The sequence below is a fragment of the Falco biarmicus genome, chromosome 5 (genome assembly GCF_023638135.1).
Source record: "Falco biarmicus isolate bFalBia1 chromosome 5, bFalBia1.pri, whole genome shotgun sequence".
Classification (NCBI taxonomy): Eukaryota; Metazoa; Chordata; class Aves; order Falconiformes; family Falconidae; genus Falco; species Falco biarmicus.
The window spans coordinates 92,614,386-92,828,689 of record NC_079292.1 but is presented as its reverse complement, the minus strand read 5'-3'; the positions used below and the strand labels follow the sequence as shown (position 1 = coordinate 92,828,689).

General features: G+C 44.9%; 3 protein-coding genes, 1 long non-coding RNA gene, 1 other non-coding gene and 2 gene segments (V, D, J or C); 5 read left to right on the top strand and 2 right to left on the bottom strand.

Annotated features, from left to right (window-relative positions):
* Window positions 1-10,456: 10,456 nt before the first annotated feature.
* Window positions 10,457-39,625, top strand: LOC130149428 (uncharacterized). 5 transcript variants are annotated; one of them, XR_008821924.1, is made up of 5 exons: window positions 10,458-11,095; window positions 12,466-12,572; window positions 33,996-35,315; window positions 37,686-37,794; window positions 38,720-39,625. It is a non-coding gene; the product is annotated as an uncharacterized LOC130149428 (long non-coding RNA). The 5 variants fall into 5 exon arrangements; XR_008821921.1 differs by having other exon boundaries at window positions 10,457-11,095; window positions 33,996-37,794; XR_008821923.1 differs by lacking the exon at window positions 38,720-39,625 and having other exon boundaries at window positions 33,996-35,335; window positions 37,686-38,670.
* Window positions 39,626-40,955: 1,330 nt separating this feature from the next.
* LOC130149427 (N-alpha-acetyltransferase 20-like) lies at window positions 40,956-44,873 on the top strand. Its single transcript, XM_056339040.1, has 6 exons — window positions 40,956-41,179; window positions 41,329-41,353; window positions 41,443-41,533; window positions 42,744-42,879; window positions 43,887-44,032; window positions 44,540-44,873. The coding sequence occupies exons 1-6, from the start codon at window positions 41,127-41,129 to the stop codon at window positions 44,623-44,625; spliced, it is 537 nt and encodes a 178-aa protein (XP_056195015.1). The 5' UTR covers window positions 40,956-41,126; the 3' UTR covers window positions 44,626-44,873.
* Window positions 44,874-46,096: 1,223 nt separating this feature from the next.
* LOC130150899 (small nucleolar RNA SNORD45) lies at window positions 46,097-46,181 on the top strand. The gene has a single exon (XR_008822424.1). It is a non-coding gene; the product is annotated as a small nucleolar RNA SNORD45 (small nucleolar RNA).
* Window positions 46,182-60,017: 13,836 nt separating this feature from the next.
* LOC130149557 (trypsin I-P1-like) lies at window positions 60,018-77,665 on the bottom strand. 4 transcript variants are annotated; one of them, XM_056339324.1, is made up of 6 exons: window positions 67,783-69,096; window positions 63,666-67,251; window positions 62,794-62,959; window positions 61,936-62,189; window positions 60,999-61,135; window positions 60,018-60,271 (listed from the first exon to the last, which is right to left on the bottom strand). In XM_056339324.1, the coding sequence occupies exons 2-6, from the start codon at window positions 63,706-63,708 to the stop codon at window positions 60,122-60,124; spliced, it is 750 nt and encodes a 249-aa protein (XP_056195299.1). In that variant the 5' UTR covers window positions 63,709-67,251; window positions 67,783-69,096; the 3' UTR covers window positions 60,018-60,121. The 4 variants fall into 4 exon arrangements, with proteins under 4 accessions (XP_056195299.1, XP_056195298.1, XP_056195300.1 ...); XM_056339323.1 differs by lacking the exon at window positions 67,783-69,096 and having other exon boundaries at window positions 63,666-63,862; window positions 67,024-67,212; XM_056339325.1 differs by lacking the exons at window positions 62,794-62,959; window positions 63,666-67,251; window positions 67,783-69,096 and adding an exon at window positions 76,301-77,665.
* Window positions 77,666-79,748: 2,083 nt separating this feature from the next.
* Window positions 79,749-93,475, top strand: LOC130149558 (T cell receptor beta constant 2-like). The segment is given in 5 exon segments: window positions 79,749-79,869; window positions 88,983-89,318; window positions 89,707-89,724; window positions 90,812-90,918; window positions 93,152-93,475. Coding segments are annotated over 5 exon segments (492 nt in total).
* A 10,544-nt stretch (window positions 93,476-104,019) lies between these two features.
* LOC130149560 (T cell receptor beta variable 24-1-like) lies at window positions 104,020-104,998 on the bottom strand. The segment is given in 2 exon segments: window positions 104,020-104,759; window positions 104,846-104,998. Coding segments are annotated over 2 exon segments (504 nt in total).
* Window positions 104,999-107,649: 2,651 nt separating this feature from the next.
* Window positions 107,650-201,882, top strand: LOC130150004 (ephrin type-B receptor 5). 5 transcript variants are annotated; one of them, XM_056340425.1, is made up of 18 exons: window positions 123,422-123,633; window positions 140,806-141,009; window positions 152,152-152,216; window positions 155,359-155,679; window positions 155,770-156,055; window positions 166,241-166,396; window positions 168,543-168,881; window positions 178,636-178,760; window positions 179,839-180,001; window positions 180,842-180,956; window positions 183,727-183,782; window positions 183,897-184,016; window positions 184,416-184,663; window positions 185,607-185,822; window positions 186,883-187,032; window positions 187,175-187,368; window positions 188,606-188,761; window positions 189,738-201,882. In XM_056340425.1, exons 2-18 carry the CDS (start codon window positions 140,916-140,918, stop codon window positions 189,844-189,846), a joined length of 2,913 nt encoding a protein of 970 aa, XP_056196400.1. In that variant the 5' UTR covers window positions 123,422-123,633; window positions 140,806-140,915; the 3' UTR covers window positions 189,847-201,882. The 5 variants fall into 5 exon arrangements, with proteins under 5 accessions (XP_056196397.1, XP_056196398.1, XP_056196400.1 ...); XM_056340422.1 differs by lacking the exon at window positions 123,422-123,633 and adding an exon at window positions 107,650-107,964 and having other exon boundaries at window positions 155,359-156,055; window positions 189,738-201,881; XM_056340423.1 differs by lacking the exon at window positions 123,422-123,633 and adding an exon at window positions 122,210-122,312 and having other exon boundaries at window positions 155,359-156,055; window positions 189,738-201,881.
* The last annotated feature ends 12,422 nt before the right edge of the window (window positions 201,883-214,304 follow it).

Sequence of the window (214,304 nt, the reverse complement as noted above, 5' to 3'; positions counted from 1 at the left end):
AGTTGCAGTACCCATTTTTATTTCGCTAGAGGGCAGCAGAGATCCACCAACAGGGCCGGCTGCAGTACCCAATTATATTTCGCTAGATGGCAGCAGCGCTCCACCAAAAGGGCCGGCTGCAGTACCCATTTTTATTTCGCTAGGTGGCAGCAGCGATCCACCAACAGGGCCAACTGCAGTACCCAAATATATTTCGCTAGGTGGCAGCAGCGCTCCACCAACAGGGCCGGCTGCAGTACCCAAATATATTTCGCTAGAGGGCAGCAGCGCTCCACCAACAGGGCCGGTTGCAGTACCCATTTATATTTCGCTAGGTGGCAGCAGCGATCCACCAACAGGGCTGGCTGCAGTACCCAAATATATTTCGCTAGAGGGCAGCAGAGATCCACAAACCGGGCCGGCTGCAGTACCCTTTTATATTTCGCTAGATGGCAGCAGCGCTCCACCAACAGGGCCGGCTGCAGTACCCATTTTTATTTCGCTAGGTGGCAGCAGCGATCCACCAACAGGGCCGGCTGCAGTACCCATTTTTATTTCGCTAGGTGGCAGCAGCGCTCCACCAACCGGGCCGGCTGCAGTACCCAATTAAGTTTCGCTAGGTGGCAGCAGCGCTCCACCAACCGGGTGGCTGCAGTACCCTTTTATATTTCGCTAGATGGCAGCAGCGATCCACCAACAGGGCCGGCTGCAGTACCCATTTATATTTCGCTAGGTGGCAGAAGCGATCCACCAACAGGGCCGGCTGCAGTACCCAATTATATTTCGCTAGGTGGCAGCAGCGCTCCACCAACAGGGCCGGCTGCAGTACCCAAATATATTTCGCTAGATGGCAGCAGCGATCCACCAACAGGGCCGGCTGCAGTACCCGTTTTTATTTCGCTAGGTGGCAGCAGCGATCCACCAACCGGGCCGGCTGCAGTACCCAAATATATTTCGCTAGATGGCAGCAGAGATCCACCAACCGGGCCGGCTGCAGTACCCAAATATCTTTCGCTAGATGGCAGCAGCGCTCCACCAACAGGGCCGGCTGCAGTACCCATTTTTATTTCGCTAGGTGGCAGCAGCGCTCCACCAACAGGGCCGGCTGCAGTACCCAAATATATTTCGCTAGAGGGCAGCAGCGATCCACCAACCGGGCCGGCTGCAGTACCCATTTTTATTTCGCTAGGTGGCAGCAGCGATCCACCAACAGGGCCGGCTGCAGTACCCAAATATATTTCGCTAGGTGGCAGCAGCGCTGCACCAACAGGGCCGGCTGCAGTACCCAATTAAGTTTCGCTAGGTGGCAGCAGCGCTCCACCAACCGGGTGGCTGCAGTACCCAAATATATTTCGCTAGGTGGCAGCAGCGCTCCACCAACAGGGCCGGCTGCAGTACCCATTTTTATTTCGCTAGATGGCAGCAGCGCTGCACCAACAGGGCCGGCTGCAGTACCCAATTAAGTTTCGCTAGGTGGCAGCAGCGCTCCACCAACCGGGCGGCTGCAGTACCCATTTTTATTTCGCTAGATGGCAGCAGCGCTCCACCAACAGGGCCGGCTGCAGTACCCATTTATATTTCGCTAGATGGCAGCAGCGCTCCAACAATCGGGCAGCGCATGCGCAGAAACGACGTGACGCCAAAGGGGCGGGGCTTCCGGCCTCGTACGTATGGGCTACGCGTACGGCCCCGGAAGGTGGGTTCATTTCCGGCCCGCGCGGCGCGCTGGAGTGGCTGTGGAGGTGCGGAGCCTTCGCCGGGAACCTGGAAGAGTTTCGGGCCGGGACGTGCGGCGGCGCGCTGGGTGAGCGCTCGGGCTGAAGGGCGGCCGGGGGCCGGCGGGCAGCGGCCGAGTCGGGGGGATGTGGCGGCCCGGCGCTCGGCCGCGGCAGGGAGCGCCCTGGTGCCGGCGGCGGGCGGGCTGAGGCAGGCGGGCGGCCCGGCCCGGGACCGGCGGGGCTGCCGCCGGTTCTCGTCTCCCCGGCAGGGACGGTGGTCAGCGGGCTCCTCACGGGGCTGCCCTTTTTTGGGTGTTTTTTTTTTTTTTTTTTTTTGTCTCTCGGAGCCGCGCCGCTACCTCGGCGAGGAGCGGCGGCGGGGCGGCCCCGGTGCTCGCTCGTGGCGGCGGCGCCCGGGAGAGGGGTCGGCCCGCGCCGCCCCGCCGCCCACCCGCCGCCGCCTGCGGGCTGCCCGGGCAGCCGCCGCAGCCCTGCGCGGGGCTTTGTCTTTCCCCCAGCCGCTGGCCTGAGCCGTGGCAGCCGGCTGGGGCTGCCGGCCCCCGCGGGCCGCAGAGAGGCTGCCTCGGGGCCTGCGGTAACGCTGTCGCGGGGGGGGGGGGGGGTGGGGGGGGGGTGGGGGGGGGGGGCGGGTGTGTGTGGCTCAGGAGCCTCTTCCCGCCCCTGCGAGCGGGCCAGAGCAAGAAAAGGCAGCCGGCAGCGGAATCCCCAGCCGTCGCCCCCGACTGCTGCTTTCTCCGCAAGCCTTTTAACCGCCGGGGAGGGCTGGGAGGCAGCGGCAGCTCAGGTGTCTGGCTGATCTTGTGTCGTGACAGTCAGCTCCGGGGCCGGAGCAGCCGAGGGGAAGAGGCCTTTTGATTTGCTTCCCAGTGAAACGGGGGTCTTTTGTTTTTCCTTTGTCCCTAGGTTCGTCTGGAATTGTACATTGACAAATCAAGGGGAGCGGAACCGAAGGTCAGTCGAGATGTTACTTTTCCCCGTGTGCCTTGTGCTTGTGAGTCGGACTGCTGACTACGGAGGGATAACCTTTGTACTTGCCGAGGGCCCGCGAGGCTCCGTGTGCCCGCTGCTTCCGAGTGCTGCGCTGCGGCTCGGGCAACGGCCGGGGAGGCATTGTCGGTCCCTCGTGGTTACGCAGCCAGGCCTGCTAGGCGCTTGAAGCAGCGCGTCCGGTCGGGCAGTATTATTTTTCTAGATTGTAAATGAGCCCGAGGTATAAACCCACTTACGTTTCTGTATGGCGGTGTACTTTGTCAGAGAGCTCAGATGTACTGATGGAGCTGGCACAGAGTTCCCTTGGGACTCCAGATTTGACAGTCTTGTTGAAAGGCTCCAGAGCCTGCTTTGAAAGTCGCTTGACAAAGCACAGCTTTGCCGTGATTTTTATACTGGAATTCCGACTGTAACGCCCATGCCACGTGTTAGCCTTTCTCCAGCAGCTATTAAAAGCAGAATGAGCGTTAAGAATCTGATTGCCTTTTAACTAAATTCAAAACAAAGCTGCGGGGTGAAGCGACTGGAAGCGTCCTGCCAGTCTGACGTGGGTATCGCTGCCGTGCGTGTTTTCTGCCTGTCTACTGATGGCCCCTGCCTCTTGTTGTGCCCCGGTAATTCCTCTGGGGAAGGCGTTGGGCTCTGACTGCAGCGCACCCCGACTCCCTCCTGACCCCTGCGAGACGTGATCGGTGTTTGCCTTCCTCCCCTTTCACAGGGCCTCGGCTGTTGCGTGCAGAGAAGCTGTCAGCCTTGTGAGAGAGCATGCAGCCGGCAAGCGCATCGTGGTGCTTCGGTACCGAGCTGAGGCCGCAGGCGTCCGTCTTTTGTTTGCGAAAAGGGATCGCGAGGAAAGGTGCTGACATTGGAGGGGGAAAGGTGGCGGGGAGAACAGGTAGGAGGCAGCTCTTTCAACCGGTTTTAGGCTTAACTCCTGTGTTCCTGAGCAAGGTTCTGGGCTTCGAGGGGTTTGCTTTTGGCTTTTTGCCTTCAGCGCGTCCTCCGTCACCGCTGTCGGCGTGCGCTGAGCTGCTGCTTAGGGAACTGTGACGATACAGACCGTGTGCGTGCCAACCGTCCTCCAGGCTATAGCTGTATTCTACCCTAAAAAAAGCTTTCCGTAATACTATGCTTCCGTTAGGACGCAATTTTCTCGAGTTCCCCCCACCTCAGGGTGATTTTCCCACACCCCTAACCCCAACCCCTAAGCCCACCTGCAACACCCCGTTTTCTCCTAGGCTTTTAGGAGTGGCCTGAGAGGTGCTTGCAGGGTATTCCATTTTGCCTTAGACAGCTTAGGAGACCAACCACATGCCTGGAGATCTGTATCTATCCTTAGGCTCCTAGTGGGATTCACACAAAACCAGTATGTGTGGGCACGTTCTCCTAGCAGCTCGGTGTCTTTTTGCTGTTGCAGAGGTGATTTCCAGGCGGAGCTGACCAGTGGGGTTCTCTGGCTGAGGGGAAGACCAGCAGTCAGCTGGTGGATGTGCTTCTGGAAGAAATAGCAACGGGAGCTCTAAGAGAGGGAAATGGCTTCCCTGCATGGGTATGTGGAAGCTTTCTTCACTGCTTGTTTCCACTGAGATTAATTGGTAATAAATACCCATTAGGAAGGTGGGAGAATTACTTTCGTGGCCGGTGTCTTCAATATTCACCTTCTTCTTAGTGTAAACACTGAAAACTTTAAAGCCAGGGAAACTCAGGTGCACTAGAAAAGCTGAAACGGTGAGCATACTGAAGACATAGCTGAAGTAGCCACACTTTACAATGATGCCACGTGAACCACCGGACATGCAGGTATTTCTAGTGGGCTCGAGCCCCTGCTAATGCTGCGCTATACGGCCAAGCCAAAGTAACAGCTTCCTGCTGCTGAAAAGCCTCATCCTCCTCCCCTCTCCCTGCCCCGGTACTGGTGGCCGTGACCGGGAAGTGTCCAGCAGAGCAGTATTTGGGTTTTCCCGGGTTACTTCTCTGCTGACGAGATTAATGCAGACAAGCGCCAGAATGACTAAGTAGCAAGACTACATTGTAAGGAATGACTGCTTCTTGTGGCATGAGGAAGTTCATTCAACTCACAATGTCCCATTGCACCGTACCCCAGCACATGGGGGAAGCAGGCAATGATACAGGGACAAGGAAGCGTTGCAAGAATTCTTCACGTCATACTAAGCACGACTGTATCCAGAGGTTCTCTCTGGGATAGAGTAGCATTTCTTTGATCCTTCGACATCTTTTCCTCAGCCTTTCCAGAAGCTTGAGCCGGTTTCCCTGCCATTCCTGAAAGGTATTTCCAAGGAAGATCTTTCCTTTTCTGGTTTTGTTGGGCAGAACCTCTCAGAGAGTCCCATTTTTTTTCCACCCTGGAGCACTCGAGACAAGTTGCAAAGGTGCTGACAGATGTGTTTTGTAGTACTGCGAGACCCACACAAAAGACCTATCCCTAATATAATCCCTAAATCCCTAAAACAAATGTAATCGTTAATTAAATCTCTAATCCCTAAAACTTAAGTAACGTCAGTTTAATTCTTTGCATAAGGATAAGTTGTCAATGAGGTCTTCAGTGCTGTACCTGCTTGCATCAACTAGTTCTTGGATTGGCTCTTTCCTTTTCAGGAGAATGGGATTAAATTAGGGATTAAATTAGTTTTATAAGACTAGCTAGGTTTATCAGACTAACAAAGCTGGAGTGCCCACCACAAGCTCTAACACCTGAAGGCCCTCTGCAGACAATGGCAGTGCAAGCTTGTGCCTTTTCTGTGATGGGAGTTTTTCCCATATTCTTTCTCTCTATTTCCACTTTTCACGTGGAAATTCCATTTCTCGGAGAGCCGCGTTATTTTCGTGCACGTTGAGAGGCAGCTCCTGTGCAGACCGGAACACATGTTCGGTGCTAACACAGCTGTAATTTCTTTCAGGAGGAGGCGGGGAGCGCTGAAGCTTTCGTGGCCAAGCCCCGGAGCCAGGATGTCAGGGGGAAGCAGGAGTATCTGAGCCAGCTCAAGAACAAGCTGGGAGATCTACTGTAAGTATGGAGGGAAGGGGCTGATGGGGACAGTAGCTCAGGACCGCGCGTGCAGAGGGAACCCCGCAGTGGACGCAGTGTGCGTGGCCAGCGCAGGCCTCCCTGCGCTACAGGGCTGTGCCCGTTGCAGTGAATGCCGAGACCTGGCTGAGCCCGGCTCTGCGGAACACTGCGAGCAGCAGTCCCCGACCCAAAGAACTTTGGCGTGGCAGACAGCGAGCAGAGATCAGTTGTACCACTAATCCCCTTCGGTACAGTGCTCCTCTGTCGCGACGGAGGGAAGACACAGTCAATCAATATGAATGATCAGCAGACTTCGTTTATTGTGCCTTACAGTCACCTTTTATGCCTTGTTATAATTAGCTCATACGTATTACAAAAGTTAAGCTCATTATTGGTGAGTTGCCTAAATATCAAGCCCACCCCTAGTTTCTCTTCTGTAGTTATCTGTTCCCACCTGCAACATTCTTTTCCCACCGAAATCTTCCTGTTATTGTGTAACAAGAACAGCCAAAGGCAGCGTATTTGTGCTTTACTTCAGATAAGCTGAGAGCGATGCGCATTTTTGTCCAGCCAGCTAGACTATGTTTATGTGAACTTTTCCAGCTAGCCAGTTATCCACACTCCTCAGCTCTCCAAAAATAGCGGTAAAATCCTGTACGTCTTCAGAGACTGGTTCTGAGGAGTGGGAAGAGCAAATAGGACTGACAACGGGTGCAAATCTGAGAAATAATTCCACCTCAAAACAAGAGGCAATTACTGCATTGAAAAAAAGTCTGGTGCCACACCGAGCACCGAGGAGAACGCCAGAGGTGGGCAGGTGCCTGTGAAGTGAAATCCTGTCCAACGTGGGCGCTGGATTAGCAAGAAGTACAGTTCTGTAATAAGGGATATCAATGCACAATAGAGTGAAATTAAGGTCTTCCCAGGTTATCATCAATCTAAGATTTCTTAACTTCCGGTCAGTCTGACGTTTAGCATTCACCAGTCTTTATTGCACATGTGTTTAACAACGGGATGCTAGTAGAGGCAGAGATGACTGTATCAAAAGACATCTCTGCTCTGCATTTCGGGCAACATGGATTCTCAGTGTGACACAAGTAAGTAAATGTTCTTTTCACATACCACAACGTAATGGTGACTGTGTTGTTTTGGAACAGAGGGGGGAAGGCAGATGATCTGAAGACTGCTTTCTGTGCGATTGATCCCGGTATCGACGATCAGACGCTAGATACCTACGTTGACCTGCCGGATCAAGAAGATGTGCCTGTGGAAACTGCACTCGAGAGGCTGCTTGCTGGATATGCGAGACGAGTAGGGCCCTCGCCCAGGGAGGGAAGCACGACAGGCTTTGGAGGGGAGGAAGGAGACTTCCAATAATAAGAACAAATGGACTGCTTGATCTACGGGTTTGGGTGCCAAGCCGAGAGTTGGAGTTACTGCGTTAAATACTTCTTCCCATGGCATATGGAGGTACAGCTCGTAAGAGCTGAGTGGGCGGGCTAGCTTGAGCTATCGGAAGCACTTTCATCTTAAGCAGCACAGCACTCCGAGACAATTTTACAGCCTCTGCAGAGTCATTTTAGCTCAGCAAGACCTGTGGTGGGAGGCTGCCTGATCCCCAGAGAGAGGCTTCACACCCCCGGGGCGCCGAGGCACTTCAGGGTGTCAGGCGCTCTGCTTGGTGACACAAGAGCTGTGCTCCACAGCCATTGCTGGAACCTGAGAAGCCACCGTCAGGCTCCAGGCTGCAGCGTGGCTGCTTTGGCCCTTGGCCCTTACGGTCCCTTGTCTCAAAGAAAGAGGGTTTCAAAGATTCCTTTGCAAAATAAGGTGCCGGTTGCAAGCAAAAGGTGAGGTCAGCCCACACGAAGTCTGCTATCGTGTCTGTCCCCGAGGAGACTTTTGTCTGGGTGTGGCTGCTGTTGTCCAGTATGGAATCACTCAACAGACGTTCAAGTGCTGCCCCACGAGTAGATTTAACCAAACTCTGAGCTGCAAAAGTCATCCAAGCATAGAAAAACTGAAATCAGTCCCTTGCTGCGAGGAAGGCACCACGTGCCCTTTGGTAACTTTACTCAGTCGTCCCTACTCATAGTGTCCGCTTTGCCCTGCACATAGCCCTCTCTAGGGAGGGGAGGGAGGATTCTGGAAACAAAAAAGACTGTAGGAAAACAGCTCTGCTGTGGTCATGCCTGAATTGCCGAGTAACTGGAGCAAACCTGAGAAGCAAAACCCTTTCTTTTTCTTGCGATGTAGGCATATGAAAAGTAGAAAGGGGTAAGCTGAAATCCAAAGACACCTTCCTGATAAAGCACTAGTTTTGTAAACTTGCCAAAACTGATTGCATTTGTAAAGCAGGAAGGCACCGTAGCTGGTGTGACACAGCATGTACCACACAGAGGTACGAGGCCCTGGGGCTTTCTGCCTTAATACTCGAACCTGGTGCCAGGCACTTCCAACACAAGTCACAAAATAGCAGGAAAGGACCTCCACCAACCGGGCGGCTGCAGTACCCAATTATATTTCGCTAGATGGCAGCAGCGCTCCACCAACAGGGCCGGCTGCAGTACCCATTTTTATTTCGCTAGATGGCAGCAGCGCTCCACCAACAGGGCCGGCTGCAGTACCCATTTTTATTTCGCTAGGTGGCAGTAGCGCTCCACCAACAGGGCCGGCTGCAGTACCCAAATATATTTCGCTAGATGGCAGCAGCGCTCCAACTATCGGGCAGCGCATGCGCAGAAACGACGTGACGCCAAAGGGGCGGGGCTTCCGGCCTCGTACGTTTGGGCTACGCGTACGGCCCCGGAAGGTGGGTTCATTTCCGGCCCGCGCGGCGCGCTGGAGTGGCTGTGGAGGTGCGGAGCCTTCGCCGGGAACCTGGAAGAGTTTCGGGCCGGGACGTGCGGCGGCGCGCTGGGTGAGCGCTCGGGCTGAAGGGCGGCCGGGGGCCGGCGGGCAGCGGCCGAGTCGGGGGGATGTGGCGGCCCGGCGCTCGGCCGCGGCAGGGAGCGCCTGGTGCCGGCGGCGGGCGGGCTGAGGCAGGCGGGCGGCCCGGCCCGGGACCGGCGGGGCTGCCGCCGGTTCTCGTCTCCCCGGCGGGGACGGTGGTCAGCGGGCTCCTCACGGGGCTGCCCTTTTCTGGGTGGGTGGGTGTTTGTTTTTTTTTTTTTTTTTTTTTTCTCTCGGAGCCGCGCCGCTACCTCGGCGAGGAGCGGCGGCGGGGCGGCCCCGGTGCTCGCTTGTGGCGGCGGGGCCCGGGAGAGGGGTCGCCCCGCGCCGCCCCGCCGCCCACCCGCCGCCGCCTCCGGGCTGCCCGGGCAGCCGCCGCAGCCCTGCGCGGGGCTTTGTCTTTCCCCCAGCCGCTGGCCTGAGCCGTGGCAGCCGGCTGGGGCTGCCGGCCCCCGCGGGCCGCAGAGGCTGCCTTGGGGCCTGCGGTAACGCCGTCGCGGGGTGGGGTGGCTCAGGAGCCTCTTCCCGCCCCTGGGAGCGGGCAAAGGCAAGAAAAGAAAGCCGGTAGCAGAATCCCCACCCGTCGCCCCCGACTGCTGATTTCTCCGCAAGCGTTTAACCACCGGGATGGGCTGGGAGGCAGCAGCTACTCAGGTGTCTGGCTGATCTTGTGTCGTGACAGTCAGCTCCGGGGCCGGAGCAGCCGAGGGGAAGAGGCCTTTTGATTTGCTTCCCAGTGAAACGGGGGTCTTTTGTTTTTCCTTTGTCCCTAGGTTCGTCTGGAATTGTACATTGACAAATCAAGGGGAGCGGAACCGAAGGTCGCTCGAGATGTTACTTTTCCACGTGTGCCTTGTGCTTGTGAGTCGGACTGCTGACTACGGAGGGATAACCTTTGTACTTGCCGAGGGCCCGCGAGGCTCCGTGTGCCCGCTGCTTCCGAGTGCTGCGCTGCGGCTCGGGCAACGGCCGGGGAGGCATTGTCGGTCCCTCGTGGTTACGCAGCCGGGCCTGCTAGGCGCTTGAAGCAGCGCGTCCGGTCGGGCAGTATTGTTTTTCTAGATTGTAAATGAGCCCGAGGTATAAACCCACTTACGTTTCTGTATGGCGGTGTACTTTGTCAGAGAGCTCAGATGTACTGATGGAGCTGGCACAGAGTTCCCTTGGGACTCCAGATTTGACCGTCTTGTTGAAAGGCTCCAGAGCCTGCTTTGAAAGTCGCTTGACAAAGCACAGCTTTGCCGTGATTTTTATACTGGAATTCCGACTGTAATGCCAATGCCACGTGTTAGCCTTTCTCCAGCAGCTATTAAAAGCAGAATGAGCGTTAAGAATCTGATTACCTTTTAACTAAATTCAAAACAAAGCTGCGGGGTGAAGCGACTGGAAGCGTCCTGCCAGTCTGCCGTGGGTATCGCTGCCGTGCGTGTTTTCTGCCTGTCTACTGATCGCCCCTGCCTCTTGTTGTGCCCCGGTAATTCCTCTGGGGAAGGCGTTGGGCTCTGACTGCAGCGCACCCCGACTCCCTCCTGACCCCTGCGAGACGTGATCGGTGTTTGCCTTCCTCCCCTTTCACAGGGCCTCGGCTGTTGCGTGCAGAGAAGCTGTCAGCCTTGTGAGAGAGCATGCAGCCGGCAAGCGCATCGTGGTGCTTCGGTACCGAGCTGAGACCGCAGGCGTCCGTCTTTTGTTTGCGAAAAGGGATCGCGAGGAAAGGTGCTGACATTGGAGGGGGAAAGGTGGCGGGAGAACAGGTAGGAGGCAGCTTTCAACCGGTTTTAGGCTTAACTCCTGTGTTCCTGAGCAAGGTTCTGGGCTTCGAGGGGTTTGCTTTTGGCTTTTTGCCTTCAGCGCGTCCTCCGTCACCGCTGTCGGCGCGCGCTGAGCTGCTGCTTAGGGAACTGCGGCGATACAGACTGTGTGCGTGCCAGCCGTCCTCCAGGCTAGAGCTGTATTCTACCCTTAAAAAAAGCTTTCCGTAATACTATGCTTCCGTTAGGACGCAATTTTCTCGAGTTCCCCCCACCTCAGGGTGATTTTCCCACACCCCTAACCCCAACCCCTAAGCCCACCTGCAACACCCCATTTTCTCCTAGGCTTTTAGGAGTGGCCTGAGAGGTGCTTGCAGGGTATTCCATTTTGCCTTAGACAGCTTAGGAGACCAACCACATGCCTGGAGATCTGTATCTATCCTTAGGCTCCTAGTGGGATTCACACAAAACCAGTATGTGTGGGCACGTTCTCCTAGCAGCTCGGTGTCTTTTTGCTGTTGCAGAGGTGATTTCCAGGCGGAGCTGACCAGTGGGGTTCTCTGGCTGAGGGGAAGACCAGCAGTCAGCTGGTGGATGTGCTTCTGGAAGAAATAGCAACGGGAGCTCTAAGAGAGGGAAATGGCTTCCCTGCATGGGTATGTGGAAGCTTTCTTCACTGCTTGTTTCCACTGAGATTAATTGGTAATAAATACCCATTAGGAAGGTGGGAGAATTACTTTCGTGGCCGGTGTCTTCAAGATTCACCTTCTTCTTAGTGTAAACACTGAAAACTTTAAAGCCAGGGAAACTCAGGTGCACTAGAAAAGCTGAAACGGTGAGCATACTGAAGACATAGCTGAAGTAGCCACACTTTACAATGATGCCACGTGAACCACGGGACATGCAGGTATTTCTAGTGGGCTCGAGCCCCTGCTAATGCTGCGCTATATGGCCAAGCCAAAGTAACAGCTTCCTGCTGCTGAAAAGCCTCATCCTCCTCCCCTCTCCCTGCCCCGGTACTGGTGGCCGTGACCGGGAAGTGTCCAGCAGAGCAGTATTTGGGTTTTCCCGGGTTACTTCTCTGCTGACGAGATTAATGCAGACAAGCGCTAGAATGACTTAAGTAGCAAGACTACATTGTAAGGAATGACTGCTTCTTGTGGCATGAGGAAGTTCATTCAACTCACAATGTCCCATTGCACCGTACCCCAGCACATGGGGGAAGCAGGCAATGATACAGGGACAAGGAAGCGTTGCAAGAATTCTTCACGTCATACTAAGCACGACTGTATCCAGAGGTTCTCTCTGGGATAGAGTAGCATTTCTTTGATCCTTCGACATCTTTTCCTCAGCCTTTCCAGAAGCTTGAACCGTTTTCCCTGCCATTCCTGACAGGTATTTCCAAGGAAGATCTTTCCTTTTCTGGTTTTGTTGGGCAGAACCTCTCAGAGAGTCCCATTTTTTTTCCACCCTGGAGCACTCGAGACAAGTTGCAAAGGTGCTGACAGATGTGTTTTGTAGTACTGCGAGACCCACACAAAAGACCTATCCCTAATATAATCCCTAAATCCCTAAAACAAATGTAATCCTTAATTAAATCTCTAATCCCTAAAACTTAAGTAACGTCAGTTTAATTCTTTGCATAAGGATAAGTTGTCAATGAGGTCTTCAGTGCTGTACCTGCTTGCATCAACTAGTTCTTGGATTGGCTCTTTCCTTTTCAGGAGAATGGGATTAAATTAGGGATTAAATTAGTTTTATAAGACTAGCTAGGTTTATCAGACTAACAAAGCTGGAGTGCCCACCACAAGCTCTAACACCTGAAGGCCCTCTGCAGACAATGGCAGTGCAAGCTTGTGCCTTTTCTGTGATGGGAGTTTTTCCCATATTCTTTCTCTCTATTTCCACTTTTCACGTGGAAATTCCATTTCTAGGAGAGCCGCGTTATTTTCGTGCACGTTGAGAGGCAGCTCCTGTGCAGACCGGAACACATGTTCGGTGCTAACACAGCTGTAATTTCTTTCAGGAGGAGGCGGGGAGCGCTGAAGCTTTCGTGGCCAAGCCCCGGAGCCAGGATGTCAGGGGGAAGCAGGAGTATCTGAGCCAGCTGAAGAACAAGCTGGGAGATCTACTGTAAGTATGGAGGGAAGGGGCTGATGGGGACAGTAGCTCAGGACCGTGCGTGCAGAGGGAACCCCGCAGTGGACGCAGTGTGCGTGGCCAGCGCAGGCCTCCCTGCGCTACAGGGCTGTGCCCGTTGCAGTGAATGCCGAGACCTGGCTGAGCCCGGCTCTGCGGAACACTGCGAGCAGCAGTCCCCGACCCAAAGAACTTTGGCGTGGCAGACAGCGAGCAGAGATCAGTTGTACCACTAATCCCCTTCGGTACAGTGCTCCTCTGTCGCGACGGAGGGAAGACACAGTCAATCAATATGAATGATCAGCAGACTTTGTTTATTGTACCTTACAGTCACCTTTTATGCCTTGTTATAATTAGCTCATACGTATTACAAAAGTTAAGCTCATTATTGGTGAGTTGCCTAAATATCAAGCCCACCCCTAGTTTCTCTTCTGTAGTTATCTGTTCCCACCTGCAACATTCTTTTCCCACCGAAATCTTCCTGTTATTGTGTAACAAGAACAGCCAAAGGCAGTGTATTTGTGCTTTACTTCAGATAAGCTGAGAGCGATGTGCATTTTTGTCTAGCCAGCTAGACTATGTTTATGTGAACTTTTCCAGCTAGCCAGTTATCCACACTCCTCAGCTCTCCAAAAATAGCGGTAAAATCCTGTACGTCTTCAGAGACTGGTTCTGAGGAGTGGGAAGAGCAAATAGGACTGACAACGGGTGCAAATCTGAGAAATAATTCCACCTCAAAACAAGAGGCAATTACTGCATTGAAAAAAAGTCTGGTGCCACACCGAGCACTGAGGAGAACGCCAGAGGTGGGCAGGTGCCTGTGAAGTGAAATCCTGTCCAACGTGGGCGCTGAATTAGCAAGAAGTACAGTTCTGTAATAAGGGATATCAATGCACAATAGAGTGAAATTAAGGTCTTCCCAGGTTATCATCAATCTAAGATTTCTTAACTTCCGGTCAGTTTGACGTTTAGCATTCACCAGTCTTTATTGCACATGTGTTTAACAACGGGATGCTAGTAGAGGCAGAGATGACTGTATCAAAAGACATCTCTGCTCTGCATTTCGGGCAACATGGATTCTCAGTGTGACACAAGTAAGTAAATGTTCTTTTCACATACCACAACGTAATGGTGACTGTGTTGTTTTGGAACAGAGGGGGGAAGGCAGATGATCTGAAGACTGCTTTCTGTGCGATTGATCCCGGTATCGACGATCAGACGCTAGATACCTACGTTGACCTGCCGGATCAAGAAGATGTGCCTGTGGAAACTGCACTCGAGAGGCTGCTTGCTGGATATGCGAGACGAGTAGGGCCCTCGCCCAGGGAGGGAAGCACGACAGGCTTTGGAGGGGAGGAAGGAGACTTCCAATAATAAGAATAAATGGACTGTTTGATCTACGGGTTTGGGTGCCAAGCCGAGAGTTGGAGTTACTGTGTTAAATACTTCTTCCCATGGCATATGGAGGTACAGCTCGTAAGAGCTGAGTGGGCGGGCTAGCTTGAGCTATCGGAAGCACTTTCATCTTAAGCAGCACAGCACTCCGAGACAATTTTACAGCCTCTGCAGAGTCATTTTAGCTCAGCAAGACCTGTGGTGGGAGGCTGCCTGATCCCCAGACAGAGGCTTCACACCCCCGGGGCGCCGAGGCGCTTCAGGGTGTCAGGCGCTCTGCTTGGTGACACAAGAGCTGTGCTCCACAGCCATTGCTGGAACCTGAGAAGCCACCGTCAGGCTCCAGGCTGCAGCGTGGCTGCTTTGGCCCTTGGCCCTTACGGTCCCTTGTCTCAAAGAAAGAGGGTTTCAAAGATTCCTTTGCAAAATAAGGTGCCGGTTGCAAGCAAAAGGTGAGGTCAGCCCACACGAAGTCTGCTATCGTGTCTGTCCCCGAGGAGACTTTTGTCTGGGTGTGGCTGCTGTTGTCCAGTATGGAATCACTCAACAGACGTTCAAGTGCTGCCCCACGAGTAGATTTAACCAAACTCTGAGCTGCAAAAGTCATCCAAGCATAGAAAAACTGAAATCAGTCCCTTGCTGCGAGGAAGGCACCACGTGCCCTTTGGTAACTTTACTCAGTCGTCCCTACTCATAGTGTCCGCTTTGCCCTGCACATAGCCCTCTCTAGGGAGGGGAGGGAGGATTCTGGAAACAAAAAAGACTGTAGGAAAACAGCTCTGCTGTGGTCATGCCTGAATTGCCGAGTAACTGGAGCAAACCTGAGAAGCAAAACCCTTTCTTTTTCTTGCGATGTAGGCATATGAAAAGTAGAAAGGGGTAAGCTGAAATCCAAAGACACCTTCCTGATAAAGCACTAGTTTTGTAAACTTGCCAAAACTGATTGCATTTGTAAAGCAGGAAGGCACCGTAGCTGGTGTGACACAGCATGTACCACACAGAGGTACGAGGCCCTGGGGCTTTCTGCCTTAATACTCGAACCTGGTGCCAGGCACTTCCAACACAAGTCACAAAATAGCAGGAAAGGACCTCCACCAACCGGGCGGCTGCAGTACCCAATTATATTTCGCTAGATGGCAGCAGCGCTCCACCAACAGGGCCGGCTGCAGTACCCATTTATATTTCGCTAGGTGGCAGCAGCGCTCCACCAACAGGGCCGGCTGCAGTACCCATTTTTATTTCGCTAGATGGCAGCAGCGATCCACCAACAGGGCCGGTTGCAGTACCCAAATATATTTCGCTAGGTGGCAGCAGCGATCCACCAACAGGGCCGGTTGCAGTACCCATTTATATTTCGCTAGGTGGCAGCAGCGATCCACCAACAGGGCCGGCTGCAGTACCCATTTATATTTCGCTAGGTGGCAGCAGCGCTCCACCAACAGGGCCGGCTGCAGTACCCAATTAAGTTTCGCTAGGTGGCAGCAGCGCTCCACCAACCGGGTGGCTGCAGTACCCAATTATATTTCGCTAGATGGCAGCAGCGATCCACCAACAGGGCCGGCTGCAGTACCCAATTAAGTTTCGCTAGGTGGCAGCAGCGCTCCACCAACAGGGCCGGCTGCAGTACCCAAATATATTTCGCTAGATGGCAGCAGCGATCCACCAACCGGGCCGGTTGCAGTACCCAAATATATTTCGCTAGGTGGCAGCAGAGATCCACCAACCGGGCCGGCTGCAGTACCCAAATATATTTCGCTAGATGGCAGCAGAGATCCACCAACCGGGCCGGCTGCAGTACCCAAATATATTTCGCTAGATGGCAGCAGCGATCCACCAACAGGGCCGGCTGCAGTACCCACTTATATTTCGCTAGGTGGCAGCAGCGCTCCACCAACAGGGCCGGCTGCAGTACCCATTTTTATTTCGCTAGAGGGCAGCAGAGATCCACCAACCGGGCCGGCTGCAGTACCCAAATATATTTCGCTAGAGGGCAGCAGCGCTCCACCAACAGGGCCGGCTGCAGTACCCATTTACATTTCGCTAGGTGGCAGCAGCGATCCACCAACAGGGCCGGCTGCAGTACCCATTTTTATTTCGCTAGGTGGCAGCAGCGCTCCACCAACAGGGCCGGCTGCAGTACCCAAATATATTTCGCTAGGTGGCAGCAGCGCGCCACCAACAGGGCCGGCTGCAGTACCCATTTTTATTTCGCTAGGTGGCAGCAGCGCTGCACCAACAGGGCCGGCTGCAGTACCCAATTAAGTTTCGCTAGGTGGCAGCAGCGCTCCACCAACCGGGCGGCTGCAGTACCCATTTTTATTTCGCTAGATGGCAGCAGCGCTCCACCAACAGGGCCGGCTGCAGTACCCAATTATATTTTGCTAGATGGCAGCAGCGATCCAACAATCGGGCAGCGCATGCGCAGAAACGACGTGACGCCAAAGGGGCGGGGCTTCCGGCCTCGTACGTATGGGCTACGCGTACGGCCCCGGAAGGTGGGTTCATTTCCGGTCCGCGCGGCGCGCTGGAGTGGCTGTGGAGGTGCGGAGCCTTCGCCGGGAACCTGAAAGAGTTTCGGGCCGGGACGTGCGGCGGCGCGCTGGGTGAGCGCTCGGGCTGAAGGGCGGCCGGGGGCCGGCGGGCAGCGGCCGAGTCGGGGGGATGTGGCGGCCCGGCGCTCGGCCGCGGCAGGGAGCGCCTGGTGCCGGCGGCGGGCGGGCTGAGGCAGGCGGGCGGCCCGGCCCGGGACCGGCGGGGCTGCCGCCGGTTCTCGTCTCCCCGGCAGGGACGGTGGTCAGCGGGCTCCTCACGGGGCTGCCCTTTTCTGGGTGGGTGGTTTTTTGTTTTTTTTTTTTTTTTTTTTTTTTTCTCTCGGAGCCGCGCCGCTACCTCGGCGAGGAGCGGCGGCGGGGCGGCCCCGGTGCTCGCTTGTGGCGGCGGCGCCCGGGAGAGGGGTCGGCCCGCGCCGCCCCGCCGCCCACCCGCCGCCGCCTCCGGGCTGCCCGGGCAGCCGCCGCAGCTCTGCGCGGGGCTTTGTCTTTCCCCCAGCCGCTGGCCTGAGCCGTGGCAGCCGACTGGGGCTGCCGGCCCCCGCGGGCCGCAGAGAGGCTGCCTCGGGGCCTGCGGTAACGCTGTCGCGGGGGGGGGGGGGCGGGTTGTGGCTCAGGAGCCTCTTCCCGCCCCTGCGAGCGGGCCAGAGCAAGAAAAGGCAGCCGGCAGCGGAATCCCCAGCCGTCTCCCCCGACTGCTGCTTTCTCCGCAAGCCTTTTAACTGCCGGGGAGGGCTGGGAGGCAGCAGCAGCTCAGGTGTCTGGCTGATCTTGTGTCGTGACAGTCAGCTCCGGGGCCGGAGCAGCCGAGGGGAAGAGGCCTTTTGGTTTGCTTCCCCGCGAAACCGGGGCCTTTTGTTTTCCCTTTGTCCCTAGGTTCGTCCGGAAGCGTCCGTCGACAAGTCAAGGGGAGCGGAACCGAAGGTCGCTCGAGATGTTACTTCGCCACGCGTGCCTCGTGCTTGCGAGTCGGACTGCTGACTACGGAGGGATCCCTTTTGTAGCCGCCGAGGGCCCGCGAGGCTCCGTGTGCCCGCCGCTTCAGAGTGCTGCGCTGCGGCTCGGGCAACGGCCGGGGAGCAATTGTCGGTCCCTCGTGGTAATGCAGCCGGGCCTGCTAGGCGCTTAAAGCAGCGCGTCCGGCCGGGCAGTATTGTTTTCCGAGGCTGTAAATGAGCCCGAGGTATAAACCCGCTTTACGTTTCCGTACGGCGGTGCGCTTTGTCGGAGAGCTCGGCCGTACTGATGGAGCTGGCACAGGGTTCCCGCGGGACTCCAGCTTTGACCGTCTCGTGGAAAGGCTCCAGAGCCTGCTTGGGAAGCCGCTTGACAAGGCACGGCTTTGCCGTGATTTTTACGCCGGAATTCCGACGGTAACGCCAATGCCACGTGTTAGCCTTTCTCCAGCAGCTCTTAAAAGCAGAATGAGCCTTAAGAATCGGATTGCCTTTTAACGAAATTCGAAACAAAGCTGCGGGGTGAAGCGGCTGGAAGCGTCCTGCCAGTCTGACGTGGGTATCGCTGCCGTGCGTGTTACCTGCCTGTCTGCCGATCGCTCCTGCCTCTTGTTGTGCCCCGGTAATTCCTCTGGGGAAGGCGTTGGGCTCTGACTGCAGCGCACCCCGACTCCCTCCTGACCCCGGCGAGACGTTATCGGTGTTTGCCTTCCTCCCCTTTCACAGGGCCTCGGCTGTTGCGTGCAGAGAAGCTGTCAGCCTTGTGAGAGAGCACGCAGCCGGCAAGCGCATCGTGGTGCTTCGGTACCGAGCTGAGACCGCAGGCATCCGTCTTTTGTTTGCGAAAAGGGATCGCGAGGAAAGGTGCTGACCTCGGAGGGGGAGAGGTGGCGGGGGGAACAGGTAGGAGGCAGCTCTTTCAACTGGTTTTAGGCTTAACTCCTGGGTTCCTGAGCACGGTTCTGGGCTTCGGGGGGTTGGCTTTCGGCTTTTCGCCTTCAGCGCGTCCTCCGTCACCGCTGTCGGCGCGCGCTGAGCTGCGGCTCAGGGAACTGCGGCGATACAGGCCGTGTGCGTGCCAGCCGTCCTCAAGGCTAGAGCTGTATTCTACTTGTTACCCTGATGAAACAGTTTCTTTTTTTCTAGGGGGCCTTCCCACAAGGCAGTGGTGTGGAGCCGAAGGGGACTGCGACGGAACGGTGACGGAGCCGTTTGGTCCGAGTCTTGAAGATAGATCGCTCGGGTTTTTGTCCGAGGAAACTTCGTCTCGAGACAGTCCTGTCGCTCGCTGGCAACGTGGTAGGAAACTGCTTTGTTGATCTTGACGGCGCAGTGTGTTGGAATATTAAGGTTCCTCGAGAGATCAGAGGCGAGTAGGTTGTTTCTCTAAGGGAAAGGGGAATAGGCCTGTATCGTTAAAGGAAAGACTCAGAGTGGGTTTTGTTTCTCTTAAGTACAAAGCGCCCCATCTCAAGTGATTGCAAAGTCTGAAACGATGGTTCAAAAGCAGACTTGTGCTGTTTGCAAAGCGTCTGTTGCACTGCTCAAAGACAAAAGAGGCTCACCCGAGAAAGTTTTTGAAACCGATGTCCGATAGGCACGGGGAAAGAGCTGGAGAGGTTTACGTATCGTCTGTCGAATTCTGTTCTCTTTCGTGCCCTTCCATTTTACGATAAAAACTTTCGTGACCTCTTTTCTCGTTCAGGCACTGTTGCTAGTGTTTTTATAAGGGGGGAAAAAAAAGCGTAAGCCTGGTCTCTCGAGTGATTTTTTTTTTTTCTTTTTTTCTTTTTCGCTAGACTAGTTGAATCGAGAATGTTCGCTGCCAGAACTTCATCCACCGAGATGGGAAGCCAGGCAACTTCCTAACGGGCCGTGGGCAGAGTTCCCTTCTTGATGCCGTGCCTATATAATAAATTGTGCAGTCCATTAGCTAGACGGGCTGCAGTACCCAAATTTTTTCGCCAGGCGGCAGCACCGCGCCCCCCAGGCGGAGTAAGGTCAGCGCATGCGCAGACGCGGCTTGACGCCGAAGGGGGCGTGGCTTGCGGGCACGTCGCGGGCCGATGACGCAATCCGACTTCGGCGCATGCGCAGAAGGGGTTTCTGGCAAAGTAAGGGCAGCGCATGCGCAGACGCGGCTTGACGCCAAAGGGGGCGGGGCTTCCGGCCTCGTCGCAGCCCGATGACGCAACACGCCTCGACGCATGCGCAGAAGGGCTTTCTGGCAAACTAAGGGCAGCGCATGCGCAGACGCGGCTTGACGCCGAAGGGGCGGGGCTTCCGGCCTCGGGCGTACGGGCAGATGACGCAATCCCGCTTTGGCGCATGCGCAGAAGCCTTTCTGGCCGACCGAGGGCGGCGCATGCGCAGAAGCGGCTTTGACCCCTAGGGGCGGGGCTTCCGGCCTCCGGCGTAAGGGCATAGGACGCATCCAGCCCGGGAAAGGTGGGTTCACTTCCGGCCCGCGCGGCGCGCTGGAGCGGCCGTGGAGGTACGGAGCCTTCGCCGGGAGCCCGGAAGACTTTCGGGCCGGGACGTGCGGCGGCGCGCTCGGGCTGAAGGGCGGCCGGGGGCCGGCGGGCAGCGGCCCGGTCGGGGGGGATGTGGCGGCCCGGCGCTCGGCCGCGGCAGGGAGCGCCTGGTGCCGGCGGCGGGCGGGCTGAGGCAGGCAGGCGGGCGGCCCGGCCCGGGACCGGCGGGGCTGCCGCCGGTTCTCGTCTCCCCGGCAGGGACGGTGGTCAGCGGGCTCCTCACGGGGCTGCCCTTTTCTGGGTGGGTGGTTTTTTGTTTTTTTTTTTTTTTTTTTTTTTTTCTCTCGGAGCCGCGCCGCTACCTCGGCGAGGAGCGGCGGCGGGGCGGCCCCGGTGCTCGCTTGTGGCGGCGGCGCCCGGGAGAGGGGTCGGCCCGCGCCGCCCCGTCGCCCACCCGCCGCCGCCTCCGGGCTGCCCGGGCGGCCGCCGCAGCCGCCGCAGCTCTGCGCGGGGCTTTGTCTTTCCCCCAGCCGCTGGCCTGAGCCGTGGCAGCCGGCTGGGGCTGCCGGCCCCCGCGGGCCGCAGAGAGGCTGCCTCGGGGCCTGCGGTAACGCTGTCGCGGGGGGGGGGGGGCGGGGGTGTTGGGTGGCTCAGGAGCCTCTTCCCGCCCCTGCGAGCGGGCCAGAGCAAGAAAAGGCAGCCGGCAGCGGAATCCCCACCCGTCGCCCCCAACTGCTGCTTTCTCCGCAAGCCGTTTAACTGCCGGGGAGGGCTGGGAGGCAGCAGCAGCTCAGGTGTCTGGCTGATCTTGTGTCGTGACAGTCAGCTCCGGGGCCGGAGCAGCCGAGGGGAAGAGGCCTTTTGGTTTGCTTCCCCGCGAAACCGGGGCCTTTTGTTTTCCCTTTGTCCCTAGGTTCGTCCGGAAGCGTCCGTCGACAAGTCAAGGGGAGCGGAACCGAAGGTCGCTCGAGATGTTACTTCGCCACACGTGCCTCGTGCTTGCGAGTCGGACTGCTGACTACGGAGGGATCCCTTTTGTAGCCGCCGAGGGCCCGCGAGGCTCCGTGTGCCCGCCGCTTCCGAGTGCTGCGCTGCGGCTCGGGCAACGGCCGGGGAGCAATTGTCGGTCCCTCGTGGTAACGCAGCTGGGCCTGCTAGGCGCTTAAAGCAGCGCGTCCGGCCGGGCAGTATTGTTTTCCGAGGCTGTAAATGAGCCCGAGGTATAAACCCGCTTTACGTTTCCGTACGGCGGTGCGCTTTGTCGGAGAGCTCGGCCCTACTGACGGAGCTGGCACAGGGTTCCCGCGGGACTCCGGCTTTGACCGTCTCGTGGAAAGGCTCCAGAGCCTGCTTGGGAAGCCGCTTGACAAGGCACGGCTTTGCCGTGATTTTTACGCCGGAATTCCGACGGTAACGCCAATGCCACGTGTTAGCCTTTCTCCAGCAGCTCTTAAAAGCAGAATGAGCCTTAAGAATCGGATTGCCTTTTAACGAAATTCGAAACAAAGCTGCGGGGTGAAGCGGCTGGAAGCGTCCTGCCAGTCTGACGTGGGTATCGCTGCCGTGCGTGTTACCTGCCTGTCTGCCGATCGCTCCTGCCTCTTGTTGTGCCCCGGTAATTCCTCTGGGGAAGGCGTTGGGCTCTGACTGCAGCGCACCCCGACTCCCTCCTGACCCCGGCGAGACGTTATCGGTGTTTGCCTTCCTCCCCTTTCACAGGGCCTCGGCTGTTGCGTGCAGAGAAGCTGTCAGCCTTGTGAGAGAGCATGCAGCCGGCAAGCGCATCGTGGTGCTTCGGTACCGAGCTGATACCACAGGCCTCAATCTTTTTTTTGTGAAAAGGGATCACAAGGAAATGTGCTGATGTTGAAGGGGGAAAGGTGACGGGGAAAGAGGTAGGAGGCAGCTTTTAACCAATTTTAGGCTTAACTCCTGTGTTCCTGTAAATGGTTCTGGGCTTTGAGGGGTTTGCTTTTGGCTTTTTGCCTTAAGCGCATCTACCTTTCAGGGTAATGTTTTCTTGGAAGTTGGAAACGGTCCTTCTGGGACACCAAACCAAACCCTGTTGTTAAAAGAAGAGACTCAAAATGTTATGGGTTACTCTAGGTTTGCATGTTTTAATCGGTCCAGCAGTGTTGGGTTACCTCTGCAGAGAGTGACAAGGTTACAGGATTTTTAGCTCTACATTTATAGTCTCTACAAAGCATTACCTAGTCTATTGGTTTCAAACAAGTCTTTTATTAGTCATTATCTTGACAGTCGGTTTCACAAGTTGTTCTGTATCTTGATGACTTCGCCATTTTACTTTTTCTTTCAAGGATGATTGCTTCAGGTTCTGCACGTCCCAGTTCTGAGTAATCACAATAGACAATCTCCACCGTCTCAGCCTCCTAGAGGTCAGGGTCTTCTGTTCTTAGAAACTTCTTTGAACTGTCAGGTACAGTCTTACTAATATTAAACTTTCATTGTCTAGCATCTATTTGCTGACTGCACTTGCAGTCCTGGTCTGGGGCTATACAGGGGACAAAGCTGAGGTGTTCAGCCTACAGTAGCACTGATCTGGCATTTTCCTCCAACACCCGTACCTGGGAGGGCCATTTAGCGTGCTGCATCATGCGTTTTATTCCCTGTCGGTCACTTGACCCTAGCTGTACATGCTCTCCCAGTTTGGCACGTTCTTACCCTGCTGGCTGAAAGATTCTGTCTTTTCACTTCCTCAGCTTGCTACAGGCCATCACACTTGTGTGTTGATAAACCGCTTTGCTTGATCACTGCTTTCAGATTTGAGCATCGATGCCACGGATGTAACAGGAGAGCAGCAGCAGTACATAGAGCACAAGCTGTTTAAACAACGCTTGGATAAAGCTGCCAATTGTGTGACTCAAGAAGCTGAGAGACATGGTAAGATGCTATTCTGCCATTCTTGGAAGGATGCTCTCGTAGCCTTTCCATCACCGTATGCCTGCTATGAGATTTGTGGGAACAAGGGATGGCTGAATTCACAGCGTTTTAAACACCACGAACTCTTGAAGAGTTTATAGGACACAAATCTATTACACTGGCAGATCAGACAAGCTCCTGTGTGTGTGTGTATATATAGATATTATACTCTGTACTTTTGTGAGGCAAGTCTTTGCCTAGTCCCTCTGAAATTGGGACAAGGACTCATTAATGCATTTCAGGAGCAAAGCTGCTGAGTGAGCAGGCTTTTCCTACTAGAAATCAAGCAGCTGCTCTGGCAAAACTTGACTTTGGTTGCATCTTTAAATCCTAGGAGGCTCACAAATGGGACAAGCTGGTTAGAGGAAAGAGCCTCTCTCCAGGGAAGGCTCCGCTGACTTGACCCTTAAGCCTAAACTTGCATCTTGCTACGTTTGCTTTGTGTGTGTTAATGCATACCCGATTAATAGATTTCAGTTGATTTATCAGTTACAGGTTGGAGTAAGTGGTCCTTGGCTACATAAACCTCTCCTCTGCGTTTTTTTACATGTTATGACTGACTGGTATACTTCAATACAAACCAGGAACGATTCTGGTAGTGTTGCAATGTAATGGTAATACTGTCAATTTGCTGAGTTGTTGTAACTCAGATTTAACTTTTCTGTTCTTAAAAGCTGAAAGGCTAAACTAAGCCAAGAGTTGAACAGTGGGTAGGTACAAGAGCTTCTCCTGTTGTCACAAAAGTGTAGTGATAGCGTTCTTACTGTTGCATCACTTAGCAGCCTTTCTGTATTCAGAGGCTGTGGCGTGATGAATGTAATGTCTGTGGTCAAACCCTGCTTTTCTGTACCCAATTCTCTGTTACCACATGTAGGCCTCCTGCCTTACTTGTGTTGCCAGCCTCCACTGGGATTACTCGGTCTGAACCGGTTGCTCTTGCTCCATATCTCATCAACAGAGAGGAAGAGAAACTTGCAGGGAGCAAACAGTCTCATCCAGGAGGGGCATTTTGAAAGCGATCAAATTGCATTGCATGCAACACCAATTTCTTCTGCTGTCTGGAAAAAGTATATGGCTAGTTTGATTTCCACCACACGTGTAGCAAGTTAGATTGGAAGTGTCCACTCGTCTTCATAAAACTCTACGATTATCAGTTTCTGTAGTAACACTTGATGTTCAGTCAGTTACTAAAATGGCAACTATAGCAGTATTGACTGGTAAAGGAAAAATCCTCACAGATGTGGTGGTTACTGCTGGGCTTGCTTTAGTCACGACTCTGAGCTGGGCCACCACCCCAGTGAGTGGCAGAGAACCAAGGGATACAGCACAGCTTATATATGCTTATCAAACCATTAGTCAATGTCTGACGTTTTTAGGAATTTCCTTTGGTCCTGTCAGTTCTGCGAATCCATCACCTGACTCTGTCCTAGATGATTGATCTGTTCAGTTCCAGTCTCTGCCTCAGTTCCAAGCTCCTCCTCGGATCTCGATCTTCTTTCTGCCTGCTTTAACTCACATGCTCCTTCAAGCATGCTTAATCTTTGAACGAGCAGTTCATATTCAAATATACTGATTTTTCAAAAAACACCTGCGTATCTGAGAGCACCTGTGTGCACAAATTGATCATCTGTTGCTTCTCTGTTCTCCCACCAATTAACTGGACTTGTTTTAAACCAGCCTTGTATTAGGGCTACGCTAGGGACATGGCCTGCTTCTGCCACTTAGCTGCTTCAGCACTTCACATTTCTGAATTCAAAACACATTTTCGTTAACAAGCAATAACAGAACAATGGAGAACAATTAACAATGGTTTGGTCACTGCTGATGAAAATTATGGTTTCTAGTGTATATTGCTATATGTAACATTTTTGAAACCTGGATCTGCAGGAAGAAAAATGTTCTGTTTCATGCCCACAGATGAGCTCCCTGAGATGAGCATTCACATTTTAACAAGCTTTTAAATCAAAGGCTGTAAATGAGCATCAGTCTGCACAACCAGCTGGGATCTTCTGTTGTTCTAGGCCTGTATATTTGTCCCATTCAATACCTTGTCTGTGTCCTTTGCCTTTTTGTCTGTCCTGTGCTCTCCTGCTAAAGACTTCATAGGCTTCGGTCTTCTAATACTGCTCCGGCTCCCGCATCTAATGCTCCTTATCTCTTATCTGCTCCATTGAGGTATCGCCATAACAAAAAAGTCCAAGAGTTTCAGGCAGTTGCCTCCTCTTCAGGAGGAAGGGAAGAGAAACAACTTGTCAGATGAAGTGCTGATCCATTTCACCTATGCAAACATGAAAGGAGTGAAGAAACAATGAGAATGTAGGTGAGATGCAAAAAACCAGGATTTCTGGGTAATATTACTGTATTCTGGTGTTTCACACACACGCACTTTTTTATTTTTTTCAAATCACTATTCTGTTAACTCTTTTTTTTTTTTTTTTTTTTTTTTTTTTTGGTTAGATCTAGAAGTAGCCTGCTACTAAACTACTCAACTGACCTGAATATCACCTACACGTGGACTTCAGAATTGCCTTTCTGTGGCCAGGATTAAATGCAGCCAAGCAGGAATGCCTGAACAGATCAAGCTTTAATGTTCAGATCTGTAATGGCGGGGTTCTGGTACACCCTTTTTTTCATGCCCCACAGACAAAAAAGTACTACCGTTCTACAACCACACACTTTGCCCATCTGAGAGATGAACAAAACATCGTGGCGATTGGAAAAGAGTGGCATAAAGATAAAAGAACCTAGGTGATACCAATTTAAGCTATCTATGTTTAGGTTAAAAGAAAAGTTCAGGCTAGAAAAAAAATTTTCACACGTGCATAATAGAACAAGCTTAACTGGAGAATTCTTTAGGGGAACCGATGAAATGCAAACCATTTAAGGAGCGGTCACGATGTTTCCTAAAGGGATGCTTTCACGAAAAAAGTTGTCTTTCCCCTGACAAGTTTAATATTCAATGGAAATAAGTATTCGGTCAGAGTGAACATTAGTCACTGGATATGCCTTTTATTTTCATGAAGTCATCACAACAAAACATGTAATGTTATAAATTTCATGCATTTGCAGAACTGTTTTGACCCTGCTGAGGACACAGTTAACGTTCGGGATTCGGATGCAAATTTAGTGATGCAGGGTATGCATTTCTTTTGGACACTGTCTTCTTCCATTCTATCTCCAGCAATGTGCTGCTGAAAGAGTACGGTAACAGAGTCAAAAACAGCACAAGTTTTTTGTCGGTTTGTGTTTTGGAAGGATGGTTTTGAATCGCTAAGAGTTTTACTGTACTACCTGTAAGTAGATGTCCTAGGTTTTCTAGCACAGATCTATACAGTTCTTTAAGTATTTTCCCATGCGAGGGAACAACAATAAGAATGATATTTAGGGTGTTTGCTCTATGACTATAGTAACGGTCTTTTTGGAGGGGAGACTCGCTATTTGGTCAGTCTGGACAGATCAATGGTCCTTGTGCTACAACAGGAAGTAGCGGGACTACAGGGCTGGAACAGGGGAAACGCGAGACAACTAGTTTGCTGCTTGCTGAAGCTCAGACACGCTTTTCCCCTGGATTATGGGATGCTAACCCACACATGGTAGTATACTATGACTCCGCTGCTTGCTTCAGGAGAACAACTTTATAGTCGTTAGCTAACCAAAACGAAGCTTACTCAGCTTCAACAAGAATGTTGGGCTGTTGTATTAGACATGTGGGTTCCTAAGCAGCGGTGGCCTTCGGTGCCACATTCAAAAAGTACAGGAGAACCTGAAGGGAGGGAAGTGCTCGGCAGCCTTTCCCTGACCTGCTATAGGCTCGAGACTCACAGTTTTACTCAAAAAAGGACAGATTCCCTGGGGATTTAAAAAGTGACACACAGAATAGAGATTTGAACTCAATCTCCTTCTTCCTCGGTTAAAAAAAATAATAAAATACATATGTCTCATAGATGAAAAGAATGTGTTAAGGGCAAGGGGTAGAGGGGCAGAATGTCTTGCTCTCTTCCCTCCCTCTCCTAGCAGACGGCGACATCATTCTCGCTACAGATGCATTACCAAATCAAATGCGTTACCTTGACACACTTTTTCCATTATGGTTAACACGCTATGCCTATGCACCATTTAATAATATCTCTGTATAACTTACATGCTACAAGCTTAGTGACAAGTGACAAAAGGAGCCCTTGTTTTTTGCATCGTCCCACTTTTCCTCCGGCCATGATAAAAACTTTTAAGCATTTTGTCCTTGAAGTATCTCCAAAAGCTTAAATGTCCTGATAAATTAATGTGATAGCATCGAGGTGCACCATGACTTAACTACTGCTTTGCTGTAATCTCCCACCGGCGATGAGGCATGGATGGCCCGTTATCAATTACGAGGTGCTCTCTGGGAGGAGTTAGAGGAGACCCAGCACTGCCTGGGTCCTCATTCACTTACTGGACCCTGTGGAAGGCCACAGCGGTCCCAATTAGAAGGCAACACATGATGGCTGAAAGGAGGGGAAAACCCCTTTTCCTGATGTGATGTGTGTAAAAAATCGAATATGTGGCTCTCACTGTCCTGTCCATCTTACAGCTCTCAGCTTTCTTTCTAGGGCTAGCAATACTTTAAAACACTGTCTAAAAGTTTGTTCATGTTAGCCATCTCCTGCTTCGCTAACCTGTCTTTTCAGGTCTGCTTGTCTTAAGAGTAAGACACCAGATGTTTATATACATTCATGAGTTTGTAAAATAAGTATAACTGCAAAATCCTTCTAGGAGCTCTGACATCCTGCTGAGTTCTCCTTAGCCACAGTGAATAAATGTCTGCCCCATCCTTCCAGTGACTTTGGCCTTGGGAACTCGTAGGTCTCAGTTGTGTCGGAGTTAGGTACAACAGAGTTACACCTCGATGCATCACATAAACCTGTGATGTCTCGCTAGACCAGGGGTCCTCAAACTGCGGGCCGGATACGGCCCCCCAGGGTCCTCAATCCAGCCCCCGGTATTTACAGGACCCTGCCGCCCCGCCCCCGCTGGGGATTGGGGGGGGAAACCAAGCAGCCGCAGATGACTTCCTGCCACGTCATCTGTGCGCCGGCCCCCTGTTTAGAGTCCTCAACCTTTTCATATTGTATAAATACCCCACAAAGTATTAAATTTGCCTGTTCTCTGAAAAAGAGTTATTAAAACACTAGAAAATGTAAAGTCCTTTGAGTACCAGTTACTCATATTTGCTTAGGTATTGTCTAGCTACTACTGAAAATACACAGATCTGTGAATCACCTGGACAAGTTGGAAACTGAGCAAAGTATACCAAAGAAGAAAAAAAAAAATCATGGTATTTCTCCTTTCTTGGGTAGTACATTATACTGTCATGCTTTTAAATTTGTTTTGGACAGCTCATTGAAACTAACAGAGTATGTCTAATTAAGGGGTTTTTGCATCCGTTTTATCAGTTGCCACAGTAATGTCTTGTGGTTTTATTCGTTTTGGTTTAGGAGTATTTTATTGCTCAGCTGAGATCAGGTGAAGTTGTTCATCTTCCTCGGCGTATTACCAATGAAATTACAAATAATACTCAATATGAATTTTACACACAAGGAGTCATCATCTTTGCAACAAGTCGAATCCTTGTGGTAGGTTTTCCTGACGGACAGAATTCCTGCAAACCTTATTACTGGTAAGAGTTTAATGACATAAAGGTAAGACTGTTCTGTTTGAAAATACATAAAGCTTAATTCTGTGTGAAGAGTTCTACTAACTGGTATTGACAATTATTCCTTTTTTTTTTCCCCACAAAGACTGAGGTAAAAGGAACAAATATGTAGTTTTTTTTCAAATGGTTTTCTTTGCTCCAAACTTGTTTGCCTTATTTAATCATACAATTTGAAAACATCCACATTATGTTTAGATACTGGATCATGCATTTGTGTGGCTTTCTGATATCGGTTAGTGGCTAGAAAACAAATCAGCAGTTAAATGATGACATTGACATCGGAAACATAAAATTCGGACTGGCTTTCTAAGAACAGTTGATTGCACTTGGTGAAATAGCGTCAGATGGTCTATAGGACATTGGCCTATGATTAAAACTGATTTTAGATGTTGTGTTTTGTTACGGTTAGCTTTTTCCTCTCATGTTCTATTCCCCTTCTGTCCCAGCCACCATTGTTTTTATGTTCTTTTCTAAGCTGGAAACCTTGTTGCAGCCTGGAGAGCTAGTAAAATAGATCTCTAAGAGCCAGGGATGTAAGAATATTTTACTGTTATCTAAATGTTAACATCTTAATGGCTAAACGTCACTGAATATTGAACACTTAGAAGAATGTAAGTTTCTGCTTCAAAAGATGTATCCCCTTCCTTTTTGTCCGTGTATGACAAGCTGTAATCTGTGAAACATTTTGAACTGTTTTATGCTAGACCCAAAGGACACTAGATTTGTCAATTCTTTTAATTTCTAGGTTTAAAAAAGGGAACACATTTTCTGGGCAACTATTTTAGTTTCTGTTCTTACCCTTGACGACGACTCCTTCTGCTTTCTGCCCTACCAAAGAAGGACGGGGCAGAGAAAGAAAACACACCTTTGGACTTTGTCAGGATGAAAAGAAGAAAGACGCTAAAGATTTTTAAAAAGTCCTGTCCTATAGTGATCCAGAGCTGTTCTAGGTTTTGCATTGCCACTAGAGGTCAGCGTGACAGCAACTTTGATAGACTTGTGGCTTCATTTTAAAAGTCGGGTAACACCCGGTCATGCTGGAAACATCTGTGTGTGAAATTGCAGGACAAAATCCACAAAAAATTGTAATAGTGTTTCTTGAGGAGTTAACATAGCAAAACTGTCTCTAGGCATTATAAATGCTGTGTATAGAATCAGCGTACAACCACTTGTGAGTTAGTATCTGATGAACTTATAAATTCAGTGAAATGAGGATAAGAAATTATCACTAGAGTAAAGAAGAATTATTCCTGGTGGTTCTGGCCAAATAGAAATTATGTACTTAATAGCATGCTAAAACTGATGCAAGTTGGTGTAGTAAAGAGTGGCAAATTGTTTCTACTGAGGCTTACACAGCAGTGTGGATGCACTTCATAAGCTGACATATGTTGGCTGACAGTAGGGAAGTATTATGAAAAACACCTAGCCTTGCTGATCTCTTTACAAACTCTGTATCTCCTGTAATGTCCTTTGAGTCACATCTTGACAAACTGGAAGATGCTCAGAAACGAGTATGATCATTATTATGTCTTTAAGAAAATGCTTCACAGGAGAGATGTAAAAAGTATCTAGGTAGAAAAGTAGCTTTTAGTGGATTATTCCATGACTCGATCGTGAATGGCTAGCAGTTATTTGGAAGTCTTTTTCTTATAGATGCCTTGGCATTTGCAAAGCAAAGGCATATTAAAAACAATGCTTGGGTGCCGAGTTGAAATAACTTGTAGAAATTAAATGCACTGTACGTTTGTCAGCTTGTGTAGGTGCAAGGTAAATCTTGTGATGTTTGATGTCCTTTGCTTCCATGTCAGAAAGGCATTTATTATTCCACTGGAAGTTGTGAATGGTTAAAAGTGCCCCATGGGGCTCACCTCACTAGGGGGAGAGTGAAGAAATATTATGCGCTATTTAACACAAGTATCAGGAAGCCGTTGTTTTAACAGGTCTTGGCTGCGTGGAGTGTAAATCCCAGAAGTATGCACCTCAAATGCTTGATGTAGTCAAACTATTGTTTCACTTCTGTGTACCAAAATGTGCATGATAAATCTTTTTTTCCCTAATATACCCATAGCCATGAAGAAAGTTGGAGGTGTATTCATACAGTTGGCGGTGGTTTCTATCCTCAAGTGTGAAAATATATTTCACAAGAGGGGGGAAGCAAAATGTTTTCAAAAGTTCTTTGATTATGTAAATATGTGAACTGTTACGAATGAAACTTACTTGACAGCTCTGTTATTCTAGATCTTCTCTTAACAAAATAATACAAATGTCACAATCTTGAACATATCGAACTTGCTTTGTTGTAATAGCATGTTATGTCTTACATTCACTTTTACTCCTTTTAAAAGGCTCAGGTTCAAATTTTGCCTTAGGACTAAAGAATTTTCTAAGATATATCCTGCCACTCAAGGCTTGTTTTGGGTTGGTGAGGTTTGGGGTTTTTTTGCTAAAGATGCATCGTGAACCCAGTTCTGTTGTTTGGGGATTCCATGGCACTGAAACTGAGGAATGGCTTGGTTTGAACCCTGGAAAGTTTGTTTACTGTTGCTTTAGAATATCTAAATTCCTATTGTACTCTATTTAAGAAAACAATGTTAAAAGACAGTTTTGAGGAAAAAGCTATATAAAATTAGACCTCTTTACTTTTTTGTAACTTGAAAACCTTTTATTCTGCCATTCATTTTGGTATACAAAGCGCACAGAATCATTGAATCCTGTCAGGAGGCATTTATCTTAACGACTTTATCACCAGAACAACAAGCGAGGTTTCATTAAAGCTTTTACAGATAATGCGGTTGCATTTAACGCTGGCTTTTGCCATGTGGAAAAAGTGATGAGAAATCTTTTTGTCAGGAAACTTTATCTGTCGCCAAGGTAAGGCACCTCTTTATTTCATTGGAGAGTTAAACTTACAAAAAAAAAATTAAGGGTGTTACAATGGGCTCCTAAAACAATGAGGTGTATGCAGTCACGCTACTAATCTGTGTTTCTTCTTGTATTTCCAAACAAATTCAATTCCTTTTTTGACAGAAGAAGAGGTCTTAAATACCCTAAACTTCTGTATTTTTTAAAACAGACCCAAACTAAATCTATAAGGGCTGAACCTTATGGTATAGCTGTCCTTTTAGCCAACAGAAATCACAGTGGAAAGTGACATTCTTAATAGCTTAAGAAAAACTTTACTTATTAAACAGATTATTTAAGCTGTGAAGTAACAGAAGTACATGCTCTCAATTCTGCCATTCATGGAGGTATTTGTTTCCAGCTGTAATGAAACTCCATGGGTTTCTTTCTACATGTCATATTTTTTTAATCAACTTTTCCATTTATGTTGTGTATGAAGAATATTTCTTGATGACTGATAGAAACCAGATTGCCAAGATTGTGACATGCATGAAGTCTTTTAGGAGCAGAGCCACAAACAGAATTGGGCACTTTAGCTGATCACCCATTCAATGCTCTTGCATTGGGCCAAGGAGGTCTGCTCATTTGTTCCTTTAGTCCAGAATGTGTTTCGCTTTATCTTAATGTACTGTTACTCTGCATTGTAAACTCTTAACAGTCTTTCTTTTGGTATCACAAAGTAGAAATGGACATAACTAGGATACAAGAGGTTGAATAGAAGCTCTCGTAAATTTTCTTCCTTGGCTTCTAAACCATGCAGAGACCTGGGGGTGCAGCATGCAGTAAGGGAAACACCTGTTGAGTTTGGGGTCAGCAGACATGGCATTTTCTGAGTCTGTTCAGTTAGTAAAAGTCAGGTAGCATCTCTATACCTGTACAGCTGGGTTGGCTGTAAGGGCAGTGTGTTAACCTGCTGCTTACGACCAGAAGCTAGGAACATCACAGAATCTGCTAGTGGAACCATGTGATTCCAAAGGTTTTATGAACCCATTCCATTTTCTCCCTGACAAGATTTTTTTTTTGTTTTACTTTAATATGTTATGTGTAATAATGATGTAGGATGTAGTGCGGTAACTTTCTAGATGGTTTTCTGAGGCTGTTCCTGAGACTGCAGTCTTCACATCGGTAGAAACTGATTTTGCAATTAACTTCTTTATGTTTAAAGTAATTGTAGTTTATACAAACTTCTGAATAGTTGTAGGTCAAGCAGACAATATATGTAAATCTTAATAAGCTGTTTTCCTCTTAGATTTCATATAGCGGTGAACTCATTTTTAGAGAAGCATAAACCTGAAGTGGTGGAAATACATGTGTCGATGATGCCTGCTATGCTTGCTATTTAGACTTCGATCCTGGACATTTTGAATGCGTGTCTGAGAGAACTCAAACGTTACGGTCCAGCTCTTGAAGTAGATCTATCTTTAGAAAATGCTATTGATAAACCTTTTGACAAGGTAACCATTTTGATTGTTCTGCTGTATCTAACTAAAGGGGTGTAGATCTTCAAACTGTCTACTATGCAAACAGAAATACTATTTGTAAAATAAATAACCAGCAGCAATTGATTATTATCCCATGACAAGTTTATTACTGGTACAAGGAGAGAAACTGTGTTAATCCGTGATGGTGATGATACAGTTGCCAGTAGGGGGTTTGGTGTATTGGTATTACTGTTCTTTCTTTGTTTGCAAAGTCTCTATGGTAAGAACATCCTGATTCATGGTTGGTGTATTATGATGATCTGTGAAATTTCAGCTCAAAATACTTTAGAGATAAGTACGCGGTTATTCACACCCACCCCCTTTTTTTCCTCTTGAATTTCCTGTTTGTATTTTTTATTGTCTCTATTAGGAGGAGCACTGTATACAATACATAATATACAACAGATGTATGTATGTGCATCTTTTAATCGCTCTGTATGTCATTAATTGTGTGTTATTTTTGGCAGTTCTGCCATGTTTGGCACACATGCTCTCTGTAGAGTAAAATCCTAAACACTGTATTGAAATATGGTTGTTACCTGCGATTGGATCTTGATGTCGGGCCTTCTGTACTTTAAATATTTGGAGGGGTTTTTCCTTATGCTCTATAGGTTGCATATCTGTGGGTACTCATCTTATTTTGAGAATTAAATGACATCGTAATGTTTTTTACTTTACCTAAGTAAAGGATACTAGACTAAAGGTGCAGGCCAATACCAGTAAAATAAGGGGGGGGTTAGTTTACCGGTATTTTATAATTATATGGAAAGTATGAACTGAAGGCATTAAATTATATACATCTGCTAATTGCTGAAATATTTTACATAAAGGCATCTATATTATGTTAACTTTGCAAAAAAAATTATTAGTTATCAAAAGAAATACCTCGTTATCGCATCCTTAATTGAGTGTTTAATCACTTTGGGAAACAAGTGACATCCCCTGTAAAGGAAATAAAAAATGTCCATTCTTATCTCTGTTAGTATACAATGTATTTGACATCCTGAACTCTCCAATTTCTATTTCTAGATGATACGTCACCTTCTAGATCCTCTGTGGCATCAGCTTGGAGCTAAGACAAAATCTTTGGTCCAGGATTTGAAGATACTATGTACTTTGCTACTGTATCTAACTCGGTATGATTGTGTTGCTTTCCTTAATCTTATAGAGTCACTGAAAGCAAGTGAAAAATCTTTTGGTGAGAATTCAGGTAAACACTGAATAACCATACAAGTTAATGCATGGAACGGTGAAATGCTGATGTCTTTAATTAACATTCCCAAACATATGAAGGTATCTAATTAGTTTTTATATAACCAGCCATAAGGACGTAGGTTTTTATTATTGATAGGTAATGCTTTCATCTTCCCACTTAACTGCTGTTGCTTAACAGTGTGAGATTTGCATCGCATTTCTGTCCTCTATTAAGCTAGTAATTGCATAGCAAACGGGTAGCACAGGTATTCCAGATAGATTCGGTTTTTTTACCACAAGGGGTTGAAACACATACGCTTCGCAAATGTCAAACTACTACTGCTTTCTTTTCCCCTTTAGTTTGGCTGTTTCTTGACTCCGGTACTTCCATGTTTGTAAATGCCTGAGCTAGAGTTTATCGCATTGCAGATGAGAAACTGAATCGGAAAGGCAAAGCCTCTGAAAAAAGTGATGGAAAGAAGGAAAATGGTACTGATCATTCCTAATTTTAAGTTGGAGACTGTCACACAATTTCAAACACTCTACATATTACTGCTTGTGCTGTGGTTCCCTACGTGATCTTACACAGCTCAAGATCTCAATCTGTTAGCTGGGTTGAGACATAATCTTAATTCAGAAAGCGTATCGTAACATAAAACAGTCATGAAGAAGTAAGGGGTTCTTCAAGTTTGCTCAGCTGATCGTTGGAAGATCTTTTTTGGAGTTGTTGAATTACATTGGTATTTAGCTTGATCTTTTTTACGTGAACAGGTAGGAGGCTGCTGTCGCTTTCATTAAAAAAATATATTCGGGACTTCCAGAACTGAAGAATGAGTGAATATTTTAACTTTTTTCTTCATTAAAGCACTTAATCCCATTTTAAAATATGAGTGATCTCCAACCCATTAGCATAACAAGTTGCATATGTAGGATGTTGAATATTGTATTTGCCAACAACCATCACACGACTGACATCTAACCATTAAAGTTCTGAAGGATATTTTGGCTTTAAGAGCTGCTATGTTCAATCTTACTTTGTTTCAGTACTGAAGAGGGAATTTGTCCTAGAAAGTAACCCCAAATAGGAAGCTTTGAGAGAAGTTCTAAAAGAGATTGAAAATGAGAATAAGAACAGTGAAGACCTTGGTGGTCCAGGTGAGAGAATACCAATTGATGTAAGTTTTCACAGTACAGCTACTTTTTACCTCTACTTGACTTTTGAGAGAAGGAGCCTAACTCTTTACTGTAGTTTTATTAAAGAGCTAGTTTTACAGTTCATGATTTCTGGACTTAAGACAAGGAATTTTTGTACATATGTACATTAACTCTGTAAAACCATTTAGTTTTACTTAAACTCCTGTTCAGTTCTTGCTCTAAAAGAGAAATGCCGTTGGTTACTATGCAATACTGTTTAGGAAAAAAACTGTATAATTAAGAAAAAATATTTTAACTTATATTTCGATATTGTAACGATACCTTGGTATTAGCAACTGGAAACACTGAAAGATAGGAGAGCTACCTTTAAGATGAAGGTAAGGTGTGTTTTAGGATCGCAGTCAGGCTACATGAAGAAAAGCAGGTTTGATTAGAGTTGGCAAACCAGTTCACTTAATGTACTAGTTTAGTAAATCTGTAACTGTTGTTTCTTACTGGGAATATATCTGCTACATTTTTAGCAGCATGTCTAAAAAAGAGATCAACAACTGAAATTAAGCACATTTGCACTTGACAGCTTGACGTGAATGTTTCACGTTTGCTTCTTTAAATGAAACTGTTTTGTACTGCATTGACCACAGTGAACCGGTACTGCTGGCGTTGATTCTTAAGCATTTTTATCCTGAACCTGAAGTTCAAGAGCCTAAATTGTATAATATTAATTATGGAATAAAACTTTTTCAAACTTTTTTTCTGTGGTAAAGATTGACAGCTGCTGTAAAACTACTCGTTGGGGTTGTTGAGGCTCTGTTAAAGTCACAGCCACAAAAATCTTCCATATCCTGAAACTCCAAAGCAAATGCACATTACAGAATTTGTTAGAGCGTTCAGATTACTGTTACTAAATGCAGAAGTTAATACAACAGCTTTGCACTTGTGCAATAAACTGAATCTCTGTGATGGTTGACTCAGTAGACAGTATTTTAAGATTTCATATTTGGGTCCTTGGCTAAAGCTTTTAATTAAATGCTTGAAAACTGGCTTAAACCTGGACACGATGCCAAAAGCAACACAGCAAGAGGGAAGTCATAGTTAAGCTCATTTTTGATCTTTACACTGACTAGTGAAATACAAATGAACAAAACACTAAAAATAAGACAAAAAGACAAAACCCACTGGTTTTCTACCCTTCTCAAACTGTGAAAATATGAGACAGCATCCTAAGTTATATCCCTGAAAAATTAGACAATGGTATTTTTGATTCTAATGTTAGAAGTATGTTGGTAGGCTAGGGAACAGTTGCTGAAAACTTGATTAAAAATTCTGTAGACATTAAAGTTAGTTTGCCAGTCATTCTTTACTCTAAATGTGAAGGTAGCTCATAAAAATTCAGCAGAAAACCTAATTAAAATAAGAGTTTAAGTTGTTAGTGTGTTGCAGTAAGTTCTAGTTAGTACCCATAAATGTTTCTTCCATCTCATGAAGTGGGAAGTTTCTCAGTATTTCCTACACAAAAAAAAAAACCCAAACAAACCAACCAAAACCAAAAAGCCACCCAGAATTCCAGCTATTGACATTCTGTTTGATTGTGTTGCTGGCACAACCCTTTAATTTTGTTCGCCTTTTTTAAAAATGAAAATGTATTGTTTGGTAAAGTTGTAACCCAGCAAAATTTTAGACTTGTTTATGAGACTAGAAGGTTTGCACAAAGTTGAACGCATGCTTAATGCTTTTTGGGATTTAGAACCACATGTTAGTAAAGCCTCAGGAAAGTAATAGTTGTGGTTTACACAGATTTCTTTGCTTATGTTACAAACATCGATGTGGCGGACATATTCCTTCGTGTACCGCAGTGTTACAGATGCTATTTTGTGTACAGGTAAGCTCTTTTACATTGGTAGGTATTCAGTGGAAATTGTGAATTATAGTCTTAGTGTTAAGATTAACTTAAATGTTAGTCTGAGAGAACATGTGATGATGCCATTAATGTAATTTTGTGTTTTAAAATGCTGTGTAAATTGTATCAATATTGTTGTATATTGTAGATTAGCCATCCTTGTCAGCACACCTCATTCTTGTATGTAAGTGACTTTGGAAGCAAAGGAGTGTGTTTGTACTTTTGTATAGTCTTTCTTTGGTGGTAGTCAGGCAGACGAGGAAGTTGGAATGTGTATTTTGAAAACAGAACTTGCTGAACATACTGAGATTACTATACAGAAATTAACAGGATCTTTATGTTCATTATGGTTGGTCTGAATTTTAACGCTTATGTGTTATTTTAGGAGTTTTTGAACAGTTTAATTTCTCAACTGTTTGGGAGCATCTGTTTGTTCATTATGATATCATGTTCTTTGGTAGGTTATTTTTTAGGATTTTCTCTTTAAAAATATAATCTTAAAAATACCTTTCCATGGAAGATACAACTCAAGACAGGCAACCAGAAGAAATGCCTTGAAGTTTTGCTCATGATTTTCAGTATGTAAGTTACACTCCTTGTACAACTATACTTCCTTTAAATATTCTTAGTTTATTCAGAAGCATTTTTTAAAGACTTGTGTAAACTGTGCAAATTGGGAAATAATTTCTAAAATCTTTTTGAATCAGCTGTTGATGCCATTTAATAGTGATGCGTAAGGTTTTCTATTGATTCAAATCAATAAAATGGTTTTTTTTGGGTGGCAGTATGCTTGTTCACACGTTTTCATCTCATAGTTACACTTGTGCTTACTTTGCATGCAACTGAAGGAAATAAATTCATATACGCTCCTAGTAAGATAATTCTGAAAATTTATACATTCGGACTCTCATTGATGTAGTATCACTGTGCAGAAGCATTTGCTATTAAATTGAATACAAAATTATCAATAAAGCTGTGTATTTGCATGCCAGTTCCTCATTTTTAAGTTTTTCACTGTTACAAAGCATATTTTTTGAAGCATATTATACCGTGGCCCTTTGCAGGTCTCTTGCTGTAGCATGCAAAAATGTATTTTCTTGCACTCACCCTATAGCCGAATGTCATTTTGATTCAAGTATATGTATGCTAAGACAAGTATTTCAGTAAACTGGCTGGTATGAGCTGAGTTTCACCAGCATGAGTTTGACAACACTGTCCGATGCAGGGCATCAGTTAACGCATTGTTACTTGGATGATTGCATCCTTTCCTAATTTTTTTAATTACAGAGAATCGCCATAGTTTTATATATATATATTAAAAAAAATTAGAAATTCTATAGCAGTTGCAGGTAAACTGTCAGGGTTTTTTGAAATACATTTTTTTATGATAAAGTATTCTATAATTATGCATGTGATTTTAACATTTAATATACAAGAATAAATCTCTTTCTGGTTTCAGTGTGTTGTATTAGAAGTCTCTGTGGTTTCTTTTCCTTCCCTGTTACAGGAGAGTTCTCATGAAACTTCTGTTACCTGTAAGAAGATTGTAACATTGGCACTGGCAATTTTAGTGCCTTTATCTGAACATGATGTACTGTTATCTGGATTATTGTTTATATGCATTGCTTCAGACAGAACTAGGGGGTTGGAAGAGGAAATTGAAATAAAAGGTTGTAGAGAAGGGGCAGAGAAAGAATGTAGAGAACTTAATTTACAATAAAAACATGTTATGTCTGCTGGTTCAGGCTCCTTGCAGAAAATAAGTAGAGGAGGTTGGTAAGGAACTTTTATGTAAGCAGTAGTCTAGATTTGCAGAGGGATTTAGCAGTGTCTATCCCAGATACTATTTGTGTTAGCAGAAGGTTAAATAGATCAGTAAGGTAAAGGAGAACACTAACTAGTTTGTATAGTATGTCACCAACATCAACTTGTCTTGAATTGAAGAATGTGTTACAGCATTTCATCGTTCTAAGTTACTTAGTAGGTGAGATGTGAAAGTCAATCCTACATATGCAAAGATAAAATGGTATTAAATGTATGTGTTCTATAGATTTGTCCAAGATAGGACCCTACTTAAGTCAATTTGGGCTAGTCTTTTTAGAGAGACGTGGGATTCTCCCCAGGCCTGCTTTGAGCAGTGTAACGTGAAGCAGATGATTACAAAAATGTTATGAGCAGCATGTGTATTGTACATACAAAGATCATAGCGTTTTCGTCAGTTTGCCATGTATCTGAAACCCCTGGCACATGTTTGTATTTCATTTTGTGAAAGGTGAGTTTTGCACATAATACACTGTAATACTGAATTGTAACTTGAAATGTTGGGTGCTGTGTTCTGGTTTGTTTGTTTTTAAGAAATGGTTCACACTTGAATGGTTTGTGTATCATTACACTCTGATGCTGCTACCTTTCATCGTGCTCGGCCCACTTTAAACATCTTTGCAAAGGAAGGATGCAGTAACATTATCAATCTAGTTAGTGTGCTTGACCTGAACAGCAGTAAAAGCAGCAGGCAGGTATCTTGAATGGCTGAACCATTTCTTTCGAAGTTAAGACTGACATTTGCTGCTAAAGAAAATTCCACTATTTGCATATGATGGTGGCTCTGCTAGAGGAGGGAAGGAGTAGGGCAGAGAGGCAAACTCGGAATTTCAGGCATGAAATGAAGGAAAGCAAAGAGTGCAAAAAGGGAAACGTGCACCCAAACCACCTCAAGATGATTCCACTGTCTATTCTTGTGCAATTGTTTCTTTTAAAAATTAGAACATTGTATTCACTGTGCCATGCAAAACACTTCTTGCTTCTCATAATGCCAGGAAACAGATGATACATAAACCTAGGAAGGAATTTGGACTTGCAAAAATAAGCTACCCCATCTTCTCCAGTGCGAGACGTTTCATGTTATGAAATGCTGAAAAGCAAGAAAAAGCTTATAGTTGAGGTAGTCTTTTTTTTTTTTTTTAATAATTAGTCCCTCTTTTTGAAATATAGAAGTAACTGGAAAGGGTAATGGAAACAGCTGGAGGTAATAAATCCCTAAACCTTACTAACAGAGAAGAAATAGAGAACTTTAATCGAAAAGTTACTGTTACATTAGGGGATTATTTGTGAATTCACAGAAAGTACCTACTGCAAAACGGTAAGATGCTGCCTGCAGCAGCTTAAATCAAATCTTTTTGTTATCATTTCCCCATGATGTGTCTCTTGTCATCCTTGCAGCCTCAGCCTTCCAGGCAAGCCTTAAGTTCAGTGGATCGTTCTTTCTCTGCTGGAGCTGCAGCACCACAAACTGGGTGAGGATTCCGTATCACAGTGGGGAGAGGCCATTTCTCTTAATTCCACAAAACTAAGAGTGCACAAAGTCTGCTGGGTGAGGACTGGCAGATAGGTGAGCCAGATTAAAAAAAAAATAATACTGTGCTGTTGTCGTGGCTCTTGCAACAATTAGAGAGGCAGTGAGGGGTGTGCATGCGCGTAAGGGAAAGTGAACCAAATCAAGCTGCCGAAGCGGAGAGGAGGCTGTATTTTTCGCAAAACGCTGTTTGTTACAAGAGTTGTCCTAAGACTGTCCCTTATAGAAGGTAAGATAAAACCAAGAGGAACCCAGGTCTCCGCCTCTGCTGCCGGCGGCTGGCGGTGTACGCGCCGCGGGGCCGCCCTTGGGCGCTGCACACGCGCAACGTGCGCCCCGGAGCCAGGTCCCCCGGCACTGCCGGCCCGTTCCCGCCGCAGGCGGGCACAACGTTCCCAGCCGCCCGCCTGCCGCTCTCGGGGCCCGCGGGTGCAGCTCTCCCAGCGAGACCGCGCCGCTGCCTTCCCGCCAGGGCGGGAGGGAAGCGGCTCTCGGGCTGCGGGAGCGCTTCCGGGGGACAGGAGCGCTTCCGGGGCAGCGGGCCAGGGCCAGCAGCTGCAGCATGACGACGCTCCGTGCCTTCACCTGCGATGACCTCTTCCGCTTCAACAACATGTGAGCGCCGTCCGCCTCCTCCCGTCCCCTCTCCCCTGCCGTGAGTCCCCCGCCCGCTCTCCGCCACGCTCGGGCCGTGGGCGCACGCGGGGCTCCCCCTCTCCCCGCGGGAGCTCGGGCCCGTGGTGAGCGACGCTCTCCCCCCGCAGCAACCTGGACCCGCTGACGGAGACCGTATCCTTCCCGCTGCCGCCGGCCGCCGGGGAGGAGGCGCGGGGCCCAGCGCGGCCGGCAGCAGCTTGCTCCTTAACTGCGTGCCCCAGTACGGGACACCCTTCTACCTGCAGTACCTGGCCCACTGGCCCGAGTACTTCATCGTGGCCGAGGCGCCCGGCGGCGAGCTGATGGGCTACAGTGAGTGGCGCGGCCGCCGTCTCGCCGCCTTGCCGGTGTGGGGGGGCTGTAAGGCTTTTCTTAGGCTTCGTGTTTTCCAGATACTCCGCAGCGAGGAGAAACGTTATGCAGTGTCTTCCCATTCCATAAGTGGCTAAGCGTGTTGTATAGGGCTCATGGCAGTAGTTTTCGGTGTGGCGTTCCAAGCGCAGCAAGGAGGCTCGGCTGCGGTAACGCCCGCCCAGGTGTTACATGGGTGAATGTGTAAGTACGAGTGCTTCTGTGCTCACGAAATGAGGTGCCACACTCAGCTCTAACCTCACACGCTGCTAGTCATCAGTAAGTGAAAATGCTGGGCTTGGGTTTTGCCTTGTCCTGTAAGGGAATGCCCTGGGTCCAGATTTCAGTTGCTTATTTGCTGTGGGATATTCTTGTTTTTCAGAACTCATTCAGAGTAGAACTGTTGGTTTGTTTGTTCTTTCCAATTGGGTTTTTTCCCTTATTTTGGGGGGTTTGGGAAGGTGGGCACAGAATGAGAGTCTTTGCAGGGACCCAGGAAATGAAGTGTTTAACAGTAAAGCTTAAAGCGTTTGCTGTACGGAAGGTTTCTCTGTACCCACTGCATCAGTTGCTTATTTAGCAGTGCCTGATGTTTATAAGAGTACCCTGTGGAAGTCTGAGTATTCATTAATGAGCTAACAGTAGCTTGGCTCTGTGTAGAAAGGAAAGGAACTATGAAGAACACACACCCAACCCCCCCCCTTTTTTTTTTCCCCCTTAAACATACAGTGTTTCTAGGGCCTTTGCTTTCTCTTGCCACATTGGCAAAGTTTCCCAACCTCTATTCCTCCATAGTCATGAAAAGTCTTCTGCAATTGCTGGGATGGTGAGTTTTGGGCTTCTAGCCCTCCTTTACTTTGGTCATGAATTCCACTCAGTTAAAGACTCACAAGAATTGCTTAAAACTTGCATTTGGGAGTCATGCCTCAAACAGTGAATTTGTGGAAATTTATTTATTTACATTAATCAAGAAACAACTGCAATACTTCATCAAAATGAAACTTAGTGGCTGTGAATCACTGAGTAATAACATAGAATCGCTGCTTAAGCCTTTACCACGATCATTGCAATGTTTGTTTGGGGACTGCTTGGTTCTTTTGTAAAGTCGTGTGGCTGTGTGTGCTGCATTATTCCCAAGCTGCTCCTGCTCTGATGCTCTATATGTTCGCAGTAATGGGTAAAGCAGAAGGCTCTGTGGCTAGGGAAGAGTGGCATGGACATGTTACTGCTCTCTCTGTTGCACCAGAATTTCGACGGCTGGGTTTGGCTGCTAAACTGATGGAACTACTGGAAGAAATTTCGGAAAAGTGAGTACTGTGCTTATCTTTAATCTTCTAAAAGTAATCTTTCTACAGACACCTGTCCATGGCTTAGGCATTTGATTTGAATGAAAGAGACCCAGAATTTTGCTTTAAGTAGTGTTCTGATTCGCTGAGGATTCCCTGTAATTAGAGAACAAGACTGAAAATGTTGCGTGGCAGTGTAAGATCTCAGGGTTTCTGTGAAAGCTAACTTGCCAGAATGAGTAGGATGTAGCCTAAATTCCAATAGAGATTCTGTGTAAAAGGTCCTTGTCTTGACAGCAAGAGTTTCATGACATGTCAACGATTTCCCGTAGGGTCTCCAGCATGCTTGTTCAGTAATTGTGGGCTTTTTGCAATTCCTGCAGGCAGCCTTAGAACCAATTCTGTATGGTAGACAGTAGCTTAGCTTACTTTCTGTGTCGTGCTTGGCTGTTTGTACCTGCTGAAAATTTGAGTGTCAAATGAACCCACAGGGAAATGTCCTGAACTCATGATAGTAGGGCAACCCCACTGTAATTGGTAAAACTGGAAAATAGTACGTTTTGAAGAATCTGCCTTGTGAGGAGAAGGGCTGCCTTGTGTTAGGCAACTAAACTTTGTGACCCATTCTGCCACTGCCCCCTGCCACAAACGTTGAAGGAGGCAGTCCCTAAGCCAATGCAATCGAAAATGTGGATTTTAATTATTTTTTTTTAAATAAAATTTTTATTATGTATATGAGACCTGTGTGAGTGCTTAGCTTGCCCTGTTTGAATTTCTGTTCATAATTCTGAACCCATGGGCTGGTATAAAAGGATGGTTATGTGACAAAAATAGAATAAAATCTGAGTTTATAGAGGATTTGTCCCTTGGGAAAGGAGTGCATCTGTTACTGCAGTGTGAAAGGTGTTTAATTAGCATATAACATCATCAGACCTGCTTTTGGTCTGATTACAAGTTATTGATTATTTAGCAATACATTCACTTGCTATTCCTTACTATGGGTTTTGTTTGGTTTTATGTTTCCAAAGAAAGGGTGGATTTTTCGTTGATCTCTTTGTGAGAGTGTCTAATCAGGTTGCAGTAAATATGTATAAGCAGCTCGGCTACAGTGTGTACCGGACAGTATTGGAGTACTACTCTGCTAGCAGCGGAGAGCCAGATGAAGATGCTTACGGTAAGTGGTTGGTGTGCCTTAAGTTGAATGGAAGGGTTCTTCTGTTGAGGGTTCCTGAGCCTGTTTGTATTTTTTTTAATATGAAACAAGTTCAGATAGTCATTGATGAATGGGATTCTGTATACTGCTTTAGATAGCTTTTCCTACTGAAGAGTACATCAGTTACGAAACTTAATTGCAGGAAACGGAATGAATCTGTGTTAGGGGACGTTCAGGTTGGATGTTAGGAAAATCTTATCCACTGAAAGGGTGTTCAGTCAGGGCACCAAACCTGTCAAGAGCTCAGGGAGCATCTGGATGATGCTTTTAGTCATATGGTTTAGTTTTAGGTAGTCCCGCGAGGAGCATGGAGTTGGACTTAATGATCCTTACGGGTCACTTGCAACTCAAGATATTCTAGGATTCTAGGAAATCTCAAAAAATGATCTTAATGTAGTAGAGAAGTCACTTAATATGGCTTTGTGCAATGACTGTCTTTTATAATAGCATTATTTTCTTTTGCCATAGATATGAGGAAAGCTCTTTCCAGAGATATAGAGAAGAAATCAGTTATACCTCTGCCTCATCCTGTGAGACCAGAAGACATTGAGTAACTGTAAACGGTGATTCTCAGACAACCTAGTAAGAGTGTCAGTTTCCTTCTCCCCAAAGCCCCCAAGAACTTACAGATGAGAAATATTAGGCTCCATGTTTTTCCCTGTGAAATACCAAAAAGCAATATTGAGAAGCTTACCAGCGCTACTTCTGTTGGTATTGGCTGCATATTCGTGCTTTTACCCTACTGTTCTTCCTTTCGAACCGTGACACTTTGGAGACTATTAAAATGGAATTGCCTCCTGTATGGTGTTGTCATGGTTTTCCTTCTCGGCCACGAAACAGTCCCCTCACTTTGTCACTCTCACAGAGCCCTGCTCTGAAACTGAAAATGTCTGGTCACTGCTCCCACACAGAAGGTGCCAGGAAGGAGTTCTGTTGCTGGCTCTCACCTTCCCTTTGCGGCCATATAACTGCTGCGACAAAACCTGGGCTATGTTCTTCCTGAGCCACAAAACCAGAAATTGGGTACATCAAAATATACTCTCCAGAACTCAAGAGGTCTCCCTTTCTCTGTGCCTTTTACTTACCTCATTCTCTAATATAATTCTTGGATCCATCTATCCCCTTCACCGTCTGTCTGGACGTCACGGATGCTGTTACTTGGAGGCATTGACCAGGCACTTAGTTCTAACAAAGGTTTCTGTCACTGTCTTCCCTGGAATTTCTGGAGAAGCGTGTAGAGGAGTGAAGGCAGAGGGTTGATGAGCATTGATAATCTGCAGCTGTGGCCTTGCTGCCAAGGCAGTGGGTTGATTGACATGGACAATGTGCCGCTGTAGCTTGTTCTTGCTAAGTAGTTAAATAGCCCTGAGGAGTATGGGAGATGGGGGGGGGGGGGGGGGGGGGAGTGGTGTGGTCTGACCTCTGGAGGAAGAACAAAAAGCATGGAGAGTAGAATCTGACTGACCATAAAAGCCTTGTTGCAGCCTGATAGCTTGCTTGTGCTGCAACAGTGGGTGCCCCATGTGAGGCTGACTGATTTGGGCTCCGACTGCAACAACTGGTGCCCAGCGTAGCTGAGGCAAGTGGGAGAACCTGCGCCCCGTAACAGACACAGTGAGAGGTGAGCCATTGCAACTAATTGATATGGGTGTATTACGATATTTGTTTTACATCTTAACTCAGATCGCAACTGAAGAGGACGTGTATTACTTGGGCTCAAACAATCTCCAGCTAGGGTTTTTTTCTTTTATTACAGTCCTGGGCATGCAGGCTTTTACTACTATTCTGGTTTTGCCCTTCTCCTTAAGTGGCCAGTGAGGTTTGCTCTGGCATCAGTCATGGCAGTTAATGTTCTCTTGTTCATCTGTTGTGTTTTTAGCACCAGTTTCTGTAGGCATAAGGGGTCCATTGTAGATCTTTGAGTCACTGTGTCATGCCATTCTGGTTTTTCCATTGGCGAAGTGCTGCTCTAATTCCCTAAGGGGCTTCCTAGGTCAGGAGGTAGTGGAGCAGGTTGCCACCCTGGGTCAGTGGTGAGTGTTGGCATGTATCATCTGACCTAGAGTTGATGTCTGTCACCACTTTAGCTCTAGAATTACTTGGAGACCAGGGACCCGTGAATCACCTGGGACAGAGTCAGGTGATGGATTTGCAGAACTGACAGGACCAAAGGAAACTCCTAAAAACTTCAGACATTGACTAATGATCTGATAAGCATATATAAGCTGTGCTGTATTGCTTGGTTCTCTGCCACTCACTGGGGTGGTGGCCCGGCTCTGAGTTGTGACTAAAGCATCTTTAACAACAGCAATCACTGGGGCTTATCCGTAGGACCCCACCATCCACCTGCGCCTTGTGCCGTGGGTTCCCCATGCTGCTGGCTGTCCCTCGGTAATGGGGTGGGGGCAGGGACAGAAAGAATCACCGGACTGTTAAAAGTTGTCAGATGCAAAGGATTTAACCGCTCGAGCCACGTGGTTGCTTTTTGGTACGGAGGCAACGGCTGGTAGCGGCTGGGCTGCGAGTGGGCAAAGGGCAGAGCGCAGTGAACCCTGCAGCCGCAGCGAGCAGCTCCCGTGTTCGGGCGGTGTGAACAGGCCCGAGATCCCGGCCAGTGCTCAGCACAGGGTCGGTGGAGCGCTGCTGCCACCCGGCTCCCAGAGGTCGGTACTGCAGCAGTCTTGGCGGAGCGCTGATCACAGGGCAGTGATCACCAGGTTGCAGACTCTTGCTCCATTCTTCTGATGTTTTTTAGTCTTTCTGTTGCCTGCTTCCTTAATTTCTAGTGCTTTGGTGTAAGTTCAGGGAACTCTTTTTGCAACTGGTGGCAAGCTCAGGACAGAAGGAGTGCTCTCCCTTGCAGAGCGGGTAGCTGACTGAGGGAGGAGGAGAACAAACCACCACGAGTCTCTAGCGATGCTGCATGAAGTCTTTAATGAGAAGGAGGAAATGCAGTGGCACAGAACAGAGTCCAAGACACATGTCTGCAGGGTTTGGGAAGGTACAGAGAGAGAATGGCCCATTTCTCAAGGATGAACTCCACACAAAGCACTTGCCTTTTCCCATTCTGCTCTACCTGGTGGCAATCCCAGGCCCAAGAGCAGTCCCCAACTACAGCACCCTCCCCTGTCTCATCAGGAGGTTCAGCAAAGCAGAAGAGAACAAGCCCATTCTTGAGGGGGCTCAGAGGAAACCAGAGCCAGAGGAGACATGGCTGGGGGGGGGGCGGGGTGTCTGCCATACAGCGAGGAGCAGCAGGCACAGGTCCCTCCTGCCAGGTGGGATAAGGACACCCAGCCTGCCTTTAAGGCAAGGGAATGCCTGAGCTGCTGCAGGGTTTCTGTCTTCCTTCTCACTCCAAAGGGGGTGATCCACCATCTTCAGCAGTTCAGACTGCAGCGGGGGATAGGCAGACACAGCCCTGCCCCCCCCAGACCAAAGGAGCCCCCAGAAGAGATGGGAACCCCCCCAGCGCTGAGGGAGCTCCCAACAGCAGCTGACAGAGAGGATCCCACGGCTGTGCTCTGAGGGAAGGAGGTGAGGATGGGGCCCGGCAGGGTCACCACCACTGGGGAGGCCTCAATGGCCACGGTCGAGTCTGCACAGCGGGCGACACAGGGCTCACTGCAGCTGCTTGCAAGAGGAGTTGGGCCAGAAGCGCCGCAGGGGTATGGAGGACAGGGTCTGAAGCAAGACATCTCTTGATGAGGGAGGCAAAGCTGAAATACAGAGCAGGCAGTGAGCACGAACCTCGGTATTGGTCTGCCCTTCCTTTCCTCAGCTCTCTCCATGGACACACTTTGTTTTAAAAATGGACAGCGTGCCTACATGTGCCATGACCCTCATTGTGCCCTGCAAGTGGCACGGCACAGGAAGGCTGACTCACTTTTGGAGTAAGAGCCAGCAGAGTGGGTTTCAAGCACCTGTGGGTTACTGATCGTACCCCATCTCCAGAAAAAACATTGCACTGAAGAAGGCACTGGATGCACTGGGGCATTTGGTTAGAGACCATCTGCTGGCGGCAGGTCTGTTGGGCACACCTCCCTGCCGCTGAGCCCCATTGATCCCCTTCTGCTGGAAAGAACCCCCTCCTCTTCCCCAGCCAGCCCCATCAAAAGGGAAAGAGGTGACAGCCCTTAAAGAGTTCTACTGCAGGGCCAAGCTGAGGCAGCCCAAGGATCAACTTGAGTAGCCATCATGACAGCCGTTCAGCCCACAGGGAGAGATGGAGCAGACTTAGGCTTACCTCGTTTGTCCAGGAAAGGGAGGCAAGAGAGGAGGATGCAGGCCCTGGAGCAGCGCAGGCTTTTATGCTGTGTCCTAGGGCCCTGGGGGGCCACTGACATTCCTTCCTCATGAAGCATCTAAATACCTAGCAGCTCCTGCCTGCCAACACCTCATGTTAATTAAGCCCTTGCCTCTTTCATCTGAAGTGTTTTGCTCCCGCTGCTTCGTACCACTTTAGAATCGTAGAAGGAATCATGGAATGGTTTGAGGTGGAAGGGACCTTTAAGAACATCCACCTCTGACCCTCTGCCTTAGGCAAGGCTACATTCCACCAGATCAGGCTGCTCAAAGGCCCATCCAGCCTGGCTTTGAACACTTCCAGGGAGGGGGCACCCACAACTTCTCTGGATGGTCTGTTCCAGTGTCTCACCATCCTCATAAAGAATTAATTTCTTCCTAATGTTTAATATGAATCTACTCTCTTTTGGTTTAAGACCTTTACCCCTCATCCTATCACTAGACTCCCTGATAAAGAGTCCCTCCCCATCTTTCCTGAAGGTCTCTTGGGCGCCTTCTCTTCCCTAGGCTAAACAACCCCAGCCCCCTCACTCTGTCTTCACAGGGGAGGTGCTCCAGACCCCTCATCATCTTTGTGGTCTTCTTCTGGACTCGCTCAAGCAGGTCCACATCTTTTCTGTGCTGGCGGCCTGAGAGCTGAACACAGTACTCCAGGTGGGGTCCCACAATAGCAGTGAAGAGGGGCAGAATCCCCTCCCTCGACCTGCTAGCCACACTACTTTTGATACAACCAACTTTGTGGGCTGTGAGCACGCATTACCAGCTCATAGTCAGTTTTTCATACACCAATACACCTAAGTCCTTCTCTGCAGGCCTGCTCTCAATCCACTCATTGCCCAGCCTGTATCCATTTGGGATTGCCCTAACCCAGGTGCTTGCACTTGACCTTGTTGAGCTTCATGAGGTTGACACGGGCCCAGCTCCCTAGCCTGTCAAAATCCCTCTGGATGGCATCCCATCCCTCTAGAGTATCAACCACACTGCTCAGCTTATTCTCATCTACGAACTTGCTGACAGTGCACTCAATCCCACTGTCTGTGTCCCTGACAAAGATGTCAAATAATACTGGTCCCAATATGCCCCTGAGGGACACCACTCATCACTGGCTTCCACCCGTGCATAGAACTGTTGACTGCAACTTTTTGAGTGCAACCATCCAGCAAATTCCTTATCCACCGAGTGGTCCACCCATCAAATCCATGTATCTCCATTTTGGAGACAAGGATGTTGTGCTGGACAGTATCAAATGCCTCACATGAATAGATGATGTCAGTCTCTTCCCTCATCCTCTAGTGCTGTAGATTCTCCACCGTAGAAGGCCAATGTTTGTCAGGCTTGATTTGCCTTTATGGAAGCCACATTGGCTGTTATCAATCACATCTTAGTTTTCCATGTGCCTTAGCATAGTTTCCAGCAGGATCTGCTCTGTGATCTTGCTGGGCACAGAGGGAAGACTGAGCAGCCTGCAGTTTCTGGGTTGTCCTTTTTTCCCTTTTAAAAATGGGAGCTATGTTTACCCTTTTCCAGTCACTAGGAATTTCAGCAGTTGCCATGACTTTTCAAGTTTAATGGATATGGGCTTAGAAAATTCATCTGCCAGTTCCTTCAGGACCCTCAGCTGCATCCCATCAGGTCCCATGAACATGTGCACATTCAGGTTCCTTAGATGGTGTCAAACCCGATCTTCTCCTACAGTGGGTGATATGTCATTCTCCCAGTCCGGGCCTTTGGATTCTGTGAATTGGGTTGTGTCACTAGAGCACTTGCCAGTGAAGACTGAGGCAAAACAGTTGCTGAGTACCTCTGTCTTCTCCATGTTGGTTGTAGCCAGGTCTCCCATTTCACTAATTGCGGGGTACAGTTTCTTTTATCTTCCTTTCTTGTCCTGTGTACCTGAAGAAACCCTTCTTGTTATTTTCCACATCCCTAGCCAAGTTCAGCTCCAGCTATGCCTTGGCTTTCCTGATCCTCCCCTTGCACTCCCCGGCCATTTCCCTATAATCGCCCCAGGATGTGTATCCCTGGGTCCGCTGCCCATACGTTTTGGTTTTGTGGTTTAGTTTGGCTAAGAGGTCTTGATTTAGCCAAGCTGGCCTTCTGCCTCCCCTGCATGACTGCTTTCACATTGGGCTTGAGAGCTTCTTGTACCCTGAGAAAAATGCCTTTCAGCGTCTCCCACCTCGTGTTTGCTCCTTTATCTCTGAAGGCAGTTTCCTAAGGGATCCCTAAACAGCTGACAGCTTGCTTGTGTGAGGTTTAAGGTTGCGCCTCTACTTTGGCCCATCCTGTACCCCTCAAGACTGAGAATTCTACCAGGGCATAATCGCTGCGGTCCAGGCTACCTCCACTCCTGACTTCACCAGTAAGGTCTTCTGTACTAGTAAACAACAGGTCCAGCAGTGCCTCTCCTCTGGTCGAGCTCTTCCTCACCTGCGCTAGGAAGTTGTCCTCAATACACTCCAGAGGTTTCCTGGACTGCTTGCATTTTGCTGTGCCGCTTTTCCAGAACAAGTCTGGGTGGCTGAAGTCCCCTATCAGGATCAGGGCCTGGCAAGCATGATGCTTCCTAACATTGAAACAATTCCTCTATGTCCCAGATTCATAAGGCAAATTAACTCGGAGTTCACAGTCTAGAGGTGAGGAAGATTTTAAGTGGGTTTGCCTTTGTCACATTGCCCTCTTCATGGTGAGTGTGGCCACCAGTCATGGTCAAATTCAGCTATGAGGGACGCTTTGAGTTACCTCTCAAGCGTTTTCAGTGCAGGCACTCAAACTAACCCTGAGAGACCTTTCTCCAGTGGGTCATTGTAGACAGACAGGAGACAGTGGGTAAGTTCAGGCCAAGACTGCACAATCCCATACAGAAAAAGAGATGAACCTCTGCAGGGGTGTGGCAAAGCTCAATGGCAGAGAAAGATCCACTGGCTGGAGATCAGTTCTTTGTGGGCGGGAGTGAGGGCCATGAGGACCTTGCTTACTCTTACCAGGCTCTGCCACAGCCTGTTTTTACCTCCCATATGCCCAGTGAATGAAGGCAGATTCACAACAACAAAGAGCATACCAGAGGGTCAGACTGGTCTCTCTCAAGTGACTTCTCCACGGGATCTTGTGAGGGACTGAAAGAGTTATTGTGTGTTGATGTTCAAACATCCTGGTGAGACAGTCATGCTCAGCACAGTAAGGATAAGGAGCTGGCTCACACAGAATGAGAGGGTGTGCTGGAGGGTGGACAGTTCTGTGCTCTGTCAGGTCTGGCATGGCAACACACCCTACAGGGCCAGAGGCCATTCAGAGTTTGAGGAAGGGGCTTAAGACCACCCAAAAGACCCTTTGCAAGCACCCCCTACAATGCTGCCTGTGCAGAAAATCAGGAGGTAAATCCTCTAGGGGTGTAACTGGTGCAATTGAGAGGTGGGAACTACACTATAAAAGGCACAAACCAGGGAGTCACGTGTGTGCGTGCGTGCCCATAAGCAGAGGATCAACCATTATCAGTATGGGTTCTGTCCTTCTTTCTTTCCTTTTCTTTCCTTCTTCTTTCTATGGTTGTTTCTCAACAAGAACCCACCTTGCCAAGGCTTTTTACATTTTCCAAGTTCAAGTTAGCTTTGTTATACTTAAAATGTTTACTTGGTTGTTTAGCCGGGGGGGGGGTGGGGGGTGGGGGGGGTTTGAACCTTAGTTGCTCTCCTCCCATCTCAGAGGTAGACTGTGACAGATCTCCACAGCCATATTCCCTGACAACTTGACCCTCACACATGGGGGAGCTGAGCTTGGGAAGTGGAGAACCTCTTGGAAACAAGCAAATCAAGGCATAACAGGGTGATCAAAGAGATGCCCGTGTCCTTCCCTGAAGGAGACCCACACCCAAATTGACCTGTTTTGCTCAGCAAGGTCTTCCCAGAGGCAAAAGTCCTGGATGCCCTACTTTTGAGGAGGGGGGGGGGGGGGCAGGGACCCAAAAGCTCAGTCCTTTTTTCTGGGTCAGGAATGGGGTGGCCCATTCCATACATTTCAAACTACAAAGGGAGACCGGGTCAGTCTCCCAGAGCACCTGGGAGTCATCGTGATGTGGAGGAGTTGGGAAAAACCCTGAACTCCAGGCAAACATGAGTCATCCTGCTATGGACTTCAGTGGACATGGTGTCCCGACCTCAGTCATGCCAGGGATACCAGAGTTCATAGCCTCATCCCTCCCCAAGTTCTGCTTTCTGTGCATTCTGTGATTCTATGAACATTCATACACTATTGCCTTCTGGTGGCTGCTCAAGGGCCCATGACACTCAGTGCACCCCAGAATACTGAGGTTTAGAAGGGACCTCTGGAGGGCCTATGGGATGACTTATGGCTACAAGCAGACCATGCAGTTTTTAAGAAGAAAAAGAAAAGAGTTCACGGACAAGTTTTGTCTGGACTGTATGAAAAGTTTATTTGTGAAAAGGTTGTGATGATTATTAAATCATCATTAAACCATCATTAAGAAGGAAAAGAAAAAAAAAGAGGGGAAGGAATTGTAGAATAATTCTAGAGGAATGAAGGCAGGTTAATTAACATTGACAATATACAGTTGTGGGCTGGCTTCAGGGGGGTGGGCTGGCTGATGTGGATAATGTGCAGCTGTGGCTGGTTCCTGCTAAGCAGTTAAATAGCTCTAAGGGGTATGAAGGAGGAGAATCATATGAAGAGAGACCTGGAAGAAGCAGAGGGAGGGTGCCCTGAATGTAGGAGAGACCTTTCAAGTCCCTTTCTTTGAGGCCCCAGAGTCTTCAAGTGCCTTTTGGGGCACCTCAGAGGCCTCCGAGTAGCTTTCTTGGCTTCCCTGTGGCCTTTCAGTGCCTTTCTGTGTGTCCTGGGCCTTTATGTTCAGCTCTCACCCCTCAGTGTCCCTTTCTGTGTGGCTTCAGGCAGCCAGATGACATCCTGTGCACCTCAGGGTCCTCTGAGTGCCCTTCTTCACAGCTCAGGGATCTGCATATACACTTCTGTTTACTTTTCACCCCTCGGTATCGCTTTCTGTGCAGGCCCAGAGACTCCAAGTGCCTCTTGGTGAGACCCATGGACTTCCTCTCTCACCTCTCTTCTCTATTCCCACCTTCTCTGTTGCCTGCTTCTTCCCTCCTTCCACCTCCTCCCTCCCCTACCTCTTCTCTCTTTCCACCTCCTCTGTTGCCTCCCTCTGCTCTCTTTCTGCCTCCTCTCTGAACTTCTTCCACCCTTCCACCTCTGCCTTATTAGTTTTCTTTATCAGAGGAAACCCTGAGTTGGGTGGTTCTCCTTCCTGGCATTGTGAGGCAGATGAACCACCAGGGATCCTAGCCTATTTCCACTTGTTTCTCTTCTTTCCTTGTCACCAGGCAGAGCTCCAGACATGGGGTCCGACAGTTCCTATGAGGAGGAGAAGGTGCTGCCAGCAGGGCTCATTGTGATGAAGACCTTTGTCATTTGTTGCCTGGGTTCCTCTCATCCTGGCCGCTCTCCCAGCTGTTCATCACTGTGCTGGCAGGGCTCCCCAGCTAGCCTGTGCCCAGTTTTCCCTGTTGGGGGGGCATGTGTTCCCCTGAACAGAAACACTTGAGGGCACTGGGGGAGGATGCCAGTGCCTGAATCTCAGAGCAGCAAAGAGGTGTCACTGGTAGAGCATGAGTGAATGAACTCGCGCTGTACAGCTGCTTTCAGCACTCCAGTGGTCTCACCGGTTGCACCCCAGCAGCACCCTCCAAACGCCTCTGAAGGACAAGCTCAGTCCTGCCAGAAAAGGAAACCAGCTTAGACAGGCTGGTTCCAGGGCATTGATACAGTCTCAGTCCCTGAGCATTCTGGATTTGCCAAGGTGTGCTCCTGAAGCAGAGCTGCCAGAAGCCTTTACCCCAGAGGCAACGCCAGGCTGAGACACCCAGGTGCCCCAGCTAGGTCCCAGGGAGAAACCATCTCTGGAGGAATTTGGGCTACTGCCTGTCAGCAAGGAAGGCAGAGGCCACCCTGGCCCCGGTGCTCAGCATCTCTTCTCCCTCATGCCTCCCTACTTGTACCACACTCAATTCTTTCTTCCTTTGCATGTTGGCACGCTGACTGTCCCTGGTCTCTTCACAGGCATTAACCTTCCCCTCCTACTGCTCTCACCAGCTCTGCTGGGCCATAGCTGGTGGGAGCCACACACACACACAGACACACACACACCCCTGACGTGTGGATTTAGACTCTATAACTCAAAAGTTATAAAGTAGGTATGTTTATTGTGCGCAGATGCACGGGGGATCGCTCCTCCACAAGCGTGCATGCCCGAAGTGACGAACCATCTCACATTTATACAATAAAACAAATGAATATTCAATTAAAGCCTATACATATTCGTTACCTAAACCCCGCTTCGTATGTTAATTAGCTTATCAGTCCTTTGCCTGGAATGTGGTGGTCTTGCAGGTTTGTAGGTGATTCATGTTCTTGTGACCATCCGATCTTCTCCAGCAAGACTTAGCACTCCCTCCCTCTAGATAGCATTGGAATATCTCTCATCCTTTTCTCATTCTTTTTTAAATAGCCCCTTTGTTAGGGGAAGAAGGGCAGGCGTCTCCTCAAAACTGTAGTCGTCTCCTCAAAGCTGTGTGCCTATGTGACCAGACACCGCACCCATGACTAGTCACCATACCCACATTCCTGAGCAGACATATACAATCACAGTCGGTGTCCATTGTCCCCATTTCACACTATTTCTCCTTATCACCCCCCCACACCCACCCCCGCACCCCTGCACGCACACACCCCCACCCCCCCTACACACCTACACACACCCCCCCCCCTACACACACACCTCTCCCCTTACACACAAACACCTACACACACACCCCTACACACCCCCTTACACACACACCCCCCTACACACACCCCTACACACACACACGTGTGCACACATGTGTGCAGACAAATCACACATCCACTGACCCCTCATATACCTCCCGTCCCCATTACAGTGATCACTGCACCAGGCTGGAGCACTTCCAGTACTCAGACATTTGCATGACCAGCCTGGCTGGAGAGGGTAGAGGCTCAGGATGCGGAGCATCACCTATCCCTGCAGTCCCTCTGTGGTGGAAAGAGGGTTGGGGAGAGCAGCCATGAAAGGGTGTCCTGGCCTTCATTGTTTCCTGCCCCTCCGTAGAGGAATGAAACTGAGCTAATTAACATTGATAATACACAACTGTGGGTGGCTTCAGGGGCAGCTTATTGGCTGATGTAGATAAGGTGCAGGTGTGGCTGCTTCTGTTAAGAGGCTGGGCAGCCAATGAAGAGGGAGCAGCCAAGAAAGAGACGAGGAAGAAGCAGGGAGAAGAGAGAACATGCGCCTGGGGTGAGGAGAGACAAGCAAAAGGCAGCAGAGGGACTGGTGTGAAGGGTATGTTGGTATGAGATGGTAAAAAAACCTTGTCGTAGCTGGCTAGTTTGGAGAGTGCTTTGACTCCCCTCCTGGTCCCAGGATGAGAGATGTCATGGGTAGAGATAGTGTGGGGGAGCCAAGACACCTCCACCCCACCCCCCCCCCATCCCTCTCCTTTGTGATGTAAAAGAAAGATAAACTAACTGCAGTGGGATTCACAGTTCCTTGCAGAAGAACAGCTGGAATGGAAAGAACTGACCATGGCTAGGGAAGACAGGGAAAATGCATAGCAAAATGCACAGGACATATGTGTCCTTCATCCCTCATTCCTCCAGCTCTCAAGTGCTTCAGGAGAAGAGGAGCTCTTTGCTTCCCTCTGCCTTGCACACACTCAGACTCCGATGCAATGTCAGCATAGTTCTGTCCATGCAATCCCCCTTCTCCTCTCCCCACCCACCCCTTACGTTTCTGCAGCGTTTACACTTTCCTGCGTCATTCTCCACTGTTCCCAGCCAGCCAATCTGTTCTCATAATTGATGTCCTGCCCAGCCCCAATGTTTCATGCTCACTCAGTGTTTAATCTTCACATATCTCTGGACAGCTACAAAAGGCAGGTCCCTAAAAGGACAGGGGCTCTTTCCCCATGGCTCCCTGCTTGTTCTTTGTGGCCACGCTGGCTCCTCTGGGTAAGTGAACTCAACTCACCCCTGAGCACCTACATCAATTCCACCACTGCTGCCCCAGCTGCATACTCAGTTGCTGGCAGTGCTCCATTCTACAAAGCTTCCTATGCTGAGGATGGGTATTGAACGAGGTAGACAAGAATCCCTGAATCTCCTGCGACGGCTGTTTATTTTTAATTCTGTGCACAGCCCCCATATTGTTCCTTTTTTGGACACAAACTGCCCAGGAATGTGTCTTGCCTATCGGAGGGGGACTGGAAACTCACCTGCTAATCTGAAGAGCTGGCCCGTCCCTTCCACTGATCCCTGTCCTGTCCTGTTCCTTTTCACCTTTTTTTCTACCAACCCACAGTGCCTAGTTCATGTTTTTCCATTTCTTTTCCTCCTCCTCAACACTCCTCCTTTTTCCTTCCAGCATTGGCTCTGGAACAGTCCCCAGACACAGTGATACAACAAGGCCAGTCTGTGAACCTGACCTGTTCCAAGAAGTCGTCCTCCAGTGTAGCTGTGTACTGGTACAAGATGCCTTTGGGGAAGGACACCCGGCTGATCCCAGTGGCTTATGCATTAGAACGTGGCAAAGCAAATGTTGAGGAGGATTTCCAAAGCCGTTTCAAAAGCAGTGGTATACAAGGAGATGGGATGACTCTCTTGATTGAACATGCCTTTCTTAATGACTCTGGCACATATTACTGCGCTGAGAATGAAACACAGTGGCTGGGCTGCTGAAGGAGCTGAGCGCAAACCCCTCTGCACAAAAGGGATGTGCTTTCCTCGTTGCCAGTGCTGAACAAGGCAGGATGATCCCTTCCCATTCATTGCCTCTGCTGCTTCCTAGCCTTCCCTTGCTCCTCAGACTCTGAGTTTATTTGTCCTGCTTTCTCTCCTTGCTATTCCACTCCTCCTTGTCTCCTTTTTCGTTTAACTCTCATTTACGGTCTATTCACTTCCATCAAAGCTTCTTCCTCTCTCTACCTCCCTTTCTCTGCCCATCTTCTTCTTTCTGTCTGCCTTCAATCTGCACTCCACAGACCTTCTCTCATTTAATTCCAGCCAGGCCTGTTCATGAATCTCACCATCAAGCAGAAAGTTGTTTGCATGAGAAGTTCTTGGTGCACCTTTAGCTAATGGCAGGGCCAGGCAGGCAGTATAATTGCGGGTGTGGAGGAGCTTCCCACGTGCTCCTCCATCGTGAGGACCTGCCAGAGGCTGCCCTGTGGCCAAGGATGCGTGCAGCACAGCATGGCTGCACCTGCTTGGGTCAGCTGTTGCGTGTGGATCACGAGCTCCTGCATGCACGGTGGCCTCCGAGTCAGGATCACCACCCCTTGACCCACAGACAGTTTACCTTTCCCAAAGATATTATAGAAATTACAGATCATGTTAGCAAGCTGTGCAGCTAGCAGAAGGTTTCCTGACAGGTTAGAGGGTTTCCTCTGTCGTCGTATACATCAAACAGCAGACCTCTCAGCTGTGACCCATGGACTAACAAAGGGGTTGCAATCCCTGGTTTTTGAAAACTGAGAATTTCTCTCACTTTCTTCTCTGCCCATCCACCCCCGTCATTTTGTCAGGAGCTGTTCTTTCTTATCCTAGAACAATGTTATTTCTGAGTCATAGATCCTCCCCTCCACCCTTCCCCAAGAGACATGTTGACTTTTACACAAACTAGTGTAATTCATTGCCCAGTTCTGTTCTTAATGCTTCTTCCAACTGTCATGCCTTTTTGGAGAAGAGCTTTAGCTGTGTCTCACCTTTGGAGCCTTTTTACTTAAGTGCTGCTGCCACATGGTTACTTCCCTTTCCATCCTGTCAGGTTGGTGCAAGGTTTTCATGCCTTCATGCGTGCACTCAAATACATTACAATTGATCCCACTGGGCTTTGTCCTGAGAAAGTACAGGGAATTTTGTCCTGTTGACCCCAAGACTCCAATCAGGGCTCACAGCTCTCTAATCCCCTCACTCCTGCTGTGCAGAGCCATGTGATAAAAACAGTGTGTGGAAATGTCAGCAGAGAGAAAGAAAAATAACATCCTCACATCTTAGTGCTCTGCAGATGTCTGTTGTTCTTAGACAGCGCAAAGGAGGGAACAACTTTGCCAGCAGCCTCTTCATGGCGCTGTCCACCACAGGCATTAGTGATGTTCTAGCTGTGTAAGAGTGGAGATCCTGCGAGGATATTCCAGCAATTGGAAAATCAAGAATGGCCTATAATTTGAAAAGTGGAATTTCTTCTTTACCCACTGGAGACCTTGACACATTGGTGGGGATAATGACAAAGGACTGGAACTGATTCCACACTAAACCTTCTGAACACCCTTGCCTGTCATACTTGAGAATGCATTTTGCCTGGTGACAGAAGTATTTCTTTCCCCTCATTTTCATCTCCTCATCTTTTCATCTCATCCTCTTTGTCCTCCGAATTTTTCTTCTCCTTTCCCTTAACGTACAAGGAAAGATATCACCCACCCTCCACTCACAGTGGTCAGGGAGGGAGATGGGAGTCAGTGATTTACAGGTACTGTGTCACAGACCTGTGACTTTCAACCGCTCATACATAAGATCTCTGTCTCCTGGTGGAAATAGGCTGAAGGGCAGGGTGCCCAGCTACAGCTCAGGGTTTTTTCGGGAAAAGGGCAGATTCTGAGAAGGAATTCAGCAAGTGCTTCCAGAGCAATGGGACACAATGCTATAGTCTGATCCTGTTTGTATATTGTGCCTATCTCAATGACTCGGGCACCTATTACTCTCCTAGGAGGTATCTCACGACAAAGCATCTGAAAGCACCATGCTCAAACCTCTCTGTAGGCAAAGACACTTGTTCCTTCATGCCCTGCTCTTCCCCTCGCCCTCCCTTTCCTCCAGTGGCAGATTTCTTTTCAATTTCTCCCCACTTCACCTATTCTCTGCTTTTTCTATCTTTCTATTTTACTCAAATTTTTTTTTGTTTGGTTGGTTTTGGGGTTTTTTTAGAAGACAGCTACACAGCCTGTTGTCAACTTTGGCAGCTTTTTCATGGACTTTCAATTCCAGTGCCAGCTGGGGCTAGGAGGAGTTAAAACCAGAAGCCAGGAATATCTCTGTCCTTTTGACTCTTCCAGGGAAAGTAAGCAAGTCTAATATGACCAGTTAGCTGAGAAAAAGGCATAGATAGCAGCCCCAGTGGCACAGGTCCATGAAGAGAACAAGCCCTAGCAAGAGGTTTCTTCATTCCCCAATTAGAGCTTTTAAGGTGGTTCCACTAGGGATGTTCAGTCATATTGTTGGGAGCAGGGGTGATGGGGAGTGTGTGTAACTGGCTGCTGTTTTCTACAGTAGGAATATGCTGCTTGTGTGATTCAGCACACTCTCTCAACTGATTTACGCAGTTTTGTAGCCCCTGAGTACATGCTGATAAACAGAAAAGATGTTCTGCTCCACAAATGGCTGCATGTAACTGAATGAAAGGCTCTGGATAAGTCTGCAAAATATTCCAAGACCCTGCTAGTTGGGAGGCACTGCAAATACTAATTTTCCCCAGAGTGATATTCCCTGCCTCTGTCCTCCATATCATAGCCTATGGAAGGCACACAGTTGTGCAAAGAAGTGGTAACTGAAAGTCTTTATTTTTTGATAATTTTCACATGTCCAGTCCCAAAACAGAAGAAAATGATGAGGAGAAAAAGCAGGTCACATAGAACAAAAGTATTATCAGTTGGCAGATATAGTTGCTGTGATCCAGGAGACGTAATTGCAAACCTTAGTGTAAACCCCAGGATAGCCTTTCTGCGCACATCCAATGCCCCAGGAAACAATGCCCTGGAGCTGCCCATTGCAGACTACTGGGCCGCCGGAATCCCCCTGTGCACATGAAGGATACAAATATTCAGCAAATGGTACCAGCATAAGTGATGAGCCAGAGATCCCAGAAATCACTCATTCAGGGCAAATCCATTGGGCTTTTCTACACAGAAGGTCTACAAAGGTCATTGCTGATTACCACTCTACATCTGATGCTGCTGTGCCTTTAGTTCTGAGGGCACCTCAGCTAAAGATGAGTAAGCTGCCTGTTCTTGACAGATGCAGTCCTTGGCAGATGCTTAGGATATGTGTGTCTTAGACATTATTCTGTCAAATATTTCATGGACCTAGGCACATGTAAAATGCAGAGCAATTGTCAGGTGTGTTCATTTTCCATGCTGCCTGGATCTTGGTGTACTGGCTATTTTCAGTGAGTCCAAAACTAACATTTGTGTCCTAAGCTCTAAAGAGACCGTGGTTATTGTTGACTCCCTGGTGCAGCCCTCCTCCATTGTCAATAGCTTAAGGTTCAGGAGGTGGCATAGTCTGCTTCTGGAGATTTAGGGCAGAGATATTTACTGTCTCAAAAAGGGACAATGACTGACTGACTGGTAAAAAATGCTAGCCTCACTCAGTAAGCAACTTTTGCCCTAAGTCTCTGCTGTTGTTCAAAAAACAACATTCAGACATGCCAGTGCAATGAGTATAGCAGATTCTCTGATATGAAGGCCTGCTCTACTGGCAAAAGACAGGAGAGAAGCATACGGGAAAGGAGAGGCAGGTGTACCTGGCAGGAGTCTTTTCCTCCCTCCATGAATCCTACACATATCATGTTCTTGGTAATTTGGCCAGGGTAAGCTTCACTGCACTCGCTTGAGGGGAGTACAGGAGCCTTCAGGCACTGCAAGGTGTCTGGATAGGGATCTACAAGAAAATAGAGGGAGAGATGGTTGATAAAGTCTCTGAGTTCATTTCAGAGCTCCGAGAAGATCTTTCTTAGCAGAAAAGTAATCGCTGAATGTCCTGTTTTAGCTGTTGTCATTTTTACTCTGAACAGTAGTTACAGCATAGATTCCTTTTGTTTTGGTGGAACAGATCCTGCCCATGGGTCCACCATTCTACACTGCAGCCATATTAGTTTTTCTGATACCTAGAACACCATCAATTGGCAGATGTGGAGCTGGGAGCTACTCTTGTAGCACGTATGCTGGAGGAAACCTGTGCCTCAGGAAAACCGTCCTCTCCTCTGATGCAGATTTAGTTGTCGTCAGTGAATTAGACACCAGTCACCATCCACACCTCTGACCATTGGTGTAAGGGAATGGAGCCCTCTTGTAGTAACTTTAGATCCACAATCACAGATTTGGATCTTGCTCTTGGAGAACTGAGAACTCTATTGACGTTAGTTAACTAGCTGGTGGTCGGCACTGCAGAGCTGATAGCGCAGGACACAACTTATGGCAGCACAAACATGCTGGTGAATGGCATATGGGTGACTTGAGTGATCATATCCATGTTTGTAATGCAGAACAAGAGGAGAAACCTTATAAAGATTTGCCTTTAAAGCAGTGAAATGGTTATTGTCTTACACTGACTGATCACTCCAAAGGGGCCCGTCCCACAGCACTTCTTTGTGCTTTACATTGTACTGTTCAGTGCCAGCTGTGAGGTCTTGGAGTGTCTCACATGCCCCCAGACACCACACGTTCCCATGGAGTACTCACCGGTACTGCTGAGAGTGTTGCCCCATCCGGAGATGAGGCATGTGGTGCCTGGTGCCACACAGCTGGTAGGCAGAGGAATGGTTTGGACAGCTCTGTTGAGCTGGGCTGGCCTGGCAAGCTTGATGAGCATAATGTCATTGTCCAGTGTTGCTGAGCTGTAGCCAGGGTGGCGGATGACTTTAGCTGAGTTAATCAACTGCTCGGTTGACTCTGAGAGTGCCAGGTTGTGTTTCCCAAGCTGCACTTGGATGCGACTGGAAAAGAGGGGGAATGGCATGTACCTTACTGCTGCCAGCAGGTCATAAGGAAACTTGTCACCATACACTCTCACTTTAATGTTGCTGTCATAATAGCTGTTTTCATGCAGATTATCTTTCTTGTCCTGCAGCAAATTCCGAGGATCCACACTGAGATCTTACCCACCCCCAGTACAGGTGGTGAATTTCTGCAGGTTTATTTTGTTGAGCTGGGACAGGCTGAATATGTATCAGCGCTTTGTACAAACACTCCAGAAAAAGGCAAACTGCTATGCCCCTGACCTCATTCCTCTTCCTGTTCTACACTGACTAAGTTTTAGCAAGATGAATCCAATTTCTAAGAAATCATAGCCTGTAAGTCATTGTTGGTTTATCACACTGTCATTTCAGAAAGTGTTCTGCATTCTCAGAAACTTTTGCAGAAGTGAAATACTGCTTACGATGCCTCAGTCCAGCTTCCTAAATGAGCCACCCATTCCTTGGTTGCCTCCAGAATGGAGTCACTTACATATTTAGATCTCACATCTCAGAATTCCTGCTAGAAGTGAACTGGAAGAAAGAAAGAGGGTACAGAAGAATGGTGTTTTTTTTTTTGACTCACGACTTGTAGCAGTGAGCAGCTGACAGGACCCACTGGCTGTTGATGAGGGAACCTCCACAGAAGTGATACCCAGAGTTCAGGGACACCTGATAGGGGACAGAGTTCGCCGCACAGGTGTAGCCTCCAACGATCTTGTCATCATCAGCAGCATTGATGGGGATGGCAGCTGGGAGATAAGTGTCATAAGGACATCTGGCATAAGGAATATTATGACCTTGTGACTGACAGAAGCATCTCACTTGTAGGCTCTACCTCTGTGGAAACTCACAGTAGCAATGGTGGGCAAGTCTAATGGACATTCATTTGCTGCTCCCTAAAATAAGGTGATGTGACTTAGATGGGCATCTCATGTATCTGTTGCTAGTCCCAGAGTGAGCATAAGAACATAAAAATGTTCTTTCTGGATTGGATCAAAGGTGTGTCTGTCCCAGGGTCCTGTCTGCAGTAGCAGTCAACAGTGGGCTGAGTGCAAGTACAAAAAAAGTCTGAGCAGTGTTTCCTTGGAGGACTCACCCGTAGTCCAAAACTTTACAGCAGCTTTAGGACTTCCTGAGCCAGAGGTGTTATCTTTGTACTTCATAGTCCTCAAGACAGAGACAGTCTTTTTTGAAGCTACAGACACATTTCAGAATTCCTGGGCCAGGAACTCCTACAAAGGTGTTCATTCCCCATCTTGTGGCACAAGCAATTGTGAACAAATAGCAATCACAAGAAACTGCAGAGCTTTGCCTTAAAATTTTTTCAAGTTGAAACTGGACTTCACTTTCCCACAATAAACCAGCTTGCAGATTTGCTCAGAAAATGAGCTTTCTTATACATTACAAAAACAGAAGCAAAAAATATGCAAAAACAGAAGTAAAAAATATACTTACTAGCCACACCAACAAAGGTGACAAACAGTATGTATTTCATCATCTTGACACAGCCTCAAGCCCAGACTGGTGGACTGGAAGTGTGAGCTGCTAGAAATACATCTTTTGAAATGGCCTTATCTCTAATCCAAGGTTTTCTCCAGACAAAAAGTACACAGTGAAAAATTTGAAGATCCAGATGTGGGCATTAACAGGTGCTGGTAGAAAGTACAAATAACATATCAGTTAATCATAAACCTTTCCTAAGATAGCTATTTTAAATTATTTTAGAGGGCAGCCTTCCATTTAAAAATATGTTTGGCCTTTGGAAGATGTATAGTTGTTTGTCTGCCTCATTCTTACACACAGCACCTGTTGAAAGCAACCCTCAAACCCCTTTGACATTCCTTTGTGATAATGGTATCATTCTTAAAAATGCGTATTTTTTACTGGAAGCTGAATATTGTAGGTAATGGACTAAGATACTATACATTTGTTTGGAAAAAAAATAAAAACAACAGCAACAAAAAACCTCCAAAAACCCTCTCAGTGTTATTAAGTTTATTTTAGCAAATTTCTTTTTTTAGCTAATGTATGTGTTTTTGTCATATAGAACACAGTGCATTCCCAAATAAAATTATTCATAAGTAATTTCAATAAGTGAGCACAAAAACCCTATTTTGTGCCCCCCCAATTGAAATTGTTCAAATATGGGAATACACACCATATCTCTTTGAAATAATTTCTCTTATCTAATCTATATAATATCAGCCTAAGTACTAAACCACTTTCTTTTTTCTTTTTTTTTTTTTTTTCTTCAGTTTTGGAATGTTCTATAGAGACTCATTTTTGCCACAGAAGAATTTCAGAATAACATTCATGTTTATGGTTATACTGTATATGAACAAAAATCCTGTGAACAGAAATGAGATCTTCTGAAATCCTTCTCTGAAAGAGCGATAATTGCTGTCATGATGCTGAGTTTGCTAAAACTTAATGCATTTGATGAATAATCATTTTCCAAGCAGCTGCCAACTTCATCATGTTGGCTCCTGAAAGACATAGGATAACCTCAAGTGACTGTAAAGAGAAGTCATGTGGTTTGAGATGCTGAAATGGCATGAGAGACTAAACAGGAGTAATGTTTCTACTCCATTTCTTGATCAGCTTTTTTGAGAGCCCTGGAGGACTGGTACACACAGCGACACTGTCCAGATGGGAACTTTTCCTTCATGTTAAAGGACAAGTCCATGGCCAGGGACTCCTCCAAGGAGCTGAATGACTTGTCTCAGGCTTTAAACTGGTATCAGTGCACAGTTTTCTTACAAACATGTTTTATCCTGGGAAACAAATAACGATTGGAAACTTCCCAAGGAAAAGGGAAAGGTCTGTAATAGCACTAATCATGGCAAAAATTACCAAAGCTGTCTAATCCCATCATGACTAAGTAGAGCAAGGCAAGAACAATTCTTAATCTACAATAGAATGTAATTTGATCTCCCTGTGGATTTATAATTTCTTTGTCCAAAACATGCCATTGGCATAGAGACAGGCTGTCATCAGATATTTTAAAACAATATTTTTCCTGAGATATAGCTCTAATAACCTATTAGGTAACATTTAGGCTATGAAGGACAGCTTTCTTTTCTTTCTTTTCACAGGGTTTAGTATTTCATTTAGTATCCACCCAAATTTCAGCAAAATCCAGTAATTCAGCATCTGAATTGGGAAGATCAACCATACCTGCCTTTATCTTGGTATTGTTTTGTTTTCCCTTGTTACTTGTTTAATCTACTCTGGTCTTTATAGTTATTCGTAACAGCAGGAAAGGCATCATATAGGTCTGGCTGGTAATCTTCTTGAAGAAAAAGGTCTGTCTGAGACTCTTTATGCTACTTGCTTAAATCAGTGAGGGGGCACTACTGACCCCTTCCCAAGCTACTGCAAGAGCTCATGGCAAAAGTCCTGGGCCATAGTTTCTGTGGCTCTTGTGTTCCTAAGTCCTTGATGGCAGACGTCGAGTGAACACACTTCACCCAAGTCCCTCCCATGCTCCTGTCTGCCTCTTGGGGACCTGTTCCAGAGGCTCTCGTGAATTCCAGAACTCCAGGGTGCGTGCCAGCAAAGCAGCTCATGGAGCAAACTGATCTCAAAGGAAGGTAAACAGGGTGTTTGTGGTGCAGAACACAGAGGTCATCCAGCAGACAGACTGCTTCAGAACAGCCCTTCAGGGGTTGTGAGAGCTGTGAAGGATGAAGAGACTCCTTTGCATTCAGGTTGAAAATGGAACACCTTCTCCCACCCCTCTTTCCTTTCTTTAAGATGAGCAGTGCCTACCTGAAATGTAAATACCCTCTTTTGCTCAATGCTGCTGAACATTCCACAGACCCATGGCAAGGGATTTTTCAGGGACTTTCAAAAAATACACTCTGGGGGGTACACCTCCAGCTGCAAATGAGCCTGTCATTTAAGGCAGTGATGCTGCAGCAGAGTACTGGCAGCTCCAGGCACATGGGAAGGAGGAGGGTTGGTGAATGGAAGGCAGCTGTGTTAGGTATTATGAATGGGCAAGCAATGGCAGCTTGCATTTCTAGAAATCCATGTTCCTAGTTCAAGTATTTCAGTCAGCTGTGTCATCACTGGACTCAGATAAAGTAAATACATTTGTCCAAGCTGATGCAAGATCCTGGGAAAGGGAAACCTGGCAAGACTGTGAGCTCACAGAGATAAGCTTCCCAGGGGTGTAAAGCAGAGGAGTTTCTGAGTGCATCTGATGGAGCTTGGTGGTGGAGGCACTGTTGACTCTCTCTTCCCAAGTCTCTCCTGCCTGGGAGAAGCTGGTTGAAATACACCCCATCTGGCCTTGGAACATCAAGCCCCCAGCTACCTGAGGCTAGGCGAGTGTCTGGGCAAGGGGGTTGCATCTTCTGATCTTTTCAGATTACAGAATCAGAGACAAGCTCCTGGTTTATGATGTTCCAGTGCAGTGGTCTCCAAAGTGGGGTGCATGCACCCCTGGGGGTATGCAAGATGTGTGTGGGGTGAAAATACTAGAACTTCAGTACTGTATGTAAGTAATTATCAATTACTAAATATACATCTACTGGGGGCATGTGCTCAAAAATATTTTATTGATAGGGACATGCGATCAAAAATGTTTGGAGACCACTGTTCTAGTAGTTTCAACAAATACCTTACATGTTCTTTTTATGTTCTGCTATAGCATCAGCCTCCAACTCTGCACAGCCTCCATACTGTTTCTGGTTTCTTCACTACCAGGGCTTTCCTCCTCTCTTGCCCACCCCTGGCTTCCCCCCAGGAAATTAAATTTCTGCTGACACTCTCAACTGCATTTGCTATTTTCCATGTCTCAACTTACACAGATGTGCACCGTGTGCTTTCCATCATTATACAGCTGTTGCATCCTGTTCCAAAGGTGCCGTGGAAGTGAAGGTGCCAGTGTGAAGGCTGCATACATTTCATTTGTGAAGTTCTTTGGCAGCTTCTGCTCTTCTGCTTTCCGACTCAGGGTGGTAAAGACAAAGCCTCACGTTTCAGAGGAGCACAGAAAGAACTTGGGAGGATATTTCAGGAGTTGCTGTGAAGACTTACAAAGTTTTTTGTTTTACAAATGTTTTACAAACATTTTTGACTCTTGCTAATTCCTGCTACACCTTAAAAGAATGGATCCAGGCCTGGTGCTGTGAAATTCAGTGCTCCTCCTCTCACTTTCTTTTCCTGAGGTTGCTGATAAGACTGTGGGAGGCTACAACTGCCGAGAGCATTCAGGTCCCTACCAGTGTCCTTGAATGGTGGGTATCACTTATGTGGTGGTTCACTCATCAACAATCAGTGGGTCTGGTCAGCTGCTCAGTGCTAGAAATCCTAAGTATTAATTGGGTTGTGTATCTGGATTCTAGTTGAATCTTGCAAAGCCACCAGATTTAGAATATGGTGCCTAGCAAAAGAAGAGAATCCAAGGTGGCAATGCATGGTGTACCTGAAATGAAAGGAGAAACACGGTACCCTCTTTCCCACTGCATTACATGATTTTTCCAATATTCCTGGACTCTTGGCATCCTTTCCCGTGCATCCTAAAATGCCTTTCTGTACACATTTGCATGCCCATGTGGCTTACCATTATGATTTTGCTCTTTTTCATTCCTTCAGACTTTCTCCATGGATTTTTCTTGTCCTGAATTTAAGGCATACCTCTGCAGAGAGAGCACAGATCAAGGATCATGCTCCTCTGCAACAGCAAATGTAATCTTCCTTCCCTAAGCATTGCTCTAGCTGCCTGAAGTGACCCATCTATGCTCACACTGTTGCCACTGCTGCCCCATGGGGATCCACTGAACAGGATGCCCAACTAGCAAGACCTACCACCATAGCTGTAGTGACCAGACTCTGTTGTTTCATGAAATCATAAGGCTCCTAAAGCTCTGTGACATGTGCACCTTTGATTAGGGCAACACTCCCTTACTCTATTCCAAATGTCTGCCAGACCCCGTGTGGCACCAAGTTTTTCTACCCACAGTTAACTGCTGCTCTTCTATGCTGGTAATTTTGCAGCTGTATACAAGTGAGGCTGGGCGAATGCAACACTGTGTGAAGGAAGACAGTGAACTAGTCAGGAATGCCACATTAATCATTCACCATCCTAGATATGATTCAAGGAGCCTTGATAACAACATGATGTTGATCCAGTTGGCAACCACCACGGACTACAGGGCCAACATTCAACCCACAGCTCTGCCCAGTTCCTGTGCCAGGGAGGGTCCCGAGTGCCTTTTTCAAAGTGAGGAAACACACTGAGCAGTGGCTGTATGTGCGTTGCATGTACCTGGTCACACTTCTGCTCTGCTGCCAGATCCATGAGACCTATATGCATTTCACTCCTGCATTGCAGCCTTTCCATGCTCTGCCTATGAGTTCCCCAAACTGTCCTGCCGGTGTGCCTCAATGAGTCCCAAGACAAAACCTTGTTTTCACTGCTGTCCTGGGAGCCAGTTCCCCTAAGGTTCTACACCAGCACCGTGATCTGTGTAGGATTCCTGGATGATGGGAAAGACGCATGCCAAGTAAGCATTCGCGTCTGCACAGAGCCCTGAGTCACACACCCCAGGGTACCTCCAGGAGCACAGTATGTCAGAGTTCGGCAGAGTGCTTATGCCTCCTCATCTCCACGTTTTCTGTTCTGCTGCAGTATCCTTCCAACAGGGTTTTGATAAAGGGTGGGCTTCACCAAACTGGCAGGTCCAGCCACATGTGCTGGGCACTAAGTGCAGTAGAAGTGGATTATTGCAGGGTAGGATAGGTCAGCAAATATGGGGTGCTATCTTTGCGTACTCCCAAATCAGGACTTGCTGTACTTGACTTTGCATTCCCTGGTTTCTTTGTTCCAGGTTAAAACCTTTCCAGGTGAGATCATCTCATACTTCTAAATTTTTCTCTCCAGGGTGACTCAGGTGGCCCCACTCCCTGCGTTGGAAAACTCCAGGGAATTGTGTCATGGAGAACAGAGTGTGCTCTGAAAGTTTATCCCAGTGTCTACACCAAGGTCTACAATTATATTGATTCAAGAAACGATTGCAGCCTAGTGGTATGTTGATGACTGCCTGGCTCCTTGGCCACTACCCTCCTGCCCTATTGCTCCTTTTAGGATGATAGCACAAACAAAAGCCTTCTTTAAAGAGCCTTACAGATATTTGTTTTGGGGACTGGCAACCACTGTACACAAGCGGGGTTCCCTGCAGCCTTACACGAGATCTTCCTGAACCTTCCCGTCTGTTCTGGCTTAGGTGTGTGTGCTAGGAGCAGTGCCCTAGAGCTACTGGGCTAGCAGACGAGGGGCTAGGGAACGGTGCAACTGTCTAGGAAGCCAGGCACTTCCTTTTCCTTACTCCTGGCCCCTTACTGAGAAAGGGAGGAGAGGGAGCAGGTCCCTAGGGAGGAGGTTCCTAGAGCAGCAGAACAGAGTCCCACTTTGCTCCTGCCAATGGTGAAGTTAGCATCTCACCAACACTGTGACAGCTTTGGTGGTGGTCAGTACAGCTATGGTGGAAAGCCAAGCAGTGGTCAGAGATCACAGACACAGAGCAATCAGGTCATGAGGTCAACAGCTGTGACCGATGATTATCAGCATCCCCTTTGCTTCCTCAGGGACACCTGAAGCAGGTGGGCTGGGTTCACCAGGATCTGGCAGGTAACACATACCAGCTGCTAGGGAAAGGAAAGCAATAGCAAGCAGGTGGGGAAAATGCCCATGATCTCATAGCAGTGTAAAGCACGGAAGAAGATAAGAGTTAGAAAGGAAGGATGGGGAGTGGAAGGGAGGGGAGGAGCAGGGGCAGTACTAGCTGCATATTTATGTTTACCTTGCTGCTGCTCTTTTTTGTTATGTTCTCTTTTGAGGAATAAGAAAAGTTATGTCTTCTTTCATAGTGCCTGAGCTCTGCTGCTAGGGAGGGGTCCTGGAGCACTGTGGGCCAGAGGCACTGGGGGAATAACAAAGAAGAGACTGCAGTATCAGGATCACCGAAGAAGAACATTGAAATTAAATATATTTACTTCATTCTAAGTACTAGCAAGGAATAAACCAGCTACAATCATGTAAGTTTTTTGAATCTTACATATTCAGAAAAGAATAGAGAGTGGTATAGGTTATGACAAGGCTAACTAGGATGCATTTGGCGGACTAGAAGAAGCAGACTGTTCGTGACACTAAATGTCTAACCACAGTTTTTGCTTTCAGAAAAAAAGGCTGGCAGAGATGCCTTGCTTTTTGTAATAGGATGCAGGAGCAGGCTGGAAACTAAGACCATGCGTGGCAATCAGTTAGCTGAGGGGAATGTGCTCGAGCTTGTATAGACACAACTATTAACATGATCAGTCATGCTGAGAGAGCATAGGGAGTGGGGGACGGATGGCACCAAGGAAAGGTAACACCTTGCTGTTAATTGATGGTAGTTAACCACCAATCGGGGATTGCCTAGTATGCAATGCTTAGCTCTAAAGAACCAATCTGTTTAAAACGCACGACTTCTGAAAGTATATATACCCATGTTTCTATACAATAAATTGACATTTGCTTGCATCAAGCTGTGTCCCGTCTCTCCATCGCAGCAATAGGAATTGAAGTAGATCTCACAGGAAGATTAAACTGCAGGGAAGATACTGCCCTGACACCAAACCCAAAGAAATTTAGATGCGATTAAACATGATTTTTGTGCCTATGCTATCTTGGTCAATCATCTTTGCTTCTGCCTACATATGTTCTGAGTTGTGAGGTATCATCTTTCAGGTACTAAGAAGGTCTCTCCAGAATGAAATGGTATATGTCTACATTTACTGGAATAAACCAGTCTGGAAGGATGGCTCAAGTTATATCCACAGGTGTAAATGAGCCAAAAAATCATTTATGAAGCCAATATTCCCAGGTTCGTGGCTAACAGATCTCGTACTCAGGCATGCACAATGATGGAATGACAGATGGTACCACATTCAGCCAGCAATTTACTGGTCTGCAAGCAATCTCACATTTTTGTCAGGAGCTCAGAACACTGCCTGTCTTGTAGAAAAGCTACAGCAAAATTTACAGTCATGTGAATGCTCAGCTTTGCTTCTAATGGCTCACAAAAAAGGGTATCAAAGGTGGACTGTCCCTCCTCTCTTCCCCACCCAAGCCTGAGAGAAAAATCAGAGCAAGGGGAGGGGCATCAGTCTCACAACCTCTTCTCTCTCACCTTGTGATGAGCAGAAATGCATTGCTCTGTGACCGTGCTGACTGTTTTCCTTGCTTTTCTACCTGGTGAGAGACAACAAATCCATCTGCAGCATCCAGGCCGTGCAGGACTGGCATGATGTAAAGGACCCTTTCTGGCCATCATCTGTACTCCTCCCTTTTTTCTTTTTTCCTCTCACTCATGCAGGTCCTGGGGTGGGAAACCTTATCACACAGTGGCCCAAAGAGACCCTTAAGAAAGCTGGAGAGACTGTGGACATCACGTGCTACCAGAATAATAGCAGACTTGCCTATATGTTCTGGTACCAGCAGGCTCCAAGGGATGGTCTGAAGTTAGTAGCCAGCACTTCTACGTGGATGCAGAGCTCTTACGAGGAAGGTTACAGTAAAGACAAGTTTGAGATAAGCAGAGACAGTAATGATCGCTCTGTGATGACAATCAAGAACGTGACATACAAGGATGCAGCCATGTATTTCTGTGCTATGAGTGATGACACAGTACAGCAAGGGGGTGGAGCACTAAGATAAAATCCCCACCTTGCTGAAGTGAGAGATGTGAGACAGATTGGGGATGGGCAGAGGAAGAGCAGAAGAAAGACAAGGAAGAAGTCGGGGAATGGAGCCAGGACTTTGGAGGGCAGGGGGGCAGACAAAGCAGTGCAGCAGCATCTAGCTTCAGCCTTCAGAAATACAAACCCACATATCAGCATTAAGAATTGAGGCTGATGTGGTTAGTGAAAGGCAGCAGATATCTCTTAAAATTGGTGCTACAGAAGCACAGCCATGTTCTGGGCCACTAGTTCCCCACAGACCCCACTGTAGCACCAAGGAAAGGGTACAAAGCAGAAGGAGAATTCAAGGTTCTGCTACATACTGATGATCCACCCAAAGACAGAGGTGCCCAGTCAGAGGTCGACCAGTGTGAGAAGAGAGCCCAGCCTCTGATTATGGATGTAGGAGGATGGCACCATTACAGGTGGGAGGAAACATACACAGGGGACCTGGCATTCCTTCCAGTCCGGGAGGGACAGCCCCTTGGCAACTTGACAAGCAGCAGCATGCTCTGCGGCACTTTTATTTACCTACCCACACACTGCTTTGTTACAGGTTCCCTCTCTTCCTTGCCCTAGAAACACGTACAGTTCTGAGCTGGACCAAGGCATCTCTTCACAGCAAAACTTCATGGGCAGAGAAGGGAAACCACAAGAGGCTGCCATCATCTGGTGTTCCCATTGTGAGGGCCAGCTGAAGGCAGAAGTTGCCTCCTATTGTGCCTCTACCTTCATTGCTTGCAGAGATGAGCTTTGAGTGAGCTAATTGCTCGGCCTGGGAAAAGTGAGGGTGGGGTGTTACTGGGGCTCCCCTGCCTGCCATTGCCTGTCTGTGCTCCTGGTTTTATTGCATAACCTAGGACTTACCTCTCATTCAAGGAAAGGGAACTAGCACACAGAAGAGCCAAAGGTATCTTTAAGAAGGTATGGCTAAACACGTGTATTTTGGGCTTCTGTTTTTAGGTTGTCCTTGACAGTCTGCATGCTATTGAGCACAAACCAAATGTTTGTCTCGTGCTCTTATGGAAGTTGCAGCATATGAAGCACACAACTATCACAGGTAGCAAATGTACTGTGCTGCTCACTGATGTGGCAAAGCTGGATATGCTGAAGGGAAACATACTATTTGATTATGGAAAAAAAAGGAGTGTGAGGTGGTGAGAATAGCTGGTGAGAGCAAAGAGCAGGAATCAGCCAAGAGCAGAGCATGTCCTGTAAAAGATGCAATCCTGTTTCACCAAAATTGCTAGAAGGCTTTTGTACTGCCAGGGTGGATCACTCAATTTCATGCCAGGGTCCTAGTCTCCTGATTGACTATGCTACCTAAATGTTACTTTGCTTCCAGGCTCTGCTCTGAAAGAGGCTAAACTGTTCTTGGCTAGGGAAATCCAGATGCATGACGGAAAGGCATGTTCGTTGCAGTCTCACCCTGGATGCAGTGAAGGCTCTGAAAAAGCTAAATCTAGTTTCATGCTGGATTTAATCTGGTCCTCCAAAGACATTTCTGAAAGACTCAGCCTCACACACCAGTCCTTGCACACCTTGGCAGCCAATATTCTTCTGACTCCAGCAACAAGTGTAACACCATTCCCTGCTCCCAGGGAGCACTCACAGGCTCCTCAGCACACCTCCAGGTCCGTGATCTACTCGCTGTTCGTATCAGACTACCAACACATAGCCAGGACGCGCTGGGGAAGCATAGTCTCTCACAAAATGCAGGCACACTGAGTTCCTTATCCTCTTCAGCCTTGCATCTTTACACAGGTGCCAAACACATTCACTTTCTTGCTGTCTGGAATTATTACTGCTGATCCATGTGGCCTCTGAAAGTTTTAGGGAAAGCTGTTTATGCTGGAATCATTAAGGAATATGAACACCATAGTAGTAACTTTGTGAGTGACTTTTGGGTGATTTAGATATTTTTAGGTTGTTTGGTTTTTTTTTTAATTCTCTACTAATAAATTTGCAGTTCCTGAAAATCATAATGTTACAGTCCTAGCTCAGACCTCTTGCATAAACACTGAAAGCCAGCTTTATCAGCTCTGGGAACATAACAGAGGAAAGATCCCTTTCTATTTCTCAGTGCTTGAGCATTTTTAGTTTTGAGTGGCAAATGCATTTTTAAAGCCTTGTGAAAACAAACTTATGGGTAACCGTCAAAGTTCAGCAGATTAATCAGGTGGCTATTGACCAGTCACAGCTGTGCAGTTTCCAGGTGGTAGCAGAAAACCACAGAGATCTCTAGTGGTCATTGCCATCTTGAAGGTCTGAAGTCACAGTTCCCTTCTCAAGCTCCGAGGTACAATTTTCTCCCATGCGGTGCTGCTTTTGCCAGCTTGAAGTGGCAATACACAAAACCCCCAGCTATTGTAAGAAGTTTCTCATGAAACAGCTACTCTCCTACTTGTCACACTCCTTGTCCCCATATTTATTGTCCTTTGTCTCCTGCTGTAGAAGGTGGCAGAGGAGCTGCTGCTACAAGAGCCATCGTCAAAGGTAGTTGTGTCAGATACTCATCAGTGACATCACAGGCACATCTGTGTAAACAGCTGTATATTTGTAATGAGTAACAGTTTGTCAGTAACAGCATTCTAGAGATTATACTAGCTGCTCAAAGGATGAGATGATGGAAGGAGAGGATCTGTAAAGCCACATCTCTATGCAGATAATGGTGCTATACAGTATGGTGTGGTCATCCTCCCATGACTGGGAGGGTTTTGCAGAGTCATAGAGTTACAGAATGGCTGAGGTTGGAAGGAGCCTCAGAAGGTCATCTTATCCAAATGCCCTTCTTGAGCAGGGCCACCCAGAGCCAGTGGACCAGGACTGCATGTAGACAGCTTTTGATTGTCTCTCAACATGGAGACTCCACAACCTCCCTAGGCAACCTATTCCCGTGCTCAGTCACCCTCACAGTAAAAAAAACGTGTTTCTTTGTGCTCAGAAGGAACCTCCGGTGTTCCAGTTTGTACCCTTTTTCTCTGAGCCTGTCACTAGCACCACTGAGAAGAGCCTGGCTCTGTCCTCTTTACATCCTCTTTTCGGGTATTTATATACATTATTCATACTCACCCTGAGCCTTCTCTCTCTAAGCTAAACAGTCCCAGCTCTCTCAGCCTCTCCTCCTGTGCAAGGTGCCCCAGTCCCTTCATCATCCTTGTGGCCCTTTTGTGAATGCTCTCCAGTATGTTCATGTCTCTTTTGTAATGAAGAGCCCAGAACTGGATGAGGTGCTCCAGGTGTGGCCTTAACAGTGCTGAATGAAGGGGAAGGATCACCTTCCTCGACCTGCTGGCAATACTTTGTCTGATTTATCCCAGGATACCATTCGCTGCCTTTGCAGCAAGGGCACGCTGCTGGCTCATGTTCAACCTGCTGCCCACCAGCACCCCAGGTTCTTTTCTGACAGGCTGCTTCTCAGCTGGATCACCACCAACAGGCACTGGTGCGTGGGGTTGCTTCTCCCCAGGCATGGGACTTTGCACTTTCCCTTGTTGAACTTCATGAGGTTATTGTTGGCCCTTTTCTCCAGGCTGTCGAGATTCCTCTGGATGGCAGCATATGCCCCTGTGGTGTACCAGCTGCTTCTCCCAGTTTGGTGTTTTCTGCAAAATTCCTAAGTGTTCTCTGCCCCATCATCTGCATCATTAATGAAGATGTTAAATGGAAGATGTTTCCCACCACAGCTGCTGTTTCTCAGGCTTCCTGTGAGACAAGAATTAACTCCAAACATAATTAACAGGACAGACAACCTTGTGTTAGCCATCCAATACAGGTACTGCATTGGGAGCAGAAGATGAATGTTTGGGAAACATATTGTTCTTTAGTGGAACAGCTTGGGCCCAAATCAATATCATCTAACAAGAAGCTTGAGTAGACACAGGCTGGAAGAGGAAGGAAACAAAGGGAAGAAAAGAAAGGAAATATACATACATAGGATGGTGTAGCATCACTATCTGCATATGGATGTGTGTTGGGTCTGGCTGAGATGGAGTTATCTTTCCCTGCAGCAGCCCTCGTAGTGCTGTGCTTTGTATTTGTAGCTAGAAAGGCGTTGATAACACACCAGCATTTTGGCTACCACTGAGCAGTGCTCACACAGCACCAGGGCTGCCTCTCCAAAACTGCCCCCCCCCAGCTCCAAAGGCCAGCAGGTAGGAAAGAGGCTGGAAGGGGGGACAGACAGAACAGCTGACCCAGTCTGACCAAAGGGATGTTCCATGCCATGTGATGTTGTGCTCAGCCATAAAAAGCTAAGAGAAAGGAGGCAGAGAGGGGATGTTTGCTATTAAGGCACTTGTCTCTAGAGCAACCTTTACGTGCACTGAGGCCGTGCTTCCTGGGAAGAGGCTAAACATTACCTGCTGATGGGCAGTAGAGAATCGGTCTTCTTGTTTCCCTTTGCTTCTGCATGCAGCCTTTGATTTTTCTTTGTTAAACTGCCTTTCTCTTGACCCATGAGTACTTTCTCATCTCATTTCCCACTGCCCTGCAGTGTCCTTCTGAGGAGGGGGAGAGATAGGGGATTCGGTGGGCAGCTGGCAGCCGGTGAGGGTCAACCCACCACAGGCTGCAATCTTACACATTCTCTTCTTCCACCCCCTTGCCTTTTCAGTACACAGATATGACCTGAAAAGGGGCTGTTGCTTAATTTTAAGGGTTTGTGGCTGAAAGTACTGAATGTTTATGAGAAGAACTGAAGCTCAGGGTGTCTGTGGTTCTGCCTGCTTTCTTGTAGCAGGATTGGTGTAAGTGATATGATTGCTACTCTTCTGTGAAATTCCCCCACTGAAATGATACCATTGTTAGAAAACACGGCCCTAAATGTCTCTTGCGTGCATGTTCTCGCCTTTCCTTGTCTGAAGTTTTGCACAGCTTGAGAGACATGGAAATAAAAACGAGGGAACTGTCTTTCCTCTCTTCTCTCCCTCACACTTATCTGGATTCAGAGCCTACACCACTTTTCCTTTTGGCAGGTTACAGATGAACATTAAAGTGTGACAAGACTGGTCTCTGCTGGCATGTCCTGGAAATTGCCCTTTGAACATGGCCGGAGGAGGTGTTCGTGCCACATAGAAACACTCCTTCAGAATTAATACAGAGGTCATTTGCTTGTTTTTTAATGAAAGACAACATATGGGAGAGAGTCTGTTAGTGACAGTAAGGACACTAATGGAGCTGTAGACTGGAGAAGGAGACAGAATAATCTTAAACGAATTTTAGCAGAATGGCTTTAGACCCTGAATAAACAGTGCTGAGATCAGAGCCAGATTCAGACCAAGGCCGGCAAATAATATCCTGTCACTAGTGTTATTATTTAGGCAAAGCCAGACAAAATCCTAAATATAGTTTTAAAAATAATTCAATCTAAACAAAGAAAAATGTCTGCAGTCATTTCCATAATTAGTGACTTGAGTGCACAGTTTTGCTGTTGTAGAGGAGAGGATACCATAGGGGTACCTGAGACCATCTGCCCAGTACCTGGCTTTCTGTAGTCCTGTGTCTCCGTCCTGAATGTTTCAGCCTAGTCTCTGTGTCTCATTCCCTTCCCTGGGACACCAGCAGCTCGGCCCAGCTGAACAGGATGTATCAAAACTCATGTGTTCTTCTGGGATACCTGGAAATGAGAACATAATTTGTGTTTTTACTAGTAGAATTGCTGCCTTTCAAAGGTTTGTGTCTTGTACCTACAGCCTATTTTTTTAATATCAACAGACTTAAGTGAAGCCATTAAAAATCAATATGAACATGTTTACTGCAGGTACTTGGTCATGTTGCTGACTGTGTCGACCTTTTATGTGCCAAGATTAGGCCAGGATGGGCAGCGCATGCCCCAAATCCGAACTGCTTTGTTCATGTGCCTGTCTTCCCTGTATTGCCTCGGTGTGTGCTGATGCATACACCCTTACTAACACAGACTTTTTCCTTTCGTGAGTTACATCACATCTGGACAAACCTATGGGGGGAAAAAACAGTTTTGTGTCTCCATTTAGTTACATGTAAGGGAGGGGCATAAAAGTGTCCTTTTACTGCCAGTCCCCACCCCCTTTGGACAGTCTCCAAAATGAAGGCGTGCTCTTACTCCTAGATGAAGCCTTTCCACAGTCAAGGTCGTGGGCACCCAGGAGAAGCCTTTATGTCTGCTTCCTGCAACGAGGCAGTCAGAGGAACGCAAACACAAGGCCTCAGCATCCCACTGCCCTTCCTTTCAGAGCAGTTGTGGCAAGTGCAGCCCAGACCAACATGCATATTCATAGTCAGGCCAGGCTGCAAACAGAAGCACCAGTCAGAAGAAAGCAAATCACGCTTAATGCAAACCAGTTACTGTTGGCTTGAGGTTTGGTTACCATCCTGGGGAAGAAGGAGAAAGAGTGGGAAGGAAAGCAGCATCAGCAACATCAGGAAGTTACTAAGTGAAAAATAAATGCATTTAAAACCAGCTAGTAAAAGAAAAAAACCCCCAAACACCTACTTTTTTTGTCATCAGGAAAAAAATGTAAGGATTATAAATTCAGATACACAAAAAGGTAGTTGGACTGCCACACAGAAACAGCAGTGGCAGAGGAGGGATGTGGCCTGTGGTTCCCATAGCTGACTTTCATGGTGACTGGGTGACAAAAATGGGAGGGCAGAGCCACGAGTGGGATTGTTTTTGTACAAGGTTATATCGTTGTGGGGACAACTCACAATGATGCATTCCCCAGGAGGCCTTTACAAAAACCCTTATGTGCATAAGCCTCGTGGGAGTGTGCTAAGACAGCTACAGAGGACTCTGCAGCACATCGGGCACGCGCTGTCTTGGCTTTTCTTGACAGACCTGGTATGCTATGACTTAATGGCACCATCTGGGAACTGATCTTGCCTTCTCTGGAAAACAAGCCAGGAGATTCTGAAGCACTGAAATAATTTTCAGCAAACCATATTGACTGCAGGTGGATCTGAACCCTATCAGAGTATGCAAAACAGAGAATTAGCATTTTTTTCTGATGCGATAATGTTTGCAATAGACCACAAAATGGTTCTTTATTAATGTGGTACAAGTGCTAGAGAAAGAATTCTGACATGCCACAAGTATCTCTCATTTCACCAGAAATCTGGTGGGGGTTTTCTCTCTTAAATAAGCCTCTGGTGCCCGTGGACTGACTTGTACCTGTGGCTTTCTCTAATTCTGCTCCACACTGTCACTGTGGTTCTCCCTAATGGATATCAGGTGTTTGCCTGAGACCAGCCAACTGATTCTTCTGGGCTGCCCTTGTGTGGGTTAGTTTTAACCTCCCAGAACATTGAACGGGATACAAGGTGGCTGGCCTGCCACTGAAGGGAGAACAAATGGATTTGGTTTAGCTCAGTGCCACAGAAAGCAAAAACCCTCTATGAAAAGGCATGCGACTGTGGCAACCACAAAGGGTATTATTTGATTATTAACTCCACGAGTTACAGAAATGGAGGCTTCACAATGCTTAGAGTACAAGAGCTCTAAGGCTCTTACTCTAAGAGTAAGGCAGCTCTAGTTGCAGAGGAATTCTATTTCTAGACGATGACAGCCTCTACTGCTTTGAGTACTTTTACATGGTTTCTACAGCTGCAAAATGACCAGAGCAGCTAATACCAATGAGATAATATGAAGATTAGAGACAGGCTGTAAAACAATCTGAGGTGAAATGTAGACAATAAAAATAAGTATCAAAAAACTCTGGGAAATGCTTTTATAAATGCTGCAGATTATACAGTGGGATTTCATGCTGGTTTTCTACCAAAGCCCTTCAGACAGAGACTGAAAGTTCTTTGGGATTACAGATACAGTAAACATTGCTTAAGCTTCTCCTTACTAAAGTCAACTGCAGTGCATCCCTTTTCTTAGCTTATGGTACGACACTTCGTCACTGTGATCAGCAGATTTTTGGTGATGGCACAAAACTTACGGTAATGGGTAAGAAATCTTTGTTTTCTCCTTTAAGTCACTTCAAATCCCAGGTCTTCTCTTTAGAGAACTTCAACTTTATTCTCCCTTTCATTGTTAAACTGGTGTTCTCCTGATGAGCTAGTAACCCAGCCTACTTCGGAGAATAGACTTTTAGTAGCTTAGTAGTTGAGGTGAGGACGCACATTTTACTTTGGAGAACTGAATGAATACATTTTCAGTGAATAAAAAGTTGCCCTTAGAAGGAATTAGGATGAGGAATGGCTTTAAAATATACGCATAAGTATATTGTCTTAAGGAATGGACATAGCAAAAATCACTGTTCCCCCAAAGTATAGCTATTCTCCATAATGTTATTTTTCCTGGGGCTACAGGTGATTAAGGACAAGTCAATGAAAGGCTATCTGTCTGGAAAGAACTGATTTTCAGTTACACTTCGGACAGGTCTAGAAAACAAAATCAAGACTCTACAAATGTGAATTACTTTGGATCTTTTCTGGGTAGTGTGGTAAAGCATGCGTTATCATCTCAGATAACTGGGAAAGGCAAATAAGTGTACTAGCATTTTGAAAAAAAACAGAGCCCTCAAATAAATACTCAACCTTACCATAAGCCATAACTAACAGCACTCTTTAGCTGTTTAATTCCTTGTTGTTAGACAAAACAACTTCCCACAGCACAGCAAGTTTTTTCCACAAAACAGGCTGGTCAGGATGGTAATAAATAGATCATTTAGGACAATGGCCTTACTATCTCAGAATAGATGCTAAAAGGCTACTGAAAACCATGGAAACAGGATAAGTGGTTCATTTCAAATAAAAGTAGCTGTCAGGGTATGTTTCTCTCTCTGCCGTGCTTCTGGATGTGGACTCTTTCCAAATCCAGGGGAAAACAATGCTGCTTCTAATGCTCTGATAAATGATGGTGACCTCTTCTTGTGATCATCCTTGAGTCAGAAGAATTGATGCCTCAGGCTTTTGTACCACTTGTACCACACCGTTCCACTGCAGAATAAAATGATTATAAGGGATAAAATCTAATCTCCATAGGAAGAATTGGGTGGTCAGCATGTTTTTTGAAATCCAGTGTGAATCTGAGGTGCCTGAGTTGATGAAAATCGATAAACTGATCCCTCACTGACCATAGTCAATTATGCAGCTAACTTTAATATCCATAATAAGAGAAGGGGGAGAATAAAGAAGAGACTTCCTTCCAGGGAAGGAGAAAGGAAGAGATGTTTAGGAACTGCTGCAATGGAGAGAGTGGGCCAGGGTCCTGTATTATATATCACAAATTGTTTTGTAAGTGAAAAAAGATTTATTTGACAAGAGAAGACTGGAAAGCAAATGAGGATATTAAGGAAATAAGGATTTTAGCTGAAAATAAGCAAAGATAATTACTCTGTCTGCATATGGGAAATATTTTCTAATAGTACACCTAGATAAATAGATAAGTGTTCTCTAAAGAGATGGTGAAAGTTACAACAACCAATTCGCCCAAGCCTGAGGCAAAAGGGCTCTGGAAGAGGTATTACTGAGATGTATCTCATCTGGTTAGATGCACAGATGGAGTGGTGTTCCCTTAGAGACCTTTCTATTTTTTTTAGGGGACCATAAATTAATGTTCTTTGTGTTTCTTCTTTTGCCGATAGTGCATGAGGTTAGCCCACAGGCTTGGCTCAGAGGACTGAGAGTAGAGGAGAGGTTTTCCTGCAGCTGCAAAACAGTGTGAATATGACAGACAGCACTTTGGCAGTGGGACAAAACTCACAGTCATAGGTAAGACAGTAGTCAGATCTCTGTGATATATGTGATACTGGTTTAGGGGACAAGAGCATTCTTAATTAACAGCAGAATAATGATCATTTTTCATACAGCCATGAGGACAGGATTAATACTTCACTGGTTGCATATTAAAATTAGATGTGCTACCATCGAAGTGTAGAACCTTCAGGCATGTATTTTGAGATCCCTGTGTCTGTTGCCTTTGTCTTTCCCTGTTGAGAACTTCATGAGGGGAGAAAGTAAGAAATAATTCTGTTTTCTCCCATTCACCAAGAAAACGTTAGAGAGGCTGGAAGTGAAAGATCTGTCTTTGGTCTGTAAGCTTTTGCAGCTCATCTCTACAACAATCAAAAGCAACATTTCAGAGACAGAGCCCAGATTCTTGTGTCTGCTGGATCAGGCAGGGAAAGTGTAGCCTTGCTGGTGCTTTGCTCCCCTCTCCAGGGATGGAAGGCAGGCTACCTAAAGTTGCTTTGGAACACTGGCTTCCTCTAACAGCCCTTTTCATGATTTCTAATTCTCAGAAAGGACTGCATTCTTTTTCTCTCTGTGCTCTTTTTTCCTGTACTCCTTGTCTTTTTCCCCGTTTGCTTTCTCTGCCTGCTTCCCTCCCAGTAAAGGGTTTAACATCACCTATATTGGGGCATTTTGTAATCATGGAGCAAAGTAAGCTTTTCCATCTACTACTGCCACATCTGAGAGCAAACTGTAGCAACACAGGCTGGTGCATGCTCTGTTAACCAGTGCCCTTTCAAGGGATGGAGTGGCTGGCAAGCAGGGTGCAATGGCAGTGTGGGCTGTAGGCTGGCTGTGCACAGCTGTGCTTTTTAACTGCGCTACTGACTGTTGTAAGGACACTTAACCTTTGGAGCTGACACTGTGCTCGGAGTTACAGGTAAGTAACTGTGATTAACCAGACTGTTCAATGCAGAGGACACTTGGAAATTTCCCTTGTGATAGTGATACGTAGCATATACACAGATGATTTTTAAAATGACAGTAGAAGTGAAAGATAACAAGAAATCATGAAACTAACCTTGCCGTGATGGGAATAGAACTGTGGTACTTTTCTCTTAGGTGGGTGAAGAATATGTGACAGAAAGTGCGTGAGTTTACCCATTGAGGTGATGAAACGTTGTGCCTGTGTCTGCCGTGGACACTGGAAAAGCAGAACAGAGCTGACAGTTGATAACACTCTCTTCTGATTGTCTCTGCTCTTGCTTGTACCAGTTTCAAGAATGCTTACTCTCTGGCTTTCTTTGTCTCTCCAGTAGTTTTATCATTCTTTCTGTCTGCCTTTTCCACTTGCCTTCCTCTTTGAATTGTTTTGGTTTAGTTTGTTAAATCTCTCTCATTTTTCTTTCGTGTCCTCCCTGTTTCCATGTCTTCACTCATTAGCCACCTAGGCTATGAGCCAATGAACTTACGTCAAAGATACTTTTAGAGTAGGAAAAAAATTCATAAAGCCAGCTACTAGAAGGCAGCAGTAGAGATGATCAGCCTCTCCTTATATCCACTGGAACAAAAGCAGAGCAATGCCAGCCCTTCTAGGGAGTTATCTTCATCACCTCTTCTGAAGTCTCTGCATGCTCATGTGTTTTCACAGAAGGACCCTGGGGATCTTTGTAGAGGAAGCACTGACAGTCATGATTAAAAGCTGAGAGTCAACACTAGGGCTTAGGAGTCAAGATCTATGCAAGATAAATTTTCTTCTAACTGCTAATTCTCTCTGCCCTTGGAAGGAGGGCGTGATCAGGAAGAGCATGTACAATTTATAGTGCTATCGCACCAAAAACCAGTAAAAGTTTTCTTTTTGGCTCCAGAGTTCTCTCTGCATTTCTATTTCCATGTTCATCTACAGACCTGGTGGATATATCAGTCTAGATGAGTAAAAAAGGTGCTCTAACAAAGTATATTGAAAAAAAAATATGGTGGGTTTTAGGGTCACTGCCTAGCTTCCGAGTAACATCTCATTGTGGCCTTGTACATCCTTTTGACTGTAGAAGTCTGTGGTTTTTAGTCTTATATGTAGGTATTAAACACTTTTGGACTGGAGACAACTTTTGATTTGTGAGTGTATAGAATCTTGCATCGTTTTGGTAAGATGTATAGTCTAGAATGAGGGCTTCTGATACCTAGGATAACCTAAATTATAACTAACATAAGAGACATTTCATAGTCTTAAAAGAAGATGGAGAGTTAAGACCTAAAACAAAACTTGTCCCAGGCAAATTCAGGTTACCTATCTAAAGTGTTCTTCACTTCATACAGTGAGTAAGATTAGCTCCTTCATTTCAAGTCACCCTGTAGAGGGGGCAGGGGTCTGGGTGGGGTATCACATGGCAGTGTGACACTACAGATGCTGCAGAACATTGCAATAACCATCATGTCTTACTAGCCTCCAGGAATGTAATGCAGGCAGTGGAAGATGCTTGTGCCTTGTAACACAGACACTTATCTATTAGTACCATATTACAAACACAGGGCTTATAACACTACGGGGTACTTTTCTGCTGACCTATTTGCTCAGCTTCTTGCCAGCTTTCCTATTGTTCTCACAGAGATAATACTAGAAATACAAACACTCATGTATTTCTCTAGTCAAATGTTTTATGTTTTTGTGTAATGACTGAGGACACATGCTTTCAGCTTCCTTGTGTCTATGTACCTAATAGATATTAATTGCCTAATAGACAGGTGTTAAAAGTCCAGCTATATCATATATATATTATTATTTTGTATACCAGCTATGTCAGGAGTCTGAGTGATAAATACATTTATCACCATGTGATAAATTCTCAGTTAATTGAAAGGCTTTTTATAGATTTTCCCAATACCTCTGTCAGCTTTTGTTCTTTTTTTCATCATTTTACATTAAAAAATGGGATTCACTGGAAAATATAAAACTGTCTTCCCTGCCTGGAGAGAGTTCCTTAAGATCTACATTTTCAGGGGTGTATGGAACATGGTTCATCCACCTCAGTCTAAGGAATGCTGGTCAGTGAGAAACCCACAGGAAGCTGAGCTCCCAAGTGTGTCCTAGCCCTAGGGGAGATAGGATCAGTTCACGATCAGTTTAGTTGTGTATGGGAAGGGTAACTTCTTTTGCATCATCCTGCTTATATTTATGCACTGAGATTTTATTAATGAAAGGGAACAAGTTGTTCTTACATTCTCATTTAGACACTGTGACCGCTCGCTCAGCTCGTGTTGGGTTTGGCTAACAGCGCATGCTGAGGGTTGCTGCACGCCTGAGCAGCGCCTCGGGCCAAAGGGAAGCACCAGGTAGGCAGGACCGGTGCCCAGAAAGAGCCAAAGGGCCATCATATGGCCGCTGTCACCGGCAGAGTGCTGGCTCCTGCCGCCCCTGTCTTCTGTCTGGCCTTTTCTTCAGAACCTGCTAACTTACGGAAATGGTATAGATCAAACCTCCAAGGTGGAAAGTATGAAAACATCAGCTTACGCAAAAAAGCCTTTGAAGCACATCCAACAGCAGCTGGATGCTTCCTGGTGTGGTACAGGGGATGCCTGCACCGTGATGGAGGAGGAAGGATGAGGGGTGAGCACCCTCCCCATCGGCTAAGTCACTAAATTCTTTTTCTGATTTTTTTTCCTCCTAAGTGCATAAATTAAAGAATTATGTGTTATAGGTTATGAAACCTTATACCTTGAATGGTGAATAAGTGAACTCATGAGACAGACTAGTCTAGGGAAAAGGGGATTGAGCTCCTGTTTGTCATGTTTGTTGCATTTCTTAATGAGCTTATGAAAAAAAATTTAAATCACAGAGTACGTTGTCCTGGAAAGTTGAGAGCTCCAAACAGATGACATTTGATTTGATACCTCTTCAAAATATGGAGTATGTCCTAATGCTGCTCTATATGCATTCTTTTCTAGACATGTTTGATATCTTCCCTCAAGTCAAAGCAAAAAAAAGGGTAAATGGTACATGAGAGGTTGTTTTAGATATTGAAGATTTTAAAACCAAGGCTGTAAAGAACATTTTCACTACTCTGCACTGTAACGGTTGTTTAATATAAAGTAACTTTGTTTTCTCCTTTCTTTTAGAGTATCTGAATGCAAGTTTACCTAGAAGTTGAATAAAAAAACATCCTTTAGCCCTACTAACGGTAGAAATTCAGCCTAGCTGTTCGTAAATCATCTTATATAACTGCAGAAAAAAATTCATTTATTTCGAGTCTCTTATACTTGCACTTGTTTACATATCCGAATTTATTTCATTATATTTACTTCCAGCTTCATTATTGTTCTAGGTTAAAAGTGTAGAAAAGTTTGGAGTTTGATTAAAAGAAAAATGATTGTGTTCATATCACATGTACATCATTATAAATACATTCCTATAATCACACTGTTCCCCAATTTTTTTGAGCTTCAAATAAACAGCTTCAAAAGCTTGTGAAGTGAAGATAATAAAGATTGTTCGGTGGTTTCAAGTATATCTGTAAAAGTTAATAGTGTTAAGGCTATGGAGAAGCCCATGTGTATCTTAGTTGTGGATGTTTATTACTGGTTGTTTAAATTTCTGTGTCTGTCTCTATGAAAAAGTCAAGACACTCAAGTTTAAAAATGGAGCAGTAAAGTTCTACATGTGCTTTAGCTTATGAGATACTGTTCTCTTGTAAGAAGTACACCGATTACCAACAGAACACGACCATAAATATGGGTGTTTGTGGACTTAATTCTTATTTATGGCTCCCTTCTTCTTTGCCAGAGAAGTGTCTTACAGTGAGTGTAACTAACTGCATGAGTTCTGCTCTCAGGGGCGATAAGAGTAAGGAAATATGATCAGGACTGTTGCACAGTGAAAGGTGACCTCAGGAACAGATTATGCTCATCAAAGTAGGAAAAAGTACTTATACATATATAAGTAATATCACTCAGATTCCGCCCACCTTTCCATCCGTGTCTGTTTGCAGAACCAGCTTCTAGTTCATTTTAGCCAGTATGCAATAAAACTTTTGGAATAAGCTGAACAGTGTAAAAATGGATAGTTGTGACAATATAGAAATAGCCACATTCTTTCTTTCTTTCAGGAACAAGCACATTTTGAGTGCACATATCCAATATATAGCTATATCTGTCAATTAGAATTACCTTAAATATTGTCAGTTTATGCCTCTATCTTTTGGCATCATCAGCCAGAAAGATGTCCCCCTCTGCCCATATAGTCCTGCTGACCTCATTAAATCCAAGCAATGTTTCTGCAAGTTGTGGCCCTCACTTTATTCACTGCCTGGCTACATCTTATTTGTGTATTAGAAGGAAGCAAAATTGCTAAGTCTAACTCTTTGTAGAGTCAAATGCTTTGGGCTTTTTTTTTTTTTTTTTAATCCATGGCTAAGATTGCTAGCAAAGAAATTAATTTTGTTTGGTGGTCATATGTGAGGTTTTGGACAGAGATGTCAGAAAGCAAATTCTGCTGTTAAATACATCTATCACTGTGTGATAAAATGACAGTTTCAGGCTGGTTTTAAGGTTTTGCTGGCTTGCCTTCTTTCCTTAGTTTTGCAGTAAAGTGTTGAATGGTTAACGAGCAGTATCTTCTTCTCAGCAATGTGTGGCAGCCAGCATCCCTCAGGTTTTACTTGCAGCTGTGCTGTTATGCGTGCTTCTTCACTTATATGGCAGTTTAGAGATGTGTAGCTTTTGCTTCCACTGCAAAGTCTTTATTAACTTCAGTGACAGCAAATGTACTCGAACCAGTATTTTAAATGTTAGGTATTGCTCAAGCGAAGGACATGCAGATACACTTGCTGGATCTCAGTCTGTAGTGTGGCAAGTCAACTAACCTTACCCTTTCCTTGAGTTTATGTTTGGGTATCTCTTTATTTAAGCCTCCATCTAGTGCTCTTCTGATTGAGACAACACATCTGCCTCCTGCCTGTGGTCTTTGCAGTTTTGTCTTCTCCCTCACAAAAGTAGTTGCCCTGTTGATAGACAAGACATCTTAGCTTTATGCAAACCTTCCTCTTCTGCTATTCCACTGATAATGCTGTCCATTCTCCCACTGGCTCTCCTTAAAGCATACACAAACCAGTCTATTAGGCAGAACCAAAGGAGCAGTAGGCCTGCAACATGATTGATGCTGGTAGTTAAAAGAGGAGGCAGACTGTAACAAGAGTTGGGATCAGCTGCTCAAGGAATCAGCGGTCCTGCAGGGCAACATGTTCACAGCTCCTCAGTACTGTGACATGAATAACTAAGGAGTAAGAAGATCTGTGCACCCAGTGGTCGCCTAATCATTAAGTATGAGGCTGAAGTATATTTCTAGTTGGAAGGGACCTACAACGACCACCTAGTCCAACTGCCTGATCACTTCAGGGCTGAAAAGGTTAAAGCGTGTTATTATGGGCGTTGTCCAAATGCCCCTTCAACACTGACAGGCTGGGGCATCCACCACCTCTCTAGGAAGCGTGTTCCCATGTTGGAGCACCCTCCTGGTGTAGAAGTGTTTTCGAATATCAATTCTGAGCCTCCCCTGGTGCAGTTTTGAACCATTCCCACGTGTGCTATCACTGGATACCAGGGAGGAGAGCTCAGTGCTCCCTCTCCCCTTGCCCTCTTTGGAAGTCACAGAGCGCAGGGCCACCCCTCAGCCCCCTCTGCCCAAGCCAGGAAGACCCAGTGCCCTTGGCTGCTCCCCATGGAACGTGCCTTCCAGCCCCTCCAGCAGCTCTGTTGCCCTCCTCGGGACGCGTTCGAGGGTCTTTGCAGCCTCCTCACAGTGTGGGGCCCAGAGCTGCCCCCAGGGTGGGAGGTGAGGCCACCCCAGCACTGAGTGTAGTGGGATACCCCCCCGGTCTGGCCGGTGACGCTGCGGGTGCTGCACCCTGGGGTGCGGCTGCCCTCGGCTGCCAGGGCTCACTGCTGGCTCCTGCAGGGCCCGCTGCCCGCCAGCACCCCAGGGCGCTCCCTGCGGGGCCATGGCCGGCCACTCTGCTCCCAGCTGGTGCTTGTGCCTGGTGTTCCTCTCTCCCGGGCGCAGAATCCTGCATTTGTTCCAGTTGGATTTCAGCCACTGGTGACTGCCCAGTGCTCCAAGCTACTGAACTCAGCAGCGTAGGTCCCAGCGCATGCGGGCTGCCAGGGCTGGGGAGTTCCATGCCAGTGGCTGGGCAGACCAAGCCTCTGAGACCAGTCTCTGGGACCCCGAGTGTCCTGGTGTCTACCTATCTAATAGAAATGAATTCTCTGATACGTAGTTTTTAAAAGGCCAGTTGTATTGGCAGTCACACAGCACAAACACAGCACAATTTTAAGGAGGTTCTGATTGAAGACAGTAATGAGGGCTCTGGGCCGTCTTGCTTTCTGTTTCAGGGAAGGACAAAGAAATCCTGCCTCCAGCTGTGGCCATCTTTTCCCCATCAAAGCAAGAGATCCAACAGAAGAACAAGGCCACGCTGGTGTGCCTGGCCTCTGGATTCTACCCTGACCACCTGAGCCTGGTCTGGAAGATGAATGGTGCTGAGAGGACAGAAGGGGTGGGGACAGATGAGTTTTCCACACGGAATGAGAGTACCTACTCACTGACCAGCCGGCTGAGGATCTCGGCCCAGGAATGGTTCAACCCTTTGAATCGGTTTGAGTGTGTGGCCAATTTTTTTAACAACGGAACACAGGAATCAATACACAAATTTATCTATGGTGATGCTGGTGAGTAAAAACTGTGTATCGCCATGCTGTACAAACTAGAAACCACAGAACAAGAGGGTGTGGGTTAGGATGTAAAGCACATCTATACACATCTTCCATACATGACGGTGTTATAGCACAAACATATGTAAATATGTAGGTATTTTCATATGTCTCTTCGTATTCCTGGGCCTCCATATCTACATTATCATGGTACATCTATAAATTTTCCAAGTTTTCTTCAGATTCATCGCTGAGAAATCTCTGTAGTATAGTAAAATTATAACATAGTAAAATATATAGTATAGTAAAATGAATCAGGCAGTATATTGTAAATTGTAAATTCTAAAATTTGTGTTCTCTTTGCATTGAAGAGAAATGTGACTTTCAGATCACTTTTGTCTTTCAGGTTGTGCGCTCACAGAAGGTATGTGTGGGTTCTCACAGGAAAATACCTGTATGTGTTTTAATTCCAGTTTTACTGATGCTAAGTACAAGGTGCGTGAGAATTCTGCTACAAGAATAATTGTACTTCCTCATATAAGTTATTTGTATGTTAGATAAAAAAAAAAAGAATAAAAAGACTTTGGGAGGGTTGTATTTGTACACTGTATGTAGCTATGCTTTGGGTCTTTTAGCTTTTTGTTATGATTCCCTCTAGAAATAACAGAAGAAATTGTGGAACCTTTCTATAGAGTATAATTTGCTCTTTTCATCGTCTTCTCCAGTCCTTAAGAATTCCTTCTGCTGGGAAGCTGCTTGCTTACCCATGAAAGAAAAAAATCATACTTAGCCAAGGGATTATGACATCCAGATTCAGCACACGGAATTCTGAAGATTTCTAACTAATCAGATTCAGTCAATCTATCAATACTTCTGGTTACAAGCCACATTCCCCCCCAAATGGCAAGGATATTCATATTAAAAATCATGTCTCTTTATATATACATATGTACACACTCTTTTTTTGACCAGCTTCTTTAATGCTTCAGGAATCTTAAGGCTGAAGCAAGATCAGACTGGTGTTTCAATGCTACTGCCATTCCTTAAGAGCAAAAAATCAACAAGAACAAAATTTCTAGATACCATGCTATTCTGGGCTGTGTAAAACTCCCCTGATATATCAGCAACACTCACAAGGACAATAACAAGTGAAAAAAATTCCTGCCTTCTGATTCAGCTTAATTCAGGTTCGTGAGAAGCGATTCTCGTGAGCAGCCTTGTTTTTCAGTAGGTGTGGCAACATGACGGTTGAACGTTCTCACTCAGGACATACTGTCTTAGCATAAAGCCAACCTCTGTCTTTCCTATTCTTGCTTTCTCTCTTGGTTCTTTGAATCACAGTGTCTTTCCTCCTCCCCTGCTATCTCATGGCAGCAGAGCCATTAATTTGACTTCAGTTTGTTTGTGTCATTCAGCTGAAGGTTTCAAGGGTTTTTATTTGATTAAAACTACATTAGGTTTAGTCTCTCATGATGATGATAACTCAATACACAAATGTGTTGCATTTGCAGAGTCCTACTTGCGGTATGGAAATTCCCTGAAGCTCACCTACCTCATTCTTTGTGGCAAAGCCTTGCTCTATGCGGTTTTGGTGAGCAGCCTGGTGTGGGCAGCCCAGGTAGGCTAGTGTGGTGCTTGAGGGCTGAGCTTCCTCACTAGTGTGGGGGTCAGTGGGTACAGATTGAATTTGTTCACCACTGTGGGGTTGTTCTCTGTGTGCTGTGCTGGGCTGTGTGGGGGTTAGTTCGAAAACCCACAAGTGATGAGTTTTCCATTATTGTTTCTCCAGAACTCCCATAAAAACGATGCTATCTAGCAAAGAAACTCCTTCTCAGAATACTCTTTAAACACATGGATAAAGACCAGAATTAAGGACAACGTCTCTAGAAAGTAAAGAAGGGAAATATCAGATATATTTTTCCATAAGCATTGAAAAAGGACTCATGCCTGCAGTGAAAGTAATAAGCAGAGTTTTTGAGGAGATACGTGCGATAAATCTGAACAAAGATTTACAAAGAACAATGGGATAAATATGAACAAATGGGAGAAGTTTAAATAACTACCAGGAAATGACTTTTATCAGTCAGTTTCTTATATATAGCCAAAAGATATTTCCAGTGTGGGTAGTAGAAGCCTCAGCACTTGTTCCTTTAAAAGCAGGACTCAGAGATGTATTCAAAAAGTGATTGGAGCAGATGAGGGTGAGTATGAACACAATCTCAATTATGGTATTGTGTTTTTGAAGGATACTGGAAGGAGTAGGTTTGTATTTTACTGGATCACAATCAGAATCACAGAATAGTTTTGGATGTAAGGGACCTTTAAAGATTATCTGGTCCAACACCCCTGCCGTAAGCAGGGACATCTTTCAGTAGACTGTGTTGCTCAAAGCCCCATCCTACCTAACTTTGGACACTTCCATGGATGGGGCATCCACAACTTCACTGGGCAACCTGTTCCAGTGTCTCCCCACCCTCATCATAACAAATTTCTTCCTTATAGCCAATCTAAAGCTACCCTCTTTCAGTTTAAAACCATTCCCCTAATCCTGTCACTATAGGCCTTGTAAAAAGTGGCTCTCTGTCTTTCTTGTAAGCCCCCTTTATAGATTGAAAGGCTGCAAGAAGGTCTCCCTGGAGGCTTCTGTTCTCCAAGCTGAACAACCCCAATGGCCTCAGCCTCTCTTCATAGGAGAGGTGCTTCAGCCCTCTGGCCATTTTTGTGTCCCTCTTCTGGACCCTCTGTAACAGGTCCATGTCTTTCCTGCAGTGGGGATCCCAGAGCTGGATGCAGTGCTCCAGGTGGGGCCACATGAGAGCAAGGCAGAGGGGCAAAATCACCTCCCTTGACCTGCTGGCCACTCTTCTCTTGATGCAGCCTGGGATATGGTTGGCTGGCTGGGCTGCAAGCACACATTGCTGGCTCATACCCAATTTTTCATTCACCAGTATCCCTAAGTCCTTTTCTGTAGGGCTGCTCACAATAAATGCGTCACCCACTCTGTACTGATGTTGGGAACCACCCTGATTCAAATGAGGGACCTTGCACTTAGCCTTGTGGAACTTCAGGATGTTCACATGGGCTCACTCATCAAGTCTGTCCAGGCTGCACCACTCAGCTTGGCGTCATCCAGAAACGTGATGAGGCTGCATTCACTCCCACTATCAATGACACATTGCTGAAGGGATTAAATGGTATCGGTCCCAATATTGACCCTGGAGGGAAACCACTGATTGCTGGTTTCCACTTGGACATTGAACCATTGACTGTAACTCTTTAGGCACAGTCATGTGCCAATTCCTTACCCATATAACCATCCACCAAACCCATATCTGTCCAGTTTAGCAGCAAGAATGTTGTGGAGGACCCTATCAAAGGCCTTACAGGAGTCCAGGTAGATAATGTCCATAGCTCTTCCCTTGTCCACAGATGCAGTCACTCTGTTATAGAAGTGCACCTGATTAGTCATCTAACACACAAAGTTATGTGTGAAGATATTAATTCAGTATGTAAGTAAATAATTTGTACAGGTTAAGATACTTCCTTGGTACCGAAATGGGCGAAAGTGTGGAGATACAACATGGTCATTTCTGTTAATGTTCTCAGGAGACACAAGAGCTGGTAAACCGATAAATATGGTCTATTATTTCCTAGATTATTTGTTAATTTTGTTTTGTTTTTTTGTTTGTTTTGTTTGTTTGTTATTACTATTACTATTATTATTATTATTATTATTAATAATAATAATAATAATAATAATAATAATAATAATAATAATAATAATAATAATAATAATAATAATAATAATAATAAAAAATTATACCGGTTTGTTCTGTTTTGTTTCCTCTTAGGCTGGTGGCAAGCTGTGTAGGGAATAAATGAAGAGTCCTCTTCATCACATCAGCAGGAACACAGCAAGTTACTCTGCCGACCTTTCCATAGCAAAGGATCTATGCTTCTGTCTAAGAACTTCTGAATATTATTTCTTAGTGATTCTCTGTCCCCATCCTGCTCTTTCCACTTTATTGTAACCACTGCTGGGTTTTCCCTGTATTTCCAGATCATATTGTATCATATCACATAGAATCATATTTTTAAAACTAACACCTTCTTAATGCTCGGAGGCTGAGAACCCAGCTCCTTGAATTGGGAATAAAGTTTTAGCTTCTTTTACATTCAAGAAGTACGAACTGTTGCTTTTTAATTTGCTCTTTTGTAGCAACAATATCCTACAACAGAACTTCCAGCGATGTATAGTATCATATGGAACTCACAGTAAAGAACATTCACTGACAATCACTGTAGGAATAGCTCCTCTGTTATGAGAACAGTAGAAGGCTGACACAGTGCTTGTTCTGTGTGCCTGCAGCAGGAGGGGGGTTGCAGGCTTCAGAGCACGCTCCAGTGCCAGCAGCTGTGAGGGCGAGCACTGGGGCCAGCAAGCGAGCAGACTGCATGCCCAGGTTTGGTTTCTGGGTCACCCTCAGGGTCCAAGAGGGTCCCAGTCCATGCAGGCTGCCAGGACCGGGGAGTTCCATGCCGGTGGCTGGGCACACCAAGCGTCTGAGATGTCATGCTGGGACCCTGAGTGTGCATGTGCTGTGAGTATCTGTGAGTGAGGGGCTCTGTGCTGGGACGAGGAGTGGGGCTGCAGGTCTCAGAGGCTCACGTGTCTGCATGCCAGTGTGTGAGGGTACCAAGGATCAAGGACCAGCTGCTGGAGAGACTGAGCATCCAAGGCCAGCTACCGGGGGAGTCCACGCTGTGGTTGTGTGTATATGTCCCACTAACAGACCTTCATCCTGATCAGCCAGTGGGGGCACAGGATGACGGTCTGTTAGTGCCATCTGTGTTTGCATGAATGTTTCTGTCTGTACTGATTTGTGTGGCTGGCTGCTGGGGTGTGGGGGTGTGTGTGTGTGCGCACGCGTGTGCGTGTGTGTGTGTGTGTGTCTGTGCCCGTTGGGAATAGATGCTCAGCCTTGCCAGTGAGTGGACCTGGGGAAAGGCAACAGCCTCGCGCTATCGGGCTATTGGGTTCAGTAAGCCCAAATAATAGTTAGAATTCAGGATTCACTTCTAGCCCCCTTAGAGTATTTAGGACATTAACAAACCCATGCCTACTGCACAGAACTATTTAGATGGGTGGTGGCACATTTTGTCAGCATTAGGAAAAATACACTTCCTATACTTCATCTGAACTTTGTCAATAGTTTTTGTGCCACAGCAGTTCAGAATCTGTGAAGATGGGTCCAATCTTAGACTAAATGAAGAAGAGAAAAATGTGTGTGGATGGCAGAAGGGGTGATCCTGTGGGTTTACAGCCATGAATTTACTGGGTGCAGAGGGATGAAGAAACTACAAGTCTTTAGTCTTCTTTGGTATTGCCTGCAATATCATGCATGTTGCCAGCTGGGAAGTATGGAAGCATCTGCACAATAGCACAGCTCCCTCATTCATTTATTATGAAATGTAACTCCCACGCTATTACAGAAGGGCCTCACTGCTACCTGTCTCATCACAGAAGCTAAGTACTAAATAGGCCATTAAGACTGAGTCGCTCATTTGCTCATAGTACAGAAGCTAAAATAAAGATAAATGCAAGTAAATGAAGTTTAGGCAGCTATTTGTACAAAAGAAAAAAGTTACATATTTCAGAGTGAGAATTAAAAAAAAATACATTTTTTTAACTGCTACAAAAAAGAATAACTGACAGCACATGTGAAAAGCATTCCACCTATTGTGTACTCCTGTTTAACACTCCTAAGGCTCATCAGAATGTCCTCCTGTACCTTGCTCACACTCACCTTAATATCTGATTGGGGTGCTGCTAGTGGTTTTATATTGCTAGAGGATAAACACACTGTTACTTGACAAGGATGTGAGAGGATGATATAATGTGAGAGATGCAGGAAGGCTGTGCTGTGGAATGAGTGATGCAGTTCTCTTGTAAGAAGGAAGTAGCAACATGTTTATTGATGTAAAAGAGCGATTTAATAACATTTGACAGTAAATGCAACAGCTTAACATGATTTGATGGCAAGATGCACTTGATTTTTTACTGCACAGAGGACAGGGTCAGGCAGAACTGTCAGGGAGACCCTTCTGTCCAGTCACAAGGTTCTGAAAGGACCCCCTTGATTTCCAAACTCCTTGTCAGAGAGGAGTCCGGGTGCAGCTAGATCCAGACATAATCCCAAACTTGGTCAATGGTTTATATCTAAAGGATTATATATGCACAATGAATCGTTTATGCCACTTAGCTAAGATTTCAGTTTAACATGCTGTTAATTACTTTCTGAGAATCTGTTGTGGCAAGGAGCCTCTCAGCCTTCAGCAGTACCCTTGAGAGGCGTCCCTGCTCAAGGAGGTGTCCTGGCGTGCTGCCCACTGCCATGCAGGAGAGCTCAGTGGGCCCTGGGCTGCCCACAGTTCATGGGGTGAGGTAATGGACCTGTAGTCATATTTGCATGATGACTATGGCCTGGAGTCTGACTAGAGCTGGCTTGAGCCTGACTTTGACCGACACTGTGGTCAGGTGGGTGCATTGTTCAAATTAACTGTTGGCTAATTAATAATTGCAATTATTTATTGTATTATTAATTATAATCATTAACAATAACAAAACAACAGTTGTGTTGTTATCTGTCTCCCCTGAATCCACTTTGAGTCAGATGCGACCATCACAAGCAGGCGCATCCATTCCATTACAGCTGCCACTGACAGTTATTACTTGAGCATTTTTACAGGGCGGGGTGGGGGATGGGGGGTGGAGAAGCATACCACCACAGGCTGTGAAAATGAAAGTTTGACTGCTATCAGAATGTAACTGTGGGAAGAAGAAAAGTATCAGACCAGAGCTGTTGCTGAACTGAGTTCAAAAAGGCAAGGGAAGAAGTCTTCACATTCCCAAAGGTCAGGAGTCTTGTCCATTCCCATCTTGTGATACCTTTATTGTGACAATAATGTTGTCCAGACTGGTGGATCTGGCCTAGAAAGCATTGCTTTAGTTCCTAGGACTTGTTCAGAAACACTCCTGAGAAGAAGAATGAACAGTATAGAGCGCTGTTGATCTTTGATTAAACCATATGTTAATTTCTTGGAATGACTTGTGCATAATTTAGGCCCATCTTTGTGGTGATGAAGATGATTGAACCACCCTGGATTATGGAATAGCTACAGGTGGTATGGAAGTGCATCTGTCCTTTATTGTCTCCAGCCAGTGGAGTCTTGCAAAAGAATAAACTGGACAAATGTCTCCTTTTCTTGGAAAAGAGAAACCGTGAGCAGACCTCAGGCTGTCAGGAGCTGACATCAACAAGCCAAGGCCTATAACAAAACCAGTTTGGACACTAATTTCAGAGATCCAAGATACAGGACCGAAGGCATGACTAGAGATAAGCCACAATGTGCATATGAGGGCTCCATCCAGAAGACAAGCTACTTACAATATGGGCACAAGGTCCACTCAGGAGGCAGCAACAGAGGCAGGGCTGGATACAAGTACACCTACAACAGAGATCAGGGAAGAGCTGAAGGCCCAGGTCTAAGCTTAAGTGGAGATCCTGGGCCCATGGGCTGAGGGTGAAGGTCACAGATGAGGGTGGTTGGGGACACTGGCACACTCAGGCCCTAACAGCAAGTATCACAGAGATAGCCTGCCTGAAAGTACTGCTCAGACAGAACGAGACTTTGACTACCTCTGTCCTGTTCTTTCTTGGTGATTCCAAGATGTACTGAGAAAAAAAGCACAGATCACCATTGTCAGAGTGCCCTACCTGAGTGTTCCAGACTACATCTGTTAAAAACTTTACATACTTGTTACGTACACAGTGGAATTCTAGAAGGTGATTGTCACCCAGGTAACAAATGCTGAGTGGCTTCAGATAGGAGAAAGTCAAAGATACCAGCCTGGTGTGGCATGACTGGCAAGGCCAATGTCGATCTACTCCAACCATCTCAGGTAGAGAAATATTTGAGACAAGAGCTTCTCCAGACAAACACATTAATGAATGTCCAACACTGTAGAAGACGGAGCCTGAGGTCCACTTAAAATCCAGGTGACCACCCTGGACTTAGGCTGGAGTAAAAGTCCTGCTAACCTGAGTCCAGGGTGCTGGCCACAGCTGCACTGAGGGGTTTGATTGATGTGTTTGCTATACACTGTGCACACATGCCAGAAATCCTAGAATAACAATTGCTACCTACTCACTAAACCCAGGCCACTCCGTAAATATATTTTAGTTTCTATGTCATGCAGTGGTATTTTCTTCTTGTGACTACCTCACCTCTAAATCACCCCATTCTCAGCTCTGCACTGTCCCTTGTTAGTGCACCCGGGCTGTTTAGCTTCCTACCTGTATGCAGCATCACTAGGATGTGCTCATTCACATGTCAGTGTCTCTCTAGCCTCCAGCCTGTCACAGCCATCTCCCCTTCTTGTTTCTCCTCAGATATAAAGACAGGATGGGCTTGGTCAGTGGTGGTAGGTCACAGGAGACAGATAACACAGTATAACTCTGCATAGAGAAGTATAGGAGCCCTTCTGTCTTTCCAGGTGTCTCTGCAATACAGACATGCAACACAGCCAAGACCACCTGTCTTCTAAAGTTCAGTGTCTATAAGCACAGGCTGGCCTTTTGTTTGTCCTCACTCACTGGTGGTGAAGCTGAAGGAAACACTGGGTTTGCATGAAGTTCAACCATTGTGGGAACACTGGTGAGACAGTGATGCATTCCTTCAGGAATGAACCCTTAGAGAAGGGATAAAGCCTGAAGCTTACTCTGAGATCATAATCCTGAAGAGTGTGCCCAGCAAGAACAGATGGACCAAAACATAGAGAATCTTCTCCTGATATGCAGAAGTCACCCACATAAAGCAACCTTTTTTTTTTCCTGTAACAACATCCTGCCAGTGTTCCTGCTTGTCTTCCTGTGGGATGGCTTCTAGACTATGTTGCAGATTGTGTGTGTAGAAATACATTTTGCTCAGTCCACCACTGTTCTATATATATTTCCACCATTGCAGACAGCCTTAAGCAGGTTATCCTCTGGGCAGAAACTAACAGGTTTATGGTCATTAATGAGCAGCCACATGCCAAATATATGGCTTCACGCACTGTCTTTCTTCTCCCACATATAGGCTTCCACACTGCAAGATTCTGTCCGGTTGAGGGATGAGGAGAAATTAATACAATATCATAATGAGAAAAAAAATAGTAATTTCAACACATTTACAAACACTCTTCTTGCTAGAAGAAAGCACCATTTCAGGTAAGTGACTTCTAGGAAGGAGGCTACCAGAAGGTCTACTGTATCTCCCTCTCATTCCTGTTAACCCCTGACAGCACAGCCAGCAGGATACTCCTTAGTCTGCTTCCCAGTTTCCTATGAAACAGCACCTACACCAATTCTTCCGGGGAAATGGATTCTGTGGCCTAGGTGTTAGCTGGCATTCCTGCAGGGTCTCTTGTGAGTGTCAGCCCTGGCACCATCTTCCAGGATGACACATCTCCCTCCTGGATTTCTCACACGGGATGTTTATATTGCTCCCTCCCAATTTTGTTTTGGAGAGGGCTGTATTTTGGGATAGTTTCTGTAGGGTTGTGGTACATACTCAGCAGTTCGGTGCTGGGACCCAGGTAACAACAGTGGGTAAGGAAAAGAAACCTATGCTTTTAAAAAATACATGACACTGGAATATTATTTTTTTTTAAGAAATCTTTTGTATGAAAACTGGGCAAAAAGGAAGTTAGGGGAAGTAAATGCAGGGCAGGTGAGCTCCAGGAACTCAACTCTTCTTTAGCACAGCGTAGTGATGGCAGAAAGGGGTGCCAGTCACTGTTCCTGCTTTCATTTACAGAAGGTGTCTCAGATTGAATCTTGACACTAAGACTGAGAACAGGACACAGAGAGAGATGGAAAGAGCTACTTCCCAGACAGGTTGGATTCACTACATACAGTACCCCTTGGAGCAATATACCATCTGTTTCAGCATATTCTTCTGCAAAAGCACAGTGTTTTCTAACACAGATGAGAGCAGAAAGGTCTCCTCTGTTGTGACCTCATGAAAGGCAGGATATGGCATGACACCATACAGGGTTTAGGTGCAGTTGAGAGCTTACAGTGGCAGACAGTTCTGGTACTTCTTCAAAATACTGTGCAAACTCACTGCTGTACTTTGGACAGGGCACTCAGCTGACAGTGCTTAGTAAGTTCCTTTAGGTATTTTTGTTTCTACTGTAGAATATTATTTTACTACAGAATAAAATGCTGACACAACCAAGATAACGTGCTAAAAAAAGTTGGTTTAGGAAACAGGGCTAAAATGATTTATTATCTTGGCAAAAGGCAGCTTAGAGTAATTGTTAAATCCATGTCTACTGATGTAAAGGAGGAAAAGAAGTCTCTATTACGAGACACGTTCATAAATGAAATGTTTACCTGGATTCAGTGTGAGATCAGAAAAATAGGACAAAACTATAATGGGTTCTTCAATTTTGCTGAGATCTCTGAACTTAAAAGTATCAGAGATAAAAGAGTATCGCAGGAAAGTGACCAATACATGCCTTCACTAGTCTTGCAGTCTTTGCTTGGCATACACTCTTCATATTGTGATAGTCTAGCAAAACCTTTCAGTATGACCAACACACCTATTCTAATATATTTGCATTCTTATTTAAAATCAGTGCAGCAAAATCAGGAAGGGGCAAAGCTTTAGAATATATGCCATTATATTTGCCTGTGTGACTGGTGAGAAGAGGAGCTGTCTTCCATTTCTGGCATCTGTCATCTAAGCAAATCCTCACACACCTGCTAATAAAAACATAGGCTGATTTCCAGTCAAAATACATGCAGAATTCGAGAGTGGCAGAGGAGGGAACAGAACACTATCCAGATGAGAAGTGATGAGATCTTGACTCAGGACCTGAGGAAACAGACATGCACAGAAAGAGAGAAAGATAATAGAGGATGAATGAAGAGAATCAGTTTGCCTCCTTCTCATTGTATATCTTAACAGAACAAATCAGACAATTGAATTGTTTTTTTCAGTTCGTACCTTAGCTTCAGTAAGCTTGGCTATTGGTCAGTACCCTGAGAAAAAGTTTTGTACTTGCTCTGTACCTTTGTATTTTAAAACCTGAAGCCACATTCTCTTCAAGTAACCTATTGATTTTTATTTAAACAGCACACATAGCATGTCATACTTAGTACATACTGTGCTGAAAAGAATTACAATTTAATGTAAATATAATTATCTTTTAGACTGAAGAACATGAACCTGTATGCTCAGCACTACAGGTCACGTTGGATCTTGAATTCAACGTCCAGTTTCCAACACACATGTTTCTACAAAAAAAACCCCACATGATGTGATATTGAATTGTATGAGGGTGAAGGCTCTCGGCTGTCTTGCTTTCTGTTTCAGGGAAGGACAAAGAAATCCTGCCTTCAGCTGTGGCCATCTTTTCCCCATCAAAGCAAGAGATCCAACAGAAGAACAAGGCCACGCTGGTGTGCCTGGCCTCTGGATTCTACCCTGACCACCTGAGCCTGGTCTGGAAGATGAATGGCGCTGAGAGGACAGAAGGGGTGGGGACAGATGAGTTTTCCGCATGGAATGAGAGTACCTACTCACTGAGTACCTACTCAGTGACCTGGGCTGAGGATCTCGGCCCAGGAATGGTTCAACCCTTTGAATCGGTTTGAGTGTATGGACAATTTTTTTAGCAATGGAACACGGGAATTAATACACAAATTAATCTATGGTGATGCTGGTGAGTAAAATATGTATGGGTGTGGGGTCATCTTCTGTAGGCTCCTATACCTAGAGTAAGCAGCCATTACTGAAGACATGTTTCTTGCCAGTCTACTACACTAAAATCAGACCTGTCAGTTCCCAGGAAACTGAGACCCTGCACAGGGATCCAATCCTGTTCTTCTCCAAACTTGCTACAAACCATGTAATTCTCATTCCCATCCCCACCCTCTATTATACAAGTGATTGCACAAACAAAGCACTTCTTTAAAAGAGGTGCTGATACACATCTAGGCTCAAATAATATATCCTATTTCTTCTGTTTTTTTCGATTGCAGTGTCCTCAAAGGTAAGTTAAACCCTCAATGTTTTCCTCTCTTGACAGTGAGTTTATCTATACATACACCTGTGTATGCAAAAAGAGACATATTTTGCATGTATGTGTCTCAATATGTCCTGTGTTTGCTTTTGCTGGCAGGCACAGCTATCCATGCCTGTATGCACGGGTGCAGGATTGTAGATGTGTGGACACAGGCATTCATGTTCTTGTTGAATACACATATGTGGATGTGACCATCGAAATTCTGTCTACTCTCATGAAATCTTCCCTGAGACTGGCTGCTAGAACTCAACATTTCAGCATCAAAATATCACTTAGAGCAGCAGACCCACCTGTAGCATAAAAATGGATGTTGATATTCTAGCAAGCAGTTGGAACACTTTGCTGAGTCACTGACTGCACGTTCTACAAGACATTTAGAGGTAGCTCACTCAGGAATAAATGAAGGACAGAGTCATACCTTTTTTGTATTGATGTAGGTAGGTAGGAAGGTATGAGGTAGGGATAACACAGGCCAAGAGAGAGGAGCGCTTGTGTGGCTTTGGAAGCAGAATATCTGGGAATGCAATAGCAAGGCAGGAGTAGGAGGCATAGAGTGGGGACCCTGGAGGAAGCTTCTGTCTAGCATAGCCAGGGTCTTCAACAGAAGGGGGAATATCTCTGAAGCCCTGAGCAGAAAACAGGACCTCAGAATCAAAGCACATGATGTGCCAAAATGTGCTTGAAAATATCTCTTCAAGGGAACAGCAGCTGAATTTTAGAAAAACAGGATGCGGTTTGACATTTACTCAAAACAGCATTTTGATGTCGCATCAGCCTCTGTTACCACAACCCACCCACACCAGGGTGCAGTGCTCTGCTCACCATGTTACAGTTGGATGGAAATAGTGACACCGACGGTTTTTGTCTCATCACACAATCTTCTTGTTACTCAAGTCTGCGATGGGGTTTGCATGCTCAGCTGCTGTTTCTGTTGTGCAACACACAAAAAACGAAAGACTTGTGGGTTTGGGGGAGTTGCTGACCTACTTTTACAAACTTAAAAAAACCCAACCAACAAACCATGCTTTTTCCAGGTATCTCAAAACAGCAAAGCAAGATGATAAAACCATATACTTGTATGTTTTTAAGGGAGGGGACTTCTGGAGGTCTCTCAATCCAAACTGCTGTTCAAAACACAGCTAACTCCAAAGCTAGATCATGTTGTTCATAACTTTGTCCAGGTGATTTCTGAATATCTCCAAGGATTTGACAAGCTGAGAAAGCTGCTCCAGTGCCGAAGCACCCTCTGGAGGAAGTATTTTTTCATAATGTCCAACCAGAGTTCATCTTGCTGCAGCTTGTTCCCACCAGCTTCCACTGTGCCCCTCTAAGGCTCCAACTCTGTTTAGGCAGTTGAGTGGTGCAGTTAGCCATCCCTAGCCTCCTCCTCTCTCAGAGGAGCAAAATCAATTCCCTCAGCCTCTCCTCTCATGTTTCTGCTCCCCTGATCATCTTAGAGACCGTCTGCTGGACTCTATGATTTATTGCTATCTTGTTGTACTGGGACTGGGGCAGGGTAGGGGCGTGCATGGACAATAGAGGTAGTATTCTAAATGTAGCTTCCCAAGTGCTTCAGCATGCTAACTACCTGCTTGCTAATGCAACCAGAAATGTAATTAGCCTTAATTGCAGAAAGTCTTGTTCAATTGCTTTTCTGCAAAGCTGCTCTCTAGCTGGTCAGTGGATATTAAAAGGGCTCAGGTAAAGGTTATTTCACCTTTTCCCAGGGGATGTGCCTGTAATCCAAGATCTCCTCTGCCAGTGCAGAAATGCTGTGCAATAATGACAAATTGATTTTTTCCCTTGAAGATCAGTATGCTTATCCTTCATACGTGGTAATAGAGGTACTCCTTTGCCCTATAGCATTTACAACATAATTTGACATAATTCAGATTGAGATAAGAATAGTCTCAGAAAGTGGATGCTGTGATTAATTATGGAATGTTCCCATTCTACATCCTTTCCTTATCCTTTCCAAAACCCTCTGACTGGAAACACATTATTATTATTTATTCCAGAACTAGCAAATTATGCAGGTGACTTTTACACACCACAAGTGTTTTGCTTTCTTGCTTTAGGACAATTTGTTATACTATCACCGAGGAGCACTTACACCAATTAGTACCTGCTGCTATGACTAATCCCACTGCATCGATGACATTATCTCAGAGAATGGTGATGCTAGAAACATTGATAGGTCTTTTTGTGTGAGACCAAGACTCTTCATGCCAAGCCTGAAATATTCCACCAGGGAGAGATTATATAGTAAATAAAATTACATCCATATCCTGCTTGTTCATCTTTTTATGTATTTGTTTTCAAAATATGGATGCTCTCTGGAGCAGTGTTTATGTTTGAGTTCATATGCCAATTCATTCTAAGTTGCATACTACTTTGTACTATCTCCCTTTCCTCTATATTCTCCATACACATGTTACTTTTCAGCACTGTATGCACTTGCAGACATTGCTAAAGGCTCCTCTTTTGCCATTTGAATCCAGTCTGTGGCATATTAGTTCTGTTTAGCTTCTGTTCTTGTATCATCTTTTGTTCTGATCCCTTCTCATTACTGTTGACAACCTTAGTTCTACAGGTTTCTTTTGATTAGGATGACCTTTCCAAGCACAGTGAAAAGGATTGGGATAGCAGGGCACATACAAGTCACTATCTCTAAAGTATTTCAGACTTAGATGTATATATTTCTAGGACCTGTGTCAGGTAAGAAAATGGCTTAGGGGACAATAGTTTGTGGCCGTGTAGATTGCAGTTTCCTTTTCCTTTATTTTATGGCTGCATTTGGTTAAACTAACTTTGTTGATGGTTCTGATAAGATAGAGAATGAATGGATGACCAGGAAAGAGGCGATCAGCGATCAGCCTGCAGTTCAGAGACTCGTTCTGCCCCCCGGGCTCCAGCTGCCGCACCACAGCTGGCTGCGAGCCGGCTGCTGGCCCCGCACCTGTGCTGTGCTGCTGCGCTGGGAGACCTGCCCGCCGGCAGTTTGTGTAAAGCAAGCAAGTGACTTTGAAGTGTTGTGTCTACACTGCTGGCGCAGAAGTAGACAGCTGAGTGGTTCATCTTCACAGATAAAATCTCCAAATAGAACTCTGCGAGGCTTAACCGGTTAGCTTTGTATCCAATGTGAACATCACCTTCTTTTTCCTGATTTACAGCAAAGGAATAATAGATCAGTTGCAGTCCCTTCCCTGGCAGCTGCAGGTACCAGTACATAGAAGGATGATCGTCATTTTGACTGCATGCCAGCATAGCTTTCTCATCTTCTTTCAGCACAAGACCTGAGGTTTGGGTGATTTTAGCTCCTACAAGATGAAGCAAAACAAAACCACAGTAAAACAAGTAAGATACATTCTCACAGCAACAGAGCAGGTATCATGACTCTACTTACTTGCTTCAAAGAAGTACATGGCCACACACCACACTGTCCACGTCCTCATTTCTGCCTCAGTACTCAGGGAGCATGCCCCTATACGGTTCTTATATAGGTCCGTTTCACATGTTTCTCTTAAACCAATAGCAGAGGACTCTGTAACAGCTAAACCTGTGCTGAAAACCCAGCTCCTTCCTGCAAGAAATTTCAAGCAAACACTTTGTTTCAAGTGTATCTGTTGAAAACACACAAACTGGCTCAGGTGAAAGTTTTTCCTATTCTATCAGTCAAGATACTATTGTATGTGACAATTGTCTTTTTATTGACCCAGTTATGTTTTATTTTACCTTTTGATATTCTGTTTCCAGAGTAGAATAGAAAACGTTTAGTGTAACCAAGTAAAGCTTTTTTTTTTTTTTTTGAAGTGGAGGTTTTTTTGTTTATTTGGTGTTGGTTGGTTTTGTTTGGTTTTGTGGGGTTTTTTTTGTTATATTGGTGACCGCTGGAATTTTTCTATCTGCAAAACCAACAAATAAAATACCTGCATTCAGACTGTAAGTATTTGTCTTCCTTCTCAACCTGTCAGAACCAGCATGCATGATCTGGGTTGAGAAGATCTTTATATGGGAGCCTGTTGTAGCCTTAACACACACAAAAAGTGAAGGAAATGGGTTGTTCAACATCCGACAACTTCTTTTCCCTTAGTTGTCGCAGCAGTACCTGTACTAATTATAGACCTGACTTGCAGGATTCAGCGTGATACCACTATCTCTGACATGATATTTTTACCTGTGTAAAGAAGAATGTCCTACCGTGGTATTTTGGATGCACAGTGGGAACTGTCACAGCAGACATTTGCCATCTATAGCTTTGAAATGAGGCTGATGCCAAAATCAGACAACTAAGATCTGTGCTACTGGAACTGTTCTTTCTTATTTAAGTGAAAGGCTACCACCTGGTGGAATGAACGGGTTTTTACAGTGATCCTTAGGGGCTGTATTTCCCAGTTTTGTTTTTGCAGTGGCAGAACTGCACGGAAAGAGTACTGGGACTAGTGCACCACACACAGGTATGTCTGCCAGTAGACTGGTGGCTGTGAAATGCTGAATTGAAAATGTTGACTCAGAAATACGCAAATTCTTCATCCGTAGGAGAAAGATCTCAGAGTTGACGTTGAGAATGGGATTTCACAACATCAGCATAATGCAGCTGAGGGAGGGAACTAGTGTGTGGAGTAGCTGATGAGGTACCTAACTAGGTAGGCTGTAAAAGTTGTCCTAAAATCCGGGTAAATGGGCTGGAAAGAGAAGCCTCCCTTCACACAGAAGACACAGAGTTTTCCTCTGGGTTTGTGTGGGACTGGGGGCAGAGGAGTTGTCTACAGCAATGCAATAGGTAAAACGTTCAAGGAGAACAACTAGATACAGATCCCATGCTGTCATCGTTTCAAGCCAGGACATGAATCCAGACAAACCAACTTTCTAGTGTACTGTGCTGTAGCGTACCGCAAAGTGATTAATGACAAATGTTTTTCTACTGTATAAAACCCACAAATGTATAGCTTAGACTTCACGTGACAGATTCTGTGTCTGATCAATATATATTTAAGTATTTAGCACAAAGTGAAAGCATTTCAAGAGGAAAATCTGACCTGCACCATCCTGTTATACATTAGATGTTAAGTTAAGGCCAAAGCAAGCAAGGGGAGGTACAAACCCCAGGCTGCTAATTTCCAGCTGAGTATTTTACTTCTAGGACTACCAAGAGTGGGCAGTTGGAGGGAGAGACCTCATCACCTAATCCTGGCAATAAGTTTGTTGGGAGGTGGGCTTCCAGACAAAGTGGTAAAAATAAAGGTGTCAAAATGTCCTGCTGTGGCTCTGAGCATGACAGGGCCTGGGTAATTGCCAGCTCAGTGCTGGGACAGGCTTGCTTTCTTCTCAATGGGAACGAACGTGGCATGGGCTTTGTGACTGGTATCCAGGAACATATGGAAGCTACTTCTGAGGGCGTATGAAGCAGTTGTGGAATACTGCGGCACCACTGTCTGTGGGACTGGCACCGTGCATTGCTGCAGCCAACAGGTTGTTCAGCAAAGCCAAACCAGCGCATTCTGACACTGCGTGCTCCATGTACCTGGGAAACGTGGACAGGCCTGTGGCCATCTCCCACAGCTGCACCACTGCCCTATTAGCCAGTTATTCTGGGATTTTTGTGTAACTCTGAAATTGCAAATCTGGAAAAAAATTATCATTAGCAAAGTGAATATTTACAAGAACAAAACATGTCGAGAACTGCTTCAGCAAATATGAGTATGTCTTTTAAGAAAATACACCTACAATTTAAAATAAAGTTCAGTAAAAATACTGCTTTTTATTTTTGTGAAAAACATTATTTGATTGAACTCCCTAAGTATTATCCTGTCAGGAAAAAAATGTAAAATAATGATGAAAAAATGAACAGAAGCTGATAGAGGTACTGGGAAACATCAATAGAAAGCCTTTTGATTAACTCAGAATTTCTTCGGAGCTTGGCAATGATTGTATTTGTGACGTGGAATAAAACTTTGAGCAGACTTCAGTAACGAGGGGTTCCTTTCGCAGTCAGCTTCCAGTAGTACCAGGCGGTGAACCCCTGCGTTTATCATGAGGCGGTGTGGGGCCGTACCTGCGGCGAGGGCGGGCGCTGCCGGTGACCCCAGCACGGGGCCGGGCAGCGGCCGGGAATGCGGCGGGGCGGGGCCGGGCCGTGCGGAGCTGGGGCTGTTCGGTGCGGTGCCGGGCGATGCCGGTGCGGGTCCGTGCGGAGCTGGGGCTGTTCGGTCCGGTGCCGCGGCCGCGGGCAGCAGCACACACCTCCCGTGCCGCTAGGGCCGGGCTGATGCCGGCTGGCCGCCGGGATGAAGCTGGGGGGACGCAGAAACGGGCCTGCCGCCAGCACAGGAAGGAGCTTCCGGACAGGGGTGGTCCTGGGCTCCGCGGCAGGCGGCCTGCTGCGGCCGGGGTGCGCAGCAGCAGGGGCAGATCCGCTATGTGGTCCCGGCCCGTGTCCCGCAACAAGCGCCCGGCAGCGGCAGCGCCCCCCCATGCGCTTTGCCGATGCTCACGGGTTCGCATGAGTTTCGTCTCCATTTAAAGGTACAGTGCCCTTTCCCCGCCCCCCCCCGCTTGTCCTGCGGGGTGGGGGCTCTGTTAGTAAGGGGCTTCCTTTGCTGGGGGGTGGATCTTTTAGTACACTAATTAGGCTAGTTCTCATAGTTCCTGTGATTTTCTGCTTAGCTCATTAACCATTTGGTTCTCCTCGAGCTTATCTTGTTGTGTCCCAGCCTGACCCATTTATGGTGTCTGCTCCTTCTCCCGAGGCCATGCTTTGTTAACTGTTTGTAAGGATTTAACTGACATCCTCTGGTTTTCAAACTCACTCTTCTTTTTCACTATAGATATTTACATTTCCCCCCTCTCTTTCTCTTTTTTAAAGTAAATAATCCTTGCATCAATGTTACTGTGGGCAAAACAGCTTTACTTTACTTTCTGATACAGGCCAGGGTCAGAGAAGGGACCCTTTTAGCCAGGGCACAGAGAGCGGTGTTCGCAGAGTCTCAATGCCACGTAGTCATCCAGAAACCACACAGGCCAGCAGGGAGAAAGGAGGCTCCTGGCCCACCTGGGAATAATCTGGAGCTGGGGATAAAACTCGGGCTGCCAGGGCCCCAAAGATAAGACTCTAGAAGGGACAAGGAACGTCAAGAGAAGCCTCCCTAAGTTCAGACTCCTTAACAAAAGCCACTGTACTCTGCTCCAGAGAAAAAAAGAAGAAAAAAGAAAGATTAAAAGATTTTTTTTTTAAAAAGAGTAGTCTGATAACCAGAACCCTGTAGAAGTCAGGTCTTCACCAGCAGAGGAGGGAGACAGGACATTTAGTACAGAATTACCAAGGGAATTTATTCTCTCATGTTAGCTGTGTGCACAGTGGTCCCTCAGCCTAATGCATAGAGGAAAGCAGAGTTTATATATGTTACAATACAGTTGTATAGACCAGTCAAATTACATTAAGAAGCAGGCAAGTCAGTTATTATTGCTTGCATAATCAATATGTGCTTATCCCATGTAGGATCAGCACATGCTTGTCTCATGCAGGTGGTGTAGAGGTATGGTCAGTGCTGTGTTCACCTTCATTGTTCTGAACGCATGTCCCGTGCAGATGGAGGTTTTATAGTGGATTCTGGTTGGTTGCTGTTCTGGCCATGGTTATACGCCTGGTTTCTTAAGTCAAATCTCCTATTATTTTATTGTCAGTATGTGGTGTTCTCATCTGGTAGGAGCTGGCTCGAGTTGGACCTCCAGGTCACGTTGACCCTGAGGTAAACTAACTTCACAGTCCCAGGTAGTGTCCATACTTCTAAGCAAGTCACATCACGGTTAGCACCTTGCCTTTCACAGACCCCACCAAAGATCACAGTCTTTCCAGCCTGCCAGCTCACCTCTCAAGTGCTGTCTGCTAAGGTGTCCAAGGAATGGACCTGGAGGGAAGCAACACAGGGCAAGCCTGGCCTATAGAAGGAACTGCTAAGCATGCTCAAACACTCCTCAGGACCGGTAGACCTGTCACTGGTGACCAGGCCAGCACTTGCTCCCAGGATTCTCATTTCCAGCCTAACTGGACTTTGGAGGAGCTAGCTTTGGAGATGGTCCAGGCAGGATTCGCAAAGACCTTGTCTCAGACCTATAACATGCTGAGCATGAGGAACATTTCAATTTCAATTTCAAATTCAAGTGATTTCAATTGTTACCAGACTCTCTGAACTCAAACGCGAACAACAGGCATGTGTAGTATTGCTGAGAGCCATCATGTAGAACAGCAAGCTTAGCCCCAGCCTCCAGTCTCCTGTGCGAGTTTGGATTGCCTGGCACACCATCCAATAAGTGAGGGAAGACTACTGGTCCATCAGGCTGACCCTCTGCTTGTATCTGTGGGCATGACCACCCAGAATAGCTGCAGGAGAGCACTAGACAAGGATACAAAGGCCAGACTGTGCTGAAGTTTCTCCGAAGCACTCCTGGTAGGGTTTCACATAGTATCCCACAGTGTGCTCCAACACCAGAGCTGGTGAGCAGTCATTTGGCTCAGAGCCCATTGTTGGGTAATGTGATGATGCAGACACAATGCATCCGAGGTAGGTAGAATGGGCCAAAGTGGAGAGGAGAAGGCCAGGGCCTCCTGCAACACAGAGTTTCTGTCAAGGCAGAAGTGACTGCCTGCTGGCCTATCAGACTAGGGACCATCTGTTTAGTTTGCATTAATTGTGGAAAAATGGTTTTGGACTTCTCACCTTTCTCTTCTGCTCCTGAGCTTAAACACTCCCCTGTGAGACAGCTATTTTCCCTCCAGCATGAGATGTTTCATGAATTCATGTGTCATTCTTGAAGAAAGACCATTACAATTAGCTTAGAGCATGCCATTATTAGCACGAATGCTGCTAAAGCAAGCCTTACAGCTAGCCATGCGCACAACAAACAGCTGTTCTGCTTACTGCTGGGTGAGGTCTGAAAACCAAACCCACTCCTTAGCCCAGAACCCAGCCTACTGCCTGCCTGAAGAGGCCTCCGACTGTTCCTTAAGGAGAATTTATCTTGCTCTGGAACTCCTGCTTGGACTCTCAAGACCATTGCTAAGCTGTTCCACTACAGAGTTAAACAGATCAAAGCTGCCATGTCAGCTTGGTGCTTGACCTCACCATGAGGTTTCTAAGCTTCCACATTTGTCTCAAGAAGAGTCCTGTATTTATCTGACATTGCAGACTTTTCCTGAAGGTGATTTTTTTTTCTCTGAGCCTGAGAATACGTAGTCAAGGATGCAAACTGTTGTGGTTACGGACAGAAATCTTTCAACCACATTCATGTTCATCTTGTTCACTGTGAAACCAGAAAGCACCTTGGTGCAAGCAAGCCACGTTAGCTACTGTAGGAGAGCTATCCTTTTCCTCACCTGCATTTTGTGCACAGACAAGCTGTCTGCTAGGTCCTCCTGTCCAAGCAGACACAAAATCAACTGTAAGGATGCAACAACTGTACCATACATTTTGCATGCACAAATCCTATAAGTATGTACATATAGATAAATATATATTTGGGTGCCCTGGCCAATCTTGCTGCAAAGCACAACAAGTTCAAAATTTTTACTGCCTTTTCTATGGTTGTTTACTGTTCACTTGATTATACTTGTCAGAACTGTTACTGCTTTTATGCAGGAAGTAAGCTGCAGTGCATGGTTGTGTGTCAGCAACATTAGAGTTCCTTTCTTTGCTTTATTAAGGTGCAAAGTGAAGCTTAAACAGAATATTTTTATTAATAGACCAATGGCATTTTCATTTATTTCATATTTCATTCATATCAAAATAAAGGAAACATAAAAGTTGAAGACGATATTAAAGTCAACATTACAGCCATGCCTGCTGTCCTCTCTGCCCGGCACTTTGGAACCTACTGAACAGATGTAGGCAAGATCTAACTATGTTTGGTTCTCAAAAGCATGACTTTCATTGACAGACCTTGCAGAAGTAGTTCTGTGACATTTCCCATGAAATCCCTACTGTATTTCTAGGATGACATCTCCTTGCTCTGGATTGCACAAGGATTGAATTATTGTTTCAGTAATGCTAATGGGATCTGAGAAGGGTTCCAATCAATGCCTCTATTTTGTCAAAGTAACTTGGCCTTGTGTCATTGGAAAAGACCTTGAGCTGGCCTTTCCTGAATGATGCTATGCCTTTAAAATGCTCCCAAGAACCTTTTTGCACTGATCCAGTGGTCACTAGGTAGGAGAGAAAGCCTTTAGATGAGCCAGCAGGAGAATGTCAACATAAGAACAGGCAATTTGTAAGTATGTTCCATGAGAGATCACTTGTGCTTTTTCTAACAGCAAATGCAAAGCAGGATGTGCAGGGCAAGGGTGCATCTAACACAGCAACACAACAAAGCAGCTTGCAGCTCTTCCTGGTAACTGAATGCACTCTGTCACTGAAAGGAGACTCCAGCGTTTCTGGTACAGAGGTGTGCACCACAGCTCACTTGAATAAAATGCCTCACTCGCTAATGCTCAGGCTGAGCTGCATTTCACCCTGGGTTTGCTGGAGAACTCAGCATTGCTTTCCTTGTGCACAACTCACATGATTAATTTTTTTTTTTCAAAAGGAGGTGTCTCCCCTAACTTTATGGCTCTGGATGTGGAATCTTGCTACCCTCTACTGCCTTTTTTGTGCTGTTGCAAGAGACCATGTTATTAACACCAGCTGAAGGTGCTTTAGATCAAGTGGCAGAGGCACATAACTTTGAATGGATTTCTAGTCCTAGATCCCTTGGTTTTTAAAGTGCTTCATCTAGGTTTGTCCACATCTTCCTGTATGCATTTGTACACCAGTTAGTTAGCTAGCACACAAGGCCAAATTCTTACAGAATGATGTTGTTCTATGGTTCTGACTGGCTGATCAAAACAAGCCACATGTTAATCAAGAAAAAGCTGCTAAAAGATTGGGGGTTTTGTTGCTGTGGTGGCACTTATGCAAGACCACCAACTTAGTCTTAAGTCACCATAGATAGTCCAAATGAAATTAATCAGGATTACATTTATCTACAGCAACTTCATTCACTGAAGGAAAACTGGCTGTTGTGCTTTTATGTTCTGAAGTTATTTCTGTTTCATCAGTTGCAACTGCAATTTCCCGTTGTGTACAACCTACAGAGATGTTCTAGGAAAGGAATTGCACTTACAGACAAAAATGCATTTATTGTACCAGAATTTACATCTAATAATAGCTTTAAGGAAAATAAAGCAATAACTTTAAAAACCTAGTGATAAGGATATTAGCACTGAGTTTTTCAGGGAGCAGTAAGAGCAAGGGAAGAAGGCCATTTCTTCCCACAGGATAAGATACGTAAGACCACAAGACAGGCAGAAGCATCCTCCTCACTGATAAGGTCACAGTACCCAGGCACAGCTGGTAACAGTGAGAGATTCTGTCAACTGATCATAGGATAAATAGAGAGTGACAAGTCAAGTCCATGTTCCACCCATGAACCAAATCAACAAGCCAGAAACAATAAAGGTGAAGACTAAGCACTACCTACAACATAGGTTAGACAGGGAATATGTGCCCAGGTTTGAGCTTAAATACAGCTCCAGGGGCAATGGACAGTGAGAGACTGCATTGTTGGAGGGTTCAGGTGAGGTTGTTCAGAGCAATTAAGGCTTCCTGGTGCACGCAGGGCCCTGACTGTCTTGCTTGAAAGAGTACAATATCAACAGATGAGAGAGGAAATCATAGACTCATAGAAAAAAAGATGTCTTTTAAAACTAACCTAATTGTCCACAGTGTAGCATCACACTGCATCAGGAGGTTAATGCTGACTTTAAACAGAGCTTCAAGAAAACCTTCTGCAGCACAGAGAAGTTCAGCATGGTAGTATTTAATGATTAAGCATAGTAATATAGAATTAATGAGTATCCCTGCAATGCTAGTAGGTAGTTTCAAAATCCTTCCTCTGTTGAGTTCAATTGATTGAAGGAAACAAACCTACCCTGAACTATGCAGTAACCTTAAACAAAGAGGGCTGGTACTTTTCCAAGCTTTGTTTATTCCATGGAACTTCTAAAATTTTTATACACAATGCTTTTATACCTCTCCTAGTAAATGGGACTTATGTGGAGCATCAGCTGGAGGTCGGCAGAGGCTGGTACCCCTGCCTGCAGGCTTCGCTGCGCTATGGGAGGCTGCTGTGTTGGCCAGCGATACCGCTTCTGCTACCGGCCGGCACTGCTGGAGCACAGGGATGCCAAGGGGCGTCTCTGGCCTCAGCGCACGGATATGGAAAAGGCACTCCTAAACTGCCTGCTCTATGTGATTTTACACCCACAATGAACTAGAATTCCAGGGTCTCTCGAAAGAACTAAAGAAATGTTAGACCCTCCACATAGTATCTCTAGCCTCTGAACTCCTGTATACAGACTTCAATGCGAGGAGACTTTTATTACTCTTTCTCAAACACCTCCACTGGCTTGCTATTCTCTTGAGAGCCAGGTCAAAAGTATACTTCCTTCTCCAAGTCCTTCTGTGATTCTTTTTCCTATCTTTTTCACGGTTCTTTGTCCTCTCTGTTCATGTAATACATACAAACTGGGGGAGAGGCTGGAGAGCAGCCCCGCAGAGGGAGATCTGGGGGTTTGGGTTGATGGCAAGTTGAATATGAGTCAACACTGTGCCCTTGTAGCCGAATCTGGGGGTTTGGGTTGATGGCCAGTTGAATATGAGTCAACACTGTGCCCTTGTAGCCGAAAGGGCCAGTCCTGACCCGGGTGCATTGAGCACAGTACAGCTAGCCAGCTGAGGGGAGTGGTTGTCCCACTCTGCCCTGGTGCAGCTGCACCTCGAGTTCCATGTGCAGCTGTGGGAGCCTAGATATCAGAAGGACATCAGACTATTAGAGTGTATAGAGAGGAGGGCAAACAAGATGTGGAAGGTATCCAGAGCAAGAGGTCACTTGGTCTGTTCACCTTAGAGAAGGCTGAGGGGTAAGCTCATCACAACCTACAGTTTCCTCAAGGGATGTAGTAGAAGAGGAGGTGCTGCTCTCTCTTTGGTGAGCAGTGATAGGACATGAGGAAAACAGAATCACAGAATCATTTAGGTTGGAATAAACCTTTAAGATCATCAAGTCGAACTGTAAAACCAATACTACCCAGTCCACCACTAAACTGTGTCTGTAAGCACATCTACATGTCTTTTAAATACCTCCAGGGATTCAACCACCTCCCCGGGCAGTCTGTTCCAGTGGTTGACAACCCTTTCTGTGAAGAAATAGCCCATCTAAACCTCTGCAGTGCAGCTTGAGGCCATTCCCTCTCATCCTATGACTTGTTACTTGAGAAAAGAGACTGAGCCCTGCCTCACTACAGCCTCCTTTCAGGTGTTGCAGAGAGCTATCAGCTCCCCCTGAGCCCCCTCCTCTCTAGGCTGAAGACCCCCAGCTTCCCCAGCTGCCCTGCAATAGCCTTGTGCCCCAGCCCCCTTCCCCAGCCCCCTCCCCAGCTCTGGACACGCTCCAGCCCCTCAGTGTCCCCCCTGCCCTAGGGGGCCCAAACTGAACACAGGATTTGAGGTGTACAGTCCCACCAGTGCAGAGTGCAGGGGGACGGTCACTGCCCCGGTCCTGCTGGCCACACCATCTCTGACACAAGCCAGGATGCTGTTGGCCTTGGCCACCTGGGCACACTGGAGGCTCATGTCCAGCCGGCCGTTAACCAGACCCCCCAGCCCTTTCCTCTGGGCAGTTCCCAGCCCCCTGCCCCAGCCTGTGGGGCTGTGTGGGGCTGGTGTGCCCCACGGGCAGGGCCTGGCACTGAGCCCTGTTGAACCTTGTACAACTGGCCTGGGCCCATCATCCAGCCTGCCCAGACCCCCTGCAGAGCCCTCTTCCCCCCATCATCCAGCCTGCCCAGACCCCCTGCAGAGCCCTCTTCCCCCCATCATCCAGCCTGCTCAGACCCCCTGCAGAGCCCCTGCCCCCCCCGGCACGGCAGTGCTCCCCGCAGCTGGGTGTCATCTGCCAGTGGACTGAGGGGGCCCTCAATCCCCTCACCCCGATGGTTGCTAAAGACATCAAACAGCACCGAACCCAGCCCGGAGCCCTGGGGACACCCGTGTACCCGGTGCCAGCGGGAGGTGACTCGATCCACCGGTGCTCCCTGGGCCTGGCCACCCAGCCAGCTCCTCACCCAGCGCAGAGCCCCCTGGCCCGGCCGGGAGCAGCTGGGGTCTCTGGGAGATGCTGTGGGAGATGGTGCCAAAGGCTTTGCTGAGGTCCAGGTAGACACCACCCGCGGCCTGTCCCCCATCCACTGAGCGGGTCACCTTGTCCTAGAAGATCAGGTTCACCAAGCAGGACCTGCTTTCCACAGAAGCGGGACCTGCCTTCCACAGCCCCGAGCTGGCTGGGCCCAATCCCCAGCTGTCCTGCACATGCCGTGTGATGGCACTTGGGAAGAGCTGCTCCATAACCTTCCCTGGCACCGAGGTTGGGCTGGCAGCCTGCGGTGCCCCACGTCCTCTTTCCAGCCCTTCTTGTAGAGGGGCATCACACTGGCAGACCCCTGCTCAGCTGGGACCCCCGTCAGCCAGGGCTGCTGAGCCGTGATGGAGAGCGGCTCGGTGAGTGCTTCTGCCAGCCCCCTGTGTGCTGGGGGGGTCTCACCCATGGGGTCCCACCTGGTCCCGCAGCCTGGTGTGTGTCTGAGTGGTGCAGCAGGTCACCAACCAGTTCCCCTTGGACTGTGGGAGCCGCATTCTGCTCCCTGTCCCTATCCTCCAGCCCAGGGGCCGGGTGCCACGGGAACAACTGGGCTTACTATTAACAACTGAGGCGAAGGTGGCATTAAGCACCTCAGCCTTCTCCTCACCCTTTGTCACTGTATTCCCCCTCTTCCCCCCTGCCCCCCATCAAATAAAGGATGGAGACTCTCCTTAGCCCTCCTTTTGTTGCTAAGGTATTTATAAAAATATTTTTTATTCTTTTTTAATTCCATTTAAATGGAATGATGCTGCATCAGGGGAAGTTCACACTGGACATTAGGAAAAGGTTCTTTGCTGTCTCAGCAGCAGGTAAAGTGGTCACAGCACCCAGCCTGCCAGAGGTCACCAATGCCTGCCAGCATCTGGTCAACACTTTAAGTCCTACAGTTTGGTTTTAGGTAGTCCTGCGAGCAGCAGGGAGTTGGACTTGATCCTTATGGGTCCTTTCCAACTCAATATATTCTATAATTCTGTGATTCAGGAAGGTAAGCAAGAGAGCTGAGATGACTATAATAGATCATTCCCCAACGTGACAAACAGAAGCAGTTGTTCATCGCTGCTGTTACCTTCAAGGTGCTTACTCATGTTCTGCAGGAATGCTGCCTAATATGTAGGAGTTTTATTCTTTTCATGTTAGACTGTGGTTAAACCTGGGTGATTTTCCACCCACACCCCCCCAGTGTTCAGCAGATTTACTGAACAATGGAATTTCAACAATTTCTGGAGGCATTTTCAAGTTTAGCTTTAGTTTCCTGCGTAGTTTCTGAAGGATTTTCTTTCTTTTTCCAGATTTATTTTTGGTGGGAAGAGAACAGTTTCAGTCACAAACTACAGGAATAGTGAAAACCCATCCCTATTACGGGATACTCAGTATTAAAGGCTTCACACTCTGGGGACTGGCATATATCCACTTTAAATGTACATCTACTGGGTTGCTGCAAAAAGGGGTGGTCTGGCCTGTCCTTCCCCAGCCTGCATATACTCTGCCATCCCATACATCTTCCAGCTGTAGCATTTATACAGCTCCATAAAGTCTCCCACACATACTCCAAAATTTTACATATAATTTTTGTGAAATTAATTTTCAGCCCCATCAGTTCCTTGATTCAGGTCACTGCACAAATCTTTGCTGCCAGCACAGGGAAGGTGATGAGGACATACAGCTCAGTGTAGAGAAAAGAGAGAGTACCGTTGCCTATCTCAGTACAGGCTTGTCAACTCCAACCTTTTGTAGGGTTGAAATGTCTGTGGGACCACAGCCTTAGAAGCAGTTCCCATTTTGCACTGTGGTGATTTTAAACTGGTTTTTTTTTTACAAATACATTGTCACCACCAGGTTCCTGAGCATACCAGTTTGTACATGGGAGATAGAATGAGTAAAGGGAGACATTCATGTTTCCTGCTGAGATTATTTCCATGTCTTACATGTAATTAAGTATTCCCTGGGGAAGAAACTGGCACCCAGGCTACAGACTGGGACCCAGGAACTGCCAGGCTGTAGACTTGTTCTGTTCATGAAACACTTCTTCTGCCAGCAACTTTATGTATCTAGCCATTCATTTCCTCCTCTGAAGAGCTCCCGAAATAAGTTAAATGGAGTTTTTCACACCAAACAAAACTGTTTTAACACTTCCCATATTCTTTTTATCTCAGAAAGAAATAACTTTATTCCAATCCAAATTAAATTTGTAGTTCTCCTTTTCTACTCATTTTTCAGCTGAGAGCTAAACTGAAACTGCAGTCATTGATGTAACACCTTACTGTAAGCTTGAGTAGGCTCAGAGACTCTACACTTTGACACAGGGTGGTGCAAGCTGCCTAGTTTGGGAGCCAGAGAGAAACAGTCCTTTGGTACCTCACATCTTCTTACAGAACCTCAGCTGCACCCCCTTTCAGCTTCTTGGGAGTGTTCAACCTTCACCACTCTGTGTTTCAACTCCAGTAACTTACTGTCCTTGTGTTTTCTACTGGGTTTCCAAGAACAAGTTGTATGTTATGGGATCTTTTTAGTGGGGCAATTTTGCTTAAATCCCAGGGCACTTAGGAAATGTGATTCCCCTTCCCATCTATGTAACTGTTGGTCCATTTTTTCTGCTTGAGCATGAGTATGCAGCAAAAACCCAGAGCTTTTTGAAATCTTAAGCAGCTTTCTGGAGTAATTTTTCAGATGAGCAACAGTCACCTGAATCTAGCATAGATCTGCTTGAAGTATGGAATATTTCCAAACACTTTTATTGAAGCACCAAAACACTGGGATAATTGCAGTTTATTTGAGCCCCTCTTCCTTCCAAGTCAAACAGACAATACTGAAAAAAGTGGAGTCGTGCTTTCTCTATGCTATTCCCACAACAGTTTGCAGTTCTTGTTGTTCACAAATCCAGCAGAAATTAAAAAATCTCATGCTTAGTCAAGAACCAGAGTCACAGCAGAGCTCCAAAGCAAGTGAGTGAAGCCTGGAACATGGATCAGCAGATAGAAAAGGCTAGTCTCAGGTGCTGAGTAGAATACAGAGAAGATTGCAAGAGACACATACAATACCTTTGTAAGAGATATACCTATACAGTCATACTTTCTAGGGAGTTCATAGGACTTCAGTAACAATATGCACAAGATGAATATACATCTCTCTCACTTATGGCTGCACATTTCTGTTCCTGAGCCATGGCTGTAGGGCTCATTAATTTTTTTTCCCCCCTTTGGCAACTTCAGAAACCCTGTGTGTCTCATGTCTCAGCAAGCTTCAAATTAATTTACTAGGTCTGGGCATTCAGGTAAAAAGCTAGCAGCCAGTATTGAATTTACTCAGCTGGATTGCAGGGCTACACAGAATTCACTAAATATACCCAAAGTGCCCAATCCCAGCGTGGAACCAGGCTTATTGTAAAACCAGTCATGGACTCCCAGACAGCTAATTCTCCTTTTAAATGCTCCCCAAATCCTGTTCCACAGCGTAAATGACTGGTTTTCCTTCTGGGTGTTAGCACTATGAACACTAGCACTCAGCAATGTATGTGGTGAGTGTGTCAAAACACTTGGATTGTACAGGCAGACTGCTAGCAAATGGATAGACAAACAGACATGTAGATTGTAGCTCTAGTGAACTGGCACAGGTTTAGCTATTTCTTCACCTTTAAAGCTGTCGTGAGAATTTGCCACCGGCCTGTGCCAATTGAGGAGAGAGGTCAGAATGCAAAGTATGGAATTACAAGGGTAAACAGTATTTCATATGCTTGAGGTGTCCCAGCCAAATTGGGGCAACCCAAATGTGTTTTCACACATCATTCTTGCACCCTTCAAATGTTTAGGTACTACACAATTTGACTAATCACTAACACCCACACTACTGATTCCTGATCACAGTAAAACTCTGCAAAGCAACTATATTTTTGCAGGATTCTTGCTGCAGCCTTACTGTAGTTACTTATCTGTGGTGCCAGATGATGCTGGGAGGGCTTCAAAGACGTGGGCTAAGATGCTGGCATTATCTCAGTTGTCCAGGGATATTGTTTATCCTTCATGGACAAAGCAAGCTTCCAAAACCCAATGTCCTTATTTCCAGGACCAGGCTGTCCTTTAGTTTATTTTACTTTAGCAGGAACAGTACTAAGTCTTCAGTAAAATTTCACTTGTGTAATTTACACTGTTTTGTAAAATACAACACAGCATGTAATGTGAACTATTCTATATATTAACAAAGTTAATACACTGTCATACTATAAAGCCTGGTTGATATAATAGTTAAGGAAAGAAAATTTCAAAACAGCTGATACACATACTTAATAACAACAGTCATTAAAAATACAGGTGGGTGCATATTCAGCTAGTGTAGATTGGGGTTTTTCCCCCTTTCTGGCTTACATGTATTTCCATTAAAGCTTAGGAAACAATGCTGGTTTACATATATTTCCATTAAAGCTCAGGAAACATGCTGTAAGCAGAAGTGAGTGATGACAGAGAAGGAACAAAGCAGAGAACAGGCCTGCTCTCTGGGCAGAAACACTGTAAACTTATTTCAAGGGAGAATGGAACCCAGAAGAAGCCTCCTTGCTTGTAGAAACTCATTATTTGTGATAAAGATTAAAAAATAAACAAAACAAAAAAAAAAAGCATGACTATGCTAATGGGTACCAAAAGCCAGTGTAGAGACTGTGAAGCTGCAGGATCTGGTCTTTCATGCTCTGTCTTGGTCTGCCCCTCAGTCCTTTTGCAGTTCTGAGCTTCCCTAAATTCTCTTCAGTTATGTCTCATCAATTTTCTGTATTCTTTTCCTCTTTCTATGTTGGGCTTTCTTAGGGAGAAGATGCTTTTGCACTTCATGAAAACATCAACAAACAAAACAAGACCATAATATATGGTATCCAGAAGGGTATTACAAGGTTTTAATTTACTGATCTATATCATTGTTTTTCAGAAATCCAGGAAGGAAAATGTGCTATTTTAGACTTGAAGTGATAAATCTGCTCTTGAAAAAAACCTTCTTGAAGATTTTATCCACTGAAAATAGTTCTGCTTCAAAACTGCTTGTCAAACATGTCCTCTCATGTATAAATAGTACCCTTCTTACTGTTTCCTTTGCCTGCTATTGTATTTGCTGTTCCCAGCTCCTCCCCTTCTCCTTCGTATCCTTGTCTTTCCTTGCCTGTCTTTTATTGCTGCTCTGTATCTTGCTTTCTCTACCTCTGTCTCCCACCTCTCTCACTCTTACCCTACTTTTTGTCTCTTTATCCTTTGAAACTCTATTCCCCTTGTGTTAGCCTCACCCCTCCCTTTTATCCTCCTCAGCTATTCTCTCATGGGTGGTTTTCTTCTCTTTGGTTTGTGTGGTCTGCCCTGCACATTCCAACTCTTTTCTCTTCAAGAGCTAACATGTTTCACACAGTGAGGAGATTATTTCTGAAATGGATTATGCTTTGCTATTCTGACCATTGTTTTAATAACTGCACCTTCTTCTTTCACCTTAAATACTATGAGTCTGTTTGTGTGTCTGGATATTTGAAACTCACTATCACGTGGAATTCTGTGTCTATACAATTAACATCTGTCTACACAAGTTGAAGCACATGATTGTCTATTATCAGCGGTCTCCAAATCATGTACCCCTACTAGCAAAAAACTTCAGCATACCCCCCCATATATGTATATTTACTTATTTATAAATTACATAAACGTACTGCTATTGAAGTTTTAATATTTCCTTGTGCACCCCAATAGATTGTGTTGCACAACCCTTGGGGTACCTGTGCCCCACCTTGGAAACCACCCGTCTGTATCTTGTGGCCACACTATTGCATAAGGTATACTGGTTTTATCACATTTAAGGTTGCCCTGAGAATCTGATCCAACCGTGGTAGTTTGGAAGAAAGAGCTTTTCTTTTCCTGTTTGTCATGTCTGGGCTGTGACGTTTACACTTTGAGAGGGGTGAGTTTTTATGGTATGATGTGATAATCTGCTTGGTAGAAGAAGGTTTCAGAAACTGGAGAAGTTTTTGAAGATACCAATAAATGCATGCATTGCAAAGTGCTGCAGCATTGCAGAAAGACCGTTCAAACACTGCCTGAAAATTAATCCCTAGCAAAGGACCGGCTGTCCTCTTGCCTTCCACCAGGTGAGATTTCCAGCAGGGTTTGGGGGTTGCATGCGCGTCCCTGGAGAGCAGGAACTTTTCCCGAATGTCCCTATTCAGAGCAGCAGCTCGCTCGCGCTTGGCTTTCATTCTACGAGGAGGAGGAGGAGGAGGAGGAGGAGGTTTTGCGGGGAATATTCCATTGCCATAAAGGGGAGGAAGTGTTTCTGCAGCTATTGAACAAAGCAGCTAGTTAACCCTTTCCCGACCCCGGTGCAATGGTACAGTCCCCCCCCCCACTCCTTTGTAGGGCCCAGATGCTCCTCGTAGTACTAAAATGAGGAAGAGAGGGAAACATGCCTGAACATTTACTGCCGACCTGAGTGAGGACCAGATTCTGAGAGGAACTGAGTGCCTGCCATTTCTCCTGAAGTTAATTTATGTTAGAATCAAGCCCGGGGAGGGGGATGGGAGGGAAAGGGGCGGGGGGGAGCTGGAAGGAAAGAGGTCTGTTGTAATTGGTGTCTAACCCCCCCCCCGCAAAGAGGATTAAGAACGAAACTATGCTCTCTGTGAAGAGGTAGGTATTCGTATATCTGCATATATACAGAGCTTCTGGAAGAGCTGTGCTGAGCGGGAGCTAGCCCTAGCTTGAGGAGCGCTGGCGTGCGGCGCTGCTGTAGATAGTACTTCTCTTAAGCAGGAGTGCGTACCGTAACCGTGCAGCGGGGCGTCTGAGGTGCTTTTGTGCGTGTGCCGGTGTTTTACACTGCGGGAGTCGTGGTCGTTACATCGCGTGTAACGCGAAGCTCGTACTTCAAGCCAAAGCAGGTCGCTGCAGCAGCAGAAGCGCGAAGTTGCGCCGCGGTCTCAGGGCACCGCCTGTGCCGGCGGGGCGCCGGCCCCTCATACGTGCTCCATCCAGCCCCGCTGGGCGCAGCGTGGGGCACCCCGCTCGCTGCCGGGGGCCGGGGCCGCGCCTCCTCCGGGCGCTGCTCCGCGCTGGGCCCCGCAGCCCGGGCGGGGGCTCCTGCTCCGGCCCCGCGGGGAGGCGGCAGTGACCCGGCGCGGTGCCTCCCACCCTTTGTGCGCCGCGGGCCGAAGCTCCCTTCTGGGCGGGCGGCGGGGCTGGGGGTGGCTGCCGCCGGGCACGGAGCAGTCCGCAGCCCAGCGGCGCGGGCGGGCGTGTCCGTGTAACGCCCACCCGGGTGTCGCAGGGCACTGGGGGCCGCGCTGCTGCCACTGTCCCGGCCGCGCCGGGGCACGCAGCCCGCCGTCCGCTCGGGCACCCAGCGTGGACCCAGGCCGGGGGGGGGGGGGGGGTCGCTCGGGAACGGCCCACGGAGCCCCCGGGCTGGGGGGGGCGAGCTGAGCAGCAAGGGCACGAACGGCGGCCAGGACCCGGGGGCGCCCACGGGAGCGGTGAGGGGGGGCTTCACCCCCCGCTGCCCCCCAGAGGAGAGGCCCGCGGCCCAGGGGGCGGTGGCGCGGGCGGGACGAGGGGAGGACGGTAGCCGCCGCAGGAGTGCCCGGAGTGCCTGACGCCCGAGTGCGGCCCCCCCCGCCCCGTTTGCTGCCGTGTGGCGCTGCTGGGGGCTGGGCCCGCAGAGGGAAGCAGGTCGGGGGGGCTGGAGAGGGAGGAGGAGGGGCACGGTGTGGAGGGGAGGGAGGGGCGAAGGAAAGCGAGCGAGGCGGCCGGAGTGCGGGGCACGGCCGAAGCCGGGCAGCGGTAGGGGAGGGGGTTCCGGTGGCAGCGGGCCCAGGCGGCGGCAGGGGGGCAGCCCGGGCCCGGCAGGAGTGGCCCGGCCCTCGGCATGGCGCAGCGCTGAGCCCGGCCCGGCGGTGGCTGCCCGAGCGATGCGGGGACGCGGAGCGGAGGCAGCTGGCAGCCCTGACGGAAGGTACCGCGGCGCGGGCGGGGGGCACCCGGGACAGGCGAGACTGCTTCGGAAGGAGCCGAAGCGCCTCCGGTCGCGGGCTTTCTCTGCTGCCCCGGTGCCCGCTTTGTGGGCTGCGTTGCGGGCCCCCGGGCGCCCGGGATGCTCCGCCGGGCGCTGCCCGAGGTGCGGCCGGGAGCAGGCGCGTTCCGTGCGGGCGGGCTCGGCGCGGACCCCGCCGGCCCGGGCGCTTCGGGGCCCGGCGGGGGTTGGGGGCTGCCGGCGCGGGCCCCGTCCCCGCGCACCCCCGCCGGGAAGGCTGCGCGGCCTGCTCTGTGGGCAGGGTGGCTGAACGCCCGTGTGGAGGCAGGTGGCTGCCGAGCGCTTGTAGCAGAGAAAAGCCGTGTTAACCCATTTTTCAGGGAGATGATGCGAGTTACTACTACTCATGCTAAAAAAAATCTGTGGCTGTGGGAGGGGCTGCTGCGGTGGGTGATGCTAAATTTGCTTTTTACGGTTCCACTGAGATTATTTCACTTACTCTGAAGTTTCTTTCACTGTTGCCGTGCTCGTTTGGTTGGGGGAAAGAGTGAATATCATCTGCCTCCCCTACTAGCCTCAGAAATAAGAGGGTGGAGATGAGGAAGTGACAGTTCCGAGGGGCATCCTTCACTTGCAGCGATGCCCAGCCATGCGGGCTGGTGAGGAGGGAGAGTGAGAGGGCAGGTGGAAAAAACAGAGTCGGTGGAAAGAGTAGCTGCCGCTACGGGTGTGTGACAGCGACAGCTCTGCAGCCTCAGCCGGGACGAACAGGGGATGCTCCCATCTCCCTTGCTGTGGAGGGTCTCATCAGAAACATGGAAGCTGGACGTGGGGGCACCTCTCGTTCAGTCACGGGTGACCCACCTGCCCCAAGGCACTTATACAAGATTTAGTGACTGTTTTTAGGTCTTTCTCCATTCCCAGCTTGAAATAATCCGAGTGCTGAGGTTCCTTTGGGAGCAGGAAAGGAAGAGATAATCCACAATCTGGTCATCCTTTTTCTTTGATGTTACCCGAACTGTGTGCTGGGAAAAAATGGTACCTGTTTTCGTCTAGAAGTTTGTTCCCTAAATTCAACACCTTGCACCACTTCAGTTTAATTTGCTAGTGTTTTGGCAAGCCTTAGATAACTGCATGTAACTGCATCCTGTCCTTTACTGCCTTTTGCATATGTGTCCTCTTAGCCAAATTACACATGTGCAGTTTTTAATTCCTTGGCATGTGTTTCTGTGTCTCTCTAGCCACTAAATGTTTTTTTCTTGTCTTCTGAGTTTTCTCTTATTTTACTTCCTTGTGCTCATACAGAGGTGCACAGAATTATTTGTATAGCTGTGTGTTTTGATACTTGGAAATACCATTACTTTGGGGCATTGGAGCTTGTATGAAGCAGGCTTGTATCCTCCCTAATCACCAAAACCCTGAAGAAAGGTGTATTTTCTTGCTTTGTTCTGAGGTTTGCAGCTCTTCTAAGCTGTTATCTATGGCAAGAACAGCTTGGGTTATAGAGACTGTTTTTGGAGGGAGCTGGGGGAGAGTCTCCTCTCCTTTCTTTTGCTCAAGGCTGCCACTGTTTTTGCATTCTGTATTTGACTTGAAGGCTGACCAGTGACAGTGTAAATGCTTTCTGGGGGAAAGGCAGCTGGTGGCTCCAAGCAGACAGCTGCTCATTCTCCAGAATGCTCCCATAGGCTGCCAGCAGATGTGTCTGACAAGAGAGCTGATCCCTCCATCCATTGAGAATTGTCATCTTTATGCCTGTACAAATTCACTGTGTATGTTCTTCTTTGTGCCCAGGTGCAGATGTCCTCCCATTCTCCCCTTTGATACTGCATGTGCTGTATGCAGAGAGTAATGTAAGAGATCACTGTAGTTTCTCACCCCTTACCGCGTGCGGATAGAGTTACTTTGTGGTCAGCTCTCCTTCCCTGGATACATGCACTCACTGTTATGAGGTTTGTGTATGCTTTTCCTCTGGCTTCAGGAATGCTTCTGTCTGTAGGTCTTCTGCCCCTAAAACCTGCTTTACCTTGTTATCCATGCATTATCCCTCAGCAGCCCCTGTGCAGAAAGTTTTCCTGAAGTCCCTACAGATGAGTGCGAAGTACTTTTCGAGCACATTTAAGGCTGCAAAGTTTATTTTTGTTTCGCATTTCTGTGGCCATATTGTGTATGATTACTGCACACACAAACAATAGGAGATGGAAGAGGCGGAAGCCGGTATGCATGGTCAAGGTACATCTTTATAATGTGGTTTAGCCACCAAAAAGGATGGCAGTATCACCCAAAACCTGTGCTGTTGTGAAAAAGTGTTTTATAAGAATATTCCAGATTGGCTGTTCTTGGTCATAAACATATAATGAATTTTTTTAAAAGAAATCTAAAAGACGTTTCTATGAAGAGAAAAGTTGATTAAAGCTTTAGGAGGAAACTGATGAGCCTGCTGTAATTTTGTCATTATTTTCTCTTATGTTTTTTCTTAAACCTGCTTTAATACTATATTGCTATTATTATTTACTGTTTTAAAAAGGGATTATTTGTATTTTGTTGGGAAGTTTTGTATCATCTTACAGCAGTATAGTTAACGTAATTTTCCCAGCTACTGACCCCACAAATTCAGCAGTTTCCAGCTCTGTGCAACCTTATCGTTTAGCTTCTGCCCACGAAGTCTTGGGCTGGACACCCCTCTTCTCTCCATATTTGCTCTCTTTGGCAACCATGCAGTGCCATGGACTTCAGAGGGTGCGCACAAGCATAATATACATGGATTTTTGTAGATAATTCTGTAGATGTTGTACAGCAGAAAACTAGCTGTCTGTCTTGTATGGTGCCAGCTGTGTGACATGAACAAATCCCAAAATGGTTAAAAATGACATAATTACTTATCAGCCATGGTACTCTGACATGCAAGCAGCAAATCTGCTGAGTAAGAAAATGCCATTTCACGTTGTCACTCTTCTCACATTTGATTTATGTGAGGAGTTTTAAAATTAACAAAGAGAACTATACTAGTACTTCCTTCTCAGAAGTATGTGTTTTACTTTCAAGAAATATTCCTCTGCCACCAGGAATAGTATTTTATTTTAAGTGTACTATTAATACATGTGGTGTTAAAAAAAGTGTGTACCTTATGGCGGTAGTGGCACAATATTTTATATGGAAGATGCTGTCTTGCCTCTTAAAAGGTCAGCATGATGCTTCTATTGTGGAAGTGCCACTTGAAAATTGTTCTTGAGGCCACTTCTGTGAAAAGCAGCAGCTTTGGAAGTCAAGCTCTTCTAGTCACTGGTTTCCATTTACCATGCCTCCAGAGGCCCTTGTGTGTCCTGTGGCTAAAGGCTTGCTTGTCACAAAAATTTTTGTTCAGACATTTTACATGCACACACCCCCCTTCCCATATACATGCATACATGCCCATGCCCATCTATATACAAAACAACAGTTAAAGAGGAGGAAAAAAGTGCTATCCTGGGAGTGGAGAAGATGCTAGATACTATGAAAACACAGCCTATCCAGTCTGAAAACTGTAGCTTTACATAAGAAGGCTGGATCCTTAAGGTCTCGGTTCACTTTAGGATGGAAATTCTTGCCAGCCCAGACCTGTATGTTGAAACATACATGACTTCATTCTCAGACAGACTTTTTTTTCCTTTTTTTTTTAACTCCCCAAGCTTGCCAAGTAAATGATTCCTCTGCTGATTCTACAGTTTCCAAGTGCAGTTTTTTTCTCTGTACCATGTCTCTGGAAAATATCCAATGTGTCTACATTATGTAATTAAATCCTAGAAGCTAGAGACTGAGGACTACTGACTGTAACTTTTCTTTTTTAGCCTACTGATGTTCCTCCAAGTTGCGGTAAAGCTTTCAGAGCTACTGAAATGACCGAGTCTCTCTCCCACTCACATGATAGGAATCTGTTTGGCCCAGCTGATCACTTCAGAGGCAGCGTGTAGGATACAGATGCCTGCATGGAGACCTTTAGCATCAGGTTTACCACAGGTTCTCTCAGAACCTGAGGATGTCTACAAATGGAAGGGGGGCTCCTTGGTAGAAATCTCTTCTCTTCCTGACTATCCTTTAAGAAGAGAGTGGGATGTCACAAGAGGGATATTCTTGCAGAGGTTTCTGGGCAGGTTTTGATAATTTTAGTTTGGAAATTTGAATTGGACTGTTTATAAAACTGTTTGAATTCCCAAATGTTAAGTTTCACTCACAGCCAGGATCTGTTTGATTCCAGTAAGCAGAATCTGAAATGCTCTCTGCGCCAGGAGGGTGTTTGAAATTAACCCATCTTGGTTTTGAGCCAGGAAGAAGCTGCTGGGAGCACAGCTGGATTGGGATGCTTGCCTGCAGTTGTCTCCCAGATGGTCCCACCTTTCCTTTCTAATGTCAGTAGGCTTTGAGCTGGTGCTAGCAGAGATGGGAATGCAAATACATACGTACTGGCATTTTCACTTTTTGGTGAGTTTGCTGATCCCGTTTGGAGCATGTGTTGTTCATAAAGGGGTCACCATATCAGCAGTTATTGCTGCCCTCCAGGAATTGAGTAGGAATTGCCTCCATGAATGGAGTAGTTTTGTTGAGGAATGCTCATTTGATTACTGGTGCAGAAAGCATCTTTGTGGCTTCACTGGTAGCTAAGCATGTTAGAAATCAGTGAAGGTCCGGTACAATATGATTTGAGAAAGAATTGTGCTGACTTGAGTGTAAATCAGTGGTCTGTTAAAATCTAGCAAGATAGGCAGAGGCTTGACAGAGGGAGTTTTCTGTAGTTTGCATGTGTCTTGGTATTGTGTTCTGCTGGGGCACGTATGTGGAGTCAGATGCTGAAGAGTAATTACTTTTTGTTTGGAGCCTTGCTGTAGCACCATTTTGCTCAGGGCCCCGGGCTGACCATCAGAAAGACATCTGGTGAAGTAATATAATGGGAATGATGCATGACTTGTGCTCCTTGTTTCAGTCAAATGTCCTCCTAGTGCTGACTGGAAGAATTGTGTTGACAATTGCATGTTTCTCATGGATAATTTTACCCGTCTTAAATTAGAAGTGGCTATGGATGTTCTCAGAGAGCTGCAGATTCCTGCAACTAAGGAAATCAATTTAATGACTAGATCCCTGTTACCTGAAGTGAATGGCTTAAAAAATTGTTTCCTAAATAGATTCTTTTGATTCTGTTTAATGAATTACCCCTGAAAGAGTGTGTGTGGTGACAGGGTATAAAGAAAAGAAATCAGTCTTTGGAAACAGAGCAAAAATAAAAATGTTCATTTCTTTAAAAGCGGTTAAGCTAAAGCAAGTTTACTCTCTTCAGTAACGTAACATCTACCAGACAACTGTAATCGAAAGGATTGGAATAGGCTTGTTGAATTGTTGTACCTGTCTTGCTTCTCTTGACTGATCGTCTGTACCAGCCCACTATGTGTCTAACAGCATTGGAGAGTTGTGTGGCCAGAAGTCAGAGTCAGAAGGAGGAACTTGTCCTAAAACCTCAGAAAGTTCTTTTAAAATCAGGTTTTAGATGGTTCTTTTGAAAAAGGCTTGGCTCCCCTCCCCACCCCCCCCCCCCCCACCCCCCCCGCCCTAAATCACAGCAGATCAGCCCAGTGTTTTCTATTGTATTTTCTCTTGTGCCTCTAAACTTCTGGTGTTGAAACTGGACGATCCCCAACTGTATGGCACTAGTGCACATGGGCTGTTTGTGTTTGACTGTGTGAACATCTCTGCTGTGGCGCTGATGAACTGGGAGCTCAGTGAAGTGCAACAGAAGTGATTAGGAGACTATGGAATTTCTGACATGTTACTAAAAAGAGCTAGGTTAATGATGACTGAAAAAAGATTGCTCTGGAGTATCTATAGTACTGGGAGACTATTGACAGGATCCTAGGCACTGTGGCTAAAGTGAAAAAGGGCTGGCTCAAACTGCCCAAAGTAGATATTTCAGGGTCAGTGTCTTCATGTTTTCTTCCAGCAAGGGTCTAAGTAGATTGTAGGAAGTCATGGAAGCCCTATAGTTTATGTAATTTAAAAGTATAACTCAGAAAGCTTAAAGGAATATACAGAGAAAACCCCTGCAGCGGACTGGGGGCTGTAGGCCAGATGTTGTCTAAATAAGGATGTCCACCCCCCTCTTTTAGTTTCTGTTACTGCAGTCCCACCAGCGGCGGAGGGGGCCAGCCAGCCTTCGGTGTTGCAGCCCCGAGCGGCTGGGGTCGGAGGAAGGGAAGGGGTATGCTGTACTCACTCTACTGGAAGTGTAATCCTTTGGGTCTGAGTTGGAGGTGGCTGTAACGGGAGTGGTGAGCCTCAGCATCCACACTGAAATATAAACAAGCCTTTGAGATGCAGAGGGATCAGGATGAACTCTGAGATTTATGTTACTGCTTTCATCTCTGGCATGAAAAATAACACAAACGCACATTAGAAAGAGATGTTGTAAGCCTGAAACACCTTTCTCCTGTAACCTGCTTGCCCTTCCCTTATGCTCTCAAGAATTTTTCTGTTCTGCTGAAGCATTAGTGGCACTTAATGTTCCTGTTTCCTGAGGTTGGAAGCAAGGAACTGGAAATGCAGGATGGAGGAGGAGGGAAGGACCTAAGAATGGAACTGGCTGCTCTGCAGGCTCTGCCAGTGGCAAGTTCAAAAGTTTGGTGGGGCTCTCACCTGCTTTCACTGCACATGAGCTCCCTGTGATACTTCACTGAACTCAGCCAATTGTTCCACCCAGTCATTCCCTTTCGGGTCATCTCCTTCTTCCTGGCAGCTGTGATCTCACTCTTCTTCAAGCTGCCATTTCTGCCTCATTGCTCTCTGAGCCATCTCCTAGACAAGAGCCACTTTTGGGCTATCTGATTCCCAAGACCACAGTGAGAGCCTGGTCTCTAACCCTTAAACCAGCGTGAGTCATTAACGTTGTTCTCTAAATAAATATCTATGTATCGCTGATGAAAGGTAGAAGAGACTTAGTTTAGAGACCAGGTCAGATGTTTCTGAAGTTGAATAGGACCCGTATCTCATCTGTTCTTGTTGCTCAGTTCAATCACTGTAACAATGAGGCCAAGGTGCTATGAGGGAAGGAGACTGACTCTGAAAGTCGTGGATTTGGAGGCAGGAACTGAAGAGAGAAGAACTGGAGAAATCTATTTTCTTAAAGTTTTCCCAGAGTAAGCTGTAGGTCTCATAGTTCCCGTCCCTCTGTTCTTGCCATGCCTTGGGAGGTTGCTACCAAGGTGCTTCCTGGTGGCTGGGTACCGCACAGTGCGACGACACCTCATGCAACAGCAGTTAGAGACAGGCTGTACTTGCTGTTGGTGGCAGTTCCTTGGAGCAGGATCAGAGCAGTGCAAGGTTATTTTGTAGTGGTTCAGTGCTGAATGGGAACATGAGGCTCGAGCTAATTGTGGAACAGACAGAAATTCCCATCTAGGCAAACAGTGGTCATATAAGGAGAAAACCGTGTGGTAGAACTCTTCTCTGAGCCATTTTCTCTCTTCCTTGTAGCTTCCTAATGTTGTGTGTGTATTTCCACATCAAACGCTGTAATTTACATGCTGGAGCTAGAGCCTGTGTATTGTATAGCCAGTTGGTGCAGTCAGCAAAATTTAAGGGAATCAGCTTGACTGAAGATAATTTTTTATTCCCAGTTCCATGCAGAGAATATGTTATATTACAGATCTCTGTTAGGGCAACCTTATGAACTCAAAAAGCAGTATTTGCAATAGGTGTGTGGGTATAATTGGATGGAAGTTAGCTGGTAATCAACTGCATGAAGTGGGGCTTGGGGAAGAGCTTTGGATGGCAAGATCAGGGTGATTAACAAGTCGGTAAAGTGACTACCCTTCAGTGCTTTTCTGTCTTGTTGTTTCTCCAAAGAAGCATTCATTCCTTGCTTTTCTTAACAGGAAAAATCCAATGGTGATAACTAATGCTAATACTTAAATGCTTCTAAAAAATAAAAGTAGCCTCTATCTGCAAATGCATGCAGTCAACAATTTGAGAACCAAGCTCTAGGACAGCCCAAGGCTGTGAAACTGATTAAAATGGAAAAAAGTAGTTATAATTAACCCTTAAATCATGAAGTGCATTCTCTGAAAACCCAAGTTGCCTCATTGAAGCCAGAAAGGAGGTTAATAAAAAGAGCAGCACTTAAATGAAGATGTTTTAATATTATTAGTTCATTCTTTCTGTAGTATGTTTTGAAATGTCAGTTTCTCTTGTGGAATGAAAGGCAATTTCAAAATGCAGGGAATTCCCTTGGAAGAGGAACACTGTCTTTTAACCGACTGCCAGTGCTGCCACTGTCTCCTCATGGACAGCATAAGTTTGGATACTGTGAATATGAATAGCCTGCATTTTCTGCTTATGCTAAATATTCTTTAGTCTAAAACCCTCATAAAGTCAAAAGTAAAATTAGAGATGAAGACAGTAAGTATATTTTATGAAAAATTAAGTTCTTTACTGCAGCTGAAGAAAATCTTAACCCTTACTAAAGGGCTTTGCAAACTTCTGTCCACAAACAGCAGTTCAAGGAAGGTATCCTCAGCTTGTTTTTTGCCCTCCGTTGTATATTTTGGAGTGTTTGTGCATGGATTTTGGTTCACATATTTCTAGATGTGCCATGTAAGGCTACATTCTTAATTTAAAATGTAAAACAGCATTAGTATCAAATAAGCCTAAGAAAAGGGACATTTGTAGCTTGCTTTTGTAAGCCATTCTCACTCTTACCCCTACTCAACCCTTCAGGCCCTTGATTTCTTTTCCAGGGACCTGACAGTGCCTTCAAGGCCCTTTTGCAGCTCTCTGCTTCATTTGTCTATGCAGATTTGCAGATGCTCTGGCAGGCTTGGTCAGCAAATGTCAAGGTTATTTGCCTGATTGGTGGCATTGCTTGCCTGGCCACTGCTAACACTGTGCTTGGCCTCTTTATCATTTTCCACCCATCAACAATCAGAACCTGGTATGTAATAAAACTTTCATTTCAGATGAAAAAGAAGCAAGATCAGCATTGCTTAGTAGATGAGAACATGGTTTTAGGGACATGTTTATTATGTCTTTTGCTGAAATACTGTTTGTGAAGAAGTTTTTTTTTTTCCTTCCCTTTTTTAATGCCAAAATAGTATTCAACTTTTTCCTTGCTGTTTTCAAACTTTTTCTATCATGAGATTACTGTGAAATTTGAAATATTTTTAAACTTAGCTATTGACAGTTGTACTCGAGAAGGAAATGTCAGTTTTCAAAGAATTTTTACTACCACAGGATTTCTTCACCTAGAAGGTAATGTGGCCGTGTTCAGGGATTCTTAAAGTCAAATCCCCTAACCATGGAATTCTCTGCTTAGAATTTTGGAAATAGAGCCTTTTACACAGTGCTTGAGAAAAGTTTGCTGCTGTGCCCAAGAGCTTGTAAATTAGCCATTTTTTTCCTTTCTGAAGACTTAGGCCTTTTGTACAGATAAAAGTATACTTGTTAAAGGTAATCATACTTGAAGGTGAAAGCATCATGTTTATTTCCACATAGATAAAAGTGTATTGCAAGGATCTGTGCACAGTTGTACTGTGAGAAGTTTCCTGAGATGTTAGGGTGAAATTGCTAAGAGTGAAACCATACTTACCGAGCAGTTATCTTCTCTTTCCATCAGAGTAGATATATGTTATGGGCAGCTGCTGATTCTTTTTCTCCCTCTTCTTTCTGCAGTCTTCTTTATTTACTGTATGAAAATTCAAAGGGAGTAATTTTTGTATTACTCCAATTCTGTTATTTTTAGGAGATTTTTCCCTCAGGCAAGCAATGGATAACATACACAACAATGCATATGTTCACATTTTTCATTCTATAATGCTATTAATATTCTAGAGCTACGTTTTTGTTTCCAGGTGTTAAATGTTAGACACTTGAGTGTAATTACCAGTGTTTCTTTGAAAAGCACACGGATCACTATAAAAATCGTCATTTAAGTCAGATCTTGTGGGGTAGGAAGAGATTTTATTCAGGAGCTGTGTTGTACTTAATATGCATGTAATTCAAGTACCTAATAAGCAGGTGGAAGAAAGAATCTGTATCTTTAATTAAAAAAAAGTCTGTGGAAACACAGGGCAGTAGTGAATTAATTTTGATTGGGAAGATAAACTAGGGTCACAAGCGAAGCTGTGAGGCTTCTCTAGCCAAGTATATATGTCATGGCAAAGAGAAATTTAAAGGAAAAAGCACTGTGGTTATCTAAAAAAATGCTGATGTGGCCACCTCTGTGGGCTGGAAGGGAGCTCGGAGGCTCCCCAGACACCTTTAGGCAGTACCTAAGGAGTCATTGAGAGGAGGCTGGTTAGCTGTTCCATAGCTTCCTTTTTTAATTAGTGCAGATCCTAGGTACCTACTGAAGATGATTCAGCTCAGTCCACTGACTGTAGAGGTTGTTTGAGTAATTAGGCTTCTAATTTGGGCACCCTATCTGAGCCTCAGCGGCTTAATAAAAATTAATTAAAATAAGCATTTCTTCCCTTTAAGGACTATGAAGTTCTTAACTTGGATACCACTAGGAAATGTGTAATCAGAGCATGGAAGATCAGCTTCAAGACTCCTGGTGTTTCCATGATAAACAAGGAAGTAAATCCCTTTCTTTGGAGAGCATTCAAAATCAACCTTTGGATTGTCATTGTAAATTTAGAGAAACCCAAAAGATAGAGACACAGCCCTACCGAGATAATCTGAAAGAAACAAGTGATCAAGCCAGCTAGAGGAAACCTTTTACGAATTACTTTGTTGAGGAAGAATTCCTTTAAGCTTAGTTATACATTAACACCTAGAGCCTTTCTCTCATAATTATGTTAATAAACTGAGCAGACAATTAAAAAAATCCACAAGGCTTTATTACAAATTCAACTCATCTTTGAATATATTTTTAAAGTATTTTGGAGTCATTCAAAATAATCTCAAGTAGTAACAGAGGATAAAAGGATATACAGCAATTATTGAAATTATTTATATATTTAATTAAACATTTCTCTCTGCTGCTTGTGCCCCAGTGATAATTTTTTTGAAGAAAAACACATTAACTTCATAGTATTAAAACTCTGAGCAATAAATTATGTGTTGCTCTCTCCCATTCACTTCCCATTGGTGTGTAGAAAGATTGCTATGAGTGGCAATTATTGTAATTATTGTCTAAGAAAGAAGCTAGGGATATTATGTCAGGCTTGAAAGTGTTGCACAGGCATTGAGTGACAGCTTTTCACAACAGCATGGTGAGGTTTATCCTAGTGAGATGCATGGCCGTAGCTGCAGGGGCATCGTGGTGGCAAAGGAGTGATGATTGTAGGGGAGAGCTGAGGGGGAAAGGAGGGGGGAGGCCTCTTGCTTGGCGTATAACACTGCTGTGGTTCCCTGCTTACCATGAATGAGAAGTATTCACTCCACTTTTTGTGCTCTGCCTAAATGTGGTGAATCAGTGTGCAGCACAAATTAATTGGAATAGTAATTTATTGACTCTCCCAGATGTGCTTATTTATCTTTCAAATACTTCTCACTGAGAGATAATATTGAGCTGTTATGTGTCAGTGCAAGACGGGCGAGAGCAGGAAAGACTGTGGCTGCAAAGGTACAGCATTTTTTCTGCCCTGAAGAATTTTTGAGGTGCATTTATTTTGCACCTAGATGCTTTGTGTGAGGAAGAAGTATGGCAAATATGAGGGAAATCTGTTGATTCAAGTGTAGCAGAGGGAGGCTGTAACCATGTAATGATTTCTGCTGTGGAATAGGCCTGGAGGAGTCAGTTAGCAGTGAAGGAGGAAGAAGAATTGTTCCAGTGGGAAGAAACAAGATGATTTGGAAAACTTCTTGGGGCAGTTAAAACAAATAGAAAGAGTGAAAATCTGGCATTGCTACAATTTCAACTTCTATTAGTAGAACAATTTAAAATACGTAAAAACACTTTGTGGCACAGGGATAGACATTATTTCAAATCTGTTGCAAGTACAAAACAGGGATTACATAAATTCATAGGGAGACTGTAAAAGGAATGGATTGGGGTATACTCTCTAGCAGCCCTAGTCTCATATTTGTGGATGCTGGAGGACCACGCAGAGGCCAGGCTGGCAAGCTGACTCCAGGTACACCTCTGCCTGGCACTGGAGACGTGGGGAAACATGGGTTAGGTGAATGCTGGTCTGCTTCAGTGTTTGTTCTTGTGTTTTGAAATGTAGTTGGCACTAAACCACACAGAATTGTTCTCTTGAACTGCACATTCAAAAACATCACAAGTGTTCTTCCAATAAGGAGGGCTGTCAGGAACTCTTGATTAAGAACTGGCAAGTTTTATATTGTGTTGACAGCTCCATTGTTTCTGTTTGCCTCTGTGGCTTCTGGGAATGAGATACTTGGACCAGTATCAGAGTTGGGCTTTCTACAAAGTAGTGCAGGATGGAGCATCCCCTCTGCAGCGGATCAAGCTCCTGTCAACTTTTAGGGAATAGAGTGTTGGAACTGCCCTTGGGTCTCCTGTTGGAACTGGGGGCTTATGGGACTTACAGTTCTTCATGCTGCCTCTGGTTTGCTCTGATTTCACAGAACTCAAAGAAACAGCTACATTCCATTCATGGAGAGGAAGAACCTGCCAGGCTCTCGTGTTTCCTTCAGGAGGCTTGTGCAATGCCTGAACAATCCCTAGCTTTTTTCTGAATCCTAAAGGCATGCCCGAGTTCCTCCTGCTGAACTCGGGCAGATGCATGGTTCAGATGAGTGGTTGACTGCTATCTGACGTCAGGTTCTGCCAGTTGTATCTGTCAGACTGGATCAATCTGCCTTACTTTCTGATCTGTGGCTACACATTGTCTGCATACTGAGCTAGAACATGCTTCAGCAAAAAGCTGTCTAAAGATTCATGGGTGGAATCAAAAGGATTAGAAAGCAAGAGGGTTTCTTTAAAGCCTAGGTCCAGCAGAACCAGTGGCCATCGGAGAATGAATATAGTTTATCTAGTTGTCACTGTTCTTGAGCAGTTTCAGAGTGCCAGGCAAACCCAGAGGAAAAAAAACAAACAACGCACTCCATTCTAAGGAGATCTCTATTAGCTTTGTCATGTGCATGGCCACCTCCATCAAGACTCAAGACATAAGCCATTGGGGTACTCTAAAATAAGTGACTACACAACCCTAGGGGTAAATCTGCTTCCCTTCTAATAAAAATGTGTACATTGATGGAAGGGAATTTTGGTCAGTGTTGATCTGTTCAGCAACACTAGTGCCCTGTGGCTCTTCAGGTGTTGTCATTAACAGTGCTTGAACTTTGAGGGAATCCTTTATTTGCATAAAGAAACTGCTGCGGAGTTACTGGCTGCCTGAAATACTTAATTATTGCCACAGTTCAGATACAGGATGGGCACACAGCAGCCCTCTTTGTGACCGAAATCTCACAAGCACAGACCTGTACAAGTGTTGGTTGTCCCAGCATATATGGGAGCGCTATCTATCCCCTAGCACTGAGCGTCATTTGCCTGGAGGCTATACTGAAGCATTTATACTTCAAGACTGAGTTCAGAAAACGTGACAAATTACAGCACTGACTCTGCCTGGTGAGAAGAAACAGGCTGTAAGCAGTACCAGTTAAAGCAGTTGTACTATGTTTCACATTCAGGGCTCTCCAGCCTGAGATGGTTTGTATTTGCAGTCTTGTGTAGAAGAAGCTTTGAGATGCTGGGCAAGCACTGACTCTTCTGTTGAGATATACAACAGAAAAGAGCAAGGAAGATTCTGACGATATATGAGGAAGAAAAAAAAAATCCCCAGTAGTGGTTCATCACTGGAACAGATGCCCAAAGAAACTGAGGAATCTCCATCCCTGGAGATGTTCAAAACTTGCCTTAACAAGCTTCCCGAAGAACTCTTCTCCCTCACTGCTTGTTCAGCTAGGAAACCAGGATTCTTGAAAATATCGGTGATGATTGTGTTCATCTCTCTTACTGGGATCTTGAACATAATTAAATTTTGGTAATCCAGCTACTACAGTGGTGGTACCAAAGTAAAATAAAAATCATGATAGCATTGGTGAGTAACATAAGCAGATAACCTGGAGACTTCTATCTCCTGCCTCTTGGATCTTGGTACTAAACCAAAGACAATATATAACTGGCCTGTTCTGACTGCTTGTGATCATCGCTGTTTTGTAGGGTTAAATGATTAGAAGACATTTGGATCCTCAGGAACTGTCATGTTTTTCAGATGCTTTATGATTTTCAGGAGTTCCAAGGAGTTGGAAATCATTTGGCTAGCCAAGGAAGTATATGCCCAAAAGTGGTTTATAATCCTTTATGGAAGGGTTAGCAGAAGAAGGGTTGACAGCTGGTACATGGGTGGGAACGTCTACCTAGCTGGAAGAGCATGGATGAGAAAGGGTATTGAAGGAGGTTTGTGGAAGCATCCTGTGCAGGGAGAGTGCACTACTTCGCAGTTGGTTTGGAGGAGAATGGGGGATAGTGGATTCTGTAGCGAGGGGAGGTAATCTGTCTGAAAGTGGCTTTGGGAAGGAGTAACAAGCTGAGAAGGCTGTGGAAAAGTGCTTGTATGGACAAGAGAAGAGGGCGGTTTAAAAGTTAGGATGGTTTGAGGTTTGCGTTATAAGTAGTTTGGTGTAGGGAAGTTTGGTAGGAGAACTGAAGCATGAATGATGAGTGTCTTTGGGTGTAGTCGTACTCTGCACACATCAAGTGGTTTGGGGAAGGGCAGGGCAGTAGCTGGCAATTTAGGGGCTTGGTACTCTTTAATTCTTGCTTCCCTCCTACTCTCCATTTAAAACTTCTGTAACGTTTTCCTCTATCCTTCATTGTGGAGTAAGCGCTTTTCATTGAGATGTGAAAAGGCAGATTTAACAAAAAATGATAGATTTACCTTTTTTTTAACTCCTAAATCAAAACCAGTTTTTTGCTTTAGCCACAGCTTATTTCAGGGAAAAATAAATTTCCTGTCTAATCCAGACAAAGGCTGTATGATGCCTTCTGAAGAGTGGTGCAACATTGCTGGGATGCAGGTTCTACCAGGTTAAGCTGAACAGATATTGTAAGAGAGATGTGCACATGAGGAGGAAGGGAGAGCAACTGGTTTCCCTGGAGCCAGAAATTATTTTGTCTCTCCTTCTTGGTAGGAGCGTTTTTTTAGTTTTGTGTGTTTTGTTGGAACAAACTGATTTCCTCCTTACATATTACCCAGTATTTTCAGGACTTTGGCCTGAGATCCAGCAGCCAGAGCACCTGGGTTCGCTTTCCTGGTCTGCCACTCATAAGTTATGTGACATTGAGAAAGCCTGAACTGTGGGCTGCTTTCAAACCTTCTGTAAATGAGTGCAGTCCCATCGACTGAAAGGAAAGTTTTCTTCAGCTTATTTGACCTCTGTTTCTGCATTTCCTTGCCTTCAAAATGAATGTTTAGAAGTCCCCATCTCTCGGGAGTTGCCTGGCCTAAAAAAAGGCTTTTAGATGTTATAATATTATAGATTGCCTGGCAGTAAAAATGCTGAGTATTTATGACTCCATGTAGAGTAGTCATGCAGGCTTGGTTCTGGTGTGCCCAGTCTTGGTTTTGGTGGCTCAGACAGTAGTCTTCAGCCCTGTTCCTGGAGAACACTGCTATATGCTTGGGTAGTTCTTTCTGTAAAGAAGGGTTTCCTGATCATGCAGCCTGGAATTTTCTCCTTTCTACAGTTTCAGCCAGTGGTGATATTCTTCTGTGGTGCATACATGCTTCATAAGCTTATATGCAGTACCTGTATTATAGCCATCCTCCCATTTAATCTTCATTTTTCCTCAGTTATATTTAAGTGATTTTATTTTTCTCTTTCCTCAGAAATCATGAATCAAATTTTTTGCTTCTTCCTGTGGTCCCTTTAGTTTCCTTACATTTTGGTGATGACCAGGATGCCTTTGGTGCTTTAGGTTCTATTAGGGCCAGTGTAAGAAAGAACTGTTCCATCCCGTCCAGTAATTTCTCTCCCTCTTTACTGAAGCAAATACAATTACTCTCCTCTGCCTTTTCTCATACTGCCCAGGCTGCTTTTTCCTCTGCTGGGCCAAACTTTCTCAACCCCCCCATCGCTAGGTTTTCAGGTAATTGCAGTGAGGCTGACCCTTTTAATTACAACTCTTCTCCCCCCTACTTCAGCCAAATTACTGAGCCATTTCTCTGTAGTGCTGAGACATTTTTCTTTCTCCCTAGCTATGCTTCACTGTCTCACTGAAAACACTGAAGTGTTTTCAATGCTGTGCGCAAAGAGCACCTGAAGAAACAAAACATGCTGGCTTTTTGCATGTAACCTACATAATAACCATGTTATTTCTCTGGTGGGCTGAGAATCAGGCAGGTGGAGGCAGAAGTAGCTTGCTTACCAATTGTGCTGGATTGATCTAATGTGGTGCTGGATTAGGCTATACATGCTGCTCCCTGACTGTGAGATAAGCCTGTATGTCAAGTTCTTAATGGTGGTGGTGGAGTTTTGTTTGATTTTGTTTGGATTTTTCCCCTCTTAATACATTTTCCTGGCTGTAACGTAGGCTCCCTGCTTGACCTTAAATATCACATTTGCTTCCTCACCTACAACATACTGATAGAAAAAAATATGTCCATCTTCAATAGTGTTATCAGTCATATGCTTAAAGGGAGAAATGTCTGCACCTGAAATATGGTTACAAGTGTGTCAGTGATGCAGATTGGTGTTGTCATAAATGGCGAAAACTCTCCTGTCCTGGCTACTGCCCTGAAGAGTTCTGAAAAGACAAAGTGTAACCTGTAAGAGAGAATTCTGAAAGCATGCAGGGGAGGTGCAATGGGGACCTTCCAAGAGACATGGCCAAAGGTGCAAAGGGTCAGGACTGACGTAAGAATACAGCCTGTATTATGTGGTGGGTTAAACTGATCTGAGAACCCTGGTCTCAATTGATGCCATGAATGTCTCAAAATCTGTGTGTGCTGTTTGTGCAGAACAACTGGCACTGAAGCCTTGAGGGGCAGGAGGTGTGGGCATGTGGTAAATACTGGGTCTGTGCTACTCTTTTCTCACCTGTGTCTTGGAAGCAGTAAGTGCTGGAGTGGGTGCATAAAAGCTGCCAGTTCTGTATTTTTGTCACCTGATCTCTGTTTCCACCTTCTGTGTTTTTTTTTTTTTTAACCATGTTTCTGTGCGAAGGCCTCTGTGCTTTCATTTGGGAAGATACTAGAATACTCCAAGAAATCTCTGACCATTTCAAGGGAGTGCTGTGTATTTTTCGAAGATGTTGGTATCTACAGAGAGTCTTCATGAGTTCTGATGCTGGCATCCGTGGAAGAAGAGTGGTGGGAATGGGTTGGCTCTGGATGGTCTGCTTCTTTCATCTAGCCACCTCACTAGAAGGTAAGAACAGATTTTATACAATGTAACTGCTGAACAAAGTTTTCTCGGGGGGGGGGGGGGGGGGGGGGGGGAAGGAAGGAAGGAAGGTGTGTTCTCCACTGTTTCTCCTAGTCCAGATGAGCACTGAGCACATGCCTTTCTGTTTGATGGTTGATCACTAACTCATGAGATGTGAAAAGATACTAGTATTGTTTCTAGTGGGACAGGCAAACCCTCTTATGAAGGACCATTAATGAACATTTCTACTAGCTATCTCAGAAATGACAGTATCAAAGAATACATCTTTTGCCCTGGGAATAAGCTCCTTGTTTACGCTTTGCATGTATTTGGTTTTTGTGTTCCTGTTCTTGCACCATGTTTGTTTTGTGAAACAATCTCTTGATGCTTCAGCTGTTCTACAAGGCAGCGTACAGTGGCTGAAATCAGGATTTTTTTGTCTCTGCCATTTGAACAATTTGCCTCATACAATACATACAAAGAGAATGCTTCACGTCAACAAGAAGAGGCGTTTGTGTTCAGCAGCAGAGGAGAGGAGGAATAGAGCAGTGAAGGCAGGACAGAGAAAAGGTGAGCAGGGGAAAAGAGAGGCCAAGAAAAAGGGAGAAGAAAGAACAGATAATAAGAGGGATGGTGATGAGAGCAGGAGCTAAGAGACAGAGTTAGAGAAGGGCAGAGGTATCGTAAACAACCCTCTTATTTGTTCCAGGAAATATCCTTGCAGCTACATGTGCTCAGTGAACTGCACTGCTTTGTGATGAATGTTCATCTCTTGCATATGTGAAAGCCTCAGCAAAAGGAGAGGAGGGAGAGAGGGAATCAAAGGGACACAAGGAAGAAAAGACCTAGAGAAAGGAAAAGGAGAATAGTGTGAGGTCTAAGAAAGAGCAGGTGGATACTGGGAAGAAAAAAATAATGTTGTTTTTTTTCTTATTGATAATGAAGAGGAAAGCTCGTTAAACCATCCCTTCTTTTATTAGGAGGGGAACAGAGTCAGGAGGAAAGTTCATAGAGGAAACAATTAATGTAAGATTATAATACAAATTCTTAAATCTCTTCAACTCTGTTAACTGCTGATTTAAAAATAATTTTACACAGTACTATGTTATTCCCTAGTGTAGCTGGTAAAGGAACAGAGATAGAAAAGGGAGAGTAAATGTCCATTCTCTGCAAATACGTAGTAGCTCAGTGATGCCTGTAGGAAAACTGACATTTTTGGAATTCAGTGATCACTCCTGTAAGTTTGTAGAGATAAAATAATTTAGAGAACACTGTGTGGTACAGCTTCACAGGTCACATGGTTGAGTGGCCAGGATTAAAATAAGAAGGTAAAATTCTGGCTATGGGGATGAAGCAGCAAATGTGCCCATGAGCTGAATTTCTCCTGTCAATTCAGAGTCAGGGGTTTCAGTACCTTATGTTGTGGCTCTACTGCATGGTCCTAGGTTTGCACTCCAAAGCTAATTTGCGTTCCAGAGGTGAGTGTTTTTGCTGTGGTCAAAAGGCAAAGAAGAATTATGCATTAGGGGAAGGAAAGTCTGGTGATAACTATGTAGAGAGCTTTGCTTTACTACAGAGTTATCCATAAAGAAGAAAAAAGGCCTGTGGCCGTTTTGTTGACTCATTATTATATAGAGTAGAAACTTGAACTTCAGGTTTCACATTTAAGTTGAAAAATATAGGAAATACCTAGTTTGGTCTTTAGTTTTTCTAGGTTTCTTAGAAGTTTTAGATGATGTCTAAAGTATATCTTGCCTCTAACTGAATAGGATTGACTGAGTGGGAGAATCAGTCAAGGTAATTTTTCTTCCAAGTGTTTCTTAGGCATTTGAGTTAGATTTAAACAGTCAGAATGCAAATCACCTCTTGTCAAAAAAGAAGCTGTGTTTGAAGTTTCCTAACCAGGGAAAAACAATATTCATAAAAACTTAATGTAAATCATTAAGAAAAGAGGGAGAAGCTGTACAGAAGGGAAGAAAAGTAGCCAAAGTATTCAAACAATCTTTCTGTGCGTTATGAATACAGCAAATACTTGTTATGCAGAATGCTTTTCAGATGTAAGGAAGGCAGTACCCTTTTACAGGACCTAATGGGACTTTAAACCCCTTCATGACTCAGAAGAAGTTCTTGTAAGCAATTCAAAATGTTGTTGCTGTTGCTGTTTTTAATGCATAAGAAGGAATCGTTAAGCTGAACTTGTTTGATACAGATCTAATATTCAGATGCATTGATTTCACTAGGAATGAGCATGTCTGTCCAAAATTTTCTAGATGTGATTTTTCGACTAGAAAAAAACCTTCATGGGAAACATGAGGGAAGACTGTTTTGCAAACAGAACACATTGGTAAACTTAATTAGCTTTATGAAAGGAAACAGGAAACAGGATTGTATAAAAGTTTTCATCAAGATTGCACTTGCCAATATTTATGGCTCTGCAGGAGTTTTTGAGGTTTTAGTTTGGGGAGTATTATTTTTGAGCTACATGCTGGGTGAAAAATAGATATTTTTTTTCCCCCATTTTCTCAAAAATACATAAAGAAATAGGAGTTTTGTTTCTGTATCTGTATTTTTGTTTTGTATCTATATATGTATGTAACTGCTGTTTACAGTTCATCTTTTCACATTTTTCTAGGTTAACCTTTCTGATTGTAGAAGTTAGTGAAGCATAGAATTTAAGAATGTCTGATGGGCTACAGCCAAAACAGCTGAGAGCAAGTGATAACTTGCTAATGAAATAGCTCTTACTAGGGCACAGAGCTGAATTTTCTGTGGCATATTGGTTTCGCTTTGACTAAGTTATAAATGTTTAGTGCTGTAAACGCAGGTGGAGTTCATTTTGCAGAGCTCATTAAATATGTTCCAAAGGAATGATGTGTTCTGCATGTGAGTGACTGCCTTGATTTTGCAGCAGGCTCTCCAGCCTGCAGAATGGCTGGACAACCTTTCTAAAGATCTTCAGGAGGGTCAAGATATAGAGAGGATAGTTCTTTTGCTTTAGTAGAAGCTTTTTGCATTAAAAGTGTCTCCTTGGCAAAAGGAAATATGCAAGAAAAAGGCTGTGAGGTCAGGCATTCCTATTTCACGTTTCCCTCTGTGTTTTCTATGAACTGGTTTTCATGTTATTGAAAATAATGTAATGATTGCTCAGATTGGCTTGACTTTGAAGCAGAGGAGAACTATACTTTCCTCAAAGGTAGTCTTTGGAGTTAAAAACACCATTGCCTTTTGTTTTATTATATACAAAGAAAGGTTTAAATGGATGTTATTTTACTTCAGGAAAATATAGAAAGTAAATTAACTTTTTACTTCAGTTGCTTGTGATCACGAAAATTATTAAAATCCTAGCAAAGATTTTCTGTTATGTTCTTCCCAGTTCTTTCCTGACACTTCCCTGCATGCCAAAATCTTTGCCACATGCTTGGAAAGCCCAAGACAGAGTCATATCCTGCTGTTGTAGATACTTGGAATGTGGACAGGACTGGGCTGGATGTGCAGCTTGTTTGTAAAGGGAAGGGTGTCAGCGTTATCCCCTTGGTCAGTCTCAGCGGCTCTGCTTGATTTGTTTTCTCTTGTAACAGATAACTGTCTAGTCCGGGTGCTCGGGGAGCCCTGTTGCCAGGCGGATGCTTGACGAGCTGCAGGCCAGCTCTTGCTTCTTGGAGGGCAGGAGGGGACTATTCATGCTGCAACTAACACTGTTTATATTCAAAGCTAATTAAAGCTTCAAAAAAAGGAGCAGCATTCCTGTAATATACGGTATCTGGGACTTTCAGTATATGCTTTAGTTAAATCTTGGTAGACACAAGCTCATTTTTTTAATGTTTTTGGAAAAGAAAAAAAGCAGGAAAACATACATAAACTTTAAAAAACACACTGTACTGTCATCAGAAGTAGTCAGTTTGACAGCAGTGTCAGTTGGGTAAGTTCTAGACTCAAAAGTGGGTGTTAGCAGAGTGAATCTCTTAAGCGTGGAAGAATATATATTATATTGTATTATTAGGTGTCATGGTTTAACCCAACCAGCAACTAAGTACCAGGCAGCCGCTCACTCACTCCCTGCTTCCCTGATGGGATGGGGAGGAGAACTGAGGGGGGGGGGGGAAATAAAACACATGGGTTGAGATAAGAACAGTTTTATAATTGAAACGAAGTAAAATATAACACTAATATTACTAATAGTAATTGTAATGGAAAGGGAGGTACAATTGCTCACCACCCACTGACCAGTTCCTGAGCAGCGGTTCCACCCCTGGCTAACTCCCCTGGTTCATATACCAAGCATAGTATGGAATTATCCCTCTGACCAGCTGGGGTCAGCCCTGGCTGTGCCCACCCCCCAACTCCCACCCCCCACCCCGGTTTCTTGTGCCCCCAGCCTGCTGGCTGGCAGGGCCTGAGGAGCTGAGAAGTCCTTGAGTTGGTATAACCACCACTGAGCCACAGCCGCAACCAGCCGTGGGCGCGAATCGAAAACACAGCACTGTAGCAGCCTACTAGGAAGAAAATTCACTCTGTACCAGCTGAAACCAGGGCTCTAGGAAAGCTGTAGATAACTTGATTGCATCTGCAAAGCTGAAACTAAGCATTTAATATCTTTTTTTTTAAAAAAATATATTTCCCAATGTCTTCATTTTCTGACATCAGCAGAGGAATTAGTGCAACGTGCTAATCCTGGCAGTCTCCCTACAGCTTTAACAAAAGAATAGGGGAGGTAAAGAGAACAATACCATCATTCTTAAGTCTTAGTATCTGTGCTACCTCACAAAAAGCTCTGTATTTCGGTATCCTAGACCATTTGGGTGTCATTTCTGTCTTTTACAGATGGCACATCACTCCTGATAGGGGTGGGAGAATTCCTCCGTGCGGATGATAACTCCAGTGTTCTGATAGTGTCAGCATTTTGCTCTGACACAGCAAGTAGTTAAAAATATTATACTTCATGGAACTTACTAAATACATATCCCATTGGCTGCTAATACCTTTTTTTATTAATTGAATATGAGTACAGAGGTAATACACGGGACTATTCATTGCAGAACTGACTTCACAATACAGTGTTATACAAGAAAAAATCAAACTCATTTTTCTTATATAGGTTGGTTTTGTATATATGCTCTTACATTAGGAGGCATATTTTATAACTCTGTAGCTTTTTTTTTTCATGTTAAATCATAACTGAGCTGTAAAAAGTAGCTATGAACAAGTGAGATTTTTTTGGCTACTTTTGTTTGGTTTTTCACTTGTTTCATCAACTAATTCTGAAAAATATAATACTTGATCCAGTATATGTCACTAGCCATTGATACTTCACGGCAATAGCTGTTTAATTTTGGAAGAAGTTCTAGTGTATTTAAGTCTTCCCAAATGTTTCACTCTATTCTGCCTGCAAGTGATAGACCCCATATATATTTTTTTTGTTGTTGTTGCATGATAAAAGGCTCCTCTCCCCACACTTAAAGGAGCACAAAGGAACAGTGAAAGGCAGGGGAACCCGAATAACCAAAGAGAAAAATGAGTGCCCTGACCTGGCTTCTCGCAGGAGTGTGACCAGCCTGCTGAGTGGGAAGGGAACCCATGGAGAAGGGGCAGTGGGGGTGCTCTCTGGAGCACCTTGCAGATCAAGAGGGTAACTGCCAGCAGGGGCATGGGATTTACTGTGGGATCATTTGGGGCTTCTGCAAAACTTGCTGTGGGTTGTTCAGGGGAGGAGCCATGGGCAGGGGAATGGAAGGATCAAGGTTCTTTTGGGGAGGATCAAGTGTGAGAAGATGGATAAGGAGCCAGTCATGGGTAAAGGGGCAGCTGGTCAGCTGTAAGCTGTCAGGCCTTGCCCAGCACCTGAGCACCACTGTCTGCCCTGTCTTCTTATTAAATTCAATGTTTTACTAGTTACCTGGGTAAGGAGGCTTTATTTTGTGATAATGTGTGTATACAGACATTTAAATGCCAGCAGCTGGAGCTGAACCGCAGGTGATAAGGGCCGTGTGTCAGTGTGGCTGGCAACTGGAGAGCCTGGAATAGATCAAAGTCAAGTGCCAGGAACTCAGGTTGGAGCACAAGTCACAGAATCTGTGTGTCTGTGAAGCCACCAACTGGAGTGAGCAAGCTCCTATGAGTGAGTCTGTGATCTCTAGTGAGTGTTGAACCAGACTGGCTGGTTAAGTGGGTTGGGAAGCCAGGGAGAGACTGGAGAGTCTCGGGGGTGAATGAGAGTACTGTCTGTGTGCGTGTCTCGTGTCTCGGTGATACAGCTGGAGAAACTATCTTACCTACTGAGGGGATCAAGGGGTCTAGGCCAGCTGCTGGAGAGACCCCAAATTCTGGGGGGTTCTTTGAGAGTCCTGTCTGTGTATTGCATATCTCCATGCAGCCAGAGGCAAGGCGATCCAAGGGCTAGCTCCTGGGTAGGTTGAGTGCCCGAGGCCGGTCACAGGCAGGACCCATGGGGTGCGTGCCAGCACGTGTTTCGGTACGTTTGAGTGAGGTTCCGTGGCCTGGCACAGCACTGCAGCAGCTGGCTGCAGCTGTGAGCTCACGTGTCTGTGTGCCTGCAACCTGGGAGAACGTGGGTCCAGGGACAGCTCCTGGGTAGACTGCATGCCTGAAACCAGTTAGTCGAAGACCCATAGTGTGCCTGTGTGTGCGTGTGAAGGAATGTATCAGTGGGTGAGGGTGTCTGAATATTAGGAACAGGAGAAGGGCTACAAGCTTCAGGTGCTTGTACGCATAGGTGCCAGCAAATGGGGAGACCACAGATCCAGAAGTCAGCTACTAGAGACTGGGTGCTTAAGGGCAGTTATTGCAGGGGTCCATATTTTATATAAATGTGTATGTATTTCCCACTAACAGACCTTCATCCTGACCAGCCAGAAAGGGGAGCAGGATGAGGCCGTTGGTGGTGCTGTTTCTGTTTGCATGACCGGTGAGTGTTTCTGCCTGTGTTGATCTTCGTGGCTGTCCATTTGTATGCATGTAGTGCTTACATGTGCTTGTGTGTGTGCTTGTTGGGAATGCCTGCTCTGCCTTGCTGTTGGTTGGACCTGGAGACATGAAGCTGCAGAAGTCTTGCTTATGTGAGGTTACTGGAGTTGGCAACCCCTCACAATGCACAAACCCAGAGAATGCTTCCTCTTTCCAGCTCTCTTAAAGAGCATTCAGTGTCTTCCTACTTGTTCACGTTCAAGGCATGATCATACAAGGCAGAGTAAGCCCAGCAGTATTTCTGTTTTTTTCAAGAAATCTGTTAAGCCGGAGAATGTTACTGCTTGGGGCATTCTGCTGCATAGCAAAGCAAACTCTCTCGACCTTTTACCCTAGTGCCCTTTGCCGATGTACATGTACATTTGAATATATTCAGAATTCAACTGGATGAGGCCTTGAGCAACCTACTGTAGTTTAGCCTGGCCTTGGGAGAGGTGTTGATCAGGATGACCCTTCCAGCTTGTTTCATTCTGTGGTTCTATGGTCTGGTCATTCTTAGTGCCAGCTTCTCATCCCACAGGTAAAGGGATCCTTTCGCTGTCTTCTCAGGATCAGCTTTCTTCTCAGTGGCTATAGTTTGCCTGGTCTTGGGTTCTGTAATTCCCTCTTGTACCACTCTAATGTTAAGACACCGTCAGGACAAATGTTCTTCAATCTAGAAAGCTGTTAGGCCATCTCTGCCTTTGTGAATATTGTCCAAGGCTCAGTCATCCTTGAGTGAGTTGTCATCCTTTGAATCAGGGGAACATTTTGCCTGTAACACAAGCACCAAAGTGTGTTGCTTAAAAGTATAGGATAACCAAAATCCAAAAATCATGAACATGCCTATTCTCAACAGCCTGATCTGTAATAGCAACTTCCAACCTCTTCCTGGTTGATCTTGATGTTGATGTTACAGTATAGTGCAGCCGAAGAGATTGGTTTGTGGTGGAAGTATAGGCTGTTAAGAGCACGAGTCTTTGGGATTATGTTTTTTCACGCTTTCTGGCCTGTAAGGATAGACAACACTGAAAAGAGAGAGTAATTAATTCTGAATTTTGTTTTATGAAGAGTGTAATGAATCCATTTGACACTTCTATAAAAGATGATGGTTTTATTTTAGTTTAGGGAAGAGAAATACAGGAGAATCTCTCCTCATCTATTTTTCTTTTTGAAATAACAGTCTTAATAAGAAATTGGAATCTCATTCTTCAAAAATGTAAGATTAAAGCAGAAGTCAAAGAAGAATGTAATCATTTTGTGTGTTTAAATGATCCAGATTGCTCAGATACCATGATTATTAATAATTTTTAATCCAGAGTGGAATACGGTTCTGTCGGTCTTGTCTCTAGCAGCATCATAGAGTGACCTGGACCTGTCTTTGATCTGTCCTTGCAGTACCCTCGATTTTGAGCAAGATAGAAAGCAAGATAGAAAGGTCGTAAGCAGTTTTTCTTCTGGGTTGGTAAATTCAGCTGAACAGATCATTGCTGTCTGCACTGGAGAGCAGCAGAATACTGGTCTGACCCCACATGCTGAGGATGTGGAATGCTACATCAGTACTAGCAAAGTGGCAGAGTTAAGGCTTATACCTGTACACTTGATGGTATGTAGTCATTCATACTGTTAAATCATTAGCACAGTCATGGGTTTGGCTCATGCCAACTAACCTTATCCCAAACAGTGCCTAAGCATAGATCAGAGGTTAGTACGGACCAAGGACCATTTCTGAGAGATGGTTTAGATGCAGCCATGCAGTTCTGTGGGTTGGAGTTTTTAGCCACGTGAACATGAGCCATACCGTGCAGCTTGTTCTCAGAATTAGAGAGCAGTCTAACAGCTTGTTAGATTCATGAGCGTACATGCAGCTAGTGTGACTGGGTATTTGTTTTGAGGCATACAGCCAGTGGGAGAGGGAGGAAAAGAAGTAAAATGGTGGGGGACTTTTGACCATAGGTCACTGAATAAGATTTATGCATACAACATTCTTGTGTACTTTTCTTGTTTTTCTAATGCTTCCTGACTTAAAATATTCACTGTGAGAGGGACAGTTCTGTCTGCTTCAGGCTGCCTGTATCTGTTCATCTGTGAAATACTCATATGTTTGATAAAGATTACCTTGCTCACTGGTGAGAAGCCGCCTGGAGAATATGCTTTGTGCTAGTCATGGCAGAGCCCAGGCTGCTAAGCAAGATTTCTCTGTGTTCCCTCTTCTTTCCTTTATTACTTTTTATCTGGTTTTCTATGCCCTGATTAACTTTTCTCTATTTTAACTTCTTCTAGAGCTTCCATGGGATACTTGATTTTATACTTTGCTAAGTAGGAGACTCAGACCTGATTAGAAAAAAAAGTTCATTCTTTGTTGAAAAATGACCTTGTATATTATTCCAGCATATCAAAGCCATGTTTGGAAATTCAGTGGCAAAGTACTGGCATGACCGAGTGCAGCCCATGGGCCGGACTGTGCCATTGGGACAATAACATGCGTGGGGGATTGCCAAGTCCCTCTGCTGCCAGGACAGCCTAGAGGAAGATTATACCTGAAGGAGGAACTGGCTTTTCACAGGTATTTTGCCACACAGAGGAGCCATCTGAGCTGAGCTATCCTTGAGTGCCGAGCTGCTCAGCCTTTTGTGGGTTTTAGGTATTTTAGTGAGGTTGTGCTTTAGCTGTAACCAGTAGCTCTTTCCAGTTCTGGCAAGCCAGCCCAGATATTTTGCACTGCTTCTGAAGCAAGGAACTGCATCACCTCCTCAGGAAGCTCTGACAAATATTTGATCTGCTGTAGGAATATATGGAAGATGGGTTTGGGGGCATCGATGAAGCCTGAGGTCTGGATAAACTTGCTCACTTGATCACGTCTGCTTTAGTATGAGTCTAGTCTTTCCTTTCCGCTGATTGATGTGGAGTGAAGCCCCAGGACCACTGATAGGGATAATGAAGTCAGGACTCCATAATTTGGAAATAGAAACTATTGAGCATCTTTCTTGCATAAAACATAGAACGGTCATATCATTAAATGTGTGCAAAGGTAATAATGAATCTTGTTTGTAAATAAACTGGATGTTGCTGTTGGGTTTTGGTTTTTTCTATTTGTTTTTTTGTGTTGTGTTTTGTTAACAAAGCAACAAGGTAAAAAGATGAGGATTAAAATAAGCAAACAAAAGAGATTGATTTTTCCAGAATTTAATAAAAAGCAGTCGATTTGTACGGTATATATCAACACATGTAAATACCTTCTTCTTCCCCTATGTCCTCACTATAAATGTACACAGAAAAGTGCACATGCTTGCACACCAGTAACTTCCAGGGTGGTCTCAGACCTTGACATTCACTTCTGCAGAATACTATGTGTATAGCTTGTCACAGTCTCTTCTGTATTTCTCTGTACCTGAACAGAGAATAACATCTCCAAGAGCTGACAAGCCTCATACCTCTCTCCAGCGGTAGATTCAGTAACAATGGAAATGCAAACTAGTTGTGGGAATAAACTAGGCCTGTGAAGTTCTGCATGTACCCTACTCCCAAGCAGTATAATGCAAGAGTCTATGTAATACTGATTGTCAGATAAAACTGGGACTTGTATGTAGGCTTGCAGCCTAATGGCCCACTCCAGGGCAAAGTGCAGCTGTTACAGGATCAGTTGGGTCATCATCCTGAACTCCCACAGAAACCTGGTTCCAGAGCTGGAAACAAAGAGTGTCTTGGCCTTATGTCCACATTTACACCTGCAAATAAAATGGGCAGCCGTGGTCCTGAGGAGACTGGCGTGTATTCATGTGACTCATCTCTCTGTCCCACCCTGGCCTTTCCGAACAGAGGGTGGCCTCATCTGTGCTGCCCATGGCATTACTCGTTCTGTGCTGTCAGTGTGCTTACACTGCCTGCAAAAGTTTTTGCCTGGACAGAATATTGCCAAGCAACTTGCTAACCATGAGTTAGCATGATTATGTGTCCAGTGCCTCTGCCTCTGTCTTGGCCCTGCTTAATTTACTAGTGTGAAAGTAGCCTGTCCTATTTAATCTCAAACCATGATTGTATGTTCTGTGAGTGTGTAAGCTGGCTACAAGACACGTGCTTGGAGGTTTTTTTCAGAGACAGTCTTGTGAGGGACAGATAAGATTGTACCCTGACTTGGAAAAGCACAAAATACTTTTTTCTTATTTACTTTCTACATATAAACAGAAATACTTCTGGATACAACTGGAGAGACCTCAGAGATTGGCTGGACCACCCACCCATCTGATGGGGTAAGCATTTCCCTTGTTGTCTTCTTGATGGCGCCTCTGATAGGGAGGCATACATGTGTGCATGCATATGGTGAAAAAAGGGGAAACTGGAACCAGTGAGAGTTACGGATTTTGTACATATGAACAATGTGAACATGATACGTTGTGCAAATACAGATTATTAAGAGAAGAGGATGCTGGGTGGGATACTATTGCCACCTCCTTACCCTCTTCCTTCCACCCTCTGGAGACTAACATTCTGTAGTTTCCTGGGTCTTCCCTCACACCTATGTTGTAAACTGGAATTTTTGTAAATTTTGTATTGTATTGTACAATATTAATATTGTAAATAAAAAAAATGTAAACTGGCTTGCTTCCAGTGAGTAGCGACCTCCCCAAACTCCCAAGACCTTGGTAGACGATCAAGAGGTGTGCTGCTGTAATATCCGCTAGCTCTTTCAGTACTCTGGGATGAATCCATCAGGCCCCACGGACCTGTGAAAATTCAGCTGATGCAGCTGGTCCCTTACAATTCCAGTGTCCACAAATGGAAAGTCACTGTCCCTGCATCCATGGTCCTCTGACACAGGGGACTGGGAAGCCCAAGGTCTATCAGTATTATTAAAGACTGAGGCAAAAAAAGTATGTGAATGCCTCTGCTTTTTCTTCATTCCTATTAGTTAGATGACCATCTTGAATAGTTATCAGTCCGATGTTTTCTTTGGACCTTCTCTTGCTGTTAATGTGCTTAAAAAAGCCTTTCTTGTTATCTGAAATGGCACTGTCCAGTTTCAACTCTGAGATTTGGCCTTTCGTGTCTTTTACCTGTATATATGAACTACAGCTCTGTAATCTTCTTGCAAAGCCTGACCTTGCTTCCAGAGATCATAAAGTTTCTTTTTCCTCGAGCTCCACAAGGGGTTCCCTCTTCAGCCAAGGTGGTCTTCTGCCCCACTTGGTTGACTTCCAACACACTATAATTGCCTGCTCCTCTGCTTCTAAAAGGTGGTTCTTAAAAACATATGAGCACTCCTGGAATCTTAAGCCCTCAAAAGCAGATTCATAGGGAACGCTGCTAAGTATCTCCCTGAATAAAGTTTGCTCTGTTGAAATCCAGGGTAAAAACTGCTGTCCTTTTTTCTCTCCTTACACTGAAAACTTTAAATTCAACCATTGTGTGGTCACTGTGGCCAAGACGGTCACCTACCATTGCATCTCTCATGAGTCCTTCTCTATTCACAAATACCAAGTCTAGGAGGACACCTCTCCTAGTTGGTTCACTAAGTACTTGAGACAAGAAGTTTTCTTCCCCAAAACTCAGGATTTTTCCAGGCTTTCTTGTCCAGAGCAGTATGGTATTCCCAGCTGATGTCTGGGAAGTTGAAATCTCCCATAAGGACAAGGGCTAGCAACCCAAAGATTTCTCCTAATTGTCTATAGGATAACTCACCTGTGCTAACATGCTGGCTGGGTGATGGGTGGTAGACACCCACTACAATGTCTCCTTTGTTTTCCATCCCCCTGCTCCTTACCCAGAAACTTTCAACCACATCATGACTAACTGTAAGGGCTGTACAATCAAACCTCTCCCTTATGTAGAGGGCAACTCCTCTGCCTTCCTTGCCCTGCCTGTCCCTCCTTTAGCAGCCTGTAGCCCTTCATCCCAGCTACAGTCCCAACTCCCAACTGTGGGACTCGTTCCACCAAATCTCACTGATACCAATGATATAGTTCTGGGAACTGACCAATGCTTCCAGTTCATCCTGTTTGTTTCTCATACTGCATTCATTGGTGTACAAGCATTTCAGATGTAGTGCTGAGCCCTCCATGCTCCCAGGAGCAGCATAAATGTTCCCACTAGCATTGCCACCCTCAGGCAATGCCATGCCAACCCTTGGCATGCTTTCAGCTCTCCTGTTGGTATCCTCTTCCCCACCAATTCTAAATCGAAGCCCTCTTATCAGCTTATGAGCAAAGATGTGTTTCACCTAGCAGGACAGGTGGGTCCCATCAGGCCCCAGCATGCCTTGTACCTTGAAGACTCTTCCATAGTTATAAACCCAAAAGTTTAGGCAGAGGCACCAGTCCTGAAGCCAGGTATTGATATCTTGGGATTGCCTGTTTAATCCAAAGTCTCTCCCCATTACAGGGAGGACTGAAGAAAACACTGCTGAATTTTTTAGCATTCTTCCCAGGGCCTGAAATCTGTTTTGATCAACTTTAGACTTTTTGTTGCAACATCATTAGGACCCACGTGAAAGAGCAGGGGTGAATAATGGTCTGAAGGCTGTTCATCGAGTGGAGACATCCCTAACCCAGGCCCCAGGGAGGCAGCAAACTTCCCCGAAAAAGCAGTCCAGTCTGCAAATGGGTGCTTCTGTTTTGCACAAGAGGGAGTCACCAGTGACCGTACCTTGCTGTTTTTCTTCTCGGGGCTGGTCTTAATGCAGGTCTTGTTGTGAGAAGTTGGTCGATCTGACCTTGGTGAGAGTGCTTGCACAGGTTCCTTCTCTTTCATTACATGCTTCGTTTGTCATACCCAGGGCCTCATACCTATTCTGTAAAGACAGCTGAGAGGGTAAGAAGGGGTTTCTCTTACAGCTTCATGCAGTAAGCTGCTTCCACCCCTCCCTGTCCCTCCCACGTGCCTTCCTGCTGGCACAGAACAGATCCTGGACCTGCCATGCTGAGTTGGCTTGTGTGCATCAGAGATGGCAGAGCACAGCTCCAGCTGTCATAAAGCTGGGTAGAAGGGAGTTCTGCTTTAAAGTTTTCTCCAAAGAACAGTGTTTTCTTTCTCTGTCTCATTTATTTGTGTTGTGCGTCTTGTCTCTGGAGATAAGAGGTGGGGGAAACGAGGGAAGAAAGATGACTCTGATTTTAAGTTTCTCAGTGCCATGTGACAGGTTTACATGAACTGTTTTCTGTCACAACAGTTTCTGTACACTTTAACAGCTCTTCTTTGCAGGGTCATACTTTGCCATGTCCAGAGTGCTGAGCTACACATGCAATCAGCAAATTCAAGTCTTCTCATAGACATGGCAAGGAGACAGGAGGGGAAGGAGGTGGCCTGTCCTGTATTTTTGGTGCAGTTGAATGCTGAATCCATTTTTTTTTTTTTTAGTATTTCTTCTTCCTCTTCTCTCCCATATATCCATTATAGTGGGATGAGGTAAGTGTCCTGGATGACAAGAAGCGCCTGATCCGAACCTTTGAAGTCTGTAACGTGGCTGAACCAGGTCAGAATAACTGGTTGCGTACTCACTTCATAGAGCGACGCGGAGCCCACCGAGCCCATGTCCGCCTCCGTTTCTCAGTGAGAGACTGTGCCAGCATGCGCACCGTGGCCTCTTCTTGCAAGGAGACTTTCACACTCTACTACCACCAGTCAGAGGCTGACGTAGCCTCTCAGGAACTGCCAGAGTGGCATGAGGGCCCCTGGACCAAAGTGGATACTATTGCAGCTGATGAAAGCTTTTCCCAGGTAGACAGCACTGGGAAGGTGGTAAAGATGAATGTTAAAGTACGTAGTTTTGGGCCACTCACCAAGCGTGGCTTCTACCTGGCCTTCCAGGACTCGGGAGCCTGCATGTCTCTGGTGGCAGTCCAAGTCTTCTTCTACAAGTGCCCAGCTGTGGTAAAAGGATTTGCCTCCTTCCCTGAAACTTTTGCTGGAGGGGAGAGGACCTCGCTGGTGGAGACACCAGGGATGTGTGTGCCAAATGCTGAAGAAACAAGCACGACTGGGTTCTCAGGTGTTCGGCTACACTGCAATGGAGAAGGAGAGTGGATGGTGGCCATTGGAAGATGCACCTGCAAAGCTGGTTACCAGCCTGCTGATGATGAACGAGCCTGCCAAGGTGAGAGACCCTTTCCCCCCCCCCGCCCCTTAGGCAGCCACTTCTTTGTTGATTCTCTCATTACAAGTGTTTGACGTTTGCCAGAAGTGCAGAGAGTGAGGAGATTAAATCGTTGCTCACAGGGAACGCATACTGACAGCTTCTTCTGATGCTTTTAGCACCCTGGGCTGGAGCTGGCGTGACCATCTCTCGGTGCCAAGAACATGGTTGGAAACTCCACTCAGGCCTTAGTTCAGCCTGCCACCAGAGGCAGCCTGTTAGGCTACAGACACTATAATAGCAGGAGTTGTAACTTGCCACATCTAACATAGCTCCACTTCTTCACCAAGAGGTGATGGCATTGAAGGGGAGGTGGACTGTGGAGCAGAGCTGAGGAAGCCCAGTGCTGATACCCTCTGTCATCCTAACTAGCTTGGGCCCTATCGCCAGTGCTGCTGGAACTAGTATTAAGAAAAATGGCAAATGGCAGCAACTTGGTCATGGGACAGGGAATGTGCAGCCCAGATCTATGAACTTGACTCAGTAAGAAGAAACAGTCATAATGGTATTATCATTGCCTTTAATGTGCACTCTGCCCTGGGGCCTGTGGTATTGCCTGTGAAAGGCTTATAGGAGAAAGTAGAGTAAATTACATATCACCCAGTAATCGTATTGGGCCAAAATCTGACCAAGCCTGACCACTCAGTCTAATGTCATGACTGTCTTCCTGTCCAAAGCTTAAGACAGTCCATTAGACCAAACTGCTTACATTTGTTATATAATTATGTATATAACGTTCTTTCGGTGCTTCCTTGGCTTTAATCTGCGTCTATTCAAGATCTCTCAGCAACGTCAAATGTTGCTGCACTGCACTTAATACTCTAAAAAATAAATGTAATGTGGAACCTAGTTTTGGCTGCAGACACAATCTTAAAGTTGGGTTGTAATTTGTTCAAATAAGAGATTGATTGGGACATTGAGAGTACAAATATTCTGGTTACTACCAAGTGCAAATACAATGGATAGTTAATGTTTGTCAATATGTCACCTTAAATTCCTGTTTCATGAATTGATTTGAGTCGTGTGAAATATTTTTTTTAAATACAGTTCATTGTGCTAGAGACTTATAAAGCAATTAAAATTAGTAAGTGCTTTTTATTTGCTTAAGCTCTGAGAATGATTAAAATGTGTGTGCCTTTTTATCCTTCTTATCCTGAAAGAAATGTAGCTACATTCATACGGTGCTGCTTCTGAGGCAGAAAGCCCAGACAGACATATAGCAGCTCTATATGGCACAAAGCTTGTTGTCTGCATCAGTACCATGACTAGTTTACAATCCAGGTGATTCATAATCCAGTCAGTAATTTAGTATCAGTAAGTCTTAAGCACTTAAAAAATATGGAAATTAGGCTTGGCAAATGAAAATAGGGATTTTTAAAGAATTGATCTTCCCTTTTTTGTGGCATTCAATGAAAGCTGATATGCCCTTGCAGGCCCATTATCACAGAAGCTGGAGACAGATGAAAATAGTAAATATTTTAAGGCATAACTGAAATAATGACAGTCTGTCAAACCACAAAACACCATTCCCATCATTTACTTCCTGAGATTCCATGTGCTGCTTAGAACAGCCAAAGACAACCATTAATGAACCTTAATGTTAGAAGGTATTTTTTCTCTTTGTGTTTCTTGTAAACTTATCTGGCTTGATCACCATTCCTGATCTCTTCTCCTGCTAACAGTGTATTGCTGTCCTGCCTGGATGGAGCTGCATTCAGCTTGCATAGTTTGTCCCCCTTGCTTGGTGTTTTCTCTGTGTGGTGGAGTCCTTCCCAGGACTTCTCTGTGTGTTCTCCTTTCCTAAGAACACTGTGATGCAAAGTTGCTACCATGTTCTGTATGCAACACACAACAAAAGCAATAGCCCAAGGACAAATTTCTGCTGAAGATCCTGCAGGGAGCTCTTAATAAGACTGAAGAATGAACCGAGGATAGGAAGAAGAAGCATTTTTCCTTCTTATACTTTAGTAGAGGAGTGTGTGGGCATTGCCTTCCCTCATATGTAAGCCTGTGGAGTCCTTCCCGGACCAGCCACTACCTCTTTATCTAGAACAAAGTATCTAACAAGAACCATTCTCAGCAGATAGGTAGAAAGCCCTTTTGGTTTTTTCCTGCCCCCTACCATGAGTTAAGATACTTGATTTCATTAGTTTCATAAGACTGTCTGCTGTTTCTTACTATATGGCCAATTTCTCCAGCCAAATGGAAGAGTGAAACAACATCCTTGGGTAAGCCCTCTAGGTGATGTGGGATGTGCTATGTGTGAGATTCACTTTTGACTTTACCCAATTCAGTTTTTTCTCATGCTGAACAGCCAGAAAGGAGACTAGCAGTTTACAGAGGAAAAATGAAGGCTGGGACCTTAGCTCCTTTTCTTTCTGTAGATGTATACAGACAGGGTGCTTGCCTTACAAGGTTTCCTGCAACTCTAAGTGGTTTTCTACATGGAAGGCCAGAAATGGAAAGTTCTGGTTGATTAGGCCATCCTAGGCTACTGGTTCCCAAAATTCTGGACTGGTTTGCTGTTGTCCCAAGTCTTCTCTTAGATCAACATGTTCATTACGGAAAACTGTTGTTCCTAGATTCCATCTCCACAAACCATTTTACAATATAATGTGTTTCTTGGGATTCACTGCCAGCTGCTTATCATTAGCCTTTTGGGATATTTATATTTATATTGGGATATATATAAGGATATAACATATCCTTAAGGGATTTAAGTTACCAGATGCTTTTGGAAATAGTACTTAGAATTCATGACTGAGACATTTTAAAAAATATTTCAAAAATGACAGTGTGGAGAGAAAGAGGATGAGAAATGACTCCTTGATAAAGTGCTAAGCTGACTTCCAAATGAAGAAGGTGAGCCCTGCCTAAATCTTTCCTCTCTTGTTTTGCCTTTTTTCTTCACACAGCCCATTCCCTGGCAGTCCTCCCAAACTATAACTAGCTAGTAAGTGCTTCAGCTCCACCTCTTTTACCTAAAAATCCCTTACTCAACTGATGTCCTATTAACAGTTCAGCAAGAAACGATTCTTATCACTTAATTTGTTTTATCTCTGTTGGTTTGATGCTTTCTTTTTCTATTTAAAAAACCCAGAAGCCATACTCTTCACTCCTTATGTTTCTTGGGTTTTCCACTTTCTCTTCCCCACCTAAACAGCTGCAGAAACTATGAAACTCTAGGTCAGTATAGGGGCCTATTGTGTCACCACGCCTTGCTTCTAGCACTGGGAGATCCCACTGCATGGAGAACAAGGTGCAGGTTACACAGTAGCAGTCACTGCGAACAGCCTGGCTCGGTGGGAAGTTGCTTCCTATCACCATAAGCGGGTCATGGGTTTATTTCAGGGGTGGGAGGGAGGCAGTGTTTTATCTAAAAGTTGCTTAGATATTTTTTTTCTAGTGCATCTTCTGCATGCTAATTATGCTATCCCATCTTTCTTGCATTCTAAGAGTAATGTCTAAATCATATTTCTACAGTATCATCAATAGTTAAGTCCTTGGCATCATCCTGCCCTCTGCAACGGCCAAGCTCCATCTTTTTTTCCAGCTGATTCAGTTCAGGGCTTGTCCTAGCAGTGCCTCCCACTATCTGGTTGAAGCCAGCGGCATGGCCATGCCAGCTATCATCTCCTTACAGCTCCATGCTGACTGTGCTTTGTCTTTGTTGTTCCCACCTGAGGCCGTCTAGCTCTGCACATCCCGTTTTCCATAGCCCTTGGGCTGAGCTGTGCCCCTTCATCCCTCCTGGCCTGGCTCCGGTGCCAGTTCGGGCAAGCTGCACATGCAGTATGGGTTCCCGCTGCCCCACGGCACAGCCACCGCGAGCAGAGTGCCCACATGACGAACAGATCCCTTGTCTCAGGCACATGCTTCCAAACGTCCTTCTGTCTCCCAGCTCAGTTCCAAGTCATACCTGGGTGCAAACAGTCAGTGTCACCTGTATCATATTCCCTAAAAACAGTGCTGGGGGTGCATATAGCTCTTCTGGAGTTTCCAACTGCCCTTCCTGGTCCCTCTCCCCTTGCTGTATTTTTTTTTTTTTCTCTCTGGGAATATTTCCTCTGTGCCCTTACTGCCCAAGTGAGCTTTTCAGTGCCTCTTTATCTCCCTTAATGTCTTTGGTTCTTGGGCCACCGCCTCCCTGTTTTCGTGTTCTTCAGCCCCTTCCCTGCCTCCCTGCAGGATTCCCGCATGCTTCTTCGCGGGTTCTGGCGCGGGATGCGTGTCAGGCGCTGCCTCTGCCGCTCTGTTGGTATGTGCTGGGCGCAGGGCGCAGCTGCAGCAGGGAGTTGGGCAAAAATGGGTCAGTGGCTCTGAGGTGAGCTGTGCCCCCTGAACTGCTCCAGTGTTCTGTTGCTGTGCCAAGATGTGAAAAGTGGCAGACAAGCTGAAGGGAAAGCGCTTGCTTACCCAGAGCTCTGCCTTCTCCCAGCCTAGCCTTGATGTGATAGGGGATGGCAGCTTGTGCTGCCCCCGAGGCACCAGCTCCACAGCCCACTGCCCTCACACCGGGTATGGTGACACAGTGGAGCTAAACCAGCATTTTCCTGGAAAGCACTGGTGCCTGGCAATGACCAGGTTGCGCTTGCCCCATGACGAGGCCACTGGCTCAGCTGGGGTTGGTGTTGGGTGGCAGGCATGTGGTGGAGGTGCCTCGAGAGAGGCTGCTCTTGCTAGGGCTTTCCCTGGGGGGTGCTGAGGCAGTGGTGCTCGCTGAGGCAGAGTGCACTGCTCATTGTGCTGGCAGGCTCCCTTCGGCCAGTGCATGCCATGCCTCCAGTGAGCGCAGCAGCTGTCTGCCGGGATTGCCGGGCCATGGCAGTGGGGTGACACCGTGATGTGCAGCGAGGAGGGAACGCAAGGTATGTGAAAGCTGGAAACTCTTATGGTGTGAAAAAAGAGATTCTTGGGAAACAAATGGGAGATAGATTCTGTCTGCGTGTGGAAAGACAGCCCTAGGCTTACTGCAACTGCTTGAATAAAAGGAAGTGGCTTTTGCCTATTTGGGTTGCCAAAGGATTTTTATTTTTTTTCTTTCCTCTGGACTTGACTTTTGATAGGCTATTTATAGAGTGACTGGGCTGAGGCAGTGCCACCAAAAGCTCCGTGTCGTGGGAACAATTATTGTTGCCATCTGTGGGCTGAAGTCCCAAGTGCAGTGAGCTAGCATATCTTAGACAAATTTGGAAAGGGATAAAAGTGCTTGTCAATGTGGGCAGCTCCCTGTCTGGATGCAGAGGCAGGGGTCAGGGTTTAGGTGGAAACAGAGGGTATGAGATAGCTGCATTCGCTGCCCATGGAGGCCATTCTTCAGCTACATGGAGGCCATTTAGTGTCTGCTCTAGTCAGTCCTGCCTTTTGGGCCAAAACTGCAAATGTAAAATATAAGTAATTATGAATTTTGGGTCACAAACTTTTTATTTTTCTTTTTTTTTTTTTTAATCTTCTTTTTTTTTAACTGTCTTCATTTAGGAGGTGGGGTGGATGTGAATCACGTTTAATCGCTGCAAATCAGCTTTGCTTGCGATATGCTGTATGATTTCATTTGCTGTTTTTCTTCTGGATGTAGAAATACCCAGAGGCAGAATGAGAGTTTCAAAGCATGATCCTTTCTCTGTATCTGCCAGCCCTCCTGGAAATACCAGCGTGAGATTATAGGTTTATGTAGTCATTAATTTATTTTCATTAGGCAATACAAAAATAATCACTGTGGAGAGATCTTTCCTCCTAAGTTGCTCTTCATTCCACTACATAGTTCTTCACCTGCCATTTCTGTCATGTGAGCTGAACTGGGCAGGTGAATCTCTTCCTGATTGCTTTCCTTTACACTTTTCTCTGTCTCCTTTAATTTGCCTCAGGTTCCTCCCTCAGGGAGGAACCTGCCAATGCTATTCACAGTTCACTTCTGAACGTCTGAAATGATATGTGGTCTGGTGTCAGGGACTTTACCATTCTTTGTCCCCTGTTCACCCACAGTCATGTATGTGGTGAAGGATCTGGCAGTGGGGCAGCCAAGGCCACAGGGATCATCCACACATTTTATTTTGCATATGTTTAAGGAAAATAACAGAATAGCTGAACATGGAAGAGACCTCCAGAGGACATCTCCTCTAGCCTCCCCTTGTTACACGGAGCCTTCTTATCTCCCTTCTCGCTGTGACGTGGTAACAGCATTTTAGGGTTGTTTTCTTGAGTAGAAAACTAAGCGATCACAGTCGGTGGTGGTTTTGCCCATTAATCGTCTTGTAAAATTGATGCATCTCAATGGAGACTTTAGCTCACTTCCTCTTGCATCTTCTTTGGGTCACTGAGGAGGAATGTGATAGCCATAATGGCAGAAATTCCACCTCTTTTCCCAAAAGGGAGGGATCATGTGAAGACAAAGGAATATCACTGAAACCTGTTCTGTTGATGAAACAGGTGCAGTGGAATTTTATTTGTCCAGTTTACTCAGCTGTAGTGGAGTGCTTATAAATGGGCTTGTGTGGCTCACAATCTCCTGCTAAATACAGGAGAAGGGAGTATTTGACCTGGAGACATTGGAGTGGGAGATATATTTACATTAAGTCTCCTACTTTGCTCTCGGTGGCAGCTGTATCACAAAATCAATTCAGACACAGGCCAGGCTCCTTCTAAAATGTGGTTAGGTATGGGTTTTTTGTTGGTTTTTTTTTTTTTCCCTGCTGCTTGTATTGGAAGTTTTTCTCAGCAGCCTGCTACTTTAGTTGGTGGAAGCATTCTATTTAAACCTGTAATTGACTGTAAAGTCACCTGTTTTCATGCTGACATTGGTCTTCAGCAAAAATAAATGAATCTTCATTCACTGACTTTTCCAGTTCTGGGATTATATTCAAGAATAGATGCTGCCTCAACATGAGGCAACTTTTGTGACAGCATGAGGAGTGCAGCACACTGCAAAGCGTGAGGGGAGAGAGCAGGAACCTGCCTTTGCATGTGGTGCAGGCATATAATGGCAAGCACAGTGCATGGACAAAGTAGTTAGATTTTGTGAGGCAAATATGAAAGAATAGCTGTAAGTATTTCATCTCTAGTATTTGTTAAGAGTACCTTTTCCAAAGTGTTGTCTCTATAGTGTTGTACTGTGTCTCTAGTATGAGTAGATAACATTGTTATCCACTGGCAGACACCATGTCCCTACACTGAGATTTGTATTCCTGCTGCGTTGGTCGATCGGTCGGTCGATCAGTCGGTTGGTTTTTATGAGCACCTGTTGAATGCATCTGGTCACTTGTGTGACCACTATGCTATGATGTGACTGACTATCTATAGCATTAATGAGATCTTGCATGGCCTTTTAAGCAATAGGCTTGCCCTACCTTATATAAACTGGTTTTCTTTACTGAGGTCATAGTGCTTCTGGCACATTCATTCCATTACATAAAACCTACAACATTGTGCTTTTGCTTAATACCTTTGTCTAACTCATCAACAGTGTGCCATCCCTGCAGATCTCATCCCTGCATTCCCAGGCTCAACTGCAAGTTGCTGATAGACTTCAAAGGACCATGTAAAAATAAATGTTTATTTTTAACACAACCATATTTATTTTAAAATAAAATTTATTTACTAAACACCAGACAAATCCTTCTTCATTCACAGCTTTGTCTGGCTTTCCATATTATTTGCAGTTGGAGTAGAGATTAATCTACCTGAATTCTCTTAGCACTACCCTTGTGGGGTAAATACTTTTTTGCACTGCAGGGGTAAAGTCTATATCTTCTCCAGATTTCCTTTTAGCATCACATAGACTGCATGCGATATCCTTGTCTGCTCATTTTCACTATTGTGACTAGCAGCAAGGTCATTGTCCCACTTGGTGTCAGGCTCTAGTACTGAATGAAGAAAAAGAATCATTCTTCAGGGTCTACCCTGACAAGTGGAATGGATGTACCATTAGTTCTAAGCCTTGACAAAAGCTTGATAAAGGGTTTGATGCAAGAAAAAGCAGGACTTGTAAGAAAATAAAGACATTCACATTCAGTCAGCATTCTCAAATTTGAAATAAATAAAGGAAGTTCTCTGAAAGTGGTTAATTTTGGTTGAGTGACTATGTAGTGTGCTGGATGAGAACTGCCCATTCATAATACTCGTAGTTTCAGTACAGGTGCACTTGCCAACAGATGTGAAAATTATATTCTACATCTATGGCTGTTATCAGAGCCTTAAACTGAATGAAAGGGGTGTAATTCATAAAGTGGACAAAATCTTAGTTACTTTTTCATCCCCAGGAACATAGGGACTGATTTTTCCATATAACAATAAATTGATTTTCTGCTGAATAAAGGCCTGAAGGGAAAGACAGTTGCTCTTTTTTTACCATTGTCCATCCTATGCAAAATCACAATCTCTTCTTCCCCCTTCCTTATGGCAATGCATCACACACTGTTGTCGTTTTCTGAGTGCTGGAAAGAAGCAGTGATCTCCTTTCTTAACAGCTGTCGTTCAGAGTTGTTGAAGTCCCTTGTATGGTCTGACCTGTTCCAGGGCTTATCACGCTTATTGCAGGGCGTGTGGAGGTTCCTTTGCAGTCAGAAAGACTTCTGAGAGAAAGGCTGAAGTGATGTAGCAGGCGTAAAGCTGATGGGGCTCCACAGATGTTATTGGCTGTTATGTTCTGGACCGCGACTGTAACCTTTTCCCTTTTCAGCTTTGTTAAGGCTCGCATACCTGTGGTTCCACAGTATACATCAAAAATTCCACAGTGGGCTTTGAAAACCCAAAGCAAAGTGAATTGAACACATGTGAGAAGAAGATTAGATGAGCAAGCTACTCTGTTTTTCTGAAGTTGTTTTCCTTTGTTAAAAAGATGCATCAATGGCCACCCAGCACCTAGTTAGAAACATTTCCAAATAATTGTTATTGGAGGCAGAAGCCTGCAAGTACAGTAAGTAATAACCAGATGGGCTAATTCTGCAGCTTCTGGTGTGGTGTTCCATTTTGAAACATTCGTTAGGTACCCTAATTTCACATTAACACCTGTATGCAATATTCTTCTCTTACAGGTTTTCCATTTTTTTTATATACTTTTACTATCCATACTTTTTTGGAATGTTCTGCTTATGGTAATCCGTAGGTCAGTTCTCCTGAGTGTGTCCCTTGGGTCTTTTGACATCAAAAGTTCATCTGGGGTCTATCTTAAAGTTTCCCATTCCCTGTAAATGCTCTTTATCATGAAGTTAGCTAACCAAATGCCAGTCCACAAATGAACTTTCACCTGAGCTTGTTCAGTCTGTAGAATCTGCAAGTGCTATGTCTCTATTTCTATATTTCTATTTCTGTAGAAAATCAGCTTTAGAAAACTTGCGTAAAACTTAGATTAAAATTATGAAAGCTTTATCCTGGTACTTCCAAGGTAAGATCCAAGCACCTTCTGTTAGGTAATACAGTATAGAAACCTTGCTAAACCTAGAATGTGCCATACTCCCATCCTGTTAATAAGCTATTATTTCTTCATTTTCCTTCCCTGCAGGATGGATTTCCATTCTTGTTTCAGGTTTTTGTGTAGACATGTTCCTATGTGTTTGCAGATTAAATTTGACTAAATTAAGAGGCTTTTATCCATTATTGGGAAGTTTCCAGACCTACAGAAAAACAATAGGACTGCCAGTCTTAGTGCTTGCTCTGAATTTAGAATCAAAATCAGCCATTGGTAGCTTATATTACTTTAAGCAATGAAACCGTGGAAGGCAGCATAAAAAATCCATTTTTGTGGCTGTGTTGGATGCGGGGAAAGAGGTATGGGTAATACCTGTAACTGTTAGGGCAGTTTCCAGACAGGTCACATGCCGAGGCTCTTTGCCTTCTCCAGTGCTGAAGCTCTTTGAGTGAGTAATGAGAAGACAATTATTTCAGATGGCCAAAGCTGTCTCTGGACTGATTCTCTTTCATCTGCCAGTCAATCAATTTAATAAGCTACTGTATAGAATAAAATAAGCTGTTTTGGAATTGCAGCTTTCATAATGCATGCTCCGTAAAGCAACAAGACCTGGAGTAGCTACTCCATGTAATAACTTCTCCCTACCATAGCAGCATGAGTTAAATGTAAATAAGCTTGTGTTGTTTCTGGAATCTGAATTAATGAGTTACCTGCTTTTGCCTCTCTCATTTTCCTCCTCTTAGCCTGTCCCCTTGGTTTCTTTAAAATATCTGTGGGAGATGACCCCTGCCATCCGTGCCCTCCGCACAGCCACACTCTGCTGCCAGGTTCCCGTGAGTGTGTGTGTCAGAACCGCTACTACCGATCTGCCTCGGACAATTCTGATGCTCCTTGCACTGGTAAGTATTTGGATGGATTGTTTGAAAGAAAGTTAATGGGAGAGAATGTGCCTGAATGATTCAAGGGAGTTGCAATTCACTGCTTCTCATGACCTGTGAAATAACCCAACACTTGCCTTTCTGCTCCACCAGCTGACTGTGCGGTGTAACTGGTCACTGAAGGCAGATGGAAAGGCAGGAATGTTCCCACGTGCCTTTTACAATGTTGGTGCGGTGGTGAAGCTGTGTTTTGAGAATACTGCAGTGTTGCAATACTAGATGCTCAGAAGTGAAAAAATGTCAAATTTTAGATGACTCATGCAACCTTAAATTAGTCCATTGCAAGTACGCATAAGCTACAACTCCTAATGAGAAAATAATATACTAATTTCTCATGATATGCTAAACTCATTTCATACACGGGGTAAACATTGTTCATTGAAGGAGATAACCATTATTTTCTTCCCTTTATAACTGAAAGTGTGAAGATATATTTACTACACAAAATTTGAATTCTGCTTATTTTATTTATGGGAAAATAATTAATTTTTCATGGACTTTTCTGTGGTTCTCATCAGTTATGACTTTTCACAGTCATTGATTATGCATATTAATTGGTCAGGTAAGAATTATTAGGTGTAGAAGATGACATAAAGTTAGTGATTAACACTCAAAAATACAGTTTGAATAATATATCAAACTTTACCTTTGAACTTCATGGAAGTGAAAGGGGAAAAAACTAAGTTCCTAAAGCATCTTGCAAACTCTATGGCTCTGAAGTTAAACACTCAGAAATTAGGAAATGCGATTGTCATTTTTTTCTGTAATCCCTTGCTTACTATACTGCAAAGAATCCATCAAGCAATTTTCGTTTCGCAGGGATTATTTTTCCTGAGAAGTTGTCAATCCTTTGCACTGACTGTGATGAGAATCCTCAAGAAAATCTTGTGTGTAATCATGCAATTAAATACTGTACTGCAATGCAAATGCTGAGTGGCCCAGTTAAAATCACAAAAGAAAATTTAATCCTGACATTTCCTGATGTACAAATACTTCATCTTGCCAGTAATATGTTTTTTAAAGTCTCCTGTGTGCAGATTTCCAGCATAATTATTTTTTTTAACAACACTGGAGATGTGAGTCCCCAGGGAAATACAGCTATTGGAACACTCAGATGCTCCAGCAATGCACGAGATTGCAGCTGGAGCGATCCCCACAGAGACCCAGTCCGCCAGCACGAACAGAGGGTGTCATCCTTTTTATTGATCAGCGTTAGCTTTGCCCATAGTTTTCATCGCTATTTCTGGACCGTAGAGTAATGGTGAGAATGAGGATTCTTGGATCCCGTTACAGCCTTCTGAGGGAAATGTTCTTTAAATCATGTTCCCCTTGCCCCCCCCCCCGCCACTGAGCTTGGCCTCTGTCCCTGCCCTTCCAGGCTTGCCCAGTTTGTGTCTGTGTCTGTGTCTGTGCCTGGGCTTAGCAGAGCGACGCTGCTGCTTATTTTTACCTGCCTCAGCTTTTCACTTCCCAGCTCCAGTGCTTGCCTCGTTCTCACCCGCCTGCCATCTGCTCACCCTCTGCGCTTGCCGCCTCCTCTTCGCTGTCCCTGTGCTAGCAGGGGAAGTGTTGGATGCACAGGATGGGCAGGTTTTCAGCGGTCAGAGTTTGCTGCCGATGCCATTCAGGAATCTGAAGGGCAGCAGGAATTAGGGAAACTGGCCTTCAGTTCCCGCAATAGGTGGAACAGGCTAGCTGAAGGCTGAGAGAGTTCGGAGGTACTTGGTGCCAAAGGAGAGAATTAGAGGTCTCAGTAGAGGCAAATCTTTACTAAGGTCATGCAAAATTTTAAATTTCAAAGCCTTGGAATTTCTTTTAGGGTATTCTTGGCTATTCTTTTAGGGAAAAGTAAAAGTCACAGCCTTGAAGCAAAGACCCTTTCTGTTAATATTGTTTCTCTAAGATGCGATAGTACGTTTGCTCCTTTGTGTCTGGACTATGTCTTCCTGAGCCTTGTTCAGAGGGACAACTAGAGAAGAGTAAGAATGAGAAGAAAAAGCGACTTGTTCTGTTCTCTTCCCTGTTTTGTCTTCACCTCTCCCACCCCCACCCCCAATCCCCCCATCCTCCTTTCATGGGGATTTTGATCTTCTGTTCTGTCCCGTAGGCATCCCCTCTGCTCCTCGCGACCTTAGCTATGAAATCGTGGGCTCCACCGTGCTCCTGACCTGGCGCCTCCCCAGGGACCTGGGTGGCCGCAAGGACGTTTTCTTCAACGTTGTCTGCAAGGTGTGCCCGGCCGGGTCCTCGGGGCCCTGCGTGCGCTGTGGGGACAGTGTGCAGTTCGAGCCACGCCAGGTGGGCCTGACAGAGAGTCGTGTGCAAGTCTCCAACCTCTTGGCCCGTGTGCAGTACACCTTTGAGATCCAAGCTGTCAACTTGGTGACAGAGTTGAGTTCAGAAGCACCCCACTATGCCACCATCAACGTTAGCACCAGCCAGTCAGGTGAGAAGACCCCCAAAATTTCCACTTCAGTGTCTCATTTGATTTGCTTTTATCTTTTTAGTCCTGGAGCTTTGTCTTCTTGTGTGTTGTGCCCTTTTTCATTTTGCCCTGCTAGTTCCATGGTTTCACTTCTGCCCTCCTTGTTCCTGCTTTCTCTTGGCAGAAAAACTGAGTTAGCAGCTAGTGTGGTTGCATATGGAGAAGAGTTGTTGGGACAGAAGCTGCCCTGGAGAAGACAGCAGTGGGGGATGCAGTTTTGTGGGTCAAAGTATGTTGCTTCATTGTATGAGGCAGGGGACACTTGGATCTTGACGGGGATTTTGTGAGCATCAGCTTGCCACAGCAGCTTTTAGAGAGCATTTCTTCAATTCCTCTTCACCTTCTCTACCTCCTACTCCATTTCATCTTCTTATACTTCAGCCAGTCCTTCTAGCATTTGTCACACCTTCACCTTTTTTTTGTGTCTCTGTTTTGAGACACTCTGTTTTTCCATCCTTTCTTGTTCTCACACACCACCTTTCATTCTTCTCATTTCAGTTCATACTCTAGTGCATTGCAACAAGTGGTATTTAGTATTTCATCAAATCTATCCACCTTTGCCCTATTGCATATCGAAGTAAGGAAGTGGAAAACAGAGACAGATAGGCACTGTCTAAAAATGAAGATGCAGTTAAAGATACAGATAGGTGCTGTATGACAAGAGGGAATGTACAAAACAATATTTACTCATCACCTAATTATTCATGACCCTGGGATGGCATGTATTAGTGCTGTGCAGTCCTGTGGGTCATAAAAGGGTATGAAAACCACGTTTTTTATGATTCCTGGAGAGGTGTTAAATGGAATTCTGAAAAAGAATCCAGAAGGGGATCACTATTCCTATTTTACTGAAATTGCTCTTGGTTCTTCTGCATGCTATATATTTTCTTCTACCTTGTTCTTGCCTTTTTAGCCTCCCTGTTCTGACAAATGCTTTTGAAATATCATTCTCCTGTCAATAGGAAACAAAATATGTTAATTTTTTTTTGCCTTTTACATGGTAGAAATATTAAAATGTGTTGTGCAGTTATATCAAAGGTGTCATGATCCTTGTAACTAGGATCTAAACTGCAGGGATGACTAAACTAAAATACTAGTGGCTTGTGTGGGTTGTCAAAGGAAGGGGAGACATTAAAGTGTTGAAGAGTAGGTCAGACTCGGGAATAGCATACAGAAGGCTTATATATATATGGAGAGAAATGGGAGAACACCCATGGCATGTACACCGCAAGTAATTTCCTACTGTTAACAGGTGCCAGGGGTTTGATGTCGGTTCCTTCCCTTTGAAATGTTACCTGACAGGCACCAAGTAGCAGAGCCCATGCAGGGTAACCCTCCCGTCTAAGAGACTGGCTGCAGATGGTGATTAGTTTTTGTTTACAGTCAATCATATAGCTGGGTAATTTGTGTAGTAGTTCCAGGCAGCTTCTTTGGCTTCTGCTGGAGACAGGTAGGTGTTCTATTAACATCCCAAAGAAATCTCCTTCGTGCTTCTCATCTCAGCCTTCATCTATATTTGAGATAATTTAGTTGAGTAGCTACTTCCTTTGCCTGCCTGGAATCACCAAATCTACCCTCTTCTTTTGCTTCGTTTTGACTGTTCTGCCCTCTCCTGTTCCTCCGGATGTCTCTGGGTGTCTCTGTTGGGTGCGTTGGGTATGTTGGGTGTCTCTAAGGTGTCTCTCCTGTGCACTGAAGCGGTTTCAGGGAGACCAACTTTCTTAAACAGCAATGTGTGCTGAGTGGCTTCTTTTTGTGTTCGGTTTGTGTTTTTTTCCCTTGCTCTTCCTCGAGATCATTATAAGTGAGCTTGAGATGAGCTGCCCTCGATTTGTAGTGACAGCTCATACTAACAAGGCCCTGCTTCCCCTGTCACATGGCCCGTCTCATACATACCCCCTCCCTTCAATCCCTTCAGCAGGTTTTCGCTTTAGCATGGCTTATTGTTGTTGTTGGTGGTGGTGTTAAACCAATTATTATTATTATTATTATTATACAAGCAGAGATGGACATTTCAGGAGCTTATGTTCTGAAAGAGACAAAGAAGGGACAGGAAAGCATGAAGGGTATAAAAAAAGCAAACGGGAGAAAGACAAGCTTTCATGATAAATGGCTGTAGCCAAAAAAAATAAATTCTCTCCATTGAATTAAAGGTGACCAAAGAAAGATGTTCCAGCTGTGGCAGTTTCTGAATATTCAGCTTACTCATACATCAGTCAGAGTTTTCTCACTTCTTCCAGTTGCCGATCCAAATAATCCTTCTCCCCACTGTCTGCCCCTTTGTTAGAGGTACCGTAGGCAATATTCTGTGCTGGAACATTTCTACTGTTTTCTCTTTCTTTTTCCTGTGCTCCTATTCACTTTCCCACTGTTCATCTGAGTTTCCTTACTCCTAACAGTCTGCTAGCCCTGGCTTCAAAGTATGATAGGATCCTTTGGTCACACAGCCACGTTTCCCTGTGGTAGCCTGATGATGGTGTTCCTACGGTTTGCTGACTTTGTGTCTGAAGACAGAATAAGAAGGGCTGGCACTGGAAAATATCCTTTAATGTAGTAAGACTTATTAACCTTCTATAGCAAAAAGCATCTGAAACCTGTTTGGACAGTAATAACAAAACCTTTCTGGATAGTAATAGTATGACATGCAAATACAATATGCAAGTTGCCAGAAGGAAAATCTGTCCAAAGATGAGGCAAGAGAGAAGGGAATTACTTCCAGATCAGGTCTGAAGTGCTGAGGGTGATTACCTAAAGAAGTGTCAAGATACACAGAAAGATGTCGGGAGGCAATTCCAGATAGCATCAGCTGCGTGAGGAAAGGCTATTATGTCATTGTAGTGGGGTTACACTTCACAGAAGGGAACTTGACCAAAGAAAGCAAAGAACTTAAAATCCAACTGTATTATTAAAAATATATATATATATAATTAAACTGACTAAAAATTTAAACACTATTTTAATATCTTTAAGTGTACTTATCAGGGTAAACAAATACTATTTTCACGTCTCAGGACTGAAGTCAGGTTTTCATTTAAAGGATTCTGAAAAGACTCTCTGTGCACAGCTGTAACTACCTCTCCATCTTTTTTTCCTACACCTTCCACTGAAGCATGTAGTAATGTCTGTTGCCAGAGACATGCTACTGAACTTATTCATTCAGGCAGTTGTTACATACCTAGAAGAAATAAAGACAGCAGAGACTCAGATGTTGGAGGAAATCCACGTAGACTGTTAAAAGTGAGTAGATTTGTTTTTAACTGAATCCATACATAATGAGAGCTAATGGAGATATGTGAGGATAAAGGTTATGTGACCAGGTTGCCTTGTACCTGTGAAAAGATATGTAGCAGCCTTCTGCATCAGTTGGATTCAGAGCGGTGAGACCTGGTAATACCAGAAATCTATAGAACTGCAGAAATGAAATCTGAAGGCTTGTGTAAGAGGCTGAATGGGGACAAGGACAGTTATGGGTAGTGCCAGGAAATTTAGGAGGACCTGACAGAAGATTTTCAGGTGAAATGGTGTGAGAAGAAAAAAGGAACCAAATGCCAAATATGATTACGGGATTATGAAGGAAAGTGGATGAGTTGCTTGAAGATGTTTTTTTTCCAGAGAGAGATGGAGTCCAGTAGGCTTAGTAGGCAAGACCAAGGACACAGGCAAGGCATTTTCTTGATCAAAACAGGAAAGGAATAAAAAGAGAGCTGCCAAAAACTACTTAGGACCGTGTTTTGCCAGGCTAAAACCAGCAGGTAAAGCAAGTGGAGTGTGAGCTCTCTGTTCATTGTCCTCTGAATGAACTACATCAGTTTTCAAAGTAACAAGCTGTTTGCTTATTTATGATCTAACTGCTAACCCTAAGCACTCGTCAAAGGTCCTTAAGAATTTAACTGTATTTGTTTTTTCTTACATAGGAAAAATGAAAACGCTCTTAAGATTTAATTTTTCCCTCAGTGACATCTGTTGTCACTAAGGGAAAAATTGAAGGAAGAATTCCCTGGGTCCTCCTTCTTGCCCTTCCTGAAGATAGAAGTGACATTTGCTTTCCTCTAGTCCTCAGGCACCTCTCATGGTCACCATGATCATTCGAAGATTATCAAGAATGGCCTTAAAATGACATCAGCCAGCTCCGTGATGGGTGCATCCCATCAGGGCCCATGGAATTATCTGGGTCTGGTTTGCCTAAACATTCTCTCACCTGATCTTCCACCAGGAAGATCTTCCTTGCTCCAGGCTTGCTGTCTGTCTCTGGGACCTGGAGTTCCTAAAGGCTGGTGTTGCTAGTACAGAGGGTTGCGTTGTGAAGACGAGATTCAGTACCTCAGCCTTTTCCATGTCCTGTGTCACCAGGCCCCCTGTGCCACCCGGCAGTGGGCCCACATTTTCTGTAGTCTTCCTGTAGCCACTTAGGTACTTAGAGAAGCTCTTGCTTTTGACATCCCTTGCCAGGTGTGATTCCAGGTAGGCGTTGACTTTTCTAACCATGTCCCTGCATGCTTGAACAGCACCTCTGTGTTCCTCCCAGGTGGCCTGATCCTGCTTCTGCCTTCTGCATACTTCCTTTTTATATGCAAGTTTAGCTGGGAGCCCCTTGTTCAAACACACAGGCCTATTGGCATTTTTTGCCTGAATCCCTGATTGTTGGTATGGACCGCTTTTGCACCTGAAGCAGGTAGTCCTTGCACAAGCTAGCTCTTTTGGAGCCACTTTTCCATATAGAGCCTTATCCCATGGGATTCCTCCAAGCAGATCCCTAAAGGGGTCACATCTCTCTGAAGTCCAGTGTTGTGAACTTGCTTTTTGCTCTGCTCGCTCCTCTCAGGATCTTAAACTCCACCATCTCATGGTCATGGCAGCCAAGGCTGCCTTCAACCTTCATGTCACCAATGAGCTCTTCCTTGGTTGTGAGAATGAGGTCCAGCAGGGCATCTGCCCTCATTGCCTCCTTTATTGCTTGGGTCAGGAAGTCACTGATGCTTTCCAGGAACTTCCTGGATTGCTTATGCCCTGCTGTGTTGCTCCTCCAGTAGGTGTTAGGGTGGCTGAAGTCCCCACTGAGGATCAGTGCCTCCAAACACGAGGCTATTTCCAGCCGTCAGCTCTCGGCTCCATTCAGTTTTTCACTTGTAAGCATCTAAGGCCATCGGAGACACCCTGGTGTGGCCAAGACATCTGCCTACTCGGGGCTAGCAGATATGACAGGAACAGTAGAAGACCCAGCAGCTACTGGAATGCCATCTGGATGACAGAGAGAATCAATACCAGGGGCCTCTCAAATTTATGGGCAACTGAATGGCTCCTTGGGTCTTTGCTGTAGAGTGGGCTGAATTGGTTCCACATATTGTCTTGACTGGGGATGGGATTCAGCTGTCTGTCATGGGTATCTGCATGGGATTGGGACTGAATGTCACATACTAGGGACGTTCATGGTCTTCTGAGAATGGCACTTGGCTGTGCGCTGTGTGTGTGGATTGCCACACAGTAGTCTGCACCTCCTTCACATTCCTTTCTTACCTACTATTGATTTGGGATTGTTAGGCTTGCAGACGTTATGTTGCTGGTCTGGGCTGGTAACACAGACAAGGACATCAGCTTTACCAGAAAACAGCAGAAACTTTTCAAACATTAGCAACTGAGACAATGTATCATTTTTGAGGTACTCAAAATATCTTTAAATCCACCTCAGTGTGGATACCCGGGTATGTTTGTCCTGCTAGGTAGAAGAGTTGCAACTGACAGCCCACAAAAATAGGATCTGGGAGCCGTATTTAACTGATGTTTGGACTGCTTTACAGCTTTAGTTATGTTTTATATGTGCAAGAATTTTCCATACTTCTGCTATTTTATAAATAGTATACAAAAAGCAGTCCTTTTTCAGTTTTCCTTAGGGGTCTAATCTCACAACATGTTGTTTGCTCTCAGTGCATTTGAAATGGGATGGGATGGAACGGAATGGAATGGAATAGAATAGAATAGAACAATTCAGTTGGAAGGGTCCTACAATGATTCTCTAGTCCAACTGCCCAGATTAGATTGAAGTGCACCCTGTTCTTTCAGCTGTCATTAGATAGAGGCCTAGCATGTCTCCATTTATAAACTCCATGTGAAAAGAGCAAAACTAATGAAAGTGACAAGTCAATATAGAACTGGACACTTGTATAAATGCAACAAGCTTTAAAAGCAGTGCTCTTTTATAAACATTTTTAATAGTCATGATGCATACAAACTAAAATACTCATCTAGCACTTCTGTGGCAGCAGAGGTATGGTAGTTTGAGTGTTGTCTTAAGACATACAACCTTGAACTTTGTATTTCCTAATATATTAACACTGGGAGAGTAACTTTGTCTCATGTTTCTGACAGGAAATACATACTTACTCCACCCACAAATACATTCACATTTCACATCACCTTAGTCAGAAATTTTTCAAAGGTGAAATCTATATATCTCTTTTTACTTGAAGTGGTGGGACAGCTCCGTGGCCAGTGTTTCATATGTTTTGTCCTTAAAAAAGGGGCAAATACATTTATCAAAATCTGAACTCTGACATAGAGAGGTAGGTTAAAGACAACTTGTCTTGCGTTGATTTGTAGTTATTTTTATTACTGAACATTTGTACTGGTTTAGGCTTTTGCCTTAAGTAGTATCTGCTTATTAGGTATGTATCACTGAAATAGCTATTTTTAATGAGCCGACTGCATTATTCTGAACATCCCTCCTGTCTTATCCTCAGTGATGGAACTACCTGGGCAATAGGGACATTCTAGACTACTGTGGTGCATGGTCAAGAGATACACACACCGTAACTCTGGGTAAAGCTGCTCCAGTGATATTTTTTTTTCTTCTTAAGTTTCCCAATACCTGTAATTCCACTATCTGCATGCTGCCCGTCTGAGTAAGAGCACCTTTTATCATCATTGCTCTGGTGCAGATTTTGCTGTGCTTACACATACTGTGCTCAGTGCCAGCCCAGGTCTTTGCACCGGAGGCAAAAGATAACCTGTTGATGGGTAGCTGAAAATGGATAGCACATATTACCATCAGAATGGGTACGTTTTGACTATGATGCAGGTCAAATGTGGCTATTTGAGTATTCTTTCCAGGTAGGGGGAAAATTGTGCATTGGAAAGAAATGAGAAAAGTGGGAAGAATAACTGATGGTGGTGGGAAGGAGAGGAATGCAGAGAGGTGGGAGGGCAGGAATGGAGGGGAAATCTAACTCCAGCCATTCTGCAAAATCTTCATTCAAAACGGGAAGGAAGCAGCTCTTCCCTGGCAGGAAAGCTCTGTATTTAGGTTTGCACCTCTCGCTGTGTATGTTTTATGTCCTAGCAGAAGGAATTTGAACTTATTGCAACGTTAAAATGTAGCGGAATCTGTCTTGATGGAAGGTTAACTGATCAGTTACCCCATTCTCCTCCCATTATCATTTGAATACAGTGTTACTCATTTGTAACTCTTAAATGCTACCTATGGTACTGGTTATTTACTGCTGTCTTCCATCCTTGCGGCAACTTTGTCATTAGCAGGTGAAGTGATTGTGCAATCCTCTTTGAAAGACCAGCAATACAAGGAGTAAGGATGAAAGCATTTGGTTGTTTATACTCCTACATTTTTGTTTCATTTACACTTGTAAGTGGTTCCCACTTGCTTGAGCTGTTTGGAGCCCATTTGTATTCTTTCAGAATAATTTTATCTTGTTACTAAAAATTGTACTTTTACCTTTTTAGCAGCTAATGAGGGAAGAAAATGCTATTCTGCAATTTTTGATCATTTGTCTCTACCTCATTCCTCGCATCAAGGAAGTTTGTTGTGTAAAACTGGTGGAGTTAGGCTGCAGCTTGTCATTGGCATGCTTTTCCTGGAAAATTTAAATGTTGCTGAAGACATCACTTGCATTAGGAAAATGAGGGTTCCCTTGCTGCGTACCTGAAGGTTTCTTGGCAACATGACATTTTGCTTGCAAAGAGGAAGCAAAACTTGAGAAGACTTTTGTGGACAGACAATTGGCAGGCTGAAAGAGCCTCTTCCAATTGTACTGAAACTTTTGCTTGAAAATCTCTTCCTAGAAAGAAACTCATATTCTTTTGTCTTTTGCACGAACCTGGAGAACATGCATGTGTATGTGTGTGTGTACATACAAATTCATGGATGTCTTTTGTAGAAGTTTTCATTCTCCAGAAAGCTTCACATGCAAGTGCCTTTAACAACCATACATCTTTATTCCTGTTCTGAGGCTGTTTTTTGAACTAACTACTTCAGGAAAGGGCCTGCAATATATTAAGTAGGTGTTTTGTACTTCTGTTGTCTTCAGAATATGTGAATGGTGCCTCAAGGAGTACAAAAAAATGAAAAGCATTACTACCCCAAATAGTAGCTTGGATTGTTTCTCCTTGTAATCTAATATTAGTTCCATGAACAGTGTTTGAAATGATTAATTGTATTATCTTCAGGCTAATATTTTGTTTCCTTCCCACTGATTTAATGAGTTTCAGGTTAGTGTGAAGTAAGGGAAGTTACACAACTCTCAAAGCCTGGAACTGAACTTCAAACTTTTAGAATAGCCAATCAAAAGATTTCTAAAATTGGTAGACACAAGTTCTTGCTTGCTTTCTGTTTTATGTTCGTGCTTCCAAAGCCATCTTTTATGTTTGATGTCCAGATCCTTGCTTTCTACATAAGGGAAGTTGACATTTTCCCACAGTAATTAATATCTGACACAGACTATAAACACTTGATATCATAATGGAATCAAGAGAGTTAACATCTCTATCTGGGTAGTGTACCAGGCTGGCCGCCTGTTTACCAAATGACAGAAACTTAGCAAGCTACTTAAGAGCAGACAGAAAAACTATATGTGAAGCTTCCACATGTGTACACTTAACCGTGACCTTTAGGTGCTGGTTCCAGACAGCAGTGCTTTGTTAGAAGCCCATGCAGACGGGACTGCTGTGGTTCTGTGGCCTGCAGAAGGACTGAGAGCCTCAAATGCAGTGGTAGTTTGGACATTTGGGCAATAGCCTTGACTGGGATTGGCTTGAGATCCTAGACCTAGTCTGAACACAAGGCTGCATATTAGGCTGTGAAAATGAAATGCTTTCAGTTGCTATGATCTGCAGCTGAGCTGGCACCACTGAACTGAGGAATGTGTCAAAATCTGTTCCTTAACGCATCAGTCGTCAGTCTCCATCTTCTGGTTTGCAGCTGTGACCTGGTAGTGAATGACCTCCATTACTCCGATAGCCTTACCTGATATTTTTCCCCAGACAAACAATGATAATCTGGGCAAGAAGCAGAACAGAGGTAGTGTGCTCTGCTTTTGCTCTGACTGCTGTCTCATTGTTTGTCCAAGTGTGATCCTAGAATGAGGCAGTGGCACTGAACACCTTGTCATCTTGCATGTTAAAATTGCAAATCTGGCGATCAGAATAATGTTCCAGCTACAGTGTAGAGCATTCCATAATTCCTGTGCATGATCAGTTGGTTGCGGATTTCTTAATTTTCTTTCTGTCCAAGTTGTCAGTGACTGTATCTCCTAGCAGATTAGAATTGTGCCTGGATTTCTTCCGGTTATTTTATGACATGCTTCATAATTCAAATTGAGGGAAATTAAAGGAGGCGCTCACCTACCTTATTAACTCATCATAATATTAATCAATTATAGTTCATTGTTAAGCTTATCCCTTTGCAATCTCTCCTTCCTGTCTATTCCAGTCCCCTCTGCCGTCCCCATGATGCATCAGGTGAGTCGCACTACCAACAGTATCACGCTGTCATGGCCTCAGCCAGACCAGCCCAATGGGATCATCCTGGATTACCAGCTGCGCTACTTTGACAAGGTGAGCAGAAAGTGAGGCAGTGCTGATTGTCACATAGCTGTTATGCACAAGAGGACAGGGTAGCCTTCTGTCTAGGAGATGCACCCCTGGATTCAGATGAATAAGATGGAGAAAAAACGCTTCAATGATGAACAAAGAGCAAGCTGTAGCAAAACCAGATGTTCATAATATACACTTTGTCTAACATCAGTCCATCTGCGTTTCCCAACTTGGAACCACCTAGGGACAACTGTGGCTAACAACATAATAAGTTTAGCACCAGCTGATACAGGTAACAGTGGAAGGAACTGAAGTTCCCAAATCTGTCTACTGGAATTGGGCTCACTGCAACATTCTGTTGTGTGTTTGTGGAGGGAAGTCCTGTGTCCCCATTTATGCCTGGACAGTCATCTCTAAGACATTTTGGGTGGATTAATGCACTACTCCATGCACTAAGTGACAGATGTCTGTTACCTGTTTCTGTCCTGGAATTACAGGATGGCAAGTACAAAGTTGCTCTCCGTTCACAACTTCCATGACTCCTAATCCAACTGGTTTGAGAAGGGGTACATAGGGCTGTTCAGACAAGCTCTCATTCTGATCTTTCACATAAATATTTTTGCAGGATCGTGTGAGGCTATTTTTTCTGTAGCAGTAAAAGGGCCTGCTATTTGTAATAATATGTCTAACAGCTTCCTGGATACAGCATTACATGTGTTTTTGCTCTGGATTCTCCTAGAATATGTGAGTTTGGAGCGGGTAGAAAACACATTTTCAGGACAGGCTAGGACTTTTTAAATGGATATGCTTAGCAAGGAACCATGGAACAAGGTAATTTTGTCTCTCACTCTTGTTTAGGTCAGAATTGAGGGTCTTTGGCAGAGCTCTGTGGGAAGCCCAGGCCCATGGGAACAAAAAGCAGCAGTGAGGAACAAATAGTGTGTGAGGAAGTCAGGTCTGGAATAGCGGTTGTGGTTGGGAGGCTCTGTAACCGGTTCAGAGAATACTGGGCTGGCATGGAAACTAGCATTCCTCGTTGAGGAGAGCAAGCGATATGTGCAGAAGTCTTACATTCCTTTTTGGCCACTGACATTCACAGGCAGAAGATGAGGATAATTCATTCACCTTGACTAGTGAAACCAACATGGCCACCATATCAAACCTGAGCCCAGGCAAGATCTATGCCTTCCAAGTACGAGCTAGAACAGCAGTGGGCTATGGCCCGTACAGTGGAAAGATGTATTTCCAGACCTTAATGGGAGGTAAGTGCTACTATTTTGTACTCAGATCTGCACATGAGCATCTTTCACTTGCATGTGTTCCTGACTGTGTTAGATTATCCTCTGGAGGACTGCTACCAGACACTCCTACCCAACTTGTATTTCTGTGTATCGTAATTTGTGTACGCAGATCTGGTCACTCAGAGAAGCTCCATGCTGTCAAGAGTGTATTGATTACACTGCCACCGTATTCCCCACCCCAGTCCTTATGGGCTCTGCATCCCCCAACCAGCAGGAGCAGAGTGTGCAGGCAGAACTCTCTTTAAGAGGGTGTTCACAGTACATAGCACTATACCCTGCTGTAGTTTGGAATCCACCTGCCGCAGGAAATCGTAGAGCTGAATGCTCTGTGAAAGCCTTAAAGACAGATGGGACACAGGACATATACCCAGGAGGTTGCCTTCCAGCAGCACCACCATCTGTTCGTGTAGGGAGCAACATGCCTTGTGATATTCTTTGGTCTGGGTCAGAGGAAGTCCCGTAGGTCACCTATGAGCTAAGTTAATAGGGGACAGTGGGATCAAAACCCAGGTGTAGAGCTAGCCTATACTTACGTGGCTGGGCAGGTGGCAGTGGAACGAAGGAAAGAAATGTGGATTTGGGGGGAGCACTGCCTTTTCAGAAGTAGGAAGGCAGGCACTGGAGTAGCACAGTGACTGAAAGGTAAAGGAATAACCAAGTTGGACATTTGGGTCTGCCAGGACTAGCCTGGGAAGCATAATGGCTGGCAGGGATGGAATTATGGCTGAGACAGTAGAAGGGAAACTAACAGTTCCTGTCCTCTGCATTTGTGTATGTGTGTGCATGTGTCTTCCTCGCTAGGGGAGCGCTCGGAGATGGTACAAGACCGACTGCCACTTATCGTGGGCTCAGCGCTTGGTGGTCTAGCCTTCTTGGTAATTGCTGCCATTGCCATCCTTGCCATCATCTTCAAGAGGTGAATTCCTTGACCTGCTCATGTGCACTGCAGACAGTGGAACTATCTTTCCCCTGCTACATAACCCCGTCCCAAGGGAAACAGCCTGATCTACATTTATCCAGATGTCCTTGAGATGCCACTTTCTAATTAAGGAAAGATCCTGCCCCATTACTCCTATCTGAGGAGCCTTTCCTTTGGTAAACAGCTCATGTACTTAGCTGATGTTTGGCAAGTCAGCAATATGAACACAAGGGAAACATTTTAAAGCTGGTGCTTGGAAGGTATTTAAATGCATCACAGTAAAGAAGGGACTGTAAATCACATTTTAGGCATCAAGCGGAGAATGAAGCAATGTGGTGAAGGAGGACTAGTGGAGTAAGTATTTAGATCCACTTACTTAGAAGTTAGGTACCTTCTTAGAAAGAAGATTAAACACCCTTTAACCAAAGACCAAGCTGAAGAATAATATCTGTACAACCCCAATGGTTCCGTGGAACACTGACTCGTAAAATACAGGCTAAAAAAAGCAATTACCATTTTCCATTTTGGAAAGAAAAAAAGGGCTGATAAGACAATGTAGAGGTAGTCTGTTACGGCAAAAAAAGGAGGACAGAAGTTTTAAAGAGAAAGAGAGAAAAGTAAGGGTCACGTTTTGTAGAAGCACAAAAATAAACAATGGGGGTTTTGTTATCTGTTGAAAAGGAACAGTCATTGCCCACTCCTTGAATTTGTTGAGGTTTGAACTTAATCCCCTAGATTATCAGTAATGGATTTCTGTATCCTTGCGCTACTCTGCCTCTGCACAAGAGGGACTTTTTAGCTTTTTCTACTGACTAAAAAAATGTACAAACTACTTAACTTTAGAAAGTGACATCTAGTTTAGTTTTCTTTTTTGTTGTCTTCCCTTTTCTACATTTGTTTTCTCCTTCTGTGTATGTTCTCTTCTAATATTTTTCCTCTGGAAAGAAAAGAATTATCAAACACTGTTATATTTACATTGTTGCCTCCTTTTGTAGCTTTGAACTGTTAAAAATATAATTTCTTGTTACATCTGGAAATATGATATTATGTGCACAACTCAATAAAGCATATATTTTTCTAAAAACAATAAACCAAACCCAGAATAAATTGATATCAAAACTGTGTTGGGGAAAGACATTAATGGGTTTCTGAAAAATGTATCTGCATAAAAGGAAATATTGTAAAAAATAGATTCATTTATACTTGAAGGATCATATGCAATAAGTAGACAATTATTCAGAAGTGGAGATACCAAATTTCTACTTTAAATTTGTCCTTTTTAAGAAAAGTAAGTTTGAAGATGTAGGATATGAGGAATGCCACATGAAATGACTAGTTCTTTAAAAGGTTGAATATATGTAGAGTCAAATGATACAATTTTAACTTGTTTCTGCACATTCTTGGTACACATTTTCCAGGCAATATAGTATGAAACATCTATTTTAGCTAATCACTGGATTTTTTTTTTTGTGATGGGAAACCATTAATCTGTCAGATAACCTATAAAAAAAAACCCATGCATGCAGACCTGACTTTCAGATGCAATAGCAGAGTTAGAGTTCTTAGCTATAGGCCCTCAGCAAAGCCAGTCTCTTTCCGCACAGAACAGATTTGGAAGGTAGAACTGCCTGTGTTTTTGCAATCTTAGCAGAATTTAAAGAGATAAGCCTGACAAGTATAGATAATACAGTTACCTATCAGAATGACAGAATTAATTATGTGGATAAAGAAAAGCAGCAAATGTCTCGTGATACTCTTTTTTTCAGATGCTAATTGAGTTATTGGCTAGAAGGTCTTGTGCCAAGACAGCAAAGCATACGAGTTGGCACAAATCCATGCACAGAGCAGGCATACTACAGGGTACCACGGGTTTGATTTACAATCTGGTCTAATTCATATCATTTAGAAAAGATCATAAGCTAGCATGAATTGTACATTTTTGGAAAAAAATATAAGCACTATTGGGAACAAAGGAAGCAACTTGAAAATGTGTTTAGAGCAAACCAAGAGTAGGATGAAACAGAATATCTAGATCATGTGGGGAAAAAGTGCTTGAATCACACACATTTAAGAGGAGAATGAAATATGAGAAATGCCTATGCTGAGAAGGACCTATGCTTACTGGAAATTAGATACATATATGCAGTACATATTACAATAATAAAGACCATACCTGTTTTGATCTGCACATGCAAAAATCACATCATGGGACAGATTTCTGTCCATCTGGCTCTGTGTGGTTGGTTTTGTGTACTGTGCTTATGAAAAGAATAGTCAAAGTAAATGCTGTCGAAAGACCAGGAAGAAGAATAGAAAACTAATCTTTGGGGGAAATTTACACAAATTAAACTTTAGCGTAAATGGCTTTTGGAAATTTTTTTACAAACTTAAAAAGCATCACAGGAGATGGCTTAGATTAATATTTAAAAGAATAATTTGTCATAATTAAATGAAATTAAAATGCAAATTTAGCCTGAATAGCAAGAAAATGTCCAAGACAGTAATGTTTGTTTTTCAGGTTAGTGCTGGTGGCCCTATCATTTGTCATATCTAAAGTGGGGATGCAAACAAACAGTGGTGTAAAAGCTACCACACAAAAAACCAAGCATGCACTGCTTACCAAGAGATGGGCAGGATCTTAACACCCATCTTCTATCCCTAAATTCAAGGACTCTTTGAGTCTTGCATTGAGATGCCTACCCCATCATCCTGTGAGAGATTCTTGTGCGTGTGTTGACTTTCCTTTCCTTTCCTTTATGTCCTCCAGTAAAAGGCGAGAGACTCCATACACAGACCGCCTGCAGCAGTATATCGGTGCACGAGGTAAGCCTTCTTGAGCAACTGATGGTGAGGGGCTGTCTCTTCTCAGGACTTGTTAATACCCATGTCTCTCAGGGTTTGATTATGGTGATGTTTTGGGCTGTCCCTCCGCTGCAGGACTTGGAGTGAAGTATTACATTGATCCTTCAACCTATGAAGATCCCAATGAAGCTATTAGAGAATTTGCCAAGGAAATTGATGTGTCCTTCATCAAGATTGAGGAGGTCATTGGATCAGGTAGTGTGAGAACCTGCAGATTTTCAAATGCCTTTTTGTTCACCTTGAGGCCTGGCACACTACTGGCCTGAAATGAACCCATGCATCCATGCATCCAGTGTCTCAGGATAGCTAACCTTCATTTTTACCAAAATTCATCTTAACCTACTTACCCTTAGATGCTGGCTCCAAACCAAGTTCAAAACACCCTTTGAAGACTCAGAGCTCCTCACTTGAACCCTGAAGATGTAGTCTCCAACCTGAGCCTTCATCAGGAGCTTTACCTTAATCCAAACAGTCCTAGTAACCCTATTTCCAAGCAGCGCCTGGGGTCTTCCACAGTAGAATGCTTTAGTGCACCTGACTAAAATTCTTTACTGTGTTTCCTTACTTGAGGTGTGTTTCTTCCCTCCCTGACAGGAGAGTTTGGAGAGGTGTGCTTTGGGCACCTAAAACACCCAGGGAAGCGAGAATACACAGTAGCTATTAAGACCCTGAAGTCAGGTTACACAGATGAACAGCGGCGGGAGTTCCTGAGCGAGGCCAGCATCATGGGGCAATTTGAGCATCCCAATGTCATCCATCTGGAGGGTGTGGTCACCAAGAGCCGGCCAGTCATGATTGTCACAGAGTTCATGGAGAACGGATCACTGGATTCCTTCCTCAGGGTACCACAACCAGATTCTCCCACAACCGTTACCTCTTCATCTTGCTGTGTGCCTGTATCAGCTCTGATAGTTTTGCCTCTCTTCCTCTTCACTCCTGTCTCTCTCAGTCCTCAGTCGCCCTCTTCAGGTGCAGTAGAAATAATAGCAAGTTAACAGAGGAAGTGGGTTTGGGCCAATGTGGCGAAAATACTCCAAAATCTCACCCGTCATATAAAATTTCCTCATTATTTGAGACTTCTCCAGCTCAAATAATTAATGGTAAAAAGTACTAAATTGTTTATCTTTGTACACAGCCTTCCAGCTCCTTATGGGCATGCACCAAAGTTTGCCTTTCTTATAATGTTTTTCAGACTTTATTCTGCTGCCACTGAATGTTTTCAAGTTTCAACATTGTAATGAAGTAGCAAAACTTGTGCTTACTTTTGGACTCAGACTTTCTGGTAGTTTTTTTTAGTAATGAAACATAAATACAGACATTTTTATAGTATAGATGATTCACTTCTTTTCTTCACTGACTCATATGCTAATTCAGCCACAAATGCTGTGGCAAGTACACTGTGATGAGCACGTGAGCGCATTGTGTAAAGCGGGATAGAACCCATTGTAAAGATCTTGAAACAGTAAAAGCAGATTTGTCTGCTACGGCCATTCAGCCATCTTAGTAGTTAAAGAGACTAGGTGTAGGATGCGAAAGGAGGACATGGCCACAAGAAGAGATCTGTGTTCAGAAAAAGGTCACCAGTGTCCGACTTCATTTAAGATTCATTGCTTTAAGCCCACCCTCCTTTCTTACTTGCTCTCCGTGAACCTTCAGATTTTGGCTGAAGTTAAGGTGTATGTTCTCTAACTTCATATAATCCACCTTGTTACCTTGCTCTTTGTTTGTCTTCCCTGTTGGCTTCATATTCTGTGGTCATAAAAGCCTGTGTTTGCCTCCTCGCAGCAGAAGGAGGGACAGTTCAGTGTGTTACAGCTGGTGGGAATGCTACGGGGGATTGCAGCTGGCATGCGCTACCTTTCAGACATGAACTATGTGCATCGTGACCTGGCAGCACGTAACATCCTAGTCAACGGTAACCTTGTATGCAAGGTGTCAGACTTTGGTTTGTCCCGCTTTCTGGAGGATGATGCTTCAAATCCCACCTACACTGGAGCTCTGGTGAGTTACTTCTATGGAGCAAGTTGCTGCACTGCTGCCAGCTGTGGTTTTCTTCCTGTGCTCCTCCTTGATTTGGTGTACCCTTTTTAGTCCATCTTGAGATCAGAGACACCGGTGAGGTAGAGCCTTCTATCTTGTGGGCTATCTGTACTAAAGAGGTAAGAAACAAAAATAGCTGAATATCTGATCCACTCTGCTGTGCAGAGTCTGAGTGCTGTTCTTTGTGGAATGATAGTGAATAGGACAAACCTCATAACTTGGTTTTAGGTGTTACCTTCCCCAGTTTATTAGCTTCTTACAGGAGATACAAAGGACTGAAGGAGAGGATGAAGTCCTGTACTACCACACTTTGAGCAAACAATTGGGGTTTTTCCTGCAGAAAAGATAACTGGCATAAGTAGGCTTATGGGCTTACAACCAGCCACCAAACGAGCTTACCGCCTGTGAAGCTCTGACACCTGTAATACATCCTACAAAGGGGTGGAGAGTGTAATGGGCAGGTTGAAACTACCATGTGGTATGCAGGGGATGCAGAATTCAGTTACTGAAAACTGAAGCAAGTTTTAGATGTAAGTCTTTTGAAGAAACAGCACCTGAATGTTATTTTGCCCAGCAGGTCATACCTGCAGTCTGAGAGGTCAAGACGGAAAGAGGAAGGGGTTAATGCTAGCCACTCAGGGTACTTGTCTGTCCTTGCTGTTGCAGGTTGGGATTGTTTAAATGGTTTTAGATTTCCAAATGATTGTGACTTTCAGGAGGATTTTACTATCTGGCACCTCTCAAATGGTGCAAAGAAGAGCTATGAAATTTAAAATCTATTACATGACAGGATTGGTAGCAGCAAGGAGGCATGATTGTTTTTTCATCTATATTTGTCAATAGAACAAGGTGGAAGCCTTGAACAGAGTTTTAATTTAGACCAACAATGTCTACAAGAGTGCACCAACTGGACAGGCACCCCATGCTTAGAGTTGTGTCATGCTGATCGGTTCAGTGATACCATTGTCACAAATAGTCCTTATGTGACTAATGCCCCGGTTGCTCTCTGACTGCTTTCTAGGGCTGCAAAATCCCTGTCCGCTGGACTGCCCCTGAAGCCGTCCAGTATCGCAAGTTCACCTCCTCCAGTGACGTATGGAGCTATGGCATTGTCATGTGGGAAGTGATGTCCTATGGTGAGAGGCCTTACTGGGACATGTCCAATCAGGATGTAAGTTGTAGAAGTGGTGAGAGTGTACATCTGCTCTCTGTCCTGTGCAATTCAAGTAGAAAAAAGTAATACACCACCAAGTGACTGAAGCTTGTTCGTCTTTTCTTTTCCCAGCTGTGATAAAGTTCTCCTTTTCCTGCAGGTGATTAATGCCATTGACCAGGACTATCGCCTGCCACCACCCCCAGACTGCCCGACTGTTTTGCACCTGCTAATGCTTGACTGCTGGCAGAAGGAACGGGTCCAGAGACCCAAATTTGAGCAGATAGTCAGTGCCCTTGATAAAATGATCCGTAAGCCATCTGCCCTTAAAGCCACTGGCACTGGGAGTAGCAGGTGAGATGAGGATTTAATGCAAAATAATAGGGCTTGTCTCTTGGTGGGCACAATGAGGAAAAGAAAGCAATAAATAAGACTATAAAGTATTTTTTCCAACCCTCTCATCTGAGACAGGGAACAAGTAGGAAGGGAACAAAAAATGAGGGAGAGAGTTGGAAGAACTGTATATCCTGATTCACTTATTGGGTGGTGAGGAATTGCAAGTGCTGGATGTGAGAGGAGATAAATCTCTTGATGGGGTGCACCAAGGGTGAATGAGTGAGGGATCTTAGGGAATGGAGGGACGCATATGGGTGCAGCTACACAAGATATTCTGTGATTACACAGTGCTGTGTGATCACAAGAGGTAATGAAGGAAGAAGAGACCTTAGCTTATGGAGGGAAGGAAATCTGTAGCTAAGACTAATTAGAACTGTAGCTTGCATCCCATATTTTCCCAACAGCATTTTGCAGCCTGATGGAACCAGAGTCAGGAGGTCAGCAATGGCAAAATCTCTTGGGGGGTAAATGGCACCAAGATTAGATAGTTGTTGGGCTGATGACAGTATTACAACCTGGTGGCCTGGAGGGTTTTACCCCATAGTTATAAACCTTGTCTCAGTGGAATATACTCCACAGCTGGGGGAGGGCAAAAGTATCTAGTGATGCCCATTTTACAAAAACAGCACATAAAGAAAGTTACAGCTTTGGGGCAGATTCAGGTGATGGGGAAAAGAGCAAATGTCATGTATAAACAGTCATTAATTTGGCCTTTTACTGTGATTTTATCTGATGCATGTTGGAGCTGAAACAACACATTCATTGTCTCATAGGTTACTTTCTGAACCAGGGAATGCATCTAGGAGAGGGAGAGCTAGTCACAAAGGTTAAAAGCTATAAGGTCTCATCTCTGCCTTAGAAACTGCCTCACTGCAACTCTTTGCCCAGCTAATAGGTCTAGACCTAGAAAGTGTGGGAAGATTTGGGGCAACAAGAAGAGAATGTGCCTGAGGGAGTATAAGACGGGAAGGAAGGATCAATTTTGTGGGGTGGATGGATTGTTTTCTGACAGAAAAGGGAACACAGGTAATCTAGAAACAGGGCATCAACATGTAGGACTTTAGGAATCAGGGCATGAAGAACAAATATTCTCCATTCTGTGCTCTTGCATTTTCTCCCTCTTATAACTCTTACCTTACTAGTATGGTCAGTGGATATTGATAACTTGGGTTTTTAGAATGTGCCTCTTTTGCAGACCATCTCAGCCTCTCCTGAGCAACTGTCCTCCAGATTTCCCTTCACTCAGCAATGCCCATGAGTGGTTGGACGCTATCAAGATGGGCCGTTACAAGGAGAATTTTGACCAGGCTGGTCTGATTACATTTGATGTCATATCACGCATGACTCTGGAGTAAGTAGAGAGGCAGAGAATTTAGTCAGGGCTATATGAAGAATATGTACACATGGAAAATGAGAGGGAAGCCAAAGCAAAGTATCTACTGCTTGTTACATCTTATTAGGTCCTCTGGCCCCACTCCATACTGCTGTATGTTTGCAACCTGTTTCTATAAGCACTAATACTGATCCCACAGACACTACAACACATACTGTCAGTGTTGCAGAGAGGCTGTTATATCAGAGTGCTCATGACAGCTACCACAGGTAGTAACCACTTGTAAGGAGATGTGCAGAACCAGCTGTACGATATACTGGTTTGAAGTGTTATGTAGAAGACAGGAGGCAGGAAAAGGAACATTGTTAGGATCATAAAATTGTTTGGATTAGAAGGGACTTTTAAAGATCATCTAGTCCAAACCCCCTGCCATGAGCAGGGACATCTTTCAGTAGACCAGGTGGTTCAAGGCCCCGTCTGACCTGACTTTGGATGCTTCCAGGGATGGGGCATCCACAGCTTCTCTGCACAGCCTGTGCCAGTGCCTCACCACCCTTCCTTATATCCAATGTAAACCTATTCTCTTTCAGTTTAAAACCATTGTCCCTTGTCCTGTCACTACAGGCCCTGGTAAAAAGTCTCTCTCCATCTTTCTTGTAACCCCCCTTCATATATTGAAAGGCTGCAAGAAGGTCTCCCTGGAGGCTTCTCTTCTCTAGGCTTAACCACCCCCACCCCCCTGCCTTTCACTGCTTCTTTTTATAACATAACCTGCCAAAGTTTTGCCAGCATCCCCTCCACCCAGATGAATTTGCCAAGCAAAAGCAGAAGCCTTATCAACTGTTTCTCAAAGATACACATATGCATATAGCTGTACGCATATAGCTGTACACATATATCCATACACATTGATTTGGATACAGTGAGATGGATGGGGACTGTTCAGGAAAAGCAGCCCATTTTAACACCTACCACGTGCTCTGTTCTCTTGCAGAGATATCCAGCGTATTGGCATCACACTTGTTGGTCACCAGAAAAAGATTCTGAACAGCATCCAGCTCATGCGAGTCCATTTGAATCAGCTTGAACCAGTTGAAGTGTGATGTTTACACCATCTTTATTCCACTAGTCCCAAACTCTGGAAAGTTTCTGGGGGAATTCAGAGGGATTTTCACTGTAAGAAAAAGAGATTTCAGTATGCTACTTGAAGACTTTATGCACCTTGAGAGTGCACACTACATCTGTTCCATGAACAAGCACGAAGCCTTGCCATGATTTGAAAGCAGAGCTAAATAACTGATGGCATTTAAATGTGGCTGATGTCATATGTTGGGAATGGGCTGTGGGAGGGAAGGTTCGAATAGGAGGTGGAATAATAACTTGGACAGATCACAAGCACCTGATGCCTCTTCTCTGCCAAAAGAAGGCATCAAACAACTTCACAAAGCCCTCAGCAGGCTTTATTTGTGGCTGGGAGCCCAGCAAAGCTACAAAGACATAATAAAGGCAACAAAAAAATTACCATTTTTTTTTTCCGAAAGAATGCCATCATGGTGTGAGAGATTATTGCTCAGATGGAGATGAGCATCAGGCTATCAATTGGTATGCCAGCTTGGTCTGGAACTCAAGTTCCAGTTAGTGCACAATATGTGATAAGCAGGAAGACATGCCACCTGGTGAAGAGGCTGAGAGTAAAGGGCTCAAAAATTCTGTGTATTTCATGTGCAATTCTTGGGTCTGCTCTGTGATCCAGGAGGGAAACTTACTAATCCTTTCTGTTGACACAAGGAACAGCAAGCCCTTGGTGCTATGCAACTCTATGGGACTGCAACAGAATGGAATGATAAGGATTCCTAGAATCCATCCTACTGGATCTGCAAATGGAGAGGTAAACAAATAGGTTCTAGTCCTCACAAGCCCTTTCTTGAGAGGAAAGGCATAAGTTGTGATATTCTGAAATCCTGAGCACCCAGAATTTGGGTTTTGTTCTCTTCTGACCCCCTTACATACATCGAAGAGTATGACAAAAAAATCTGAAGCCCCTTGCTTTTGAAAAATACTTGCTCTTTTTCTCACCCTAGCCAGCTACATCCGTGGGCACAGCTGGTCAAATATTGTTTCTGAAGAGAATGCAGACCTGCAGTAGTCACCTCCAAATAAACAATTTTAACAAAGGAGGTGAAACTCTTTCACAAGCTCTTGTCAGGACTGATCAGGCAGGGTACCAGTCCCACAAGCTGCTTCAGCCCTTACAAAAGGAGTAACAATGTCCATGGGATCAACTGCATTGTCTGGTAGAGGTGCATGAGGATGACCAGAATGACAGAATTTATGTCTCACTTCAGACAGTCTCGTTCGTACCTGCTGAAGGAAAGATTGCTCTGAGGCAGAGCAGTGCTTCAGGACTGTTATCTATCCCTATGCACAAGTGTGAAAACATGAAGCTGAGCTTGAGAGGAAAACTCATAAACTATATACTTGTCTACCTCACCAACACATAGGAAGGGAAGTGGAAACGGCATTGTTCAGCATCTCCTCAATGAAGGCATTACATGAAAAGAGACCTGCTTTGTGTCTAGAGAGGAAATAACCCGAGCTGTTCCAATCTGTGCCCATCTGTTGGCTCACTGTGAACTAGCCATGAACTTACTGTTTTTCTCCAGCTGTCAAGGTTAGAATAGCACAACTTCTGCAGATACTACTCCTGTACGGATTTAAGGATCCTCCCCGTCAACCCAGCAACTGAAGACTGAGAAGCCACACTTAATAGTTAAAGAGTCCCATAATATGATAGGTGCTCCAGAATAGTTGCACTAGAATAGCCAGCACTGTTCAGACTCTTTGTTACACCATTAGAGCAATATCATTGTTAATTTTTTTATTTGAAGGAGAATAAAAGTGCTTTTTTTCAAGATAAAAAAAAAAAAAAAAAGTGCCAGTGCAAAACCAATACAAGGAACTGCTAATAAAACATTCAGAGCAGTACAAAGAGAGTGTGAAGAATAAAAGCACACCACATCAGACTAGTGTGAGTCCAGCTCCAGAAAATTTGAGGGTATTGCTTTTTGAAGGGTTTCTACAAACTTGTAATACTCAAAAATCCAGTTACATGTGTACTCCACCTAACAGCAACTGAGCCTGAACAAGTGTCCTCTTCAGAAAGCATGTTGAGGGGAATCTGTGGTCTCTAGCACCTTTCATATGCATTCACCAGAGGACAGCAACGCATGTATGTGTAGCTGTACATGAGTGTATTCTAGAAGTTGTGCAGGCCATCTGGGGAAACATAGCAAGCTGTTTTCTGTGCCTTGGGTGGTCAAAATTAGTGGAGAAATGACCTATTTCAAATCCCATAGCCTCTTTTCAGGCTAGAGGAAACTTGCATGCAGCAAATACATTCTCTGCCTTCATGCAATGGGAGACAAAATGGGAGCCTTGTCTGAATCTCACAAAAATGACCATGATGTTTAATAACTCCTTACAGGAAGCTGCAGTGAAGTGGACTGCTTGGTGGTAGTTCAGGCAGTAGGACATTTGCTTTTGCATGTGAAGTCTACAGCAAAGTTGTTTTTACAGTCAAAGGGATTTACTCACTATACCAAAGCAGGCAAGTAGTGACAGGACATCATAGATCTCTTCTTCCTCCTGTTCTAAGGCAAGGTGAAATGTCCCAAGGATAATGCCAAGGGGTCAAGTGTCAAGATGTCCTGGCTATGGCTAGAATCTCACAAGGACAGGCCTGGGGTCACAGACAGGAGTGAAAAAGGATACCTGTTTTCTCTAAGACATGTCTCCATTCTCTTTATTGCTAGGGTGTTCCTTATTTTCAGAGTACTTCTTCCCTAGTTTGGGATGCAAAGGCTCTCATGTTGCAATGCAGTTTGTGTTATTTGCCATCATGTGTTATTTGGCCCTCAAGTCTGCAAGCACGGAGGAAAGGCAGTCATGGCAGAAGCATTAGAAATATCCTGATCTCACTTTTCTCAACCATGTGAAAGCAGAAATCCTACATTCTGTTTCCATAGATGCCATCTGGGATGTCCTGCCATATATGAGCACCCTCAACAGGTGGGGATTAGAATCGGGAAGGAAAGTAGGGCTCACCTAGACACCTGATATCTGTTCTTCACCAGAGGAGTGAGAAACAATGCAAAAAACTTTTACAGAGCCATATTCTTTTCCAGAGAAGCAATGGGAGATTAACAAGTTATTGCCCACATGTACTCCTTATGATACTTAAAATATGCAGTGTGTAAGAAGACTGAGTAAATGAAATGCACAGGTATCAATGCGTAGCCCTTCATGAGGGCATTAGCCATTTGTATGAAAACTCAGAAGTCATACCTACAGTTAGAAAGAATCTATTGCAAAGACTTCTGCTTGAACATAGCTTTTCACTATCTAGAAACAGGTAGAAACTCCACCTTAAGGCAAGTTGGTTATGTAGTTATTCCTGATTATGTTCCCTCCACCTGCCTTTTTGGTGTCTGTTGCTGGACAGTCTCCAGACAGACAATTGGGTCTGCACCGGTAAGTCAGCTAATGTATCGTGCTGCCAAAGAGCACGTCAGGCAAGCACTTTCCCACTTACGCTGCTTCAGCAGCCAAGTGGAATTCTCAGTCAGGAGCTACATACGTGTCTGTGCACCCCCTGCCTCACTAAGCCATGGCATGTTTATGTCAAAAGCAGACCCTGCTCACCCTAGGTGCAAAGACAAGCACATAAGCTAAGACATTTGCATCCATGCCTAAAATGATGTTGAGGCAAGGCTGAAAGACTTACACAGTGATTTCTGTTTGGCACCCAAGTATCCTCAGTGGATGTGCCGATGATATGTATTGCAGTCCTTATTTTTGGGAGGTTTTGTTTTGGTTTTTTTTTGTTTTGTTTTGGGTTTTGTTTGTTTGTTTTTTTAAAATTCAAGGATGTAATATCAGTGAGTACTTTGACAACATTATATTAGGGGTAGTTGAGGGAGTACAAGCTGCTTAATGCTACTAAAGGAGAGCTGAAAGAGTCAGTCTGTTTAGTACAAAGGTATTCAGTACCTGGGACTATCTAGAAAGAAAGAAGCTGCTGTAGCTTCCTTAGTCCCAGACAATTCACCTGTTGTGAATAAAACCTCTGGGTGCGGTGGGAAATGACGAGCAACACCAAGGAACTTACCTTTAATAAGCAAATATGGTAGAGCTGCCCCCATCACTGGGTCTTTGGTCAGGGATTCCAGCCAACAAATCTGCTGTGGGACTAGTCTGAGCAGAGTTAACCAGCCTGAATCCATCCTGCCTTTGGCATACTTTCTCAGCAGTCAGCTACACAGTCATTATGCATCCAAGATGCAGCTAAGCAGTAAGTTTGAGTTCAGGACAAAACCAATTCTTTCTCTTCCCTGAAACCAGGTAATGCTAGAGGGGACAATGCAGTGAGCTGTTCACATGTTCCATGCGAGCAACTATTCATTAGTATTGAGCATCCTAAGGACTGTAGATCACACGTAATTTTGAATGTCTGGATATCATTAAAAGACAGCATGGAAAAGCAAAACTCATGTCCTGCTCAAAAGCTAGTCTAATCTTTCCCTTTTCAAATCTATATAGAAAAAATGGCACCTCTCTCAGAACTTACATTTTGTTGTAGCATTCGAGATAGTCATGCTCTGTGCATGAAACTGTTCCACTTCTGTGTTACTGAAAGGGCTACACTGAGCTCATGAGAGATCAATGTCCTCTAGAGCTTGTCCTTTTGTAACTGACCTGATCAAAGAGGAGTTACTCCCCCTGGGTTCTGCTACCGGAAACACCGAAGAGAAGGCTTAACTACCCTCAAAGAGCCTTGTGGCTTATATATTTTATCTCTATTTTCTGAGTGATAAGAAAACTCTTTTCCTGAAATAGTCTCAGTTGAAACATGCAGATTCATTACAACATACCGAGATTTCTTTCTATTTTCTTCCATGACCTTTGTTTGCTTGAATGAACAGAGATATGTGGTCTTTTTAGTCAACTGCTGTAAGAGCAAGTCACAAGAATGGGAACAGTGGGTTGGCATCTTGGCACCTATGCCTCAACTAGTAGAGTTCGGTCTGTTATTTATGTCTCTTTTATGAGACCAAGCGTGCTTAGCCAACATTGATAAAGCTGTTTGCTTCTGAAAACTAATCCCTTAAATTCAGGCCATGTTAAGTAAGGTTGGATTTGTTCTACTTTACAGTGGCACTAGAAATTATACACACTGCTGGCAAAAAACTAGAATTTATGTTACATCTATGCAACTCTCTCATTGCATTTTGGTAACAGGTATACAAACCTAGTACTGTCCATGCATTTGGACAGCTGTAATAGATTGATCATTTATAAACAATTCTGTTGCTGAGGACAAACTCTAGTCCTCTTTGAACCATATTGACTCTGCAACGGAACAGGAGAATAGAAGTAAGATAACCAGCTATTTCACAAACACAAATGAGAAGGTACTATCTGAAATAAGTTTTTAAAAATAGATCTGTTAGTGTTGCTGTGTTAAAAAGGACAGTAATTATAGTGTACCCTAATATTTCCCTGTATAAATTGTAAAACTTGCTATTTTAACCTGTCATCTCTGCAGATCTATAACAAGAGTGAGCTAACCACAACAATAGTTACAATGATAATAATAAACAAATGTGGGTTTCCTCAATGTAGAGAACTACAGTAAGAATATAGTAGCAGTCCAACAGCTGGGTTGCCTGCAGTTTGCACTGAGAAGCAATGGACTTCTTTGACAGGTGAAGTATTGCAAACTGAAAGATCAGTTTATCAAATATATAATTAGGAAACTAAATGTCAGCTTAGGGACATACTTGGGATCATGTGACAACTGCTTAACTGCATGCACATATAACTTCACGAGGATGTAATATTGTTTGGACTGCTAGACTGGTTTTACTCAAATTTAGGATGCTATTTTAGACCTCTTTAGGAAATAGTACTAAGTTATTAAGCTAACACTGAGGATCTTATATTGAGTACCTTCATGCAAATATGTATCATAAAATCAATGACGTGTTGCTGAGACTTCTCTTCCCCAGCCACTGTCAGAGTGCAGCACAACTGGCAAGCTGGACTCTTAACTTCAGCTTTCAGTAACACAGATCTAGGTGTGGTCCCTTTCCTTTTGGCTGTGAGATGATGCCTTCCCTTCAGAAAGGAATATGCTATGCTTTTAGAGTGAGAGCAATAATATCTGTCCTTAATCTTTCTTTGACAAGGTCAAAAGACACTTAGGTAGGACATAGGAATTGTTTAAAGGATTGCAGTTCAGGAGCGGGAGTGAATGGAAAAGAGCTGGGTGATACTCAAGATGAAGTGTGAAGAAACATTTTCTAGCTGTGACAGTTTATGGGGCTGTGACTATGCTGAGACATTTACTTAGGACCCCATAAGCTGCATTCCTTACTTCATGACATATGTTCCTTGCTTTGTGATGAACCGTAGATAAAAAATTTCTACCTGGGGTATGGGAGCAGGACCTAACATAATGTAACAAAGCTTTTAAAGCTCTGCTTTTTTCCTGGTTCTTGTCCAGACTTGGATTTCAGAACTCCACATCAGATCCCAACAATCCCATCCTGCATTATGTGGTTTGTTTCACTGGGTCTGACTTCTTACAAGAGAGCAGTCCTTCCTGATAGGTTCATACATGTGAATTTACTGTTTAGTTGTCTACTCTTAGCAGAATTTACCTGAGATAACATCTGTCCCTAGACTGTATTTCTGGCCACGGGTTTCAGAGTGAGGATGGAGGCATCATGGAAGCTTCCTCTCCAGCATGGCAGTAATAGAAACAACCTGCAGTGAATAAATCAATAAATATTTGTGGGCACTGAGGGATGCAGGAAAAGAGGAAATAGTTCTAATAGTTACCATGAGACCAGTGTAGCAAAGATAAAATCCACACTTCTAGAACATTTACATGTACTTCTTGTTTAGCCCTACCTTTGCTTGTAAGAATTTGGTTCTTCCCACCATAAGAAAATCCACAGGTCTTCTCAACTGAACATGCCTCACTTGTTTGTGGGATCCCAGCTCTGTCCCCTCCAGGACTGGCAAGCAGTCTTCCCCTTCCAGCACACGCTTCATAATTCACGACAAGGAGTTACATAGCTGAACAGTTTTCTCATGTGTGCTCTCCAAAGCTCATCTTGCTCATGAGCCACTCTCCAGTGGGTGCCACCCATCATGGCAATGAGCAAGTTGAGCATAAGGAGCCACAACAGCAAAGGCTGAATAAGTGATGCCATACATGAAAAGTAGGTCCAAATTCATGGTTGGCAGATCCATCAACGATGGTGAGGAAGAGCTCAAAGGTGCTGTAAGTGCCATGGGCTAGTTGTGGAAGTGCCCCAGTTTGTTGGGATCCTGGGTCTGGAAGATGCTGTGTTTATCTGGAAGGTGAAGTTGTGCTGGTGAGACACATGACCATGGTTACCAGAATCATGCAATCATATGTGATGCTGCAAAGGAAGAAGAGGCAAAAATATGGAGTTAGAATCACACCTTCTCCCACATTCCTGCCCCATCAGGTACCCTCCATTTGTTGATGTTCCTTGACACCATCCTCTCTCCGTCTATAAAATGAAAATGTTACATAGATTCGAGAAACAAAAATCATGCTCAAATGTGAAAGAGTTGGACCTTACCTTGTGATGTGGAAAGGTCCTCCCAAGGTGGTTTGTCCAAAGTATGTGGTTGCTCTGACTCTGAAGGTATCAGGAATCTAAAAGATATACACTCTTTGCATTTGTATTCAGTCAAATTGCAAACTGAGTAAATATTATAAATGTAAACCATTCTCACTTCCAAGATCAATATCACTATAGCCCCTGTCACAGTGATCTGTTCCCCCACCAGGCAGAGGTTATCCTTTGGAGTCCCATAAGATTCCTGAAAGAGATCTCACTATGCTAGAAACTGATAAAGGTATGACAGTAAGGCTCCATTTAAGCAGACCTGGTGATTAAGCACACAAACCAACCCTCCCCATGGTATAGCTTCTGCCATAATTCTCAGCGTCGTGAAACTCTGCAGCCTAGAGAAATGAGCATGACTTAGTCTAAGGAAAACTGATTTGAGTCTCAACTACTAACAAGAGGTGGCTACCTAGTCATCTCACAGTAAGCTTCACAGTTTTAGACAACCTAGTAGAGGAGGATTTTCAGAGTTTCTGGGCGGCGTTTGAATTGCCAAAGAGTTCACCTGGAATTGTGATACTATACCACAGATTATGGCCATGGATATTTCATATTGTCCATTGAACTGGGGCACTAAGGACTCGCAAGGAGTTTTCAAAGTGCCAGCTTCTTCTCTTCCATGATTCTGTATCCTCATTCATAAAATGGAAATAAATCATCAGTTTCTGAAAGGTATTGATAAGCAGGGCTCTCCTTTAGCGCCTTTACATACTTTCTGCACACAAGAGTGGGAAGGGAATGAGGGAACAGGTTTTGAATAAAAAAGGCAGACTAACACAGAATCACATCATAGCCAAATGTTTAACTCGTGGGTACCTGTCCCCTATCTTGACCACATAACGTAGCCTAAATGTTCCCAGAACTGGAAGTAGCCAGCTTTAGAATGCCTTACAGGTTTGGAAAGTGTCATAGGATTTAAAGTGTGCTTCTCAGGAGGTCCTGTGTGAAACAGCAAGATAACAACCCTCATCTCCTAAACTCTTGGGTAGTCCCTGCTCAGCTTCAGTGAAAGAAAGCAATTTTTAGCACCCTGCACCCCCTCAGTGCACTATGAACACATCCACTTTAAAAGCTAAGGAGAGCAGCTGCCAGGTAGAGGCCTTCAATATGCAAGTAAAACGATCAAAAAGGTAGTTTGCTGCTGACCTGAAGTGAATGGGAGAGGTTATTGGTACGAGAGCCTTTTTCCTTTCTGATTTAGGACTAGTTAGTTTGGAACTGAGTATTTCTCTGTCTAGGTAGCTCTAGGATCGCCACCTCTCCAGAGCAGTTGCTTTCTCACTGTTTTTTTGGTCTGTATTGTTTATATCTTTAAAATTCCAGCCTTCAGCACATTTTTTTGTATGCGTACCCTACAGTGTTTTGCTTTGTCATAGGGGACAGACTTCGCTGAACTGAAACTAATATCGAGGTGTTTCTTTCACAAAGAACATCAACAGAACTTAAACTTCTGGAAACCAAAGAGATTAGCTGTCCATGATTCACTTAGAGATCGTCTTCAGAAACCTTGACATGGACCATGTTCTTATGGAAGAGCCATATACTATGTATGATTCATGACCATCCCTCTTCACTGCTTTTCACTTGACTGAACCTCATACTTCAGCACTCTTAAAGTGAAGTGACAGCAGTCAGAAGCAGGGATATGCTCTTTGATAACATATCATTTAAGGAAAACTAAAGAGATAATTGAAGTTCTTTCCCAAGGAACCTTGTGCTCTGATATCAGCTCTGTTTTCCATGAGCAAACATACACTTTCCTTACTCTGAGCACAGGTAGCAAAAGCTAAAATATGTGTTCCTGAAAAAGAAATGCAGGAAATAACAAAGTTAAACAAAACTAATTACAAAGTCAGAAAAACTCTGTGTCAAAAAATGTCGTCATTTATACACCACCATTTAATTTGAAATCCCCACAACAGCATTCCAAAATGATTTGCTGAAGGTGCAAACAGCAAAGGAATCCAGAGGTTTTGCCAGAGAAAGAGAGAAAAGGATTTTGACAAGAGCCAAGTCATAGCAAAGAGTAAGGGCAGAGCAAATGACAGCTGTATGCTCTTCAAGGAGCGGGTAGAGGGAGTAAGGTGACCTTCCAGGCTTGGCAGGAAGAACATAAGCCACAAACAACAAGCAAATCCATGAAAAATTTGAAACTAAGAAACTGCTTTGGACCTACAGCCTCAAAACGACTGAAGATGCAGCATGCCTGTCAGGAGCAGGGCTAGCCAGGTTCTGGGAGCTCCAGCGCCATGCCAGCCTCAAAGTGAAGAACTGTTCCTTGCTGTTCAGACGGAACCTTCTGTGGTTTAGCTTGTGCTGATTGCTTCTTGTTCTGTCATTGGGCACTGCTGAAAAAACCCTGTCTCTGCCTTATTTAAACCTTCCCTTCAGAGTTTTGTCCATGTCGGGCAGTCCCAGCTCTCAGCCTCACCTCACAGGAGAGAAACTCCAGTCCCTGAATGGTGCTGGTGGCCTTTTGTCAGGTCCTGTGTGGCAGCTCCACCTCCCCCTTGTGCTGGGAAGCCCAGGACTGGGCATAGGACTCCAGGTGTGGCCTCACCAGAGCGGAGCAGAAGGGAAGGACCCCCTCTCCCTCCATCAGCTGGCAACGTTCCTCCTAATGCAGCCCAGGATCCCATTTGCCTTGTTTGTGGCAAGGGCACCCCACTGGCTCACATTCAGCTTGGTGTTCATCAGGACCCCCAGGTCCTTTTCTGCAAAGCCACACAACCAGAGGCATGATTGAAAACAGGGGATTTTGCAGGCTTTTGTTTTGGTGCAGGAGCAAAAGATGCAATTCCACCTTGATTTTAGGGGATGGAGAGAAAGACCCATTCATGTAATGAAACATGAGCAGAAGTATAACAAAGAAAAGACTTCAATATTTGCAAACATCAGAAAGGAAAAACAAGAAGGGAAAGGAATAGTTTATATTCCTCTTAACTCCTGTTTATAATCTTAGCTGCTACTTATATTCTCTATTAAGAAGGCAAAACAGAACCTGCATGGATGGACCTGCTTAGCATTCATGTAGGAGAACTTCATCTTGCACAGATGCTGAGGTTTAACCCCAGCCAGTAACTAAGCACCAGGCAACCTCTCACTTACTCCCCCCCCACAGAGGGATGGGGAGGAGAATCAGGAAGGAATGTAAAACTGGAGGGTTGAGATAAGAACAATTTAATGATTGAAGTATTATAACAACAACAATAATAATACTTATTATTACTATTACAATTATAATTGAAAGGAGGGAGAAGGGGAGAGGAACAAAATCCAAAGGGAAGAGAGAAAAGAAAACAAGTGATGCACAATACAGTTGCTGTCTGCCCACTGAGCGATGCTGAGCTGGTCCCCAGGCAGTGACCGACAGGCCCCAGCCAACCCCTGCAAGTTCTTATACTGAACATAACTTTCTATGGTGTGGACCAGTTGGGGTTAGCCCTGGCTGTGCGCCCCCCAGCTTCTTGTGCCCCCAGCCTGCTGGCTGGCAGGGCCTGAGGAGCTGAGAAGTCCTTGCATTAGTATTAACACTACTGAGCAACAGCTGCAAACATCTGTTATCCACAGTATTCTCACCCCAAACCCCAAACACAGCACTGCACCAGCTACTTAGAAGAAAATTAACTCTATCCCAGCCAAAACAAGGACAACAGAGGAGCAGTACAAGGCCTACGTCCCGCTTCAATATATTTTATAGAGTGAGTAGGATGCAAAGGAGTTAATCAACTTCATAACATCTCTACACAGATTATTTTTTCCCTTGTAAAAGTAGTTAACTTAAAATGCCTTTGTTTCAATGTAATGTCACTATTTTAAGTGACCCTCTTTTGGAAGCTTTCAGGCTTTTTCAAACTGGAATTAGACAACTACCCAGTAGCAGTTTTAGAAGATAATATTGAAAACTCAATGGGAAGGAAAGATCTATAATGCTAGTTTCAGCAGGAGTATATTTTCGTGTTATTGAGAAAGAGATGGAAGTAGAAGTGTAATACACACATATGTACATGCATATATAAACATAATGTACATATATGTGCACATCACAGGTGTGTGTATAGATATACACACACACAGATGTCTGACTGAAACAGAATTGAAGGATCGGTATAAAAAATAATAGTAAATTTCTCTCCTAGACTTATTTGCTTACATGCGTAGGTTGTGGCATTGACAATTGCTAAATACACTGGCCAGATAATTGTCTAACATAAATCAACTAATGGCATTTCTTGTACTACTCCAGGTTTAATCAAATGACAATTCACCCCAGTAGCATCTTAAGGGAAACCCCCACCTTTCTAGAGAGAAGAAATATGACAAGGTTACAGAATCTGGAGAAATGAAAACAGAAATTAAATATGGAAATAAAAACAGTTCTGGTTTTACATTCTTTTGCATCTGTCCTGCAGAGATTTTCTGCTGTTTGGTGGTAATTCAGATTAACAGTACAATGAAAAGGTGATTCTCTCCTGCAAGGCACTATGCTGATCTTACTTCTTCTCTATCTTGCCAAAGCCTGGCGGCAGCAGTGTTCCAACATTTCAGAGAGAGGTTTTTTTGTGATAGACAGGTTGATGTTTTGTGTCAAGAGAGAGCCTTGCTGACTATTAGCAAACACAATTCTTCTTCAATTTTTCTACTCTATGTTTAAGTGACTGGTGATTTGAAATGTCTGCTAATTGCCTAATAGTTTGTATCCCAAGTTCTGTATTATTACAAATATTTCTTGATACTCAGCCTACACTTTTGCTTATCAAATTTCAGTCCTTTACCTTTTATTACGTTTTCTGAGACCTTTTTGAAAAATTACTTTCTATGACTATCATATGATGAGGTGAAATGAGATGAGATGGTGTGACGTGATATAACATGAGGACTGCAGGAGAGAACAGGAGAAAGAAATGCATTCACATGAGAAAGCAATAGGAAAGAGATGACTAAATCACAAGTCTGTGCTCTGAAGCAGTGATCTTTACTTTCAAAAGGGTAGGTAAGAAATTCTGTGAATATTTCATATATACATATATATATATATATATATACACTGTCAGAGAGCTACATTTTAAATTTAAAAAAGGCTGATACTACAACTGTGAAGTTGCCACTCAGAATGAACAATATTCACTCTCAGCATTTCTCATTAAGGTGTTTTAGTGCCTCATTTGTCCCATTTTTACACTTCTGTAATAGCTTCTAGGGGAATATCTCAAGCACTTGGAAATGTTACTTCACCAAATTTTACATCAGCCTTGTTTATGGTTCTGAAATAATTCATGGTATTTTACAGAAGGAGAAACTGAGGCACAGAGAAGTGAAGAACCTTGCTCAGAGACAGGCAAATGACCATGGCTAGGTTTCACACTTAAATCACTGTATCTCCTACATCTTTTCAGCCTTTTTCTGAAATAGGAAAATGCAGTTCTCACACAATACACAGAATTATTATTAAATCATTCTAGAGAAGTGACACTCTCCTTGAAAAATTCACAGTTACATGTAACGTTCACCCTGAAATGTAGGCAAAACAACAGAATAAATACTGCTGCTCCTGAGGGCTACATGAACATACCAGACCATCAGATGCATTCTCCTCTCATGGAGTGTGTTTGGTCAGGGGGGAAGGCACCTTCCCAGAGCTGCTTACTTGCTTCCTCTGGTGAGTCTCTGTGCAGCGACATCTGTCAGAATGAGCCTCAGAGAAGACAAGCATCATCTTCTGAATCCCTAGTGCTTCTTGCAGCACTGAAATGTATCTGCAGAGGTTATCACAAAGTGATCTTGCTCAGTTATCAATGCAGACAAATGAAATGGGAATGAGTAATGGAGAAAAAGTGTTGAGAATGAAATATATTCCAAGGACAAAATTAACTTCTAGATTTTTAGGTCAACATACGCACACAGTTTGAGTGCATGGGGTTTTTAGATCGTCACAGGAATGCAGTTTAATTTTTGAAGTGAAAGCAGAGTATCCAGAGGTGTCAGGCAACTGAGTTACAGGACAATAAAATAGAACATCCTTGAGTAGGTCATTTTCACTGGCTGTTTAGGATCCTGAGTGAATCTGTAAGATGAATCTGGACCATTATTGGAACACTTTGGACCATTTGAGTGTCCCAACACTGTCCTTCCAGCTTAGCATTTTTACCTGCTTACAGCTAAGATGTCATTACTTCATTGATAAGCTCAGGGGCTGCCTCCATCGCAGCCTGAGCAGCGTCCACACAGTCACACAAGGCAGCCACACGAAGGACTGTCTCCCACACTGCACCTGCAGAGACAATAAACGAACCATCTCACTGCTGAAGCCCCATCATTCAGCTGCTTCCACTCTACCCTGGCAAGTTTATTCTCTGCTACAGCTACAGCCCTGTGCCTGTTACCCAAACATGCAGATCCCAGACATTTTCTTCTTTAAAGTACTTCATCTAAGGCTAGTACAAGAAGAGGCACTACCTCCCGGGTGAATACCACAGGCTTTATAAGCAAGAATTTTCTGAATAGCTTGCACATCAATATCCTTCAAGGCCTGCAGCAGGGGAGATTCCCAGAGAAGCCCATTTATATTCTTTAAAAAGTGGTTATAGGAAACAACTTCTCCTGCACGAGCAAAATAGACTTGGTTAGAGGTTTTTGTTCTCCAGATAGCAGACACTTTTGAGAACTCTCAAGGAACATAAATCTTTTAAAGATCAGACATTTTGCATAACCAGAAGATCTAAAACTCAGCTTCTAAACAACTAGAAAGCTGAAGAAATTGTCACCAAGGAAATAGAATTCTGACGCAGGAGTAATTTAGCATTCCAGGGTAATCGCACATTTACTGTACATGACTTTTTACAAGGTGTCAGATCACCTTTGAATCCTACTCTGCATTTTCTAGCAGGCAACATCTGAGATCCACGCAGAAATTGCATATTCCCTGCATAATTTCTGGAATTCTGTTTGCATTTAAAGTTCATCAACCAGCCTCAAGTAGGCTGGATTGTTGATTCTTGTCATAGCACAGAATTCAGTAACCAAATCCTTCCTTTCTGATGATGGAAATACACCAGCAGAACACAAAACAGTCTCTTTAACTCCCATCCCTTTGCTCTAACCGGGAAACTCAGGTAGAAAAAGAATCCGAATTAAATATTCAAACCTTTCATCTTGCTCCATCCCAGCGTGAGAGCTTCAGCTGAATACAATACATAATGAACCCTCTGGAAAGTTCGAAAAGAAAGATGTCACTGTTAAGAGAAATAAATAATTTTTAAGAAAACTGAAGTTTGGCTTCACGCCCATTGTAATTATCTCTAATGCTGAGCACCACAGGGGTTCTGTCTGTATGTACCCAGCCAGCTTAGTATGCCAAAATGAAAAGAAAAAAAAGAAAAAGAAAAAAGGAAGAAGCTGCTTCTTTATCAGCATATTAACTTCAGTAAAATAATGTGATACCTCATGAAAATATACTAACAATGTACATGAAGAATCATGCTTTTCATAAGGAGAGAATGAAAATCACTCCACCTGTTTTTAATGGGGTGGGCTGTGCTTAAGAAAATGAGAAGTCGAGCCCAAAGTTACAAACAAATCTGTTGAAAGGGCAAAACAAGGGTAACAGAGAACCTTGCCAGCAGGTATTGCACCACAGCTATACAAGGTCAAAGAACTAAATTAGGAAAAAGGTTACATCTCTCTACTGACTTGCATCTGCAAAACGGCATGCAGAAATCAGAGAAGGCAGAGCAGCAAGGATACAGGAGAGGGTTGGAGTGCACTTGAATGTTAACACTAGGTAGTGCTGTCAGCTGCTCATCTTTACCAGCAATACAATACCCAATTCATTAAGAAGATAGGTAAGATAAAATGGTTGTAATAGTCCCTTAATGGTTCAGTGGGTAATGTAAACACCTGCAGTAACAATCCAGGACCTCTCTTTTGCTGCCTCTCAATGCACAAGGAAGCAAAGGTATTATGTATGTGTATTGGGGTGCTAGTCTCAATGAAACCCTGGACGGATTGTGGGAAGTGGGCCCTGATCCTCCATAAGTATCCCAGAAAAAGATGGGATAAATTCTTTTACCAAGTCTTGTATGTGCCCTTTGTATGCTTCCCCTTGGTTTCTGCGCACTTTATAGAAAAATTTTCTGAAGTCTTTACAACTTCTCTCCATGTCTTCAGTGATTAGGAATAGGCAGCAACGTAGATGGCAGAAACTCGGTCCTTCAGGAGCAGCATGGAATTCCGGGCTGAGATTGCAGCTGCAGAAGGCTTGCAAGATAAGCAGGGACTGAAAAAGAAACAGCTGTCCCCCAAAACACAATTTTAGGATTGCCCTGCAACCTGCAGTTAGCTGCTGGAGCTAACTGCGGAAGGAACGGATGACATTTCTCATTACAAAATCTTTGAATGTTCCTCAGTTTAGCAGGTTCTTTGGGAACAGTGATGAAGCCTTCATGATCACCACCCCTTCTCCTGTCAGTTGTTACTCCTAGAGAAAGTCAAGGAAGAACTGAAGGTGTTGAACTTGAATGTTTGTAAAAGGGTTGATAGGCTGCAAACCGGCATTGTCTCTCTGCAATGCTTGTTTAGGGGAGAGATTCCAGTCTCCTGGGTTGTCAGGTGGAGTTCAGCAGTTCAAAATAAAATATATCTGAAAGTACTATGGTCAGTCCACAAAAGTAGAATGGAAATCCTAAGAGCGAGTCACTATATAGTATCTGTTCACCATACAGAATCTGCTCTGGACAGTGTGGTCAGGGAAATACAAAGCATTCTTCCACCCCAGGTGCAGATCTATGCAGGAGCACTGGGCAGAGAAAGACTTGAGTACATGAAACACCTTGGGGCTGCTGGCTGAGATCCAAGGGAGAGAGGTGGTCCCAGGAACTCTGTAGGGTACTATACATCTAAAAGGTGAGAGTGAGAAATGGGAGAGCTGACAAGAGTCAGCTGGTTCTGCTGTTCAGGTTGCGCTTAACCTCTGTCCAGAATTGACTCTAAGAAGTCTCTGAGAACATAGTAACATCTTGGCAAAACTAATACAGTCCCCGATTAATTCACCTCCTAAAAATGAATTCCCAGTCTTCGCAGTGGACCACATAATTTGCAATTTTCTGTGAAGACACAAAGAAGACTACGAGAAGAAAAGGCTTTCCTCTCTAGCTAACCTCTAGACCCACACAGCAGATGGTCTGCTTCACTGTACGTAAGCACCAGTTGCCACCTCCACAGGCGATGGTTCAGGATCTTCTGTCCTGCAATAGCCAGGCAATAAGGTGGGAGGCCTGAATCCCATTACAGACCAATCAGTTAGAAGTTTCAGAAATGAAACTAGTACATTTCTGAGGTTAAAATGGATTTGATGCCTTTATGAAAGATTAAATCTGAACTACATATAAAATAAGGAAAGAAACTGGATGCTAATTGCAGAATAATTAAATATTTTAACATGGAACTGCGGGAACTAAAAAAATGGTCAAAAGTCAAGCTTGAAAAAATAATTTAAAAGAAAATATATGTGAAAGTCTGGAATGTCATTTCAGTGTGATCTACCCTGGATAGTCCAAAAATCGCACTTTCCACCATTTTTTATGTCCAAATCATTTAGATTCCAAATGCTTGGGCTTCTGTGCTTGAGGTGACTGTTTCATAGCCTTACAGAGCTGTAATTGTGTGGAAGGACCTCTTACCATCCTACCTGAATCTTCCGGGTTTACCTAATTGTTTTCTCTAGTTCTCTGTGTTCTTTCGGGCCACACTGAACACTGTTGCTCTACCTTCAAGGATAAAATCACTGTCTGTATAACTCTACCTTTGACTTAGAATTGTTTGTACCTGTGCCTAATGTGCTCTCCGTCTTCATTGTCAGCAGGTTGTTCATGATGCTAAAATACCTGAAATGAATTTTTAAAGCTTACCATTAAAAAATTGTGAAATTATTTTTAGCATGCTAAAGTTTGTTCCAAAGGGATTAATAGGAAAATAGACATTAACAAGAAAATAGAAGCCCATGATTGGAAAAGGTAAAACCACATGGTTTTGTGAGCTAGGGTTATTCAATGCTTCTATTCCCACAGTCATTTTAGAAATAACAGAAAGCCTGGTGAGAATTTTCACCCTTGAGTGAGCAAGGAAAATGACTTGCAACTATTCAGAAAAGTCATTCTGATGATGACAGGATTTCTTGCTGCTTCTTTCTCTGTGAAATACGGTGTAATGAAAGCAAGTGGCCTGTTTATTATTTACAGGCTGAATAGTCCATTTGCACAATTTTATTGCCCTTTGACATGGTGGTCTAACTTTTCCCAATAGGCTGACTAGCCTTACCGCCCAAAATATGTCTGTACTCATTGAGGTAATTTTCAAATACAAAGGAAGAGACAAGCTTGAATGAAGTATTTTTTCTGCTCTAGATAACTAGGTAGAAATAATCCACTTGCTCAATGACATGAACAATTTTGAAATATTTTAGGTGAAAATTCTTTCTTTCTACTTATTGTTACATGTCTGAATAATGGTTTGGGGAAAATAAAGAAAAAAATTATCAGGAAAATAAGTTTGCCATTTAGGATTCAAGACTAAGTCCCACATCTGGAATGGAACTAACCTACAACTTTGGTCAAGCCAGGGACCAGCTGGCACGGGGACAGATCTACAGCCAGACTTCCAATTCCAATCCGCATCAGCAGCATGGTGTGCCTTTGTGACAATGCCATTTTACCACTTGGTGTGATGGATTAGGAAAAGCATAACCACCAGGGCAAGAGCAGCGATGATTTGACTCAGCACAGTTGTGGTTGTGTTTTGAAAAACATCTCAGGCTGAACTCTGCTGTACAGAGTGGCTGTGATGAGGGGGAGTGGGTGCAGCTAACAGTCACCGATTCACAGGCAGCTAGAGCACATGGTACATGACGGGAAGCTGAGCACGGCCAATTTGTTCAGCTCGGAGAAGCCTGGGGGAGATACAGTTGCTATCTTCCAATACCCATGGCAGGAGGATAAAAAGGAGGAGCCAAACTCTCCTCAGAACAACAGAGTGAAAGAGAGCGAGGCACCAGGGACAGGTTGCACAAAGGGAAATTCTGACAGGACATAAGGAAAAGTTTCTCCTCCTGAAGGTGGCTCAGGCTCAGCACTAGAAAGGGTACCCAGAGAGCCTGGGGAGTCTAGATCCTTCAGCATGTTCAGAATTCACCTGAACAGCCCGATCTGGCTTTGGCATTAATCCTGCCATGAACAAGGTCTGAAGTAGAAAATTCCTGAACAGAAACCGCCAGAGGTCCCTTCCCACCTAAGGATTTTTATAATTACAGCCAGATTATATTTCACTTCCCCCCCACCCTGAATCTTGTCTCCAAAACAATTATTTATTCCACGTAACAAAAGCCAAATTTTGAGAATGGATAAGCAATTATAATTTCAGTAAAGAAGAATTCAACATGTTTTGATTAAAAATATAATGAAGAGTATCAAAGTACATTTGCCTGGTACTTCTGTGCTCTTGAACACTATTGATAATCCAGTGAAGTTCCAGTCAATGGAGCAAGAGAAGAGGAAGGAACTGCCTGCTTTTGTGTCTTTCCCACCTTTCAAGAGAGGAATTAATCTCAGCTCCTGCCTCACCAGACTTCACTTGTATTCTTCTCAGACATGTTTGAATTATTGGGTTACCGATTATTCATATCAAGATGACTCAAGCAGTGGGGTTCTCTCCTTCTCCTGGAAGCACATACCAGTATAAACGCTTCTTATTGTTTAATTATTAATCCTTAAAGCCTGAAAGTCAGTCACTAATTATGATTTCAATTTGACTGTCAGCCTCAAAATCTGGACAGGCTATCATGCCATGTATGTTTAAGTATAAAAATGTTACAGTATTCAAACAGCAACACAACTTCAGCCCCCAAAGCTGTACAGCACAGCCTTGCTTTTATTTGAGCAGAGGATCTACTTCCTTTGGTAGGGAAGGAGCATCTTTCCGTGCAGCACTTCAGTGGTGTTCTCAGAAGTGGTGCCACTTTATTTGCCCATCTCTTACCCAAACAGCTGCCTCATCCCATCCAGCTTGGATGTTGGCTTGGCCAGCAGTTTAGGCAAGAACAGTTCTGACAGGCATGCTAGCGGCCTACAAATAATAAACATATAATTTTGTCCAGGAGACAAAGCTGAGCAGCATTGATGTTGATGAGGAAAGAGCAGCAGGATACATGTATTGACCAGCTTATTATTGCAGTGCTTAAATTTGTTTGAGGCTTTTTTTGTTTGTTTCTTACACCACCCCCCCCCACCCCCCCCCCCCCAAGGACTTAATGGTACTGGTCCCAAGAAAAAAAGCCCAACATTGAAATGGCAGCACATCTGATGCCAGATGGGAAAGGTACCACATATAGACAGGTGGATGTGGTTTCCTCGGGACTGCAGAAACCGAACTGGAAAGTTTCACAGAAGTACACTTGTTTTGCCCAAACCTTCCATTTCTTTCTTCCCACTGGTCTGGGAAGCTGGATGTTGTTGCCTCCATGCTAAAGAGGCAGAAAAAACATCCAGAGCAACATACATGGGCAGATTCAATGGCTTTTTGGCCTAAAGGAGAAAACGGTTTATACAGATTTGTACAAAGACAGATGCAAAAAATAAGATAATTGAAAATAATCCTAACACTAATAAATCTACCTATATTTGCTAACCATCTAGAAAGGAATCCTGCACATCAGTTTCTGTGCAAAGGCTCAAGATTTAGCTTTTGGGGTGATTTATTTTTTGGAAGTAAATGTAATGAATTTGGTCTGAGACAAATAACAATAATCTAGTCTGGTTTATTTTATAACACTAAAATCTGCACAGAATTTGCTGAGCTGAGAAATGTCTTGCATGGCTCAGCTCAGCACCAAAAGGCCTGTCTGAGGTGACGACCTCAAATGCTTCTCCAGACCTGCAGCCCTCAGCCTGGGCTGTCACCAGGAGCCAGGATGGTACTGTGGGGAGGCTGTGGCGGGGGAGCCGAAGGGCTGCAGGGCAGCAGCAGAGACCCATGAGGCACCTCAGCCCTGCCTGAACTCCAGGTACAAAGGCTTGCTCGTACATGTCTGGTTAGCGAAGATGTACATGTGACTGCTTCAATTAACTACGAACCGTCTGAACTAGGTTTTAGTTCAAAGTGCTACAAGCGCCAGCCTAACCCCATCTAAAGTCTCATCTTTAGATAAGTCATTGACATCTGGGTGTAAATCAGACCCTTAAATGCAAAATATGCCCAGGCTTTATGAGGCCGGTTTTACGACCTTGGAATGCAGTTGCTGCCGCTAAATGTCAGGAAGTCTGTCCATAAAAGCATATACCTTATTCTCATTCCCTGGCTCAGATAATAAGCCTCACTTATTTCATTTGAAGATGTTAGTTCATCAGCTAACAGAGCTCTTGTAATGAAACAAAAAACCCACCAAAAAAACAAAACCAAACAAACAAAAAAAAGAAGTAGCCTTCTTCTTCTGCCTGATTTTGTTACACTTTCCTTAATTATGCCATAACTTTAGCTCTGGAAACCCACAGTACAAACTCCTTCCCTGAATATTACAAATATCATATCCAGGTAGTTACATATTGAGTCCTCCAGATCCAATGTTTAGTCAAACATGAGCCAAGGCAATGTGTTACTTCTTGCAGTCCACTGAGGTTTTCATTTTCAGCCTTATTTTACGCTCAGAACTAACTTTTCAACAAGAGGCAGCTGCTGAAATGTTATATTCTGTGACAGAAAGATGACTGCCTGGTCTGCAAGAATTAGTACAAAGACTGCAGGTTCCATAGACTGTTGTTTGTGTGTATGGTTAGGATGAATCGTCTCTATTTTGCACAGCTTGGGTGAATGAAGTACGTGCACCTAGAGCTAAGCCTTTTGCATGAGAAGAGGACTAGTAGCTAAAAAGCAAGTTTTGCCCCAGAAGACATGGAACATGATGATTCACCTTGAAAGAAATGAACATCTTGCTCTACATAACAATGTGCATTTAAAGCACTCAAGGACCCTTTGAAAAGGGTTTTCAGTGAGGTTCATCTCTCGCTGCAAAAATCCTTTGGGTTACCTTTGGGTAAAACATGTTAACATTCTTCCATAAGTAAAAACTTCATGTACGTAAATGAGCAGATGGTTTGGGGCTGATCTCAAGATTCTGAAGCCACAAGAGAACTTGCCAGGCAGCAGCAGAAGCGAATGAGACAGGTGATTCAAACTATTCATGGCATGCACCAGCTGCTGCCTAACTTCTCTCCACTGACCCACAATATGGTGAGTTAGCTTAGCAGACATGTCCTCCTTGTAAACAGCAAGAAGTTTCCTGTGTGGGTGATATCTGTTGCTCTATGGCTAAGCTTTACATCAGAATCCATTTGAGTTAACTTTTCTGAAGATCAGATCAACTGGGTCTGAATATAATAATTGTTGAAAATGCTCAGTCATAACAGAAAATTATTTAATCTGTATTTGTAACATAGGAAAGTTCTAGTATGTGTCCTACATGCTTGTTAGAGTGATGCTTTTCCTTGAAACGGAGTTCTGCTTCACGAGCAGTAACAGCCCAGCACAAACTGTTGTTTATTTTCTCAACCAGGGACAGTTACATGTGAGCAAAGATAAAGCTTTGCTGATTTATTACACTTTCTTTAACAATTGTGTGACAATTTATTCTGAATACTTCTACAACAATGAGAAAAAAATAGAAAAATTCCAGCAGTTCTGAAATTAGAACTCCTGTGCTCAAATCAGAAGTTTGTGAGCCCTAGGAGAGAGTTTATGTTTGCTGCATCACAGTCGTGTTTCTGGAACAGAATTAAGAAGTTTGAGAAAACTCATCTAGACCAGTCCCTCAGAGATCCTGGGGCATGGTTACACTAATTTCTGTCAGAATCCTACTTCCCTGATTGGCCATGCCCATCATGTGTTAGTTTTACAGTCAGTCATGATCCCGGTGAGATCCTTGGGCTGTTGTATCTCCTTAGTGAAAGGGAGTGGGAGACCTGTCCAGGTTGCCAAAAGCAAGGAGTTCATGTGCTTAGCCATCTCCTGAAGGGCACAGATGCATAAGCCCTCTTTGTTACACATCACAGGGGTATTCAAATCAATGTCTGGAAGGCAAAACCCGCTGCATTCTGCCTTTCAACGGGGATACAAAACCACCTTCAAAATGCATCATGGCTCTGAATACAGGCTGCATAGTCTTAGGACTTCTGCACCTCTGCTCTGCGAGTACTACACTCCCAAACAGCTGAACTATCAAGCTGACAGCAAGTACAGCTGTTTTTCTCTCCGAGTAACTGAAAATGTTATCCTACTACAGGATTTGAAACTGCTGTGTCTCCCAGCTTATGTAACTGAGACAGCTTTAAATGTGACAAAGGCAGCACAGACATCGCTACAGGTGTGAAAACCTACTCAAAAAGCTGAGTAAATCCTAGGCAAGTAGCCCACCACAAGCATTCCTGCATAAAACTGATCTGAGTTTCTTCACTCTTTCTTCTTCTATTGTCTTCCTTATTTTTTTTAATCTACTGCCCATCAAGGATGATGCAGCATTTAGTCCTTCGTTTACAAAAAAGCTGAAACAGGCAACTACTCCAAAAGCCAGGGCAATTTGACTAACCTACAGTTTGAAATACAGGAAGGAAAAGATGGGATTTTACCTTTACAAATGAGAAAACATTTTGAAGGGCTTCAAAATACTGAGAAAAATAAACAGATTGAGAAATTCTACAGCAACACAATCCAATCAATTTGGGCTGTCTTGAGTCCATCTTTCTCCCTTACCAGTGCTGGTATTCACATATTTGCACAGAGAAGTGATCTCAGGGAAGAGTGACTACTGAGTAGCTCCATGCATGGCTCTCCGGGGTCCTGCACAAAAGAGGGCACAGGGCCCTTGGTACCCCCTGACACTGCAGCCACCTTTTGGTTTGTGCTCTACTGCTACTGAACCTCCTCCCCAGTCACAGCAGCAGGCTGCATCCAAATAATGCTGTTAGAAAGGGGAAAATCATCAAATATTATGGATCAGAAATTACAAATCTTACATAAAATTAGTTTCCACTTTATCCTGAACAACAGCTGTTTCATGGGTGGGTCCTGCAGTATGAATCCACTCTCTAATAAAACAGGATGTTCTCTTTCTGCTATACATAGAGTTGTGCCTAGAATCCCAAATTCTGTAACTTTCAAGGCAAATACCTTTAACATGTGAGATAAAGGAGCATGTAAAAGTTATGGAACAACAGACACTACTTGTCTTAACCACACTAAACCTCCAGGTGGTATTCTAACCCACCAGCCAGTATCCAGAAATAACCAGGTCAAAAGCCTGTGAAGATGTGTATTTCAACCAGTTGTGTATGTGAAACCAGTTCTTGCACAATATACTATCTGGGCAGAGACAAGAAATTCTGCACTCGATTTATTCTCTTTTAATATGTAGGTTATCACTATTCGGTGCCAACTTATAGGAAGTAGCTTCATATGCTTTTATCAAGCCAGCAAGGTGCACTTAAGAAATCCAAGGAATCAAAACTATAAGCAAAACATCTCATATGACTGACAGTCTATAACCATACCAGAGTTCACATACCAGATAAGAAACAACCTTGGTTTCATCTGAACTAGTGTTAGATGCCTTCTATAGATTTGTAGAATAGGTGTAGATAAACCAGATTTCCAGACTATCGTTAATCTTTATCTCTTCAGCAAATGGAGGTCAAGGTATGAGTCCTCTGCCAACACAGAGGTGCCTGGAGTTAAATGAACTGTGCTCCATTTGATAAAATGAGGGGGGATCCACTGACTTGGTAGCATGAAGAGCA

Bases quoted from the DNA above. Each gene is read 5' to 3' on its own strand.
- LOC130149557 (XM_056339324.1), bottom strand. From the start codon at position 63,708: ATGATGAAATACATACTGTTTGTCACCTTTGTTGGTGTGGCTA. The intron at 62,960-63,665 runs GTAAGTATATTT...CTTATCTCCCAG, and splicing joins CACCTTTGTTGGTGTGGCTA to CTGCCATCCCCATCAATGCT. The intron at 62,190-62,793 runs GTGAGTCAAAAA...CCTCTTTTCCAG, and splicing joins GCTGCTCACTGCTACAAGTC to TCGCATCCAAGTGCAGCTTG.
- LOC130150004 (XM_056340422.1), top strand. From the start codon at position 140,916: ATGAGTTCTGATGCTGGCATCCGTGGAAGAAGAGTGGTGGGAATGGGT. The intron at 168,882-178,635 runs GTGAGAAGACCC...TGTCTATTCCAG, and splicing joins CGTTAGCACCAGCCAGTCAG to TCCCCTCTGCCGTCCCCATG. The intron at 180,957-183,726 runs GTGAATTCCTTG...TATGTCCTCCAG, and splicing joins CTTGCCATCATCTTCAAGAG to TAAAAGGCGAGAGACTCCAT.
- LOC130149427 (XM_056339040.1), top strand. From the start codon at position 41,127: ATGACGACGCTCCGTGCCTTCACCTGCGATGACCTCTTCCGCTTCAAC. The intron at 41,354-41,442 runs GTATCCTTCCCG...TGCGTGCCCCAG, and splicing joins TGGACCCGCTGACGGAGACC to TACGGGACACCCTTCTACCT. The intron at 42,880-43,886 runs GTGAGTACTGTG...ATGTTTCCAAAG, and splicing joins CTGGAAGAAATTTCGGAAAA to AAAGGGTGGATTTTTCGTTG.